This window comes from Staurois parvus, unplaced genomic scaffold, assembly GCF_062004578.1.
Source record: "Staurois parvus isolate SC_StPar_1 unplaced genomic scaffold, SC_StPar_1.0 ptg000058l, whole genome shotgun sequence".
NCBI lineage: Eukaryota > Metazoa > Chordata > Amphibia > Anura > Ranidae > Staurois > Staurois parvus.
Window position 1 is genome coordinate 5466519 of NW_028317854.1, and position 288358 is coordinate 5754876.

At 41.6% G+C, this 288358-nt stretch overlaps 1 protein-coding gene across 3 annotated transcripts; it reads right to left on the reverse strand.

Moving 5' to 3' along the window:
- Positions 1-16850: 16850 nt before the first annotated feature.
- TPST1 (tyrosylprotein sulfotransferase 1) lies at positions 16851-187040 on the reverse strand. Of its 3 annotated transcripts, XM_089668455.1 has the most exons (7): positions 186885-187040; positions 119343-120269; positions 76207-76405; positions 39273-39323; positions 23643-23673; positions 18935-18974; positions 16851-17990 (listed from the first exon to the last, which is right to left on the reverse strand). In XM_089668455.1, the coding sequence occupies exons 2-5, from the start codon at positions 120179-120181 to the stop codon at positions 23644-23646; spliced, it is 1119 nt and encodes a 372-aa protein (XP_089524581.1). In that variant the 5' UTR covers positions 120182-120269; positions 186885-187040; the 3' UTR covers positions 16851-17990; positions 18935-18974; position 23643. The 3 variants fall into 3 exon arrangements, with proteins under 3 accessions (XP_089524581.1, XP_089524582.1, XP_089524583.1); XM_089668456.1 differs by lacking the exon at positions 23643-23673; XM_089668457.1 differs by lacking the exons at positions 23643-23673; positions 39273-39323.
- Between the last annotated feature and the right edge of the window lie 101318 nt (positions 187041-288358).

Consider the following 288358-nt stretch of genomic DNA (forward strand, 5'->3'; position numbering starts at 1 on the left):
AAAATCCTTCTAATAGCTTTTATTTCCATACACACAAATGCATTGGGAACACTACACATTCTATTCCAAATCAAAACATGAAGAAAAATATATCAAATTTGTGTTGTTCCTCTAATAAATGGAAGAAAAGTGAATATTAGACTGTTCAAAAAATAGCATTTGTATTCTTCTTTACAAACTCAAACATTCACTATATAAAACAGAAAAATGTTTGAAGATTTTGCTTTCCTTTCAATCACTTAATATTTAGTTGTATAAGCACTGTTTCTGAGAACTGCTGTACATGTGTTGCATGGAGTCAACCAACTTCTGGCACCTGTGAACAGGTATTCCAGCCCAGGATGATTGGACTACATTCCACAGTTCTTCTCTATTTCTTGGTTTTGCCTCAGAAACTGCATTTTTGATGTCACCCCACAAGTTTTCTATTGGATTAAGATCCGGAGATTGGGCTGGCCACTCCATAATGTCAATCTTGTTGGTCTGGAACCAAGATGTTGCACGTTTACTGGTGTGCTGGGGTCGTTGTCTTGTTGGAACACCCATTTCAAGGGCATTTCCTCTTCAGCATAAGGCAGCATTACCTCTTCAAGTATTCTGATGTATTCAAACTGATCCATGATCCCTGGTATGCGATAAATAGGCCCAACACCGTAGTATGAGAAACATCCCCCATATCATGATGCTTGCGCAACCATGCTTCACTGTCTTCACAGTGTACTGTGGCTTGAATTCAGTGTTTGGGGGTCGTCTGACAAACTGTCTCCGGCCACTAGACCCAAAAAGAACAATCTTACTTTCATCAGTCCACAAAATGTTGAGCCATTTCTCTTTAGGCCAGTCAATGTGTTCTTTGGCAAATTGTAACCTCTTCAGCATGTCTTTTTTTCAACAGTGGGACTTTGCGGGGGCTTCTTGCAGATAGCTTGGCTTCACATAGGCATCTTCTAATTGTAACAGTACTCACAGGTAACTTTAGACCTTCTTTCATCTTCCTGGAGCTGATTGTTGGCTCACTCCTTGCCATTTTGGCTATTCTTCTATCCATTCGAATGGTAGTTTTTCGCTTTCTTCCACGTCTTTCAGGTTTTGGTTGCCATGTTATAGCATTTGCGATCATTTTAGCTGAGCAGCCTATCATTTTCTGTACTACTTTATATGTTTTCCCCTCTCCAATCAACTTTTTAATCAAAGTATGCTGTCCTTCTGAACAATGTCTGGAACGACCCATTTTCCTCAGAATTTCAGAGAGAAATGCACTGTAACCAGCATGTACAACATTTGCTGCCTTCCTTCCTTAAATAAGGGCAATAATTGCCACCTGTTTTTTAAAGAATGAATGACCGCACTAATAGAACTCCACACTGCTATTATTTTGAACATGCCCCTTTCAATTAGTGATTCAATTACACAGAATCAGCAGCATGCATGTCATGACTGTTGGGTCTGTTGGATTTCTATTACTCTACTACACCTGCTAGTAAATTATTTGCCATGTAGAAATATAATTTCTACCAAAAATAGTGATTGATCAGGTTAGTGATGTCTGACTGCTATTATTTTTAATACAACTGTACATAACAGTAAGTGCCAGTTCACATATATGCAGATTGGATGCGGTTTTAACCGCATCCAATCTGCATGACTTGTGAAATAAAATTGTTGCCTGTTCACATATGTCTGGAGCACTGGCAGTGCAGATTGAAAAACAATGCTATCTGAATTCTGAACAGTACGGTCCGGATTACAGGCTTTTGACTTCTGCGGGAACCATTTCTAAATTGCACGTGTGAACAGGATAAAATCCTGACCTAAACCTGTCCTGAACCGAACAACTACTGTCAATTAGCTGTGAAAATTGAGCTCCAATCCACACTGCACATGTATGAATCAACTCTAAATACAAATTACAACAAGCCCTCTGAAGCTGGAGCCATGATGGATGAAATGAATCCTCAAGTTGGCAGCATGTCCATAGCCTGTCCAGAGTTTCTACTTTAAATTATCACTGTGAAATGACAGTTAAAAAACAAAGGGTGAATATGTTTGATAACTGGGCAATACAGGCAGTCATTCAGGCCAATATTAGAATGTAATCCATTATGCCACTGTACTATTATTTTAACATTTACTTTTTATTTAGTAGTGTGGAATTATTTAAAATAAATTCCTGAATAACAATAGGTAAACATATCATTAATTCAGACTTGGTCAACCTTGTGTATCCAGTACAGAATGTATTATCTTAACGGCTAGATAGCTGGAGGTTAAGGTCTGTCATGTTTTGTTCATTATGACACTATGTTTCTTGTGATGCTAGAGCTCAGCTTGCTCTGTGTCAAGGGTTGAAGACAGATTCCTCCTTTGTACGTGCGTATTGTACAGAATTACCTTGAAAGATTTTCTGCACAAGCTCTCCTCAAAACTAAAGCTGTTGATATAGCAACAGCTGCTCGTCTTGCGTTTCATTACCATGCTGATTGCATTGCCGGAGTTTAATGTACATATAAAACCTAATCAAAATCATCCAGAGCGGGAGTCTGCTGCTTCCCTTTCCCCTGGAGTGCTGTTAATAATGCAGTGATCTTGGTAAACAACTGCACAAAAAAGGCCTAGAACAATAAGACATGCAGGTGCTGCAGATTAGACTTTTTAGACATCTGGAAATATATTAGCATGGCACAGTTACTTTTTACATGTCCGGGCCAAAAGTGTATCAAATACTACACTTATCTGATACAGATGTTGCTCTTTTCCCTAACCCTAATTAGTGCCATATTTATTTGCCTTAAAAGAGAAGTGTAGGATTAAAAAAAAAAATACTCACCTGGGTGGATGCTGCATTTGTCCCCCGCTGCTGGTAAGACTGAGAACCCTGCAATCAAAGACCACTGATGGCTCAGTTCTAAGCCTTCAGAGAGCACAGACGCAGTCACCGGCTCTTTGCTCTGCCCCTACATCACTGGCAACAAAAGTAATTACACCCCTAAGTGAAGATGTCCAAATTGGGCCCAATTAGCCATTTTCCCTCCCCGGTGTCATGTGACTCCTTAGTGTTACAAGGTCTCAGGTGTGAATAAAGAGAAGGTGTGTTAAATTTGGTGTAATCACTCTCTCATGCTGGTCACTGGAACCATGGCACCTCATTGCAAAGAACTGTCTGAGGATCTGAAAAAAAGAATTGTTGCTCTACATAAAGATGGCCTAGTCTATAAGAGGATCACCAAGACCCTGAAACTGAGCTGCAGCACGGTGGTCTAGACCATACAGCGGTTTAACAGGAGAGGTTCCACTCAGAACAGGCCTCGCCATGGTCGACCAAAGAAGTTGAGTGCACGTCCTCAGTGTCATATCCAGAGGTTGTCTTTGGGAAATAGATGTATGCATGCTGCCAGCATTGCTGCAGAGGTTTAAGGGGTGGGGGGTCAACCTGTCAGTGCTCAGACCATACGCCGCACCTTGCATCAAATTGGTCTGCATAGCTGTCGTCCAAGAAGGAAGCCTCTTCTAAAGATGATGCACAAGAAAGCCCGCAAACAGTTTGCTGAAGACAAGCAGACTAAGGACATGGATTACTGGAACCATGTCCTGTGGTCTGATGAGACCATGATAAACATATTTGGTTCAGATGGTGTCGTGTGTGGCGGCAACCAGGTGAGGAGTACAAAGACAAGTGTAAAATAATATAAATAGTGAATACTTGTGAGCTATTATCAATGAGGCATTCAGTGGGTAGTATGAAATTATCTGCTGATTTAATGTGCTTGGTGCGCTGGCTCTTGCACAGACTCACTTGCTAGTGTATATACAATGATATAAATATATAGTGCCGTGCTCCTATTTACTTATATATATATATCTTGATCCTTGGGGTATATGAATTAATATCTGAAACAATTCATAAATCACTGTGACTAGTGAATAAAAATAATCAATATTAAGTAATAAATAATAATAAATCACTAGTGAATCACTATAACTGGTGAATCAAATGAATAAAAATATGAATCAGCAACCTACATAAATGTGACTGATAATCAATCCTTAATTAAATGTGACTATAAAAGAATTAAATTCAAATCAACACAATTCTAAATCTGTGCCCCTCTGATCTGCTGTGATCACTCCATCTATATAGTATATATCTATATAGCTATCATCCGGACGTCCGGCGAGAAGGACGTGCGTCGGCGAGCTCCTGCTCCCCTGGCCCCAATCCGCTGCCATCTGGGCAGCAGCGGACCCTAACGGGGGCCCCACGATCCTTCGGTCCCTGCTCATCAGCCAGGTAAGGCCACTGGACCTTTTTCCCGGACCTCCGGGACTTGCGGCCTACCCGGCACCCGAAGCCGCGGCCTCGATTTCTGGCGCGGCCGACCCGGATCGCCGGGCATCAGCCCAGGCCGCCGCTGCTCTGTTCCCCGGTCCCCGCCGATCAGCCAGCCTCCCCAGGGCCCCCCTCACTGGCCCTGGGTTCATCCCGACCACCGGGTACCAGCTCGCCCGGAGCAGCCACGTGCTCGTCAGCTCCGGCGCCCCCGCGCCCGATCCGCTGCCATCCGGGCCCCTGAGCCTGCTGCCGATGTCCCCACCAACACCCTGAAGGGGACACAGACACTCCGTCCCTCCAGCGGAGCTCCGGCGGTCCGAAGCGGCTTGAGGCCTACCACGGCACCCGAAGCCGCGGTGTTTCCTGCCGGCTGTGGCTGGAATCGCAACAGGACGCCTCCGCTCCTCCGGGGAAGCTACCACCACCACCAACGGTCCTCCTAACATAGGAGGGATCCACCTCCACCCCGACGCTCCAGGACATCAGGTACTCCACCAGGGGCACCCACTACCCATCAGGGAGCCCAACCACCATCCCACCGCCAGCCACCAGGGATCCCACCACCCACCGGAAACCCTAACCACCAGGGACCCTTAACCACTATCCCTCCAGGGATCGCTACTAACCCACCAGGGATAGCATGGCCACCATCCCACCAGGGATCCCCTGCCCTCCACCCCACCTGGGACTACCAGCCACCTCCCACTGCGTTTCGGACACTGCTTCGCCATCCCTGACCAGCACCTCCTCACCCACCCCGACCCTTCCTGCACCCCGCTCACCCCAACATGCCGCCCGCGCTCCTCCTCCTTGTCCTCCTCTCCTCCATCCCTAAAACCGCCTTCCTCTACCCACCCACCCCCGCTAAGCAGCTCTATATCGCCCCCTCACTTCTCCCCTCTCCCCACTATGGCACCCACCACCTCCTCCTGCTACTCCACTTCCCCGCTGACCCACTTGCCACCACTTTCAGACCCAAGCACTCCTACACCTCCCGTTCCCACGCCACCTTCCTCACCCTCCTCCTTCTCATATCAGCTGGGGACATCTCCCCAAACCCTGGCCCCTCACCACCTCACACCCCCCCTAGAGCCCCCCCTGCACACGCCAGCCGACGCGACCCCCTCAACCTCATACATGTACCCCTCCTCCCCATATCTATCCCCCCTCTCTCGGTTGCACTCCTGAATGCCCGTTCGGTTTGCAATAAGCTTACCGCCATCCATGACCTCTTCATCTCCCGCTCCCTCAACCTCCTAGCAGTCACCGAAACCTGGGTACAGGCCACTGACTCCACTTCCCCTGCGGCACTCACCCATGGAGGTCTCATCTGGACCCATTCACCAAGACTGAGCGATCGCAGAGGTGGTGGTGTCGGCTTGCTCCTATCACCGCTTAGCACCTTCCAGGTCCTCCCTAACCCACCCTCTCTTTCCTTCCCCTCCTTTGAGGCGCACTGCATCCGACTCTTCTCACCCACCCCCCTAAGGATCGCAGTGATCTACAGGCCTCCCGGATCCATAGCCCGCTTCCTGGATGACTTCGCCGCCTGGCTCCCCTTCTTCCTCTCCTCTGAGCTACCGACCATCATCCTCGGGGACTTCAACATCCCCATCAACGACAACACCCCGGCTACTTCCCAATTCCTCCACCTAACCTCCTCCTTCGCGCTCACACAGCACACTCAATCCTCCACCCACTTCGGAGGGAACACCCTGGACCTTGTCTTCTCCCACCTCTGTACCCTCAACCAGTTCTCGAACACCCCCTTCCCTCTCTCCGACCACCACCTCCTCACCTTCTCCATCTCCCCTTCCCCCAACTCCCCCCCTCAAAAACGCCAAACTATCACCAGCCGCAACCTCCGCAACCTGAACCCGGCCCCCCTCCACTCTGCCGCCGACTGCCTACACGACAGCATCCTCCCACTGTCATGTCCTGACATAGCCACCACCTTGTACAATGACTCACTGTCAGCTGCCCTAGACTCTCTGGCACCCCTAACCACAAGCATCATCAAACCCAGACCGCTTCAACCCTGGCAGACCGACAGCACTAAACGCCTCAAACGTCGCAGTCGCGCACTGGAGAGACTGTGGCGCAAAACCAGATCCCCTCATACTTTCTCCCTCTACAAATCTGCATTTCTTATCTACACCTCCTCCCTCCACGCCGCCAAGCAGGCCTACTTTGTTAACCTAATAAACACCCTCTCCTCCTGCCCCCGCCGACTCTTCTCCACCTTCAACTCCCTGCTCTCCCCCCCCCCCTCCTCCACTCAGTACCTCTCTCACCGCCCACGAGATTGCCACCCATTTCCACAACAAGATTGACGCTATCCGTAAGGACATCGTCAACTTGCAATCTACCTCCCCACCTAGCCTCCTCGCCCCCGTCACCCCTTCATCTCCCCCCTCCTCTGCCCTCACAACCGCACTGCCCCCCTCCTCTCCCAATGCCCCGCCCACCATAACCCCCCCCCGCACTGCACTCCCTCAGCCCTGTCACTACTGAGGAAGTTGCCAAAGTCCTCTCTAAAGCCCGCCTCACTACCTGCCCCCTGGACCCTATCCCCTCTCAACTCCTCCGGTCACCCCCCTCTTCCCTCATCTGCTCCCTCACCCACATCTTCAATCTCTCCCTCTCTACTGGCGTATTCCCCTCCCCCCTAAAGCACGCGCATATCACCCCCATCCTCAAAAAGCCCTCCCTGGATCCCGCGGACCCCAACAACCTCAGACCCATCTCCCTGCTGCCACTCACCTCCAAGCTCCTTGAACGCATAGTCTACGATCGCCTAAGCGCCCACCTTACAGACAATAACCTCCTTGACCCTCTACAGTCCGGCTTCCGTCCCCTACACTCCACTGAAACTGCCCTCCTCAAAATCACTAACGACCTACTCAACGCCAAAGCCAAGGGCGACTACTCTGTCCTCCTTCTCCTGGACCTCTCTGCGGCCTTCGACACAGTTGACCACCCCCTCCTCCTTAATAAACTACTCTCCCTTGGCATCGGAGATACTGCTCTCTCTTGGTTCTCATCCTACCTATCCCGACGCTCCTTCAGTGTCACCTACAATGGTGCCACCTCCCCCTCCCTCCCCCTCTCTGTTGGGGTCCCCCAAGGCTCTGTCCTTGGACCCCTTCTCTTCTCCATCTACACCTCCTCCCTGGGCAAACTCATACAATCTCACGGCTTCAACTATCACCTCTATGCTGACGACACCCAAATCTACCTCTCCACCCCTCACCTCACCCCCACTATCTCCGCCCGCATCACTCACCTCCTAAATGACATCTCAGACTGGATGTCGCTACATTTCCTCAAGCTCAACCTCTCCAAAACCGAGCTCCTCATCTTTCCCCCTGCCAACACCCCCCCCCCATCCTATCCATCATCACCAACAACTCCACTATCACTCCCGCCCCGCAAGCCAAAGTCCTTGGCGTCATTCTTGACGCGAACCTCTCCCTCCAACCGCATGTCAAATCACTCACAAACACATGCAGGCTCCATCTTCGCAACATTGCCAAGATACGCTCCTTCCTCACCCCAGACACCACCAAACTTCTAGTACACTCCCTCATCATCTCACGCCTTGACTACTGCAACTCCCTCCTCACAGGCCTACCCAAGTGCAGGCTCTCCCCGCTCCAGACCATCCTGAACTCAGCTGCTAGACTCATCCACCTCACCACCCGCTCCACCTCTGCCACCCCCCTCTGCCTCTCCCTCCACTGGCTCCCGATTGCCCAACGCATCAAATTTAAACTCCTAACCCTGACCTACAAAGCCGTTCACAACACTGCCCCTGACTACCTCACCAACCTGATCACCAAGTACCACCCTACCCGTACCCTTCGCTCCTCACAGGACCTCCTTCTATCCTGCTCCCTGGTCTCCTCCTCCCATGCACGACTGCAGGACTTCTCCAGGTCCTCCCCCATCCTCTGGAACTCACTGCCCCAATCCATCAGACTGTCGCCTTCCCTATTCACATTCAGGCGCTCCCTCAAAACCCATCTCTTCAGGGAAGCCTACCCCACCCTCACCTAACGGCCATCCTCCCTCATTCCTCCCACCACTTCATCCCCCTCAGCCACTTCCTACTGTACCACTACCCCCTCCCTCCTAGATTGTAAGCTCGTAAGAGTAGGGCCCTCTTACCCCTCGTACGTTGTTTGTTGTTGTTGTACTGTGCCATGTATTGTCCCCCCCTATTGTACAGCGCTGAGCAAACCCTTTGGCGCTATATAAACTCGTAGTAATAATAATAATAATAATAATATAGTGCAAAAGCATACATATAAGTGCAAGTGCAAATACATAAAATAAAAGACAATAAATTAAAAAGTCTTTCAAATAAGTGCAGTGTGCAGGTGGGTTCCTTATTCCCTCTCGCCGAGTGCTTAGTGGTCTCCCTATGCGCTCACCTTAATATTTGCCTGAATAAATTCAGGCAAATACGCTTTTAATCCTTCCAGGATTGATGGGATGATGCTCTTATATAAGCTGTTCCAGAAGGTAGATATGGATTTATAGGGATTCTCCTGTGCTCTCCTCTTTCCCTTTGTGCAGCTGCTCATAAATGGACTTCCTGACCAGCTCTCTAGGAATCTCCTACTTCCCCTCCTGGGGTCACCACCTTCTCCAATCCTCCTTTCACCAGCATAAGGAATGTGGGTCAATTGAGAGAGAGAAGAAAAAAGACCATGGTGCCTTATCCTTGTGTATAAAGGAAATTTATTGCTGCCAGTTGCGGTATTACACGGCTTTGATGTGATCCAGGACAGCCTTGATGGTAACATACAGTAATACTCTGCCTCTGCTTCTGTAATGCTGTCTGCCTCCGTCTGCACTGGAATCACCGAGCCTCTCCGATGCAACGTCGTGACGTCAGAGCCCCTCCCCTACGCGTTGCGTCACAGGGTCACGTGACTTCATCAGGGGGAAATGATTGGATCCAATCATTTCCCCCTGATGAAGTCACGTGACCCTGTGACGCAACGCGTAGGGGAGGGGCTCTGACGTCACGACGTTGCATCGGAGAGGCTCGGTGATTCCAGTGCAGACGGAGGCAGACAGCATTACAGAAGCAGAGGCAGAGTATTACTGTATGTTACCATCAAGGCTGTCCTGGATCACATCAAAGCCGTGTAATACCGCAACTGGCAGCAATAAATTTCCTTTATACACAAGGATAAGGCACCATGGTCTTTTTTCTTCTCTCTCTCAATTGACCCACATTCCTTATGCTGGTGAAAGGAGGATTGGAGAAGGTGGTGACCCCAGGAGGGGAAGTAGGAGATTCCGAGAGAGCTGGTCAAGAAGTCCATTTATGAGCAGCTGCACAAAGGGAAAGAGGAGAGCACAGGAGAATCCCTATAAATCCATATCTACCTTCTGGAACAGCTTATATAAGAGCATCATCCCATCAATCCTGGAAGGATTAAAAGCGTATTTGCCTGAATTTATTCAGGCAAATATTAAGGTGAGCGCATAGGGAGACCACTAAGCACTCGGCGAGAGGGAATAAGGAACCCACCTGCACACTGCACTTATTTGAAAGACTTTTTAATTTATTGTCTTTTATTTTATGTATTTGCACTTGCACTTATATGTATGCTTTTGCACTATATAGATGGAGTGATCACAGCAGATCAGAGGGGCACAGATTTAGAATTGTGTTGATTTGAATTTAATTCTTTTATAGTCACATTTAATTAAGGATTGATTGTTATCAGTCACATTTATGTAGGTTGCTGATTCATATTTTTATTCATTTGATTCACCAGTTATAGTGATTCACTAGTGATTTATTATTATTTATTACTTAATATTGATTATTTTTATTCACTAGTCACAGTGATTTATGAATTGTTTCAGATATTAATTCATATACCCCAAGGATCAAGATATATATATATAAGTAAATAGGAGCGCGGCACTATATATTTATAACAAAGACAAGTGTGTCTTGCCTACAGTCAAGCATGGTGGTGGGAGTGTTCATTGAGGGAACCATGAATGGCACACATGTACTGTGACATACTGAAGCAGAGCATGATCCCCTCCCTTCGAAGCCTGGGCCGCAGGGCAGTATTCCAACATGATAATGACCCCAAACACACCTCCAGGACGACCACTGCCTTGCTAAAGAAGCTGAGGGTAAAGGTGATGGACTGGCCAAGCATGTCTCCAGATCTAAACCCTATTAGGCATCTGTGGGACATTCTCAAACGGAAGGTGGAGGAACGCAAGGTCTCTAACATCCACCAGCTAGAGCAGTGGAAGAGGACTCCAGTGGCAACCTGTGAAGCTCTGGTGAACTCCATGCCCAAGATGGTTAAGGCAGTGCTGGAAAATAATGGTGGCCACACAAAATATTGACACTTTGGGCCCAATTTGGACATTTCCACTTAGGGGTGTACTCACTTCTGTTGCCAGTGGTTTAGACATTAATGGCTGTGTGTTGAGTTATTTTGAGGGGACAGCAAATTTACACTGTTATACAAGCTGTACACTCACTACTTTACATTGTAGCAAAGTGTCATTTCTTCAGTGTTGTCACATGAAAAGATAGAATCAAATATTTACAAAAATGTGAGGGGTGTACTCACTTCTGTGAGATACTGTATAGCTAAAATAGCTTTGGCTATACTTCTCCATTAAACCAACAAGTTAGGTTCAGTTCAGCACAATGATAGAATTATTGTTGGGTTGCAGCAATATATTAAATTGTTTTGCTTACCTTACACCTGACCTAGGAACATTACAGTTGGAATATGATTGCTTGCTATTGCCATTTTAGACTACTGTCTTACAAAAAAACAAAAACAACCTAATGCCTACTAACAGAACTGTAATAGCTTAATGGGAAAAAGTAATCTAAAACTATCCATACACAGGCAAGTACGGATCCCTGGCATTTCTCCATCTTGGATGTAGAATCTGTAACAGATATGGCCACCTTGTGGGATCTCAAATGTCTGTAATGTCAAATCTCCACATCTTGCATTTCGGCCATTCAATACCTAAGTTCCTATTTGTTGGCAGTGGCCCATAAACAATCAAGCTATCTGTAAAAAGTGTTAGCAGACCTTTCTCTGTAGACTGCCCTATGCTCTAAAACATGTGAATATACCAAAGTAAGCATATGAGTTTTCATAAATTCCTGGGAAAAAGGAGGGAAGGGGCATGGTTTCATGGCACTGCAAATCCTGCTTTTGCATGGTATGTTGCTCACCATCTCATGTATTTAGCTTCATTATGACATGCATGACAAAATACTTTGCTGTAATAAAAATATTTGTTATTACTGTATTAAATTGTATAATGAGGGTATCTAAATTACTGTTACATTACTCCCTGACTTAGCACACAGTAGCAAATCAATACTCTTAGTAAACCAACATCAATGTGTGCAGTCAATTCAAAAATAATTATTTAGCAATACTTAGACAATAAAAGTAACAAAAGCAAACCCGGAAAAATAGGAAATTTAGCTGATCTGTAAATTCCTTTTCTTGGAATATAGGACACAGGACTTGTATTAATTGACCATTGGTTATATTTAGGCTACCTTCAGATTTACTGACATTACCTACTGTATAAAACCCCCACCAACTCTGTCAGACCACAGTTTTTTTAGCATAAGGAGTGATTAAAGTGGAGGTCCACTCAAAAGGGGAAGCTCCGCTTTAACCATTTCAATACCGAGCAATTTTACACCTTCCTGCCCAGGCCAGTTTTCACGTTTCAGCGCTTTCACACTTTGAATGACAATTGCGCGGTCATACAACATTGTACCCAAACTAAAATTTTATCATTTTCTTCACACAACTAGAGCTTTCTTTTGGTGGTATTTAATCACAGCTGGGGTTTTTATTTTTTGGTAAATTAACAAAAAAAGACCAAACATTTTGAAAAAAAAACACGTTTTTCTTTGTTTCTGTTATAAAAGTTTACAAATAAATAATTGTTCTTCATAAATTTTGGCCGAGATGTATTCTGCTACATGTCTTTGGTGAAAATAACCCAAATTAGGATGTATTATTTAGTTTGTAGGAAAGTTATAGAGTTCACAAACTATGGTATAGATCTGCAAATTGATCAGTCCTGAAGTACTGACAGCCAATCTAATTTCTTGAGGTCCAAGAATGTCAGAACAGTACAGATATCCCCAAATGACCCCTTTTTGCAGAGCAGACAGTCCGACGTACTTCATAAGAGGAATGGCGAGTTTTTTGAAGTTGTATTTTTTTGTCATAATTTTTCGGAAAATGAAAAAATTAAAAAAATTATTTTCACTATTTTTTTTCACATACTGTCACCAGTGCAGTACAGCGTCATCATATAACTGGCATAGCGGTGAACAGGGACACTGACTGGTGACAGTATGAAAAAAAAAATATATATATATATTTTTTTTTTTATTAATTTTTTTAAAGATTTTTTTTTCATATTTTACTATGACCAAAGTAGTACAATGTTACCATAGCAACATTGTACTACTTTGGCAAAGTGATCAGTATTTTCTTTTTCTTTTTTTTTTTTTTACACAATTTGCTTATAGCAAAGAATTACTTTGCTATAAGCAAGCATTTACCTGAATGACATCGATTCATTCACGTTTTTTTTTTTGTGCTTAGCTGTGATTTGGCCACAGCTAATCACATGACATGTGCATGTGACCTGCTGTGACCATTCACAGCTAGGCACTAGTATACAATGGATGGCATGAATGAAGCCATCCATTGTATACAACTGTCATGTGACCTGCTGTGATTGGTCACAGCAGGTCACATGGTACCGGCAACGGGGGCCGGTATTCAGATCTGTCATCAGCCGTGTCCGAGGTACTGCGCATGTGCCAAATGGCGTATATCCCGGAAATCTCCCCCAAACTGCGCATGTGCCAAATGGCGTATACCCCGGAAATCTGCAGCACTTTTGCGGCCGCCAAACAGCTATAGGCCAGGTGGCTAATGGTTAAGGATTGGTCCCCTGCTCCCTGTTAAGGATTGGCACGTTTGAGGAGCGGGTACCTGAAATTGACAGGTACCCACTCCCACTTCCACTGCGATCGCGTAGGCAATCAGAACAGGTCTCAGAAGACTATGGGACCATTCACAAAGCGCAGTGCGACTCGCACATGCACAGTGAGCACCCGGCAGTGAAGCAGCAAGCTGTCACAGCCAGATGTCCACACTGAAGATGCCAGCGCCGGCAACACAGGGCAACCGGTAAAACTGGCTGCAGGGGGACACCGAGGGACAGGTACCGTATTTTCAGGCATATAAGACTGGGCGTATAAGACGACCACCTACTTTTCCTGTTGAAATATAGGGTTTGGGCTATACTCGCCATATAAGACTACCCCTCTTCCAACGTACACCAAATAAAAATTAAAAAACATCACATTTGATTTCAATATGGTATGGTATTTCAGTATGGTATTCCAATGATGGGGTGCTATTCCTCCCACTGACACCAATGATGGGGCATGATTCCTTGCTCTGACACCAATGATGGGGCACTATTCCTCCCACTGACACCAATGATGGGAGACTATTCCTCCCACTGACACCAATGATGGTGCCCCATCATTAGTGTCAGTGTGTGAGGAATAGTGCCCCATCTTTGGTGTCAGTGGGGGACACCAATGATGGGGCGCTATTCCTCCCACTGACACCAATAATAATGGGACACGATTCTTCCCACTGACACCAATGATGGAGCACGATTCCTCCCACTGACACCAATGATGGGGCACTATTTCTCCCACTGACACCAATGATGGGGCATGATTCCTCCCACTGACACCAATGATGGAGCACTATTCCTCCCACTGACACCAATGATGTGGCACTATTCTTCCCACTGACACCAATGGTGGGGCACTATTCCTCCCACTGACACCAATGATGGGACACTATTTCGCTCCATAAGACACACTTGGGGGGAAATGTCTGTGCGTCTTATAGAGCGGCCGGCCCAGTATTCCCACCTCCGTTGTATGTCCGCAGTCTCTGAACAAATGCGGACACAGTACAGGAGATGACCATAGTTTTTTTTTTAAAACTATAGTCCGGCCCTCCAACGGTCTGAGGGACAGTGAACTGGCCCCCTGTTTAAAAAGTTTGAGGACCCCTGGTTTAGTCTTCTGCTATTTATTCCTTTTGTCCCTGCTCATTGTGCCTGTGATCCACCATTGCTAACTGAGGGAGCCCCAATATGTTACTTACAGAATGGAGGTCATAATAGATGGGGTTTAGCATGTCCTGATATAGGGGACACTATAACCCAGGTACTAACTGTATTCCTGTTGTTTTGTCTCTGTAGGCAAATGAAGCAGGAGTGCAGCAATATATTGTGTGCATTTTCTGTGGTAAAGATGGGTGGGAAAGTATCATTCAAGAGGCAGGTATCTCATCCTCCTAAAACGAAAAAAAAAAAAATAAATCAAGAAATCAAGATATAAGCAGTACTGCTAGGGCTGGACACTTTAGGCACATGCCACAGAATCTCCTGAAGTATCCGGCTTGTGACTGCTGCCTTCCCATTCTGACCGGTATAAAATGCTAACACCACACTCTGACAAAACATGGGCAGATTTTCTCTCAACTCTTGTAGGAAGTGGAACCCCTCTAGTGCCACAAGTGTACTGTATGACACTGCATACTTCTTGGAGCTAAATAAAATGCATTAACCTGCATCATAGAAGTAAGCTAACTTAAGGTTATTACATTAATTTTTTGGTCTATTTGGCAAGATGGCTTTCGTACCATGTCACTGGTAACGGATAAAGTGCTCAAAAATGATGAATGACACCAATGTTTTAACATGTCTCTGCACTTATGAACAATATTAGACAGTTTTACAAATTAGGATTCCAATCTGAACTTCCACTCGTAATCAGTGTATAATTTGTTAGACATGCATTTCTTTTGAATTTTTGTTTCTATTCTCTCAGTGTTACAATACACCTACCATTCGATTTTTAGACTGATTATTTCTTTGTGAGTGGGCAAACATTTAAAATCAGCAGGGGATCAAATACTTATTTCCTTCACCGTGCACTGGTATCTGTATCTTGTGCATAACAGTGTGCCAGGTTCACGTCTCATTTTCTGAAGACTAGTAAAACTATTGTGATAACTGTAACAGTCAAATTTGCGGGTTTATTTTGCAAATAAGCAATTAATGTATGGTATTGACATTAAAAAACTCAGCCCCAAGATCTTTCAAGTTCACTGAAAAATTCAGCATTCAGGCCCATTCAGCATTGAGCCCCATTCAGGTGCAGACATGCAAAAGAGTAAGCGTATTATGGAGAGTTAGATTAAGTTTCTCTTCTGAGATGCAGTGTAGGCACCAAGTCTCAGACACATTTTACATCTGTGTGTTTAGTCTGGTATATTAAAGCAGAACTTTACCCATGACAACTTGATGAAAAATAATGTTCTTCAACAAAAAACATACATCCCACATTAATAAATATGCTACCAAAATTAGTGTGTGCTGTAAATTGCCTCCAGCATCATTTCTGTTTATTCTTGCTGCATGCTGCCATTCTGCTGAAGCACAGAGCCCGAGAAGCAGTAAATCTTTAGGCTGTCAGCACATTGGCCTCTAGTGGCTCTGATTTTCAGCACCGTGATTAAAAAGAGACAGCAACTGAACATGTGCAGAGCAGGGTGTGACAATGTATTACTGGATTTTAAACAGTATAGGCACTTATTTTAAATGTTTTTCATGGCTATACCTGCAAAAGGGGCCAGCCTGAAGTGATCTAGCAGGGCTTAATTTCTGACTAAAGTGCCACTTGAACAAAAAACCCTGATTGCGGCATTTAATGTAGTTTCCAGCAAATGCATTTTAGGTGGGAAGGAATAGTACCACATGTAAATACATACAAGAATCCACCACAATCAGAAATGCACAGGTATGGATGAGTTCTTATTGCATTTTGTGTAACAAACAGATCCAACATGGTCATTATATAATGCAACACAGGATGGCACTTATGGCATCAACATATTAGGACAAGCTTCAGATGGTCACATATTTATAAGTTTGTTTCATGTCCTTTTTAAAATTGTCTGTGGTCATGAGGGAGCCTGGAAGGCATATAACTCAGATCAGGTCACTGAAGATAATCATTACAAGCAAATCACCAGAACAGGCTGGTTTTATAATCAGGACATAAATAAAATACAATCAACTTGTAGAAGGTCAACTGCTCCTTGGGTGTATATCATTTATTGCAAAATTCATAAAATTTTGTCTTGAATTTGTACATGGTTCTCATTTAGTCAGAGCCCTTGTAATTTATGCCAGAGTTCATATTCATAAGCCCAAACTATACCAATAAACATTATTCAGGGGGACAAATAAATTTCAGTAAATATTGTCATAAATGTTATGTCTCAAAGAAAAAAAAAGTGTGACTTTGTAAAGAACACTTGTACTGTTAAATTAGACAAATTGAAAAACATATATAAAGCTGAGACAGTTTCATGTTTAGAGCTTTTTATTTTGAAAAATAAAATACAAAAAAATCAATAAAATTGTAAATGTACATGTTTCTCAATTCCCAAACCCAACCCAACTTCTTTGGAAGTTTTCTTTAAATAATTAAACAGAAATAAGTTTTATGTATTTCTACACATGGGCTCTAGTGTAGCTTGCCAATATTGTGGGGCAGAAAACCACTCTAGACATTCTTTCTTAGCACGCCTTCCTGACTTTGGAGAAAATTAATTAGGTGACAGAAAATAAAGGGGAGCTCACTGCACAGCAGTGTCAGAAATTTTTAGAGTCCTTTCTCCTTTCTGAATACTAACTGGGAAAGTATACCTATCCCCCCAATGAAGAACCACAGTGTTTTTTTTTTTAAACAGTGTAATGTAAATTATCAGCCAAGGACATGTACAGAATGGCACATGCCACCTACACTGCAGAATACATTGCAGGCTTCCTAATGTCACGTTGCTCCTTAATGTATTCAGCTCAGACCTGAACAAGGGTACCACTGCATTAAAAAGTATTTCAAAAATATGTATTTTTTATCAATTCAGTACTGACACTACTATATACTGCAAGTATACATTATATTTCAAGGTTTCCAAAACCCATACCCACGTTTTAAACTCCAATGAGTGCATGAACATATATCAAATATGTTTAGCGTGAGCATTCAAGACTGGCTTAAAGTAAATTTACCAATAGATCATTAATACAATGCTGGTGAAACACAACTGCATGTGTCTAAACATGAAGGTACATATATTCAATACATACTTTGTGGAATGTAATGTAACCTATTTTCCTAAAAGGAAATAACTGACGTCACAGCATTGAAATGTTCAGAGGCCACATAGTGAGAAAAAAAACCAGGATGTTAAGTATTTTTTACAGACATGGTGTTCTCTTGATACTTAAAAACAGATACAGCTGGTAAATATACAGTATTACACCACTGCTAGATGGTGGGAGCCTCCTGCCATTAAAGTGCTTTTATGCCGACTGGTGGATTCATGCCCATGTGAAAAAAGATGCCAAGCAGCACAGACAGCCAACAGATGCACATCATAGTCTGCTCATAGCATGAAAAGAATCATCATGGATCCACTCCACAGACAAAGCACAACACCTAAAGAATAAAATGGCATGTTAGTAAAACAACTGTGTTAGAGTGGACGTTGAAATAAACATGTTAAAAGCAATCAATATGCAGTATTTAGCAATGGATTTAGAAATCTTTCTACATTCAGGTTAACTTCTAAATAGACCATGCTGGACAGAAGTGTAGTTCAGTATGATTTTGAATAAAAATAGATTTTAGGAAAACAAAACCTAGAAAACTTTTCATTGTGTGTGTTCCTAGTTTTCAGACCCCCACAGTCAAATGAAAGCTGCAAGTCTCCCCCCTAGGGATTGATCTCCTCTACAGATTGGGAAACAATCAGCATGGTCCCCTATCATGTGATCACCTTAACATCTTTGACAAGGTGATCACATAGTTTTGTTTACAAACAGACCTGCATACTCATGCCATAACAATGCCTAACATAGATAGGTAAATATAGTGTTAAAAAGAATATCTGTCAGCTTACAATAAAAACCTGATCAGGGTAGTTATTAAAACAGGTACCAAATAAAAGCCTTCAATGTAAAAAATATTTTAGGTAGGTAAATTAGTCATTGGGTCTCTTTATAAAAAAAAAAAAGAAAATCTGCTGTGTAATGACAATACAGAATTGTATCATAGAAAGCCCATGCCCCAGGGAGAAGGACATCATTCAATTTTGAAATATCAATGTCCTATTCCTATATATAGGAAGAACTCTGATCACTTGCCCACACAACTGCATCCTATAAAAGCCTCCTCATGCACAGGAATAGTGCACAGAGGTACCACAGTTACTACTGTTGGTAGGGCCATTGTGGATGTAAAAATATTCAAAATAGCTGCACCCGTTGCAACTGGTGTAAATTTGCCACTGATTGTCGGCAAATGTCAGGTTTACAGTAAGGAGACTGAGGTGTAGAATTAATTTCATTCAAGGTAGAGTTCAACTTAACAGAGATTCTTACCTCTATAGAAAACATGGATTTGCTATTCAACAGCTTCAGTCTGTAGAAACAAATAATACTGTAAGTCTACACTGATTAGAATAGAATGCAGATATTAAGAAGACCTGAGAGTATAATAGAAACAATGAAGCAAAACTGGCCCACACAGATGAGTAGCTGTAAGCACATAGTAAATACAGCAACGTTTCCAAAAGCAGAAAATAGATTCATTAACTAGAAATAATGAAAAAACTATTGATGATTTCCTCCTGTTTTTGATGTCACACCCACATCTGTATGCATAGATATCCATCAAATATATATATATATATATATATATATATATATATATTTCTAATCCTGGTCATATTTTGAAGGCTGGTAGTAAATCTGTTTTCAACATGCAGATATATGTAGAGTTGTCAGATTAAGTAATCTTACAACAGGGCTGCACATCTGTATTAAATAAAAAATACACAACAGGGTTTCATGTGTAAGGGACATTATATCATTTACATTTCCCTTTTTTCAAGGCCCTTGCATTAATATATTGTTCCCAACTTCCTGAGCAGTACTTCCTATTGCCTAGCTTACTTCTATTGGTTGTATATGTAGCCAACCTGTTTTAATGCAGCAGTAATAATCTAAATGTAGTTTTCTGAGTGGTAGTGAACCCAAGCTAATTTATAGTCTATTTGTTTTTTCCCTTAACTCTGTATAGCTGTGGCTTCTCTCTGCTGCCAGTAGGTGCCATTGGTACCTCTGGCAACAGTGTGAGATGATACAGTATTACTGACATTTAATATTTATGCCCCCCCCCTCCCCCAGCCAACCAGTAGGAGGTTTATTGTCACAGGTGCATGCTGGGGGAGAATATAAATATTTGGAGTGGACCTTGTAAACTCTCTCCTTCTCCTGGACCGATGCCTGGGAAAGGTGCATTTTGAGCAACTGAGGAGCCATTTGCATGTGCTTGGTGCAAAAGTCTCAAGGCAGAAGATGCCTGCCTGTCGAATATAGTATTGCCACTTGGGACCCTGGGCTCAGGTAGCCTCGCAGAGAAAAGGGATCTAAAAAGAGAAGTGATGCCCAGGGATGAAGTATCAGAGGTGACTCTGTTGCTGGAGACCTTATGGAGGGGAAACTCGCAGAGAGCCTCGGAAAGCATCTCTGTGGATGCTGTTGCTACTGGAGATACCGCTGCTTCTTCTGAAAAAGGTGCAGGTTGCTGGTTTCAGGCCTTTTTTCCATCTATGGTTGGAGTCTAAGTCTGCAAGTCAGTAAGGGTGTTCTGAGTTTCCTACCCTTCTCTCCCATGTGTTGTTGTGAAGAATAAAAATCCTTTAAGTAGATCTTTACTCACCTTAACTCCAGCGATGCAAAGTGTGGCTAATTTCATAGGCTGGGTAGAGATGATGTCACTCCCAGTTCTGTTGGCTTCGGCATTGCGGAATTTCTACAGTGAGCTGCATGTATATGTATATAATGTAACAAGATGTCTGACCTTGACAATTGCAATATTATATTGGTTTAGCATAACAAGTGCTTGACTTTCTACCTACTGCTGTAAACAGAATTTTAGGGTCTCTTTAAAGTGCACTTTTATTTCCAAGGGAGTTTGCTCCCTTTCAACCAGGTTTGTTTACTTTTTTCTTCAACACCACTGCAATTCTCGCCTGGGCAAGAATGACGTGTCCCTGGTCCTGCAGGCTCCTGGGATACCCATGTCACATCTCCTGGAGGTTGTAGGACCAGGGACACAGAGCAGCTGGAGGGCACACCCAGCACCCATCACTAGCGACTGGCTGCCTATTCCCAGAAAAGTCAGCCAGCTGCCATCAGAGTGGAGTACTAAGATCTCCTGGGCTATGTCTCCTAAACAGTGCATCTCAGCAGGACCATGCTGGATTTGCTGGGCAGTTGAGTGAATGTTTTGAAGAGAACCCAACAATACAGATAAACATAGGAGGAGTAAAGTTCCTCTTAAAGATATATATTCATACTTGGATTGCTGCCACTGGCTTAGTGCTAAAGTTAGGTCAAAAGATTCCTGTGATATTGCTACATCCTTGGGGAAAACTAAGTGTGTACATAGCACTAGAGGACCCGATAAATATACAGCATTTGCTTTTACCACTATGACAACTCCTATTCAATGGAAAATCAGGGAATTATTTTAAAATGAGGGTTTGTTGAAACCACTAAATACAGTAAACATTTATGATTTCAACAAGAAACCAACTAATCTGCAGTCCAACGTCTGAAAAAACGGTGTCTTTCCTTACACCTTCCACAATACCATGACAACTAACACAGCTTAAAAATAAGGTCTTACATTGTAGGACCAGAACTTATTTTTCCTGAATAAGTCCTGCTTAGCTTTTACAAAGAACCACACACAAATCTTTTTTCTTTAAATGTGTGCCTGCTAGTAGCACAGAAACCCAAAAACACTTAAGGTAGTAGTTCTTTTGGTTCAGTTACATCAGTTCTTTTTCCTGGTCAGCCTTATAGTTGGACGTCTATCACCTGGTATGTGACATAGAAACAAATCTTACCCAAGCTCAACTGCTCTAATCACATGTAGACTGGAGACTGGTGCACTGGCTGGGCCAGTCACTCCTCACAGTATATATCCACAATACAGGTAGCTGGCAACTTGGAAGGATTCTTAATGTAAATCTTTAATGGTTATATGGATACATGATACACAAAGCTGATGCATTTCGGCTTCACAAAGCCTTCCTCATAGCCAGGCTTTGCGAACCTGAAACGCGTTAGTTTTGTGTATCCTGTATCCATGTAACCAATAAAGATTTACATTAACCCTCCCTGGCGGTATTCCCGAGTGTAGCTTGGGGTTAATTATCAGTGCCAAAAGCGGTAACCCCTAGCTACACTCGGGATTACCCTGCAGCGTTGCTCTGTGATCCCTGTTTCACTTACCTTGTCCTTTGCTCCCGCGATGTCCCGCCTGCAGCGTCCCCGGCCATCTCCTCTGGCCTATGCCGGCATCCGTCTTCCGGTCCCTGCGAGCGTCGGGACGCACAGGACATACAGGGGCCAGAACCAGTGAGAAATTTAAAAATTTTAAAAAGTGACATTCACGAAATACACTAAAATCACATAGTAAAACATTACTGTATCAAACCATTTCACATACATTTTGTCCCGAGTGCTTTGTCCTGTGCCCTGCCTGCATTTTTACTGTTCTTTCTGCCTTGAAACTGAGAAATGTCCATGGCCTCCAAAAAGCGTCCCTTTATGCCAAAAGCTGTTTCAGACCAGCTAGAGAACAACGATAGTAAATTAGAACCACTTGCAGAATTGAGTGATAATGATTCGTGGGGAAATTCATCATCAGACACTGAAAACGGTTTTGCGACTTTGCTCAGTGATATGCGAACTTGGTGCTATATTTCAAATTTCAGTGTTTTTGGTTTGATAACATTGAATTAAATTTATTTTATTAATATTTTTTATGATTATTTATTATATTATAATTTATGATTTCGGGTTTCAAAATTTTATCATACCCAGGATGTTTACTAGACTCTTGTTTGGACAGATTTCAGAAAGTTATTCCTAAAAATTACAGGCCTACAATAAAAAAACAACATATTTCCATGCAAAAAAATTTACCGCTTTGAGCACAGAAATATTGACAATCATACCACTAGGGAGATTAAGAATCCTTCCAAGTTGCCGGCTACCTGTATTGTGTTATGTGACAGTCTTCGATTGACATATTTTCCTCAGTATTATATGAAGACATCACAGTCAATGTCTGTATTCCACATACTACAGCCTCACACGTTACTGCCATTCAGCTGTGCAAAATATACAGAAGCTTCACCAAAGAACCAATGTAAAAACAACATGCAGCTTTGTAACAGTGAAGGAAGCAAACAGTTGTTAGTCCAAAGCTAAGCACTGTACACATCTACAAGTAGAACTCCAGCCGCATTTGGATATAGTGGATAAGTGTTAGAGCTTTGGACAGGTTTGTATGTCCCCACTGGGGAGGTTTCTCCTCACTTCTTTTGTCTTACCATAGGAAATACTAAAATTTGGAGCACAGATAGAAAAAAAAACCTTTATTGCTAGAGAGGAGAATGGTAACAACCCCTGTCAATGTTTTTGCTGTCTGTAGCCCCCATTCCTTTACTTCCTGTTCTGTGACAGGATCAGAATGCAGTGAAAAAGGTTTCCAGTAGGGGCACAGACCAAAATAAAATCACAGAGGTTCAAATCCTCCCCCTTTATCCAAAACAAAACCAAACAAAACACATTGACTGGAGTCCTCCTTTAATGAAGGAATAGAGAAGTAATTTTCTTCTAGTAATGAGCGAATCAGCTATAAACCAGGTAAATCTTCAAATGTTTGGATTCTTTAATGTTCTTCCAAATGTTTGATTCTCCAAATGTTTTTCCATTCAGCATAGAAATATACAATTCACAGCTCAGGGATTGCCTATTGTCTGATACTCTGCAGATCAGACAAATCTCAAATCAAATATTTTGGGCAATCAAAGAAAATGACAAATTACCAACTCTGCTGATTCGATCATCCCTAGTTGTGTTCCTCATTAGACCACATTTTCCAGAAGGCATGCATACCCAAAAGACAAGTTTTTAGGTTACCCTACTACCACACACTTTCACTTAACATTAACATTTATTGCAGCTTGAAAATCAACTGCAACAACCAATGCAGATATATCCTTGCCTCAGGAATTTTCTACCCGTTTCTTCTTTGGCTAGAATACAAAAAGCCACACCAGTTCTTAATGTAATTTCTATAGATTTTGACAGTACAACATAAAACAAATAGTTTTACAGAGACTGCTAGAGTGGTTAACAGCAAAATGCAGCTGACATTACAGTTATTGGGAGTAAGATTCTGTTCACACCATGCAGGTGTGACCAAGCATGTGCGTTTTTGCATGTATCATTTTAGGGCAGCCCTAAGAGAAAAAAATATATAAAATGTGCCTGCACCATTTTAAAAATCAAGCCACGCCAAGCGCATGGTACTGTGGTTCCATGTTTTTGGTGTGTGCAAGTCAGCAAGATGCATGGGGGTGCCATTAGGAATTATTGGCATCTCCATGAGTCTGTAAAAAAAAAAAAAAAAAATAGCATGTTTTTGTGCATTGCAAGAAAGCACAGAATTTTGTATGCATTCTCGCAAGTGTGAACGAAGCATAACGCACCCCAGAGTTTTCTCTCTCTATTTAAAACAAAACATATCTAAAAGATATAATCAATACACATGATCAATTCAGATAAACCATAAAACAGTGCCAAGTGCACACAACAAATTAATAATAGCACCATGACAAATGTACAAATGATACCACAGTAACAAATAACATTGAATGTATCCTCTATCTACATATTCTGTGCAATGCTGGAAATAGGATCCTTCTACTGCATGACACTCCCTGTGCTTGCTTTCCCACAAGACAGGAAGGGAAAGAGTTTTGTAAATGTAAAAATATATGTAAATATAAAATATTAAAAAAATTCAAGTAACCATGCAAACTTATATATTCAGCCCCCTCCCTTCATGTGATTGGAACTTCTAACAAAAATTGGGAGCAATTAGCTCAGAGTACATTTTTGGCACTTCTCAGTGCCAGAATGGACTCTGGTGCGCATGCACAGGAGATATGCAAGTCCCCACTGGCCAATTAAGATGGCCAAATACCCAGCAGAAACTGATGTGAAGATATTGGTGGTGAGGGAAAGGTGAGTATTTACAGACTTTATTTCTGCTTAAATTACATGCTTGCATATACTGTGTGTATATATATATATATATATACACACATACATATATATGCGCGGGTTTCCTCCGGGTACTCCGGTTTCCTCCCACACTCCAAAGACATGCTGCCAGGTTAATTGGCTCCTGACTAAATTGTCCCTAGAATGTATATGTATGCATATGAGTTAGGGACCTTGGATTGTACACCCCTTGAGGGTTAGGGACTGATGTGAATGTACAATATATATGTAAAGCACTGCATAAATTGACGGCACTATATAAGTACCTGAATTAAATTTTATATATATATATATATATATATATATATACAGTTGCAAGAAAAAGTATGTGAACCCCTTGGGATTACATGGAGTTTTGCATGAATTGGGCATAAAATGTGCTCTGAACGTCATCCAAGTCACAACAATAGAAGAACACAGTCTGCTGAACATAATACTACACAAACATTAGATGTTGCCATGGTTTAATTGCACATAACATGTAAACATTCACAGTGCAGGGAGGAAAAAGTATGTGAACCTTTGGACTTAATAACTGGTTGACCCTCCTTTGGCAGCAATAACCTCAACCAAACGTTTCCTGTAGTTGCAGATCAGACCTGCACAACGATCTGGAGTCATTTTGGACCACTCCTCTTCACAAAACTGTTTCAGTGTAGCAATATTCTTGGGATGTCTGGTGTGAATCGCTCTCTTAAGGTCATGCCACAGCATTTCAATCGGGTTGAGGTCAGGACTCTGACTGGGCCACTCCAGAAGGCGTATTCTGTGCTGTTGCAGCCATTGTTTTGTTGAATTACTTGTATGCTTTGGGTCATTGTCCTGTTGCCTCACCCATCCTCTGCGGAGCTTCAGTTGGTGGACAGATGGTCGTACGTTTTCCTGCAAAATGTCTTGATAAACTCTGGAATTCATTTTCCCATCAATGACAACAATCCGTCCAGGCCCTGAGGCAGCCCCAAACCATGATGCTCCCTCCGCCATGTTTCACAGTGGGGATGAGGTTTTGATGTTGGTGTGCTGTGCCTTTTTTTCTCCACACATAGTGTTGTGTGTTCTTCCCAAACAACTCAATCTTGGTTTCATCTGTCCACAGTATATTTTGCCAGTAGTGCTGTGGAACACCCAGGTGCTCTTTTGCAAACTTCAAACGTGCTGCAATATTCTTTTTGGACAGCAATGGCTTCCTCCGTGGTGTCCTCCCATGTACTCCATTCTTGTTTAATGTTTTCCTTATTGTAGATGTGTCCACAAAAATGTTAGCATGTGCCAGAGATTTCTGTAGGTCTTTAGCTGACACTCTGGGATTCTTCTTTACCTCATGCAGCATTCTGCGCTGTGCTCTTGCAGTCATTTGTACAGGACGAACGCGCCTAGGGAGAGTAGCAACAGTGCTAAACTCTCTCCATTTGTAGACAGTCTGTCTTACCGTGGACACATGAACATCAAGGCTTTTGGAGATACTTTTGTAACCCTTTCCAGCTTCATGCAAGTCAACAATTCTTGATCGTAGGTCTTCTGAGAGCTCTTTTCTGCGAGGCATGGTTCACATCAGACAGTGCTTCTTGAAACCAGTAAACCCAAAACATGTGTGTGTTTTTTAAGGGCAGGACAGCTGTCAGCAACACATCCAATATCATCACACTGATTGGAGTCAAGGTTGGCTCACTCCTGGCTCCAATTAGCTCTGGGAGAAGTCATTAAGCTAGGGCCTCACATACTTTTTCCTCCCTGCACTGTGAATGTTTACATGTTATGTGCAATTAAACCATGGCAACATCTAATGTTTGTGTAGTATTATGTTCAGCAGACTGTGTTCTTCTATTGTTGTGACTTAGATGACGTTCAGAGCACATTTTATGCCCAATTCATGCAAAACGCCACGTAATCCCAAGGGGTTCACATACTTTTTCTTGCAACTGTATATATATATATATATATATATATATATACACACACATACACACACACACTACACATATATATATACACATACACACAGTTCTGCTCAAAAGTTTACATACCCTGGCAGAAATTGTGAAATTTTGGCATTGATATTGAAAATATGACTGATCATGCCATAAAATGCTCTTTTATTGAAGGATGATGGTCATATGAAGCCATTTATTATCAAATAGTTGTTTGGCTCCTTTTTAAATCATAATGATAACAGAAATCACCCAAATGGCCATGATCAAAAGTTTACATACCCTGGAATGTTTGGCCTTGGTACAGACACACAAGGTGACACGCACAGGTTAAAATGCCAATTAGAGGTTAATGTCCCAGATCTGTGGCTTTTTAAATTGTAATTAGTGTCAGTGTATAAATAGTCAATGAGTTTGTTAGCTCATACGTGGAAGAACTGACTAGGCTAGATACTGAGCCATGGGGATCAGAAAAGAACTGTCAAAAGTCATGCATAACAAGGTAATGGAACTGTATAAAGATGGAAAAGGACATAAAAAGATGTCCAAAGCCTTGAAAATACATATATATATATATATATATATATATATATATTTTTTTTTTTTTATTATTATTATTGTTAAGTCACAGATTGAGACTTTCTTCAAAACCTGTACCAAGTATTGTTAGGTGTCAAATGAGTGTAGCAGTCTTGTTATTGCACATGCACCCCTGAATTTGACATTCTCCTATCGCTCCATTAGCATTAGTGGACGGTCCCACTACAACCCTGCTCCTGGGTTTCTAGTTATGCTACAGGTTTAGTTACAAGGGACAGCACAATCATTCATAGAGAAGGAATCTGTGGATGGGCACAGATTCCTGAAATAGGACAGCAGAACACAAATATATAGTACCAGCTTTTCACAGGAGGGCACATAAGCATCACTTATTCCCAGCTTAGGTCAATAATAGATGGCCTTGGCATTTCAAACAAAGAGAGAATTGGGATAATTGTATAAAAAAAAAAGTAACATGAGTCAGATGTGGCCACTTATTAGCAAATCCCCCCTGCTAAGACAAAGAACATTTTAGGTTTAGTGAACTCCTCCAAATGCATAAGAGCTCATCTAAACCAAAAGTGTATCACATAAATTCTTACATATTTCTGTTAACACAGCTGTATATCCATTAATGCTGATCAAACTGAATTTATACTACACAAATGCAAGCATAACATCTAAAGGGTTTACATGAACTTAGAGCACAAGTTACTGACAGACGAGCTTCCCACTGAAGTGAATGAACGCTGCAGAGCACATGTGCCAAATTAGATCAGAGGATTTTTGAAGATTTTAGCCAGAGGCTGTGCAGTACTGGCAAGCCGCATAGTAAAGGTATTGGGACAGTGATGTTGTATAGAAGTATATCCTTTGGTCAAAATGTTGCGGCCATTAAAGTGCTTTAGTAAACTTATTCTTCAAAGTGACACTGGGTGAAAAAAAAATTATATATATATCAAATGTGTGTTCGCTCCACGGCAGGCAAGGCTGGAGTGGTGAGAGCAAGGTGAGGGCGTGAAGTTTTGGCACAGTGGTAAAATTCAAATATGCAGGCGCATTGGTTAAGGTGGTTACAGAGACAGAAAGCTGTTATGTATGGAGTGTGAAGGTGCTATGGCGGAAGTGGGGGAGTGGAGGAGTGGATTTCAGCATACAGGTGTGCTGGCGAGAACAGGGGAGAGGGGAATTCATAATGCAGTCTGTGGTGGTGGGAGCAGTGGTGGAGTGGGCTTTATGGTGCAGGCTTGGTGGTTAAATCAATGGAGGAATGGGGTTCAGTATGTAGATGAGATGATGGGAACAGGGGAGAGTGGGGTTCAGTGTGCAGGTGTGGTGATGAAAGCAGGGGAGTGGTAAGATTCAAGGCGTAGGTGTGAAGTAGAGGGGTGGGGCTAGTCATGCAGATATGGGTATGAAAGCAGGGGGAACATTATTGTTTATTATTATACAGGATTTATATAGCGCCAACAGTTTGCAGCGCTTTACAAGGTAGACATTACAGTTACAATACAATTTAGTACAAGAGGAAACAGAGGACCCTGCTTGTTAGAGCTTACAATCTAGGAGGAAGGGCTGAGCGATACAAAAGGTAATAGCTGTGGGGGATGAGCTGATGGAGGAAATAAAAAGCAGTTTAAAGAAGCAGGATAGGCTTCTTTAAAGAGAAAGGGTTTCAGGGATCATCTAAAGGTGGATAGATTAGGAGATAGCCGGACAGATTGGGGTAGGGAGTTCCTCAGGATGGGAGAAGCTCGGGAGTAGTCCTGGAGGCAAGCATGGGAGGTGGTGGGAACTAGAGAGCAGAAGGTCTTGGGAGGATCGAAGAGAGAGCGGTTTGGTTGATATTTTGAGACCAGGTTGGTGATGTAGCTGAGGGCAGAGTTGTGGATGGCTTTGTAAGTTGTTGTTAGTATTTTGAATTTTATTCGTTGGGCAAGTGGAAGCCAGTGGAGGGATTGGCAGAGAGGGGTAGCAGATACTGAATGGTTGGTAAGGTGGATGAGTCTGGAAGCAGCATTCATGATGGACTGGAGGGTGGATAGCCTATGTAAAGGTAAACCAATGAGGAGGGAGTTGCAGTAGTCAAGATAACCAGGGAGTGAATTAGGAGCTTTGTGGTATCATTGGTTATGCAGATGGTACAGAAATAAAGGGGGAGTAGTGAATGGGGGACACAGTGTTGAGAGCTGGCTAGGCATGCTTACCTGTGATACCTTCCTAGACCCAGAGAGCTCCATATAGCTAGTGTACCTGATCTGTTTCTCTTTGCTGAGCCCTGTGGAGTACCTTTCCACCTGCTTCTGCAGCAGTCACCTCGGTGCAGGTGTGTGACAGATTGTTACAGGGACATCTTCCAGCTGCCTCTCCACCCTATGCCTGTGCTGTAGTGTTGGCAATCCCCACACAGCACCCTGTAGCCAACATGAAAAGCAATGGTCAACTGAAAGACTGAGGACTAATGCAGGCCATAGATGGGTCGAAAATCGGCTGATTTTTTTTCGGCCGCAAATAAAATCGGCCGATTTTCGGATCGTTAGTGGGATATTTGGTCGGCCGTTTTTCGGTATTTTGGCCGGTTTTTTTTTCTGTAAAGTTGGAAAAAAAATCGGCCGATTTTCGCGACAATTAGTGGGCAAATCGGCCGATTTTTTGCCGATAAAAAATCTGCGCATGAGCAGTGACCTGCAAGAGGAAGACAAAAAGAAGAAAAAGAAGAAGAGGATGAAGAAGAGGATGAAGAAGAAGAAGAAGAAGAGGATGAGGAAGAGGATGAGGATGAAGAAGAAGAAGAGGATGAGGATGAAGAAGAAGAGGATGAGGATGAAGAAAAAGAAGAAGAAGAGGATGAGGATGAAGAAGAAGAAGAAGAAGAAGAGGATGAAGAAGAAGAAGAAGAAGAAGAGCATGAGGATGAAGAAGAAGAAGAGGATGAGGATGAAGGAGAAGAAGAGGATGATGAAGAAGAAGAAGAAGAAGAAGAGGATGAGGATGAAGAAGAAGAAGTAGAAGAAGAAGAGGATGAAGAAGAAGAAGAGGATGAGGATGAAGAAGAAGAGGATGAGGATGAAGAAGAAGAGGAAGAAGAGGATGAGGATGAGGAAGAAGAAGAAGAGGATGTAGAAGAAGAAGAGGATGAGGAAGAAAAAGAAGAGGACGAAGAAGAAGAGGATGAGGATGAGGAAGAAGAAGAAGAGGAGGAGGATGAAGAAGAAGAAGTGGATGAGGATGAGGAAGAAGAAGAGGAGGATAAGGATGAAGAAGAAGAAGCAGAGGATGAGGATGAAGAAGAGGATGATGATGAAGAAGAAGAGGACGAGGATGAGGAAGAAGAAGAAGAAGAGGATGAGGATGTAGAAGAAGAAGAGGATGAGGATGAAGAAGAAGAGGATGAGGATGAAGAAGAAGAAGAAGAAGAGGATGAGGAAGAAGAAGAAGAAGAAGAAGAGGATGAAGAAGAAGAAGAGGATGAGGATGAAGAAGAAGAGGATGAGGATGAAGAAGAGGATGAGGATGAAGATGAAGAAGAAGAGGATGATGATGATGAAGAAGAAGAGGATGAAGAAGAAGAAGAAGAGGATGAGGATGAAGAAGAAGAAGAAGAAGAAGAAGGAGAAGAAGTAGGATGAAAATAAGAAGAATTCCAGTCCAGCAAAAAGTGTCTCTGCAGAGAGCTCCGCTATTTCTGACAGTTCTCTGACAGTTCTTTGACATTTACAGCGGTTGAAACATTGTATCTATTTGTTTCCGAATAAAAACATCTGTATCCTAAATGGAAACAAATAGATACAATGTTTCAACCGCTGTAAATGTGAAGGAACTGTCAGAGAACTGTCAGAATAGCTCTCTGCAGGGACACTTTTTGCCGGCTGTAGAAGGGATGAAAATCGGCCGATTTTTTTTACCATTGATGGTAACGTCGGCCGCTTGAACGACCGAATTTTCGTTTTTTAAAAGAAAAATCTGCCGTTTTTCTCCCCATCTATGGCCTGCATAACTGAGCCATCCTTCATTAGCATACAATGCAGGAGGCCAGCTTCTACACTTTTAACCCTTTGTTAGGTGTTCAAATCTAGTATGCAACTGACAATGTAGCACTGCCAGCACAGTATAGACAGGTTTAATTACTCCACAGCCCCTCCTAAACATTACAAAGCAGGAGGAGCCTGATAGAATTTGTAAGCAAGAAGAAAGCACTTAAAAAAGGCAACCTGCAATTTTTAAAATTTTTTTTTACATTATGCCATGTTAATGGGAACATGCAACAAGCATAACGTAGCGGTTATACCAATTTGTCTGCAAAAGTAGAATACCACGCTACAAATCTTTACTAACAAACTTTCCTATCTGAGTATTTCTAGTGATAACCACCAATAGCCACATGCAACTTGGTATTCTTGACAGTTTTAATGTATTCATCTGCCTCTCATATATTTACAGTAGGAGAGAATTCTGTACTCAACAGAAAAGAGGAGACTGGACTTTGCAGGATCACAAGACAAGTATGTTCATGAACCATGACTGGGTTTTAGGTGTGCTAAAGAGGAGGCCTCCACAACGGAAGCACTAGTTAAACATGATATATAACTAAAACATTCATGTTTGTGCGTGATAGAAGCCCGCTATATTGAAAATTTGGGTCACTGGCACCATTGCACACAAGAAGGGTCCAATCTAGAAGTGAAACAATAACTAACAGGTGCTTATTTCTAATGTCATTGTCACGGAGATTTTCAAGAATGTTTGATTTTTTAATACGATCAGTTCAGCCCCTAGAGATTATAAGCAGACATAAGTTATTTTATTGCTGGAAAATTGAATAGTGTGAGACTGTCCTAAAAATAGTTACAGGAAAAGAATAAGCACGCCATATACAGTTGGATGCATTTTAAAATTCATCTCCACTGCATAGACAGTTAATGTTAGCCAACGGGCAGTTGCAGTGCAGTGAAGAAAACTGAAGAACAAACTGCAAATTAGGGTTGCAACTAATGATTATTTTCAAAATCAATTAGTTGGCTGATTATTTTTTCGCTTAACCGCTTCCCAGCCGCCCTATAGCAGATATACTGCTACAGGGAGGCACGGGTGTGCAAAATCACGTATACAGTCAGGTCCATAAATATTGGGACATCGACTCAATTCTAACATTTTTGGTTCTATACACCACCACAATGGATTTGAAGGGTGGAGGGGGGATATAAATCTTGACAATGGTTTTACACAGAGAAGCACGGAATCTCTTCTGGGTTTCCCCTGCCGTTGCTTCTGTCTCTTCCTACCTTCAGAGTGCACCTACAATGCATCCAGAAAGTATTCACAGCGCTTAACTATTGCCACGTTTTGGTATGTTACAGCCTTATTCCAAAATGGATTAAATTTTTTTCCCTCAACATTCTACAAACAATACCCCATAATGACAAAGTAAAAGAAGTTCGTTTTGAAATCTTTGCAATTTATTAAAAAAAAAAATGGGAAAAACCCCACATGTACATAAGTATTCCCAGCCTTTGCTCAATACTTTGTTGAAGCACCTTTAGAACCAATTACAGCCTCAAGTTGTTTTCAGTATGATGCTACAAGCTTGGCACACCTATTTTTGGGCAATTTCTCCCATTCTTCTTTGCAGTACCTCTCAAGTTCCATCAGGTTGGATGGGGAGCATCGATGCACAGCCATTTTCAGATCTCTCCAGAGATGTTCAATCGGGTTCAAGTCTGGACTCTGGCTGAGCCACTCCAAGACATTCACAGAGTTGGCCTGTAGCCACTCCTTTGTTATGTGGGCTGTGTGCTTAGGGTCTTTGTCCTGTTGAAATATAAACAGTCACCTCAGTCTAAGGTCCAGAGCGCTCTGGAACAGGTTTTCAACAAGGATGTCTCTGTACATTGCTGCATTCATCTTTCCTTCAATCCTGACTAGTCTCTCAGTTCCTGCCGCTAAAAAACATCCCCACAGCATGATGCTCCCACCACCATGCTTCACTGTAGGGATTGTATTGGCCAGGTGGTGAGTGGTGCCTGGTTTCCTCCAGACATGATGCTTGGCATTCAGGCCAAAGAGTTCAATCTTTGTTTCATCAGACCAGAGAGTTTTGTTTCTCATAGTCTGAGAGTCCCTCAGGTGCCTTTTGGCAAACCACCATACCATACAGGCCTGATTGGTGGAGTGCTGCAGAAATGGTTGTTCTTCTGGAAGGTTCTCCTCTCTCCACAGAGAAACGCTGGAGCTCTTTCAAAGTGACCATCGGGTGCTTGGTTACCTCCATGGCTAAGGCCCTTCTCCCTCGATCACTTATTTTGGCCAGGCAGCCCACTCTAGGAAGATTCCTGGTGTTTCCAAACTTCTTCCATTTGCGGATGATGGAGGCCACTGTACTCATTGGGACCTTCAATGCTACCGAAATTTTTCTGTACCCTTCCCCAGATCTGTGCCTTGATACAAACCTGTCTCGGAGGTCTACAGACAATTCCTTGGCTTGGTTTGTGCTCTGACATGCACTGTTAAGTGTGGGACCTTATATAGACAGGTTTATGCCTTTCATAATTATGTCCAATCAACTGAATTTCCCACAGGTGGACTCCAATCAAGTTGTGGAAACATCTCAAGGATGATCAGTGGGAACAGGATACAGCAGAACTCAATTTTGAGTGTCATAGCAAAGGCTGTGAATACTTATGTACATGTGTTTTTTTCATTTTTTATTTTTAATAAATTGCAAAAATCTCAAAACGAACTTCTTTCGGGTTGTTATTATGGAGTATTGTTTGTAGAATGTTGAGGAAAAAAATTAATGTAATACACTTTGGAATACGGCTGTAACATAACAAACTGTGGCAAAAGTTAAGAGCTGAGAATACTTTCTGGATGCACTGTATAGCAAACCACAAAGTATAGTATAGAGTATCCCTATAGCAAGGTAAAAAGACTTCTGCCTTTAGAATCACTTTAACCCTTTCATTATCAGAGCCATTTTTTGCATTTATTTGCACACGTTTTAAAAAATAATTTTAGGTCTGAAGATTACACACAAACCCCCAAACAGTTTATCTTTTCTGAAAGAAAAGTTCTAAGAAACGCAAAATTTCAGTAAAAAACACACTAAAGTAAATTTTGGGGGGAAACAAATGCAATAAATTACATAAATTTGTTGTAAAATAATAAAGACGAGATTGCACTGAGTAAATAGATATCCAGCATGTCAGACCTTAAAGTGATTCTAAAGGTGTAAAAAAAACAAACAAAAAAAACAAAAAAAAAAACAACAAACATGTCATATTTACCTGCCGTGCAGTGGTTTTGCACAGAGCAGCCCAGATTCTCCTCTTCTCGGGTCGCTACCGGCGCTCCTGGCCTCTCCCTTCTGTCGGGTGCCCCTACAGCAAGCAGCTTGCAATAAGGGCACCTGAGCATGCGCACTCCCCGCCGCTGCTCTGTGTGCCCATTCACACACAGAGCCATGGCTCAGCCCTGCCCCCTCTCTCTTCTCATTGGCTGTGATTGACATTCTCAGCCAATGAGGAGAGGGATTCCCGGGATAGCTAAGACTCCAGTGCACATCGCTGGATTGAGTTGTTATGGAGGAGGTCTTGAGCTAGAATTATTGCTCTCACTCCAATGTGCGTGACAATATGTAACATGTGTATCGCAATCGACACTTTCATGGGTAAGCGCCCCCAGCGCGTGTTTACGTTCGTATGTGCATATATTTGGGGTCCTCAGTTTTTTAGGGAGGATTTTTTTTCAGGGAGGGGGGGGATGGGTGTAACTTTATATCTCTTGCAAAAAAACATTTTGCTTAACTTTTTTTTATCTGATGAATTTTAGATGACAGATTCTGTTTAACCACTTGCCTACCGGGCATTTATACCCCCTTCCTGCCCAGGCCAATTTTCAGCTTTCAGCACTGTCGCACTTTGAATGACAATTGCACGGTCATGCAACACTGTACCCATATTAAATTTCTTATCACTTTTTTCACACAAATAGATCTTTCTTTTGGTGGTCTTTAATCACCGCTGGGTGTTTTATTTCTTGCGCTATAAACAAAAAAAAAGGAAAAAAAAAAAAAAAGTTTTTCTTTTATAAAAATTTGCAAACAGGTAATTTTTCTCCTTCACTGATGTGCGTTGATGAGGCGGCACTGATGAGGTGGCACTGACAGGCGGCACTGATGAGGTGGCACTGACTGGCGGCACTGCTGGGCACTGATTGGGGGCACTGCTGGGAACTGATAGGTGGTACTGATGGGCACTGACTGGCGACACTGCTGGGCAATGACTGGCGACACTGCTGGGCAATGAGTGGCACTTATGGATGGCACTGCTGGGCTGCATTGATGGGCACTGGTAGGTGGCACAAGTGGGCACAGGTGGGAGGCACTGGTGGGTGGCACTGCTGGGCACTGATGATCAGTGCCCTGATGATTGGTGCCGATCCCCCCTGTGACAGCGTGAGGAAAGTGCATCCGATAACCAGCAATTGCATTACCCGGTGATCAGTGTGTCATTGGACACGGCTGATCACGTAGTAAAAGGCCGGTGTGATTGGCCTTTTACCATACCACGTGATCAACTGTATCCGTAGGACACAACGATCACGGAGATCACCGGGGGTCATAATGACGCCCACCCAGAACTGGCCGGCCGCAGTGAAGCAATCATTCGGCTATCTGCGGTCGGCAAATGGTTAATGAGACATTCAGAGTCTAAAAGACACTGCGTGTCTCCTCTGGGCTCCACTGAATGTATTGCAATGTAGATCGCATTGCAATACATTCCTCCCTGGCTATTGTAGCCGTGAAAAGCTTCAGCCACTGGATTATGTGTAAACCCCCCCCCCCCCCGCTGTCAAGTCCGTAAGACATACGAACTGGCAGCGAAAGCATTAAATCACTCCCTTCTCATTCCAGAGACTATATGTCCCATGAGGCATTGCTTCTCACAATTTCTCAGGCACTTACTGACATGTATGGATGCTGTACTGAGCTGTATGTGTGCTGCACTGTATCTTCTGATATGTAAACAAATAATGCATTCTGTATGCAGGCCAACTAATCAGCTGACCAACTAACCAATAATGAAAATAGTTGACAACTATTTTCGTAATCAGTTATGTTGATTATTTGTTTCAGCCCTGTTGCTAATGCATATAAACCCATGCAAACACGATGTAATGCGTGTAAATGTGACGCTAAGAACAAAAATAAAGTTTGGTGCTTTTGAAAACTTGTCCTTCCCCATGTTAAAAACACACAGCAAATACATGTAAATGCATGTCAAAACACGTGTATGCACATGTGGAAATGCATGAAAATGCAGTTTCTGCTGAATGGGCCCTGAAATTTCAGTTATGGGAGAATACGAATGCCATAGTTTTGCCACAGAATCAAGCTGCTGCAAAACCTGGTAGGAACTAGTATGTGTTAATGTATTGGTCAAATAGAGGTTGTAACTCTTCCCCACACTATTACACAAGACATTTTGCTGTAGTACTCAAAGTTTAAATGCTTTCTGAATCAAATTCTGGGCCTAATTCTGGCAGAAGCTGCTACTAAATATTTCAGCAACATGAATGTAAGGTCTACTTATTTCCCTGTCCTTGTCTCAGAGGGGCACGTGGATTTAATTGGGCAGAGATCTGGTTCTAGGCTGATGTGTGCAGTTATGCTGAAAACCCTGGCAGCCATAGTTGTATGACAATTTTTAAATGCAATTCTAATAGGAGTAAGCCAATTCTATAACTAGTGAAATTTTTGAATGACAGAGAACTGAAATTTTCACATTGCTTGTCCCTTTTTTAACGCTTTGACTGCCAAGGATGTATATTTTATGACATATGGCAACCAAAGGGGCAAAATAAAAATTGTTTTGAAACCGCTCTCCTGGAAAGGATTCTGTTTTCTTCTGACTTTGCAGGGCCATATAATGGCTGTGCATCACTGCTCCTGCGACCAGTTAGTCTAGTTGACACGCTGCATATGTGTATGAGCATGGCTCCGTGACATTACTTGTGCCTGTGTTTGCACCGACACTGTATATGGATATGTCTGCACTGACTCTGTGTGTGCGCGCATGTCATGCCTGACATACTGCACATGTGTGTCTGCCCTGACACAATGCATATGCATGTGTCAGCCCTAAACCAGAAGATGACTGTACTTCTTTCTGTGTTCGACCATGATAATAGATAGGGGCTCATATTGACTGTAGCAGATGGCATTATACAAACCACAGTAAAGTAATGAGATATTACCAGCACATAGTGACCTATGTCACTTTGAGGAAAGGACCCTTTGTGGCCCTGAAACATTGGCTTACTTGACTGATGTGACATTGCACTAATAAAAAAGTGCATGTTTACAGTGGAGTGCTGATGACATCTTATTGCTTGACCGTGTGTCTACCCTGGCACTGTGTGTATGTGTGTCTGCCAGGTGACACCGTGTGTGTGTCTACCCTGACTGCATGTACGCGTGTGTGTGCGTCTACCCTGACAGCATGTGCACGTGTGTGTATGCCTTGACAGTGTGTGTGTCTGTCTTTCTCTGCCCTGATACTCTAGAGAAGCATTTCTCAACCGGGGTACAGCAGCACCCTGGGGTGCCGCAAAGACACCCCATGGATGTCGCAGCAAAAGGACAGAAAACTCACACTGTGCTAAACCCAGTATACAGAGAGGAGAGAGAGCACTGAACCGCCTCCTCCTGGGTCTCTCCTCCTCTATGCCACTACATTTCTGACTAAAATACAGAATGAAGTCTGGGTCACCCACCTGCATAGAGGAGAGAGCCAGGAGGAGGAGGAGGTGTGTACTGTGCTCTCTCTCCTCTCTGTATACTAAAGTGAGAAATGCTGCCAACTCCTGGGGCCATCTAAAATATGCTGCCTGATTCATAAATCCAAATGAGTGGAGGCATCTCAAAGTAGAGAAACTCATCCACTCCAGATCAGATTTGCAAAGCAGCTAAAAAAACAAACAAACTGGCAAATATACAGAGCCTCGACATATCAGACTGTATGGGTTTGGTTACCACTCCCATCTCCTTCCCATGCTGCTGGAGGTGTGTGTGTGGGGGAGGAGGAGGGGGTTGGAGGGAGAACACATCTCCCACCATCTCCCTGCTCTCTCTCCTTCTTTGCTACTGTCACTACTCCTTTAGTGATGAAAGGGATGTGGTGAGATAAGAGCTTTTGTATTAGGAGGGGGCATTTGGAGAGGGAAGGAAGAACAGATTTTGTGTTAAGATGGAGGATTTGTGCTAGGAGAGGGATGTTGGGGGGCAGGGATTTGTGCTGGGGGGGGGGGGTTGGGGGGGGTAAGAGAATTTACAGACACTGCCTCACAAACCACATTTTAAGGGCTTGTTCAAACCAAGCCTGTGAAATCACGTTTTCCCGCACTGCACAAAAATGTACTGCCTTTTGTGGTCTTAATGGCACCCTCATGCATCCAGCAAATGTGCATGTGTCCACGCCTGTTAAAACACATTGTACTGCAGTACCATGCAGTTTGGTGCAGCGTGATTTTAAAAATTCATGCTGGCACCTTTTTATTTGACTGATTCACGCAAATAGGGCAACCCATTAAAAAACACAATGCACGGGGGAACGTACAAAAAAGTTCATTCAGACACACCTCCTGGTGTGAACAAGTCCCCAGGTTTGTGTGCCCTGAAATTGTGAACAACTATAAAGTGTGCCCTGGCTGAAAAATGTTGAAAAACACCGTTCTAGAGTAAGTGCACTCCAGTGAGAGCCAAGGTTGCCAACAAAAGAGAAGCAGCCTCCAGGAAGATTAAAAAGGCATTGCAAAGGAGAGAGGTACTGTAGGTGGCGCAGCAGAAAGAGTCAGGGGTACTGAAAAGCTATGAGGATGTAAAACTGAATAGTACGCCTCTAGTACTAATGACTGGAGTGTACAATGGTACAGCCTAAAGAAGTCATCAATTGAATCACTCCCCTAATAAAGCATTAGGACTTTCTGTGACTTGTTGCTATAGGAACATGTCATACTGCCCTTTACCTTTCTAAATAAAATCCAAAATCTTTTAGTACATCAAAACAAATGTAACCAGTATCATTCTAGTTTTATTCTACCTGAGGCACATCTTTCAGGAAATCCGGAAGTTGAAATTCACCTTTAAATACCTAAAAGACAAAGTGAAACATAATAATGAGTACTCAACTAATGTACACAAAATACAAAAGTGGTTTCCTAATTACTTTAATTTCATTACCATGTGGAATGAAAAAGTGTACTGATTAATGCAAATGGTAAGCTACAGTAAATAATGGAATATCAAAAACAAACACTAATATGAATATTAGTCATTTCATAACAACAGATGATAAAAAAGCTCCTCTGAGGATTTATCCTACATTTGCTAATCAACAGAGAAAGCAGACACCATACTGGTAAAAAATACATTTTCAAGGGTTCTTCAAAAAGTTTCTGCACTTTTATACATACATACATATATATATATATATATATATATACAGTGGGGATCGAAAGTTTGGGCACCCCAGCTAAAAATTTGTATTAATGTGCATAAAGAAGCCAAGGAAAGATGGAAAAATCTCCAAAAGGCATCAAATTACAGATTAGACATTTAATATGTCAACAAAAGCTAGATTTTATTTCCATCATTTACACTTTCAAAATAACAGAAAACAAAAAAATGGCGTCTGCAAAAGTTTGGGCACCCTGCAGAATTTATAGCATACACTGCCCACTTTGCAAAGCTGAGACCTGCCAGTGTCATGGATTGTTCTTAATCATCGTCTGGGAAGACCAGGTTATGTCAATCTCAAAGGTTTTAAATGCCCAGACTCATCTGACCTTGCCCCAACAATCAGCACCATGGGTTCTTCTAAGCAGTTGTCTAGAAAACTGAAACTGAAAATAGTTGATGCTCACAAAGCTGGAGAAGGCTATAAGAAGATAACAAAGCGTTTTCAGATGTCAATATCCTCTGTTCGGAATGTAATTAAGAAATGGCAGTCAACAGGAACAGTGGAAGTTAAAGCAAGATCTGAAAGACCAAGAAAAATATCAGACAGAACAGCTCGCAGGATTGTGAGAAAAACAATTCAAAACCCACGTTTGACTGCACGATCCCTCCAGAAAGATCTGGCAGACACTGGATTTGTGGTACACTATTCCACTATAAAGAGATACTTGTACAAATATGGTCTTCATGGAAGAGTCATCAGAAGAAAACCTCTTCTACGTCCTCACCACAAAAATCATCGTTTGAACTTTGCAAATGAACATATAGACAAGCCTGATGCATTTTGGAAACAAGTTCTGTGGACCGATGAGGTTAAAATTGAACTTTTTGGCCGGAATGAGCAAAGGTACGTTTGGAGAAGAAGGGGCATAGAATTTAATGAAAAGAACCTCTGTCCAACTGTTAAGCATGGGGTTGGATTAATCATGCTTTGGGGTTGTGTTGCAGCAAGTGGCACAGGGAACATCTCACGAGTAGAAGGAAAAATGGATTCAATAAAATTTCAGCAAATTTTGGATGGTAACTTGAAGCCATCTGTGAAAAAGCTGAAGTTAAAGAGAGGATGGCTTCTACAAATGGATAATGATCCTAAACACACCTCGAAATCCACGGGGGATTACATCAAGAGGCGTAAACTGAAGGTTTTGCCATGGCCTTCACAATCTCCTGACCTCAACATTGAAAATCTACGGATAGACCTTAAAAGAGCAGTGCGTGACAGACAGCCCAGAAATCTCAAAGAACTGGAAGACTTTTGTAAGGAAGAATGGGCAAAGATACCTCAAACAAGAATTGAAAGACTCTTGGCTGGCTACAAAAAGCATTTACAAGCTGTGATACTTGCCAAAGGGGGCAGTACAGGATATTAACTCTGCAGGGTGCCCAAACTTTTGCAGACTCCATTTTTTTGTTTTCTGTTATTTTGAACGTGTAAATGATGGAAATAAAATCTAACTTTTGTTGACATATTATAAGAATGTCTAATCTGTAATTTAATGCCTTTTGGAGATTTTTCCATCTTTCCTTGGCTTCTTTATGCACATTAATACAAATTTTTAGCTGGGGTGCCCAAACTTTCGATCCCCACTGTATATATACAGTCAGGTCCATAAATATTGGGACATCGACACAATTCTAACAATTTTGGCTCTTTACACCACCACAATGGATTTGAAATGAAACGAACAAGATGTGCTTTAACTGCAGACTGTCAGCTTTAATTTGAGGGTATTTACATCCAAATCAGGTGAACGGTGTAGGAATTACAACAGTTTGCATATGTGCCTCCCACTTGTTAAGGGACCAAAAGTAATGGGACAATTGGCTTCTCAGCTGTTCCACGGCCAGGTGTGTGTTATTCCCTCATTATCCCAATTACAATGAGCAGATAAAAGGTCCAGAGTTCATTTCAAGTGTGCTATTTGCATTTGTGCCTCCCACTTATTAAGGGACCAAAAGTAATGGGACAGAATATTAATCATAAATCAAACTTTCACTTTTTAATACTTGGTTGCAAATCCTTTGCAGTCAATTACAGCCTGAAGTCTGGAACACATAGACATCACCAGACGTTGGGTTTCATCCCTGGAGATGCTCTGCCAGGCCTCTACTGCAACTGTCTTCAGTTCCTGCTTGTTCTTGGGGCATTTTCCCTTCAGTTTTGTCTTCAGCAAGTGAAATGCATGCTCAATCGGATTCAGGTCAGGTGATTGACTTGGACATTGCATAACATTCCACTTCTTTCCCTTAAAAAACTCTTTGGTTGCTTTTGCAGTATGCTTTGGGTCATTGTAGATCTGCACTGTGAAGTGGCGTCCAATGAGTTCTGAAGCATTTGGCTGAATATGAGCAGATAATATTTCCCGAAACACTTCAGAATTCATCCTGCTGCTTTTGTCAGCAGTCACATCATCAATAAATACAAGAGAACCAGTTACATTGGGAGCCATACATGCCCACGCCATGACACTACCACCACCATGCTTCACCGATGAGGTGGTATGCTTAGGATCATGAGCAGTTCCTTTCCTTCTCCATACTCTTCTCTTCCCATCACTCTGGTACAAGTTGATCTTGGTCTCATCTGTCCATAGGATGTTGTTCCAGAACTGTGAAGGCTTTTTTAGATGTTGTTTGGCAAACTCTAATCTGGCCTTCCTGTTTTTGAGGCTCACCAATGGTTTCCATCTTGTGGTGAACCCTCTGTATTCACTCTGGTGAAGTCTTCTCTTGATTGGTGACTTTGACACACATATACCTACCTCCTGGAGAGTGTTCTTGATCTGGCCAACTGTTGTGAAGGGTGTTTTCTTCACCAGGGAAAGAATTCTTTGGTCATCCACCACAGTTGTTTTCCGTGGTCTTCCGGGTCTTTTGGTGTTGCTGAGCTCACCGGTACGTTCCTTTGTTTTAAGAATGTTCCAAACAGTTGTTTTGGCCACGCCTAATGTTTTTGCTATCTCTCTGATGGGTTTGTTTTGTTTTTTCAGCCTAATGATGGCTTGCTTCACTGATAGTGACAGCTCTTTGGATCTCATCTTGAGAGTTGACAGCAACAGATTCCAAATGCAAATAGCACACTTGAAATTAACTCTGGACCTTTTATCTGCTCATTGTAATTGGGATAATGAGGGAATAACACACACCTGGCCGTGGAACAGCTGAGAAGCCAATTGTCCCATTACTTTTGGTCCCTTAACAAGTGGGAGGCACATATGCAAACTGTTGTAATTCCTACACCGTTCACCTGATTTGGATGTAAATACCCTCAAATTAAAGCTGACAGTCTGCAGTTAAAGCACATCTTGTTCGTTTCATTTCGAATCCATTGTGGTGGTGTAAAGAGCCAAAATTGTTAGAATTGTGTCGATGTCCCAATATTTATGGACCTGACTGTATATATATATATAGATAGATAGATATATAGATAGATATATATATACTATATTGCCAAACGTATTGGGATGCCTGCCTTTACATGCACATGAACTGTAATGGCATCCCAGTCTTAGTCCATAGGGCTTAATATGGAGTTGGCCCACCCTTTGCAGCTATAACAGCTTCAAACTCTTCTGGGAAGGCTGTCCACAAGGTTTAGGAATGTATCTATGGGAATGTTTCACCATTCTTCCAGAAGCGCATTTGTGAGGTCAGGCACTGATGTCAGACGAGAAGGCCTGGCTTGCAGTCTCTGCTCTAATTCATCCCAAAGGTGTTCTATCGGGTCGAGGTCAGGACTCTGTGCAGGCCAGTCAAGTTCCTTCACCCCAAACTAGCTCATCCATGTCTTTATGGACCTTGCTTTGTGCACTGGTGCGCAGACATGTTGGAACAGGAAGGGGCCATCCCCAAACTGTTCCCACAAAGCTGGGAGAATGAAATTGTCCAAAATGTCTTGATATGCTGACTCCTTAAGAGTTTCCTTCACTGGAACTAAGAGGCCAAGCCCAACCCCTAAAAAACAACCCCCCACCATAATCCCCCCTCCACCAAACCTTACACTTGGCACAATGATGTCAGGCAAGTACCGTTCTCCTGGCAACCGCCAAATCGAGACACGTCCATTGGACTGCCAGAGAGAGAAGCTTGATTCATCAATCCTTAGAACAAGTCTCCACTGCTCTAGAGTCCAGTGCCGGCATGTTTTACACCACTGCATCCGACACTTTGCATTGCACTTGGCGATGTAAGGCTTGGATGCAGCTGCTCGGCCATGGAATCCCATTCCATGAAGCTCTCTACGCACTGTTATTGTGCTAATCTGAAGGCCACATGAAGTTTGGAGGTCTTTAGCTACTGACTCTGCAAACAGTTGCCGACTTCTGCGCACTGTGTGCTCCAGCATGCGCTGCCACCGCCGTCATTTTACGTGGCCTATTGCTTCATGGCTCAGTTGTTGTTCGCAGTTGCTTCCACTTTGTTATAATACCACTAACAGTTAACTGTGGAATATTTAGTAGCAAGGAGATTTCACAGATGGCCTTATTGCACAGGTGGCAATCTTGAATTGGTACCACACTTGAATTCAATGAGCTTCTGAGAGCGACCCATTCTCTCACAAATGTTTGCAGAAACAGTCTGCATGCTTAGGTGCTTGAATTTATACATCTGTGGCCATGGTGGTTAAGGGAACACCTGAATCCAATGATTTGGAGGGGTGTCCATATACTTTTGGAATTTAGTGTAGGTTAAAAAAAAAGAAAATAAACCTTCTGAAGAACACACACATACATATATATATATATATATATATATATATATATATACAGTGTATGTATGTATATATATATATATATATATATATATATATATGAATTGACATGCAGTATGAATACTTTGCTGATTTGGTATGCTATCATATTTAGGAATGAGTTAATAATCATGATTCAGCAACATCGACTGCAATATTCACTAGAGCTCTGCAATCATCAGGGAATATAAGTTTTGCTCATTGTAGAGCTATATGTCTGACTTAGCAGGGGGTGTGTTAGAACTCCACTAAGAGACCATTGCTTCAACACAGAGCAAGGGTCTTTCTCTACAGCATACTGGCAGACTACAGTCTTTTTTTACTCAGAATGTGGCTGCTTTCCACAGCATCGATCCTTTTGTTCTGGGATCCTTGGCAGGCACTCTTGGCTCCTCCCATCTGCCGAGTAGCCCCTTGCAGCAAACCGCTTGGTAAGAGGAGTACTCGTGCGGGCTCACTCCAAAGACAAAAAGTAACAGTGCTTTGCCCCACCCCCTTGTCACAGAATTTGATTGACAGCAGCAGGAGCCAATGGCTACTTCTGCTATCATTCTGCCCTGTTAGGATGGAGAGAGTGGAGAGCTGCTGCTGGATCGAGATCAGGCTCAGGTATGTATAAAGGGGGATCCTGCAACACAGAAGGTGTTTTACCGTAATGCAGAGAATGCATTAATGTAAAAAACCTTCAGCCATTAGAACCACTTTATTCCTCTGCCCCTAGACTAAATGAGTATTTAACCAGTTCAAACCTGGCCTATTGTAATATGATGGCTAGGCATGACTTTTGCTGTTCCAGGGTGGACGTCATATGTCGTCCTCCTGGAACGCACCTTGCGCGTGGTGCTGTCACCGGCTGTGTCCACAGGACACAGCCAATGACTAATCACTGTACCGGCCCACTACCAGTACCATGTGATCACTGTGACCAATCACAGCAGATTACATGACAACTGTAAACAATGAATGGCTTCCTTTCAAGCCATTCAGTGCTCACAATGTTGTTGCTAGCTGTGATTGGTCACAGTGATCACATGGTGCAGACAGAGCCAACCACAGCCCATCTGTACCATGGGATTAACTGAGGTCAATCACAGCTAATTACAACAATACATACTGAATGAATCAGTTTCATTCTGTAAAAATGGTTGTTTTAAACCAGTGAAATTCACTGGTGTAAGCAATCATGTGTAAAAAAAATATACATTCATGATCACTTGCCCAGAGTAGTACAGTGTTACTATGGTAACACTGCATTGCTCTGGTCACAGGGGTAAAAAAAAATTAAAAAATTTAATAATTTTTTTTATATATATATATATTTTTCTATATTATATATACTGTTACCAGTCAGTATCCCTGATCACCACAGCACCATCTATATGAGGATGCTGTACTGCATTGGTGTCAGTATGTAAAAAGAAAAAACAAATTGTGAAGAAAAACATTTAATTACTTCATTATCCAAAAAATTATGACAACTACAAATACATTAATTACAACTTCAAAAAACTTGCTATGCCTCTTGCTAAATACCTTGGACTTTCTGCATTCCAAAAAGGGGTCATTTGTACAGTCCTGACATTTTTGGGCCTCACGAAATGAGATAGGCCATCAGTACATCAGGATTGATTGATTTTTCCGATATATACCATAGTTTGTGGACTCTATAACTTTCCTAATAATTAAATAATAAACACTGATTTGGGTTATATTCATCAAAGAAATGTAGCAGAATACATTTTGGCCTAAGTTTTTGAAGAAATTATTTATTTGCAAAATTTTATTACAGAAACAAATAAAATGTTAAAGAATATGTTGAAAAGGGTTGTTGGCAAGCATGCAAAAAACTGGGACTTTCTGCTTCTGTACTTGATATTTGCCATCAGGGAGGTTTCCCCAGTCCTCTACACTCCATTCGAGTTGCTCTATGGGAGACACCTTTAGGGCTCTTAGACATAGCCAAGGAAACATGGGAGGGGAAGTAGTCACCCCACTAAAGTGTCATTGAGCATATCGCTCAGATGAAGAACAGGATTGAAGCAATCATGCCTATGGAAGAACGCTTACTTCAGGCCTAAGCAGCCCAACAAAGAATATACAACAGGGGGACCCGACTTCATTTTTTCTTACCTTGTGACAGGGTCCTGTCTAAGTAGCAGGGTCCTTTCGAAGTAACTGAAAACGTTGGTGAATTACAAGGTACAGTCAGGTCCATAAATATTGGGACATCGACACAATTATAACATTTTTGGCTCTATACACCATCACAATGGATTTTAAATCAAATGAACAAGATGTGCTTTAACTGCAGACTGTCAGCTTTAATTTGAGGGTATTTACATTCAAATCAAGTGAACGGTGTAGGAATTACAACAGTTTTCATATGTGTCTCCCACTTGTTAAGGGACCATAAGTAATGGGACAGAATAATAATCATAAATCAAACTTTCACTTTTTAATACTTGGTTGCAAATCCTTTGCAGTCAATTACAGCCTGAAGTCTAGAATGCATAGACTTCACCAGCACTGGGTTTCATCCCTGGTGATGCTCTGCCAGGCCTCTACTGCAACTGTCTTCAGTTCCTGCTTGTTCTTGGGGCATTTTCCCTTCAGTTTTGTCTTCAGCAAGTGAAATGCATGCTAATCGGATTCAGGTCAGGTGATTGACTTGGCCATTGCATAACATTCCACTTCTTTCCCTTAAAAAACTCTTTGGTTGCTTTTGCAGTATGCTTTGGGTCATTGTCCATCTGCACTGTGAAGCGGCGTCCATTGAGTTCTGAAGTATTTGGCTGAATATGAGCAGATAATATTGCCTGAAACACTTCAGAATTCATCCTGCTGCTTTTGTCAGCAGTCACATCATCAATAAATATGAGAGAACCAGTTCCATTGGCAGCGATACATGCCCACGCCATGACACTACCACCACCATGCTTCACCGATGAGGTGGTATGCTTAGGATCATGAGCAGTTCCTTTCCCTCTCCATACTCTTCTCTTCCCATCACTCTGGTACAAGTTGATTTTGGTCTCATCTGTCCATAGGATGTTGTTCCAGAACTGTGAAGGCTTTTTTAGATGTCGTTTGGCAAACTCTAATCTGGCCTTCCTGTTTTTGAGGCTCACCAATAGTTTACATCTTGTGGTGAACCCTCTGTATTCACTCTGGTGAAGTCTTCTATTGATTGTTGACTTTGACACACATACACCTACCTCCTGGGAGAGTGTTCTTGATCTGGCCAACTGTTGTGAAGGGTGTTTTCTTCACCAGGGAAAGAATTCTTTGGTCATCCACCACAGTTGTTTTCCATGGTCCTTGGGGTCTTTTGGTGTTGCTGAGCTCACCGGTGCGTTCCTTCTTTTTAAGAATGTTCCAAACAGTTGTTTTGGCCACGCCTAATGTTTTTGCTATCTCTCTGATGGGCTTGTTTTGTTTTTTCAGCCTAATGATGGCTTGCTTCACTGATAGTGACAGCTCTTTGGATCTCATCTTGAGAGTTGACAGCAACAGATTCCAAATGCAAATAGCACACTTGAAATTAACTCTGGACCTTTTATCTGCTCATTGTAATTGGGATCATGAGGGAATAACACACACCTGACCATGGAACAGCTGAGAAGCCAATTGTCCCATTACTTTTGGTCCCTTAACAAGTGGGAGGCACATATGCAAACTGTTGTAATTCCTACACCGTTCACCTGATTTGGATGTAAATACCCTCAAATTAAAGCTGACAGTCTGCAGTTAACGCACATCTTGTTAGTTTCATTTCAAATCCATTGTGGTGGTGTATAGAGCCAAAAATGTTAGAATTGTGTCGATGTCCCAATATTTATGGACTTGACTGTATATCAATCAGGTAAAAGAAAGCCCAAGCAAATATACCATATAAACTTGCTAAAGCCCCGGAAGAATAGGGTGGCATTGACTGTGGGGGTCTGTTCCTGTATCCCCTTGGGGTACGGAATGCCCTCTGGTCCCTGAGATCACTATTCCAGACACCCTGTCTCCTTCCCAAAACAGGAAGGAGTTGCCTGGTATGACTGCAGTGGTTCAGCATGATATTGTTACTGAACCTGGAGTCCTTGTCATGCTCAAACTGTACTGAATTCCTGAAGCTAGGAGAAAAAAAATATCAGTGAAAAAGTCCAATAGTGACTGGTCTAGTCCCCTCGTGTTAGTCCCAAAACCGGACGTCACATGGAGGTTTTGTAAAGACTTCAGGAAACTTAATTCAGTGACAAAATTTGAGACGTACCCAATGCCCAGGGTAGACGACCTTATAGACAGACTTGACCAAAGGATATTGGTAAATCCCCAACTGGCAGTGCCAAAAAAAGACTGCGTTCGTGACCCTTGAAGGTTGGTTTCAGTATAAAAAGATGCATTTTGGGTTGTAAAATGCCCACATGACATTTTAGAGGGCCATGGACAGAACCCTAAGACCCCACCAACAGTATGCAGCAGCTTATCTGACTCGGAGTCTCACTTACTCCGTGTCCAGGTGGTCATGGATTCCCTTTTCAAGGAAGGCTTTGCGGCGAATACAAAAAAAAATGTGCCATTGTTTTAGAGGAAGCCAGATATTTGGGCTACATTATTGGTCGAGGAGTCATAAAACCCCAAATGAACAAAGTAGAAGCCATCCAAGAGTGGCCACATCCAGCAAGCAAGAAGCAGGTCAGAGCGTTTCTGAGTATCAAGGGGTACTATAGAGGGTTCACCCTGAACCACGCTAGCAGCTCCACTGACTAACCATACAAAAGGGAAAATTGTCCACAAAAGCAGAGGAGTCTTTCAAAAGACTGTTGTACTCCCCCGATTTCTCCAAGGACTTTTTGGTTCAGACAGTATTGTCACAGGTACACAGTGGGGAGGAACACCCTGTGGTGTTCCTGAGCAGAAAGCTTAATGAGCATGAAAGAAAATATGCTTTCATAACAGGAATATTTAGCCATAAAATGGGCCTTAGACGCACTGTGGTATTATCTAGTGGGCCGCCACTTTAATTTAGTAACTGACCATGCTCCCCTCAAGTGGATATCCCAAAAAAGGAGACAAATAGAAGGGTAAACTGGTGGTTTCTGGCCCTTCAGGACTATGTCTTCACTGTAAAGCACAGGCCAGGGTTTAAAATGGGAAATATTTAAACCATAAAAATTAATAATTCATAATTTTTTAAATGATGTTTCACCTACTTGGAGTGGGACTTTTAATTTCATATATATATTTCATTTTATTATAATATTTTGGAGTGATAAAAAAATATAAAAAAAAATTGTGTATTTTTTTGCTCTGTTTTTATGGTTTAAATATTTTTTTGTGTGGGTTTGCACTGATGAGCAGCAGCATTTATTTGTTTAATTTGCTTATTTTGTCTAATTTTGGCACTGGCGATTTATGTTTAAAATGAAAATGGGAAATGTTGATGCCATATCTCAGGTTTATTCCTACTGGGCCACATATGTTCCAACCCTGGGGTTGAAACAAGGGGGGAGGATACGTAGCAAAGCATCCCAGAGGGAGCCTGGAAAAGTCCTGTTTGGGGTTTATAGGTCTCCCAGGTTATTCTCTTATACATTTAGGAATTTCTGATCAGTGGTCCAGTGCAGGGTTTACTCCTCTCTCCACTGGCAATTTAATCTCACCTGGAACCTGTAGCCAGAGCTCTCTGCTTGGGGATCAGACAAGTCCTGTATGAGAGTTGAAAGGTTGGCAAAAGCTAACAAGCTGTATATGTGGAGGCTAAGTGGTAAGCTTGCTCAGCCAGTTAGTTAGGACTTGTATTTTTGTGTAGTTAATGCCACGATGCGGCTAGGCATTTGCTTTGGTTTTTTTTTGTGTGTTTTTGTTGGCCTTGTTCATTTCTGAACCACTGTACAGCACCTGTGCATAGTCTTGTAAACATCACCAATAAACACCGCACTGTTTGTCACCACCTCATTGGATCTGGTTTCTGTGCCTGATAGACTGCTTACCCCAGGGGGGCTTATAGTACTGTGAGCTGGGGATCGGTAGCCGGTACATATGTCCAAGATAAGCATACCTGTGACGGAAGCGTAGGCAGGACAGAACACACACGGATGATGATAAACACACAAAGCTTTATTGACATATGGGAGACACTCAATCAAGGTAGGGAGTTAGCGTCCGGATACCCAAAAAGGGGAGACAGGCAGAGTCTGAAACAATTGTAATCCGGCCCACGATAGGGCAAATCGAGGGATTCACGGATAGTCTAGGCAGGGAAAAGTAGGGGGATTCACAGATAGTCCAGGCAGGGCAAACAGGGGGATTCACGGATAGGCCAGGCAGGGCAAACAGGGGGATTCACGGATAGTCCAGCCAGGGCAAACGGGGGGGGGGGATTCACGGATAGTCCAGGCAGGGCAAACAGGGGGATTCACAGATAGTCTAGGCAGGGCAAACGGGGAGGATTCACGGACAGTCCAGGCAGGGCAAACAGGGGGATTCACGGATAGTCTAGGCAGGGCAAACAGGGGGGGGGTATGCACACTCACAGTTTTGGCAGGGGTCACCTCTGGCAACGATACTCCTTGTCACACAGCAGGTAATCCAACAGAGTATTTCTGGACATACAGCGGGTACTTCCAGCCAGAGTATTTCTGGACACACAGCGACAGCAGAGTATTTCTGGGCACACAGCGACAGCAGAGTATTTTTGGGCCCACAGCGACAGCAGAGTATTTCTGGGCACACAGCAACAGGAGAGTATTTCTGGCCACACAGCGACAGGAGAGTATTTCTGGCCACACAGCGGCATCAGAGTATTTCTGGGCACCAGTGACAGCAGAGTAATTCTGGGCACAGGGATCGGCAGAGTACTCAGCGGGGATGGCTGTGGGGATCTGGCCGCAGCCCAGATCTCCCAGCAGCAGCTTCAGGGACCAGCGAGAAGAAAAAGCACGGGCTGGGTCCCGCTCCGGCCTTTTTAAAGCAGGAGCAGGACGCTTCCCAGTTGCCCTGGCAACATCTGGGCCAGCACCGCCTTGCCGGGGCAATGAGGCATGCCCCCCCCTGGCTCGGGCTGCGCTCTCCTGAGCGCGGCCTTTGTCTCCGGCGGGCGCAGAGTGCAGGAAGCCTCGTGCCCGCGTTGCGCCCGCCGTGGGGGGGGGGACGCGCTGAGACATCCCGGCGCAGGGGGGTCGCAACTCTCTGGCGACATTGCCGGGAGAGGTGCGACCCACACCACAGGGGCCGCTTCCTCCCATCCTGCACAGCCTTTTGAAGTAGGCTGTGACAGGATGTGAGGAATCTACAAGGGGGGAGGGAGGGGTGAAGGGACAGGCAGAGGGAAAGCAGGCACAGGGGGGGTGGGGGCACGGGGCACAACGTGACAATACCAGAATGTGAGTTCCTATAGTGGTAGCAACTAAGAAGGCATACCACCCAACAGTCTTTGATTCTGCTATTTTAACAAAATTCCCTTGTCCTTCAAATCAGGGCTGTGTCCCCATCAAGGTTGCCACAGCTTGTAGAAAAAAAAAACACTGCCTATTTTCTGGCGAACGCCAGCAAATGTGAGAAACTGTCCATAAAATATTTGGGCAGGCACTGGCAATAGATGCCCCAGTCTCCATTTCCCCCTCAGTAGTCTCTTGTGCTCACCCCCTGATGTGTCTAGCTTTAGACAATGTCAGTGCCATCAGCGAACCAATCCGCAAGCACCCTCAACCGCTCTGTACATTCAACTGGTCTGTCCTGGTAAATTTCTGATGTGCTGCCACTCCAGTGATAAAGGTGGGAAGCAAGCGGAGTTCTCACTTTCTGTGGACTGTGGCCAAACCTGTGGAAAGTGCATATAAGCCCGTCAGGGTCAGAGACTAGGGGGGCCTTCACATTTCCTGATCGTAAAAGGCAAGAGATTGTTCCCTTAGTGTTATGCTGTATCAGATCAGCAGCCTTTTAGATACATTTAAGCGTCAACACCACGTGTATAGATGTGTGCTTGGAAATATAGAACATACAGATGTTACATACACAGAAGTGTCTTATGAAAAAAAAGGTAATTAAATATATGCTGTACTTGATGGAGCTGATTGACCCCCCACTGCAGAAGCTAATGTCCCCAAAAGGTCCTGCAGCAGCTAAAAGATGTCAATTTAGAATGACATCTCCTCCCCCTGGACAGGCAACTTTGGACAGCAGCATTGTTAATCTGGGGGGAGGACAGCATTAGATACTAGCAGATAGAAAAAATTGAAGCCAAATTACAGTTCACACTGCAGTTTCTAAAGCAGTTACAGCAACATTTTTGTTGGGGGGGAGGGAGGGGGTAAAGGTTTTACATGAATAAATAAAAGTTGATTTTACTGGCTGGATCACCAGATGAAAAAAAAGCCTAAAAAAGAAAACGAATGCAACCATCACATCTTAGAATTGGTAAGTTGCAATGCAATAAATGTCTGCTTTTCGGTTTAATACCACATTAAGGAGTATTTTGTGGCATTGATTATACATTGCTCAAAAAAATTAAAAGAACACTTTGAAAACACATCAGATCTCAATGGGGAAAAATAACATGCTGGATATCTATACTGATATGGACTGGGTAGTGCATTAGGAACGTAAGGATGCCCCATCATTTGATGGAAATGAAACTTAACCTACAGAGGACTGAATCAAAGGCACCCTGAAAATCAAAATTAAAAAATGATGCAGCAGGCTAGCTCATCTTGCTGAAATTTCATTGCAGCAACTCAAACTGGTACTCAGTAGTTTGTATGGCCCACACGTGATTGTATGCATGCCTGACAACATCAGGGCATGCTCCTAATGAGATGGTGTCCTGAGGTATTTCCTCCCAAATCTGGACCAGGGCATCACTGAGCTCCTGGACAGTCTGAGGTACAACCTGGCGGCGTTGGATGGACCGCAACATGATATCCCCAAGGTGTTCTACTGGATTAGGTCAGGCGAGCATGGGGGCCATTCAATGGTACCAGTTACTTCATCCTCCAGGAACTGCCTGCATACTTTTGCCACATGAGGCCAGGCATTGTCAGGAGCAACCCAGGACCCACTGCCCAGCAAAGGGTCTGACAATGAGTCCAAGGATTTTATCCCGACACCTAATGGCAGTCAGGGTGCCATTGTCTAGCCTGTAGAGGTCTGTGCGTCCCTCCATGGATATGCCTCCCCAGACCATCACTGACCCACCACTAAAATGGTCATGCTGAACGATGCTACAGGTAGCGTAATGTTCTCCACGGCTTCTCCAGACCCTGTTCACGTCTGTCACATGTGCTCATGGTGAACCATCTGTGAAAAGCACAGGGCACCAATGGTGGACCTGCCAATTCTGGTGTTCAATGGCAAATGCCAATCGAGCTCTATGGTGCTGAGCAGTGAGCACAGGGTCCACTAGAGGTCATCAGGACCTCAGGCCACCCTCATGAAGTCTGTTTCTGATTGTTTGGTCAAAGATATTCACACCAGTGGCCTGCTGGAGGTCATTTTGTAGGGCTCTGCTTATCCTTTTCATACTTGCACAAAGGAGCAGATACCGGTCCTGCTGATGGGTTAAGGACCTTCCACAGGCCTATCCAGCTCTCTTAGAGTAACTTCCTGTCTCCTGGAATCTCCTCCATGTTCGACACTGTGCTGGGACACAGCAAACCTTCTGGCAGTGACACGTTTTGATGTGCCATCCTGGAGGCGTTGGACTGCCTGTGCAACCTCTGTAGGGTCCAGGTATCTCCTCATGCTACCAGTAGTGACACTGACCCTAGCCAAATGCAAAACTAGTGAAAAACAGTCAGAAAAGATGAGTAGGGAAAATAATGTCAGTGGCCTCCCCCTGTAAAACCATTCCTGTTTTGGGGGTTGTCTCATTGTTGCCCATCTAGTGCACCTGGTAATTTCATTAACACCAAAGAAGCTTAAACTGATTAACAACCCCCTCTGCTACTTAACTGACCAGATCAATATCCCAGAAGTTTAACTGACTTGACGCTATACTCTGAATTAAAAGTGTTTCTTTAATTTTTTTGAGCAGTGTATTTACCTGTTTCAATAGGCCACAACCAATATACAGCACAATTTAGCCATATTGAATTTTTGCCACGGCATACTCCACAAGCCATGCGTTTTCTCCAGGTTATCCCTTTTTCTCCACTTCTGATGTTGGGAGGAATGTGAACATTGCTATATTCTATATATTCTTTATAAATTAATAAACTAAATAAAAACCAGTGTCACTCTAAGCTTCATAATCTAGGCAGCACCTGTCCTGCTGACAACAAAAGATAAATCCGATTACCTTGAGTGTAATGCATACATACATTATGTGGAAAACCTTGTCGCTGTGGCCTATTTCAGGCAATAAATCCTGGACAGCTTGGCAGCAGGCCAGCAACCCAAGAACATTTGAAGCAGCAGAGAAGGAGGAAATTAATGAGAAGATGCAGAAATAGGGAGGGAGCGTGGTCTGTAACAAGTGTGTTTTACAACAGTTGAACAGTAAAGCTAAACAGCATACCAATACCAACTGGTACATCTTTCTATTAAGTAGGTTTTCAAAGGCAAGAGCTGCACATAAATATAAAAATATAAAAGAGTGACAGCAGAAAAAAGACCAAGCGGTCCATTGAGTCTGTCTCTTTTTTTTATTTATACATTTTTTTTGTTAACTTTTTTGTCTGAGTATAGATCTGTTTGTCCCAAGCATGTTTGAATCTAATTACTGTTGACTGACTCAATATCTCTACTGGAAGTCTATTCCAAGCATCAACTACCCTCAGTAAAATAGTTTGAGGTCATGTCCCCGTGTTCCTGACCTTGGCTTCATACTGAAAATACTGCCTTCCTGAACCCTATTCACCCCCTTGATGTATTTATAGGTTTCAATCAGATCTCCCCTTTTAGTTTTTTTTCTCCAGCCTGTACGTTCCTGAAGTCTCTCTTGATTTGTTTTATCCCCCAGGCCTTTCCATTTTGTTGCCTGTCTGGACTTCTTCTAGCTTATCAATATCATTTTGTAAGTGAGGTCTCTACAACTGGATACAGTGGGGGTTATTTATTAACCTCCCTGGCGGTATTCCCGAGTGTAGCTCCGGGTTAATTATCAGTGCCAAAAGCGGTAACCCCGAGCTACACACGGGAATACCCTGCAGCGTTGCTCTGTGATCCCCGCTTCACTTACCTTGTCCTTCGCTCCCGCGATGTCCCCCCGCAGTGTCCCGGCCATCTTCTCCAGCCGATACCAGCATCCGTCGTCTGAGTTCCGGTCCCTACAAGTGTCGGGACATATGGGGGCAGGAACCAGTGGAAAATTTTAAAATTTTAAAAAGTGACATTCCCGAAATACACTAAAACCACATAGTAAAACATTACTGTATCAAAGCATTTCACATACATTTTGTCCCTAGTGCTTTGTCCTGTGCCCTGCCTGCATTTTTACCGTTCTTTCTGCCTTGAAACAGAAATGTCCATGGCGTTCAAAAAGCGTCCCTTTATGTCAAAAGCGGTTTTAGACCATCTAGAGAACAGCGATAGTAAATCAGAACCACTTGCAGAATTGAGTGATGATTTGTGGGGAAATTCGGCATCAGACACTGAAAACGATTTTGCGACTTTGCTCAGTGATATGCGAACTTGGCGCTATATTTCAAATTTCAGTGTTTTTGGTTTGATAACATTATTTAATTAAATTTATATTACGATTTTATGATTATTTATTATTTATTATATTATAATTTTTGATTTCGTGTTTCAAATTCTATACCCGGGATGTTTACTAGACTCTTGTTTGGACAGATTTCAGGGAGTTATTCCTAAAAATTACAGGCCTACAATAAAAGAACAACATATTTCCAGGCAAAAACATTTACCACTTTGAGCACAGAAATACTGACATAATCAGACCGCTAGGGAGGTTAAGCTGGAGAGTACAAAATCTGGTGCAGCTCTGCATAGAAACCAATCAGCTTCCAGGTTTTATTTCCAAAGCTTAATTGAAGTTAGAAGTTGATTGACTACCATGCTCAGCTGCGCCAGATTTTATTAAATCTAACCCGGTATAAGAATTGAGGTCTAAGCAAAGATCTATATAGAGAAATCAGGTCCTCCTTCTTCCTACTGGTGACCCCTCTGGTAATGCATCCTAGTATTCTATTTGCTTTCCCCACTGCCTGGTCACAATGTTTGCTCATTTTACAATCATCAGAGATAAGTGCTCCTAAATCTATTTTCTCTGTAGTGCTGACCAACACTGTACCTCCAATGTTGTTCTCTGTCAAGGGATTCTATTTCTATAGGTGAATTATTTTACATTTAGAAACACTGAACTGCAGTTTCCATTGTTTCGACCAATCTTCCAGCAATGCTAAATCATGTTTCATGTTACAGACCCATAGAGGGATTATCAGCCCTATTGCAATCCTTTGTGTCATTAGCAAAAAAAACATACCTTGCCCAACAAATTTTTAGTTAGATCACTTACACATAGATTAAATAGAACAGGACTTAGTACAGGGCTTCACAAGACACCACCAGCGACTGGTCTCTGCTTTGAATGCACCCCAATTACAATCACACATATTCACTGAACCACTGATGGCTTAGGTCTTAGCTTGTACAACTTTTTCATTAGATCATTATCTGGAACTGTATCAAATGCTTTTCTGAAATCAAGATAGGCTGCTATGTCTACAGCACCACCCGGGTTCAAAACATTAGTGATCAATTGAGTACTGTCCGTGATACTTTTTTTTTTATTTGCACGAACATACAATTTTGAGGACAAGCTTTCGGGGTATGTTCCCTTCTTCAAGGTCCAGGCAGTACTACTTCACAAGTTTTAGCAGAATGTTAAAAGAAATGTTAAAAGGGGGAGAAAAAAAACAAAACAGAAAAAAAAAAACAAAAACCCAAACAAAATGTACACAGCAATGGTTATAAAACTAGGAGTAGACTAGAGATAAGACAGAGCAAAAGCAAAGACTGGGGGGGGGACAACACTCACAGAAGGGGTCATAAAACTGTTGGATAATGAGTGAGGAATCCCATGTTCAAATTAAGGCAGTTATCTCTTGTATCAAATAGAATTATCATTCTTAGTTCAAAAGTTTTCCTTTCCTAAATAGGTTTGAAATTTCCTTTAACCGCCTCCCGCCCGCCATATAGTACAATGACAGACGCAAAGCGGTTCTCTCGTTCTGGGAGGACGTCATATGACGTCCTCCCATTCTCACCGCACATGCGCGGCTCCAGGAGTGCGCAGTGCGGCGATCGGCCTTGCGCTGTGTCCCTCGGACACAGCGGATCACCGATCCACGGAAAGAGCCAAAGATGTCGGCTCGGTCATGTGATCAGCTGTGTCCAATCACAGCTGATCGCATGTAAACAGGGAAATGCCGGTTATCGGCATTTCTCTACTCACGAGCTGTCACGCTGACAGCTCATGAGGAGAGGAGAGCTGGTAATCGGCATTCCTCGGAGGGGACATGTGCACTGATCATCAGTGTGCCCTGATGATCAGTGTAGCCCCAGCAGTGCCACCTATCACTGTCCATCAGTGCCAGCTCTCAGTGCTCATCCATGCCACCTGCCGGTGCCACATCAATGCCACATATAAGTGCCTACCAGTGCACATCAATGCCACATATCAGTGCCCATCTGAGCTGCCTTTCAGTGTCACCCATCAGTGCCAGTCAGTGCAACCTATCAGTGCTGCCAATCAGTGCCACATATCAGTGCCAGTCAGTGCTACCTATCAGTGCCATCTATCAGTGTGCATCAGTGCCGCCTATCAGTGCCCATCAGTGCCGCCTAACAGTGCAGTCTGTGCCGCCTAACAGTGCCAGTCAGTGCTACCTATCAGTGCCACCTATCAGTGTGCATCAGTGCCGCCTATCAGTGCCCATCAGTGCCAGTCAGTGCCGCCTATCAGTGCCATATATCAGTGCTGCCTTTCAGTGCCCATCAGTGATGCCTGTCAATGCCTATCAGTGCCACCTACCAGTGCCTCCTCATCAGTGCCACATATCAGTGCAGCCTATCAGTGCCCTTCACTGCAGCCTCATTAGTGCACATCAGTGAAGGAGAAAAATCACTTATTTCCAAAATTTTATAACAAAAACTAAGAAAAACCGTTTTTTCCCCAAAATTTTCAGTGGTTTTTGGTCTAAGAAAAAATAAAAAACCCATAGGTGAAAAAATAACACCAAAATAAAGCTCTGTCACAAAAAAAGATAAAAATTTCATATGGGTACAGTGTTGCATGACCCCGTAATTGTCAAAGTGCGACAGCGCTGAAAGCTGGAAATTGGCCTGGGCAGGAAGGGCGTATAAGTGCCCTGTAGGCTAGTGGTTAAGAACTAAAAGTGTGGTCCGGTTGTGCGAAATGGTGTCCCACGGGTGTGCAGAAGTCATCTTCTTTATGTTCCTTGATGGTATGTCTGTGCAAATTCATCCTTGTTCGCAACTTCTGGCCTGTTTCACCAATGTAAGATACTTTGCTTTTACTGAAGGTGCAGCTGTATGATCTGGAGATATTGAAGATCCCTTTTGAGTGTCTGACACTTTTTGATGGAGTAATTTGGTTGCACAGTTTGCAAGGGATCTTCAATATCTCCAGATCATACAGCTGCACCTCCAGTAATGTGTACCTTATCCAGTGCAGAAAATGCAGCAAAGGATCTTATGTTGGTGAAACAGGACAGAAGTTGCGAACAAGGATGAATTTGCACAGGCACACCATCAAGGAACATAAAGAAGATGACTTTTGCACACCTGTGGGACACAATTGCGCACAACCGGACTGCACTATGGAAGACCTCAATATTTTAGTTCTTAAAGGAAATTTCAAAACTATCCAGGAAAGGAAAACTTTTGAACTAAGAATGACTTTTATTTGATACAAGAGATAACGGCCTTTATTAGGACATGGGATTCCTCACTCATTATCCAACAGTTTTAGTGAGTGTTGTTCCTACTTCCCCCCCCCCCCCCCCCAAGTCTTTGCTTTTGCTCTGTCTTATCTCTAGTCTAATCCTAGTTTTATAACCATTGCTGTGTACTTTTTTGTGTGTGTTTTTCACTGGGTTTTTTTTCTCCCCCTTTTAACATTCTACTAAAACTTTGTTAAGTAGTACTGCCTGGACCTTGAAGAAGGGGACATACCCCGAAAGCTTGTCCTCAAAATTGTATGTTAGTGCAAATAAAAAAAGTATCACGGACAGTACTCAATTGTTTCTGTCGCAAATGCACTAATACGGCTACAATTACCTTAAGTGATCAATGAAACTTCTTTTCAAAAATGATTCCATTAACTTGACTACACTAAATGTTAAACTGGTGTGTATAGATGTATATAGATGCATAACTTGTAATTGCCAGCTTCTACCTTGCTAACCTCCTAATAGATAGGTACAATATTAGCTTTCCGTCAGTCATAGGGAACATCTCCTGTTAGTAAAGAATGATTAAAAAGATCCATTAATGGTCCAACAATTATACAGTCCTCTTAGAACTCTGGAATTAATGCCATTAGTGCCCATTGCTTTAGTAAGCCTTAACTACCTGCCGACCGCAGATAGCCGAATGACGGCCGCACTGCGGCCGGCCAGTTCTGGGTGGACGTCATATGACGTCCTCCCAGAACGCGCTCGCCTGCGCACCCCAGGGGGCGCGCACCCGGCGATCTCCGTGATCGCTGTGTCCTACGGACACAGCTGATCACGTGATGTGGTAAAAGGCCAATCACAGCGGCCTTTTACCACGTGATCAGCGGTGTCCAATGACACGCTGATCAGAGGAAAATGCAAGTGCCGGTTCTCGGCTGCACTTTCCTCACGCTGTCAGATCGTGAGGAAAGTACTGCCGAGAACCGGCAGTTGTCAGAGCGGGGATCGGCACCGATCATCAGGGCACTGATGATCAGTGCCCTGATGATCGGTGCCCAGCAGTGCCACCCGCAAGCTCCGCCCACCTGTGCCCAGCAGTGTGCCCACTAGCTCCGTCCACCTGTGCCCAGCAGTGCACCCACCTGTGCCACTCTGCAGTGTCACACACCTGTGCCCAGAAGTGCCACCCACCTGTGCCCAGCAGTGCCACCCACCTGTGCCCACCCACCAGTGCCACCCACCAGTGCCACCCACCAGTGCCACCAGTCAGTGCCCAGGGGTTGTGCCAATCAGTGCCGCCAGTCAGTGCTCAGCAGTGATGCCAGTCAGTGCCGTCTATCAGTACCCATCATCAGTGTCACCTATCAGTGCTGCATATTAGTGCCGCCTATCCGTGACACCTCATTAGTGCTGTCTATCAGTGCCGCCTATCCGTGCCACCTCATTAGTACTGCCTATCAGTGCCCTTTAGTGCTGCCTATCAGTGCCCATCAGTGCCGCCTATCAGTGCCCATCAGTGCTGCCTCATCAACGCACATCAGTGAAGGAGAAAATTACCTGTTTGAAAAATTTTATAATAGAAACAAAAAAACTTTTTTTTTTTTTTCCAAATTTTTTTGCACTTTTTGTATTTATAGCGCAAAAAGTAAAGCGCCCAGTGGTGATTAAATACCACCAAAAGAAAGCTCTATTTGTGAGAAAAAAATGATCAAAATTTCATATGGGTACAATGTTGCATGACCGCGCAATTGTCAATCAAAGTGCGGCAGCGCTGAAAGCTGAAAATTGGCCTGGTAAATAAGGGGGTATAATTGCCTGGTAGGCAAGTGGTTAACCAAGCTACCTCTGTCCCCAGAAATCCTGAAAAGACCTAGCCCTTCCAGTGGCCTCCAAAAAAGTGATATTTCTGCATATGCTACTTGGAATTCAGTGCAACAAAAATGTAATCCAATCAAAGAAGAAGGTAAAAAAAGTACCCATATTTGGGTGCCCTGCCTCAGATACCCATTGCAGTCTGTGATTGAGTCAAATACACACATTACAGTTGTCCATCCTAATATAAACGAAGCACAATGGCAGCACTGTATCCACTGAACCCCAATCTTGCATGCATTAAATTCGGTGTGTTCAACAATGCAATTCTACTTACCTGTACTGACAGCTGCTGCCAGGTGAGACAATATAAATATATTTGTGACTGCCAGGATATGAAAAGCACACCCCAAAGACCAGAGAAAACACTCTTCCCATATCCATTGTTTTTGTGGCCTTGCAATAAGTTAAAGAGAAAGAATACAGAAATGCTAATTTCTTCCTAATAAGAGCATGTCTTGAAACAACTTGAAAAAGGCTAGAGTGCACTGACTGCCAAAATCAATTTTTTTCTAAGTGTTGGATAGAGTGGTGAGAGGTTAGAACACTTTTAAGGGTTTTTATTTCTGTCCCCACTCAGAAAATTCACTGTCTTAATTTGTCCTGGTGATTACTTTTACTGGGACTGAGGGAAAATCCAAAGTTTTTAGTTGTCATCAGAATGGAAATAGAGAGGAAATCTACCTGTGCATGACCCAGAAAGAGATCCCTGACTAGATTGCTGGGCCATCAAAATCTTGCAGTTACAATTTAAGTTCAGTTTGAGCTTAGATCAAACTTTGCTTTTATTACTTCATACAAGTCAATATGGATTCGCTGCAAACATATATGAAATACCCAGATTTTGGTATGATAGACCCTACTTAATATGACTTTAGCAAGAAACACAGAAATCCCCTTCCAACATGATTCCACCCCCTCCACAGCCCCGCAGAACCAGCTGCAAGTGGAAATCTCATTCTTGACCCTTTAAACTCTCATAAGCCAATAGGAAAGAACAGTAGCGAGCAACACTCCACAAACGTGTAATGCTTTCACATCTATATTAAGCAAAAGTAGACACACAGTCCACAAAGTGGAGTTGTACAAGCATTACAAATTTGCAGTCGCTTGATTTAGGGAGAAACAACTGAAAAATTGATAGGTATTCACAAAAAACAGTAAATTTAATCCTTCAAAAGGAAACCATTCCTAACATATAGGAATCTGCAGATTGTGTGGATTTATGTCAATGCTGTCCCTTAATGTGCACTGTGTTAATGCACCACAAAAAGGAAAAAAGTTGATCCTGTACCAAGTTTTGCTAACACTGCACAGTATTGCATTACTGCATTATGCAGTGCCCTACAACACAAGTGTGTTGGGTACCAATCACAAATAATGGCACCACTGTTCTCCAACGCAGATATCAACCATTAGGTATCTGAGGGAGCAGAGAACAACAGTTTTTTGGCTTCTTCATGAAAAGAAAAAGGTTCTTTTCAACCCAGAATAATAATGTGATTTAAAAATGCTTCCATGTGCTCTGCTGTTTTACGTGAGAATTTAATTTTAATGATAAATATACTTGAAAACCAAAATAAGGTGTAGAAATTATATCTGATGCAGTGTTGGCAATAAATAGCAGGCACTTCCAAATGTTTGCATGTCAGGTCTGTGTACCAAGAGAACCCTAAATGCCTGGAGTCCCAAGGTGCTCTGGTATACAAATACAAAACCACACTCCCAAGACAAGAATGTGTTGTCCCTAGTGATAGGTCTTTATTGTGGAATGAGAGGTAGAAGGTGCCAAGGTAAGGTTTTTGACACTGGAAATTGGATCAAAAGTAATTTGCCAGAACACCTTGTGATTTCAGGCAACTTAAACAGACTCGATGAGCAAGAACCTGGAGGTTTCTACTATGTGCTGTCAGAGATGTCTTTGTAATTCCCCACTTCAGATTCACCCTAACTCCATGACATAGTATATCCATGGCATAGTTAGTACAACAAAACAAAACAATAGCATTATTTGAAGACATCTTCCAGCAATATGGCAAATGTCTACATCGTCCATCTTGGAAAATATCTTTGTGAAGGTGAATACAATGAGGAGAAAGAACTATAAATCATTAGGAAAAGGAGAGCATTTTAAGATTTTTTAACTGAAGAAAAATATGCAAGCATATGGCAAGCTTAGAATATAAAAGTTGATGCAGCGCTAGAGATTCTAATACCTAAACAAAATACAACATAAAATATATAAATATATATAGATGTATATAGATGACCCAAATCCACAGGGGAATACGCCGGGAACAATGACCCTCAATGGACAAATAACAGTGGTTAAGTGCAGGATAGCGTGTCCATAGTTCATATATCTAAAGAAGTGCAGGTGAATCACAGCACACTCCAAACGTGATCCCAGGCAGTCTAGCTGCAGTGGCCTCTCACCTCCACTCTATGACCCCACAGGGCCACAAAGCATACTGTAAATCACCTCGAGATCCTCCAATTCAGTGACTCTTTAGATAGGATGGCATCACATGAACCAGGACAGTATTCATCCAGACCAGTAGGCAAACGGAAAGCACTCTCCTCCGATGTCACAACCGCTCATAAGCTCATAAATGAGGAGATAAACACAGTCCTCATAGTATATTACCGCTTTAATGGCAAAAAGGCAATATATATCCAGGAAAAGGAGATAATCCACTTAAATGGCAACAGCTTGTATAACGATGTGCTGGGTGTACAGCAAGATCACAAAGGTGCACCAAGATGGCGCCATCTTGGTGCACCTTTGTGATCTTGCTGTACACCCATATATTGCCTTTTTGCCATTAAAGCGGTAATATACTATGAGGACTGTGTTTATCTCCTCATTTATGAGCTTATGAGCGGTTGTGACATCGGAGGAGAGTGCTTTCCGTTTGCCTACTGGTCTGGATGAATACTGTCCTGGTTCATGTGATGCCATCCTATCTAGAGTCACTGAATTGGAGGATCTCGAGGTGATTTACAGTATGCTTTGTGGCCCTGTGGGGTCATAGAGTGGAGGTGAGAGGCCACTGCAGCTAGACTGCCTGGGATCACGTTTGGAGTGTGCTGTGATTCACCTGCACTTCTTTAGATATATGAACTATGGACACGCTATCCTGCACTTAACCACTGTTATTTGTCCATTGAGGGTCATTGTTCCCGGCGCATTCCCCTGTGGATTTGGGTCATCTATATACATCTATATATATTTATATATTTTATGTTGTATTTTGTTTAGGTATTAGAATCTCTAGCGCTGCATCAACTTTTATATTCTATGTATATTGCCTTTGCTTGGTATGGGATAGATGCTGGCTGCTTTTTAGCCTATCCTACTGTTCACCATAAGAGTGCAGGAGGATATATATCTATATGGCAAGCTTAATTATATAAACATGGCAATAGTACCAGACTCCTTTGTAAAGTCAGATGATACCAAGCGTAATGCAGAGCATATAAACTTTGTAAAATGTGTCTTCTTTTAAAAATCTCATACTATACTGGTCATTTATGCATTCATATCCATATGCATTCCATGGTTCCTAATTAATGGTCACATTCCCTGTGATGCTAGGAATATGAAAATGAGCACGTCTGAACAATCTCTTTCACTGGTTAACAGCTCCCTGGCTAGCTGTGCTTCACCATCTGCTCTCACTCTTCATCTATTCAGAAGTATTCATAATATATTCACAGGAAAAACAATATTTCATGGATTCACTGAGACTGATTGCACATTTGGAATTATTCTCCTAATATACATCACTTACATTGCCAGTATAATGCCGAAAATTGCAGATCAAAAATCTGAAAATGTCAATGCACAGGTTCAATGTATTGATGAGGTGCCCTAGGGAGATACCTTCTACTGCACCCTCTGTATAGCACACCCAGACTGTTCTCTGCAGGATTTTAAGAAAGCAGTTCTAAGGCAGCACAGGACTAAGTGTGAACAGTATTATTCCCAAAGGCAGGCAGGCATTTAGATGAACGTTTCTGAGAGATGAAGTGTTTTTAAAAGGTAATTATTTTTATTTACAAAAATAACAAACATGTTATACTTACCTGCTCTGTTTTGCACAGAGCAGCTCCGATCCTCTTTTTGGTTCCCATGTTGGCAGTCCTGGCTCCTCCCCCAGCCAAGTGCCCCCAACAGGAAGCCGCTTGCTAAGGGGGCACTTGAGCAGGCTCACTCCCGAGACATTGTCCATTAACACACAGTGTGGCTTGGCCTCTCCCCACATTGGCTCACTGGCTGTGATTAACAGAAGCAGGAGCCAATGTCTCCCACTGCTGTGTGAGCCCATAGGAGGGAGACACTGGGGAGAGCTGCAGCTCTCATGCACATCGCTGGATCAAGAGGATGCTCAGGTAAGTATAAGTGGAGGCTGAGGGGGAAGCTGCATCCAGGTTTTTTTACCTTCATGCATAGAATGCATAAAGGTGAAAAACCTACTGCCTGTACAACCACTTGAAACCAGAAACGTTTGAAAGGGCTCACAGAGTCTTGCTGGGCAGACTAGGCAAAACTTAATTTACAATGTTTTTGTGAGTTAGACCTTAAGGTCTATGTGCATGCTTAACGTGGAAATTCACAAAAATGCTGAAAGTCATATTTTTTTGCATTAAGCCACACATAGGGGGTCTATTGATACATGTTTTATTGCAAGATTTACACAACTTTCACCCAGTATTCACAAGCTGAATACAATTAGAAAATGTGTGAATCTTATAGTAACAAATGGTAACACAATTTGACATGCAAGCAGTGCTATTTCACAAAAGTGTTACCTGCCTCTATTGGATTATACAACAACATAAAATGAGCTAATACAGCCCAACAAGGGATTGTGAGCAGAAACCTACCTAGATCAAAACTTCAATCAGAACGAAAGGTACTAGATGGTGTTCACTTTAAAACAATACATGAATAAACGGAGCATCCCCACACTAACACGTTTTCTCTAAAAGTAGTAATAGTTTCTACGCCAAGCAAGCTATTTCTCCAGTTATACCACACAATTTACCCTACTGCAGCTTACATGCAATATGGTGGCATAACAATAAGCTATGTGCGGATATTTCAGCATCCAGATGGTAGGTAAATATTTACCTGCATCAGCATGACATTTATTTGATGAAGTGTAAATGTAATGTTTAACCACTTGCCCTCTGAAAGGTTTAATCCCCTTCACGACCAGGGCATATTTGTGATATTTAGTACTGCTTTACTTTAACTGGTAATTTCTTGGTCATGCAACACTGCACCCAAATGAAAATTGTATCATTTTTTCAAACAGAGTTTTCTTTTGCTGGTATTTAATACCACCAAAATTTATATAAACATAAAAATATCCAAAATTTTCTTAATTACTGTTATAAAATTTTGCAAATAAATAATCTTTCTTCATAAATTTAGGCCAAAATATATTCTGCTACATTTCATGGGTAAAAATAACCCAAATCAATCTATAATACTTTCCAAGTTATAAAGTATACAAACTATGAAATACTGTATATATTGGAAAATTGATGAATCTTGATGTACTGATGGCAAATACCCCCCAAATGACTCATTTTTGTAAAGTTGATAGTCTGAGGTATTTAGTAAGAGGCATTTTTTTTGAAGTTGTAATTTTTTATCACAATTTTTTGGAAAATGAAGAACTTTCAATTTTTTTTTACATACTGTCACCAGCGCAGTACAGTGTCATCAACTGGGGTGGCGGTTATCAGGGATACTGACTGGTAACAGTAAGCAAAAAAAAAAATACATTTTTTCTTTTTTCATTTTTTTTTTCTTTTTTTAACATCTTCTTTTACTGTTTTTTAACATACGTTAATCACACTGTGTGTAAATCCATTCATGAAAGTTTGTTGCTATCATGTGATTGCTATGACCAATCATAGCGGTCAAATGATACCCGGTAACTGCAATCCACTGTGTCCTTCACGCAGGGTATCCCTAACCGAACAGGTTGGATCAGGGGCGGACTGAGAACTCATGGGGTCCCTGGCCAATAGGGGATCATGGAGCCCCTGTGTCCTCACCCACACTCAAACCACACCCCAAAAAGCCTATGAAAGGTACTAGGGGCATCTCATGGGGCCCCCTACTGACTCTGGGCCCCTGGGGCAGTGCCCGAATGGTCACTCCGCCCCTGGGTTGGATCATGTACGTAATCTACCCTGCTTGTGCCACCTGCAGTAAATGTACTTTGAGCAGGCGGGAAGTTGTTAAAGTGACTCTAAAGACAAAAAATTTCTTTTTTAAAAAATAACATACACGTCATACTTTCCTGCAGCCCCAATCTTCTCCTCAGGTCCCCCATGCTTGCTTCTGGCCCCTCCCTCTGCTGAATGCCCCCATAGAAAGCCACTTGCTTCCCACTGCCACTGCAGTCTCTCTGTCTAATGAGAAGGGAGAGATCCAAGAGAGATCCTGCTCTCAAGCACACTGCTGGATCAAGTTCGGGCTCAGGTATGTATAAGGGAGAGGGGGGAAGCTGCATGCAGAAGGTTTTTTTACCTTCATGCATACAATGCATGAAGGTAAAAAAACCTTCTGCCTTTAGAACCACTTTAATATTCTCAAGAGGAATAGTAGTTTCCCAGGGAATCAAATAGTTCTGTTCAGGAAAGACATCACCCAACTGGTAAGCAATACAAAAATTCCTCACATTCATAAACACAGGAAAGCAATGCTGGGATTACAACACAGATACAGTTTTTGCTCTGCAAAAATCCAACAGGCTAGTTGTACAGAAGTCGATCAAAAGATTGACTTCTGTACAACCAGCCTGCCCATAGATGGTGATCAAAATTCGGACAGTCCCTGCTGAATCGGCTGAATTTTGATCTATGGCTGACTTTAGTTCAGAGGTAAGGAAAGCAAAGTCCCTTGTAAGAAAAAAAAATTAAATCCATAAGATGTACAGAGGTTGTTTTTCTAATTATAAAGGTAATAGTAAGTTCTTAGTGGTGCCTGCTCTTAGCAGGGCTTTTATTTTCTGAGTCAATGGTATTTGCTAAATTTAGGCTGCATTCACACCTTCGCAAGGTGTCATGCTTTTTTTCTGCTTTTTTTTGGTATGTTTTTTGTGAAACAGTGTAGGGCAGCCCATTCACTTGAATGGGCTGCCCTACGCATGACAGATGCTCCAAAGTAGCTACTGCACCTTTTGGGATTCCGGGAATGCAGGCAGAAATGCACATTTCTACATGTTTTCCTGCAATATGAATATGTCAATGCAGACTTAAGAGTATAGAAAGATGCATAGGAAAACAAACATTCGCCACATTAATGTGTCAAAATTCTATAGTCTTCTCCCAAACAAATCTAATGCAATGAAAAAAGAAGAGGATTTATCATGGGCAGCACAGTGGCTTAGTGGTTAGCACGTCTGCTTTGCAGTAAGATGGGTCATGGGCTCGATTCCCGACCATGGCGCCTCCTGCATGGAGTTTGCATGTTCTCCCTGTGTTTGCGTGGGCTTTCTCCGGGTGCTCTGGATTCCTCCCACACTCCAAAGACGTGCTGGTAGGTTAATTGGATCCTGTCTAAATTGGCCCTAATATGCATATGTATGAATGTGAGTTAGGGACCTTAGATTGTACACCCCTTGAGGGTTAGGGACTGATGTGAATGTACAATATATATATATATGTATGTGTGTGTGTAAAGCGCTGCGTAAATTGACAGCGCTATATAAGTACCTGAAATAAATAAGTTACAATTCAAATATGAAATGCTTGAGAGGATGTATAAAGCCAAGGATCTCAGACCTCCCAGAAAGCAACTATTTTATCATTTAAAATAGCTGAAAGATTATGATTAATCATCATCCAGTTCAAAAGTTTAAAATGGTTGTCAGATTTGACTGAAGACTTTTTTCCCAACTACATTCAGTCAGTTCCAACAGCGTAGTCTACTACCAACAGTCTAGCATAGAAAGCTAGCTGATGGAGATAAGCAAATATATTTCACATCCAAAGTTATACTCATTTATCAATAAGCCTGCTAAAAAATATCAATCTGAGGTCTACTATGCAAGAACAGCCTGAAAAAAATGTGGCATATAAATTAAAAGCAGACACAAAATTATATAAAAAAAAAATCTGTGGGTCTGTGACTAATCACTTACAAACTTGTCATTTACTGTTAATAGAGATATGTAGCACTCAACAGTAAAGGCAACAGAGATAAAAAAAATTTTCTTGTAACAAATAGTTATAACAGTTGAACTCCAGTGAAACAGCTACAGTATATACACAGATAGAACAATAAATGTTAGTAAAATAAAATAATAATGAGATGTTTTAACTGCCAAAAGATTTGCATTTCTATCCACCCAGTCCTGAAATTTACACATCCCTGCCACATAGCACGAGAAGGGGACCTGATCTTTCACTGCTGCAGCTTAAACTTTCACACACAGGTCTCCCCACTCACTCTACCCTGAAACTGTTGTTCAGCATCAAAATAAAAGAATCAAAGTACATTATGGTTTTGATTCTAGGAGCAACATGCATGATGGTATAGGCTGAATAGTAGCTTCCTATTTTACAATTCCTCATCTTATCCATGCCAGCCGCATGCACTCTAATTTTACAGTTATAGTTTATGTCATCTCCTGAAACACAAGTAACACAACAATGAATACACACTAATGCAGACTGAATACAGAAGGGTTGACTTCAGACATATAACAATGAAGGGCCTGGTCTTCAGGGCTCTGTCTGTATTATCCTAATGGATGCTCTGACATTTCCCTTGCCCCTACAGGGCTTTATGCAAAAGCACAGGATGCGTGTGTTTTATGTTTACGCCAGTGTAATTTCTTTAACAGCTAATTGAAAATTCATTTTGAAAATTAGTTTATTTCCAGTAATTACAGTTTTTACCTTAACATAATTTTTAATGTTTAACAAATGTTTCAGGTTTGCTCTTTGTTTTAGTAAATAAAGAGATTTGCAGATTAGGCACTAGAAGGTGTAGCAATCGTGCACAAAGACATGGACGCGGTCATCCCTCTTGCTAAGGATCCTCCATCTTGTATCTCTCTCCCTCCAATCCCCCCTCCCTCTCTGTTGAGTGACACGTGGTCTCTGTGTGTGTATGTGGAGTTCAAAAGGGATCAGGCCCCAGCTGGAGAGCTTCATGGTTATAAACCCCAATTAGCCTGGCCCCAGTATGTCTGTGAGACTCTTGCTTGGAAAGGATCGTGAAGCCATAAACCAGTCCTTCACTGGGCTTCAAAGACATTCCAGCTAGCCGAAAAACAGACTCCCATTTAAAAACCCACTTTTCCATATAATTTTATATCTTAAGGTGGGAAATAATTACATAAACATAAAGCATATATTCGGATAGCTCAGTTTAATACAAGTCGCCTGATATCTTACACCCCCTAGTTGAAGTCTAAAGGAGAGCAGAAAGCATATAGCTCCAGCTGAAATAGTGAACTATGCCATGTTTGATATCTAGACGTTCAGAATATTGTTCTGTATATTAATCTACCCATGCATAGAATGTTACATGTACCTAGAGAAGGTTATTGCTCTGGTATAACTTGTGAGGGATTTTGGTTCTAGCCTGAGTCCCCCACCTACAACACCCTCCCCAAATGAGGCGATTGGTTTTCTGCTTCAAGGAGACACCCTGCTGAGTTCCTAGAAAAAGGCTGTTATGCTTGGAGCAGAGAGTTAGAGTTGAGTTGAAGTTGAAGTTGAAGAAATCTCCCTTTTAAGATCGGAACCAACTCCCCTTTTGCTCTGAAACTTGATCTGCTTAACCCAGGACTTTTGGCAAGTACTCTACCTCCCCAAAACTTCTGTTCTCTTTGCTGTGTTATTGCTCTCCGTATATATATATATATATATATATATAGGCTACATCTTTTTCTGTAAATATTTTTATTGCACATTTTGACCTTTTTAGTAATAAATCGTATTACCTGAAAAGTGTTGAACTGTTTCTAAAGCTCTTTAATGCAAATTAAGAATTCCTGTCTCTGAAGAGCGCTACTGTGTGTTTTAAAACCTCTATATATCTCTGCCTGCGGTGACAGTGGTATACAGACGATTATTCAAACATCATAGTGTTATTGCTAATATTGGCGAGTTTCCTCCTACTCTGTACAAAAAGGTGGTGGGTGGCAGTGTAACTGGTTAATCGCATAATTAACCTGACCCAGTAACAATCGCTTTCAGGCTGCTGCACATAGGTTGTGGTCCATTAGCTGGAAAATCTTTGTGCAGGGTGCAGCTGAGCGTGGTATAGTTACGCACGTGACATCGCAGTTTTAGATTGGCTAGTACGTCGGTCACAAGTTGGTGAGAAGAGCTGGGTGTCTGATGCCGCGTCCCTCACAGATGGTGCTCTGTGATGTATATCAATCACTCGGAAAATGCACTTCCTCTTTCTCTGCCTAGGAGAAAATGACATCAGGCCCCTGCTGCCTCCTGGGATGTCCATGTCAAAAGGCAGTGTTTTGGTAAGGGGTATATCATGGTACAATCTACCCATCTGTGGCTTTATTCCCACACAGACACTGTCGGTTTGTACAAGTTCCACCATCAGAAAAAAGTGTGGTGCATTCAGAACTCCAATGGAATTGAATAACTTTTCTTGTTTAACACCCCCCCCTTTTTTTTTTTTACTCTTACCCTCTTCTCTCTTTCCCCCTTCCTCCCACCTTTTTTTTAATCTCATCCTTCTCAAATTGAACACTTCCTGCGGTCGGACCTGCTATGCGAGGAATACATACTTTTCACAATACTGTTTATGCCTGGAGAATGTATTGTACTATACTACACTGCTCAAAAAAATTAAAGGAACACTTTGAAAACACATCAGATCTCAATGGGGAAAAATCTCATGCTGGATATCAATACTGATATGGATTGGATAATGTGTTAGGAACATAAGGATGCCCCATTGTTTGATAGAAATGAAAGTGAAAAAATGATGCAGCAGGCTAGTCCACTTGCTGAAATTTTATTGCAACAACTCAAAATGGTATTCAGTAGTTTGTATGGCCCCCATGTGCTTGTATGCATGCCTGACAATGTTGGGGCATGCTCCTAACGAGACGACAGATGGTGTCCTGGGGTCTTTCCTCCCAGATCTTGGCCAGGGCATAACTGAGTTCCAGGACAATCTGAGTTGCAACCTGGTGGAGCGTCAGATGGACTGAAACATGATATCCCAGAGGTGTTCTATTGGATTTAGGTCAGGCAAGCATGTGGGCCATTCAATGGTATCAATTCGTTCATCCTCCAGGAACTGCCTGCATACTCTCGCCACATGAGGCCGGGCATTGTCGTGTACCAGGAGGAACCCAGGACCCACTGTACCAGTGTAGGGTCTGACAAGGGGTCCAAAAATGTCATTGTAATACCTAGTGGCAGCCAAGGTGCCATTGTCTAGCCTATAGAGGATTGTGCGTTCTTCCATGGATATGCCTCCCCAGACCATCACTGGCCCACCACCAAAACGGTCACGCTGAATGATGTTACAGGCAGCATAACATTCTCCACGGCTTCTCCAGACCCTTTCACGTCTCTCACGTGTTCAGGGTGAACCTGCTCTCATCTGTGAAAAGCACAGGGCGCCAGTGGTGGACCTGTCAATTCTGGTGTTTAATGGCAAATGCCAATCGAGCTCTATGGTGCCAGGCAGTGAGCACATTGGGCCTTCAGGCCACCCTCATGAAGTCTGCTTCTGATTGTTTGCTCAGAGACGTTCACACCAGTGGCCTGCTGGAGGTCATTTTGTAGGGCTCTGGCAGTACTCATCCTGTACCTCCTTGCACAAAGGAGCAGATACTGGTCCTGCTGATGGGTTAAGGACCTTCTATGGCCCTATTCAGCTCTCCTAAAGAAACTGCCTGTCTTCTGGGTTCTCCTCCATGCTCTTGAGACTGTGCTGGTCCTTGAGTCCAGGTATTTCCTCATGCTACCAGTAGTGACACTGACCCTAGCCAAATGCAAAAACAGTGAAAAACAGTCAAAAAAGATGAGCAGGGGAAAAAATGTCAGCGGCCTCCACCTGAAAATCAATTCCTGTTTTGGGGGTTGTCCTGTTGTTGCCCATCTAGTGCACCTGATGTTAATTTCATTAACACGAAAGCAGCTGACACTGATTAACAACAACCTCTGCTACTTAACTGACCAGATCAATATCCCAGGAGTTTCACTGATTTGATGCTATACGCTGAATAAAAAGTGTTTCTTTAATTTTTTTGAGCAGCGTATATTTGTACTCATGTAATGACCATGCCAATTTGTGTGTTGCTGGAGAAGCATACTGCTTTTAATAAAGCAATCTGGCTTTGTTAAAAAAAAGATGGAGGCATGGAAGAGAGAATAGGTGTGGGCATAAATATTTCCAGACTTCTTGTGTTCTGGGCATTCATTCCTAGGTACATACTGTCCTAAGGCCTCATGCACACTGGGCGTTACTGGAAGTTATTGCTAGGGACAGCAGACGTTTTTTAACTGCCTCTAAACCCCCTAGCATGTTATCCTATGTATCTCCATGCACACAAAAGCTTTTAGCAGCATTTTGTGGCAAAAGAGTTTCGTGGCAGAACAAAAACCCACTGCCAGGGCATCCTGGAGTGGCAGCGTTTTGGCTGGAAAAAACGCCTAACGCACTCAAACAAGCGTAAACGCACCAAAACTCTAGGTGCATTTTGAGCGTTCATTTTTTTCATTATCCAGAATAAATAATTTATTTAATGCCCAAACTTTTCACGCATGTAAACGCAGTACACACTTTTACAAGTGTCCGGTGTTTTTTTGCTCAAAACGCTGCTGGCTTCTAGGGTAGTTAAAATAAACATCAGTGTCCATGAGGCCTAAATGTTAGTACAACTTGGTGCAGCATCCAACCACAGCATATGTCTTTTAGTGAATTGCAATGTGAGCGTTAACACACAAAATTTTAAATGAGCCCTTGAGAGTTTAAAATTGCTGTGAGCATCTTAACCCTACAGGACATGCAAGGTAATCAATATAATCTTATGCATTCTGCCATCTAAAATTTACTGAAAATGTATAGTAGTCTCTAAAAATATGGTTGGAATGATGCATCAAAAATGCCCTTATTTATATATATATCTAAACCAAAAACAAAATGTGAATTATAGCAACTTACCAGTCCTTAGATGTGATGGCTGGAATATTTGCTCTCTTTCAGATTTTTTTCATTATTCTATACCTGGTGATCTAGTCAGTGACATACTTGTTACCCTATGGGTGACAATACCACTCACTGTAGTATATCTATGGAAGAGCAGTGTTGTCATCTTAAGCTTTGGTATACACACTGAGTTTTTTTTTTCCATTCAACCAGCGTATTAAATGAAAAAAAAAAAACTCACAGATCCCCACATCAACACAAGTGATGTTGATGCAGGGTTCTCCTGTTGTGTCATTGTGTTCTGACAGCGGGGGCTTTCCCCCACCGCCAGAATACACAAATCAGCATTTGCAGCCATTTGCTGCAAGTGTAAACCAAATGCAGGTATTTCAGCATTACCGTGACAGAAGCTGCTTGTTAGGCTGGCTTCAGTTGAACATACAGTGGTACACATATACCGAAAGCCAGCTGGTTCCTGTTGAACTGGCTGACTTTCATTGTGTGTATAACCAGCTTTAGACTGCTCTCCCCATTGGCTGAAAGAGCGCATTGAAAACTATTTCCCTAGTGCCTAACTAGCTGCCATTGGACTGTATTCTGATGTCATATGTACCGACCCTTTGCCAGTTTTCTGACCACATTTCTGCCTGTTGCCTGAACCGACCCACAACCTATTTACCAACCTCTTTTTCTTGCGCACCACCTAGACCAAGCTTCTGCCTGTTTTTTGACCATGACTCAGCCTCCCATTTGTATTGACCCATCTGTGACTTCGGCCTCTTGTACTTCCAGGTCAACGTTCAGTGGAGCGTGTGATCTGAGTACTCAGACTCTAGTTAACCACAGTCCTTTAAGCCACACCCAATAATCAGCACAATGCAAACCAAACCCACTTGTTTTCCCTTTTAAAAAATGAGGCACTACATATGATCTTGCAAACAGGCCCACTGCATTTAGGAAATACTTCTGGTCCTTTGTTTTTGAAGCAAAAGTAGCTTGTTCCACTAAATCCTTGCAAGACTGATTCCTGAATTGGAGGATCTGAAACCATTATAACTACCTGATACTGCAGTGTTCCAATGAGGAAAGGTGCAATGTATGCATCCCTTTACAAGTAAATGGATGGACCAAAAATGAAATTTCTATTGCAGAGGATGCCTAAAATTTTATTTGTATCTTACTGCTGATGTCTAGGAAAATCATTCAGCCAATCACAAAAATAGGAAATAAAATGTTGAAGGTGTTCTGTACACCAAAAATGGAATTCCCCTTTAAATGAAGGATACAAGATATGAAACAATACAGAATAGACGTCAATAGCTTAGAAAGCATAACGCATGATGACACTGCCAAATACAAGGTATACATACCTTTATTAAAGCAGGAAATTAGCCCTTTCTTTTCTATCAGTGAAAGGCTGTGTGATGTCCTAGACCTTTCTATGGAAGTGAAAGGAAAATACTGTTGCCATGGAAGTCCACATTAGCTACTGATTTAATAGGAATATAAATGACTTTAGTCAATCAGAATACATTTTTAGCATTGAAGCTTCACTATAAAGCAACAGAAGATATCCAAGTTCAGAAAACCAAATATTGCCACAAAAAACAAAGCTGAATGTCACCCCTTCCCTACAACATACATTTACACCTTTTAGGGATCCTAATATTTTTCAGTTCACATTAAGAAGCCCTGTCATAACAAACATCTCTGGAGTGTTGACTTGCTAGATATCAGCTGTTTTACTAATTCTTGGACACGAATACTTGCTTTGTCACTGACCAGAACCAGGCATGCAGCAAAATGAGCCAGAGTGGAGGCAGAACTCCTTTTCTATTGGCATTAAGAAACTCACCCGTCTTGTATTGTCAAGGACCTTCTGATCTGGCTTTCCATAGTTGGGGGGGTTGGCATACGGATCATATCCTAGTTTGGCCAACATTGGTGCAATGACTGGCATGTCTCTTAAAACATCTGGGGGAATTTTGCCCACCCATTTTGACAAAGCCTCCACATTGACTGGTTTGATGACTTGATCAGTGGACCTCTCCACCCTGAAGAAAACAGACAAAAAACGTAAAAACTCTCATTAAGATAGAAGATAAGCTGTAGTTATTTGTAAACTGTTTATGCATATACCCTGCACAGCTTTCAACAGATGGGACACATACATATATTAGGCCATTTCAAAACCAAGTTAGATATTGTCATAAATGACCAAACTATAAAGGCATAGTAGATAAAAAATACATACAGTGGTAGGATGTTGATGAAGGGGTTTACCCAATTTCAATTAGGGGTTAAAAAGGAATTTGTTCGTTATTAAACTAAATTAAAGGCTATGTTTATTTCCACATAAAAATAAAAACCCTCCTCCTGACTTTAAAAAAATTACTCACCTTCTGTCACAGAAGTTACTGCATGCCATTCTGTAAGTCAGCAATCAGGTTTTCATAGAAAAACAAAGTATAAAGGACACTCAATTACATCCTATTGGGCTGCGGGGTGAATGCACAAAGTTGAAGAAGAGACCTTCACCAATCTAATTTCTATACAAACTAGATAGTTGATATGCAGAGCGAAAGGCAGTGGCTTCTGCATTGAAAGGTAGGTATTTTTTTTTCAACATAAAAATAGGGATTGCAGTGGGGAAATAACACAGAAATAGGGATGTTTGGGAAGGAGAGCATTTACAGGTTTTAATTTGAGAATGAACTTAAGCTTTTAAAGTAGATCTTTTAAGTATAGGTGCCTATACTGAAATTAGTAATACACTATCTCACTCTGCTCTTCACATGTTGCTCTCTGTCTAAAGATTTACTGCTGCACAGGGGCTCTGGACTTCAGCAAAATAGCAGCCTCCAGCAAGAAACAGGAACAATGCTAGAGGGAATTTACAGCACACACTCATTTTGGTAGCATAATTATTAATGTGGAATGTATGTTCCTTGCTAAAGAACATTTTTTATCAAGCTTACCAAGTCTTAAAACCTAACCATGTCTCTATGTAAGAGATATGCAAACATAATAATATTAATAGTTAATGTGAACATAACTAGATATCCATTAATTCAAATCTGATACGTTTCTAAAACAATATTGTATAAAAAAAACTTTAAACTCAAATAAAACTGTTCATATATTTTACTGCCCTTATAAAGGGAACTCATCTATCTGCTTCCAGAAGGGTACTTTCCTTACTAGTCAGTAAAACGTGTCACTCTAAGTGTCTGGAAAACAGTGTCCTGCATTTTGTTGCTATAAAAACCAGTGGCGGTGGGGTTAAAGGTTGTAAAAACACCATATGCATGATTCACTGACAGGATGCAATTTTCTGGAATTTTCCTGCTTTCATTATGTGATTCAAATCATCATAATTATCAAGAAAACATCTGCTTGTGGCCTCGTCTCACAGTTTTCCTTTATTGCAATATTTGAATAAAATAATGGTAATTCATCAGACAACACAAGCAGAGCCACATTTATCATGAAATCCCTCAAGGACTTGTAACACTTGAGAGAAAATACATTCTACAGTACAGCTTTTCCAATACAACTAAAGGAATCGTGCTTTTATCTCTGCTGTAAAATGTTTTATCATACAGTACAGAAAGTGCAGATGTAAATAGCAAATGTAAAAAACAGGGCACCAAAAATCACATACACTGTAGTTAAAAAGAATTCATTAGATAGACTATTTTTTTCTTTCACATTTTGGCCTCTAGAAGATTTACCCCCCCCTCCCTTCCTGACCAGGCCAATTTTTATGCAAAGCTGCACCCAAATTAAATGTATGTCCTTTTTTTCCCACGAATTGAGCTTTCTTTCGGTTGTATTTTTTCGCCTGTGCGATTTAAATTTTTTACACTATTAAAAAAAAAAAAAGACAATTTTGAGCAAAAAGCAATATTTTTGACTTTTTTGCTATTAAACATGTCCAGTAAAAAACTTACAATTTCATCATAAATTTAAGCCAAAATATATTCTAAAAATTTTTTTTTTTTTTTTTACTGGACTCTAGAGTAAATGTTCTGTTTGTCCTTATATTGGCAAAATACATACACCAAAAATATCTCACAGGATAAAGATGGACAGTCTTATCTGTTTTCAAAAGAGCAAAGCTAGTCTCAACTTGTAGAAATGTATATTTACCTCTTTGTATCTATGTATTTTTTCAGTTTACTATCAGCTGTTTCATTTCTAAGCTAAATTACTCTGAAAAAAAGTATCTGATCAGCATATAACACTTCAGGTAAGCTGAATTCCAGTCTTATGTTACGTCTTGCACAGTTGTACAGGCTCCTCTACTGTACTGAAATTACTTCATCTGATGTCACTGCACACTGTGAGCTTCTCTCAGTATGTATTAGAAACTGCAGCAAGTTAGAGCCTGCCTCATTTCCCGAATGGAGCAGAAACAAGATCATCCAGCCTATTACTTCCCAGCTAGAATGGCCTTGGCCTGTCCATTTTTATTCATTGGATTTCATGTTCTTTCAATCGTGGAGGCTCAACATCAAGTGTCAGCATTACCTAGGGTGAACTGCATGCAAATGCAGTCTGTCTAGGAGCACCCACTACTCCAGGCTGCCATCCACCCATCAAGACATTTTGATATTAGCTAATCTCTGTGTTGGGGTCCCTCAAGGTTCTGTCCTCGGGCCCCTTCTCTTCTCCATCTACACCTCCTCCCTTGGCCAATTGATACACTCTCACGGCTTCAACTACCATCTCTATGCCGACAACACGCAAATCTCTCTCTCTACCCCTCACCTCACCCCTTCAGTCTCCGCCCGTATCACTAGCCTACTGAGCGACATATCGGATTGGATGTCACTCCACTTCCTCAAACTAAATCTTTCCAAAACTGAGCTCCTAGTTCCCCCCCGACTTCTCCATCAAGACCAACACCACCACCATCAGTCCCTCCCCTCAAGCCAGAGTATTAGGTGTCCTCCTAGACTCCAATCTGTTCTTCCATCCCCAGGTCCATTCACTGACAAACTCATGTAGACTTCACCTCCGCAACATCTCCAAGATACGACCGTTCCTAACCTTGGAAACCACTAAGCAACTTATTCACTCCCTTATTATATCTCGACTTGACTACTGTAACTCCCTCCTCACTGGCTTACCTCACCGCAGGCTATAACCGCTTCAGTGTATTTTGAATGCTGCGGCCAGACTCATCCACCTTACTAACCGCTCCATATCCGCCAACCCTCTCTGCCAATCCCTCCACTGGCTTCCGATTGCCCAACGGATAAAATTAAAAGTATTAACATTGATGTATAAAGCTGTTCATAATACTGCCCCAAACTACATCACCGATCTGGTATCCAAATACCACCCAAAACGTACTCTCCACTCTTCACAAGACCTCCTACTCTCTAGTTCCCTGGTCTCCTCCTCCCATGCCTGTCTCCAGGACTTGCCCAGGGCTTCCCCCATCTTCTGGAACTCCCTACTCCAACCCATCAGACTATCACCTATTCTCCTCACCTTTAGGCGCACTCTGAAAACATCTCTCTTCAGGGAAGCCTACCCCGCCCTCAGCTAATCACTGAACTCCTCCACTCTTCCTACCACTCCATCCCCCACAGCTATTACCACTATCCCCTCCCTCCTAGATTGTAAGCTCCAACGAGCAGGGCCGTCGAACCCCTGGTGTATTGAATCGTATTGTTACTGTACTGTCTCCCATTATAATGTTATAATGTACAGCGCTGAGCAAACTGTTGGTGCTATATAAATCCTGTATTATAATAACAATCTCCTCCCAAGCCCCAGCCCTCTGCTTGCATTAGGACTGAATACTTCTGAGAGGAAGACTGAGGCAGGGTGCTGTGATGTTTCTAGGAAGCTATGTACAGCACTCTGACAGCTCCTCTCACCAGTCATTATCTGCCTGCATTGCATAGAGACTCGGTTCACACTGTTGCCAGCCGTGTGGCCCACGTTTGCTGTGCCTGCAAGTGAACCAGGGCTTAGTGTTGATGTGCATCAATGTAATGGAAACAAAGTTTTTATTTAAAATTTTTATTAGCATGTCCTATGTTGTTAAAAATGATCCATTCTTTCCAAGTTTCTTCTACCACGTACTTTCCCTCTCTGTCCTGCTTAGAGGGCAGGATGTCCAACCACTAGATGTTCAGCACTAACTCCTCACAAAACAAGCACTTGGCTATGAGCATGCAGCTTGCCTAGCTACAGGGAAGTCAGAGCTGTACCGTGTGATCACACCAAAGGAGATAAAAAAAAACATTTACACAGATCACTTTTATAAAGGCTTTTTATCATAAGCAATAGGAGGAGGAGGAGGCAACATTTTTAACACTTAAAGTTAGCCTCTACTTTCACTTCATAGATGTAATGCAGTGCAGCTTACCAATTTTTAGATATGATGGCTACATTAGTTTTTTTTTTAGGCTCTCTTTCCCTTATTTTCACATGGTCATCTGGCCAATAAGTCTGTTGTTTTTCAAAAGAACAAGCTCTCTTGCAGAAGTAGCAGTTAAAAGGGATGGAGACAAACAATTTACTACTGACAAGTGTGCTTACATTTATTCTTTAAACAATGTTACTGTAGCTGCTTATAAAGTGTGAGCTGGAGTTTGGCTTCAATTTGTTAGTGTATCTAAATCTGCTAGTACATCTAACACTCCACTCCACCCAAAACTGACAATGCTGATGTCTAAAGGTTCCCCCTGTGCTTTTTCATCCAGTGTGGGGGCTCTCTCATATAGGAGGTGTGTTACTGGCCAGATTACTAGGTGAAAACAGAGGGTAAAAAGGCTAAAAATTAATGCAGCCACCACATCTAATGACTGGTAAACTGCAATATAGTACATTTTTGGTTTTGATGCTCCAAAGCTAAATGAACTATTAAAGTGGTAGTAAACTAGTTTTTTTTTAATTTTACCTACAGGTAAGCTTATAATAAAGCTTACCTGTAGATACAATTAATATCTCCTAAATGTGCACCATTTATGAGATATTCTCTCTTTTTTTAAGCCAGGGCATGCACCCTGAAGGACAGGCAAACCCATGCCGTGCCTACAGAGCTGTGTGCCACGGCCCAGGAGTGATGTCATAGTGGCCCGGCCTGTCAGACGGGCGGAGCCCACAAACCTGGATGGCCAATGGCTCCTGCTGCTATCAATCTGCCCTGTGAGGAGGGAGAGAGACACTGCTCTAGTGCACAGTACTGGATCAAGATGGGGCTCAGGCAAGTATAACAGGGGTGAGGGGGGATTCTGCATCACAAGAGGTTCTTTGCCTTAATGCAAAGAATACCTAAAGGTAAGCAAAACGTAAAGTGGAACTTCACTCTCTCAATCAATATTGACTATCTTTAATCTTTATGCTGCATTAGTAAATAGATAGGAATGTATATCATATTTACTTGTGCTAAACTTTTTTTTTTACATTTTTAATTACTTCCTGGTTTTCATACCTAAGCAAATGATGTCATACATCCCAGGATCCTTCAGGAGGAAAAGAAGGGTCTCAGCTCAGCCAATGCCTGAGCTAAGGGCAGATGGGTTCCAGGAAGTAAATGCTACAAGAATCATTTGTCCTTACTCAAGATGGCTACTGCTAGAAATACCAGGGGGTGTTTTTCAAAATTATTTCTGGATGGACGAGTTTGCTTTGAATATTAAAGTGGCAATAAAGTCATGTTTGCCATTTTTACCTACAGGTAAGCTTATAATAAAGCTTACCTATCGGTAAAATTATTATCTCCTAAATGTGTACGAGTTAGGAGACATTCCACAGAGCCGTCGCTGGTACCATCAGCGGCGCATGCGCTCTGAAGGAATGGAACGGTATGCCGTTCCTTCAGAGGTCTGTGCCGTAAACAGTGACTCCCGTGCGCATGCGCAGGAGTGACATCACAGATCAGCCAGAGATGACAGCGTGCCGCTTGTTGGGCTTCGTTTAAAGGTAAGTCTTTCATAATTTACTAGTATCTGATGCATATTAGCACATTATGGCATTACCTTGCAGGAGGAAGTTGTGTTTTCTTTTTTTTTTTTTTTTTTACAAAGTTTACTACCGCTTTAACAATTAATTAGCATATTTGGTTTGCGGTGCTCAGATGCAGTGCAGTTCCACTTTATGGCTTTAGAACCACTTTAAATAATTGTACCCAATTAAGAGAAAGAGAGAGGCTCCTTCCCAGAAGTCCATATTAGGTCTAGATTGTAGCAAAACTGAAGCACCAAATAGAACTGGCTAACAGATGCTGACCTTTGATATGGAGACCATGATAACTTAGCCAATTAAACACCAAAGTTCATTTTCCTTTAAGAACAATTCAAGAAAGTAGACCAATGTCTCTTAAGACCTACAGGTAGGGAACAGGTTAAAGGTGGGAACACAAAGAAAGTATGACCAGTGGGAACCAGCTACTTATAAACTTGTGTATAAGGTCAGGTTTAATCTGTGAATGGATTCCTAGGACTGAATGGCTAAATTGTGTCTCTGAAAAGATAGAAGGAATTAGATACAACTTCTTGCATAATACATGAGGCAAAAGAACATCAACTAAACTAGCAAGAAAACCTCAACTCTTTCTCTGCTGAAAAGGGGGAAAAGAGCATGCCACAAAGCAGCAAGAGGAAATACAGGCAGAGAAAAAAAAGTTCATTTAGGCATTCTGGGTTTCTTTTTTGTGCAGAACACCAGACTAACGTAATATTTTCTTTTACACAATGGGGTTGATTTACTAAAACTAGAGAGGGCAAAATCTTGTGCGACTGTGCATGGTATCCAACCAGCGGCTAACTTCAGCTTGTTCAGTTAAGCTTTGACCATAAAACCTGGAAGCTGATTGGTTTATATGCAAAGCTGCAGTACATTTCGCACCCTCCAGTTTTAGTAAATCAACCCCAACATATTTCCATGGAGACTAAACGAATTGTTTCTTATTTATAAAGGTACAACAATGTATTTTAGTACTCTACATGATAAATAATATAGGGCTTGATGTATGAAATTACCTGTGGGAAGAAATGCTCTTCTTGCCCATTTACAACCATATTGTTTCTTACATTATACCATACTACTGTAAGTGAATAAATAGAAACAGTTAATGAGTAAGGGCAACCACAAGACCTCTGGCCCCTAGTTTTTACAGTCACATGAAAATGGAAGTATCCTTGGTCAAATTTTCTGTTTTGTTGATCTTCCAAGTGAAATCATCTTAGCAGGGAAAATACTTACATTTTACATATTTCTAGACATTTTATATATTATTTGCCATATTTAATTATTACTGAATCTTATTTAAAATCTGAAAGTTGACGTCCATTATAGAATGTATGGCAGAAGATCTAAGAATTTGTCTGAAGAAAAAGCATTAAGCAAGGAAAAGTAGGATGCATTTCCAACACCAAAACAAATACTGTTGGATACATGTAATGTTGAGAGGTTGTTCCAGGTAGAGGGTGTTGGAACTGAGAGTGAACCAAAACTTTTTCAAATGCCACAATTTATGATTTAGTTATGTTTTATTATTTTATCCCCCATCTATAGTGATTTTGTACTTTGAGATTTACAAAACATGCTGTTTTTAAACTAGATGTAGATAAAAACCCAGTACTAAGTAAAACTATAGGCAAAGCTTTTTTTTCCCATTTTGGATAGAGCAAGGGAGGGTTATAACTCCTGTCATTTTTTTCCCATCTGTGTCCCATTGGGGAGATATACCTTCACTTTCTGTCCCATAGCCAAACAGGAAGTGACAGGAAATCCCTGCAAATTAAGGGAATCCTATGGTGACCCCCAGATCACCAGAACTAGTGCCCGCATTGGAAGATTTCCCCCCTATTACTTTTCTGGGGACAGCACAAAATGTGGGATTTTCTTCTAATATCACTTTCAATGATAATGGCAAACAAGACAAATACTTCCCACTTCCCGACCGCCCTATAACAGATATACTGCTACAGGGTGGCGCGGGTGCGCAAAATCACGTATATATTTGTGATTTAGCATTTCCAGGTAGGGGGCGCACCGTTTGCGGCTGTCAATCACCGGGTCCCAGCTGGTGATTACTCGCCAGTGCCCAGTGATAGCTGAGCATCTCTGACAGGGGGGGAACTGTAAAGGAGGAGAACAGCCATAACAGGAGGACAACAGGATAACAGTGAAGCACAAACACAGGGCCCCATAGTAAAACACACCCAGCACACAGTTAATACTTTGATCGCCCCTCATGTTAACCCCTTCCTGCCCAGTGCCATTAGTACATTGTCAGTGCTTTTTTTTTAGCACTGATCACTGTATTGGTGTCACTGGGGATGTCAGTGACACCAAGTCAGTTCCCCCCAGTGTCAGAATGCCGCCGCAGTCCCGCTATAAGTCGCTCATTGCTGCCACAAAGAAAGAAAAAAATCCCAGCAAACACATGTAGCAGAATACATTTTGGCCTAAATTTATGATGAAATTAGATTTTTTTTATTTTTTTTACTGGAAATGTTTAATAGCAAGCAGTCACAAATATGTTTTTTTTCTTACAATTGTCATTTTTTTTTTCTTTTTATAGTGCAAAAAAATAAACACATAGGCAATCAAATACCATAGAAAGAAAGGGAATTCTTGGGAATTCATTTGGGTCTAGCGTTGCATGACCGTGCAATTGTAAGTTAAAATAACGCAGCGCCTTAATGCAAAAAATGGTCTGGTCAGGAAGGGGGGTAAATCCTCAGGAGGGCAAGTGGTTAAGGACAGTGTGTGTATATAAACAACTGCCATTTTTTTAAACGTGTCTGTGCTGCTCATGTGCAGCCTCTTTATTAGGTACACCTGTTCAATTGCTTGATAACACAAATTGCTAATCAGCCCATCACATGGCAGCAACTCAATGAATTTAGGCATCCAGATGTGGTAAAGACAACTTGCTGAAGTTCAAGCCGAGCATCAGAATGGGGAAAAAAGGGGATTTAAGAGACTTTGAACATGGCATGGTTGTTGGTGCCAGACGGGCTGGTCTGAGTATTTAAAAAACTGGGATTTTCACGCACAACATCGCTAGGGTTTACAGAGAATGGTCCGAAAAATCTCCAGTGAGTGGCAATTGTGTGGACAAAAATGCCTTGTTGAAATCAGAGGTCAGAGGAGAATGGGCAGACTGGTTGGAGATGATAGAAAGGCAACAATAACCACTAGTTACAACCAAGGTATGCAGAATACCACCTCTGAACACACAGCATGTCGAACCTTGAAGGGTTACAGTAGCAGAATACCAAAGCAGGGGCCACTCCTGTCAGCTAAGAACAGGAAACTGACTACAATTCACAGACTCACCAACATTGGACAATAGAACATTGGAAAAATGTTGCCTGGTCTGATGAGTCTCGATGTCAGCTGAGACATTCAGATGGTAGGGTCATATTTTGGCGTAAACAACATGAAAGCATTGATCCATCCTTGTATCAACAGTTCAGGCTGGTGGTGGTGTAATGGTGTGGAGATATTTTCCTGGCACACTTTGGGCCCCTTAGTACCAACTGAGCATCGTTTAAACACCACGGCCTTCCTGAGTATTGTTGCTGACCATGTCCGTCCCTTTATGACTACAGTGTACCCATCTTCTGATAGCTACTTCCAGAAGGATAATGCACCATGTCACAAAGCTCAAATCATCTCAAACTGGTTTCTTGAACATGACAGTGAGTTCACTGCACTTCGATGGCCTCCACAGTCACCAGATCTCAATCCAATGGAGAACCTTTGTGATGTGGTGGAAGGGGAGATTCGCATCATGGAAGTGCAGCCGACAAATCTGCAGCAACAGCATAATGCTATCATGTCAATATGGGCCAACAACTCTGAGGAATGTTTCCAACACCTTGTTGAATCTATGCCACGAGGAATTATTATTATTATACAGGATTTATATAGCACCAACAGTTTGTGCAACACTTTACAAAATGGAGGTAGACATTGAAGCTTAATTGAACAAGCTGAAATTAGAAGCTGATTGGTTACCATGCACAGCTGCAACAGATTCTGTGTGAATCAGCTTTAGTAAATCTAATGCAGGCCATAGATGGGGAGAAAAACTGCAGATTTTTCTTTTAAAAAACGAAAAATCGGTTGTTCAACTGGCCGACGTTACCATCAATGGTAAAAAAAAATCGGCCGATTTTCTACCCGTCTAGAGCCGGCAAAAAGTGTCCCTGCAGAGAGCTCTGCTATTTCTTTGACAGTTCTCTGACAGTTCCTTGACATTTATAGAAGTTGCAACAATGTATCTATTTGTTTCCATTTAGGATACAGATGTTTTTATTCGGAAACAAATAGATACAATGTTTCAACCGCTGTAAATGTCAAGGAACTGTCAGAGAACTGTCAGAAATAGCGGAGCTCTCTGCAGATACACTTTTTGCTGGACTGGAATTCTTCTTATTTTCATCCTACTTCTTCTTCTTCTTCTTCTTCATCCTCATCCTCTTCTTCTTCTTCTTCATCCTCATCCGCATCCTCTTCTTCTTCATCATCCTCATCCGCATCCTCTTCTTCATCCTCATCCTCTTCTTCTTCTTCTTCATCATCCTCATCCTCTTCTTCATCCTCATCCTCTTCTTCTTCATCCTCATCCTCATCCTCTTCTTCCTCATCCTCTTCTTCTTCTGCATCCTCATCCTATTCTTCGTCTTCATCATCATCCTCATCCTCTTCTTCTTCATCATCATCCTCTTCTTCTTCATCCTCATCCTCTTCTTCTTCATCATCATCTTCTTCTTTTTCTTCTTCTTCATCCTCATCCTCTTCTTCATCTTCTTCTTCTTCATCCTCATCCTCTTCTTCTTCCTCATCCTCTTCTTCTTCCTCATCCTCATCCTCTTCTTCTTCATCATCCTCATCCTCTTCTTCATCATCATCCTCATCCTCTTCTTCTTCATCATCCTCATCCTCTTCTTCTTCATCCTCATCCTCTTCTTCTTCATCCTCTTCTTCTTCTTCATCCTCATCCTCTTCTTCATCCTCATCCTCTTCTTCTTCTTCATCCTCTTCTTCTTCCTTTTCTTCTTCTTCATCGTCTTCCTCTTCTTCTTTTTCTTCTTTTTGTCTTCCTCTTGCAGGTCACTGCTCATGCGCAGATTTTTTATCGGTAAAAAATCGGCCGATTTGCCCACTAATTGCCGCGAAAATCGGCCGATCGGCAAAATCGGCTGATTTTTTTCCAACTTTACCGGAAAAAAAAAACGGCCAAAATACCGAAAAACGGCCGACCAAATCGCCCACTAACGATCCGAAAATCGGCCGATTTTATTTTCGGCCGAAAAATCGGCCGATTTTCGACCCATCTATGGCCTGCATAAGTCTCCCTATAACAAAAACTGCATGAAATTAGATATATTAAAGTCCAACTCCAAACTAGTTAAACAACATAGAGGATGTGCTCGGAAATTTACGACCATTTGGGATGCCTGGTTAGGTACACCGGGATTAGCACCAACCCAATTAGTTAAGGATAGACTGTTAAGTGGCGGAGTCTTTTCAGGTCTGCTTTGATATAAATTAGTATCCCATCAACTCCTGGATAGGTATTAGGGACATATATATTTGTGATAAAAGTTTGCTTCTGGCAGAAGTTGAACTTTTATCTACTGCATTGCACATGGATAGGCTGAGGTAGCTTGATTTTCAAAGTTTAGTTAGGTGGAAGAATGGTTTATTTAGACTACTATAGTTTTGTATTTTTTGCTTATTCTTTGTGTCTTCTTTTTGTTTTGAAGTTTTATATAAAAAAAAGGGAAGAAGCATTGTATGGAAAATGTTGTGGTTTGCGATCTGAACTTATATTTTTTGTATACATGGCTATGTACCTCTTTTTGTATTGCAACACTGTATACTGTTGTTACCACTACTACACCCTGTTGGATATTGAGATTATCTGATTGTATGCAGGGGCAGACTGACCATTTGAATACTCGGGCACTCCCGGAGGGTCCGGGGTCAGTAGGGGGCCCCATGAGATGCCCCTGGTACCTTTTTCATAGGCTTTTTTGAATTTGGGCAAGGACACAGGGGCCCCATGATCCCCTATTGCCCGGGGGCCCCATGAGTTGTCAGTCCGCCCCTGACTGTATGTATACGTGGATCCAAGCTTCAATTTTAAAAAAAAGATCCGATTTAAACAGTCCAACTCCAGGTAATGAAAAAAGTATCCCTTGCAGTGGGGCCGTGCTTGCACTGAAAGGGTTAACTGCTCATTTTGGTCAAGAGGAATAAAATAAGATTTACTTACACACCCTGCAGCTATACAAGTCCCCGCAGCTTCTTCTTCCTGCACGTCAGTGGTCTAGGGTCCTGATGTCCTCAAGACCAAAGCAGGGTCCAAAGCCCTGCATTGGATGTGATGATGTGGGGTGACAGTCTACTGCGGAAGTGCAGGGGACTATCCTCTGCTGGAGGAGTGGGGGATCAGGTACAGTATGTAAAACTGTTTCTCCTGTTCCCTAGACAAAATGAGCTATTAACCCTTGCAATGCGGGCACAGCCCTACTACAAGGACGCAGAGGCGGCACAGCACTCAGCAGTGGGGACAGGCCTGGAGCGCTAGCAGGGTACCCAAGATGAGGATTGGGGTTTCTTTGTGTAAAACCATTACACACAGCAGGTAAGTATGACATGTTTGTTATTGAAAAAAAAACTAAACCTTTACAATCACTTTAACTAATTTGTGTCTTTTGTATCTCTCTAGAATACAGTTATCATTTTCTTCATATCTTTTGTATAGCACAGTACCTATTAGTAGCTCTCCCAATCCTATGTAGCAGGCTTCATGTAAATTGCTGTCGCTCTTCAGTTTAAAACAATCGCTTTTTAACCTTTTTATGCATCAGGAGCTCTTCTATAAGGTATCAATTTGCATAATAGAGTACTTTTAGGTTACTTTCAGTGCTGAAAACAATGATACATTTTAACCGTAATTTAAACAAAACTATCATTCTGCCACAAGTATCCTAGAAGAAATTGTAATACAATGGTGCACTAATGAGAAGAAACATAATAGGCTCAATTAAAATGTCAGCTACATACCAAGCAACATTAGCACTGCTTCTAAAAAGGTCAATATCATTTCTGCTACCAAAGCAGTGTTAAGCTAAACTAAATCAGATGGTTTTAATAGATTAAAGATTAATTAAATAGTGTTTACAAGTCGGTGAGCACTGTGAACTTAACATTCTAAGTAAGGCTACGTTCACACTAGCGTTGTGTGCAGGCGGCAGAGAGGCGTTTGGGAAGCGTTTTTACTGCTTCCCAAACGCCTCGGACAATTCTACACATTGCAGCACATGGTGCTGTTCTAACGGGAGCGTTAATGTCGTGGCAAAACAGATGCCTCTGGTCGAGTCAGGAGGCGTTGAAGCCTCCTATTCTAGTCTATGGTGCCGCTCTGCAAACGGCCAGCGTTTGCGACACGGTTGCGGGGCGTTTGCGGAGCGGTAATTCCATTTAAACTTCATTATAGGCGTTTGTGGGGCGTTTTTAACACTCGGCAAATGCCTAGCAACCGCCGCTAAACTGTGCATGCGCCGTTTGTTAAAAAACGCTCCACAAACGCCGGACCAACGCTTGCCAAACGCTATAGGGGCGTTTGGCAAGCGTTGGTAAAACAGTCAAGTGTGAACGAGCCCTTACACTTGCCCATACTAATGGGCAATACATTAGAATTCTGAGAAGGCCTAACAAATTAGCAGCTTTAAAAAAGAAGCAAGACCCTTTTCCCCCCTATTTATACTTAACTAAGTAGATGTGATCGGGGCAATGCTGCATCTGTCCCTTCCAGCTCTAAAGGTGGGAACTCAGCGATCGCATGACCGCTGAGTTCTCACAGCTGCTCTGAGCAGAGAGCAGAAGTCAGTCACTAATGTCTCCTCAGTACCCCCTCAGCGTTCACTGGAATGCTGTGGAAGGGAGGGAGCAGCTGGCTCAGGCTCTCAGTGCTCCACTGAGAGGCTGAGCCAGGCGCCGCTCCAGACTCTGGGGTGGATCCCGACTTTGAAGTCGGGATCTTTCCCCAGCCCGGACTGGCTGAATGACGTCAGCCGTCAGCAGACTTCAGTCCACTGTCAGCTAAAAATAGGTCACAGGAGTGCAGAACGAACTGCACTTCTGTGATTCACAGGAGAAGTACAGCCTAAAGAGCTTTGGCTGTACTTCTCCCTTAAGTTGAGCATGTAATATATGTTAAACCACCACCCAAATATGTTATTGTAACAGAGAAGAAAAATCATAATGCATAACATTTCCTGATGAGTGGTCCTCAAAAGCAAATCTTGCTCTCTTGGTGACCTTAAAGTTGAAGACAAGTCAAAACCTAACTAAGCTTAAAGCGGAGCTCCACCCAAAAGGGGAAGTTCCGCTTTAAGCCTTTGTCCCCCGCTCCCCATTAAGGATTGCCATCTTTGGGGAGTGCGAGTACCCGAATTTGACAGGTGCCCACTCCCACTTTGGTCGCCCAGGCGATCGGAAGCGGAAGTTGTTCTCCCCCCCTCCCTCCTTGTAGTCTTCCGGGACATGACAGGTCCCGGAAGACTATGGGGCCATTCACAAAGCGCAGCGCTTTTCACACATGCACAGTGGGTACCCGGCTGTGAGGCCGCAAGCTGTCACAGCCGGGTGTACACACTGAAGATGCCGGCACCAGGGAGAGAAGACTGCCAGTGAAATCAGCGGTGGTGAAGACACTGCTGGACCGAGGGACAGGTAACAGGTAAGTGTCTGTATTTTAAAAGTCAGCAGCTACAGTTTTTGTAGCTGCTGACTTTTATTAATTTTTTTTTTTTTTTAGGTGGAATGCCACTTTAAACCTACTTCCACCCCAATTCTAAGTTTATTCTATCTACCTTGTAAAAAGAAAGCCATCTATACCTACCTCTTCTGAAGTAGCTCCAGTCTGGTCACATGATCTGGTCCCAGCACTCGCTTCAGTGTATGGGAGGGATATGTGACAAGTGATGCCCCATAGTAAATCTATGGGTCACGTCATCCCCGAGGCTCTGTTGTTGGCTCTCTCTCCTCTACACTAAAGCCGGCACTGGAGAGATCATGTGACCAGACCAGAGCGACTTCAAAATAGGTAAGTATAGGCAACTTGCCTTTCATAGTAGATAGAGCCTGGGTTCACATATATGCAGTACGGTATATCGCATGTGATTCGCACAGGAACCGCACTCCTGTGCAAATCACATGCGATTTGTGTACGGTGCGATTGGAGCCATACATTTCGTGTGGCTTTAATCGCACAGCACCAAAAATTTGCAGGACCCTTTTTTTGGTCCGCACTACAATCGGATCGCATGGGTATTCACACCTATGTGATCTGATTCTGCACATCGTTTTGCAGACCGCTTTTGGGGTGTTGTTAACTTAACATACACACCCGCAGCAGTTCGCATGAATGGGGTGCGATTCTGATGCAGTGCAGTGTGTACCAAGGCTTAATGGGCTTAGAATGGGGTGGGAGTAGATTTGAGCTTAGTTAGGTTGTCACTTGCCTTCCAATTTAAAGTGCAGATGTAGGCAGATATAAATGATTTTCATTTACCATAATCCAGTTGTGTATTTATTAAAGCTCAACTGAAGTAACAAAACAAAAAATAAAAGTAGGTAGAGACATTAAAAGGAAAAGTTCACATATTTTTACTGGATAAAAATGTGCATTTTATATTTTTTCCCTATGGAGCCTGGAAAGCATTGCACCCATGATCAGTGGTCAGCAGCTGCTGGAACATATTACATATTCCACCGTAAATACGGGTGTAAAATGTAACATGTTCTAAAAGGCGAGCCTTTAATTACCTGTTCTGTGTAGTGGTTATGCACAAAACAGCCCAATCCTTATCTTCTCAGGTCCCCTGCTTGCACTCCTGGCCCCTGCCAATTTCCCCCATAGCAAGCCGCTTGCTCCCGAACTGGCTCTGTGTCCATAGACACACAGAGCACAGCTTGGCCCTGCTCTCTCCTCACTGGCTGTGATTTACAGCAGAAGGAGCTCCTGCTGCTGCCTCTCAGTACAATGAGGAGAGAAAGAGCCAAGAGAGCTTCTGCTTATGACCGCTGTAATTGCGGACAACAGGGGGCGACTTGGCATGCAATTTGCAAATTGCATCGCATGGAAATCACATGCCAATTTGCATCCAATGTGCCCGGAGACTTACTTTACCACTTTAAATAGTAAGCGAAAAGCTTAAATAGGAACGAAGACTGTGCAGGGACCCATGGTGCGTTTGGACTCCTGCCCTGAATGTGCAGAAACACTGAGGGGCTTTGCCAAGAAACCAGGTGAAAACCACCCTAAATCTGGTGCAGCACTGCATAGAAACCAATCAGCTTCCTGTTTTTTTCTCAAAGCTTAATTGAACAAGCTGAAATTAGAATCTGATTGGCTACCATGCACAGCTGAACAAAACTTTGCACTCTCTAGTTTTAGTAAACCAACCCCATTGTGTCTACATACAATACCTCTCTTAGGTGAAGAAGACTTATCTGGTCTCTGCTGCCTCCTGGGATGTCTACATCAGGAGGCAGCAGTGGCTAGGTAAAGTAATCTATGCCTAAGGAAGGAATTAGGAAGTAAAGGTGTAAAAATGGAAAAAAAAACAAACATTTGCAATTAAAATTTGTTTTACTTTTTAATTTATTCCAGGTACTTATATAGCACCATCAGTTTACGCAACGCTTTACATATATATTGTACATTCACATCAGTCCCTAACCCTCAAGGGGCATACAATCTAAGGTCTCTAACAACTATGTAAGAGGGAAGGGGGAGGTGGCAGGTGAGTGAATGCTTTGTAAATAGGGGAATGTCCACTTTAAAACTTTCAAATGTCTTAAGCTGGCCAGATGGAGCAGACTTTCTTTCCTGCCACTACATCCCACTGAGCTATTGTGTTCTCCTGATGGGGGGGGGGGTGTGAACACAGCTGGGAGAACACAGTGAATACAGCTAGTGGCTATAAAAACAGCTAGCAATAATCACATGTAAAATTGTAAAATCGATCAACTTGGGTACATTCAGCCTGTCCATACATGGTTCAAATCGTCTATGGCCGGCTTTACTTTATGTAGTCTTATATAAACATCATTAGAGTTATGCTGCCTGAGATGATCAAGTGATGCTTATTTCTTTATTTAGGTTTTTCATTTACTATCTCCATTTAATGTCTCTACCTACTTTGTTAACTTTAACTGGACCTTCAAATTTTTAAATACATGTTTAACTACTTGTTTGTCAACTTACCAAAATAAACAGTATGGTAGACAAAAGGTTAAAGCAAGCTCAGAGCTGCTGCTGTGAGCTTGATACTGACTTTAACAGCTGGCAAAGGGCTTTCAGATAAAAAGTGATCAGGAAGCTCTATAGCAGGAGTCTTCAAACTATGGCCCTCCAGCTGTTGAAGAACTACAAGTCCCATCATGCCTCTGCCTCTGGGAGTCTTGCCTGTGGCTGTCAGAATTTTGCAAAGCCTCATGGGACTTGCAGTTCCTCAACACCTGGAGGGCCATAGTTTGGAGACCCCTGCTCTATAGAGATCACTCTCATGATGCTCTGAAAGTGTCATAAAGAGAACCTGTCACCTGGCCAATGCTATCACATTGCATTATCATTCTGGACAACGAAATTAACCACTTGCCCTCCAGAGGATTTACCCCCGTTCCTGACCAGGACATTTTTTGCGATATGGCGCTGTGTTACTTTAACTGACAATTGACCGGTCATGCAACACTGCACCCAAATGAAATGTATGTCCTTTTTCCCCACAAATGGAGCTTTCTTTTGGTGGTATTTGATCTCTGCACTTTTTAATTTTTGTGCTATAAACAAAAAAAAATACAAAAAAAAGACAATTTTGAGAAAAAAGAATATTTTTTACTTTTTTAAATATAGCCAGTAAAAAAATTAAAAAATAAATTTTTGTCATAAATTTATGCCAAAATGTATTATGCTACATGTCTTTGCTAAAAACAAAAATCCTAATACTTGTAAATTAATTGGTTTACGTCAAAGTTATATAGTCTATATATGATAGTATATATACACTGGAATTAGTTTTCAAGGTGTTTTTTGTTTTTATACTAGTAATGAAGGTGATCAGTGACTTACAGCGAGACTGCGGTGGGCATTCTGACACTAGGGGGGGAACTGTCACTGACATCCCCAGTGACACGAATACAGCGATCAGTGCTAATAAAAAGCACTGACAATATACTGACACTGGGCAGGAAGGGGTTAACATCTGGGGCGATCAAAGGGTTAACTGTGTGCCGTTTTACTATTGTGTATGTGTGTGTTGTACTGTGTCAGCACATTGCTTTGTACTGCTGGGCTATGCAGAGCAATACAAACAGTGTGCAGGAGTTGACAGGGGAGAAATCTGTATCATTTACATACAGACCTCTCCCCCATCAGTGATACTTGGCAATAGCCGGGTGCCAGCGGGGAAATCACCGTCCAGGACCTGGTGATCGACAGTTGAGGCCGACAATGATGGCACGCACCCCCTAATTGGAAATGCAAAATTACACATATATACGTGATTTTGCGCAGCCATTTCGCCCTGTAGCAGTATTTCTGCTATGCTATAGGGTGGCGGGCAATTAATTAACGCCCAAATGACTGACAAGCCTAAATGCACCTAGACACATTTACACGTATCAAACAATTTTTTTGCCAAAATGCTGCCGCCAGGTAAGGTGTCTAGGGGAGCTAGGCTAACTCCCTGTGTGCATGAGCCCTTAGACTAGGTGAGGAAGGCAGCATTGTAAGCCAGTAAGGATTTACTGCATTGCAAAGTGCTGTGAATCTACAAATAAAGCTTGTTGATTGGAGGAACTGAGGTGAGTGACATCAGTGAGCTTCTATTAGATCATACACCATTTACAATGTTTACCAAACAGTAATATTTTGAATGCACTGGAGAAAAGTAAATTGTCAAAACATTGTGCAGTGCATAGCAAGGATCTTCAGATAAGAAATCTAACTCAAACAGAATAAATAGGGAGACTAAATTTAAAAATTGGTGGATAAGATGGTCCACAAACACATATTTCAATTGTGTATTCAGCGGTTTGCCTACATTTATAATTTAACCATTTCGTGACTGCCTTATAGCAGAAATACTGTTATAGGGCGGCACGTGTGTGCAAAATCACATATATATATATATATATATATATATATATACACATACACATGATTTTGCATTTCCGGGTAGGGGGCACGCTGCAGTTGTCAATCACCGGGTCCCGGCCAGTGATTGCTCACCAGTGCTCGGTGATTACCTAGGATCTCCAACAGGGATGAGAACTGTTTTAACTAACAGGTCGCCTCCCTGTCAGCTCGGGCACAGCACAGCCATCCAAAGCAGTGTGCTTACAGTGAAAGAACACAGACACCGCCCCATAGTAAAACACACCCAGCACACAGTTAATCCTTTGACCGACCCTCATGGTAACCCGTTGCTGCCCAGTGCCATTAGTACAGTGTCAGTGCTTTTTTTTTTTTTTTTTTAGCACTGATCCCTGTATTGGTGTCACTGGGGATGTCAGTGACACCAAGTCAGTTCCCCCCAGTGTCAGAATGTCTGCTGCAGTCCCGCTATAAGTCACTGATCACCGCTAATACTAGTAAAAATAAAATTACAAAATCCCAATATACATACCACTATTTGTAATTGGGTTTTTTTTTTTTAGCAAAGACATGTCGCAGAATACAGTTTGGCCTAAATTTATGGCGAAATTCAATTTTATTTTTCTGGACATGTTTAATAGCAAAAAGTCAAAAACGTTTTTTTTTAATAGAGCAAAAAAAAAAATGCACTGGTGATCAAATACCACCGAAAGAAAGATCAATTTGTGGAGAAAAAAGGAAGTAAATTTCATTTGGGTGCAGTGTGGCATGACCGCGCAATTGTCAGTTAAAGTAACACAGCACCATAATGCAAAAAATGGCCTGGTCAGGAAGGGGGGTAAATCCTCAGGGGGGCAAGTGGTTAAAGTATATCTATGGTTACTATGTAACATCATGTATTCATTCCACATTGTATTTCCATTACTTCTAGCCTCCTATTAGGCTACTTTCACACTGCTCCTTTGCAGAAATGCAATAAAAACACATATTTCTGATGTGTTTCACACCTGTGAAAAAAGGACGTGACTCAAAAAAAACCACACACCAAAACGCAACCATAGGTGCATTTTTGATGCAATTTACATTCATTTCAATGGGAAGGTGCATTTTTGGTGCAGTTTTTTAGCGCACCAAAAATGCAACAGATCTAAACTGAGCAGTGTGAAGAATTCCATAGGATTTAATAATCATGTGTTTTTCTTCCTCTTTTTTTAAACGCAAAACTGGAATAAAAACTGATCAGTGTGAAAGCAGTCTTATTCTGAATGATCTTGACATATATTCACTATGCCCTGTGAGTAGGCACTGCTGTGTTACACATTTCACAGAGCCTGCCTTCTGAACTACAGAGGTGCTGAGAGGAGGAGTTTCAGGAGGTGGAGTCAATACAAGAATCACTGCTTGCAGGCAGCAATGTACCATAGGAGATGTAGTTCTTAGAAATTGAAAGTAAACAGCAGAAGAGAAGCTGCATAGCATGCAGGGAATCCAGGAAGTAGTGGAAAGAGATGGCCAGCAGACAGGCAGCACTCACAAAAGGAGATTTTTCAAGTAATCATATATTGGATTGTCAAATATAACTATTGTTTGAAGTTCTATTACAATGCTGATGTAATAAAATTAAACCGTATGCTTTGGCTATTGATCTCCTTTTGAGGCTCCATTCACATCTGAGCGTAGCAGTTTTCAGCGTTTTAGCATGATTTTTCGTGCATATTTTACTGCAATTTACTGTGATTTTTGCACATTTTTATAGCCATTTTTGAGCTTTGGTGGGGTTTTTTTTATTGGCCAATAGAGTAAAATATCATCTGTTGTGTCACTTTTTGCTAAGTTTTTCTGGGGGTTTTTTTCCATCAGCTTTTAGTTTTTTTCTTATTATTATTATTCATTATTATTTGGGTTTTTGTTGGGGTAAGGAGTTAAGGTTAGGTTTAGGATTAGGGTTTGGGTTAGTATTTTATTACTTTCATAATATTTATTTTTTATGGTTAGGGTGATAATAATAATGATATTGAATAAATAAATGTAAAATAAATACACAAATACATAAAAATAATCATAAATACTTAACGTAATAACTAATAATAATGAACCCATAACCTTAACCCCTAACTAAAGTAATAAAATACCAATTTTTTTTATCATCATCATTATTATTATTAATAATAATAATGTATTTTTGTTTAGGTGTTTATTACTATTATTAATAATAATAATTTTCTTTTTTTAAGGTTATGGGTTAATTATTTTTTATTTATGATTTATTTAGCATGATTTTTTGTTTATATGTGTATGTATTTGATTTATTTTACATTTATTTATTCATATATTTTTGCTTTTTTTCATTTGAGCAGAAAATCATGCAAAACGTGCATTAACATGTGTGAAAACGCATTAATTGCGTGTTTCTATTCTTTTCTATAGGAATAAAAAAGCACCAAAAACTTGCAAATCTGCCCAATGCGAGCTACAAAGGTAGCTCCAAAACGTTATTGAACTTCAGGCGTTCTGCTTCAGGCGACTTGAAGTAGAGATGTGGGCCATCTCCATAGATTTTTTTGCCCCTGAGCGTTTTATGAGCTTCGAGCTACAAAACGCTCAGGTGTGAATGGGGCCTAACACCAATCTGGTATAACAAAACCAAAGAAACCGTAAACTTTCACTGTAATATTTTTACTGCTTTCAAGGGTTCCATGGAGAGTTTTTCTAACTTTCTGTTCTGAATACAATACTCATCAGGGAAAAGTGAGGGAAAAATCTCTAACACAAATACAGGCAGCAAAAAAACAAAAAAAAAAAAAGAAGAAGACAAGAGTTCTAGCCTCTCCCGGGTGTACTAGAAACCATTTTTGTTTCTGTGTTGCTCTAGGTCAGCGGTTCTCAACCTGGGGGTCGCGACCCCTTTGGGGGTCGAACGACCATTTCCCAGGGGTCGCCTAAGACCATCGGAATACACATATTTCCGATGGTCTTAGGAACCGAGACACCGCTGCTGTCTCCGGCGATGTGTGGGCGGGATGATATGCTGCCCCTGTCACTGCCTCCTCGCTGCTGATTGGCCACCGGAACTGTAGCTCAGGAGAGGCACACAGGCGGCCAATCACCGGCGAGAAGGTGGAGCTTGGAGAGGAGGAGCCGAGCGGCAGCGCGCGGAGATCGAAGAAGATCGAGGGAGCTGCAGGAACGAGTGAAGAGAGAGGCCAGAGAAGGAAGACAGCTGACAGGTAAGTGCAAATTTTGCTGCTGCAGCCAGGTATGCAGGCTGTAGATGGGAGAGGGAGAGAGCGAGCCCAGGCTGGAGCAGGAGTCAGCAAGGTAAGTATCATTGGTGTCAGTGGAAGGGATAGTGCCCCATCATTTGTGTCACTAATACCAACGATGGGGCACTATTCCTCCCCCCACTGACACCAACGATGGGGCACTATTCCTCCCCCCACTGACACCAACGATGGGGCACTATTCCTCCCCCCACTGACACCAACGATGGGGCACTATTCCTCCCCTCACTGACACCAACGATGGGGCACTATTCCTCCCCTCACTGACACCAACGATGGGGCACTATTCCTCCCCTCACTGACACCAACGATGGGGCACTATTCCTCCCCTCACTGACACCAACGATGGGGCACTATTCCTCCCCTCACTGACACCAACGATGAGACAGTATTCCTCCCCTCACTGACACCAACGATGGGACACTATTCCTCCCCCCACTGACACCAACGATGGGGCACTATTCCTCCCCCCACTGACACCAACGATGGGGCACTATTCCTCCCCCCACTGACACCAACGATGGGGCACTATTCCTCCCCCCACTGACGCCAACGATGGGGCACTATTCCTCCCCCCACTGACGCCAACGATGGGGCACTATTCCTCCCCCCACTGACGCCAACGATGGGGCACTATTCCTCCCCCCACTGACGCCAACGATGGGGCACTATTCCTCCCCCCACTGACGCCAACGATGGGGCACTATTCCTCCCCCCACTGACGCCAACGATGGGGCACTATTCCTCCCCCCACTGACGCCAACGATGGGGCACTATTCCTCCCCCCACTGACGCCAACGATGGGGCACTATTCCTCCCCCCACTGACGCCAACGATGGGGCACTATTCCTCCCCCACTGACGCCAACGATGGGGCACTATTCCTCCCCCCACTGACGCCAACGATGGGGCACTATTCCTCCCCCCACTGACGCCAACGATGGGGCACTATTCCTCCCCCCACTGACGCCAACGATGGGGCACTATTCCTCCCCCCACTGACGCCAACGATGGGGCACTATTCCTCCCCCCACTGACGCCAACGATGGGGCACTATTCCTCCCCCCACTGACGCCAACGATGGGGCACTATTCCTCCCCCCACTGACGCCAACGATGGGGCACTATTCCTCCCCCCACTGACGCCAACGATGGGGCACTATTCCTCCCCCCACTGACGCCAACGATGGGGCACTATTCCTCCCCCCACTGACGCCAACGATGGGGCACTATTCCTCCCCCCACTGACGCCAACGATGGGGCACTATTCCTCCCCCCACTGACGCCAACGATGGGGCACTATTCCTCCCCCCACTGACACCAACGATGGGGCACTATTCCTCCCCCCACTGACGCCAACGATGGGGCACTATTCCTCCCCCCACTGACACCAACGATGGGGCACTATTCCTCCCACTAATGCCAACGATGGGGCACTATTCCTCCCACTGACACCAACGATGGGGCACTATTCCTCCCACTGACACCAACGATGGGGCACTATTCCTCCCACTGACACCAACGATGGGGCACTATTCCTCCCACTCATACCAACAATGGGGCACTATTCCTCCCACTCATACCAACGATGGGGCACTATTCCTCCCACTCATACCAATGATGGGGCACTATTCCTCCCACTCATACCAATGATGGGGCACTATTCCTCCCACTCATACCAATGATGGGGCACTATTCCTTCCACTGACACCAATGATGGGGCACTATTCCTCCCACTCATACCAATGATGGGGCACTATTCCTTCCACTGACACCAATGATGGGGCACTATTCCTCCCACTGATACTAATGATGGGGCACTATTCCTCCCACTGACACCAATGATGGGGCACTATTCCTCCCACTGACACCAATGATGGGGCACTATTCCTCCCACTGACACCAATGATGGGGCACTATTCCTCCCACTCATACCAATGATGGGGCACTATTCCTCCCACTGATACCAATGATGGGACACTATTCCTCCCACTGATACCAATGATGGGGCACTATTCCTCCCACTGATACCAATGATGGGGCACTATTCCTTCCACTGACACCAATGATGGGGCACTATTCCTCCCACTGATACTAATGATGGGGCACTATTCCTTCCAGTGATAACAATGATGGGGCACTATTCCTCCCACTGACACCAATGATGGGGCACTATTCCTCCCACTGATACCAATGATGGGGCACTATTCCTCCCACTGATACCAATGATGGGGTACTATTCCTCCCACTCATAACAATGATGGGGCACTATTCCTCCCACTGATACCAATGATGGGGCACTATTCCCCCCACTGATACCAATGATGGGGCACTATTCCCCCCACTGACACCAATGATGGGACACTATTCCTCCCACTGACACCAATGATGGGACACTATTCCTCCCACTGACACCAATGATGGGACACTATTCCTCCCACTGACGCCAATGATGGGACACTATTCCTCCCACTGACGCCAATGATGGGGCACTATTCCTCCCACTGACACCAATGATGGGGCACTATTCCTCCCACTCATACCAATGATGGGGCACTATTCCTCCCACTCATACCAATGATGGGGCACTATTCCTTCCACTGACACCAATGATGGGGCACTATTCCTCCCACTGACACCAATGATGGGGCACTATTCCTCCCACTGACACCAATGATGGGGCACTATTCCTCCCACTGACACCAATGATGGGGCACTATTCCTCCCACTGATACCAATGATGGGGCACTATTCCTCCCACTGATACCAATGATGGGGCACTATTCCTCCCACTCATACCAATGATGGGGCACTATTCCTTCCACTGACACCAATGATGGGACACTATTCATCCCACTGACATCAGTGATGGGGCGCTAGTCCTCCCAATGCAAAATTACAGTAGCAACGAAAATAATTTTATGGTTGGGGGTCACCACAACATGAGTAACTGTATTAAGGGGTCGCGGCATTAGAAAGGTTGAGAACCACTGCTCTAGGTCTAAGAGATACAGCATGTCCCACTGATACAGAGGCCAATTATCTTTGGTACACATAATATATGTCTCCTCTGTAAAAATGAATGGGACTTTTTTGTGCAATAGTAAAAGAAGCTGAGAACCAGCCAGGAGAGTTTGCAGTAGCAGCTGTGTGGTTCCCGGTTGGGCATACAACCTGAATCTGACAGGAGTCTACGGGTGAGTAGTAAAATTGGGGGCTGCTAGGTGGGGGAAAGTGGAAGGAGAAAAGTCGACCTGAACTCAAAAGTAAAGATTTGCTATTTTACAGGGAATATCTAGAAATGTGTCTAAACATTACTTTGTTATATGACATTTCTCTCAAAGTTGTGCCTACACACACCAGTCATTAGAGCAGGGATGGGGGAATTACTTTTGCCCTAGGGTCCACATGAGAAATTGGGACTGTTTTGGAGGGCAAAACTTAATTCTTCTCATTATTATTTTTGGACCTGGGATAGTCTAAGTAAACATAGAGAAAACAAAGACATGGCACTAGGAATAATAGGTACAACTGCTCATAAAATCAGTCTCTTTTAGACCAGCCGTCCGAAAGAGATCTATTTTATGAGTTGTACCTATTATTCCTGGTCTAAGGCGAAAAAGGCCGGCCTACAGGCAATATTGGTGACTAGTCTTTTGTCCTCTATTCACCTTTTTATTGGGCATAACTTTCACAGTTTAGGTCCTCTTTAAATGAAAACAATATGAAAGTATAGCCATTTTGTAAGGTTTTTGTAACAGTTGTTTTTCTCAAACTGGAACCTAATTACAACAGCTAAAGGGAGATTATTGTGTACATAGCAGTAGCCAACTGTGAAGCAATGAAATCATTTCTGCGTTTCACAGCTTGGCCATGTGACACTAAGAGTTTTTGCAAATGTCAATGAATTACTGAAGATGAACTTTCTGACCTGACACGGCTATCACAAATTGAAACAAAAGATGATACTGAATAAATCAACCTCAATTATTTACAACATGAGGGCAGAATACAGTGTTTTATATAATGCTAGGGAGGCTACAACCATGGTCATAAAACATTATTAGCCATTCACACTTGTACCTGAAGAAACTCTTCTCAAAATATCAACTTTACCTTAAGTGCAGTCTGCACAAAATACACTTATGCAGGCCATATACGGGAAGAAAACCGGACGATTTTTCGGCCGAAAAAAAGAAAAAAAAAAAAAAAACGGCCGATTTTCGGATTGTTAATGGGGTAATCAGTCGGCCGTTTTTTTGTGATTTTGACACTTTTATTTGTCAGTCATGTTGGAAAAAAAATCGGCCAATTTTGTCGTTTGGCCGATTTTCGCAGCAATGATGGACAAATCGGCCGATCATTTTACAGATTTTAAGAAATGCACATGAGCAGTGACCAGCAAGAAGAAGGAAAAGAAGAAATAGAATATGAATAATAAGAAGAAATAGAATATGAATAATAAGAAGAAATAGAATATGAATAAGAAGAAGAAAAAAAAAAATTCAGTCTGATATTATGTTTGACTTTTAAAAGTATAGCAACATTGTATCTATTTGTATCCAAATAGAAACATCTGTATCCGAAATGGATATACAAATAGATACAATGTTGCAACTTTTTCTTCTTATTCATATTCTATTTCTTCTTTTCTTCTTCTTCTTCATATTCTATTTCTTCTGTCAAATATAATAGCAGAGCTCTCTGCAGGGACACCGCTATCATATTTGCCGGCCGTAGACGGGACGAAAATCAGCCGACTTTTTTTTACCAATGGTGGTAACGTCGGGCGACTGAACGACCAATTTTTTGTTTTTCTAAAAAAAAAAAAAGAAGGTTTTCTCCCCGTCTATGGGCTGCATAAACCTTACCCAGTTACATAAAACAAACCTGTGTAAAACAATCACCGCATATAAATATCACCACTGTTGTGTCTGGGTTGTTTTATGGCCCTAAGCACTGTGGTAGTTCATTGGATTTTCCTGTCAGTAAGTTTCAAGGTATGAGGAAGCAGATACACTGACAGTTCTGCAGGAGACCTGCATGGCATCAGCAATCTGCTAATCGCTGGTACAACGCTTTATAGTCTCCCGAAACAAAATATTCTAAATGCAAAACAATGTGCATTTATTATTTTTTGTTGAAAGGTGAACTTATCCTTTAAATTAAAGCCTAAGTTTATCTGAACAGAAAAAAACTAAAATACTGCACAAGGGACATGATTTGACTTTAATACAATGTATCCTCTTGTGCTGCTGTGTCTTCTTTTCACCAGAACTACGGGGCTGTGACAGGCACTCATCAAGAGTACCTAACTATGTTCACCCTTTGGCCTGGCTCCTCCATTCATAAAAGTCACTAACACAACTCCCATGAATGAAACACAAGCTTTAAATGAAGGGGGTGGACCTATCAATCATCTGCCTGCCCTCCATTCATAGATCCTGTTTTATTCATAAAGGCTGTAGTAATGGCTTCTAAGAAAGGAGGAGATGGGCAAAATGGGCAGGAATCGTTGTACACTCTTTATGAGAACCTGCCACAGTTCTTTAGGTCTCTCAACGCCCGCTCCACCAGAAGATTACGGCTGGGGGTGGGAGACAACGGAGGAGGAAGTTTTTAGTGAAAGGAAGACACAGCAGCACAAGGGACATATCTCACGAAGGGTAAGTAATGTCCCTCATACTCAATTTTTTTGCTTTAGATAAATTAAGGATTTAAATCATCAAAAATAAAGTCTGTGAATATACCATAGGCGTTTCTTTTTCTTGTGCTTTCACTCCACCTCGTGAATCCACTATGCATAAAAATATGTGCCCATCACCAGTGCTCTCGAAGATCACTCACCAGAAAAAATGTCTAAATGTACTCTATCCCTTATAAAATGTCATTCTTCCTTGAACTCTTTCTCCAGAATATAAGCTTCACTTTGCCCACAGTACCATAAAAACAAATATACTCTAGAAGTTTTATTTAAATAATGACTGTAATAAAAGTTTTAAGGTGATACCTAGTCTAGAGCATCTTTTATTTTTATGATACTGCGGGCAAAGCAATCCTTAGGCTCTGGATGAAGCATTCAAAATAGTGTAATATGGAATCTGTACATGTGGTCACTATACAGCAACCATGGTACTGCTCTACTACAATACTGATGATGTGCAATGGGGCTTTTGCAGCACCCACCATTCATCACTGTCCCAGAACTGTGTCCCTAGCAGTGTCAAAGGTCCCAGCTACCAGATCCTTCACAATCACTGTAGGTACCAGTTAAATGAACCACTATTGCAGAAAATGTACTCTGAAAACCAAGTGGAAACTAACTGTAATAAAGCATTCCGTATTTGTCTTTGTATGCTTTTTAACATGTACTGTACATGAAGATCAAGCCCACAGGTCTCAGAATACAATATTTTTCATGAGAGTGGTCTGATTTGCAGTATTGGGGTCCTCTGTATCCTAACTAGAACATTATCAGCATAGAGTTTCAATGTTCTCCCTATCATTGCATGCGATTCTTCCCACTCTCTAAAGACATGCTGGCAGGTTAACTGGTTTCTGTCTAAACTGGCCCCAGTATGTGTGTGCATGTGAAATGTGGACCTGAAAGTGCCAACTTCTTAAAGTGATTGTAAGGGTTCAAGGCTTTTTACCTTCTATGCATGAAGGTAAAAAACCTTCTGTGTGCAGCAGGACCCCCCTAAGTATTTACCTGAACTTCATCGCAATCCAGTGATGTGCATGAGAGCCTCAGCTGTCCCGGGACTCTTCCTCCTCGGTGGCTGAGACAGCAGTGGGAGCCAATTACAGCCAGTGACCCAATGGGGAGATAGCGGGGGGCGGGGCCAAGCTGCAGCTCTGTGTGTGAAACAGTAAACCTGCTTGGGTGCCCTCCAAGGCACTTGGTAGGAGGGAGGGGTCGGGAGCACTGGCAGGGGACCCGAGAAGAGGAACAGGTTATTATAACATGTTTGTTGTTTTAAAAAAAAAAAAAAAAAACTTTTAATATAACTTTAAGGGCAGGAATGGATGTGAATGAATAGTTTGTAAAGCATTGCGCTACTTGATGGGGATATATAAATACCTATAATAAATAATCAATAAATCTGTGGCAGCCACCATTTACTAGAAAACTGAGGAGTTTCCCCTTTATTAACCAAATCTGTGTAACTTATGTAGGCCTTCGTTTCATGCTGACTATTTGAAATATCTGCACAAAATGGTGTTGGAAAAACATGTGGAGCAGGGAAAAAAATTATATTATGCACCTCCATAAAACATTTTGTTAACCAATAAAAGCTAAAAACAGCCAGCTGTCCACTCTCCATCATGACAAAGAAAATTGATAGGTTACATGCTACTACCTAATGCAGAATGACAGCTCTTTACTCTTTAGATAGTCTCATTATTTACAGATGATATAACAACAGCTTTCAAGTAAAAAGTGATAGCGAGAAGGTTAATGAGACCTCAGCAGGGCCTGAGATGCACTGCGTGGATCAGTAAACAAATGTACAACTGATAAGAAGCATCCAAAATTGTAAATAACAGCTCCTGCATTATCTGAGAGCAGATGGCACTGCCCATCATTAAGTAATAAATCACTGTCATTATGCCTACAGTGACATGAGGCACATGCAATTCATCTTTAGGAAGCAATTTGAATATATACGCTTACCGGCCACTTTATTAAGTACACCTTGCTAGTGCCAAGAAAATCCCCCCCACACCATTACACCACCGCCACCAGCCTGAACCATTGATACAAGGCAGGATGGATCCATGCTTTCATGTTGTTTACGCCAAATTCTGACCCTACCATCTAAATATTGCAGCCACCATTCTGCCCATTCTCCTCTGACCTCTTAAGATCAACAAGACATTTTCGTCCACACAACTGCCACTCACTGGATATTTTCACTTTTTCGGACCATTCTATGTAAACCCTAGAAAAGGTTGTGCGTGAAAACCACAGTAGATCAGCAGTTTTCGAAATACTCAGACCAGTCTGTCTGGCACCATAAACCATGCCATGTTCAAAGTTGCTGTCATGTGATTGGCTGATTAGCAATTTGTATTACCAAATAGAACAGGTGTACCTAATAAAGTGTCCGGTGAGTGTGTACACACACACACATATATATATACAAAATATATAAAATGGCCAATTGTATCTGGTAATGAACAAAGCTGTATGACAATCACACCAACATAATACACACAACTTTGCACCCAGTACATTCAGGATCCCATATTTATCAGTATTACACTTATTTTGCTGGACTCTATATTGCCGAATGCAACAAGAGTGTGGTCCAACAAACCCCAAACTGTGTGGAGGGAAGTTGTACTGAACACAGTGCCACCCACGTTTCTCTGGAATTTAAAGTTGGTAACTAAAATGGCCAGGTTTAAATCCCATGTTAGTGGTGGGAAGCCACAGAAGGTGACACATACAGTAATCACAGGACAGCTAATGTATGGACTAGGAATTCCAAATGGTCAGCACTGTCACATGGACAGCGCTAACAAATCAGAAGCCGTCTAATCTGTACTGTCAGTACTGCATGGAGAGGAAAGAAAGTCTGAGTATTTCAAATCCCTGGACCTGTGAAATGGCTTTTCGTTGTCTGACACAGCGAGGGGATCATCAATCTGGTACAGTGGGACTGGGTGAGTGCAGGGGGGGGCGTGGGGGTGTGCTGTGGAGGGTGTTCAGTGGATGGCTGGAACCACTGAAGGCTGGGTGGAGGGAGATGCTGGAAGGAGAAAGCCATGGGAGAGGCAGGAGGCAGAAGGAGACCATGCTGCAGCCGCTGATGTCCACAGTGGGATTGGGAGCCAGAGCTGGTGGAAGCCATCATGCAGGGAGGTTTCCCACACCGTTCCTGTCTGAACTCAGGTTTAAAGTCACTATGACAAGCCTGGGTTCACACAGGAGCTGTGCAGGAAAAATGCATGCGATTCGGTCAGGAGCCACAGTCCTTTTCCAATCACATGCAATTCTTTGCAGTACGATTTGAGCATATTCAGTTTGTATGGGCTCAGATCGCACTACAAATGTATTAGTACTCGGTATCGGGGAGTACTTGACCGAAAGTATCATCCGTAGTTTAAACAATATTTAAAATTAACCTGTATTTCTGAAAGTTACAAATTAAAGCACTTTGTTTCTGTAAGGAGTTACCATACTGTAAACTCTGTTACAATCCTGTCTGGACATGGCAGCAGGTGATACAGGCATGTTCTTTAAGCTCCATTCACACTATGAACACACACTTTTTTCACTTTTCTGTGCTTTTTCGCACATCTTGTTTAGGACAGCACATTCATTTTAATGGGCTGCCATAAGCACGAAAAACACAGAAAAAAGATGTATGCACTATTTTAAAACTTGTGCTACACCAAAACGCATGTAACTGCAATATCATGCATTTTGGCATGTGTGAACGCATTAACAAGAAGCGTGAGGTTACCATTAAAAATGAATGGCACTGCCCCGGGTTTGTAAACAAGGAGAAGGGATTTTTTTTGCGTTGTGGGAAAGCAACAAGTGTGAATGAAGCCAGATGTTACAGCAACAGCCCGACAGGTGACACAGGCTCACCCAAGGCACAGAGTCTAAGCACCAGCTGGTCTCAACCAGAGCTCCCAAAGGTAAAGATGGGCCGAGAACCATAATGGCCTTCTAAGGCTCTTTTCTGTAGGCTGGTACCAGATTGCAGCCCTCAGGATCACCCCATCAAAGGGCACTATGGGACTGGCAAGAGAACAGTCAGGTCCAGGCAGGCAGCAACCAAGAATAGTTAGGTCAATCCAGGTTAGCAACACTCAGATAATCTTACACATAAGTATTATAGTTCTTTGTAACAAGGCAGAGCTGGTCAGAAGACAAATACAACCATTTCCAGAGCTGATGCCTAACCACTTGACCACCAAAAAGTTTTACCCCCTTCATGACCAGGGAATTTTTTGCTAAGTTGCAGGCTATAGCTTGCAGCACTGACTGAGTGGGCAAAAATCTGACAGGGCGGTTGTACAGAAAACAAAGACCCCCACCTGTACATACATGGATCGAAATTCGGCTGGTCCCTGCTGAACTGAGTGAATTTCGATCTTTCTATAGCCAGCTTAAAGTGGGACTGCAGTGCATCTAAGCACCATAAACCAAAACCACTATTTAATTCATTGTTAATATTGAAAGCAAACTTGCCCTTTCATCCATGTCTCAATGCTTTATTTTGCTGAGGAATCATTTTGAAAAACACCCCCTGGCATCTCTGGTCATGGCTATTTTGAGTAAGGGCAGATGATTCATGTAGCTTTTACTTCCTGGAGTCCATCTGCCCTTAGCTCAGGCATTGGCTAAGCTGAGCACCCTCCCCTCCAGAAGACTATTGGAATGTATGACATCACTTACCTAGGCATTGAAACCAGGAAATAACTGAAGAAATGTAAAAAAAAAATTAAAAACAAGTGAATCTGATATACTTTCCTATTCATTTACTAATGCTAACAGACTAAGGATTATTATAGTCCATGTTGATTGAGAGAAAGAGAGAGCTTTATTTTACTTTGTATGAGATTACTCACTGAGCCATGTGATAAAACAATGGGGTGAAAAAGTTAAAATTTGACTCAGTCAAGCCAACATTGAAATGAGTGGAACAATAAAGAAGTCAAAGAACATTTGCTTCCACAGGCAATGGCAAAAGCTCAAAGGAAGTGGTGATTAAATAGCACCAAAAAGAAAGCTCTGTCTAAAAAAAAAATGATAAAAATTTAATTTGGGTACAGTGTTGCATGACCACACAATTGTCATTCAAAGTGTTAGAGTGCTGAAAGCGGAAAATTGACCTGGGCAAGAAGGGGGTGAAATTGCCCTATAAGCAACTGGTTAATCCTTGCCCATGTTCCAATTTAAGCTGCTGCCATTACGGCTGCCACAGGTTTTCCATTTTAGGGTAGTTCTGTTCTCTTGCAACATCCTATGAATCCACCCTTGCATGCAAGGATTAGAGTTGTGTCTCCCTGACCGTGAGGCTGGGACATCTGGCCCTATCTAATGGCTCTATGTACATGGGAACAGCAGCAGCCACTGTCAGCCCACAATCAGTTTAAATGGGCTGAGCGGCCACTGCTGATCGTATAACCTGGTCATTCCAACAGCAAGAATCTGCAGATTCTTGCCACAGGAATCCAGCGGCCGCACCAACCCAGCCGTGTGAAAGGGGGCTTAAAGGAAGTTCAAAAGTAACAGGCTTAGGCCAGATACTCATGTATTAAAATTTGTCTGGTTCAGCAGAAACCAAACAAATTTCATTCCATATATAGCCCTCTCTGTTCAACAGAACATGGTATCGGCTTCTGCCATACAGTCCTGCTGGAAAAATAGCATTTGATCAGCCACTGCAGCCAATGGAGTCCCTGCTGTCAGAATAGAATAGCAAAACAGGGTAGATTTCTGAATTCACATTGCTTGTGTGGATGCAGAAATCTGGGTTTTTTTTGTTGTTCAACCTACTGGTTGTACGGAAAAAAACTCCAGATCAATAGGTGAAAATAAAGGAAAAAGCCTAAAGAAGAAAACCAGTGCAAGCACTACCTTTAAGGATTGGTATAATCTGCAATATATTACATTTTTGGGGGGTTTAGATTTTAACACTAGTATAGGCAAGGAGTGACAACCAACCTATACCACTACAGCTTGATAAAGACCATTACTATAATCACCAGTACCAGTTTTAGTGAGTTGCAGGGTAATATAATATCAGGGGACTGTCCACCCAAGTCTCCAAGGGCCCACCACCTGAGAGCAGATGCCAGGGATGGAGATTTTGGCCAGAGGCTGTAAACATCAGAGCACGCAATAGCTGTTCTATTTAGGCAAGTACTGTAAGTAGCTGTGGAGGGGGCCATGTTCAGTTTATGCGGGCTAGGCAGTGCTAGTGACTGTACTTTGTCTTTTACCAGCAAAAAAAAGTTTTGTCATGGCAAGTCAGGCATGCTTGCCAGACAGCAGGACTAAATCCTTGATTTTCACTGTAGCACCACAGCTTGTCTAAGTCCAGTGAGTGGAAACAACCCCCCGGAGTGTTGACTGGGAAATAAAGCAGCAGCAACAAATCAATGATGTCACCCCTCTGCTCACACTACTATATCATACTGTCAGCACATGTACATAGACCTTAACTGGCTCTCACCCAGTTCACCATTCTCACAGTCTGAGTGATGAAAATTGATAGTAAAACTTAACAATGGGCACAAAAACCTCCATGTAAAAATATTCTTTAAAAGGATATTCTTCTACACAGGATATATATTCACTTTGCGTACACCAATTGAATTTGCAAACCCAGTTAACACCTTGTAAAAGCAGCAGTGATATTACTGTGCAGCACTTAGTCTGTAAAAAGAACATAGCTGTGGGAGAGACTGAAGCAGGCACTGGACGTTTTGAGAACGCTGGTAACGTTAGCTGTGTAAAGTCACTTTTTCAGGGGTTTTTTAGCGTTTATGCATTAGCGTTTAGCCGCGTTTGTGTTTTTTAGAGTTTTTTTTTGCCACAAAAAAAAAAATGTTTTTCTTGGTCAAAAAAAGTCCAAAAATACCAGTTTGCATTGTTTTACCATGTTTTGCCACATTTTTCAGCGTTAGAGCGTTTTTACAGCTAAAAACTCCTCTAGAAATCCACTAGTCCTGGGTTTTTTTTCCAGCCAAAAAACGTTGATTACAGTCTATGTGTGCATGGACACATAGGATAACATGCTGGGGGGTTTACTAGCTGTAGAAAAAAACGTCAAAAGACAAAAACAGCCGCTGTAAAAACGTCAAGTGTGCATGAGGATTTACAGGCAAGCAGATATACTGAGAAGTCTCCAGGAGACCTGTATGACACCAGTGATCTGCTGATTGCTGGAGCAATACTTTAGAGCAGGGGTATTGAATTAAAATTCAAGGAGGTCCGGTCACTAAAATTTTCTTCTGACCGAGGTCCGAATAGGTTGTGCCCATCAGTATGCCCCCTTACATTAGGTGTCACCATCAGAGTGCAACTTGGCATCATGTATTCCCATCACATCAGTTGTCCCCATCAGAGTGCCCCTTTACATCAGGTATCCCAATCACAGTGCCACCTTACATCAGCTATTCCCTTCAGAGTGCCGCCTTAAACTCAAAGTACCCCTTTCTATCATATTTACCCATCAGAGTGTCCCTTTATATCATATTCCCCATTAGAGTTCCCCTTTCCATCACATGTGCCCATCAGAGTGTCCCTTTCCACAGTATGTGCCCATTTGTGCCCCTTTAACATAACATGTGCCCATCAGACTGCCCCCTCAACAAAAAAGATGCCCATCAGAGTGCCCCTTAACATAAAATGTACCCATCAGTGTTCCCCTTAACATAAAATAAGGGGTATGCTGATGGGTACATTCTATGTTACTCTGATGAGCACATTTATATTAAGGGGCACTCTGATGGCAACATTTTATGTTGTTTCCATAAAAGAGTGTGCCTTAACATTAAATGTGCCCATCTGCATGACCCTTTAACATTAAATGTGCCCATCAGAGTGCCCCTATAAGACTACACCCTACCTTGAGGGGAGACAGGAGCTGTGCCGGTATCCTCCTGAAGGATGCTTGTGTATAGACAAGGAGCAGGAGCCGGAGAGACAGTGAGCTGAAAGGGCCAGGGCGCACACATGATGTCATGTTGCCATGATGACCGCCCTGCTCAGCGGGCTGGCGCTGCTGGGACCGTTCTCAGACCGCGGTCCACCATTTAGTGACCGCTGCTTTAGAGGCTTCAGAAACAAAAAATAATAAATGCATATTTTTTTACCTGAAACAAAATATGCGTTTATTTTTTTTGAAAAAGGTGAACTTATCCTTTAAAGTGGAACTTCACTCCCTCAATCAACATTGGCTATTTTTAATCCTTATGCTGCTACCATTAGTAAACAGATAGGCCAGTATATTGTATTAATCTTTTTTAAACTTTTTTTTACATTTCTTCAGTTACTTCCTGGTTTCCATGCCTAGGCAAATGATATCAAACATCCCAGGAGTCTTCAGAAGGGGAGGAGGGGCTTTCTCAGCTAATGCAGATGGATTGCAGATTCCAGGAAGTAAATGAATCTGCCCTTACTTAAGATGGCCACGGACAGAAATGCTAGAGGGCTGTTTTGCAAAGTAATAAGGCATGGAGACATGGATGGATGGGAGAGTTTGTTCTGAATATTAAAAATGAATTTAGTAGTGTTTTTGTATTATGCTGCTCAGATGCAATGTAGTTCCTCTTTAAGTAAATATCGAATATTACCAGATTTTGTTTTGATAATAGCACAGAAAAAGATGCTGTCCATTCAGATCAGCCCTAAAAGTGGGGTGTGTATACAAAAATCATTTAACAAATGATTAAATCAGAAATTCACTTTCTCAATCCATCAATCATCATTGATTATTTTAGCTATTATGCTACTATCATTAGTAAAGAGATAGGAAAGTATATTATATTTACTTGTTTTTAACTTTTTTTTTTTTTTACATTTTTTCAGTTTCATCCTAGTTTCCAAGTCTAGGCAAATGATGTCATACATCCCAGAAGTCTTCAGCAGGAGACTTTTTTCAACTATGTACACCCTCCAGCATGCATGCCGAGCTAAGGGCAGATGGATTACAGGAAGTAAATGCTACATGAATTCTCTGCCTTTATGCAAGATGGCCATGGCCAGAAATGCTAATGATTTCTCAGCAAAATAAAGCATGGAGACATGGATGGATGAGTTTGTTTTGAATATTAAAAATGAATGAAAAAGTGTTTATGATTTGTGGTGCTCATATGTCATGTAGTTCTGCTTTAAGCACACTAACAACTTGTAACAGCAAACTTGCAACACTTGTAAACCACTGAAGAATGTTGTAACGGTACTATCACCTGACTCAAACAATTGTAAAATACCACAAATACATTTGCCAAATAAACACATTAGTGCAGCAGGAAACAAGTTTTCCCCTCGTAGGTAAGCATTGGGAAAATGCTGCTAATAACATAGGATGTAGTTCATAGACACATTCTCTGGAAACACTGGCTGTTTTCCTACTACATTAAAAAGCTAATTTGTGACTCCACTGTGTTTTCTATTCTAAAAGCCACACTGGTTCCAATGACCTTACCTTACCCCTTCCTAAACACACCAATATCCATTCTCCTTGATTTCACATCCATTAGAGCTGATGCACATAGGCGTGCAATTATCTGCATTCATATCCATAATTTATATCACATGGGAAAAAATACAAGTCTGCTTTGTTCTGTAGCAATTATCTGCATAAACCACAACTTGAAAACTCTGCAATTGAGTTCCTGCAGAAGTACTACATTTGACACTTTATGTAAATGTTTGTGCTAATGTTTACACGTGTCCAGGGGCGGACTGACCATTCCAGCACTCGGGCACTGCCTGAGGGCCCAGGGTCAATAGGGGGCCCCATGAAATGCCCCTGGTACCTTTTTTATAGGCTTTTTTGAGTGTGGGCAAGGACACAGGGGCCCCATGATCCCCTATTACCCCGGGGCCTCATGAGTTGTCAGTCCGCTCCTGCACGTGTCTAATGTTCAGTGTACATGAGCCATATTGGCCAACACAGGTTTTCAGGGTTGACATGGAAAGGTCAACTTTGTGTAATCAGTGATTACACACAATTTATATTTACTTGTGAATCCTAAACGAACTGCGCATGCACAAATTCATTGGCCTTCAGACATTCACGAATGTTGTCAAAATTGCATACAACACATCAATGACTCATTCTGGGATGACATGTACAACATCCATAGTGTGTAATCAAGGGCCCCAATGCTGCTGATTACACATCGTTGGCATGCCAACCCTTTAGCAGTGGCAATAGCCAACAGCATAGGCTAATGCTGTACACATGCAAGTGTAGAACAAATTTAACATACGTACACTGTATGAGCAAGTTTTTATGTGGGATCTGCTCCCAGAAAAATCCTTTGTGAAGACATATGCATGCATGTGTGCATGAGGCCTTGATATTGTAACTTGCAAAGTGCACAGTCTATTTGCCTTTAGTAAATCCACCCCAATACATCCGTTTTGTAAGTGCAAAAAAATACCTGTTAATCCTGAAAGAAGACCATGCTGCCCTATGTCCTATTGACTCTGCAATCCCATCTCAAATAATGGTGTTAAAAATTGTGTTAGGACTACAGAACACCTTCTCCTCTTCACTGTAAGATAGGGAAGGTGTTCTGTAGTTCTGACACATTTCCTGTCATAAAGGAGACAAGATTTCTAAACAGATAATGTACAGAGCTTTGTAATTCTAGGACATGAACACTAGGTGAAAGTAAAGCCTGTAAAAAGATAACTAATGCAGATATTACATCTAAAGGTTGGAAAGCTGTAGTATATTATATTTATATTTAGATAGAAGCCCTGTCAGCAGTGACAACGCGCCGCTGGGTGGATCCGCTTTATAGGCAAGTCTGTCATAATGTGCTAGTATGTGGTGCCTACTAGCACTATATGACAATAACCTGCATGGGGACCATTTCTAAAGGCTGGTGGTTCTAAAGGCTCAAGGTTTTTTTTTTTTATACCTGTATGCAGGTAAACATCCTTCTGTATGCAGCAGTCCCCCCCCACAATACTTACCTGAGCCCCATCTCGATCCAGCGAAATGTTTATTGTTTTTTTTTTTAATGGCCCTTAATTAATGGTGCACTGAAATGAAAATTCTGGACCAAAACCAAAAATTCAGGATGCACTTGACCGAAAAACCAAAAACGGACAGTTTTTTTCAAAATTTAAATACATTTTTTGATATACATATAGTTGTATTATATTCGACTTTTAAATTAATATCATGAATTTAAATGAATATGAATTTAAAAAATAAAATCCAGTAACATAAAATAACTTATTAATAAAAAAACTTAAGTAACACAAAAATTGGTCAGAAAATAAATAAAAAAAATTTAAATAGAGGTGTTTTTGCATTGAAGTCAATAGGGGGCATTTTTGCATTTAAGTCAAAGGGACCTGATTTTGCATTAAATTCAATAGGGGCGGTTTTGCATTGAAGTCTTTGGGTTTTGATTTTGCATTGAAGTTAATAGAGGGACATTTTTGCATTGAAGGAAATGAGACACAATTTTGCATTGAAGTCAATAGGGGGCGTATTTCCATTGAAGGCAAAAGGTACACAATTTTGTATTGAAGTCAATGGGATTCGATTTTGATTGAAATCAATGGCATGCGATTTTCAATTGAAGTCAATTATTATTATCGGCACTTTTTTTTTCTATCAGCAAAACGCTGATAACTCTATTTTCGGATATATCGGTGCATCACTACATTTAATATCTCTAAGTTAGTTTACTACCCCTTTAGCATAGCATGTAGTAGGCAAAGTTCAATGCAAAAAGATTCTTATCATATGACATTATGTGATCCACTGCATTCTCCTGTACTGAAACCGTATCTATGACTCTTCATCTGATGTCCAACATCAATCAATAGTTATAGGGATTTTTTTAAGGCTGTATTTCTAACTGTTCCTGGCTCAGCCATCTGCACATTAACAGTAAACTGCTAGTCTTGCACTAAAATTCATATTTCACCTTTGACAGATGAGAAGAAGAAAGTCAGATTTTTAAAGGTTACGTTGACATTCTCAGCAGCATATAACTATACAGAGACTATGATGTAAGATTCCGTGTGTTGCAACATTAATATGTGGTTTGAATGCCAGTGCCCCTGATAAATGCCAGTGTCTCAGAATCATTTGTCTTGGACTACTAATCTATGTGGTTATCTTGTAGTTTCTTAATACACACATTTCATTTTTAAACGTACAAGGCACGTTGTTGCCTTTTCTAGCCATACCTACAAGAAAGCATGTAAAAAATGCAGACCACAGCTCACTCAGCTCCTTTTAATTATGTTGACTTGAAAGTTCAGAGCAATTTGCAAAACAGGAGCCCACAGCAGCCACCCTGACAATATTTCTCACATTCCTCTTATTGGCCGATATGGATTATATTCACTTTGCAGAAAATAACTTCAAAGTATACTCTAGATCAGCGGTTCTCAACCCTTTCACAGGGGTCGCCTAAGACCCATGCTACACCATGCTTCAAGACAAAATTTCATTTATTTGTAATTAGAAATAAATATTTCACAATATAATTACATATTGTTTTTGTGATTAATCACTATGCTTTAATTATGTACAATATGTAACAATGAAAATACATCCTGCATATCAGATATTTACATTACGATTCATAATAGTAGCAAAATTACAGTTATGAAGTAGCAACGAAAATAATTTTATGGTTGGGGGTCATCACAACATGCGTAACTGTATTAATGGGTCGCGGCATTAGGAAGGTTGAGAACCACTGCTCTAGATGGTATAGGGTACCATCCCTGCTTCACAGCTTCGACTCCAACATTTGATTTGTGTTGGAGATGCCATCAAACGACGGGTACACTCCTGCACATTTGGTGGGAATGCCCATTGTTGCAACCCTTCTGGGGGAAAGTACAATCTACAATCACACAAGTTACTACATATGCCCTAGACCTTTCCCCCTCACAATTTTTGCTTCACCATACCGCTCTTCCATTTCAGACATACCGCAAATCACTCGCCATGCACATGGTAAATGCTGCAAAGCAATGTATCTCAGTCCACTGGCGCTCAAGACATGTTCCCACTATACGAGAATGGTTTGCTAAGATCGACAAAACTGAGGAAATGGAGGAACTGATTTCTATAGCTAAGGAACATCTCGAGAGATTTAGGAAAACATGGGCATGCTGGAGTCATTTCAAATCCACTTCTACCTATCACCTAATAGTAAAGGATCAATCTATATCCGCTGACTGAATGTCCTAATACAATGCGGTATTGGGAAATACCCGGATCACCGGGGACACTTTTACCTTACGGGGTTTTTGATCCACGGGTTACCCCACTGACCGATCTTGCACGTACCATATTCTAAGCCTTATTACTACCTTTCTGTCTTGGCTAATACTTAGGGAAGTGATCCAATTTAACTTTTTATTACCTAAACATTCTACTGTCACTTAACCCCTTACTCCCCCCTCCCCAAATTATTATTTTTTTTTTTTCTTTCCCCCATATTCCCCCCACCATCTCATCCTACATTTCTTTTTCTTACTGTTCTTCTTTCAGACCTCCTTTTTTTTCACACCTGTTATACCACCTTATCATTCATTCATCACCAACCAAATAGAGCACTTACTTCCATACAGATATGACTAACCTCAACTATATCATACACTCAAGTTATAAATACGTAAACCATGACTTTCACAGCATCCAATGCTTTCCCTACCCTAATCTTCATATCACCTCATCATTTACATTGTATGCCTGACGTAATGTTCTACCCCATTTTGACTTGTATTACAGTTTACAATATGTCCTGTCTGCGAAACGAGAGGCAACATGTCATGTTTATGTTCTGACTGTGATCTATAGCTGTATATGCTCTATATGCCATTTTGTTTCTTCTTATATTAATTAAGTATTTTTGGAACATATATTCACTTTGCAATTTCCTGTTCTCTCCTTGTCATGTGCTCCAGATAAACTCCCTTTAAAAACACTGAAATAAAGGAAACTACTGTAACAAACAAAAGGATTGCTTCTTTAATATCCAAGTTTGAAATGGAAAAAATAAAGCTGAAAGTAGCTCTTTTCACACTGATCCACTGCAAAAACACAGGAAAACGCAGAGGCGTTTTTCCTGCGCGTTTGCCGAACTTTGAGCATTTTTAAAGGACATGTGACTTAAAACTGCACCAAATACGCTTCCCAGAGGCGTTTTTGAGGCTCTTTTTGGACGCTTTTCAGGCATTTTCCATTGATTTCAATGGGAAGAGGCTTTTTTTAACTCACCAAACATGCCCCAAAGATGCTACAAGCAGGAGTTTTTACACAGCACTGCAAGTGCAACGCCTCAGTGTGAGAACATACATTAGGTACATATTTGCATACATAGGGAAGCATTTTTCTTGAGTTTTTCATGTGATTTTTTTAACGCAAAAACGCTTCAAAAACTCCTCAGTGTGAAAGTAGCCTAGTGTCCTTCAGCTTTGGTGCATGAGATGCGCTTCACTGACTCAGAGTTTTGAACACCATTGATAATAGATTCTGTGTTCGTCTTTAGAGATATAAACAGATTGTAAGCTCCGAGGAGCAAGGCCCTACTATCCCTGTTGTATTGTTGCTGTATTGTCTCCAATTATATTGTAAAGCACTGAGCAAACTGTTGGCGCTATATAAATCCTGTATAATAATAATAATATAAACATACCACAAACCATATAACTCAGTTTACAAAAAGTATTAATCTTAATTCCCTATCTATTAAGTTACAGGCTGTGTCAGTGCCATGCCCTATTCTAAAATGCCTTAGGAAAGGCTGTATTAGGTGTCTATCAGAGTTGTACAATAGCACAAATTTTGTATATGGAAACTTACTTGGACAGGGAAACGCCTCCAGCTTTGCCAATCATATCTTCATGATGCAGTACAGCATCATTCCATGGAATCGTGAGGAATTTCAAAAGTGTTCTCATCCATCGCTCTGGATGTAAAACCAGCTGTTCATAATGTACCAACATGCACCTGTCATAGCCCACCTCCATGCACTGGTTATACATTGTTTCTATAGCACGGTTCCACTTGGTTAGGCAGTCTCTGTAGCTGTTGAGATCAAACCCAGCAATAGTAACTTTTCTAGAAATCATGGAGTGCACTGAAGCACGTCCATCTCTCACCATAAGAAGAAATTTGGCATTGGGAAATATTTTGGCTAGGTACGATAAAGATTTTAAAGCAAATGGATCTTTATTACACAAGTAAGGTGCAGGTTCACCATGTTTAACTATTATTTCCAATAAAAAAGCCTGCATGGCTGAGTCTAGCACTTCGTCTGTTACACCAGCTTCATCTAGGCGAATTTTTTCTTTGCTTGATCGTGCCCACATCTGCTTGACAGCTAAAATCCGAGGAATAACCCTGGTTTCTTCTCCACATCTAATCTCGGGATGGGCGTCAAGCATGGCACGCATGAGTGTAGTTCCACTGCGAGGCACTCCCCCAATAAATATTAATGGCATGTCCTTATTATATGTAAAGCTAGTGTTCACCCTTTGCTCAGTCCTTAATGTTGCTTTGGGGATTTCCATTTTGACTGGCTGACTGCGTTCTTCTATTCGATGGTGGCACTCCATTGCATGTTGTCCTAAGTAGAACACTGTCACTGAGCTTATTACAAGGCATGCCAGTAGCAGGTTTTGCTTTAGTTTTCCAATCATTTTGACAATGATGGAGGAGACAGATGGGAAGTGATATATTTTCTTTACAACCTCATGACAGATTTTACTCAAAATTGGTGACCGCCATCTACAGAACAAAAAAAACAAAAAAAAGATCAACAGTTAACAATTACACACACAGTGATCGACTGAACAAGAGCAGTTGGTTTGCTTGTAAAAATGTTTTACTCATGAAATGTCAGGTAAATTGCTTGAATGCAACATTTTGGAACCTAAAATTCTACTTTAATATTACTTTAAGGAAACAAAGTGAAAATGGGTGAACAGGCAGGATTTTTAATGAAGACATGCTTTGTCTCTTCTGCATTAAAGCTATTTACCAGCCTTTCTGCCGCTGTATAAACTCAGCAGTGCTGAATTTTACAGAACTCCTGCACATGCGCGGTAGTGTCTCAGTCCAGCCAATGACAGTGGCCAGCAATCAAGACCCAGAAGCCAGCCACTCAATTATGTCAGTGGCTGGCAGTGTGTTCCAGGGGCAGCACATCACTGGATTCGAGGTGAATATAGTTCTGCATTAAAGAAGCCCAATTATTAATATTAAACCCTCAGTGTTTTTTTAATTTATCACATTCAGCAGAATAAAATAAACTCCAGTAAACTAAAATTCTTATCCCAGCACTTGCAGTTTACAACTTTCAAGTCTGCTGGCTCCTACTCTCTCAGTGCTGCTTCCCTGAAAGTCTTCCCAGTAAAGAGTTAGGAGCAGGCTATGGGGCATCCTAGGCTATGTGTTTCTATTGATGTACACGGTGTAGGGAGACAAAACTCCAGTCCCTGCAGGCAAGGGTGGCTCCAAAGGATGCTGCAAGAGAAAGGAGCCACCCCGAAACAGGAAACCTGGAGCAGCAATCACGTCACCACCTTAAACTGGAACATGGTCAAGGAGATGGGAAGCATGGGACAAGATGAAGAAGTGAATAAATCATCTGCTGAAAGTGGTGAAAAACGTATGGTTTTGATATCACCTTACCATTAAAACATCCCCACAGATTCCAAACTGCATATAAGAGCTTGCTCTTCTGGTTGCTGGATGAATAGGACTATTCAGCTTTCTTTGGCTGAGAAAATAGCAAGCTCACAAAGAATCATCTCTGAGAACCCACTAAAATCACTTAGTTTTTTTGAAGGTTGGTTTTGTGTCAGTTCTCTGCTTCACTAAAGAAAACACAAATCAGTTCTTAAGGCTCTGGATTCCAGTGTGATAAGGTTGGTAATTAGAAATTAAACATTACTTGTCAAGTGAAGGAATATATTTACTTTTCTATTTATGGTGATGAAAACTTCCTTTGAAAGTTTGGGAACCCAGAAAAATAAAATTCAAATACCCATGCTGTGTGTGGTACTGAATGGAGACCCAAAATGTATAAACATGATTTGTGCACTTTGCAGGATCTGTAAGTCAACATCAATGAGCACAATTGAAGCCTCCATAGGTAGCCTGTTATGACTTCCAATAAATGTGACTCATGGGTGCTTGCATGGATTATAATACAGGATTCCAGATGCTCTTCAGAGAAGAAAGTTGCAGTCCTCTTCCATTTTTGTAGCATAGCTACACTGACGCAACCACACTAGGCCCATCATTTACCACAGTTACCAATGTACTTAGTTGCCTTACAGATATTCATAAAGGAAAGTTCATACTAGTGCTAACTGCCTAAAGCTCAGTACACACTATAGGAAAATGGGATAAATGATTGATTTTCCGCCTCACAGTAGGTTGAAATCAAGAATGGTACTAACTGTACGAAAATTCTCATATGACGAAGGCTTTTTTTTTTTTTTTGTTTATTGTTTCTGATCATCCGCAGTCTTTCGGATCCGATTTTTCTCACACAAAAACCGTACGAAAACTGTACACATAAAAACGAAAATCATTCTGTTCCCGTACAAGAAACATTTTGCAGATTGTCCCTTCAGAAATTTTTGTTTGGAAAGTCTGAATCAGATGTCGAAAGTTGTATGCACACTATACGAACATCAAATGATCATGCCTCGTACGGAATTTGTCTTCCAATCTTCTCATAGTGTGTGCCCCACTTAACACCATGCAGGCAAAACAGAGCTATGGATGAACTGACACAGCTGAATTGTTTAATGACTTTGCTAAAAGCCATATTTATAAAGCACTGAATGTGGCATCCACCAACTATTCCCAAAAGCGTCAGTCAAACACTGTAATTTAAAACACATGTATCAAGAATAAACAATTGCAGTGAATGCCCCATTCAATGCTTTATAAATATGCTCCCTAGACTGCTGTAGCAAGATCCAAAGTCTATGTTTGTCCCCCTCCCTTCTTTCCATGGCAGACCCTAGTGAAATGTCGGCGACACATGAGCAGAATTGATTTCACAAAGAATGGTGGGTGATTGAATCTCCTGACACCTAGCAACAGTTCTGTAAGAGCAAATAATATAAAACTAAGGAGCCAGGGGCACTTTCAGGAAGCCAGGAAAAAGCACATCCACTGACAAGAGCAGAACAGGCTGAAGAACACCAGATGCCATCTATATTTTTTTTTCTAACTGGTTCTTGAGATTTTACAGCTCTGCTGTAGTGTTTCTTGGTAGTAAAGTGGCTTATTTATTATTGTAAAACAAAGTACAAAAACTATATGCAAGAATGGATAAGGTGGAGAGGCAGGGTGGGGACATCAAAACCTCCATCATGTTCAGTCAGAGATTGCTTTGCATTCATTAACTGCTTCCCCGCTGCCCTATAGTAGAACTACTGCTACAGGACAGCAGTGCTGCGCAAAATCATGCATATATACGTGATTTGCATTTCCGGGTAGGGGGCACGCACATGCGCTGCCCTACCCACGCTGCTGTTGGTGGCTACAGATGTCAATCACCAGGTCCCAGCCGGAGATACTCCGCCGGCACCCGGTGATCACCGAGTAAGACTGACAGGGGAGAGATCTGTATGTAAACAACACAGGTCTCTCTCCTGCCAGCAAGCTCATGCTGCTGTGTACTTCTCTGTACAGCAGAGAAATACACAGCAGCATGCTTACCGAGTAAAACACACACAGCACATTTTGTAAAACTGCACACAGTTAACCCTTTGATCACCCCAGATGTTGATCCCTTCCTGCCCAGTGTAATTTGTACAGTGTCAGTGCTTTTTATTAGCACTGATCACTGTAGTAGTGTCACTGGAATGTCAGTGGCAGTTAGTCATTTCCCATCCAGTGTCAGAATGCCCGCCACAGTCCCGCTATAAAATCGCTGATCGCTACCATTATCAGCATAAAAAATTAAATACAAAATCCAGTATATATATATATATATATATATATATATATATACACACATACATACATACATACATACACACACACACACACATATACACACACACACCACCACTTGTAGACAATATAACTTTCAGCTAAACCAATTAATTTACATGTATTGAGATTTTATTTTTTAGCAGACATGTAGCAATTAATATACATGTATTGGGATTTTTTTTAGCAAAGACATGTAGCAGAATACATTTTGCCCTAAATGTATGAAATCTGATTTTTTACTGGATATGTTTTATAGCAAAAAGTAGAAAATATTGGGGGGTTTTTTCCGAATTGTTGGTTTTTTTTTTGTGTATTGTGCAACTAATAAAACACACAGAGGTGATCAAATACCACTGAAAGAAAGCTCTATTTGTGGGGAAAAAGGACATAAATTTAATGTACAGCATTGCATGACCACACAATTGTCAGTTAAAGTAACAGTGCCGTATTTTAAAAAATGGCCTGGTCAGGAAGGGGGGTAAATCCTCTGGAGGGAAAGTGGTTAAAGACATTCAAAATGTTCTCTGAAGGGCACCATTGCTGAGTGAGTGACCTCCTGTGTTTAACATGCAGCAGGGCAACCGTTTAGCACAGGACCCAGAAGATAGCAGTGATCACTGGTGTAGAGGTGCCTACTGCAGTGATTTCCAGTTTCTATTGGGATCTTCCAGGCAAAGCACATGTATACTTACACTAGTACAACTTGGACCAATATAGCTGTGTAAAAAAGGCATACCTGGAATTCAGCTTTATGCTAAAACACTGCAAATGCTAACAGTGAGTTAGATTTACTAAATGCATATACACTATGCACTTTGTAAGGGCTTTTGCTTCAGAGCTTAGTAAATGGGGTAAAGCTTGACTTTGCGAACAATACCCATTCACATGCAAGGAAAAAACAACAGCTTACTGAAAATACAGCTGAACCTGATTGAGTAACATAATATAACAAAAAAAATGATGAAAAATGGGTAGCTCCATATTATAAATAAGATAAGCAAGTAATTTGTCTTTTACACTGTACAACCATAATGGGAATACCTGGGATAGCATAGTCTTACTTATGACCTAATTAGACACAAGAAGAAGAATACAAAACACAAGACAAAGAATCCACAACAAAACAATAAAAATATATATACTGTTTCCTTACCAATATTTTTGTAAACATGCAGAATTCCACAAAAAAAAAAAAAAATTACAAAAATTGTGCTTCTTTGGTGTTCTGTTGCCAGTAAACCAAAGCTGACCAACGACCTTGCTAGATTATGGCAGGACACATAACTATATGTGACAGGCTGAGTGAACAATGACTCAGTGCATTGGCTCAACCAGTGAAGAGTTTGTGTAATAATGTCACAGAGAAAAGGCAGCAAACATTGCTCAGAACACAATTCTATTATCATGTAGTGACGCACATTCTCATTATTTATAGATTCTTCCATGGCCCAGAAAAGGTCAGCATCAAATGACAGAAACCCATGATTGCTTGGACGTAGGCTTTTTAATCGGCAAACAAGAAACACATAATTGATTCCTGAATTGGAGGGATTACCATGTCTTGATTTTCTATTAAAGTGCCAGGTAGTGAAATAAGAGTAAGTAATACATGATATATTGTAATACATGACGTATTGTAACTAATATTACAACACAACTTAGACACTACTAAAATGCTTAATGCTCTGGTCAGAACAAGTGAAATGACATGCAGAGTCAATTAACAACACATCTGAAGGCAATTAAAGTAACGGCGATGTAGTCATTGTTTCCATGTTAGGCCAACTCTAAAACCACCCTCTTATCTCCCACAAATGCTGACCTGTACATTAGAGACAACTGTATGTGACTAACTGCCATTGTGCTATTGCTGGCATCTTTTGGAAAAGTTGCCTGGCTATACTTTTCAGTAAGAGAAACTGCTGAAACAAGAATGCTGTAAATGAGTGTCAGAAAAGTATTAGAGATCTGTATCTCTACCCTTCCCTCTATACCTGTTCCAGATCAGACAGCATTAATAGCCGAGTATCAATCAACATGACAGGAAAGTAGCATTCCTACAAGGAACATGTAAGCTTCCTCTATATTCTCTCATGACAAAGTCCCTTTAAAGGAAATATTTAGTGGTTTTGTACACATTTTGTAATACAGATGTCCAACCCTTGACATATCTGTGTCCAGGGTCGCTCATACATCCCTAACCAAAAGGTATCCTCTGGTTGTGCAGATAAATGCAAACTCTGATGGCTGTTTGTTACTTTGTACAAGACGATTCTTGATGCTGGAATCCTTTGTAGCAGAAGGTTTATTTGATTTAAAGTGTTCAGTTTCAAATGCAGATATATGCATAGGCATGGACACAGTCCACATGGTCACTTGCTGAACTGACACAATCCACAAGCAGCTTAACTTTTAAAACAAGACACAGACACTGAATACAATTTGTTTTACTTGAAATAAGAGCAGTCCAGATAATGTTTTTCCAGTCTTTTAGAGTGTAAGAAGACAATGACTTTCCTAAGCCCTCCCTCTGCATAGAAAGTGAAACTAAACAGAGCAGTTCAGTATGAGGCATGGAGTGTCAAGCTAGGCACTCTATTAACCAGAAGCAAAACGGGGACAAGTACAATAAACAAGACAAAAGACATATTGCTGTTGCAGCAAAGATAAGGCTAATGTCAGATACAAGGGAAATCTTGCCTGTAAAACGCAGTATACTGTATTAACAAAGTATATAATAAAGGGCCTCTGAGCAATGGTGATTGTGGATTGTTTTAGAGGGGTTATAACAACATTTCCAAAGAAATCTGGGGAAAAATTAGATTACCTTGGGGTGTCCACTTTCCAAAACATTTAATTTGGGGGTGCCAAATGTCTTGGCATTTTTGTTAATGTTTTGTACCAGGAAAGAAAAAGTTTATTTAAAATGTTGAATCTTTATATTGTGCATCAAAAAAAAAAGCCCTACCTGTCTCAAACAATGTTATAAAATTCAACTGGGTATTGGGTTGCATTATGGAGTAATTCCTGGTCAAACTTTCACAGTACTGAAAAACCGCCCGGTATTGGAGTGCAGGAAACATGCTGGTACCAATGCGTTTAAAGTGTTACTAAACCCACAACAGTAAAATCAGTCTGTATATGCAGTAAAGCATGCTTGTTATCCTCACTGTGGAACCTAAGGGGTTAATCCTCTGCACTGTGTAAAAAGGCCATTTGATCCTGACTTCTCTGCTCCTCCTCTTGTTCAAATGTCCATGTCTTATCTTCTGATAAGAAAGGCTGAACCGCAGCCATTGTGCACATGCTCAGTTTAGTGTGTATTGCTAGAGAGGTTTTTTTTTCTCAAGAGAGTGCTTGTAATCAGCACAGGGCCAATCAGCACTGTCAATACAGAGACTGGGGGTTTTGCATCCTCCTAGAGCAGAAAGAAAACTCCTCCTACAAGCTTTAACCAGTGTTCGGCTGGACATTGATAGAAGTCACAAGACTGCTGTAACTGCTGATGAGAAAAGGTATTTAGCAGTTTATATTTACTAAAATAATTGCACTTCCATATTCTGTACACTGTGGGAGATCGGATATAGTGAATGCAGGGTCCTGGGTTTAGTAACACTTTAAGCTATATAATGCAGGCAAAACTATTACAAGTTAGTTTTACAAAGAAGTTAATTAAAATTTCCAGAAAACAGAGAAATAACATGAAATGCCTTCTAAGTTCAGAAACAATAGAGTGGTTCACATCAAAAGAGTAAAGCTCCATATAAAAAGGTAAAAAGAGTATGCAAGCATACATTTAGTGGAGATTTATAAAAAGGCATATATTACATGCCCCGATATAGACAATATGGATATAGAGATGTAATATAGGTAAGCCCATGAGGAGTCCTCCATCTGTCAGTCAGGATATGATAATCTAAGACAGAAGGAGGGGGGTTTGGATGAAATTTAACAAGTTTAGTCAAGTGATCTGAATAATGTGAACAACATAAAAAAAAAAGAGGAAAGAAAAGGGAGGAAGAAAAAAAAACTATTACAAGTTTAAAGAAAAGAGTCCTACAACATAAATGTACTATCAGAACAGGTGTAGCTGCATCTTTTCTTAAAAAACGTATTTGAAAAGTACATAATAGTGATACTATACAATTTTGTAGTTGGAATTATTTTACTTTCAGGGAAAGAAACCCTCTGGATCTCATGGATTAGTGTAACAGGAACAAGAAGTTTGAATGAACAGAATGAATTTAATGTGTTTAAGAGAATTAAGTACAGTGCTATCATGGGCTATTCACAAGAGTGGAAGACTAGGGCACATTCTTGGGCTGACATCTCACTTTTTTGAATAAGTGTGCAACAGGCATAAGAACCTGTTTTTGGATTGTGGCTCGTCAATCTTTTGTGGCGAAATCAATATAAAGAGTTAGTATGAAGCAAGACACCTAGTGGGGACCCCATCTTTTCATCGTTAGATGGTAGTTAAAGTGTATGTATAATGCAACATTATTTTAGTTGTGTACATGGTAGGGAAGCGTAAAACCCAAGGTTTTTTTTTTTGTAGTTTCTGGCCTTATTGGGAATTTCTACACTAGAGAGCTGTCATAGAACATTTGTCCCTATCTGAAGACATCCCCTTACCTCTTGCTTTAATTAGAACTCAAAAATTTTGGATTTTCATTTGCTTTCTGTGCCAGTAGCAATGGTCAGCAGGCCAAATAGAGCAAGTGAACCTTTCCAACGGGGACACGGATAGCAGGAAAAACTTGACAGGGGGTCTAAGTCTTTCCCGCTTCATACAAAATTAAATAAAGGTTTTGGCTTTACATATACTTACCATAGCTCCTAATAAAGCCAAGAGTCTTAAAAGCAGAATCAAATATAAAATGTGGAAACCAATTGTTTTCTCATAATACTTTCACATTTCTTACAAAGAATATATAGTGGTTTTGCATATGGTTTCTCTTTTATTCTAGTATTCTATACAGAAAACAGGTAGTACTTTAGGCTCCTGTTCATATTTTCCTCTTCACACCACTATGTAAAACGCCTGTTTACAAAGTTTAAAGTGAACCTTCACTCACAATTTCACTGTAGTCTCCTTCTAACGTTTACCCCTGACCTATTACACATTTGGAAATAGTTTTGCTTTTGAGCAGCAAGTACTTTTTTAGCAGGTACTTTCTCCCACTTCCTTATTACTTGCCTAGGCAAAGATGACATTGCCCTAGGTCCACCCTTCCTGCGCCTCCACCTACGACTATGTCACACATCCCAGGAGGCTACAGAACCAATCTACCACATCTTGCCGATCTTGAATATGGGTAACTGGCTGTGAGCTATCAGGAAGTAATAGCTGACTCCAAGATGGCAGCACCAGAACCTAACAAGCTGTGAAGTCTTTCAGTGCTAGGAAGACAGGGCTGAACTGTATACACTTGTAAGTATGTGTTCCTTAAACAACAGCAGCTACAGTCCTGATTTTGTAAAGACAAGTGAAGTAGCTCTTTAATGGCTCAAACTGGAGATTATACACACATTTCAGTTTGACTCATTCCCAATCGGGTGGCTCTCTAAGATTCTCGTACATGTATGACACACAGTAAAAAAAACAAACTAAGAAATAAACAAAAAATTTAAACGTAACAAGAAATTTAAAAGTATATTGACCCAAATTACAACTTGAAAATGCAAGCTCTGCTTATAATACATCTCCCCGTACCCCATATAAAATAAAAACCACACAGCGAAAGCAATCAAAATGATCAAGCGTTTGATTGTATAAACTTTACAAAATACCTTATGCCCCAGCTTCTGGCCAGTTTTTGGCAGCAGTGCTGATTTTATTGGTCCTCAGATTCAGTGCTTAAAATACAGTACTGTTATTCTACAAAGTAAATTCGGAATTTTCGAAAAGAAAGAAAAGCTGGCCACACACAAGCAACTTTTCCCACATGTATCTAGTAGTTAAGAGACTTGTGGATACAAAAGTAGGTTAATATTGTGACTATCATCATTTTCTAAATTTATATTGGTCTTTTAATTATGTGGCCATTTTAATACAATGTTTTGCAGATGCCTTTCATTTCAGTTTTACATCATACTACAGTGTACTTTAATAATAGATTTAAGGCTTAAGTACATACTCAATAACCAGTAATCAGTGCATTCTGACAGGTGTATAATCCACAGCACCAAAGAGTAATTAGGTCAGCACAGAATAGAAACTACAAAGTCAATGGATTTACATGGGTTTTACTTATAATTTAAGGGTACTTTTCTGGGTATTTAAAAGTTTCTATATATGCCAGAAATTTAAATTTAAAGACCCGTGCTCCTTAACAGACGTGGCTGCAGTAAAGGAAATGCCTATGGTAAAAAATAAAATGCATTTATGTGTAAAGTACAAGTCAGTGGCTAAAAAGTCTGCTCTTAAAATCGTAGACCAATGGATTCTGGCATATTTCTGCTTTGTGGAGAGCATGACTGTCAGAACTAATGATTCAATCTGCAAAATACATTACAGGATTCTTCAAGCACAGGGGTAGACTTAAAAAATGGGATGTTTGGCTATGTTTATTTTTGGGGGAAAAAGGACCTTTTTCTTTCTAGTATTTGTAAAATTAGCATTACAGATTTATGTCTGCAATCTGGACAGTTGGCTTTTATGAACCCTCTTTCCACATACACACACTGTATAAACTGCCTCAGGCACCATGTATTTCAGTTACCACCAACACAAAAAAAAAAAAAAACAGTTCAAAATCAATGATGATATGCAATTCGCATCAATAAACGATTAAAGCACAAAGTGGTGTTCCGCCTAACCATGCACAGTACACAGGCAAATGTCACAATAAGAACTGTTATGAAACAGCTCCCCCTACTGGAGGGTGACACAGTCTGTTTGCAAAAGGGCTTAGGGTGACTGAGACTGAGCCTGTCAAATAATCAGACAGAGCCTGTCAATCAGTAGATCTGCTAAAAAATTTATCATTTCTTTATTCAACAGCCATCTAACCAATGATCTGGCACTGCCTACATGACCCTGCCTCTGGAGTAAGTTCAAAGCACCATTTTCAGCATAAAAACTATTTTAGAGCTACAAGCCAGAGTGAGAAGATTCCAGTTTTCTAGCAGTTGGATTCAGTAATGACCAGTCATTATTAAACCCCAATTTCTTGTGGGAACAAACATTTTATGTGAAGGTATGTGCCATTAGCAAATACGCCATGATTATTGAGTGCCACTATTGAATATAGAACTTTAGCAGTCACAGAAAGTTTTCATAATGGCCTGGGCGTGGACAACACCCCTCGACACCACTACCTGTATACCAACAGTTTAGTAAAGCAGCATTAAATCCAAAATCAATCATTTATTATATTGCAGATTACGAATTCTTAGATGTGATAACTGCATGAGTTTCCTTTTTATGTTCATCTTTCATGCAGCCAACAAGTCTGTTGTTTTTCAGAAGTTCAAGTGCTCCAGCAGAATGTATCAGTTTATATGGATGGGACAATCCATTTACCACTGGCAGGGGTGATTAAAATGATACGTTTTTATTTATTCATGTAAAACGTATCCCAAGAGGTAAAAAACTGCCGTAACTGATTATAAAGTGTGAGCTGGGGTTTGGCTTCAATTTTTATTTGTATTCAAGTCTAATACTGTACCACTCCCCTCCCCCCACAGACTGACAATGCAGCTATCTGCTGTGTCATGTGCTCATTCCTCCACAGTGGTGTTTCACTAATACAGGAGGTGTGTTACTGGCAATATCACAAGGTGAAAACAGAGGGAAAAAAACAAAAAAAGAACATGATTGGTAAGCTGCAATAGAATACATTTTTGGTTTGGGGTTAAATGCCGCTTTAAAATGTTTTGAATTACTACTCAATACAGTTTGAGTAACCCAAAGCAATGGATCAGACACCTCCTTTTATCTGCAAGTGCACTAAAATTGCTCTGAAGAGGGCTTTGCCCTTGAAACGCGCAAGCTGGCCCCACCAGATGTACACGCTTCCTGTGTCTGGACTGGATTTGTTACTTGTCACTTGATTGTGCATTTTTGTGGGTACATTGGTATCTGGTTTTATTTAATAAACAGTTGTTAAGGTATCGCACTAGGCCGATGCGCCTTCTTCCTTTGCTTTCATTTCATGACTGGTTTCCCTTACTGAAGCCAGCAGCAAGGTTATAGTGTGCGGTGTGGAGGTTTCCAGTGGTGGTCACCCTACTCAAAGACCAGATCAAATAGGAGTCCACTCTGAGCCCATCTATGGATCTGCAGCTTTGGGGACCTTTCTCATCTGTAGCCCAGACAAGAGTATTTGTGTTTTATGACTGAATAGTGTAGCTGACTTGGTTTCCTAAATTACAGCATCACCTACATTGACCTGTAAAATGCAGGAGAATGTATTTTATGTCGTTTTTACTGTAAACGTTGTTGTAAACGACTTTTAGTCAGTATTTATGTGATATTGAATAACATGGGTTTTCTATTTGTTCTCTGCCTACAAAAGCAGCCAAATAAGTGTGTTAGGAAGTTAAGCAGTGAGTCATTATCAAAAACACTACGTAATAAATAGATAAGCAAGGAACAGATGCTGTGTTCTTGATCTTCCAGGTAAAAATCGATATGCGGTTGGCTAATGTTGATATGAAAGAAATAAATTCACTAATATTTTAGTCTTATGCATTATTGATCGAAAATCAATGAATTTCACAGTGATGTTCTGCCTAACCAAAATGAGAATGACTTTAAAATACAGAAGCCAGCCAAAAGCAAATTGCCAGAGCCAAAACCCAATAACCCCTTCTGTTCACAATTAATCACGGAGATATGAAAGCTCTAAAGTTGCCAATTTATTATATAATTTCATAGGCAAAGCAGAGTTGCAGTCATAAGCTGAGAAAACTGTTTTATGAAAGCATCAGGGAACAGGGGACAGTATTGTAAACAAAGTCAGAACTGAAATTTGCCTTGAAAATAGATATTATAAGGATAAAGAACGTGATTTTACTTCCCGATACACATATACCTATTTTCTATTTGAATCAGTTCAGGAATTTTGTGCTTTGTATACATTTTCCCCATCCCCTTTGGACTGTTCTCTATTTTTTAGTGTTAAAACCTGGATTTAAAATTGATTTATGTGGGATGTTATATCCCTAATCTACGCAGAATAGTCCATTATGTTGGAAAAATGTACAGTTTTCCAATAAGTTGCAAATTAAAAAAATTAAAACCTTTGCCTAAGTTTTCATCCATTTTTTGGTAAACCTCTAAATATTCTATGATGCAGCCATTAGCCTACAGAAGTCAAATAATTGGTTGAACGGTGTTCCCCAGTGCCACATGCATAATGTATGGGCTACCCTAGGAAATTTCATACAAAAAATTTAATTTGCTTTAACACGTGACTAAAATGAATGGACTTTACCAAAGAAAAGCCACACACATTGTTAGAAATTTGTTTATCCAAGAAACATTTTTCATCCTGATCCTTTAAAATTTCTTGTCGCTGTGGTTGAAAACAAACATCGAATTGACCCACTAATGATTAGAAAAATGAACAAACTGTCTAGAACAATAATTTTTGTTCAAAATTCTACCCATCTATGGCCAGCTTGGCCAGTTTACAATAGTCCTGTCGAGCTTAGACCCTCAACGCAGTTTTCAATCTCTCTGGAAGACTTGAAAACTGCTATTTAGCTAATAAAGGTAAAGCAATTTTGCAATTTTAGAATTCAGACTTTTAAAGCTAGTAGAAAATTAACTCAAATCAAAACATGGGTCTACCCAATTCCCATACAATCAACAAATTACCGATTCTTCATTAATTTAAAATTACACTTTAACATTTTGGGTATTGAAATGGTAAGTATTTGGGGTACTGAAATGGTAAATACCAAGTCATGCAATTTTTGTATTTACAGTAAAATGCCTTTTTTGAATCCCATTGAAAGACAAAGTGTTTCACAATCATGAACCACATTTTTTACTACCAGCTACTGAAGGACAGGACACAAGGCTAAAACCCCTCCTCTAGTCATCCTGCTCAACTGCATCAAAGCAGTACAAAAACACAATGGCAACAACCAGCACAAAAGGGATGGGAGCTGAGTTTCTCAATTGAAAGAGATTTTACAGTAAAATCCCACTTTTTCTATCATCCACTGAGCAACACTACCATTCATATTCATGATCCATGGGACATTCCCATGCAGTTCAGAAACAGAGTAGTGGGCAACCCCAACAACAGACAAACCGGAGCCCAACAACAGCAAACCAAAAGCTCACAAAAATGCCTACACTTGCAACTCAAACTAACACCTGCTGATGTGGAGACCTCCATCTTGTAAAACTTGGTAAACGTATGGGATGAGGACCAAGTTGAGGCATTACAAACTTGAGACACAGAATGCCTGATGGCAAAAGGCCCAAGAAGCACTCACAGGCCTGAATAAGTGAGCCTTGACAGGGAAAACTTTACCCTTCGACTCATACACCCAAACAGCAGTGTGGGGAATCCAGGGAGAAATGGTACAACTGGAAGCTGGAGCATCCTTTCTAGAACCCTCTTGAGTGAAATCAAGAAATATGATTTTCCAGTGGAACAGGATGACTAAGAGGGGTTATGGCCCCTAGGGAATGGTCTTCAGTTTTGACCCAGAGTCCTGACCTCCAGTAGGCAGTAATATAACCTTTAGTTTATGAAAATGAAAGTCCATGGTCTACTACTAGTACTGGAGTAAGCACATTACTGTTTTTGTGGATACATCAGTAAATACTACCTCAATACTATTATTGGTCCTGGAGGATGTATGATTGTGGCAGTTGGCACTGTATTGGGGCCTCGGCTGACAAAAGGCAGAGGGAAACATCATTACATTATGTAGTTCAAGACCCCATATAAATGTGTTTAAATATGAACTATTCATACAGTTAAGCTAAATAAAATACAGCTAAACTACTCAGTCTCCAGGCATTAACAAAAATTATTTGACCCTTGCTTCGATTTCTCCCACAGAACATCCTGGTTTCATGCATAAAAACAGGATTTACTGTACAATTTTTATGTTAATAAAAAAACAAAGCACAGAAAATCTGCAAGTCAAGTTGTAGATTACTTAGAGAGGGGCAATAATAGACTGATTTATATGATAGCCACACAACATTTTCAGAAAATTAGTATTTATATAATATTTAGTCTACATTTGTACTTCACAAGTTCACTTTGGAGAAGAGTTTTCTTTTTCTTTTTACTGGAAGAAAGAGGTCATGTTACACTGTCTGCCTTTACATTCTGATCATTACATCATCTGGTTTTAATGTCATACTAATGCATTTGTTTCACCTAAGAAAGCAGAAAATGCAGAAAGATATACCTCTAGAAACTATATTCAGAAGCAGCTAAAATAGCTCAAGACTAGTCTGTTTTTGCTGCAATACATGAAGGCATAGAGCCCATATCTAGTTTATTTTTAAGTAGCCCAGACATTATAAAAAATTCAGCTCTCAATATTTGCTTACTTTCCTGTAAATACTTATCCATGCTGTCCTCTGCATATTCACTACTCTGTAATAACAAGCCAGTCTGCTTTCTGGTTGAATGACACCCTGCACCATTCAAATCACTTCCTGTGAGTGCAGGGTGTCATGGACACAACTCTTGATGGGTATTGATGAGTAAAACGATGCAGAAAAAGGTGCTGATATGTCAAATGCTCTTTGCCCAGCACTGAAGAAAAGGCAAGAAGGAAGATACAGCTGGTAAAATACGTACTGAATACATCACCATTTTTCTAGGTAAATATATTTCTAAATGTGCTACTGACATGAACTTTTCACCACGTTAGTAATAACCCATGCAATTCATACCTACATAGAAACCAAAACAAATACGTTCAGGAATTAAGTTATGTGCAATAAAAATGGAATGACTCAGGGGAAGAAAGTATTGAACACATGAAGAAAGCGAGGTGCAAAAAGACACCAGCTGAAATCTATTAGTAATTAGAAAGCAATCCTGCCCCTTGTAAGTGCAAATTAATATCAGCTGGTTCAGTCTCAAATGATAGTCTGTAAAGAGATGTCTCATTACCAAGGTGTCACACAAGAAACATCTCATGATGGGTAAAAGCAAAGAGCTCTCTCAAGACCTTCCCAACCTTGTTACAAAATATACTGATAGCATTGATTACAGAAAGATTTCTAAACTTCTGAATGTTCCAGTGTGCACTGTTGGGGCCACAATCTAGAAGTGGAAAGTACATCATTTCACCATAAACTGGTCATGACCAGGTGCTCCTTTCACAAGATTTCTGACAGAGAAGTGAAAAGAATTATCAGAAGAGTTGTCCAAGAGCCAATGACCACTTGTAGATGGCTTCAGAAATACCTGGAATTAGCAAGTACAACTGTTTCAAAGAACAAAATAAGTAATGCACTCAATCGCCATGGCCTAAATGCACGCTCACCACGGAAGACTCCATTGCTGAATAAAAAGCATGTTGAAGCTCATTTGAAGTTCGCTGTACAACATTTAAACAAGCCTGTGAAATACTGGGAGAATATAGTCTGGTCAGATGAGACCAAAATTGAACTCTTTGGATGCCATAATACACACCATGTTTGGAGGTCATATGGCACTGCATATCACCCCCAAACTCCATACCAACAGTGAAGTCTGGAGGTGGGAACATGATGGTGTGGGGCTGTTTTTCAGCATACGGTACTGGCAAACTTCATGTCATTGAAGAAAGGATGAATGGAAAAATGTACAAAGACATAAAAATCTGCTGCCATTTACCAGGATGATGAAGATGAAATGAGGGTGGACATTTCAGCAAGACAATGATCCCAAACATAAAGTCAAGGAAACTCAATTGGTTTCAAAGAAAGAAAACAAAGCTGCTATAGAAGAGGTCCGTGGAACCTTCAAGATTTGAAGACAGTTTTGTGGAAGAATGGGCCAAAATCACACCTGAGCAATGCATGCAACTAATCTGTCAAACAATGCAGCACTATATTAAAAAATTTGAGTAAGCAATAATAAACGTAAATTCATATAAATGCGCTGTGGAACGCTTAGGTAATGGCAAGTGAAAAAACTTCTAAATATAGCGCTGCATTGTTTGACAGAATATATATCAAAGGTTTAGAGGTTGTACCTTTATGCTAGCTGCTTATCATTTACACATTTCCTAGCGCTCGTATACCTCTTTTATATATTTAATGCATGCAACTAGTTTCTCCATACATAAGGTGTCTTGAAGCTCTCATTAAGAACAAAGGATTTTGTACGAAGTATTAAATAAATTTCAGTTAGCGTGTTCAATACTTTTTCCCTGTGTCGTTCCATTTTATTACACATAACTCAACTTCTGATCTTATCTGTTTTGGTTTCTTTGTATGTATGGATTGCATGGGTTGTTACCAACATGTGGTGAAAATTTCATATCAATAGCACCTTTAGAAATATACTTACTGAGAAAAATGGAGGTGTGTTCAACACTTATTTTACCCGCTGTATATACACACACGTACAGTACATAAGGGAAGTGTACACCATCAAATTATTAGTAGACCATTAGTCATTCCTGACTGGGGCGCACCAATGCTTAGATGCCCAGTCCAAATTCAACTACATCCTTAGGCATTGATTTGATTTACTATAACGCTATTATGGCCTAATTCACAAGGGTATGTGATTTTAAAGTTGTGTTCAAAATAATAGTGTGTTGAAAAAAGTGAATAAAGCTCAAAATCCTTCTAATAGCTCTTATTTCCATACACATAAATGCATTGGGAACACTACACATTCTATTCCAAATCAAAACATGAACAAAAATATATCAAATTTGTGTTGTTCCTCTAAAAAAATTGAAGAAAAGTGAGTATTAGACTATTCAAAAAAAATAGCAGTGTTTGTATTCTTCTTTACAAAGTCAAACATTCACTATATAAACTGAACAATGTTTCAAGATTTTGCTTTCCTTTGAATCACTTAATATTTAGTTGTATAAGCACTGTTTCTGAGAACTGCTGTACATCTGTGTTGCATGGAGTCAACCAACTTCTGGCACCTGTGAACAGGTATTCCAGCCCAGAATGATTGGACTACATTCCACAGTTCTTCTCTATTTCTTGGTTTTGCCTCAGAAACTGCATTTTTGATGTCACCCCACAAGTTTTCTATTGGATTAAGATCCAGGGATTGGGCTGGCCACTCCATAATGTCATTCTTGTTGGTCTGGAACCAAGATGTTGCACATTTACTGGTGTGTTTGGGGTCGTTGTCTTGTTGGAACACCCATTTCAAGGGCATTTCCTCTTCAGCATAAGGCAGCATGACCTCTTCAAGTAATCTGATGTATTCAAACTGATCCATGATCCCTGGTATGCGATAAATAGGCCCAACACCGTAGTATGAGAAACATCCCCATATCATGATGCTTGCGCAACCATGCTTCACTGTCTTCACAGTGTACTGTGGCTTGAATTCAGTGTTTGGGGGTCGTCTGACAAACTGTCTCCGGCCACTAGACCCAAAAACAACAATCTTACTTTCGTCAGTCCACAAAATGTTGTGCCATTTCTCTCTAGGCCAGTCAATGTGCTCTTTGGCAAATTGTAACTTCTTCAGCACGTCTTTTTTTCAACAGTGGGACTTTGCGGGGGGGCTTCTTGCAGATAGCTTGGCTTCACATACAGTCATGGCCGAAATTGTTGGCACCCTTGATATTTCTCCAGGAAATCATGTATTTCTCACGAAACGTATTGCATTAACACATGTTTTGCTATACACATGTTTATTCCCTTTGTGTGTATTGGGACAAAACAAAAAAAGGGAGGAAAGAAAGCAAATTCGACATAATGTCACACAAACCTCCAAAAATGGGCTGGACAAAAGTATTGGCACCCTTTCACAACTGCGGATAAATAAGAATGTTACAAGCATGTGATGCTCCTGTAAACTCACCTGGGGCAAGTAACAGGTGTGGGCAATATAGAAATCACACCTGAAAGCAGATAAAAAGGAGAGACGTTCACTTAACCTTTGCATTGTGTGTCTGTCTGTGCCACACTAAGCATGGACAACAGAAAGAGGAGACGAGAACTGTCTGAGGACCTGAGAACCAAAATTGTGGCAAAATATCAACAATCTCAAGGTTACAAGTCCATCTCCAGAGAACTAGATTTGCCTTTGTCCACAGTGCGCAACATTATCAAGAAGTTTGCAACCCATGGCACTGTAGCTAATCTCCCTGGTCGTGGACGGATGAGGAAAATTGATGAAAGATTGCAACGCAGAATAGTCCGGATGGTGGATAAGCAGCCCCAAACATGTTCCAAAGACATTCAAGCTGTCCTGCAGGCTCAGGGAGCATCAGTGTCAGCGCGAACTATCCGTCGACATTTAAATGAAATGAAACGCTATGGCAGGAGACCCAGGAGGACCCCACTGCTGACACAGAGACATAAAAAAGCAAGACTACAGTTTGCCAAAATGTACTTGAGTAAGCCAAAAGCCTTCTGGGAAAACGTCTTGTGGACAGATGAGACCAAGATAGAGCTTTTCGGTAAAGCACATCATTCTACTGTTTACCGAAAACGGAATGAGGCCTACAAAGAACAAAACACAGTACCTACGGTAAAATATGGTGGAGGTTCAATGATGTTTTGGGGTTGTTTTGCTGCCTCTGGCACTGGGTGCCTTGACTGTGTGCAAGGCATCATGAAATCTGAGGATTACCAAAGGATTTTGGGTCGCACTGTAGGGCCCAGTGTCAGAAAGCTGGGTTTGCGTCCAAGATCCTGGGTCTTCCAGCAGGACAATGACCCCAAACATACGTCAAAAAGCACTCAGAAATGGATGGCAAAGAAGCGCTGGAGAGTTCTGAAGTGGCCAGCAATGAGCCCAGATCTAAATCCCATTGAACACCTGTGGAGAGATCTTAAAATTGCTGTTGGGAAAAGGTGTCCTTCCAATAAGAGAGACCTGGAGCTGTTTGCAAAGGAAGAGTGGTCCAAAATTCCGGGTGAGAGGTGTCAGAAGCTTATTGATGGTTATAGGAAGCGACTGATTTCAGTTATGTTTTCCAAAGGGTGTGCAACCAAATATTAAGTTAAGGGTGCCAATACTTTTGTCCAGCCCATTTTTGGGGTTTTGTGTGACATTATGTCATATTTGCTTTTCTGCCTCTGTTTTATATTTGTTCCAATACATACAAAGGGAATAAACATGTGTATAGCAAAACATGTGTTAATGCAATACCTTTTTTGTGTGAAATACTTGATTTTCAGGAAAAATATCAAGGGTGCCAACAATTTCGGCCATGACTGTAGGTGTCTTCTAATTGTAACAGTACTCACAGGTAACTTTAGACCTTCTTTGATCTTCCTGGAGCTGATTGTTGGCTGAGTCCTTGCCATTTTGGCTATTCTATCCATTCGAATGGTAGTTTTTCGCTTTCTTCCACGTCTTTCAGGTTTTGGTTGCCATTTTAAAGCATTTGCGATCATTTTAGCTGAGCAACCTATTATATTCTGCACTTCTTTATATGTTTTCCCCTCTCCAATCAACTTTTTAATCAAGGTACGCTGTTCTTCTGAACAATGTCTCGAACGACCCATTTTCCTCAGAATTTCAGAGAAAAATGCACTGTAAACAGCATGTACAACATTTGCTGCCTTCCTTCCTTAAATAAGGGCAATAATTGCCACCTGTTTTTCAAAGAATGAATGACCTCACTAATAGAACTCCACACTGCTATTATTTTGAACCTGCCCCTTTCAATTAGTGATTCAATGACACAGAATCAGCAGCATGCATGTCATGACTGTTGGGTCTGTTGGATTTCTATTACTCTACTACACCTGCTAGTAAATTATTTGCCATGTAGAAATATCATTTCTACCAAAAACAGTGATTGATCAGGTTACTGATGTCTGACTGCTATTATTTTGAACACAACTGTATGTATTTATATGCATTTTATCTAAACACACATAAATACAAGTAATGATTTGAAATGGTATACTGCACACTGTGCATTTACTAGCATTTAGGTGTATTCAGTTTAGCTACTGTATCTTTATAAAAGACTAAAAATCTGTGCCTCAAGGGGCAGAAAACATATTCTGAAAGTGTCTAAATGCATATAAATGCATGCAAATAAGATGAAAATGTATGTACATTTAATACCACCTTCACATTAGGCATTTGCATGTGTACAGTCCATGCTTGTGTTTTAGTGCACCAAGGGGGCACAGGTGCAGCCTGCAGCCTGTAAAAGTCTACTGCAGGCTGAAGGCTGTGGCGGCTAGAATGGCCTGAATGTTGGAAGTGGTACTTTCATTCAGGGCCCTACGTGTTCGGGGGTTCAGCCATAATTGGCTGCAGGCAGCAGAGCTGCATGTTGTACCTGTAACTCCCAGGTGAACAAAATTCATAGATTGGCTACATACAGGACAGGACTGGCCATAGGGCACACCGGCCATTTGCCCAGTGGGCCAGGGCCACAGGGCTTAAGATGACCGGGCAGCACAGCGGGAGGTATGTGGCAACCGCAGTGTGGATGAGCTAATACAGACCACGGCTACCGATCACCTCTTGCTATGTGGCTATGCCCAAAGCAGGGCCGACAGGAGGAGCGGCAGTGATAGCTCCTGAACACAAGCAGGAAGCGCCGCTGACACAGGGACACCTCCTTGGCCAGCCGCTGCAATGAAGGGAGAATGATGGCCTCTCTTCTCCACCCGCAGCCGCTGGCACACTGTGACAGGTCTGTAGCGTCGGTGGGGCTCTCTCTGCTGGACAGGCCTTCTCTTTGCTGGATGGGCCGTCTCTTTGCTGGACTGGGCGGTCTCTTTGCCCAGTTGGGTCCAGCAAAGAGACATCCCAATCCAGCAAAGAGACAGCCCAGTCCAAGAAGGAACATCCCCATCCAGCAAAGAGATATCCCTGTCCAGCAAAGAGACATCCCGTCTTTGTTATCTGGGGATGTCTCTTTGCTGGACTGGGCTGTCTCTTTGCCCAGTTGGATCCAGCAAAGAGACATCCCTGTTCAGCAAAGAGACATCCCAATCCAGGAAAGAGACAGCCAAGTCCAAGAAGGGATATCCCCATCCAGCAAAGAGACATCTTTGCTAAATGGCGGATGACTCTTTGCTGGATTGGGTCATCTCTTTGAATATATAGGGGGCACGGTGATTAGATCTCTAGAGGCACTATAATGTAAAGGGGCACTGTGATATAAAGGGGACTGTGCTGTAAAGGGGCACTGTAGTCTGGGCCTGGCTGCACACAACCTAAATGTCTAGCATGCATGTGGCCTAAATGCAGGAGATACCAGTGCAATTCTCTGTCAGAGAAGCAAACTTGGTGCCTAAACTAACTTTCATTTTTTTTGCTGTAAAAATGTTAAATATAATAAGCAGAGAACCTGGTGCCAAAAAGCTTTTATGTTTAAAGTGGTAAATTATGACAATAAGTAGATGAGCTAGAGCAAGAAAATTGCCCTAGTTTGCAATTATGCAATCGCACAGTGGTCATCTCACGGTTTAAAACACATAATGCAAAAACACACACTTACTTTCTCACTTAAGGAATTAGAAAACAGAGAAAAAAATAAAGACATCAGAGCAGAAGAAGAAATTTTCATATTAGGCAGAAAATTCACAGGAATGGTTATATTAGAGAGTATAATGAGAACAGAGGAAACTGCTGGAGATATCGTTTCCTGTCTGGTATCTCTTTATTCCTCACAAAGTTTCTTTCAAACATATGCACATAGATGTTTTATCTTACTGATTCATTCCAAACAAAGTGAAAGTGTGCACAATTTTCATTCATAGCAAAACTAAAGTTGAGTATACTTACCTGCTATCCAGCAATGCAACGTCCGCAAGCTCCCTCGTTGGTGACGACATCTGCAACAGATATTCTAGGTTTAACTTTTCTGGCCATCTCCACTGGCCTGTTGGGAATGACATAGCTCCTTTGCATGCATACAAAGGGTAATTTATCTTAGCACCAAGGCATGAACTCAATGCTCAGTGTACAGTAGAAAAATAGCTGTCTCTTCGGCAATAAAAGCCTACCTGTCAGGAATTTCTAACATTTTCAAATTCAGAGAAAAAAATTGAGATAACAGTCTCACACTCCTACAGCATAAATAAAAGGTATACAAAGCTGATCTTAGTGGTTAGCACATCTGCTGTGCAGCACTGGGTTCCTTGGTTTGAATCCCAGCCAGTACACTATCTGTGAATGTGACATCCTTGAGGGCTGGGACTGAGTAAGCCCCTGGTCACATCAAAGCCGATTTTGAAAACGTGCGACTTACAGTAAAGTCGCACAATTTCAAAATCGGGTGACCTGCCGATTTCAGTTGCGATTTGCAAAACATCTGACAAAGAGACAAAGTGCATGTACTATTTTAGAAATCGGTGCAGCTCCGACCAAGTCAGAACCGCACTGATATGACCGCTCTAATAGTGGACAATAAGGTGCGACTTGGCATACGATTTTCAAGTCGAATGGCATGCAAATCGCACTTTATGTGATCGGGGTGTGAAGGTACATTATAACATTATATAAAGTGCTGCATAAACTGATGGTGCTATGTAAATGCCAGTGATAAATCTCTAGGCAGCATGTTTTATCTACCGTGTTTTACTGAATTTGTGACCTGAGATTACAAAAAGAATTGAAAAATCTAGTAGCTGTTGGGGCCCAACATCAGTAAAACTGCTGCTGTAGGTGTATGTGTTGGCAGCAACAAGGGAGCAAAGAACTCACCCATCTCCTGCCAGACCCACACACTCACAGCACTGCTGTGAGAGAAGGAGCTGAGATGTCACTGCATAGCTAATGAGCCGTCTCACTGGTCCCTAAGAGGAAAAAAGTTGGGAACTAGTGAGCATCCGTGAACTGAGAGTAAAAGCTACTACTCAACAAAGGTGGGGAGGAACAAGGCAGGAAAATAAGAGGCTTAGGCCGGCCATACATTGAATTGAAAATCAGCCCATTCAGCAGGGACCAATCAACTTCTGTACAACCAGCCTGTTGGGACATTCTACACAATCAGTGCAGCATGCTACAGCCTGCAGCACTGATCCGTGTATTCTGACGGCGGGGAAATGTCCCCACTGTCAGAACACAATAGCCAAGGGCTCCCAATGCTGTTTCTCAGCCAGTGAGAGGGGACAGTGATGCTGCTCTCATGCACAGCGCTGGGTCAACTTCAGGCTTAGGTAAGTATTGGGGGGGGGGGGGAGAAGGGGTTGAGGAGGGAGCTGCAAATTAAAGGTTTTCTACCTTAATAATGGGAATGCATTAAAAAAAACCTTTATCCTTTGCAACCACATTAACTGAACAAGCTGTAGATTGAAGCTAGATGGTTACGATGCAAAACGGCTCCAGATTTGTGCTACTCCAGTTTTTATAATTCCCCCTCGGTGTATCGAGGGATGTTACAAAAGAAACAATGCTGGATTTGTGCTATGCAAGAGTTGCATTATAGCAAACTTTTTTTTGTGCCTGGACCATTGTAAACATGCATATGTCATACCTGAAGGGCCGTTTGGGAAGCTGACAATCATTATAGTAGTTGGAGCTGCAATCTTCCAGGTCCATCCAAGCAGCTTCCCCCTCTGCTAACTGACCACAGGGGGTTTATTGCTCAGCATTGCCACCATTCACAGAACAGCTTGTATTTTGTTCAATGGATACAAGTTGCTCTCTGATTGAGCAAGGTAGAGAGGATGGGCAATGACATCAAGATCTCTATTTCATCCTATCATTGGACACCTTGTATTCACTGAAAATATACAAGGCTTTTTTTTGTAAATGGTGTCAATGCCAAGCGAGCACACTCCTTTGGTCAGTGTGCAGAGGGGTCACTCCCATGGGACTCGGAAGATTGCCTGCTGACAACTACTTGTCATCATTCTCAGCTGCCCCTTGGGTATCAAATATGCACATTTATATTGGTTCAAGCTGGACCAATGCAAGTATGCCATAGGTTCAAATCTTTTCCTTACTTCTATTATAAAATGTAATCTAAGAAGAGAAAAACAAGTCCAAAAATAGCTTCAGAAATATAATGAAAAGGAAAGAAGCCTGTAAGAAAAACAAAAATTAATAAAAAAATTTACATGTCTTTATAAAACAGGCCCTTGGAATCATACTCCTGATTTAAATAAGGCCACTGATGCGGAACAGCACTGTGGGTGTAGCGCAGTGTAACTGCGGGTTTTTTTGCAGGTTAGCTGCGCTTTCCCATAGATTTCTATGAACTCTATGGGAAAGCATAGCTAAGCCACACCAAACCCACTGGTACACTGCACTACACCCATGGTGTAGTCAAACCGCACTGTATCAATATAAAAAGGGGCCTAACATTTCAGGAATATATCTTTATTTCAAGCTGCTGTAAATGACATCATAATAAATCATTAGATGTGCATTGCTCTCTAAATGTGCCTAGACAACACTGCAGTGTTGTCATTACTGCTACTATACTCTCCTCTCCTCTGCCCTGCAATGCTGGTTCTTAGTTCTTGGACACGTCTGACTCATTTTTTCCACAACTGTAACTGCCATTAATGACTTCACATAGCCAACAAAATTTAACCAGAAGTAAAGCTCATACTAAATAGTGAAGACTGCGTGGCAGAAATTCTAGAAAATACAACAAGGACATTGCTCACTGTACAAATTTAATTTTGTTTAGACATTCTTTCTAACTCAAACCATATTTGATCAAGCACAGCTGTCACACTGCAAGGAAAAATGGTTATACTCCACGGATTTTATTAGCTGGAGAAAATCAGTGCAAGGAGCTTACAGAGAACACAGGAGAGTAGATACCTACAGAACCTGAGAAAAAGAAGAATGGCCTAAAAACACTAAGCAAAACAAACAAGCTGAAACTTACAGTATTAGTCTTATTTATTTGGTGTTATGTTTATTCTAAATGTATACTTTCTTATATAATCTTATATTTATAACAAAAAGAAAGACATTTTAGATGATGGCAAAGAAGAAGGTGTTCTAGCTAATGAACCTTGAAGTGTGAGCTTTGACAGGATTTCAGAGTTCAAAATGGCTGATGGTTTTTTTTCAGGTTGTTAGCACATGCATTGCAACAGGTACAAGCAGTAACAGAAAAAAAAAAACACAAGTCACATTGTGTACCACAAGTATGTGAAGATTGCTTTCAACACTTGGAAATGGTCAAATGAAAGAAAAAAATGAAAAAAAAAATTAAAAATGTATTCATTTTATATCTTTAACGTTAAAAGAACTTTATCAACAAAAAGGTAAAAGAAGGTACAGTTGCACAACAGATTGCACAGAATGTGATACACGCTCTTCAACATGGATAATTCCAGAAAACATTTGAGAGAAAGAAAATCAGAAAATGTATTAATTTTTTATCTTTAACGTTAAAAGAAATTTATCAACAAGAAGGTACAGTTGCACAACAGATTGCACAGAATGTGATACACGCTCTTCAAAAGGGATAAATCCAGAAAACATTTGAGAGAGCAAGAAAATCAGAAAATGTATTCATTTTTAATAATGTGATTGCATCTGATAATTACAGTTTTGAACTTTCAGCCTGGATTGGCATCTGAGGAAGGCTTTTTTTTAGGAATACACTTCCAGACCACATTTGATCCCTGTGTCATAGGTGTCACTGTGATCACATTATTGGATTCATGTATCTTTTTATGTTATTTAATCATTCACTATTTATCACCTTTTTTTATGTGGTTCGGGCATTGTTTTCATACAATGATTTGTTTTAGGCCTTAATAAAGTGGATACATTAATACGAGGAAGCGTATTGCTTATGATTGAAAAAAATCAAAGCTTCTTTGAATTAAGAGATTCGCCCATGCATTTCTATATATGGCTTCATCCCTCTGAAATAGACAAGAGCACTCACCATACAGTATGTAAGGCTCCTGTGGACCATCACTGCAACACATAACAGTCTAGTTTATATCTGTATTTGCTTCCTTTCTCCAGTTAAGCAATAAAATCTTTACAGAAGATCATTTTCTCACACACACACTGGAAAAAGTACCAGTATTTACTGATGGTGTGGGAGGTGATTTCAATGTACCACTGGATCCTAAATTTGACTCCTCTACAGGTGGTGCCTCTGTCCCCTCTGTCTCTCGCAGACTAATTCTTCAGGCTATCCACAAAGCCCAATTGAAGAACGTCTGGTGGATACACCCGAACACAAGGAATTATTCATTTTATTCTTCCACACGTAAAAGGTACTCTCGCACAGACTTTTTTTAATCCCACATCATCTCCCCTCTGTTAGGGCAGGAGATATAGGCAGTATAACATGGTCAGATCATGCCCCCATAACACTGAAATTTGATGTGACAAAAATTCTCTCTCGTAGGGCTTGGCATTGGGAACTGAATGACAGTCTCCCTCAAGATGCTTCTGTCTTGGCTAACGTAATTAAAGAAATTCAATATTACTTTCAAACCAACACTTTCAATAGTAACCCTGGTATAGCCAGTGAAGCCCACAACGCTGCGATCAGAGGTATTCTGATCAATCATGAAACTTGCCCACAAGTGTAACTTGGATGCTAATACTGAAAAATAACTTCTTAATCTATAGCTGCAGGTTACCTGCAGGTCTGCGATACAAAGCTAAAGCCACGATAAAATCTTGTCAGAAACTCTATTACAAGCATGGTGACAAATGTGGCCAACTTCTAGCTGGGGCCCTTCTCTTACATTGCTCACATTATCCTACCAGATGGTATAAAGGTATATTTTCCTAAACAAACTTTAGATGCTTTCAAAAGACTTCTATGCCTCTTTATAAAACCTTCCCACCTTCCAGTCACCGTCCTTTTCGGCCTGACTACTTTCTCAAATTGAGGACTATTTGGCTTTTTCTGGCCTACCTCTACTTGACCCGTCCCTCTGACAGGAATATGAAATGCCCATTTTCATGGAGGAAATTCAGGCTGCTGTTAGTTCATCTTAAACAAGTAAATCCCCTGGAACAGACAGCTTTATAGGCACAATATTAAAAACTTCTCCTCCCCTATCTGACCCCAAGCCTGGTAAAGGTCTTTAATGTCCTAGGCCATACAACTACATTTCCATTCGATGCACTCAAGAGTACATATCTCTATTATTCCAAAAGAAAAAGAAGGCAAGGATCGTACCTCTTGTGGCGGTTACCGCCCTATTTCTCTCCTGACTGTGGAATGAAAGCTTTTTACCAAAGTACTCGCTACTCAATCACAATTACATCTACTAAACTTGGTCCACCTTGATCAAGTTGGTTTTATCCCAACCCAAGAGGCACAGGATAACACCATAAAGGTCCATAATTTCATATAGCCCACTTCAGAAATGTCCCATGCCTTCTGCAGGGGACAGATGTCAAGAAGGCATTTGATAGTGTGAATTGGCAATTTATCTTCACGGTCCCTCTGTATGTTGGTCCGGGGGACAAAATGTTTTAATAGATTACCAATGTCTATTGCTCAACGACTGCTACGGTCAAAGCTAATGGTGTCTATTCAGAACTTTTCACCGTATCAAATGGTTTGCCCCCTCTCCCTATTTCTCTTCACCCTTATTCTAGAACCTTACTTGAATAGATTTAGATGGAATCCCAACATCCCTGGTTTACAGACTGGGAAACGCCAACACAAAGTATCTGCTTAAGCACATGATATGTTGCTCGCTCTCACTAATCCCTTGGTTTCTCGTCCTAATTTACTTCACAAAATTGAGAACTACAAGGCTTTATCCAACTTGAAAATTAACCTCTCAAAGTCAGAAGCAATGGGAGTAGCCATGTCTTTATCTAGTATAAATACCCTTCAACATACTTTTATTTTTAAATGAACCTCTAGGGCATTAAAATGCCTTGGCACCTAATTACCTCTCCACATAAACGAGACCTTCCCCCTTAACTTTTCGCTTCTTCTTGTGACTGTGAAGGACCTGCTCAGGAAATGGCAATATGGCCTATCTTCTTGGTTTCAATGTTGTATAATCATTAAGAGGGCCATATTAAGATGGTCAAATTACCAAAAAATATTTTCAAAGCCCTGCTGATTTATATTCCATCCTCCTTCTTTAAACAACTCAATACCCTGTTTAATATTTTTTTTTGCCAGCCAAAAGACCAGATTATCTTTGTAGCATGTTCAATTAGAAAGACTGGTGGACTGGTGTCAACATACCATATCAGCATTAAATGTATAATTTTTTCCTCTGTTTGTATAGTTGTGCTCTGAGTATTCCAGTTTCTGCCCAAAATCTAGAAATGCTCAAAAAAGGAATTAAATTCCACCACCCACCAGCAAATATACTCAAAACACAAAGCAAAAGTTGTCTGAAACAATAGGCAACATTAAATTCATTAGTGGTGCACCAAAATGAAAATTCTGGTGCCAAAACCAAAAATTCAGGATGCACTTGGCCGAAAACCAAAAACCGAAACAGAAGGTTTTTTATTTTTATTTAATTAATGTGGCTGGCCATTTTGCAATGTAGTCATAATGTAATGTGGCTGGCCATTTTGCAATGTAGTCACTAGTGGGAGTTTTTGCATTGACGTCAATGTGGACTCAACTTTGCATGAAAATCTATGAGATGCGATTTTGCACTGAAGTCTCTAGAGGACATGAATGAGACGTGACTTTACATGTATCGGTACCATTATCGGAACGTTTTTTCTTAATGGCAAAATGCAGATATATTGGTGCATCCCTAAAATTCATTAAAGTTATAGGCAGCATCACTCTCCCTCTTCGTGAATCTAGTACTATCTTGAACCTTTCTTTGTGCACACTATCTAGATTCTTTTTTGCCCACAACGAACATCACCTACATATCCTAAATGCATGAGTAGTCGAACTGAAGGGGCAGATCAGAATATTAGAAAAACAAAAGCGTTTAACCCCTTCCCGCTGGCGCCTCCCAGCCCTTTAAGAGTTTCAGAAGCCGGGACGGGCGGGGCAGGGTTTAGGGATCATGTGACCGCCGTAACACGTCGTCACGGAGGTCACATGATCGGGAAAGGTCCCGATCGAAAGAGAAGACCGGGACCTTTCTGTGAGTAGGGATCACGCTCTCAGCACGTTTTTTTTTTTAATTGAACGCAAATGTGCAGCTGCTCGGCGTCTAGGCCCAGACGCTGGGGCATTTGTGTGCGGCCGGCGTGAAGAGGTTAATATTACTTTAAGATATGCTGGTAAATAGATGTTAAAGTGATTCTAAAGCTAAAATGTTTTTTACCTTCTAAAGCAGAGCTCAACAAATCCCAAGCGCCAGGTCACCATGGCAACTAGACCATGGCGACTAGAAATTGTGTCCTGGCGCCAGACACTGCCCCCCATAGACTGCGACGGGAAACCCACGCCCCATAGACTGTGACGGGGAACCCGCGCCCCATAGAATTCAATGGGAACCCGCGCCCCATAGACTTCAATGGGAACCCGCGCCCCATAGACTTCAATGGGAACCCGCGCCCCATAGACTGCAATGGGAACCCGCGCGCCATAGACTTCAATGGGAAATAGCGCCTAAAAGACTTCAATGAGAAATCGCCCCCCCCATAGACTTCAATGGGAAACCGCCTCCCATAGACTTCAATAAGGAAATGCCTCCCATAGCCTTCAATGGAAAGACACCTCACATAGACTTGAAAGGGAAAACACCTCCCACAGACTTCAATGCAAAAACGCCTTCCATACAGTTTAGTGCAAAAACGCCTCCCATTGACTTCACGAGGAAAATGCCTTCCATAGACTTCAATGTGAAAAAGCCTCCCATTTAGATTGTAAGCTCGAAAGAGTAGGGCCCTCTTACCCCTTGTGTGCTGTTTGATGTTACTGTACTGTTTCATGTATTGTCCCCCCTCTATTGTACAGCGCTGAGCAAACCCTTTGGCGCTATATAAACTCGATAAATAAATAATAAATAAATAATAAATTTACATCAATGCAAAAACTCCTGTCAATAGCAATCTTACATGAACACTTATCTATACATGCCACTCTACTCTATCACTTGCAAGTCTTGAACACATCAATACAAACTCACACAGGATCCTTTTTGTAATGGCACTCAAAACACAATGTGTGTGGATCGCACCTGTGTGAACCACCTCAACAGGAACACAAATTATTTAGCCTGTCATGCGAATCTGTGAGTTTGAAAACGCATCCAAAGGGGGGGCGCTCGTGAGCAGCCTGAAGAATGGCTGCTATTTAAATTTGGCTGCTTGACCACCGGCACATCGGCCGATTTTAAGCCCTCGGGGGGGGGTTTCTCGCCTCTCCTCCAACCTCTCCTGGCCCCTCGTCCCCTGGTGCCCCAATGGGGAAAAAAACAGCCTCCTCCCGCGCTTCCAGCGCCCGGCAGACCGTTTTTAAAGTTGCGGCCTACCCGCCGGAGATCGTGGGTGAAGCCGCGGCCTCGATTTTTGGCCTGCCGCCGGAGAGTTCCGGAGCCCCGGCCGCGGGACTTCCCCCGGAGACCACGGTTGAAGCCCCGGTCCTGATTTCGGGTCCCCCACTGCCCCTACCCGCGGGTGGGCTGGATCCCAGGGGAAGATGACCTGGCATCAGCGGCATCCCTGCGGTCTTCTCCTCCAGGTCTGAGAGACGCTGAGCTTCTGCACCGTTTCAAGACGATGCTACAGTCGAAACTGTCCTTCGCTACCTCCAAGCTTGCTGACCGACTTTCACGTGAAATCCGAGAATTGGGCAATCGGACGAATGATCTTGAGGATAAAATGGATGCGGCGGCCACGGTCATTGAGGGTCATAAGCAGGATTTGTGTGACCTCAAGAAAGAATTAGCGGGTGTGCTGCTCCGACTTGAGGATTTCGAGAACCGTTCCCGTCGTGGCAATTTGCGGTTAAGGGGTATTCCTGAAACGATCACAGATCTCACCTCCACCGCTACTGCTCTGTTTCAGGAGCTGACGCCTGCAATTCCCATCGACCGGCTCGAATTTGACCGCATTCATCGCGCATTGGGCCCCAGACGACCGGATGGGCCCCCGAGGGACATCATCATTGGGTTCACTTTCTACCGCACTAAGGAAACCATTCTCTTGGCGGCCAGAAACAAACCAGATCTCAGATTCCAGGGACATCGCTACCAGCTCTTCGTGGACCTCTCCCAGACCACTCTGCAGAAACTACGTCAGTTCAAGCCCTTCACTTTGGCCCTGGTGAACCACGGAATTAAATACGCCTGGGGCTTTCCGTTCCGCCTCACCTTTAACTACCAGGGCCGCGGTCATTCTGTTGTTACACCGGAGGAGGCCCATTCGCTCCTGGAATCTTTGCACCTTCTTCCGCCGGGGATCGCAAGGCCGCTTCCACCAGGCCGCCTCTGGGAGCAGTCATCCAACAGATAGAGGGCCCTCTCTCAGACCCCTCAACGATCAAGTCCATCCTGCTCTTCTCCAGGCTGAAGATGCATCTCGGATTTCCCGCATTGTGTTTCACCGTTGGACTGTGAGTTTGGCCCCTAGGGCTCTTCCAGTTGTTAGAGTTCCAGGCTAAGCCTGATCCAGCCTACTCCCTTGGGTTCCGCCACTAAATAGGGGGGGTCTCCTTTTGGACTCGTGGATTATGACTTTTCGCTGTCCTGGCCTATCTCGGGTCCGGGTGCCATTGTTCGGATTCCCGTTTGGGTATGGGGTGATGGCTCCTTCGGGCTCTGGTGGGAGGTTGGCCTGGTGGGCCTGCTCGAATGTTGGCCTTTTTAAGAGGTGGGTGGGGGACCACCTGGGCTATGTAGAGGTTCTACGGTGGCCTGTGGCCGTCCTCCTGGAGGGGGTTGGCCCCTAGTGTAGCTGGGTTTTCTAACGGGAGGTTGATGCGGAAGTGCTCTTAGTTATTACTTTAGTGTTCTGTTCTACTGTGTCAATTGCCTTTTTGCCCCCTGGGGGCTTATGTTTTTGTTGTTTTCATTTGCAGCCATGTGTCCGGTGGTAGAGCCACCCCCAACCGGTATCCTTCAGGTATAGGAGGATGCATGTCACCATTGACGTGACACGTTTGTACTGTTATATATATTTCTTGTTTCTTTTTTTTCTCCCTTCTTTTCTTTTCCTTTTTGTTTTTTTTGTTTTCTCCTCATGCAGGGTTTCAGGATGCCATAGTCCGTGCGCCATTGGGAGTGGTAACTGGTGGCCAACCTATGCTTTTTCTGCTGAGCGTGCTGTGCTGATACCGCCATGGCTTCACCCCTTCTGAAAGTATACTCACAGAACGTTCAAGGTTTCAATTCGCCTCAGAAGCGGGCTAAAGTTTTTCATCACCTCAAATCGCAACAAATTGATGTGGTATGTTTACAGGAGACCAGGTTTTCCCAGTCCTCTGCTCCGCGGTATCTTTCGCCTCACTTTCCCACCTTTTACACTGCCGCGGCCCCTGAGAAACGCTGGGGTGTACTAATAGCTTTCAAGCGCAATCTTCCTTTTGTCTGTGCTCGGAATATAGCGGACCCCACGGGTAGGTACTTACTTCTGCAGGGCACCCTCTGGGATCAGGAGGTTACCTTTGTCTCATATTATGCACCCAATCGCTTTCAACATAAATTCTTTTCTCATCTTTGCACCATTGTCTCCCGACACTCCAAGGGTCTTCTTTTTCTTCTGGGAGATTCTAATGTTACCTTGGATTCTACATTGGACAGGTGATATGCCCAGGGGACGGCCCCTTCTCACGACTTAGTGCTAGAGGAACGTATGCGCTCTCTCTTGAGGACGGCGGGGCTGGCGGACGTTTGGAGAGAATTTCACCCAACTGAGCGCGACTTTACATTCTACTCTAACCCTCATGACAGTTTTTGTAGAATTGACCATATATTCATGCGTGTTCAGCAGCTTCCTTTGGTCAGGCGGATAACTATTCCCTCCTCGCCCTGGTCGGACCATGATCCCTTGGTACTCCTCCTGGCCCTTTCTGGGTCGGTGCGGCGCCCTTTTCACTGGCGCATTAATGATTCCTTATTGACCACTCAGGTCACTTGCCAACAAATAGAATCTTTTGTACGCACATATTTTGCGGAAAACTCGGGATCTGTTTCTTCGGCAGTTCCCCTGTGGGAGGCGCATAAAGCCACGGTGCGGGGTCAGGTTATACAGCTGGCGGCGGTTCGGAAGCGGGAACGGGTGCGCCGACTTTTGGAGCTTCATTCTCTGTTGGCCTCTGCGGACGCTCGTTGGAAGTCATTCCCATCCATGGCCCGTAAACGTGCCCAGGACACCCTGGCAGCAGAGTTGGATCTACTCGCCTCTTCAGAGGCGGAGCGGGCCCTGCGTTGGACCAAACACAAATTCTATTCCTGTGCGAATAAGCCTGGTCCGATGCTGGCCAGGAAACTCAATTCTGTGGGGAAACCCCACAAACAGATCCGATTGCGACTTCCCGTGGGTGGCTGTACTTCTAATCCCCAGCAGATTGTCTCCCGTTTTGCGGACTTTCTCTCGCGTCTTTATGCTAAACCAGATCCCTTCCCTGTGGCTCAGGCAGAGGCATTTTTTCAAGACCTCCAACTCCCTGGACTATCTGAGGCAGCGCAGAAGGCCCTCAATGCCGGTGTTACCGTACTGGAAGTGCTACAAGCTATTAAATCTCTACGGTCCACCGCGGCCCCAGGTCCCGATGGCTTTTCCGGCCTCTACTATAAGAAATTTGCAACTCTGTTAGCACCCTTCTTGACTGATTATTTCAATGAGTTACGACAGGGCTCCTTGCCCTCTCCAGACGCGCTTAGAGCTCATATCTCTATGATTCCTAAGACAGCCGATGATGTGCAGGAACCGCAAGCCTTTCGGCCCATTTCTCTTCTTAATGAAGACCTGAAGATATTAGGCAAGATTCTCAGCTGTCGTATCAATAAATATTTGCGTAGCCTGATTCACAGGGATCAAGTGGGTTTCATCCCTGGGAGACAGGCGGGTGATAATGTTTGTAAGGTGGTTCATCTTATACATTTTCTACAACAACGGAAAATACCGGGATTCCTACTGTCCTTAGACATATATAAAGCCTTTGATTCTCTATCCTGGGACTATCTGCGGTTTGTGCTGTCTCGCTGGGGTTTTGGGGATTCTATTCTTTCTTGGATTCAAGCCTTGTATTCTTCCCCGTCGGCTTCCGTTAAATACGCTGGGTATTTCTCAGATTCCTTTCCTATTTGGCGAGGTACGAGACAGGGATGCCCCCTGTCCCCAGCACTCTTTGTCCTGGCGCTTGAGCCGTTGGCAATGGCGCTCCGAACTGATTGCAATATTTCGGGGGTTCCATACGCTGGACAGGAGTTCAAGTTGAACCTTTTTGCAGACGATGCCCTCTTGACTCTCACTAACCCCTTGACGACGCTTCCAAATTTGCAACAGGTTCTTGAGCGCTTCTCCTTGATTTCGGGTCTCTGTATCAATTTGGATAAGACTGTCGCTCTTAATATTACTTTGGCCTCAGATTTGGTTTTGCGCCTACAGTCCCACTTCCCTTATAAATGGCTTCTTCTTCTCTTGAATATCTAGGCATCCGCTTGACCCCCACCTATGACTCACTGTTTGCTGCAAACTACTATCCACTGCTTCGCTCTGTGTCCTCTCTTATGCATTCTTGGCAATTTCCACACCTGTCATGGATTGGACGGATTAATTCAGTAAAAATGACCATCTTGCCGAAACTGCTATACTATTTTCGCACCCTCCCAGTGCGGGTTCCTCCTCATTTCCTTCGGTTGCTTCAGGCAAAGATTATGCGTTTTATCTGGGCCAATAAACGCCCCAGAGTTTCCAGAACTACGCTTTTTGTCCATAGACTTCAGGGTGGCCTTGGGGTTCCCAATGTTACTAAATATTATCAGGCGAGCCAGATCGCCCCGTTATCTATGTTGCATGCTTCCTCAGACATACCTCTCTGGGTCCTCCTGGAACTACCTAATTGTGCCCCTATTGCGATATCGACACTTCTATGGCTTCCCTCTGCCCTGCGTCCCACGGCACTGAGTCCGATTTTGCTCCATGGCTTGCAAGTGTGGGACTCGGTACGTTACTCCAGTGGTCTAATGTCACCTTTTTTGCCTTTGCTCCCAATCACTAACAATCCCCTCTTCCCACCAGGTTTAGATCAACCAAGGGCGTTTTCTTGGTGGGTGACCAATGGTTTTTCCCAGGTACGACACTTTTTGACCTCTCGGTCCTTCCCTACCTGGAATTCTCTTCGGGAGTCACGGGATGTCCCTCCGGCGGAGTTTTTTCGTTACCTTCAATTGCGGTATTGGCTGATCTCATTGCGGGGCACGTCTGTACCAGAAATCTGCCTTTGAACAGCTTTGCCAACAACGGCCAGGCGCCCCAGGCCTTACTTCCCTTCTTTATGCAGCTTTGAATAAACGCTCGCCGCATACTTCTCTTTCATATGTCGTTCAGTGGGAGCGCGACCTGGGAGTGGCCGTGGATCCGGAGGACTGGAATAAGGCCTGGTCACTCATAGCTAAATGCTCATTTAATACGACCACGCTGGAGGCAGCCTATAAGTATTGTTTCGCTGGTACTAGGTTCCGGCTCGGTTGGCCCGGGCTAACCCTGCCTGTAGTGATCAATTTTTTCGGGGTTGTGGCCATCGTGGAGATGTATTGCATATCTGGTGGTCATGCCCGAGACTGTTTCGTTTTTGGTCTCGTGTGTTTGGCCTCCTTTTCACCTTGTTCCATCTCTCCATCCGCCGGGATGCTCGGTATGCTTTGCTTCATTGCCCCATACCGGGCCTCTTGGCTCATCAGCAGAAGTTGGCTTCCTATCTGTTTTTATCGGCCACTAGAACAATTGCTCAGGCCTGGAAGAGTCCGGTTGTCCCTCTTCAGGGGGTGCGGGATCGTATGACCACTATGATGCTCAACGAACAGATGTCGAGTATCCGCAACGACTCCCAACATAAATTTTTGAAAATATGGGAGCCGTGGTTGCAATATGCCTTTCCCACACTCTCCCCGGCTAGTCTGGGGATGTAATGGCTTTCGGTATTGGCGCTCTTGGACCCTTGCCCCTCTTTTTTTTTTTTTCTTCCCCTCTTTCTTCTTTTTTCATTCTTTCTCTGTTTTGGTGTGACTGGCCTGCTGCATTTAGTTGTTATAGTCAGTTACAGTAATGTTTTGTAATTTATGTGCCATTGATAGCCCCTGCGTGGGCGTGTTTTATTGCCTCTCTTTTATACTGTTTAAAATTAATAAAAACCATTGAAATAGAAAACGCATCCAAAATCACATATTTGAGAACCAGGGCGGCTCCATTCACACCTGGGAGTTTTGGGATTGCAGCAAAATCATTGATTGCAAAACACAGATTTGGGTACCATTATTTTCAACGTGGTGCGGATTTGCCGTGATTGTTGCGTGGCAAATCACATCATGTGAAGTCCCGGGTGCCTAATTTTTGTAGCTGGCTCCTAGATTCAAAGCAAATTTGTCAAGCCCTGTTCTAAAGGCACACCTTCAGTATGCAGCTGCCCCAATACTTACCTGAGCCCCATCTCGATCAAATCCTGTGCATGGCTGCCTTGGCTCTCCTGTGTCTCTCCCTCCTAATTGGCTGAGAGACATCAGCAGGAGCAATTGGCTCTCACTGCTGTCAATCACAGCTAGTGAGGAGGGAGCGGGGGACAGGGCTGAGCTACACCCTGTGTGTCTTACAGACACACAGAGCAGCGGCTCAGGAGCGAGCATGCATAAGTGCCCCTAGAGTTACTTTCTCTGGGGACACTCAGCAGGGGGAGGAGCCAGGAGCACTAGTGGGGGATCCAAGAAGAGGAGGATCGGGCCTTCTCTGTGCAAAACCATTGCACAGAGCAGGTAGATATGACATGTTTGTTTGTTTGTTTTTTTAAATTGAACCTTTAATTTCACTTTAATGTATTCCCTACATTAAGGTGAAAAACATTTTGCCACTTTATGTGCCCTTTATTTGGAAATTTAAGGATATCTTTTAGTGTCAATTTAACTTGTGTTTTGTCCATATGATCTTGAACTGTGCACAGGGTGGATTTGATTTAAATCAAACTGATTTAAATCACGATTTAAATCACTAGTCAGTAAGGCTTGATTTAAATCCTAGTTTTCTACATAAAGACTAATTCTTGCTGGTATAACTTTAATATGCAAGTAAATGATTTTTAGAATAACAACTTTTCATATTAGTTTTTTTATCCCCAGTTTAATATATTTGGACAACTTTTCTGTTGTACTTAGGAAGGAGAAAAATAATCATTACCTTAATAATAACAATTTAAATAGATGTATTCAACTGAAACAATAACATTCCAGCATATGTTATTTGCTTAAACAAACATCCATGTTTGTTAACTAATTTGGCTAAACAAAATATATATATTTTAAGAAACTTAGACTGTCAGCCCCTTCCTCCTCACACTTAGTTTCATTTTCTTCTTGTGCAGATCTATTCCACTCCAAACAATCAGAAAAATATTGTTTCTATTCTATTCACTGAACTTCTTGAAACTTAGCACTGAAGGGTTTGATTCTGTATTCATAGGTTTGTAGAAGTTAGGATTAAGGTCTTTTTCTTAACTCTGTTCATGTTATAACATTTTTGCTGGGAAGAAGAGGCATGTGATATCTGCAGAGTCAAATTCAGTTTTGAGAACTGCAAAAGTATACCAAGCATCTGTGATAATATCTTGTAGGCAGAGAAACTGCCCAATAATCCTACAAAAACCTCTGGAAGAGCATGACATTGTGAATGGATTAATGGCATTTATTTACCAAAAAAATTAAACATATACAGCCTTATTCTACATAATTAAAAAACTAATCTTTATTTCATGATGGAATAACCTTTGGATGGTAATATATTTTCCTCAAAAAAGCATTTTATTTAAAAAAATCTGATTTAAATAAAAAAAATCCGATTTAAATCAAAAAAATCCAAATTAAATAAAAATTCTATTTTTTTGATTTTTTTTTTAAAAATCATTGATTTTTATCCACCCTGACTGTGCAGTAGGTGTCTGTGCAGTTTTCTTGGCTTCAGATGTAATCCAGTTGATCATCAGGACAATAGAGAGGTTGATCAATAGCCTACCTTGTACAAGCACAAATAGGCAGAGTGACCTCCACAACATACAATATAGTGGGTCCTTACAGTATCTAGCATAGGCTAGCAAAATATGTCATTATGATTGTGCCTGCAGTTCCTTTTTAACTGCCCTCTGACACAATCAGATTCGGAACGCGGGGCACCGCATTCAGAGGGGCACCTCAAACCCCATGCTCCGGGGGCTGTGTCACCTCTCTGTCACATCTGGACAGGAAGCGCAGTGGTGTGGCAATGCTAGAACCAATTGCCAGTATTGAATCCTCCTGCAGCTGCTAAAAATCTTCTCTCCCTATTACCAACTTTCAGCGGCTGCAGGAAGAAATTACAGCTTATAAACTGTATCAGTTCCAGCAAATTCCACCCCCACTGCCCCTCCATTCCATGTTCCTCTTCCTTCTGCTGCCCGGCAGCAGCCAGCAGGAGAGGCAGCGCTGTGGGGGATGCTGACATACTGCCTCACTCCCAGCTGTGCTGTCCGGGACCTTCGGGTACAGGTATCTGCTCATGGACTCAAGAGTGAAGCGGCAGGGCATCTTTGCTGAGATAGGTGACCTTCTGTGTGGGATCCAACCTCATCAAGCTAACCAAAGAAGTTCTTGAAAGCATAATTTTAATAAAATAAACCCATTTATAATACATACTACACTATATGGTCTCTCTTTTGACCTATGATATGATGTCCTAATGAGATTGGAAGCTGGATCAGTGTGGAATGAGAGGAGCCATTTCTCATCTATGATAATGGACACTTAAGTGCATGGTTTGGAAGGTGGCAGCGAGTGGATTTTGTTGCACTAGTGGTGTTGAAGAGCGGAGTACACATTATTATATGTTTAAAGGATACTACACTATCATACATTTTCTCTGGAGGTATTCTTTATGAAGATAAGGATGTATTCGAAGGATCAGTTTTTGAGTGGATTTTATTATGGAATGAGATTGAAAAGTCATGTACAAGTATTTTTAGGGTAAGAGTATTTTATCCAGACACAAAGAAATGGACACTGGGTGATTAATGCAAATCTTGAACACAATATACACTGAGATTTAGATTTTGAGCTTTATTTGATGTTTATGCAATAGGGATAATGCACTATTTTAGTTTTTTTGAGGCACACGTGGAGATTTAAAAAGAGTGATATTTTTGGAGATGGGTCAAGTGGAAGTATAAATTCTGAATAATATTTGAAGATTCACAGACGCTAAGAAGGTTTTATTTGACTTTGGACTTTCGGGAGGAGAAAGTGTGACTTTTTGTGCGTCTAGGGTGTTATATATATAATTTTGTGGGTATACTGATTTTTGTTATTCAGTGTGTATTCCCGCCTGGCCCACTGGAACAAAAGGAACCGCAGCAAGCAACAAGGAAGTGGCACAGTGACTGCAGAAGTTGGTGGGAATGGGACGAGATTAAGTGAGGGAAGGGTACAGAAGTACACTGGGGGAGGTACAGAAGTGTGCTTAGTAAGTAGTGAGGTGTACTAGGAGGTAGAGAAGTGTGCAAAGGGGTAAAATGGTGTAATGGGAGTGCAAGGGTCCTGGGGGGCATCAAAGTATATGGAGGGAGACAAATGTATGCTGAGAGTGCTGAGCATTGGTGGGAGGTACAAAAATGTGCAGAGGGATTCAGAAGTGTGCTCTAGGGAACAAAGATGTGTTGGGGGTACAGATGTGCTATGGGTAACACATACATACTTTTGCTGGAGGAGGGGGTCACAGAGGTGTGCTGTATAGTTAACAGAGGTGTGCTGTGTGGGGTACAGAGATGTGCTGGGGGGTACCGATCACTCACTGTGTTCATTAAGCCTCAATTCACACAAGAATGCGGTGTGGGAAACCCGCGATCAATGCATGTTTTTCGCACGGAGTTCAAATGCAGTGTATTTGCCGGCATGGGATCGCATGGTACAAAATGACCATGAGATTTGGCTGCAGTGCTGTTCCAAATTTGGTGCATGCACAACTTTGGGGCAATGCAGTGCGATTTATGCTCATTCATAATGAATGGGCTCAAATCGCACCAAACTTAATCGCATGTGAATTGCACAGGAATGTGATGCGGTTTCTTTGCGATTCATATGCAATTCATAGTCTGAACCGGGGCTAATAACTGAAGCATAGTAAACTGAGTTTCCTATACTTCAGCCTGCGAATGAACAGGAAGCCTCTCAACATATAGTACTTCCTATTCATCCACTCTCCAGTGCAGCTGAAGCTACAGAGAAATGGACTGGGAAATTTCTGTTCTCTGTCCCCTTCTCAAAAGTGAGACATCAGGGTGCGGTTTAGACCCCTGATATTTCACCAAAGCCCCAAAGAGGCTCCTGAAAAAAATGTAAAAAAAAATAACAAATATTGTAAAAAATAAAATAAAAAATACAAAAATAAAATAAAAATAAAAAAAAAACCTGACACCATCCACTCCCCTACTAAAACCAACCTCTGCCCTACTGATGCATCCACTGCCTTACGTACACCAACCTCTGCCCTACTGACAGTGTCCACTGCCTTACTGACACCAACCTCTGCTCTATTGACACCGTCCACTGCCCTAATGACACAGTCCACTGCTCTGCTGACAAGGTCCACACACCATCCACTGCCCTTCTGACACCAACCTCTGCCCTACGGACACTGTCCACTGCCCTACTAGCACTGTCCACACACCACCCACTGCCCTACTGACATTGTCCACTGCTCTGCTGACTGACAATGTCCACATTTAAAGTAGACTCATATTTTTAAGTTCATATTTTTACAGTGACATTTGTTTTATTAATCTAAACATATTTTATGGGTACCAAAAGCTTTTGTTTAATTTAACTATGCCCCTTTAAGCCCCTCCCAACACAATTTGGCCACACTAACTGTTCACTGTGGCCCTCTATGCTCACCACATCACTACTCTTCTCTGGACAGTCAAAGATCTCCCAGGTCCTATAGTATTCCTATAGTTTCAAACCTCACTTCTGCAGCAGATTAGGAGGGCCACTTCTGAAAAGGAAGAAAACACAGACGCATTCCTTATTAGAGACCCTCTTCTGGGCTCCTACTGTTCCTGCGGCTCCCTTCCTAATCCACTATAAAAGTGAGGGATGCACAAATCATATTGCCCGATGCCCAGGACATGCAGTTCTGGGCACCAAGCGGGTGGCTTTTTTACATTTATCCCTGCTGTGGGCAAGCAGCTTCTTTAGCCTGGGTTCACAAATATGTGTGCTGAAATCAAAATACTTCTTTGTGAATACCATTCCAGTTTCTGTGCGATTTCAGTACAGGTGCAATTTTTCCATCTCTCTCCCCACAACTGCCTTCCATTGACTTCAATACAAAACTGCCTCCCATTGACTTCAATGCAAAATCGCCTCCTATTAACTTCAATGTGAAAATGTCTCCCATTGAATTCAATGCAAAAACACCCCCCATTGACTTCAATGCACAATAGCCTCCTATTCATTTCAATGTAAAAACGCCTCCCATTGACTTCAATGCAAAAACACCCACCATTTACTTCAATGCAAAAACTCCTGTCAATAGCAATCCTATGTGAACACTTATCTGCGCATACCACTCTACTCTATCGCTCTGAAATGCACCACTACAAAACTAGCACAGTTTTTCGTAATGGCACTCAAAACACAATGTGTGTGGATCACATTTGTGTGAACCACCTCAATTAGGAACACATAATATTTAGCCTGTCATGCAAATCTATGCATTTGAAAATGCATCCAGAATTGCATATGTGTGAACCAGTACATCTCTACAGTACTCACACCTGGGCATTTTGGGATTGCAGCAGAATCGCTACAATTCTGCCCTCGATCACAAAATGCAGGTTCAAGTGCCAATATTTTCAATGGCTCCTAAAATGTGGTGCGGTTTTGCCGTGATTGTTGCATAGCAAATCGCATTGTGTGAACCTTGTTGCCCCAAAAAAGCTCCTTTTCCTGTTTGGGTGACAAGCTTCACGCAATGCGAATTGCTTCGTAGTAAATTGCATGAAGCTTGTGGCCCAGAAGAGTCTCCTGCTCCTTTTTGGGCAACAGCATTCACACCATGAAAATTGCTGCTCAGTAAATTGCACGACAATTGCGGCAAATCGCATCACGTGAAATTTTGGCCCAAAAGAAGCACCTGCTCCTTTTTTGGGCGACAGGCTTTTTTGTGATGCGATTTGCATCGATTGCCACGCAGGAAATCACGCGACAATCGTAGCAAAGCTGTACCATCTTTTAAGTGCTGTCGAAAACAGTGACACTTGAACCTGCAATTGTAGTGTATTTTGAGATTGCGTAATGAATCGCAGCTGTTCTCCCGCAATCTCAAAATGCCCAAGTGTGAACGGAGCCTAACGGAGGAGCAGACACCAAAGCTTGATTTGACTACTCAGCAGGCACTAGTACTGAGTACCCAATGCTTCCGTGTACGAGCGTAACTAGAAGGAATAATGTTTTCGGGTTTTTTTCTCATTGGGGCCAGCGCCTTATTTACACGCTCAGCAGATGTGCTTCCGCTGAGCATTTAAAGAGCCCGACACTCCCGTTTCCTGACAAGCACCCAATCTGTGCTCATCACACTGCAAGGTCTCTCTTCTCACTGCTAGTGTCAGGGTTGATATATGTATATATAAACATTAGGATCTGCATGATAGGATCAGTGTTTCTTGGCGAGGAAATATGCAATTTTTAGATGCACTGTCACATAAGTTGTTGGTTTTCATATACTCAATTTTTATTGTGGTGTTTATGTTGTGTGTGTGATTGGGATGCAACCCTATGTAACCTGCTTTCCTCCCTCACTGATGTTTTGTTTGGTAGGAGTTTTCTGGGTTGCAGGTGAGAGTGGCACCTTAATCACACAAAGGATATTTATGTGGTGTAGTTTTCTGTGTTATTTAGTGGTTATGAATAAGCGCTTGTTTTCAGCATGAAACGCGTTAACCTTTTTGTCCCTGACACTGTCTGTGATATGGATTTTATTAATAACGAATAAAGTTTGAAGAGTGGATTCCAGATATTCTTTACCTACACCCCTGCCAACACAGTGATTGTGTAGGCCTTCTCTCTCGGGTGGTGGGGAGCAGGTGCCAAACTGAGCCTTTGCCCCAGGTGAAAGAATGTCTAGCTTCTCCGCTTATTGTAGTGAATCTTCACTTTGTGAAGAATACGCAATCAGGTGCAAGAAACATTAAGAAAACAGTATTTTTGCTTCCACGTGATTGGATGATAGAAATCAATAGAGCTTCACCGCATTTACTAAGTTCTGGGGAAAATGAGTGCACAGTCTGTTTGAGTTTAGTAAATCCACCCCATTAACTCGCTAAAGCGTATACTTTTCATGACACAGCACAAATTCAAAAAAATTGTGTATCGTGATAAAAGACAGCAACCGACACAACCTGCATATTCTTATTAAAATCCAGAAATATTTCATTTCAGTCTTCATCAATTTCACAAGCCTGGCCTCTGCTGGCTTAAATTACACAGTGATATATCTTTGATATTATATTTCATTTCCTAATGGACTGTGTAATTCTTTAAACCTGCTCTGGGGAAAATTGATGTCAAGCTAATTTTCCTTACATTTGTGAAACAACCCATCTGTTGCATCACATGATACGTGTACAAATAATCCTGTATGTGCGACGTGGTAAACTTGGCATTGCCTCATTCAATCCTGAAAAATAACACGTTTACATATGTATAAATTCTGACTAAAATAATTTATACAAATTATTAAACCAAAATCTAGCCACTACTGGACACATTTTGGCAGCTGCAAAACCCATTTAAGCCAGCAGTGCACAGAAAAACTGTGTGTGGCAAATGTGATCTTACACACCAGCATAATAGCATGTGCTGCTACATCAGTATGCCACACAGAAAAATGACTAGGCGTCAAAATAATGGATGAAGCACATAGCACATCTACTAAACAGACAGGGGTATACATAGACCAAATTACCAAGAATCCTCATTATAAAGTTACACTGACTACCAAAAGTGCTGAGAATTTTCACTTTCAAAATGAATTTACTCTTATCTTAGTGAATGAGATGAAACAAAGTAAACACTCAGTTTGCAAAGAGAATCCAATCATGTGCATTAAAGTAATATTAAGTGGATTCTAAAGGCAAGATAGTTTTTACCTTAATGCATTCCCTGCATTAAGGTAAAAAAAAAAATGTCCCAGTATTAGTATCGCCCCCTCACCCCCTATATACTTACCTGAGTCCTATCTCGATCCAGCGCTGTGCACGTCTGCAGCAGCACTGCAATCTGTTTCTCTCCTCACAGGCACAAAAGCAGCAGCAGAAGCCATTGGCACCTGCTGCTGTCAATCAAATCCTGTGAGAAGGGAGCGGCGAACACGTGCTGTGTGTGTCTATGGATGCACACAGCCTGACTCCGGTTTGCTGCGGGGGGCTGACAAAGAAGAGAAGGAGCAGACAGTGCAGGGGACCCCAGAAGAGATGGTTCAGGGTCACTCTGTGCATAGAGCAAGTAAATATGACGTTTATTATTTAGTAAAAAATTCAAGCTTATACAACCGCTTTAGACCCTCAATTTTTAAGCACTTTCAGCAGTTGATTTATTCACTTACTGAGTATGGAGCTTCTTCATCTTTCAATCCTTGCCTATATTCCAGTTTAAGCTGGTACCATGACTACTGCCCCAGGTTCCTGTTTCAGGGTGACTGCTATAGTTTCCCTGGTCTCTGCCGAACCAGCCAAGATTCGATCCATCTATGGCCGGGTTTAGGCTGGCCATACACTATACAATTTTCTTTAGAAAATTGCTTTAGATATACCAAAAACCATATAATATGAGGTCAAACCTAATCAACACTTTCAGTTGTATCCAATTAGGTGGGCCCTTGCACTACACAGTTGAAGGTAAATCTAAAGAAAATTGGTCAGAAATTGGACAGAAAATTGTATAGTGTATGGCCAGCCTTAGGCCTTTGTTTACAAACCTGCATGACTCGACAGAGCTGGAGATTTAAACTGTCAAAGTCCAAAGAGACCATAATGTGACACAAAAAACATGACACACAGCTCCCACGAATGTCACTTTTTACCCAGTGACAGTCTCCGGAAGGCAGGCACCAGGGACATCTAGGTACAGTTGCAAGAAAAAGTATGTGAACCCCTTGGGATTACGTGGAGTTTTGCATGACACCAGACATCCCAAGAATATTGCTACACTGAAACAGTTTTGTGAAGAGGAGTGGTCCAAAATTACTCCAGATCGTTGTGCAGGTCTTATCTTCAACTACAGGAAACGTTTGGTTGAGGTTATTGCTGCCAAAGGAGGGTCAAACAGTTATTAAGTCCAAAGGTTCACATACTTTTTCCTCCCTACACTGTGAATGTTTACATGTTATATGCAATTAAACCATGGCAACATCTAATGTTTGTGTAGTATTATGTTCAGCAGACTGTGTTCTTCTATTGTTGTGACTTAGATGACGTTCAGAGCACATTTTATGCCCAATTCATGCAAAACTCCACGTAATCCCAAGGGGTTCACATACTTTTTCTTGCAACTGTACATGAATATATGGTACATTTTAGATACAATTCAGTAAAGATAACTATTAACTGTCCCAAAGTTGTGATTAAATTATTTTTTTTTCACAACTGGAGAGATTTGAAGGTGCAAAGTTCAGAAAATGTAAAGCAATCTATAAAATAACAAACACACAAAGTTTATGGTGAGCTGGAGAAGAGGTGTTAGATAAATTCTGCCCATTTCACAATCTGTGTTAGACACCACACACCAGCTTTTGAAAGCTTACAATTACTTACAGCACATGCCTTACCATCAAGTAAGCCTTTTCAAGAGACCCTGTGAGGTCTATAAACAAATCAAAATACCAGTTACCTGCAACAGAAAAGGTAATGTGCTTACTTCTCTGGTATCCCATATATCCTAACCACCTTCATTCCAGAGATACGGCCTTTGACATTCTTTTTGGCACTTGACATTTCTGGAAATTTTAGTTTTGTTCCTTCCTCCAACCCCTATTTCACTACATAAATCAGCAATGATATACAGGGTGGAGGAAGGAACTCCAAAGCATGGTGATGGACATAGGCTTCCAACACTGGGAACATCAATGGACTTCCAGAGAGGTGATATAATACTACTTCTCTTTCAGGGTTCCATCATTTGATTTGTTTAGCGACCTGACAACAAGTCTTGTACATGTTACAATAAAAAGCAGTCTCCTCTCAGTTGCAATGGGCAATAACTACACTTTTTCTTTTCCCTGATTTTCATAAACTGAACCAATTATGGTATACATCAACGCAATATTATGTTGTGTGATATTCTACCTATACATAGTAGGTTTGTTATTTTCAAAATATTACCTCGTGTCCATGAGCTGTATTGGATTTTTGTTGTACAATGGAATAGAATGTAAAACAAGGACAAAAATAAAGCACATTGCTAAAGACAGGATAATAACACTAAGCCCTGGTTCACACTGATGCGGTGCGGAATTTGCAGTGTTTTCTGTGGGAATTCTGCACAGCATCAGAATCGCACCACATTCATGCGAACCACTGCGGGTGTGTATGTTAACAGCACCCCGAAAGCGGTCCGCAAAACGCGGTGCGATGTGCAGAATCAGATCACATAGGTGTGAATACCCATATGATCCGATTCTAGTGTGGACCAAAAAAAAAGGGTCCTGCATGTTTTTGATGCGGGTGCCATGCAATTAGAGCCATACAAAATGTAAGGCTCCAATTGCACCACACACAAATCGTATGTGATTTGCACAGGAATGCAGCGCGGTTCCTGTGCGAATCACATGCGATATACCACACCGCATATATGTGAACCCAGGCTCACTGCGCATGGAATCTGTTCACTGACAGCTCAGCAATTCCTCTAATGCCCTGTACACACTGGCCGAATATCGGGCATGTATACGGCAGCCGGTCCAACAGAAGCAGGCTAAACATCCGGCTTCTATCGAAGGGGCATGACCAAAAAAAGGTCTGCTGATCAGCTTTCGATCAGTGCTCTGACCAGCACTGACTGGTGTATCCTCACAGGGGAAGGGGGGGGGGGGCATCCCCCTGTCAGAACACAATAGCTCCTAATTTCCGCACACATAATAAAGCATTCAATAGCACTACACTAGAGAGAGAACTATGCCGAATTGTGAATGTAGAAGAGAATCCTGTGACTGATCAGGCTTTCCCCTCATTCACAGATCATGTTACAAGCAAAATAATCAATGAAAGCAGTTCCTCAATGGAGAAGGAAGGAGAGGTAGTGCCTGAAGCTGTTAGAAATTGCAGCACTGGAATGTCAGTGACAGGAAGAGGACAGGCATCCCTGCAGAGAAGATTTCTCCAGGATCCCGCTGCCTACACTATGTGAGACATACTTCATTGCAAGTAATGTGACTTTGGTGTCCTTTTATGAAACTGCCATCAGCGGCGATCCTAAGGATCGTTGCTGATCTCAGATAATTAGTGGTTTAGGAAACAGAGATGATCAGTGGAGAACAGGTTCTCTGCTGATCATCTCAGCACACAGATGGCCAGTGTATGAAGGAGCGATATCAGTCCTTCACAGGCGATCTGTGTTCTCCCTCCAGATTCTCCAGCCCAGAGCTGGAGAATCGGGGGAACCGCAAATGAGGCAGCGATAATTTACCACTGCTTAGTAAATGGTGTTTGACTGATCTCTTACCTTTAAGGCCTGGAAGTATTTTTTTAACATAATTTTCTATTAAAGTGATAGTAAAGGCTCAAATTTATTTTTGCATGTCATATTTGCTTGCTCTGTGTGTGTTCAGGTGAGCATAAGGGGAGAGTGGCTGAAGGGGGAGCTGCACACTGAAGGTTTTTTTACCTTCATGCATAGAAAAAAAACTGAGCTCTTCAGTTTTTTCTTCATTCAGCCCAATGAAATAGAATGGATAGTGTGCACCAGGTTTAAGGATGCAAGCTAGCATTTAAACCACATTGAATAGACAAAAATAAAAGAGTAGACCTCTGACACAATACATCTAATGTGCAATTCCACATCCCCCAGCTACTGGTTATAAAGCCACTTCATATGTTATGAAGTTAGACTGGTTACAAACAATAAACAATAAGCACTCTCTTACCTACCGGTATATAAGAATCCGTTTTACCCCAGCAAGTAGATGCTGCTCTTTATTGTATCTTCATAAGACAAATGACAGCTAGAAGCTGATTGCTATGGAGGTTACAGACACTTCCCTGTTTTAGTTTACAAGGGCCATTGAAATTAGGCATCTAAACTATGAAGACAAGCAAATAATACAGGAAGGTACAGTAGCTGCTACATGTTAGTTTGCATTATTTACTGCGTTCATGGAAAGTTATGAAAACTGATGCAAAAATGGCTATGGAAAGCAGCAGGTTTAAAGAGGAACAGTGACAATGACAACTTGATTAAAAATAATGTTCTTTAGCAAGGAACATACAGTGTGTCATAAGAAATAATCTACTTCTTTAGATAACTGCAGTGAACTTGCATGGCAAATTTCTTCAACCTTTCTCATCAAAAGACGCTCCTGTTGAAGTGTTAACTTCCGTGGATGGCCTGGACATCTCTGTGAGATGGCTGCAGTTCCATCTTTGTTAAAAAAAAATTTTAATCACTTTTACTACACTATTCTGACTGTTAAGTAAAGCTTTGCTGATCTTCTTGTAGCTGTCACTTTTCTTGTGTAAAGAAATTATTTTCTTTCTCGGGCCTTGTGACATTACTGTTCTACGTGGTGCATTGCTGCCAGCATGAAATGAGAAACGGTTTGCTTTGTAAACCGCTTCCCGACCGCACTATAGCAGATATACTGCTACAGGGCGACATGGGTGTGCAAAATCATGTATATATGCATGATTTTGAATTTACGGGTAGGAAGCATACGCGAGGTGCGCGCACCCTACCTGAGCCGCCATTCGTGGCTGCGGCTATCAATCACGGGTCTGGCAGGTGATTACTCGCCGGCACCCGGTGATTGCCGAGCATCTTTGACAGGGAGAACTGTTTGTAAACAAAACAGTTCTCCTGTCAGCTCGTGCACAGCACAGCCATGAAAAGCAGTGTAATTACAGTGAAGAACACACGGCTGTCGCAAATGTGCGAAGCATAGATGGACGCGGTTCAACCATTTTGGCTTCAACCTCCATCTTGGCGGAGGAATTGACCCTCCTGATATATGTTATTCCCTCATTCTTGTCCCCCCCTCCCTTCCTGAGAGGCTTCCTCGTGAAAAGATAACAGAGCCTTCCCAGGAGTTGAAAGGGACTCTGGGCTAATAAACTTAATTCAGCATAGGTGACAGAATTAGATGAACACTTCTCTGATCAATTTTTCCCCTATGTTTCATATCTTGGAATATGAGAGACTTACATTAAAACCAGACATCCCATCAGATGGGCTAGGAGCATGTGAACCATTTGATAAGTCATTCGAATTATCTTGGACCATCAGGGGAGCCGAAACATAGAACTCACGAACCGTGCCACATATAATTTCATAATACATATCTAAATAATCCTCAGGATTATCTGCATAATAAAATACCCGCGGGTGGACTGTAGCTTGTGCAGCTGGGAAGTTATGAACCAGAATATGAATTTGGAAAGATGTGAGCTCCAGTTTAGGGTTCCGCCCGACGATCCTTCCCTGCACAAGGGATTGGTTTGCTACTTCAGAACCACCCCCTGCTGGGAAACTAAAACAGGCTGCCAAGCCTAAGGAAGGTAGAATTGAAGGCATCTCCCATTTTTCCATCGTAACAATGGGAGATCAAAGCACCATTCTGCTCTAAAAACGTGGATCTGCTTACATCAAAGGCTTACTGGCAAGTAACTTAACCCTTTAACTTCTCTCTGCTATCCCTTTGCTGTACTATGCGGTTTCCTGTATATATATATATATATATATATATATATATATATATATCTTAGTTACATCTTCTCTGTAAATATTTTATTGCACCTGTTTGACCCTTTTAGTAATAAATCTCTCTTTCTGAAAGTGTTGAACTGTTTCTACAGCCCTTAATTGCAATTTACGAATCCCTGCCTTTGAAGAGACACTACTGTTTGTTTAAACCTCTGTATAACCGGCCTGCGGACCGTTTTATACAGACGATCATTTTAATCATTATAGTGTTAAAACTGATAACGTTTCCTCTTTCTCTGTAAAAAAAGGAGGTGGTTGCAGTGTGGAGGGATAGTTGCGTAATTAACCCGACCCAGTAACAAGCGCATTCAAGCTGCCAGTACATAGATTGTGGTCCATTAGCTGCAAAATTGTTGTGCAGGGTGCAGCTGGGTGTGGCATTGTTACGCACGTCACATTGCGGTTTTAGATCAGCCAGTCCTTCGGTCACAAGTTCGATGAGAAGGTCTGGGGTCTGACTCCGCAATCTTGACATATTGGACGTCGTGATCGTGAGACTATCGCATGTTGGTGGCGGCGATCTTGCGATCGTGACAACGGTCCCATAGTAAAACACACCCAGTACAGTTAACCCTTTGATCACCCCTCATGTTAACCCCTTCCTGCCCAGTGCCATTAGTACAGTGTCAGTGCTTTTTTTTTTTTTTTTAAGCAGTGATCACCGTATTGGTGTCACTGGAATGTCAGTGACACCAAGTCAGTTCCTGCCAGCGTCAGAATGCCCGCCGCAGTCCCTCTATACATCGCTGATTGCCATCATTACTAGTACAAATTAAAAAAAAATTCCAGAATCTATACCGCCACTTGTGTGTTTTTAGCAAATACATTTTGGCCTAAATTTATGACAAAATTAGATTTTTAAAAATGTTTTATTGGACATTGTCTCAAAATTGTCCTTTTTTTGTTTTTAATAGCGCAAAAAATAATAAACGGACTAGCAATCAAATACCACCAAAAGAAAGCTCATTTTGTGGGGAAAAAAAGGACGTAAATTTAATTTGGGTGCAGTGTTGCATGACCGCGCAATTGTCAGCTAAAATAACGCAGCGCTGTAGTGCAAAAAATGGCCTGGTTAGGAAGGGGGTAAATCCACAGGAGGGCAAGTGGTTAAGTAACACCCTTTTATAATCAAATGTCTGCTGGACAATGAATAGCTCACCTGTAGTTGAATTTGTGTTAATTAGGATTTTGTTTCAATTGGGTGTATTCATTTTCCACCTTGGTCTTGAATGAATTTGTTAGGAAAAATACTTTTGTGTGTATGCCAATTAACAAATCTTATTTGCAATCAGTGGTCCACATTTGTGGGAGTATTTTGTAGTATAGTGTCCCATAGAAAATGTTTATATTGAAAGAAAAGGTTTTCTGACAAATCTGTTGGGGTGTACTCATTTATGATAAGCACTGTACATTCCACATTAATAATAATGCTACCAAAATTAGTATGTGATATAAATTGCCTCCAGCATTGTTTCTGTTTTTTCTTGGTGCATGCTGCCATTTTGCTAAAGCTCAGAGCCCCTGAGCAGCAGTAAATCTTTAGGCTGTCAGCAGATTGGCCTCTACAGATTCAGCACAGTGCCTAAAAAAACAGGGCAAGTGAGCATGTGCAGAGCAGGGTGACTGAGTATATTACTGGATTTTAAACAGTATAGGCACCTATTTTTAATGTTTTACATAGCGATAACTGCAAAAGGGGCCCTGAAATGATCTAGCAGGACTTCGTTTTCTGACTAAAGTTCCATTTTAATGTTTATGTTCTAAATTTGAAGGACTAAAACTTGATCTGCTGGTATGGAAACAACATTTGGTTGTATTTTTTCCTGGATACCCCTATTATTATCTTTGACTAATAATAAGCTATCATAATTTACAAGGGGGTTATCAAATCACAGTGATATCAGTCTATGAACTTTCTCTCAGAAACATATATATCAAGACAGGTAAGTTTATTGCTGATAAGAATTTTTACATTTCTTTTTAGAATTCCTAATTTCCACACACATAATAAAGCATTCAATAGCACTACATTAGAGAACTATGCTGAATTCTTAATGTGGGAGAGAATCCTGAGACTGATCAGGCTTTCCTCTCATTCACAGATCATGCTACAAGCAATATAATCAATGAAAGCAGTTACTCAATACAGGAGGAAGGAGGAGTTGTACCTGAAGCTGTTAGAAATTGCAGCACTGGAATGTCAGTGACATGAAGAGGACAGGCCTCCCTGCAGAGAAGATTTCTCCAGGATCCAGCTGCTTACACAATGTGAGACATACTTCATTACAGGTAATGTGACTAAAGCTGTAGGGATTTTTAACCAAACTTCAGCTTTAAGGCCCAGAAGTGGTTTTTTTAACATAATTTCTATTAAAGTGATTGTAAAGGCTCAGATTTAAAAAAAAAAAAATAACAAACATGTCATTACTGACTGCTCTGTGCGTGTTCAGGTGAATAGAAGGGGGGGAGGGTAAAGAGGGAACTGCACATTGAAGGTTTTTTACCTTCATGCATACCTTCAGCTTTTAAAACCACTTTAAATTTGATATAACATACAACATTGTCATGTAAGGAGATATAAATGATTCCTAAAGAAAACCCAGTCAAAATTACACAAGGATCTGAAAATTAGTATAACTGTGCTGTCATGCTTAAGAAAATGTGCATTTGAGTCCTTATGCAATTTAAAGTGGAACTTTAATCAAGATATTAAAGTGTTATAAATGATAAAGGGTGAAAAAAAACTTGTGTGCCACTCACTTCACAGCCCCCCTAATACTTACATGAGCCTCATCTCGATCCAGCAATGTGCACACGAGCAGCGGCTCTCCCAGGTCTCTCGCTCTCAATTGGCTCCCACTGCTGTTAATCACAGTCGATGAGGAGAGAGCAGGGGGCAGGGCTGAGCCATGCTCTGTGTGTCTTATAGACACATAGAGCAGGGCTCAGGAATGAGCATGCACGTGTGCCCCCAGAGCAAGCAGCTTGCTCTGTGGGGCACGCAGCAGGAAGAGGCCAGGTGCGCTGATGGGGAACCCAAAAAGAGGAGAATCGGGGCTGTCCGTGCAAACTCATTGCACAGAGCAGGTTATAATCACATGTTATTAAAAAACCTGAGCCTTTAGTGTTACTTTAAAGTAATTGTAAAGCTTAGAATATTTTTTTATTAAAATAACAAACATATCATATTTACCTGCTCTGTGCAATGGTTTTTCACAGAGCAGCCCCAATCCTCTACAGCTTTCTATGGGGGCACACATGCATGCTCACTCCTGAGTTGCTGTGTTTGCATCTATTGACACAGACAGCATGGCTTGGCCTTTTCCCACCACTCCCTAGTCACAGAATTTGACTGACAGCAGTCACTGTGGCGGGAAGAACATAGAGAGACGCTGATTTCATGCACAGCGCTGCATCAAAATAAGGCTCAGGTAAGTATAAGGGGGTGAGGGGGGATTATGTTACATGAAAAGGTTTTTCTTTTTACTTAATGCATTAAGGTAGAAAACCTTTAAGCTTTAAAATCACTTCCTGATAGATCAGTTCAGGTTGGCCCCATTTGCAGGTATAGTTATGTAAAACATTAACCTCCTTAGTGGTATTCCCGAGTGTAGCTCGGGGTAAAATTTCTATACCAAGAGCGGTAACCCCGAGCTACACTCGGGCTTACCATGCGGCGTTGCTCTGAGAGTCCCTGCAGCACTTACCTTGTCCTTCGCTCCCGCGATGTGTCCCCTACAGCGTCCCCGGCCATCTCCTCCGGCTGATGCCGGCATCTGGCTTCTGTGTTCCGGTCCCTGTGACGTCGGGACGTACAGGCGCCGGAACCGGCGGGAAATTTTAAATTTTTAAAAAATGTCATTTTTGCTGTCATTGCTATTTCAATGCATTTCACATACATTTTGTCCCTACTGCTTTGTCCTGTGCCCTGCCTGCATGTTCTTTCTGCCTGGAAACTTAAAAAAGTCCATGGCGTTCAAAAAGCATCCCTTTACGTCAAAAGCGGTTTTAGAACAGCGATAGTAAATCAGAACCACTTGCAGAATTGAGTGATAATGATTTGTGGGGAAATTCGTCATCAGACACTGAAAACGATTTTGTGACTTTGCTCAGCGATGTGTGAATTTGCCTCTGTATTTCAAATTTCAGTGTTTTTGGTTTGATTATATTATTGAATTAAATGTATTATTATATTATTTTTTATGATTATTTATTAAATTATAATTTATGATTTCGTGTTTCAAATTTTATCATACCCGGGATGTTTAATAGACTCTTGTTCGGACAGATTTCAGTGAGTTATTCCTAAAAATTACAGCCTACAATAAAAAAAACACATATTTCCATGCAAACAAAATGGTACCGCTTTCAGCACAAAAAATCGGAAAGAATCATACCGCCGAGGAGGTTAAAATAAGTGCATACACTATACTAAGATCCAATAATACACTGACGCACCCTGCTCTGCAAATTCTCAGTTGCTTTCTATTCTCAGTAGTGTGCCTAAAATCAGAGCTACTAGAGGTCGATCAGCTGACAGCTTTAAGATTTACTGTTGCTTAAGGGGAAAGAAAGCAACAGGAATGAAACAAACTGTGCTGTGGGAACACAGATTAGGGAGAGGGAAAAGAAAAGCAGGAGAGGTGACAGGCCAAACTCTACTGCCAAGTAGACACAAAATAGTTAAACTACCAAGGCTACTGGCTTATCCCCTCTTTTCCCTCATCAGCAGTCTTTAGGCCCCATGTACACGAGACGTTTTTGAACAATGGAAACTGACTACTAGAAAACGTATGTTAAAAAAAAGTCTGTTTAGCCGCGATTGCATAACGCGTTTATGTGTGTTTGTGTTTCGAAGCGTTTTTTAAAGATAAGCACAGGAGAACCTCCCAAATGCCCAGAATGTACTGAAAAGTGGTAAATTATTAACTATTTCAGACTGTTTCAGAGAAATACAGAGTAGAAGCAGACACAGCAGTATGTGTTGAAATAATTAGGTGCGAGTTGCTCATTAACATTTTTGTTTCCAAGGGTGGGAAAGGTGTCTACTGGAGTGCGTCATTAAGGCCACCTGGCAGGGGGTCTTCATGAGGAATTTGAGGTGTGAATGGGCATTAAAATATATTTTGTTTCCAAGGTTGGGAGAGGGCTGAGCTGTGAATTGGTCATTACAATGTGTGACAAGCTTGGTAGGAACATCCTGTGTTAAGTGTTTTGTCCATCTGAGCACCTTGAAAACTCTTTACCTGCATTTTTCATGATAAAAAAAGGCTCTGGACAGCATTGGGAACCGGAAGAGTTAAAAAAAATTTCAAACGCAAACGCTTATACATGTGATTTGCCACGTTTAGATGCATTTACAAGCGTTTTGCGTTTGAAATGCTGATAAAATCGACGTCTGAACGCAAGTTTGTTGCATTCATGAAAACGACTGTAAACTCAACTGCCTGTAAATGCCTGTAAACGAAGATGTGTACATGGACACATAGGAAAACATTAGGTTGAGTTCAGGGGCTGCTGAAAAAAATGCTGAACAGCTCCTAAATGTGACTTTATTAGCTGCAGTGTGCAAGAGCCCTTAGACTTCAGCACTGTAAAGTTTCTGTCAGCCTTCTTCTCTATCTGAGCCAAGACATGCAACCAAGGCTGTTAATGCACACATTTAATTAAAGAAAGTGACATAGTTTTTGAGACCAAAGATAGGAAGGACTGCTCTGGGCTTCAACAATACACTAATGTTGGTAGCATAATTATTCATGTGTAATGTATGTTCTTTTGTTAAATAACATGAATTCAATTGTTCTCAAACTGTTATGGTTAAAATGAATATTCAGCTTGTGTACAAAGATCAGAGGCTACCTGAAATCTGACAGTTGCCACCTGTGACTGAACTGGGACACTAAACTACTTCAGAATCCAGAAACTGTTGGAGGTCAGTTAGAATTTCTTCTTCAAAGTTATGTTTCCATTTCAACCTGAATCCAGGTATACTGCATATGTCTACAACTGTCAAAATGTTGCTTTCTTGCAAACACGGCAATGCAGAAGACACTCTAAATGCAGAGTACAGTTTACCTTCAGAAACCTCATTTGCAGCTGGTGTGAGTTGCAAATCCTACCATTTAGAAGTCCCACTTCAATTTGTGGGATGACCCATATCAGTATCTACAGGACAGAGGTAGGTAAGACTTTGCGATGATCTTTGGTACACTTACTGCAAAAAAGTGCAGTTTAATTAAAGTGGTTGTAAAGGCTAAAAGTTTTTACCTTAATGCATTCCCTGCATGGAGCCTGCAGATGTGCCACCATAGGAAACAGAGGGAAAGAGGAGGAGCACAAACACTTTAAGGCTACGTTCACACTAGCTTTGTTAGAAGCCGTTAGGTGTTTGGGAAACGTTTTTAATGCTCCTCAAATGCCTATGAAAATTCTACACATAGCAGCACACAGTGCTGTTCACACTGAAGCGTCAGTCGAATTGTGGAAAAAACTGATGCCTCATGTCGAGTCAGGAGTTAAAGCCTCCCATTCAAGTCTATGGTGACGTTCCTCAAACACCTGGCAGGCGTTTGAAAGGCGGTTGTGAGGTATTTGCGGAGCTTTAATACCATTAAACTTCATCATAGGTGTTTGTAGTGCGGTTTTAATGCTTGGCAAATAAATATCGCGCCTGAAAAATTCGCATAGGGCATTTGAGGAGCATTTCTCCTAGATTGTAAGCTTGAAAGAGCAGGGCCCTCAATCCCCTCATGTTTTGCATTGTATTGGTATTGTTCTGTCACATGTTCTGTCCCCCTTTGTAATGTACAGCGCTGAGCGAACTATTGGTGCTTTATAAATACTGTATAATATAAATACTGTATAATAATTTGGGGAGCTTTAAAAATGCTTCCCAAATGCCTGTCTAACTCCTGTCAAATGCTATAGGGGCGTTTGGCAAGAGTTAGAAATTAGTCAAGTGTGAACGAGCCCCAAGTCTGATTGGATCATATTGCTAGCATTTCCGCTGTAAGCCTGTATTCTGATATTTATACAGTACATTGATTTATTACAGGCATCTACTGTGTATAGCGCTGACCAGGGGCGGACTGACAACTCATGGGGCCCCCGGGCAATAGGGGATCATGAGGCCCCTGTGTCCTTGCCCAAACTCAAAAAAGCCTATGAAAAAGGTACCAGGGGCATCTCATGGGGCTCCCTACTGACCCCGAGCCCTCGGGCGGTGCCCAAGTTTCCAAATGGTCAGTCCGCCCCTGGCGCTGACAATTTACGAAGTGCTTTACATATTGTACAGTCACACCAGCCCCTGCCTGCTTACAATCGAAGGTTTCTAACTCACATGCATACATACACATACTAGGGCATTGCTTGAGTATGCAACTAACCATTTTGAATGAATACATAACTAGACCAACAGCTGACTGCATGATGCCGTACCTTTCCCACAGTTATGAGTCTCTCAAGTGCTGCCAAGGGAACCCCTCATATCTCTCTACTTGCTAGTAGTGCAGATTATGATTAAGCACATCTGCTTTGAAAACAAGAGAATACCCAGGTTCTGGACAGCATATCAGAAATCCCTCACATTTCTACACACGGACAGAAAATACATTTATGGATCTGAAAACGGCCGAGTCAGTATTGGCAGGGGCACTCTAACAGCCCAGTGGCTTTAGGGACACAAACATCTGCAGAAAAGGTTGGAGCTGACAGATCACGCTATTAACTACAAAATGCAGTGCTCTGTTTATGCAGTGACAGTCACGGTTTAACTTGCTGGACAAGCAGCACATCCACTGTCTGGCCTGCACAGCTGGATGACAAGTCTGTCTATATTGTGCTACACACTTTAAAACAAGTGTTACATATATCCACTGCTATACAACAAAGGTAAGCAGATCGAATGCCAGTTCATCAGCAGTAAGGCAAGCAGCCTCAATACCATAATATCCTGCATGATGCAAACAGCCACAATGTCAGGAGCCCAAAGCTAAAAACAGCAGACTGAATGCTATAGACAGTGGTGTAACTACAGCCATGGAAGTCCAAGTGACTGCTATGGGGCCTGGGGTGAAAAGGGGCCCCATCAGGTTAGGTTCATGAGGCCAGCAAAGAGGCAGTAAAAATAGATGGTCAATCCAGCACTGCCTGTCAAACTTACCGATTGAAATCAATCAGCATACACCATCACTGCGAACTAAGAACTTGGTGCTGATGTTGTGGAGGGGGGGGGGTTCTTTTTGTTCCACATTTTATAATCTCCCAGGTATCTGACACAAGTGAAAAAGAGCAAAGCATTACCGTGATAATAGGAAATGTAATATAAAATTACAAATGCATACTCACAAACCAAAAAGGTCATAAAAACAGAGACAAGGAGTCAAAGATGCCAGTTGTGGACAGCAGAGGTCCTCGGGTAATCTATTGCTCTGAGGAAGGGAGTTCGACCCCCGAAACGCGTTAGCACTTTTACCCGAGGACCTCTGCTGTCCACGACTGGCATCTTTGACTCCTTGTCTCTGTTTTTATGACCTTTTTGGTTTGTGAGTATGCATTTGTAATATTAGAATACATTTCTTACTATCACGATAATGCACGAGGAGAGCGCGCCCTGTTTTGCTCTTTTTCACCAGTTACAAGATTCCCCGATCTATCAAGGGCGGCACCTCAGTGAGTGCTAGATTCCGTGTTCTCAGTGCAGCAAAAAGATTTGAGCGCTGGTTTTTGGTCTTTGTTGGATCTGACACACGTTATAAATATATCATGAGATTACCAGTATATAAATTCTGTAGTTAGCAGATATTCAGAGAGGGGTTTTTTAACCCTTTCACCAACTGTCCCTATTCTTTTACTATGTTTACCCTGATGCTATTTCATAATAGTATTCTTCTTGCTACCATAGAATGACAATATGTTGCAATATGTTACCTAAATACATTGTTGTTGTGTTTTACTTATAAAACATTAAAGAGAATGGGCAGAGTAAACACTTGTGGTTGTGCTATACAGTGGTGAATTATAGATGAGCAGTGTGTGTGTGGTGGGTGCATTGCTTGGGCAACCTGGCATCCCTGTAATGCCATGTGACACGTCCAGAGAGGCTGCCACCAAAAACGTTCCAGCTGTACATCAGGTCAGTATGTGATGACTACTCTGTGACTGTCTGTACAAACAAGACAACATTTGAAGATCTTTCTTAGGTTTATTTCTCTTACAAACTTTCTTCACTTATTTTCACTTTATGGACAATCCAGAAATGTCTGGATGAATGGCAACTGTGTCAAACACTGAGCCAGCTAGAAGTTTAGCTATGCACTAGAAGCATGAGCAATGCCCAAGAGACCAGCATGGGAACAAGCAGTCTGACTACTGCAGAAACCTGGCACTGAGCAAGCAGCCTTAGTACTAGGCACCTGAGCGTTATAAACCCTCAATGTGAACAATGATACACACTCACCGGCCACGTTATTAGGTACACCTTGCTAGTACCGGGTTGGACCCCTTTTGCCTTCAGAACTGCCTTAATTTTTCGTGACATAGATTCAACAAGGTGTTGGATACATTCCTCAGAGATGTTGGTCCAACTTGACATAAAAGCATCACACACTTAAATATTTCAAATGGACCGTGCTAAGGTCACAAATCAACTAAATCCAATGTGCAAATTAAAGTGATAACACTGAACAAAATTCAAATACGATATTAGTATTCAGTCCCGACATGTGAATTATTAGTGCAATGGTGCTGTGTCTTTAATGGTGAACCTCCATACTGAAATGACAAGTGCTGCACTGTGTTCACACTGGTGCCCCACATAGATGTAAACTCACTGTCATTTCATGACCACCTATCTCTAGGTAAGTCACACTCGCTTTTGAGACTATCCCAGTATGCAATATGGTCCTGAGGGCCAATATTCCTTCCCCTCTTAACCGTGGTTGCTAGTAGTAACTGATAACCTTTCACTAGGACTTTTCTAAGTTTATTAGGATGTCTTTGTTGACAGCAATTTACTTCAATAGTTCTTCTGGACTTAGGTGCAGCCATCCAAAAGATGCTATCCAGAAAACTGGGGACATTGTCAGAGCTGTCCTCCTCTTTTACCTTGCTATAGCCTATGGAGCCATTCTTACTTCAGCCTATGAAGGGATGTACATGAGCCTCTTATCATGGCATAAGGGATGAGGGTGGTCATGTGACCTTGCACCTTTTTAACAAAAGGCATGTGCTGTTTTATCATAGGGGATGAAGGACTGTCACTACAGCTAACACTGGTGGGGCATGTACACTGTGCTAAAAAGGGGGCTGAGGGACCAAGTACTGCTGCTGTAAATGGCCATGTGACCTCTACCATAATGGGTTCTCCATCCCCCTGGTCCAGAAGCTAGTGTCACTGACCCATAGGAGACACAACGTAAGAGGCATATTCTCAAAACATTGCTGGTGCTGTAGGCTCCCTTGGTGGAAACAATTTAAAATTAAAAAGGTGGGTTATGGCTACTTTAGGAAAGAGACTCCACCAATCACAGCAAAAAATCAAAATACTAGGGACCTCACATTAGGCAAGCAGCTCCACCAACCACAGCAAGCACTCTAAATACTGGGGACCCCATGTTACCAAAGAGTCTCCACCAATAACAGCAAACAGTCTGAATACTGGGCACCCCGCATTAGGCAAGAGTCTCCACCAATAACAGCACGTGGTCTGAATACTAGGGACCCCACATTAGGGAAGAGTCTCCACCAATAACAGCAAGCAGTCTGAACACTGGGGACCCCACATTAAAGAAGAGGTTCCACCAATAACGGCAAGCAGTCTGAATACTAGGGACCCCACATTACGGGAGAGCCTACCCCAATAACAGCAAGCAGTCTGAATACCTGGGACCCTACATTAGGCAAGAGCCTCCCGCAATAACAGCAAGCAGGGAACCCACAATAGGGAAGAGGCTCCACCAATAACAAGTCATTTGAAAACTGGGGACCCAACATTAGGCAAGGGGCTCCACCAATAATAGCAAGCCATATAAATATCGGGGACCCAACATTATGCAATGGGCTCCACCAATAACAGAAAGCCTTATGAACATAGGGAGCCAACATTGGGCAAGAGGCTCCACCAATAACAAAAAGCCATATTAATAACAGGGACCTAACATTAAGCAAGAGGCTCTACCAATAACACTAAGCATTATGAATACTTGGGACCCCACATTAGGCAAGGTACTCCACCAATGACACTAAGCATTATGAATACCGGGGACCCAACATTAGGCAGAAGGCTCCACCAATAACACAAAGCCATAAGAATACCACAGACCCAAAACAGGAAGAGGCTCCACCAATAATAAGTCCATGAAAACTGGGGACCAAACATTCAGTAGAAGGCTCCACCAATAACAAAAAGCCATATGAATACCAGGGACCCCAGAATAGGCAAGAGGTTCCACCAATAACAAGTCATTTGAAAACTGGGGACCCAACATGAGGCAGAAGGCTCCACCAACAATCGCAAGCCCTTTGAATACCGGGGACCCAGCATTAGACAAGAGGCTCCATCAAAAACTGCAAGCCACGTACATATCGAGGACCCAATGTTAGGCAAAAGGCTCCACCAATAACAGCAAGCCATATGAACACCAGAGACTCAACATTAGGCAGAAGGCTCCACCAACAACCACAAGCCTTATGAATACCGGGGACCCAACGTTAGACAATAGGCTGCACTAAAAACAGCACGCCACGTACATATCATGGACCCAACGTTAGGCATAAGGCTCCACCAATAACAGCAAGCCACGTACATATCGAGGACCCAACGTTAGGCAAAAGGCTCCACCAATAACAGCAAGTCAAATGAACACTAGACACTCAACATTAGGCAGAAGGCTCCACCAACAACCGCAAGCCCTCTAAATACTGAGGACCCAACATTAGACAAGAGGCTCCACCAAAAACAGCACATCACAAATATATCGAGGACCCAACATTAGGCAAAAGGGTCCACCAATAACAGCAAGCCACATACATATCGAGGACCCAACATTAGGCAAAAGGCTCCACCAATATCAGCAAGCCACGGACATATCGAGGACCCAACGCTAGGCAAAAGGCTCCGCCAATATCAGCAAGCCACGTACATATCGAGGACCCAACGCTAGGCAAAAGGCTCCACAAATAACAGCAAGCCACATACATATCGAGGACCCAACATTAGGCAAAAGGCTCCACCAATAACAGCAAGCCACATACATATCGAGGACCCAACATTAGGCAAAAGGCTCCACCAATATCAGCAAGCCACGTACATATCGAGGACCCAACGCTAGGCAAAAGGCTCCACAAATAACAGCAAGCCACATACATATCGAGGACCCAACATTAGGCAAAAGGCTCCACCAATAACAAGCCATATGAATACCGGGGACCCCACATTAGACAAGAGGCTCCATCAATAACTGCAAGCCATATGAATACTGGGGACCCCACACCAGGGGCGGACTGACCATTTGGAAACTCGGGCACTGCCCAAGGGCCCAGGGTCAGTAGGGGGTCCCATGAGATGCCCCTGGTACCTTTTTCATAGGCTTTTTTGCATTTGGGCAAGGACACAGGGGCCCCATAATCCCCTGTTGCCCGGGGGCCGCATGAGTTGTCAGTCCACCCTTGCCCCACATTACACAAGAGGCTCCATCAATAACTGCAAGCCATATGAATACCAGGGACCCCACATTACACAAGAGGCTCCATCAATAACTGCAAGCCATATAAATACTGGGGACCCGACATTAGACTCCATCAATAACTGCAAGCCATATAAATACCGGGACCCCACATTACACAAGAGGCTCCATCAATAACTGCAAGACATATGAATACCGGGGACCCCACATTACACAAGAGGCTCCATCAATAACTGCAAGCCATATAAATACTGGGGACCCGACAGACTCCATCAATAACTGCAAGCCATATAAATACCGGGGACCCCACATTAGACAAGAGGCTCCATCAATAACTGCAAGACATATGAATGCCGGGGACCCCACATTACACAAGAGGCTCCATCAATAACTGCAATCCATATAAATACTGGGGACCCCACATTAGACTCCATCAATAACTGCAAGCCATATGAATACCGGGGACCCCACATTAGACAAGAGGCTCCATCAATAGCTGCAAGCCATATGAATTACCTGGGACCCCACATTACACAAGAGGCTCCATCAATAACTGCAATCCATATAAATACTGGGAACCCGACATTAGACTCCATCAATAACTGCAATCCATATAAATACTGGGGACCCGACATTAGACTCCATCAATAACTGCAATCCATATAAATACTGGGGACCCCACATTAGACTCATCAATAACTGCAATCCATATAAATACTGGGGACCCCACATTAGACTCCATCAATAACTGCAATCCATATAAATACTGGGGACCCCACATTAGACTCATCAATAACTGCAATCCATATAAATACTGGGGACCCCACATTAGACTCCATCAATAGCTGCAAGCCATATGAATACCGGGGACCCCACATTAGACTCCATCAATAACTGCAAGCCATATAAATACCGGGACCCCACATTACACAAGAGGCTCCATCAATAACTGCAAGACATATGAATACCGGGGACCCCACATTACACAAGAGGCTCCATCAATAACTGCAAGCCATATAAATACTGGGGACCCGACAGACTCCATCAATAACTGCAAGCCATATAAATACCGGGGACCCCACATTAGACAAGAGGCTCCATCAATAACTGCAAGACATATGAATGCCGGGGACCCCACATTACACAAGAGGCTCCATCAATAACTGCAATCCATATAAATACTGGGGACCCCACATTAGACTCCATCAATAACTGCAAGCCATATGAATACCGGGGACCCCACATTAGACAAGAGGCTCCATCAATAGCTGCAAGCCATATGAATTACCTGGGACCCCACATTACACAAGAGGCTCCATCAATAACTGCAATCCATATAAATACTGGGGACCCGACATTAGACTCCATCAATAACTGCAATCCATATAAATACTGGGGACCCGACATTAGACTCCATCAATAACTGCAATCCATATAAATACTGGGGACCCCACATTAGACTCATCAATAACTGCAATCCATATAAATACTGGGGACCCCACATTAGACTCCATCAATAACTGCAATCCATATAAATACTGGGGACTCCACATTAGACTCATCAATAACTGCAATCCATATAAATACTGGGGACCCCACATTAGACTCCATCAATAGCTGCAAGCCATATGAATACCGGGGACCCCACATTAGACAAGAGGCTCCATCAATAGCTGCAAGCCATATGAATACCGGGGACCCGACATTAGACAAGAGGCTCCATCAATAACTGCAAGACATATGAATACCGGGGACCCCACATTACACAAGAGGCTCCATCAATAACTGCAAGCCATATGAATACCGGGGACCCGACATTAGACTCCATCAATAACTGCAAGCCATATAAATACTGGGGACCCCACATTAGACTCCATCAATAGCTGCAAGCCATATGAATACCGGGGACCCCACATTACACAAGAGGCTCCATCAATAGCTGCAAGCCATATAAATACTGGGGACCCGACATTAGACTCCATCAATAACTGCAATCCATATAAATACCGGGGACCCCACATTAGACTCCATCAATAACTGCAATCCATATAAATACTGGGGACCCCACATTAGACTCATCAATAACTGCAAGCCATATGAATACCGGGGACCCGACATTAGACTCCATCAATAACTGCAATCCATATAAATACTGGGGACCCCACATTAGACTCCATCAATAGCTGCAAGCCATATGAATACCGGGGACCCCACATTAGACAAGAGGCTCCATCAATAACTGCAAGACATATGAATACCGGGGACCCCACATTACACAAGAGGCTTCATCAATAACTGCAAGCCATATGAATACCGGGGACCCGACATTAGACTCCATCAATAACTGCAAGCCATATAAATACTGGGGACCCCACATTAGACTCCATCAATAGCTGCAAGCCATATGAATACCGGGGACCCCACATTACACAAGAGGCTCCATCAATAGCTGCAAGCCATATAAATACTGGGGACCCGACATTAGACTCCATCAATAACTGCAATCCATATAAATACCGGGGACCCCACATTAGACTCCATCAATAACTGCAATCCATATAAATACTGGGGACCCCACATTAGACTCCATCAATAACTGCAATCCATATAAATACTGGGGACCCCACATTAGACTCCATCAATAACTGCAATCCATATAAATACTGGGGACCCCACATTAGACTCCATCAATAACTGCAATCCATATAAATACTGGGGACCCCACATTAGACTCCATCAATAACTGCAATCCATATAAATACTGGGGACCCCACATTAGACTCCATCAATAACTGCAATCCATATAAATACTGGGGACCCCACATTAGACTCCATCAATAACTGCAATCCATATAAATACTGGGGACCCCACATTAGACTCCATCAATAACTGCAATCCATATAAATACTGGGGACCCCACATTAGACTCCATCAATAACTGCAATCCATATAAATACTGGGGACCCCACATTAGACTCCATCAATAACTGCAATCCATATAAATACTGGGGACCCCACATTAGACTCATCAATAACTGCAATCCATATAAATACTGGGGACCCCACATTAGACTCATCAATAACTGCAATCCATATAAATACTGGGGACCCCACATTAGACTCCATCAATAACTGCAATCCATATAAATACTGGGGACCCCACATTAGACTCCATCAATAACTGCAATCCATATAAATACTGGGGACCCCACATTAGACTCCATCAATAACTGCAAGCACCTTAATAGTGTACTATGGAGCCGACATAACGTAGCAGGCTCCAGCAACAAGCGCAGGCAGCAGTGTGCGGTGAGTTGCCCAGCACCGGTAAGTAGTGCTCAGGCACAGGACAAGCAGGGAGCCTCCATCCCCACATACCTAAAGTGCCCCCCATTCCCACACTGTTGATTCAGCCTGCCCCAGTCACACACATAGACAATCCTGGACTATGGAGCCACTATGATAATGACACCGAGCTCGCCCTGCACTTCTGTGTAAGTTACCCCGTGTGACCAGCCTTCTAGAAGAAGACATTACAGTAGCGGTAAGCTCACCTGTGTCCGCTCCTCGGCTCACCGCCCCTGTCATCTCCGGTCCCCCCCTCCCCCCGGCATCATCATTCTCCTCCGTTCTCTGGCTCGCTCCTCCGAGCACTCGCTGCGCGCACACAGTACGGAGCAGCCAGGCACGCGTGGGAGGAGGGGGGGTGAAGGGGGGATGTCAGCAGCGCCCTCATTGGCCATAGGGAACCGGGGTTTGCGGTGTGATGTAACCTGTGATTGGCAGGGTGTGTGGTAGGCGGGGCACGGTGTGTAGCATTGAGTAACTGGGGTGCTGAAGGGGGTGACGTATTATGCTGTGTGGCGGAGAGGGGAGCAGGGCACTGCTCGGGGTATGGGTGTGCGTGCTCTGCTCTATTAAGTGTTAGTGGCCTGACTGACAGATTAGTCTGTCAGAACATGGAGCAAGTGAACTCCACACATGCATACTTATTTCTCAGAAAGTATTGAAACCACTGGATCAGCATGACACCTGGCATTCCCAGCTCAGAATTAAGGATCTGCCTCATTCAGTACTGCTCTGTCAGGTAGTCAGGGGTGCAGCTTAGTGTACAATTCCAGCATCTGTGAAGATGAATGAATGAACTGCTCATGTATCCTCTCAGCATGTCCAGTCAAAGTGTGGAACCCAGAAGACCAGCCAAAGTGTGGAACCCAGAAGACCAGCCAAAGTGTGGAACCCAGAAGACCAGCCAATGTGTGGAACCCAGAAGACCAGTCAAAGTGTGGAACCCAGAAGACCAGCCAAAGTGTGGAACCCAGAAGACCAGCCAAAGTGTGGAACCCAGAAGACCAGTCAAAGTGTGGAACCCAGAAGACCAGCCAAAGTGTGGAACCCAGAAGACCAGCCAAAGTGTGGAACCCAGAAGACCAGCCAAAGTGTGGAACCCAGAAGACCAGTCAAAGTGTGGAACCCAGAAGACCAGCCAAAGTGTGGAACCCAGAAGACCAGCCAAAGCTGCCAGCGAACAGTGAAGAAGCTCTGGAACATCGCATCCCTACAGCAAACATTAGTGTGGTTCCGCTTTAAACTCAGGGACTTACAAAGCTTATTTTTAATAAAATCCGATGAGTAAATACAGAGCTTCATTTATTTGTGTCTTTTCTGCCAGTTCTGCTTTAACCACCTCCCATTCAGGGGCGGACTGACCATTTGGGCCCGGGGTCAGTAGGGGGCCCGGAGAGAGGCTCACTGGGCACAATTTACTAAGCAGCATATCACCGCATCCGAGTATGCCGTAGGATACCGCATAGCATTTTTAAAAATTGAATTCACCAAAAAACACTACTAAAATACTGCATGAGTTATTTTATCAAGTCATGCTGTATTTTAGTAGAGAAAACCATGCGGTAATGTTTCAGCTGTCAGTGGGGTTTCCTGCTGACAGCTGAATGTAAAAGAAAGAACTGCCAGCAATTAACAAAAATATTTAAAAAAGAGCATGGGGTCCCCCCTCCATCCATACCAAGCCCTTTGGGTCTGGTATGAATTTTGAGGGGACCCCCATGCTGAAATTTAAAAAAAAATGGCGTGGGGGCCCCCCAAAATCCATACCAGACCCTTATCCGAGCATGCAGCCCGGAATGTCAGGAAAGGGGGGGATGAGCGAGCACCCCCCCCCCAAACCATACCAGGCCACATCCCCTCAACATAGGGGGGTCCTTTCAGGCGGAGGGGGTTCCCCCCCAAAGCACCATGTCCCTATGTTGATGGAAACGAGCCTCTTCCCCACAACCTTAGCCAGTGGTTGTGGGGGTCTGCGGGCGAGGGGCTTATCGGAATCTGGAAGCCCCTTTAGCAAGGGGGCCCCCAGATCCTGCCCCCCTATGTGCATGAGTATGGAGTACATGGTACTGCTACCCATTCACAAAAAAAGAGTATAGTTGGAAAAAAGACAGGAGACAGTCTTTGATAAGTCCTTTATTAAAAGAAGAAAAAAGAATGTCCCCCGAAATAGATCCAACGTCAATAACAATGCCTGCCGCTACCCAAAAAAAAAAAATAATAGGCTCCACAATCGACATTGGCTCCCAGCGGTCTGACTGCTCCGCTGGCTTGACAGTTCTTAATCACTTCCTGACCAGCCGTTGTATATAAATGGCCGGACGGTGGCACTGCAGGGTCGGGTGGCCATTTATAAACAGCCTCCCCGCACCCTGCTTGTGTGCGCTCCCCGGGAGCGCGCAGCACCGCGATTCGGTGCCAGCTGTGTCCTCCGGACACAGTGAAACACCGATCGTCGGACGGGACCTCTGTACGAGGTCATGATCATGTGATCACTGATTGGCCAGTCAGTGATCACATGCAAAGTAGTAAGCAAGATGTCACTTCTGACATCATTGCTTACTACGTGTGAAATCTGTGAATGATCACAGAGGTCACATGGTACAAGGCTATTCACAACAGCCTTGTACCTTGTGACAAGCTGTGACCAATCACAGCTTACTCAGTAGTTCTCATTGGCTGCAAGAATGCAGACAGAGAGAAAGAGAAATGATTGCTTTTACATCCTATATGGGTGTAAAAGCAATCAATGTAAAAAAAAAAAAATCTTCATCACCCCCAAAAGTAGTACAGTGTCACCATGGAGACACTGTACTGCTAGGGTGACAGTATGTAAAAAAAATTATCTAAAAAATGTAAAAACAAATGTTTAAAAATATAATTTTTGGTTATAAACTAATTTGGCATATTTTTTTTTTACTAAAAAGATAACGGAATAAATTTTGGCCAAGACTTATGAAATATTATTTATTTGCAAAATTTTTTAAGAAAAACACTTTTTTTCAAAATGTTTGGACATTTTCATTTACATAGAAAAAAAATTTAAATCTCAGCGGTGAATAAATAGCACCAAAATTACGTTTTATCTGTCTCAAAAAAATTCAAAAAAATTCATATGGGTACAGTGTTGCATGACCACGCACTTGTCATTGAAAGTGTGATAGCGCTGAAAATTGCCCTGGTCAGGAAGGGGATAAAAGTGTCTGGACTGGAAGTGGTTAAATATGTAAGGGGCGGGGCCACCCAGTGACATCACGCGTGTGGCCCCCACCTCGGGACATATTTGACCCAGCATGTCCCGGTTGATGATGCCACAAGGAGGTTCTGGACTTTGATCTCTGTTTATCACCTGAGGCCAGTCACTTCACTGGGTATTAGTAAGGGTTTACAACCACTTTAAATGTCCAGATAGGTGACTACTGTTCTGTTCAGACATTTAAAAACATCCTTCACCACAGAGAAAATATATGCTCCCAGTCCCTGTGATACCTGTCTGGTGATTGCAGATCACCACAGAATGTGCAGAGCTAATCAGACTCTGTGTCTTGTTATGGTCAAACAAAGCTATCACAGGTGTATACACTGCTTGTGTTTAGATTCGAGGACCCTCCCATTCCGCTCACAAGGGCACAGATCTGATCACAGCAATAAGGGAAGGAGAACAAGCAGTGGCTGTGGAAAAGGCAAAGCTTCATTCAAAGGGAGAAGATGAGTTAAAGTGCTACTTATCACTAAAGAAGGTAATGGGTTGGAGGGTTAAAGTTCTACCACTAAAGAAGGTGATGTGGTGGGTTAAAGTGCTACTGGCCACTAAAGAAGATGGGCAGGGGGTTAAAGTGCTACTGACCACTAAATTAGGTGATGGGGTGGTAGGTTAAAGTGCTACTGACCACTAAAGAAGTTTATGGGGTGGGGGGGTTAATGTGCTACTGACCACTAAAAAAGATGAGTGGGGGGTTAAGGTGCTACTGACCACTAAAGAAGGTAATAGGGTGGGGTTAAAGTGCTAGTGACCACTAAAGAAGGTGATGGGATGGGGGGGTTAAAGAACTGCTGATCACTAAAGAAGATGGGTGGGGGGTTAAAGTGCTACTGACCACTAAAGAAGGTAGGGGTTAAAGTGCTACTGACCAGTAAAGACGGTGATGGGGTGGTAGGTTAAAGTTCTACTGACCACTAAAGAAGATGGGCTGGGGATTAAAGTGCTACTGATCACTAAAAAAAGGTGATGGGGTGGTGTGTTGATGTGCTACTGACCATTAAAGAAGATGGACAGGGGGTTTAATTGCTACTGACTACTAAAGAAGGTGATGCGGTGGTAGGTTAAAGTTCTACTGACCATTAAAGAATATGGACAGGGGGTTAAAGTGCTACTGACCACTAAAGAAGGTCATGGGATGGGGGGGTTAAAGCGCTGCTAACTACTAAAAAAGATGGGTGGGGGTTAAGGTGCTCCTGACCACTAAAGACAGTGATGGGGTGGGGGTATATAGTGCTACTGACCACTATAGGTGATGGGGTGGAGGGGGTTAAAGTTCTACTGAACACTAAAGAAGGTGATGGAGTTGGGGGGTTAAAGAACTGCTGATCAATAAAGAAGATGGGGGGGTTAAAGTGCTACTGACCACTAAAGAAGGTGGGGGTTAAAGTGCTACTGACCACTAAAGAAGGTGATGGGGTGGTAGGTTAAAGTTCTGCTGACCACTAAAGAAGATGGACATGGGGTTAAAGTGCTACTGACAACTAAAGAAGGTGATAGGGTGGTAGGGTAAAGTTCTACTGACCACTAAAGAAGATGGACAGGGGGTTAAAGTGCTAATGACAACTAAAGAAGGCGATAGGGTTGTTATCCTTTTACTTGAAACTCTATTCAGTGCCCGTAAATTACTGGCGAGCCATTGGATGCAGGCAACTGTTCCCACCCTATAGACGTGGTTGATCGAGGTCAATTCCACTCTACCGTACAAGAAGAAACTTATTTATATGCATAGAGGATGTCCCACGAAATCTAACAACATATGGTGTAGATGGCTATCTTCTCCCAATACCTAGATGACTTGACGAGATGGGGTTGTTGGGAGAGTGGTCTTCCCCTTCCCTTCCCCAAACCCGGCCTTCTATTTTTTTCCGTGCTTCTGGTTCTTTGGTATTCACTCCTGTTGTCTGACCTGTTTTGCTGTTCATGCATTGTTCTACTTAGCCCCTGGACATGTACCTAATTTGTGACCTGGGTAATTATTTGTGATGTACTATATGTTCTTGATGTACCATGCTGATTGTGCTTCTTTTCCCCGTATCGGTTTTTTTTTTGTTTGTATACATGTCCTATCTCTGCTTTTTCCTTTCAATAAAGTTTTCTTTTCAATGTTAAAAAAAGAAGGCGATAGGGTGGTGGGTTAAAGTGCTGATGAGCACTAAAGAAGATGGGCTGGGGATTAAAGTGCTACTGACCACTAAAGAAGGTGATGGGGTGGTGCGTTGACATGCTATTGACCATTAACCTCCCTGGTGGTATGATCATGTCAGGAATTTTGTGCTGAAAGCGGTACCATTTTTTTGCATGGAAATATGTAGTTTTTAATTGTAGGCTGTAATTTTTAGGAATAACTCACTGAAATCTGTCCGAACAAGAGTCTATTAAACATTCCGGATATGATAAAACTTGAAACACAAAATCATAAATTATAATTTAATTAATAATCATAAAAAATAATAATATAATAATAATCAATTTAATTCAATAATATAATCAAACCAAAAACACTGAAATTTGAAATACAGAGGCAAATTCGCACATCGCTGAGCAAAGTCGCAAAATCGTTTTCAGTGTCTGATGACGAATTTCCCCACAAATCATTATCACTCAATTCTGCAAGTGGTTCTGATTTACTATCGCTGTTCTAAAACCGCTTTTGATGTAAAGGGACGCTTTTTGGCCGCCATGGACTTTTCTAAGTTTCCAGGCAGAAAGAACAGTCAAAATGCAGGCAGGGCACAGGACAAAGCAGTAGGGACAAAATGTATGTGAAATGCATTGAAAAAGCAATGACAGCAAAAATGTCATTTTTTAAAAATTTCAACTTTCCCGCCGGTTCCGCCGCCCGAACGTTCCGACGTCACGGGGACCGGAACACGGAAGTCAGATGCCGGCATCCGCCGGAGGAGATGGACGGGGACGCTGCAGGGGACACATCGTGGGAGCGAAGGACAAGGTAAGTGCTGCAGGGACCCCCAGAGAACGCTGCATGGTAAGCCCGACTGTAGCTCGGGGTTACCGTTCTTGGTATAGAAATTCTACCCCGAGCTACACTCGGGAAAACCGCTAAGGAGGTTAAAGAAGATTAAAGTTAAATTGTTACAGAGTACTAAAGAAAGTGATGGGGGGGAGGGGGTGGTTAAAGTGCTACTAACCACAAAAAAAATGGGGAGGGAAGTTAAGAGTGTTACTGACCACTAAAGAAGGTGTGGGTTTAAAGTGCTACTGACTGTGATAATCGCGGTGTCAGACCCCAGCCCTTCTCACCAAACTCGTGACCGAAGGACCGGCCAATCTAAAACCGCACTGTCACGTGCGTAACAATGCCACACCCAGCTGCACTCTGCACAAAGATTTTCCAGCTAATGGACCACAATCTGTGTACCTGCAGCCTGGGAGTGATTGTTACTGGGTCAGGTTAATTATGCAATTGTGGTGTGACCCTCCTGCGCTCCAAATGTGTGTTTAAAACAAACTAAATTAATATATGAACCCCAAACAGCTGCTAGCATTAAATCATATACCAGTGATCAAGTAAATATAAACCATATAAATGCTGCGCTACATTCAAACTTATTTAAGTGAATGTGGAATCCAATAACTCAAATCAAAAATAGTGACAATAATAATGAAAATAAATAATATGTGCTTAATGATAACAAAATTACCAAATAAACCACCCAAACTAATGAAAAAGCACAAACTTAAATCTATACGTATGTGCATGAGAAATACACATACATATATTACATCACACGTGCACAATGTGAAGTGAAATGATGACTAAATAATAAACGCAAACTCAAAGTCCAATAATGAAATGTTGAAGGTGAACAAAACTGTAAACGGTGTTTCCAATAATACTGTAAGGTGACCACAAGTGAAACAAATCGTGCAGATATCTGGGTGTAGATAGAGCTTATGAATCCAACCACCTTCTGGATTAGCCTCTCACCTCATCACTTCGACCCTTGCGGGTCAAAGAGCAGTAATGGATCCCTCTCACAGATCCTCCAGGCACCACAGCACTCCAAAACCACTTTTCAGGATTTAGTATTCCCACTCAGGCTCTTCTCCAAGTATAGGTGAAATATCAATTTCTCAGAACAAAAAAGAGGAATCCTCCCATAGTGTAGTATGTTTATTATACCATAGGAACATAAAATCTTTGGTAAAATTGCACTTACGTAGCAGCCAGTCCACATTAGACCCTCATGCTCTCAGATGAGGATATATCTATGTTTGTTGGGTGTACAGCTGAATACACAGGTGTACCAAGATTGCCGCCACGCCGGAAATACGTCACCGCGCTACGCCGACGCGTTACGTCACAATGTCACGTGAGCCCTGATGAAGTCACGTGACATTGTGACGTAACGCGTCGGCGTAGCGCGGTGACGTATTTCCGGCGTGGCGGCCATCTTGGTACACCTGTGTATTCAGCTGTACACCCAACAAACATAGATATATCCTCATCTGAGAGCATGAGGGTCTAATGTGGACTGGCTGCTACGTAAGTGCAATTTTACCAAAGATTTTATGTTCCTATGGTATAATAAACATACTACACTATGGGAGGATTCCTCTTTTTTGTTCTGAGAAATTGATATTTCACCTATACTTGAAGAAGAGCCTGAGTGGGAATACTAAATCCTGAAAAGTGGTTTTGGAGTGCTGTGGTGCCTGGAGGATCTGTGAGAGGGATCCATTACTGCTCTTTGACCCGCAAGGGTCGAAGTGATGAGGTGAGAGGCTAATCCAGAAGGTGGTTGGATTCATAAGCTCTATCTACACCCAGATATCTGCACGATTTGTTTCACTTGTGGTCACCTTACAGTATTATTGGAAACACCGTTTACAGTTTTGTTCACCTTCAACATTTCATTATTGGACTTTGAGTTTGCGTTTATTATTTAGTCATCATTTCACTTCACATTGTGCACGTGTGATGTAATATATGTATGTGTATTTCTCATGCACATACGTATAGATTTAAGTTTGTGCTTTTTCATTAGTTTGGGTGGTTTATTTGGTAATTTTGTTATCATTAAGCACATATTATTTATTTTCATTATTATTGTCACTATTTTTGATTTGAGTTATTGGATTCCACATTCACTTAAATAAGTTTGAATGTAGCGCAGCATTTATATGGTTTATATTTTTTTAATTATGCAATTAACGCTTCACACTTCCACCACCTCCTTTTTGTACAGAGAAAGAGGAAACTCGGCAATATCAGCAATAACACTATGATGTTTGAATAATCGTTGGTATACCACTGTCACCGCAGGCAGAGTTATACCGAAGTTTTAAACACACACACAGTATCGCTTTTCAGAGGCAGGAATTCGTAGTTCGCATTAAAGGGCTTTTAGAAACAGTTCAACACTTTCAGAAAGTAAGATTTATTACTAAAAGGTCAAAAGGGTGCAATAAAAATATTTACATAAAAATATGTAGCCAATATATATATAAAAATATACAGAGAACAATAGCACAGCAAAGAGATAACAGAAAGATGTTTAGGTAGATAACGTTCTTGCCAAAAAGCCTTGGGTTAAGTAGCTTCAAGTTTCATCAGCCAAAAGCATTTCTTATCGCCCTCTGTCAGTTCCGATGTTAAAACGGGGAATTTTCAACTCTTACACACACTCAACTCAGCCTAGCTTAGCTTTTTCTAGCAACTCCACACGGTGTCTCCCTGGAGCAGTAAACCAATCGCCTCATTTGGGGCAGGAGTTGTAGGTGGAGACCTCAGGCTATGACCAAAACCAAATTATAATATGGTTCATAATTTACCCTGCATACATACAACATCCTATCCATGAGTAGATTATTACGCAGAATCACCTGCTGAACGGTTAGACATGAAACACGAAATATCTGCTTGAATGGTTCAGGAGATATAATTTTCTGTTCTCCTGTACATGTCAGATAGGGGATGTAATATTTCAGGAGAATAGCCTTAAATTGAGCCGTCCGATTATGGGCTCCATGTTTAGGTAATTACAGTATGTTCTATGTGAAGATATAAACTTACATGAAAAAGTGAGTTTTTAAATGTAAGTCTGTTTATACAACTCCTTGGAAGGTCTTTTGAACTCAGTGAAGGACTTGGTTTATGGTTTTACGAGCCTAGATTGCGAAGTTAACAGACATCTAGGCCCCAGTCGGATTTATAGCCAAGACACCCTCCTATTGAGTGTCCTGCCTGTGATCTGCATCAAACAGACCACATGTCACTCAACAGAGGGGGGGGGGGGGATGAGGAAAGCTGATTTTTGGGAGTGAGAGATGGTACAAAATGGAAGATTCTTACAAAATGGAGGACCGCGTCCATCTCGGTGTGCACGATTGCTACACTGACCACTAAAGAAGGTGGGGGATTAAAGTGCTACTGACCACTAAAGAAGGTGATGGGGTGGTAGGTTCAAGAAAATGGACAGGGGGTTAAATTGCTACTGACCACTAAAGAAGGTGGTGGTGATGGTGGGCAGATGGTTTAGAGTGCTACTGACAACTAAAGGAGAGGAAGATGGGAAGAGGGTAGGGTAGAACTGCAAGTTTATTTTTTTTTTCTTATTTGAATAAAAAGTGACCATGCTTTACTTAGCCTCTCCAGGCACTGGTGTTGTCCTAGCTTCCTCCTTTTCCCAGCACCACCCAACCTCTTCAGGCAGAACAACAATCATGACATGTTCAGGACAAATCACTAAGTGAGTGCTGCTCAGTCCAGAAGGAATGCCAAGAAAGAAGAGGAAGTTTTCATGATAACAGTGGACTGGCGGGGGGTGGCAAATAGCTAAATAGTTGGAGTTCCACTTTAAGTTGGTATCAGCCTCTTGTATACCTGTAGAGCAGAACTCACACCAGGGGAGGGAGAAGCAGCAAAAGGAGTCAGTCATTCGTGCTGAAGTGCAAATAACCCCAGGAATAGAAAAATAAGCTCACCTGTCTGCTGCTTTTCCTTTCAGTGTCAATTCAGAGACCGGTGGAGGCAAAAGACCTGAGTTACTGAACTGCAACAGAGAACAATCAGGTCTTCTGCCATGCCAGGGAAGGCTGTGCTGTGTGGTAGAGCTTTGCAAATCTCTCATCTAATTTAAACAGGCTTTGCATGAATTAAAGGAGGCCTTGCATGAAACTGTGCGCTTTGCTTTTCTGCAGCCCCGTGCCTGCCAAATAAAAAATACTAAGTGAAAGTAATTAAAATACATACACATTGTAGAAAAAAAGAAATAAAAACATCTTACACTCTTGGCTTCCACTTCTATTACAGTATAGACAAGGTTAATTATGGCAAACACTGCTGCCCAGACTCCCTTTTTTTCTGATTTAGATAGACTTGTGTCTTTTTTCAGTCTGTTAACTATGTAACTGTGTAACATAGGATTTTATAGTGCTGGAGGTTCCGGAAAGAGTGCACTTGGCGCTTTAGCCTTCTTCGCCTCTGCCTGAAGCCTCCTGCGATAGGCATGTCATGCATCCCACGAAGAATCAGGGCTGTGTAGAACCCACTAGGCACATGCAGTGTCGCATTATTAGGAGGCAGTGCTCCTGCTGGTCACGGGCACTTTGATCTTTTCCCAGTCTTCCATCCAGGTTTGCACTGTTCAGCCACTTGATTAGCTGGGCCGTGATGACATCACTCCTACGCATGTGCACAGGAGTCACATCATCACAACACAGGACGGTGACATAAATGTGTGGCTCAGTGTACGTCAACACTGACAGGCAGGGAGAAGCAGTTAGGAAAAAAAAGAGATCGATAAAATCATAAAAATCCTTTTTATCAGTACTTTTTTTTTCTGTTTCAATTCCACTTTATTATTATAATTAACTTAACCTCTTAATGTACACTTTTTTACCTAGCAAATGTTCTTGTTTACAAGTAGGTGGAAGTACAGCTCAGATGTAAGTGCCGTAGGACTCTACGTCTCTGCATTCATCTTCCCATGCACCATTTGTAAAAAGAAGCTTGGGGCTGCGTGTTTTTCAAGCAAAATCAAATAAAAAATATAGGGATTGCTCACTTTGCAAAGTGAATGTTTACTGAGCTTACTAAATGAGGTGAAGCTGTGTTCACTTTAATCATTCATTCATACGCAAGAAAAATATTTGGGACAATTTACAAAGTATGCAGTAAGATACCACACAGTGTTTTTAAAAAAAATAGTTGGCATTCACTAAAAAAACACTTTTAAAATACTGCATGAGTTAGTCATTCACTGACAACTGAATTTATAAAAAGAATTGCAGGCAATTCCAAATTAAGAAAAAAAAATGGCGTCAGGTCCCACCCAATCCATACCAAGCCGTTTGGGTTTGGTATAGATTTTGGGGGGAACCCCCATGCCAAAATAAAAAAATTGGTGTTGTGTCCCCTCCAAAATCCACACCAGACACTTATCCGAGCATGCAGCCCAGCAGGTCAGGAAAGAGGGGGGGCGTGCAAGCGCCACCCCCCCCTCCTGAACCATACCAGGCCACGTGCCCAACATGGGGCTCTGCCCCCACCGCAAAGCACCTTGTCCCAATGTTGATGAGGTAAAAGACCTCTTTCCCACAGCCCTTGCCAGTGGTTGTGGAGGTCTGCGGGTGGTTGTTAAGGATGCGGTAGCCACAACCTCCTTAACATCCAGGACAATTACTGGTAGTTAGGGTCACCAGCAGCCGCCCGCTCCTTAAGAACCAGTACATACCGCATGCCTCGACCACTACTTAATTACCGCATGCATTTAATTATTTATTTCCTTATGTGAATTGACTTTAATGTCTTTTTATGCTGTATGTACCAAGTGTTTTTGCTATTTGCGGTAAATACCACACATTTGCAATAGTGAATTGACATTTTCAGTATCGCATGCAATATGTGGTCACGTGACCAACATAATGCATACGATAACCTTTAGTGAATTGTCACCATTGTGCTTATTTCATTTCTTTTGCACCTGATTGGGTATTTAATGTGCACATAGCCACTATTGTATTTCTTTTAGTAAATGAATTCCTATTTCTTATGTTGATCACCCCTAATTTTACATTTGATGAAAATTTCCTTCGGTATTTGGAATTACATATTTGCTTGAAATACCTGAAAATACCTTACCTGAAATAATGATCATGATTTTGCAGCAAGTAAAAGCTGAATTCTAGGCAAATAGTTTACACTGAAGTTTAAAGCCTAAAGCTGGCCATAGATAGTTTTTTTTGTTTAGCCAGCAAGCCCCCCCCCCCCCCCCCAGAATAAAAAAATAAAATTCTCCATCCACACAAGTGGGGTGGAAGGAGGAATTGCCCCCCCCCCCCCCTTCCTCCCCCTTCCCTCAGAATTAGATACAGTTTCTGCAAAGTTTTCCAGCATTCTCCTCAAACGATGCATACATTATGCAGCGCTGGCTGCTTCTGATGTATTAATAAATACAGAACTGCTTTTTTGTGTGTCTTTTATATCTACTTTAAAGTTGAAGTGTTATGACACCACTGTGTTGATCTTCCTGTGCTACAGGGGTTAATATGAGTGACTGCACCTGTAATAGGCACTCATCAAGTTCCGGCTATGCATACTCTTTCCACCTCGTGCTCCACTCGTAGAAGCCGTACTGTTGGTTCCCATGTTGAAAAGCAGTCCGTGACTGGAGGAGGTAGACCTTTCATTGATCTGCCCAACTTCCATTCATAGAGTGCTTTCATTGTAGGAAATGATAGTACAATTTCTATGAATGGAGCATGGGTGCAGAAAGGGTGGGCATAGTCGGGCACTTTTTATGAGTGCCCATCACAGGTGTAGCCACTTATATTAATCCCCACAGCACCAGATGATCACTGCTCTGGGGTACCTGGAGGGCTGAAGACTTCAGATTTCAACCTAACACAGCAGTCACAAGCACTCCGGAGGACACACTTCATTCATGGTAGCTCAGTAACAAAGTTAAACCAAATCAAAGGGGGAAAAAGACATGTATCTCTGGTTAAAGAAATAATAGCATATACCTAGAAGTATCTGTCAGCAGGATAGTTCTTTTAAAGAATGAAAAGTAGAAAAAAGGAAAAGTCCTCTACATGGCGGGACTTTAAAGGCACAAGTTTGTAAGTTAATTAACTAATGAATCAGCAGTCAAAACATAACACTCATTTTTATTTATACAATCTTAAAAAAGACATAACAAGTTGAAATACATAAATGATGGCGGTAACTGTCAAAAGATGTGTAAGTAAGTGGAAGATCGGTCATACAAATGTTGCACCTGGTGCGTTTCAAGACTAATCGTCATCTCTTCCTCAGAGGTGCTCAAAGAGGCATGACGCATGACCCCATGTGGGGGCAAGAAAAGTATACGTGGACCACCAAAAACTAAAAAGTATTGATTCCCATGATGCAGTGGAGAATATTCATAGGCCTCTCACATCAAAAGATGGTAGTAAAGTGCAGGGAAAAAGAGCTGCCCACACGTCTCCTGGAGGGGACTCGCCCAAGCACATTAATGGTGAAACCGCAGTGGTCCGCACAAAGATGCAGACGGGATGGTGCTGTGTGAGGAGGACCAAAAGAGTGAAAAGTTACTTAACTCCAAAGAATCCAAAAAGGATTTATCAAGGCGGAAAAGAGACCACTTCCGGGTTGTTTGCCCAGAGGCAGTGTAGTGATATATGGACAAGCTAGGCTGCATCATTCTTTTTTAAAGAATGAAAATGATAGCATGTTCACTTTAACATGATGTAGGCACAGACCACAAATAATTTGGGGCATCTATAGTGCCTTCTCTAACAAACCTCTGAGGGCTTCAAAGAACAGCTGTACTTATACTGGGATTAAATTACACACAGGTGGGCTCTATTTACTAATTAGGTGACTTCTGAAGGCAATTGATTACACTAGATTTTAGTTAGGGGTATCAGAGTAAAGGGGGCTGAATACAAATACACCACTCTTTCCACATATTTATTTGTAAAACATTTTGAAAACCATTTCTCATTTTCCTTCCACTTCACAGTTATGTGCCACTTTGTGTTGGTCTATCACATAAAATCCCAATAAAATACATTTACATTTTTGGTTATAACATGACAAAATATTAAACATTTCAAGGGGTATGAATACTTTTTCAAGGCACTGTAGTTTAGGTGATTAGCCAGATTTAGTAACATGAACAGAATTGTTATTAAACAACATAAAGGGAGAGCTAAACAATACTTTTATTAGGAATTGTAGACTATTTCTTGTTTAATGCAAATCACTTCCCCTATGATATGTATCAAGCGCTGAATGTACTTTGCAGTTAGTTAATAATTCAACAATGTGATATGTTAATTTTTTTCCTCTTGTTTAATAAAGATGACTTAAAATGCTTTTTAAAAAGTTAGAAAGGTCACAATGTGCCTAAAGGTTAGTAGAGGGCTGCCAGAGGCAAAGTGAATATTTTGCAACTTAAAGGTCAAGACCTCTGAACAGATTAATAGAGTAGAGTTTTGCAGAGTTCAGACCTGAAATTGAAGTCTGTTAAGACCACAAAAAGGTCGTTTGATGATGGTCCATTGTTAGACAATGATGACAGTGGTGGCATTGCTACTTCCTTAAACTGGATACAAACACACATTTCATTTATATTGCACCAGTAAATATAATGAAAACCCTAACTTCATAATTATTTTGGTGCATGACAATGCAGAATCAACTCAACCCAATCTTTTTTACCCCTAAAGTGGAACTTCATCTAAGTACCAGAAACCAAAAAGGCTATATAATTTATTTTTAACATTCAAAACAAGCTCCTCCATCCATTCATGTCTCCATGCTTTATTTTGATGACAAATCATTTTGAAAAACACCTCCTGGCATTTCTGGCAGTGGCCATCTTGAGTAAGGGCAGATGATTCATGTAGCAGTTATTTATTGGGATACATCTGTCCTCAGGCATTGGCTGAGCTGAGGACCTTCACCTTCTGAAGACTCCTGGGATGTATGACTTAATTTGCTTAGGCATAGAAACCAGGAAGTAAATGAAGGAATGCAAAAAAAAGGGTAAAACAAATAAATATTATATACTTTCCTATCTCTTTACTAATACTAGCAGCGTAAGGATTAGAAATAGTCCATGTTGATTGAGAGACTGAAGTTCCACTTTAAATTTCCCAGTGATCACATTGGGATTAGTAGAATTGCTCTACAATCATTTGTCATGCAAGTTCTCTTTAATAGATGTACATTGTTTCCTCCATGAAGATAATAATTGCTTTTTTAATGAAAAACACACTAAGATTCTGAATGTGGTTGTGGGCCTCAGGGCCCTCTGCCTTACACAGTGCTATCTAGACCCCAGTGCGGGTTATATATTTGTATTTCTGTGTTTGTTGTATGATGGTTTCCCTATCCTTTATTGTTTGTTGTTGCTTTGTATCATACGATTTGTCATGGTTTGTATGTTTCCATCAACATGCTTAATAAAATTTTTGGTTAAAAAAAAAACACACTAAGAATCATATAAAAATTAGTGTATGTGTAAAACAATTATGTAAAATTGTGACTCAATAAAGGAAAACAAGATCCATTGCTGCCATGATGGCAAATAACAAGCATTTTAAAAATTATATGGAAATACCTGTTTAAAAATAATCTGTAATTTTTTTTAATTCTTTACCAGTGTCCCCATATTACTGAATATAAGTTTGTGTAAATAGTGGGAGTTATTTAATAAAACTGGAGCATGTAAAATCTGGTTCAGCTCTACATAGAAACCAATCAGCTTCCAGGTTTTATTGCCAGAGTTTAATTGAACAAGCTGAAGTTAGAAGCTGAATGGTTGCTATAACCAGTTGCACCAGATCCCCCCCCCCTTTTTGTCTAGTTTTGAATAGATTAACCACTTTCCTACTGGGCACTTATACCCCCTTCCTGCCCAGGCCAATTTTTAGCTTTCAGTGCTGTCACACTTTGAATGACAATTGCACGGTCATGCAACACTGTAACCATACGAACATTTTAAAAAATTTTCACACAAATAGAGCTTTATTTTGGTGGTATTTAATCACTGCTGGGTGTTTTATTTTTTGTGTTATAAACAAAAAAAATTTGAAAAAAAAAGGTTTTCCTTGTATCTATTATAAAAGTTTGCAAACAGGTAATTTTTCTCCTTCACTGATGTGCGTTGATGAGGCTGTACTGATAGGCAGCACTGATGGGCACAGATGAGGTGGCATGGATAGGCAGCATGATGGGCACTGATAGGAGGCACTGATAGGCAGCACTGATGAGCTGGCACTGATGCTGCTGCACTGATAGGCAGCACTGCTGGGCAGCACTGCTGGGCAGCACTGATGGGCACAGGTGGGTGGTACTGCTGAGGGGAACAGGTGAGTGGCACTGCTGAGTGGAACAGGTGGGTGGCACAGGTGGGTGGCACTGAGTGGCACAGGTTGGTGGCGCTGATGGGCACAGGTGGGTGGCACTGCTGAGTGGCACAGGTGGGTGGCACTGCAAGGCACAGGTGGGTGGTACTGCAGGGAACAGGTGGGTGGCACTGATGGAGGTGGGTGGCACTAATGGGCACAGGTGGGTGGCATTAATGGGTACAGGTGGGCAGCACTGCTGGGCACAGGTGGGCGGCACTGTTGGGCACTGATCATCAGAGCACTGATCATCAGTGCTCTGATGATCAGTGCCGATCCATTCGCTGACAATTGCCGGTTCTCGGCAGTACTTTCCTCACACTGTGACAGCATGAGGAAAGTGCAGCCAATAACCAGCAACTGTGTCTTTGGACACAGCTGATCACGTGGTAAAAAGCTGCCGTGATTGGCCGTTTACCATACTACGTGATTAGCTGTGTCCGTAGGATACAACGATCACCGGCAGGGCCGGGTGTGCGCCGCTGGGGGTGCGCAGGGTGCGTGTCCTGGAATAACGTCCATGGACGTCGTCCCAGGATTACACAACCGCGCTGTAGCCATCCTTCGGCTATAGCGCGGTTGAAAACCAAGTAAAGAAAGGTCATACACAATTTCTGTACAATCTCTTTTAGATTTGCCAAAATTATATAATATAATATATAATATAATTTGTATCCAATCAGAAAGGTCCTTATGCTAGCTGATTGTACACAATTTGAGTGTACAATCTCTTAAATTTATAAACACGTAATTACCAGCCTGTCTTACCCCTTCTTTACCAGGCCATTTTTCAATTTTCAAAGCTGTGATAGTTTGACTGACAGTTACTCTGTTATGCAATATGTCAGCCATATGATTTTTATATCTTTTTTTGTAGACAGATAGAGCTTTCTTTTGGTGGCATTTATTAACCACTGTTTTGGGGTTTTTTTGCTAAAAAAGTTAAATAGGCCAATTATTTTGAAAAAAAAAAATGTTTTCCTTACTGTCTGTTAAAATAAACATACCAGGAAAGTATGAAAAACCCAACCTCTATGTCTTGTTTTTTCAATCCTGTGAATTGGTAAATAAAGAATTTTTTAAAATGACAAGGGTTTTGTTCTTTATTTTAGAAAAAAAACATGCACTTTGAGTTCTAGTTCCTAAATAGCCCTGATAATGCGTCTTTTGTTTGCAGGTAATTCTATATCACAGATGTATTTCTTCTTCTAGTAACCTCTTCATCCAGCATATGACATCTGACATACAATTTCAAGATGAGGTGAATGTAGACACTCTTTATCTACTGTCAGTGTTCCATTTCAAGCAGATACTCATACAGATACAAATCACGTATGCACAGTAGGGGAAATGAAGAGAAATACTATACATACTTGGCCCAACAGACACCAGGGGCCTGGAGGCATAGCTATTAAGTAAAAGGTATCAGACACGTATCTGCTTGCTGACCTTCTGCTTAGAACGTGTAAAAAAAAAAAAAAAGTCTGTCTTTATGTCTTCAATTATGCTAAACTGAACTGTAATCATTATTTTATTATTTATAGTGCATTGGATATGGTAAAGACGTGCTGTATTTTTAAAGAGAACTATAATCACTTGGGGTTAGTTCTGTTTATTTATTAATTAGGTGTATACATTCCAAGGTAAGATAAGGTGAAGTTTATCACAAAGCCAACTGATGCCATTAGAACTTATTTCTTGGATTGATTATATAATTTTGCTAAAAAAAAATTACATTCCCAGACAGAAATCGTAAAACATTGGCATTGATATTGAAAATATGACTGATTATGCCAATAAACTTTTATTTAAAGATAGTGATCATATGAAGCCATGTATTGCTACATAGTTGTTTAAGACCTTTTTAAAACATAATGATAACAGAAATCACCCAAATGGCCCTGATAAAAAGTTTACATACCCTGGAATGTTTGGCCTTGGTATAGATCAGGAGTTTCCCAACTTTTTAAACAAAGGGCCAGTTTACTGTCTTTCAGACTTAAGAAGGGCCAGACTACTGGGATTAGAAAGGTCACCACTTACATTGAATAAACATTGCCCTATCTTTGGTGTCAGTGGGAGGAATAGAGCTCCATCATTGGTGTAATTGGGCCCTATTGTTGGTGTCTGAAAGGAATTGTGCCCCGTCTTTGGTGTCATTGGGAGGAATTGTGACCCGTCATTGGGAGTTATTCTGCCCCTTCATTGGTGTCAGAGGGGGTAATTATGCCCAATTGTTGCTATCAGTGGAGAAAAATAGTGCCCCAAGGGCCAAATAAAAGTAAATAAAGTCTGCATCTGGCCCCCAAGCCGCAGTTTGAAGACCATTGGTATAGACAAGCAAGGTGACACATACAGGTTATAATAGAAATTAATGGTTAATTTCCCACATCTGTGGCTTTTTAAATTGCAATTAGTATCTGTGTATAAATAGTCAAGGGGTTTGTTAGCTGTCATGTGGATGCACTGAGCAGGCTAGATACTTATCCACGGGGAGCAGGAAAGAACTGTCAAAAGACATGCATAACAAGGTAATGGAACTTTATAAAGCTGGAAAAGGATATAAAAATATATTCAAAGCTTGGAATATACCAGTCAGTACTGTTCAATCATTTATTAAGAAGTGGAAAATTTGCGTATCTCTTGATACCAAGCCACTGTCAGGTAGACCAAGAAAGATTGCAGCCACAACTGCCAGAAGACATATTCAGGATACAAAGAAAATCCATAGGTAACCTCAGAAGAAATACGGGTTGCTCTGGAAAAAGATGGTGTAGTTGTTTCAAGGAGCACAATATGACAGTTCTTGAACAAAAATGAGCTGCATTGAGTTGTAATGAGTTGTCAGAAAGAAGCCTTTACTGCGCCAATGGCACAAAAAGGCCCAGTTACAATATGCCTGACAACACCTTGACAAGCCTCACAGCTTCAGGCACACTGTAATGTGTGGTGACAAGACCAAAACAGAGCTTTATGGTCACAACCATAAGCGTATGTTTGGAGAGGGGTCAACTATAGTGACAAGAATAACATCCCCACTGTGAATCATGGTGGTGGCTCATTGCTGTTTTGGGGGGTGAGATATTCAAAGGCACAGGAATTCTTGTGAAAATTGATGGCAAGATGAATGCAGAATGTTATCAGAAAATACTGGCAGACAATTTGTATTTTTCTGCATAAAAGCTGCGTATGAGATGCTCTTGGACTTTCCAGCACAACAATGACCCCAAGCAAAAGGCCAAATTGACCCTCTAATGGTTACAACAAAAAAAGTGAAGGTTTTGGAGTGGCCATCACAGTCTACTGACCTTAGAATCATCAAGCCACTCTGGGGAGATCTCAAACTTGCGGCTCATGCAAGATGACCAAAGATTTTGCATGACCTGGAGGCATTTTGCCAAGATGAATGGGCAGCTATACCACCTGCAAGAATTTAATACCTCTCAGACAACTATTACAAAAGACTGCACGCTGTCATTGATGCTAACGGGGACAATACACCGTATTGAGAACTAAGGGTATGCAGACTTTTGAACAGGGGTCATTTCATTTATTTACTTCCTGCCATGTTTTATTATACGTATGATTGTGCCATTCTCTTATGATCTACAGTTGAATATGAATCTCATAGGAAATAAAAGAAATGTGTTTTGCTTGCTCAAGGGCATGCAAACTTTTGAGCACAACTGTACATAGTTATAAGCATTTTATTACTTTAATCACATTATGATGAATTATACATAGATTCATAAATACTAATATTTTGCAATATTTTATTATTACTCAGCAATATAAGGCCTCGTGTACATTGGAATACTTATTTTACTGGCAGCAGAAAACTGCTAAACACAGCAAAAATGCATGTAAATGTGGTACCGCGTTTAGCTGCGTTTAGCACTTGGATGTTTATTCATTTCATTGGCCAGAATACTTCCCATTGAAATGAACAAATTCCTAAGCGCTAAATGCAGTTATCACTTTATTTAGGTGTGCTTACACAGGTTTTTGCAGAGTTTGGAGGTTTTTGGCCAGTACGTTCCTCTCCTGATTGCTATTCTTCTGTATTCAGGATAGTGACGTTTAAATGCCCCTAAACGCTGCTGCTGCTATACTCTGATAAAAGCCTATGTGTGCATGGACACACAGGCTTTTATTGAATTGAGTTCAGGGGCTTTGGCAAACAAAAAAAATTCAAAAGTTCCTGAACTCATGTTTAGGAGCAGCAGTGTGCATGAGGCCTTATGTATACTTTTAATTTATTGAATTTGCTAATTGGAATTACTCTTACAAACATTTCTAGTATATTCTTGCTTCTATAATAAACACTTTATTATAATTACTTTTTAAATTGTTACCTTATTAGATGTTTGTATTTTTTAGATTCTCTGTGGTTTTTATGTTTTTTGTTCTTTAGACCTTATCAAGGGAGAGTGTTGAGTCCCCTAAATCTCGTTGGCCTTGTGATAAAGTTTATTTCATCTTACCTTGGAACAGGAGCAGACTGACAACTCATGGGGCCCCCGGGCAATAGGGGATCATGGGGCCCTTGTGTCCTCGACCAGACTCAAAGCACACCCAAAAAAGCCTATGAAAGGTACCAGGGGCATCTCATGGGGCCCCCTACTGACCCCGGGCCCTCGGGCAGTGCCCGAGTGCCCGAATGGTCAGTCCGCCCCTGCCTTGGAATAAATCTGTGTTTGGATGGACATTTTGGTGTGGCTCGTCATTCCCTCAGGACATGATTTTTAGAGAAAACAGACGAGTCCCCTCCTTGAGGCTGACTAACTTTGGTGGACCGATAGATATAACAGCACAAGCAAATTATAGATATTTTCTTTCTTTTTCCTTAAAATATTGACATTTATTTTGCCTCATTTTGTTTTGTCATCCCAAAATTGGTTCTTAAGTGGAGACATAATTCATGATATCTGCTTTTGGCAAATCAAGGGACAATTTATATTCTGCAATAAAGGGTCCAAGAAAAAAGCTTACAAAAGCTGGCAAGAGTTAAATGGGGTTCACCGCCTCAGTCATAGATTTAGAAAAAGGAATGGTCATAAAGTCACTGAAGTATTTTTGAAAGCAGACATTGAATTATGCAATTTTTTGGCATTTTGTATCCCCTTTATTTTAAACAACTGTTTTGCTTGTACTCATGGATCCTTCAACACTGCTCTGAGGTTCCACGTTACACTCAAGCACTTTGCATGGTCTGTCACCTGCCCTTTTGCAATAGAAACAAATGTAAAGCCTTTTTTTTCTTCTTCTTCCTGTGTTGCTCATAGCGGCCACTTTTCGAGTGAGCTAGGTCTCTCAGCTCGTAGTCTGTGGATGTGACCTTTTTTGGGGGTGGTTTCCCATGTATAGGGCACCTGGATGGTCATAGTAGGAGATTTGATTCCAAGCGACCTTTAAAGGGACCAGATGTTCAACCGGGTTCGAAGATCAAGAAAAAGGAAGGAGGGCACCCAGTGGTTCTAAAATGGTGGATGACCAGGAGAGTGGAGGAAGCCTAAATTATTAATTATTATAAGCGCATTCAAATTTTCTCAAGGTGAGAGTTCTGTGAGCACTGAGGTGGCACAATCTGCATGTTTTGCAGCACTTTAAGAGATGGTGTTGGTTATATGAGCACATGAGAAATCCTATGGAGTTGTGAAGGAAGTTGATGTGAAGCTTTATACACTGTTCACTGTTCTAATACAAATTCACATGGACTTGTTTCTATGGACATTGTGTTTTATTTATATGATTTATGCACTTTTTTAATATATATTTGATGTTTTCATATCCAATTATTTGATGATTTGGTATTTATACTATACATTAGCAGTGCAGCATTAAGTTTATTTGCTTATTAAATGTGAAGCCACACCACCTCTTAATCCTTATTCAAAATGTTATCATCTTTTTTTTTTCTTTCTTTTTTTTTTTTGCTTGCTCAAAAGTACGCACCACTCAAAAACCAAAGGTGCAAAGTAAGCCTGTTGTTGTCTGTGACAGTTTCATGAGAGTTCTGATCGAAAATGGAAAAAAAACTCTATCAAATATAGGAAGCCTGATGTATCAAACTAAGAAAACAGTAGGCTTTGCGTGTGCAAACCAAACTCTAATGCCTGTTGTAGGATAAAGGAAATGCTTGCTTCTTGAACCTACTAGTGATGCATGTTCCATCCATTAAAGTGTAACTAAACCCACAACAGTAAAATCAGTCTGTATATGCAGTAAAGCATACTTGTCATTCTCACTGTAGAACCTAGGGGATTAATCCTCCACATTGTGTAAAAAGGCTGTTTGATCCTGTCTTCTCTGATCCTCCCCTTCTTCTACTGTCCCCAATTCATCTGCTAATAGTACAGAGCATTAGGAGTCACGCTGCACATGCTCAGTTTAGTGTGCATTTCTATAGAGTTTTTTTTTTCTTTGGGAGGGTACATGTGATAAGCACAGGGGCAATCAGCACTGTCCCATCAGAGGGTCAGGTTATGCAGCTTCATAGGAAAGTCAGAACAAAATGAAAACTGCTTCTACAAGCTTTAACCAGTGCGCGGCCAGACACTGAAAAGAAGTCACAAGACTGCTATATACTGCTGATGAGAAAAGGTATTTAGCAGTTTATATTTACTAAAATAATTGCATTTCCATGTTCTGTGTACTGTGGGAGACCAGATATAGTATATGCAGGGTCATGGGTTTAGTAACACTTCAAGATATACTGTATATTTCTATCATTTTGTTTTAGTATAAATAGTGTGCACACTTCAGAAGTACGAGAAACACTTTTACCAAAGGTTTGTTTCTTTTAAAGCCCATCTCTAGGTAAAAATTAAACACTCTCTCTCCCACTCATATCCGTGTTTTTTAAAAATACTTTTGAAGCAGTGTTATGTTCACTTAAGTCCGCCATGCTTGTGCTTCACCAACACTGTTTCTAGCTTCAGGGAACCTGCATTCCAGCAATGCATGTGTGCCAATGCTGAGTGGTCCTCTCACGCTGACGTCATCACTACAAAATACTCTTCTGGATCCAGAGAGGACCATACCACTTCACAGCCAATAGGAAGTATCCACGGCATGCAAGCAGTGATGTGGAGGATCCCAGCATGAAAGAAAAAAAAAAAGATTGAGGATTAGAACCATGTATTATGTGTCCATTTACATAGGGTTTTTTGTTTTTTATTTTAATTCTCGTTGCCAATGATTAGTTAAAGGGGGGGGGGTAGCGGGTGGTAGCCTGGTGAGTAGCTTCAAAAAACATAAATCATCCACAGGTAATGGACCCACAGTTGTAATAATAATAACTGAATTATTCATATTTAAAAAGCCTAAGCATGCACTGATTATTATAGATGCAAAAAAATCTCCAAGTTTCAATATGTTGGCCTGGTGTTCCTGTAATACTGAGTTCTTTTCCATATATTGTATGAGTATAAACAATATTAATTTAAAACTCCTGTAATGATGTGTTATTCCTGATGAGTGTTTCTTGTATACTGGAACAAGCACTCAGCTGCGTCTGAGTTGATCTTAATTGAGACTCTCTTTACCACTGCCTTTCTTTAAAAAGAGAATTTAAAAAAGCCAAAATGTGACTGGTCCTTATGATAAATATTGTTCTGCAAAGCAATATGTTTTGTGACTGCATTTTATGGTAGCTTTTTAAGTTAATATACTGGCTACCTAATTTTAGACCAATACCAAATTAAAAAAGAAAAAAGCGCCACTTACAAAAAACACCAAAGTGTCAGCAGCATATCCCACCCAAAATAAATTTTGGCAACAATAATCCAAATTAAAAGGTATGCGCTAATAACAAACTTATACAAAAGTGTATATCATCATCCAAAAAACATTAGTGTTTTAAATAAATTATAGTGTCCAAACATAAATTAGTGTCCAAAAAAAAATATATATCTTCAGTGACTTGAACCAATTGTGAGAAATCCACCACCAAAGGAGATTAAATGAACTCACCAGAGCTAATGGCTGGTCAGATTATAAACCAGCAACAGCGCTTGTGCTCTGGGAGCAATGAACCCGATGTCCAAATAGATATGGTGATGTTTCAGATACTTCCAGATAATAATAATCACAGCCAAACAACTTTGCAGCCCAAGCTCTTATGATGAACTTCTCCACTCTTTCTCATACCTCCATGAGAGCATGCAGTACACTCAGGGACAAAAAAGAGAACATAATGGTGCAATACGTTTTTTTCATTTATCTCTTTAATAAAAAAGGTATAAGGAAACTCACAAACAAGGTGTCCAACAGACACCAGCTTCAATCGCAAAAAAGGGTTGAGATACAGTTAACGCTCACCGCAGATCTCTCCCATACAGCACAGACCAGCAAGGCTCTCTAACGTCCACATCAAGTAGGCTACGCCCAACCGGTTTCGTCACACCGACGTCATCAAGGGGTCATCAAGGCGGTACCGCCCCTTGATGACGTCGGTGTGACGAAACCGGTTGGGCGTAGCCTACTTGATGTGGACGTTAGAGAGCCTTGCTGGTCTGTGCTGTATGGGAGAGATCTGCGGTGAGCGTTAACTGTATCTCAACCCTTTTTTGCGATTGAAGCTGGTGTCTGTTGGACACCTTGTTTGTGAGTTTCCTTATACCTTTTTTATTAAAGAGATAAATGAAAAAACCTATTGCACCATTATGTTCTCTTTTTTGTCCCTGAGTGTACTGCATGCTCTCATGGAGGTATGAGAAAGAGTGGAGAAGTTCATCATAAGAGCTTGGGCTGCAAAGTAGTTTGGCTGTGATTATTATTATCTGGAAGTATCTGAAACATCACCATATCTATTTGGACATCGGGTTCATTGCTCCCAGAGCACAAGCGTTGTTGCTGGTTTATAATCTGACCAGCCATTAGCTCTGGTGAGTTCATTTAATCTCCTTTGGTGGTGGATTTCTCACAATTGGTTCAAGTCACTGAAGATATATATTTTTTTTTGGACACTAATTTATGTTTGGACACTATAATTTATTTAAAACACTAATGTTTTTTGGATGATGATATACACTTTTGTATAAGTTTGTTATTAGCGCATACCTTTTAATTTGGATTACCTAATTTTAGAAACTTGTGTTTGTCAGGTCTGACCCTAAGGTTGACTGATGACTTTTTTGTCAAAGAAAATTCCACTAGTGATGTAATGTTTTTTCTTCATCCTTTTTCCTACATTCTTAGACTGTTGTGACATGAATGCTTAACTCAGATTGCTAAATCCACGTATGGTAGCATTATGTTAAATAGGACACAACCCAAATGACTTATATTTAACAGTATGTCAACATCATGGATTTAACAATTCAAGTTAGGCAATTGTTTACGCTACAAAGAAAAAGAAAAAACTGGTCACCTACCCTACCTGGGTAGGTGACCAGTTTTTTCTTTTTATGTTAATTTTGGAGGTTCAGTGGGTGCTTTGGACACCCTGGCTGCCGTTGTGCTACCTGCTGGGTGTCAGGTGCGCTCCCATGACCTTAATTAGGGGTGGGCTCCCTCAGGTTCACCTGCCCTTGTTTCTATCCATTTAAATGCATGTGCCTCCATTATGAGGACTCTCAAGATTTATAGAGTTAGGACCACAGATACTCAGGGTGCTGTGATGTGGCTCTGTGGCTTACGAATGTATTTGCAAATGTGTGCTAACTAAACCCCTGTTTTTAAACGCATGTTCTTAGACAGGTTAATTTGGTTTTTGATAGTTGGCTAACTGGCTGGCAGTTTGAACTGGCTTTCTTATCCCCCTCTTTTGATAAGTTATACTTCTCCATGTTCCTTGCCGACAATAGCCATTATTAGACTGGGGTAGGCTGGCAAGTTGAACTGGATAGTCCTATTTTTTAATTTGTTTACACTATCATACACAAACATCTCAACACTGAAAAATTCTCAGTACAGCTAATGCAACTGATAGATGTAATAAACAGGCTTATTCAGAAAGGTAGTGATGAGAAAACATTTAAATTCTTGAGATATACGTTTACTAAAATCAGATCTCTGAAAAGAGAATAGCATTTGGTAAACGGTCCCACAATGAATGTTTGGTGAATGTCACATTGACTGTTTTGTAAAGATGCTCCTTATATTATTGAATGTTATTTCCAGAACTAAAGTGAGGTCTGTGAGTTGGCTTCTATCCAAAAGTGGAACTAACCTTAGCTATATGTTTATTTTGTAAATGGGCCCCCATGAGGTTTATGGCATAATGTGCTAGTAGGCATCACATATTAGCACATTTTGGCACACTCCCGGTGCTGTCAGCATTTCAGCTGGTCCCAGGAGCCTCCATCTTCTCCCGGTCTTCTTTCCATGTTCACTCTTGCCGCTTAAATGCCCAGGTCGCAATGACATCACTCCCATGCATGTGTGCAGGAGTCACTTCATTATGCCACAGAGCAGTGTACTCTGAACTGCACATGCACTGCTCAGTGTACATTACTGCTGACAGAACAAGAGAAGCATTTATGACAGAGACCACTCCATGTATGGCTGGTTTAAGTGATGTCACCCTAGCACAGAATTTGTGCTATCAGCAGTACCACATGAAATAAAGGGAAAACAAGCCAGAAAAATAAAGAACTATCATAACCACCACATCTAAGGACTGGTAAGCTGCATTATATTAAATTGTGCAGAGTGCCTTAAAAGTGCCATACATTGTCTGGATTGCCAATTCCATTTGTATCAGTTTAGTTCTGGAACTACTCAGTTCATATTGCTAAGCAAAATAACAAAGGATTTCAGCTGAGGTTGGGACCTTTTTATTTAGACAATGCAGACTAGGTTACCAATATACTAATATAGTCATCAGTTTACCTAGTTAGCCCCAATGGGGAAACCGATTGCTGATACAGGTATAATGAAAATGTGAAAATGTATCAATATTACATCCATATTAGAAGGGTATGGCTCCTACATGACTACTATTGGAAATCTACAGTAAATGTGGTTTAATCAGTCCAGCCATCCTATGGGAATGGAAAGCTGCTAAGGTCTTTTTCTTTCTTCCCATGCTTTCTAAGTCATATGTTCACATGAATTCCATTCTTAAAATCCATGGTTTTCCATAAAACCACATCTACTGCTAAATGTCTGCCCAGAGCAATGTCAATAAGTTGATAGCATATTAAAACATACAGTGCAGGCTAATGTATATTGTCTGTTTGCTGCTTCATTTTATCAGCTGCAAGTTCTGTGTGGTGTATCACTAACTGAGAATGTAGATTTAGATTCTGAAATAGTTTTATTTAAACATTTTTTGCATTTGTTTACTATTGTCTTCATCAGCTTTTCTCAGCCTTTTTTACTCCTGAGGAAGCTGTGACAGACACCCATCAAGAAAGTCCAAGTATGCCATCCCTTAGCTTTCCAGCTGCTCCATTCCTAGAATCTGTACTATGAATTATACAGAATCTATGAATGGAGGATGGGCAAATCATTGGAAGGTCCACCTGTAAGGTGGGGCCACATTGGTTGGCCACATCAGTTGGCTGTTGACTCCATGTGGGCCCTAAACCAACTTCGCTCCTTCATGCATTGGACAGTCACCCAGCTGTTGTTTTGAAGTCACTCTGCCAGATCTGGCTTGAAGCTCGACATATACATATTCCTAGCGTTAGGCCTGTACCTAAATTAAACAAATGTCCAGACAAAATGTATTTTCACTACTTTACTGTACAAATGTCACTCCATCGCTATTCTTAGGTTACAGGCACTTCACAGTACATGTCTCACTGATAGAAGTTCACAGTGCAGAACACTCTCCTACTTCTAATAACTTTCCATTCAGTGAACATACAAGTGCAGAACACTTTCACTTGATACAGTTATCTTCCCCAGATGTTACAGTCTATTTACAAAGGTCGTTACTCATGGAGGAAACTTCCTCATAGGAGATATTCCATAAGCCTAGGCAGAGGCCACTCTAAACCAAGCCATGGGACCTGCTAGGGACCCCCCTAAGTGTCTGGCATTTCAGCCCCGCAGAAGGCTCTTTAGGTCAGGGCTAACTCAGCACTATATCTCTACACATCAGGGATGTTCTGCTCTCATATTCCAAGTGCATTGCATCTCACCCACATCTGGTATATACAGAGTCTCTATCTGCACCTGTTACATCACTACAGGAGGGGCAACAATTAGAGGGCACTAATACCTGCCAGCGTTCCCCCACTTTAATAATGGCACATCCCTGTGCGTGCCCATAGAAGGGAAGATGGCTTTAATAAATCCACACATTTAAACAGTAGTGAGACCCCTTTCACACAAGCGGTCCGATCGGGCCCATCTATCTGTTTTTCTGGACCTTCCATTCTCATCTATGGAGCAGCAGATGTAAACAGACTTGTGTCCATTTACACTGGCCTACCTCCAATCTGATCTGGCAAAAACAATCAGAAAGTAATCCGTTCCCCTCTGTCTGGGAGATTGGATTGGAGGGCAGAAGGTCTGTTTAAATCTGACTGCCCATAGAGCAGAGCAGGCTATGTCTGTGTCTACAACGCAACGCATAAGCGGAGCAGACATGGACCTGTCATTTGCCTGCTTCACTCAGCTAAGCAAGGGATCTGCAGAGAAAAACCATCTGGCCCGTGTGAAACGGGCCCTAAGCAGAACTTTTCTATAAACAGTAAACATAACTTGAGGTATACAAATAGAGCATACATAGCAGAATACTTAAATGGTTGCAAACAAATAGAAGCAAAATATACATAGTATATAAAACACATTATCAAAATGTAATAAATACAAAGGCATTTCTTCAGTCAGTGTACATAAAGACAGTAAAATTATGAACAACTGTACACAGCAGACGTTCATATTGAAATTCAAAGGCAGGGAGACTAACAGTAGTAGTTGGGGTCTGGATACTCCCACCACTCCCCAGTCTCTAGGTGTTGCTGCCCCTACATAGTAATGCATTTCATCACTCCCAGGCCACAACACTACTACGTTGTCCATATGTATATGGCTCCTGTAATTCCATTCAAATCTGGTGAAACTCATTTCTAATAAGGGAACCCCCATCCAAAGTTTGATGGCCTTTAGGTACCTTTAAATGCTCCCAGATTGCTCACCCATAGATCTTAGAGCACGCTCCCCATACAGCTCCCACACATAGGGGTTGATTTACTAAAACTGGAGAGTTTTTTCTCTGGTGCAGTTCTGCATAGAAACAAATCAGCTGCCAGTTTTTGTGTCAAAGCTTAACTATACAAGCTAAAACTAGAAGCTGATTGTCTACCATGCACAGCTGCACTAGATTTTGCACTCCTTAGTGTTAGTAAATCAACCCCATAGAGTACCAGTTATTGGTGTAACCAAGATAGCCACTATCTGCTGTTCACGTGCCCACAGATTCTCCATCCTCCTCAGCAGTGGTGACTGAGCTCCATTTCTCCCAGGGGTTAGGAACCTTGCAATACTATCCTTTCTCAACAGCTTATTCTCCATGTCACTAACCTGAATGATTAAACCTAAACATATGATAACAAAATGCATATTTACCTGAATGTCAAATTTACCAGCCGATCCAGAGATATAGGATCCTGAAACTATATGAAATCACAGCATTTCCTGTAAAGATTGACCTTACCCTTTCCAAACACTTTTTTGGTGAGTTAGGCAATCTGTTACATTAAAGGACCCATATGGAGGCCTGGGAGGCAGAAAGGGTTGTGGTCAAACTCAGCTTTTAGAGGAAAATACAAGATTTACAGTATATACAACTTCAGCTGCCTGTAGATCTGAATCTAGATGTTTTTATACTGTATGTGGTCTTCACAATGGATGCTTGTCACAGACCATGGAGGATACCGGGGATTTTGTCTGCTTCTCCCGGACAGAGCATGGAAAACAGCTCTGTTCAACCTCTGATCTTATGGTCATAGGGAACAGATCATTCTCTAATGATGGACAATAACATGATGAACGCTGAGAGCGAGGCTTGGATTAATTCTCTGCATAAAGACAATAAAGCTTCCCTCTGGAGTGGATGGAAAGGTGTAATATTGTACAGGTTATTGGTCAAAGGAAATATTGGACCCTCCTGCATACTGGGTTAGAGAAGCTCCTCAATCTGGGACAGAAATATTTATCAACAATCTCCCTGAAGAAATCTATGAAGATAAATCAAGTAAAATTTTTCAGACTGTTGGAATATTGTATGAGTTTTGTCTCATGATGGACAGATTGCACAGGTGGGGGCCAGTCACCTGAAAAACAGCATCTATAATGTCCTTGTGTATTTAGGGTTGAAGGTGCTGGGATGTCTGGGGTGGGCTTCTGGCTAGTCTGGGTGCCTGGCTGTTGAGCTGTTGACTAGCTTACTGTTTAATTAGATTAGTGTTAGCTGTTGGCTGTTCATTAGATGTACTGAAGATATTACTGTTTACCATTTGCAGTGTTTAGGAGAATGTGATCAAGCTCTTACCTAATCATTGTGGGATGTATAATATAGTATAATATTTATTTTTATTGTTCATGTGGGGAATGCCCCTATTTCTGAAGAATATAAAAACCTGTATTTCTGTTCAATAAAGAGTTCCAGTTTGCACTAAGCTATTGTTGTCTAGTCCTCGGGTGCAAGGCCCAGCTATAATACCTTGGTCCTCTGTCCCAGCGGCGAGGAAGCAGTTCCCCTGATGGAGGCATTCAAGCGGAGTGCCATGGGGTTCGTCACAATGTTTATGTTTTAATTGTCCAGGCTGTTAACAGTATAATTTTAAATGGCATGGAAGGGAAGTTTTATTTTGATAAAAACAAATCTGGGTTTAACTCACCCTTAAAAACTGGATAATTAAAATGCTTGTTTTTCTATTTAACACTTGATTTACAGTTTACTAAAAGTTTAACCTGTTATGGTTATAAAGCAAAAACCCCCTGAGCCTGTCCAAGGTAATGCCTGAGGAACATGTAGCATTGCTTGAGTCCATGTGTTCTCAATGTATGAACTACAGAATTCTGCTATCAATGTGGAACTAACTGAAAACCACTTCAAATATAAAAGGAATCCATATTGCATTTACTGTGGTTTTGCCACCCCCCTCTTCCCCTTTATCTCACTGTTCAGATTATATTTTGTATACAGTTGTGGCTACTAAACAGATGTTAACAGTTTATTACACTGTTGTTTGGAAATGTTTAGAAGAAAAAAAGTTTTTTTCAGTTATCAATTCCTTGTATGAGATATGATTCTGTAGTACACCCATGTCAAAGCCATGTGGTATATGTATGGTTCTTTGTCATCTGGCAATAATATATGCTAGTTTTCTGTCACTTCATTATCCTTGGCTAATCTAATTATACTAATTAAAAGAACAGGGAGGGGAAACCACAGAACATTATAAATACTCTCTTATCTTAGTGAAAGACTTCAATAAGATTTGATCAAATGACTGTAGTATTCGGGCTAAACATGAGAAGCAGAATATGGAAATGATTTGTATAATTAGTAAAGTACAGTGTAAAGGAGCCCATAGGCATGAGATATGGTGACAATATTATAGCTTTTTGGAAAGTTTGGATAGAGAGGAGAGGGATTAGAACATCTATCAGTTTTTATTGCTGACTGTGTCTCCGTTAGGGAGATTCATGCTTTTTATTTGTTTTTATTTGTTCTGTTTACTGTTATCATTAAAAGTAAAAGAAAATCCCAAATTCTGGGGAAATCTATCAATGGGGCAGGGGCGGACTGACCATTTGGAAACTCGGGCGCTGCCCGAGGGCCCGGAACAGTAGGGGGCCCCATGAGATGCCCCTGGTACCTTTTTTCATAGGCTTTTTTGATTTTGGGCAAGGACACAGGGGCCCCATTATCCCCTATTGCCCAGGGGCCCCATGAGTTGTCAGTCCGCCCCTGCAATGGGGACACTAGGTATGGTGACCTGGGGGTCCCCAAGAAATCCCCTTAATTTGCAGGGATTTCCACTCACTTCCTGCTTGACTATGGGACAAGTGAAATGGGACAGAAATGGCAAAAGTAAACATTACAGGGGTTACAACCCTGTCTTACTCTATCCAAAATGAAAAAAAATGTTGTGCCTATAATTCTACTTTAAATGTTTGTCTCTGTACTTTGTGCACCTTGGCTTTTTCAGTCCCAGCTCCCTCTGTTTGACTGTTAGTTAAATTATAACAAGTTACACAAAGTGACGTTCACATAAATCATCCAGCAAGCATGAGGTTGAGAGAGTAATAGGAGGCAAGTGTATGATCATTTAATTCAGCTGGAGAACTTACATTTGCTAGTTCTAGGCAGATGTTTTGAGAATAGACAGTTTATGTACAATGTGCGCTCTTCTTCCTAAACTTTGACAGTTTATATGGTACAAACAATCACAATCAGGGACTCGGGGGTCCTTTGAATATTGGTGATTAGGTTGGAATTAGGTATAGTCCCCCTTTTTCTCATTGCTGAATACAGACTGACGCTACAGTTAGTGCACAGGATTCAGATATTCTATAGGCTATATAGTATGCTTTTGTATTAACACTGCTTGGGATTTTAGGGCAGCAGAGGCACTTTTAGACTTTTTTACTGACAAAACATGGAAAATTTACTGACACTGCATTTTCTTTAATGACAACCTGAAATACGACAGAAATTCCTGTTATAAACGTAGTTATTCAATATTTAAGCAGTATAATTAATATGTAAACATTAGCAGCACTCATAACAATTAGTGTGCCTGGTATTACAATAAAAAAGTAAAAATAGTGCATTTTCTGCATTAAAGTAAAAAACCTTCAATGTCTGTGCCTCCCCTGCCCTCCCTAAACACTTACCTGCTACTCAATCCAGAGCTGTCCCCGCCGATAGCCCTGCTCTCCTCTCTTTCTGCACTCATAGGACACAGAGGCAGCAGTGGGAGCCATTGGCTCCTGCTGCTCTTAAGCAAATCCTAGGAAAATGAGACGGGGCAGAGCCAGGTTGCGCTGTGTGTGTCTATGGATGCACATAGCCCAGCTTGGGAGTGAGCCCACACAAGTGCTGCAAGCACACAGCCTGCTTTGGGACATTTGGAAGAGAGGAGGAGCTGACAGCATCAGCAGGGGACCTAAGAAGAGGAGGTAGGGAAGATCTCTGTACAATACCATTGTACAGAGCAGGTAAGTATACAGTGTTTATTATTTTATTAAAAAAGAAAACTGAAGGTTACCAATCACTTTAAACATAATCTGTATCTATTCCCAGCAAACACTGCATATGTATAACAGTCTTTGTAGCAACAAATTACTCCTAATTACTGTGCCACAACAGAGAGACTCACAGACACAAATAAACCTCAGGACAAAGGATGATTAAAAAAAATTCATTACATAGGTTTCCTGCACACAAAAAGATATCACATTGTCTGACTGAAGCTACCTTAACCTGTTGCCACCCGTGTAGCACATATGTGCAGCTGCAAAAGGCTAGGCTTTAACACCCACATGCCGCACATATGTATCACTGGGCATCACTGTATTGAAGACAGCACTTGGTACCTACGATCAGTAGCCAGCGTGACCAGCTCCCAAGTGTTACTACTGCAAATCACAGCTGTCACAGGATCACTGATCCTTTCTGCCCCCAGGCATTGAGAACTGTTTAAAAATACACTAAGGCAGGCAGGAAGGGGTTAAAAAAGAATGTCACTAAAACCAGCAACTCTTAAGACATTTTGGTCAGGAGTATGTAGGCTAGAGCATGTTGTATAGAGTGCAGGGGTCAGGAGTAAGTAACAAACAAAGCAACATATTATTTGCAGCAGTGAGGACAAGCCCCCCCCCCCCGTACACATCCCACCCTTAAATCAGAGTTCCAGCTTACATCACAGTCTTCTGAGCCCCCCTAATCCCCAGCATTCCCCCAAACATCAGGGTTCCCAGAGTTCCCCCTTGCATAAGAGTCCACAGGGCCCCCCTTACATCAGAGTACCCCCTAACATCAAAGTCCTCAGAGTCCTTCATTACATCAAAGTCCCCAGTGTTCTACTATACATCAGAATTCCCATAGTTCTTCCTGACATCAGAGTCCGCAGAGCCCCCTTAGACCAGAGTCCTCCACTTATATCAGAGTTACCCCTTTACATCAGTCCATCAGAGTGTCCCCTTAACTGCTTGCCCACCGCCTTATAGCAGAAATACTGCTACAGGGTGGCAGGGCGGCGCAAAATCATTTAGTGATTCCCCACTGGCACTCCCAGCGATCGCCGAGTAGCAAAGCAATACAAAGCAATGTGCTGGTACAACACACACATACACAATAGTAAAACCGCACACAGCACACTTTGACCACCCCAGATGTTAACCCCTTCCTGCCCAGTGTCATTAGTACAGTCAGTGCTTTTTATTAGCACTGATCACTGTATTAGTGTCACTGGGGATGTCAATGACAGTTAGTCAGTTCCCACCCAGTGTCAGAATCACGCAGTCCTGCTATAAGTCGCTGATCGCCGCCATTACTAGTATAAAAAAAAAAATCCAGTATATATACCGCCATTTGTAAATGCTAGAACTTACACGTAAACCAATTAATTTACACGTATTTGGTTTTTTTGTTAGCAAAGACATGTAGCAGAATACATTTTGGCCTAAATTTATGACGAAATGTGATTTTTTTTACTTTTTTTACTAGATATGTTTAATATCAAAAAGTAAAAAATATAGCTTTTTTCTCTAAATTGTCGGTCTTCTTTTTTCTACAGCGCAAAAAAATTTAAAACGCAGAGGAGATCAATCAAATGCCAATGAAAGAAAGCTCCATTTTTGTGACAAAAGGACATAAATTTCATTTGGGTGCAGCGTTGCCTGACTGTGCAATTGTCAGTTAAAGTAACGCAGCAATCGTAAAAAATGGCCTGGTCAGGAAGGGGGGTAAATCCTCTGGAAGGCAAGTGGTTAAAGCAGAGTCTCTAGCAATCCCTCCTTACATCAGAGTCCCCCTTACATCCACCCCCCACATCAGTGTCCCTACTCCCCTCTTACAATGGTGTCACCACTTCCAACTTACATCAGTGTTCTCCCTTACCTGTTTTCCCACTCCCCTCCTCTACATCACTGTCCCCATTCCCCCTCTACATCAGAGTTCTCCCTTTCATCAATGTCCTGGGTCCCCCTCATTTCAGAGTACCAGTTGTCAACAAGGAGGAAGCTGGGAGGTGGAGCAGGTCTGGAGGAGGAAGTTTCATCCTCCTCATCTGGATGCTAGGGACTGGACAAGCACGTCATTGTTTACTGGGACGTCAAGCAGTCCTAGCAACCAATAACCTTGAAAGCAGTAGGAAGCATAGGTTGAAGTGTCCTGAGGACTATAGGGAGAAAGCCAGCTGAGGTATTTTCATGTATAGCTTCTCCCATCCCCAGACTTTTACGGACTGGAGAAATTAGGACGGGTTTTTTTCTCAAACTCTCAGTGAGAATAAAAATGGTTGGCAACCCTAGGCACTCTGTTGTCAGCTCAAACAGGAAATTAAGAGCAGACTGGATTTCCAGAAGACCAACAGGTATTTATCGCTAATTGGAAAGTTGTTTTTTTTCATGCCCAGACATACTGTATGCTTTAAAAGTTAGGTTAGTAGTACCCAATGCAGAGAAGCTGTTCTTGGAATGCATAAAATGGGAGTTAAAACACCAGATGCAAGTATAGTATTCCCTCAGTATAAATTATTGGAAAACCCACATCATGAAAAGGGTATACAGAGTTATAGTAATAATATTTAGATTCACAAGATTAATTCAATATTTTTGTAAGGTCAGAAAAGGAATTTCCTATCGTCCCAGGAGACAAAAAATTAACTCTAGCTTTCAAGGGAGCTATGCATGCATTTTGTTCAACTTTTCTATGTAAATTGATAGTCAGTGACCCTTTACCAAAGTATTCATTACATTTGATGAGAAAAACACAATCCTTTCAGGGACAGTTGGACACATTGCAAGGATTTTAGCACACTTCCTTGCAGACTCCTACCAACTCCTGCTTTATGGGTACTACTAACACATGCATTCCAATCATTTCCTCTTTCCTTTTAGTATGAGGATCTGCCTGCTACATTCACATTGTATTTATAATAAGACAAGAGTTGAAGAGAAAGCACAAAGTCAATAGCATAAGAATAAAAGTAACAAACAAAATGCCCCCCAAGTTACCCTATTTTACAAGGGAGAGCAGTTACATTTTTTTGTCACATTTTAAAATCACAAGTGGCTGTAGTCTGACATATAAGGCAGTTTCAATAACATTATAATGTAAAGCGCTGCGCAAACTGTTGGCGCTATATTAATCTTGTATAATCTTCTAAATTTGAGGTTACATGGGAACCATGGATTAGGTATATCTCTATTATCTAATGGACGTATGACTGGCCCTCTTCTCTTCTTCTCTTCTCTTTTCTTTCTTTCCTTCCTCCTTCTTTCTTTCTTCTCTTTTGTTTTTTGTTTTTTTCGTTGTATTCTTTATTCTCTTCTTTGACTCTTCTGTTCAATTTTTTTTTTTTTTTTTTTTATCTTGTCAGATTGCTATCTGAAACTGCCCATGTTTACTGACCGATGAAATATGTGCTACCCTACTGGGGCTGTGTCCTCTTGTTTCCAACATTATTGGTTGATGTATTCTTATGTGCCTATGTATTCTATGAATCTGTTTGTTCGCCACAACTCAACATGTTTCCTATTTTTCTGTATAATACTTTCTACAGTTTTTCAATAAAAATATTGAAATATAAATAATGTATAATAATAACAACTCTGGGCTGCTTGAAAAGCAGGGGAGATTTACTAAAACTGCAGAGTGCAAAATCTGTTGAAGCCAGATTCCAGGTTTTATTGTAAAGGCTTAATTGAACAAACTAAAGTTTGAAGCTGATTGGCTACCATGCAAATCTGCACCAGATTCTGAGTGTTCCTTTTTTATTAATCTCCCCCAGTGACTAGTCCTACATTTATTAGTAAATCACTATTAAGTTAAGGGTGAAAATAATGCTTGTGATTACCACAAAACTACTTACAAAATCATTTTCTCATGCTCCTTTTTCAACCAAAGTAAGATCTGAATTGTATCAACTATTATTGAAAAAAAGATCTTGTGTACAATCTATAAATAGGCTGCAAACATGAAGTGAATAAACACCTGAACTGATAAATTAAATATGCTGCGCAAATACAGTTTAATCAGCTCTGTGCTGAACTGTGCCACAAATCACAAGTGCTGTTTCTCTTACATAGTCACCACTTTCTTGTGATAATCAGTACTGCCTGTGTCAGAAATAGGTGGAGACTTGAAAATGTATGTGTGATGAACAATTGTAAGTGTTAGGAAACAAAAGAGTCTATAAACAAAAATTCTTTATAAACACTCACAAATAATGAAAACATTTCCACAAGTGAAAAATTCTTCCCTTTTGTGGTCAGGTGTAACACCAATACCACAACTTATGGGTAAACTCTCACCTTATTTTATTGATATATAAAAGAAAAGGTCTTATGTGCATATCCCTTTTAAAGCCTGGACAGGGCTGTCCCTCTACTAGAGTTTCCAGATTTTATCAAGCATCAAGGATCAATCCATATACGTAACCGTCTCAGAGAGATACAAAAGGAAACCATAGTCCTCTCCGCAAATCAAAATCTTTATTAATGAATAAAAAGGCACTTCCATGAAGACTGATCACTTTCACATTAAATCACACATGCTTGAGAGCTACACTGCGGAGTGAGACAATGAACCTGCCATTGCAATCCAGCCTGCTACTCTGCTATTCTCTCCTGAAGTCCAGGACAGCACCTCCTCTCGCCGACAGGCAGAGCTAAGGGAATTTACTGGAAAGGGGTGGTGCTGCCCTGGGCTTCAGGAGAAATGAGTAGAAAGGAAGACTGTATGTCTGTGGGAATATACATTTATGTGCATATACATGTGTGTGTAAATATCAGAATCATTCTATTCATCTGTTCCTCTATATGAAGTATCTATATATATCTTTTAAACTATTAAAGAAACCCATGTCATTCATTTTTATCCTATCTAAGTGTTAAAGTGTTACTAAACCCACAACAGTAAAATCAGTTTGTATATGCAGTATAGCATGCTTGTTATACTCACTGTGGAACCTAAGGGGTTAATCCTCTGCATTGTGTAAAAAGTCTGTTTGATCCTTTCTTCTCTGTTCCTCCCCTTTTTCAAGCGACAACCACTTACCTCCAGACTGAACTGTAGGCATGCGCATGCTCAGTTTGGTGTATATTGCTAAAGAGATTTTTTTCTTGGGAGAGTGCATGTGATCAGCACAGGGATAATCAGCACTGTCCAGACAGAGGTCAGGGGATTTCCATCCTGCTAGAGCAGAAAGAAAACTCCTTCTACAAGCTGTAGCTAGTGCTGGGCTGGACACTGATAGACGTCACAAGACTGTTCTAACTTCTGAGAAAAGGTATTTAGCAGTTTTTATTTACTAAAATAATTGCATTTGCATGTTGTGTGTACTGTGGGTGACCAAATATAGTGAATGCAGGGTCCTGGGTTTATTAACACTTTAAGGCTGTTGTAAGTTCTTTGTTGTTCCCTCTCTCATGGCACAATTCTCTGCAATCCCTAGTTATCAGCTGTTAAACTCAGTGTAAAAAAGTCACTTAATTTCAGAAGTCAGATCTGCATTGCTAATGTATAGTAAGTATGCCCAACAACAGTAACATGATTCCTTCTTTCCAAATTGGCTAGATTTATTTGCAGACAGAATAAAAGGTGTGCTACCAGCATCATGGGCATGAGTCAATTAGAAAGAAACAGTCTAGACTAGCCATTTTCCCGCCACCCTATAGCAGATATACTGCTACAGAGCGGCAGGGGTGCGCAAAATCACGCATATATATATTTCTGGGTAGGGGGGTGCGCGAGCCACACAAGCACCCTACCCGCGCCATCATTTGTGTGATTACCCACCGCCACCTGGTGATTACTGAGCATCTCCGACAGGGAGGAGGACTGTTTTGTTTACTAACAGTTCTCCTTCCTATCAGCTTGGGTACACTGCTTTGGATGGCTGTGCACAGTGAAGTACACAGACACGGCCCCCTAGTAAAACACTCCCTGCACACAGTTAACCCTTTGATCGCTGCTCATGTTAACCCCTTCCTGCCCAGTGCCATTAGTACCATGTAAGTGCTTTTTTTAGCACTGATCACTGTATTGGTGCCACTGGGGATGTCAGTGACACCAAGTCAGTTCCCCCCCGTGTCAGAATGTCCGCCGCAGTCCCAATATAAATCGCTGATCGCCACCATTACTAGTAAAAAAATAAAAAAAATTCAAGTATCTATACTGCCATTTGTAAACACTATAACTTTCACATAAACCAATTAATTTACATGTATTGGGATTTTTTTTAGCAAAGTCGTGTAGCAGAATATATATTTTTTACTGGACATGTTTATTAGCAAAAAGTCAAAAATACTGTTTTTTTCTTAAACTTGTGGGCCTTTTTTTTTTATAGCACATAATATAAAAAACGCACTGGCGATCAAATACCACCGAAAGAAAGCTCAATTAGTGGGAAAAAAGGCAGTAAATTTAATTTGGGTGCAGCTTTGCATGACTGCGCAGTAGTCAGTTAAAACAATGCACTGCCGTAATGCAAAAAATGGCCTGGTCAGGAAGGGGGTAAATCCTCAAGAGGAAAAGTGGCTAGAGGAACTAACGCCCCAAACAGAGAGCACAGTAGAAGCTGTTTGCTTTTAGACTCCCTTTGAATAGGTAAGTTAAGCAGGTAAGGAGAAGGGGGTATATTCAGCCACTCCAAATTAAGACTGAGCTATTGAGATCTGTAAACACCAGGGTTTTTCTGCAAAGCACTTAAAGTCCAGCCTGGTAATTGTGTAAAAAAACCCAGCTGCCTGTACAATAAAAAGATGTGATATGTGAAAAAAGGGCTAAATCATGTATACATTTAAGCCCCAGGAGTTGTATTCATTGCTTATTGATGTACTCTCCTTGTGGATCCTGAAGTATTAGGAATACTTCAGATGCATGTAAGAGAACAAAGGTTGCAAGCCATACTACAGAAAGAGCAAACTGAATTATGAATTATACTACACAAACACAAAGGTGAGAGTATTATCAGACTGTATTGCATCTTAAAAAGTAACAGTGGGAGATTTAATGCAATAATTCAATTTAACTTCAAAGGTATGAATCAGAGATTAGTAAATGTCACTTGTGCTTGAGAATAAAAGCTCAGTCAGAATGACTAATTTATGGTAGGGTTTGCATATAATCTTTAATAATAATCTTGTGTAATTCCCTTGTGATTATAGCTTGTTGAAAGATCTTATGCAGTTAGTCATGTTACGCTCTGTAAGATGGGTGCTTGTTCAATAGGAGTACTGTGCTCACAGTTTGATTTAATATCCTCATCCATCAAAGAAGTGAAAAAGAGAATCTAACTATGTAAAAGATGCAAAAAGGAAACATTTTTTATACACCAAGAACATTCTAAATTCAAGAAAATGCTGGCACTTTTTCCTGTATAATGCCAAGAAGAAAACAAGCATTCCAAATAGAATTATTGATTTGCATACCAAAAATGACCCAGAAAATATATAAAAATAAATGAAATAGGTACATGTGGTATGATTCAGTAGTTAGCTGCATTTGGTGGAACCTTGTTTGTTCTAGGACAGACCAGCATCTCAGCATCAATGATCAGAGAACATAATTTGCTCTATTGATGTCTGTTCCAAATTATCCAAGTGGTACAGGTCAATTTAGAGGTCAATCCTGGAGTAGGTCTTATGGACATTTGAGTAATAGGTATAGTTACAAGTCAGCACATTCATTTACCCCAGCAATCTGTTGGTTATGTGTTATAGAAGACACTGGTAGTGATAGCAGAATTCAGGCTTTACTTGTGTGGCTTAAGTTACAAACACACAGAGCACATTTCTCAGCAGACATATATTACTTCCTGAAGATGATAGAGAGAAGGAGGAACAAACAAGTTTTCAGATATACACAACTAGTAATCTTTTAGTGTATAGTGCCATCTACTGGTCAAGTGATATTAACACACAATACTATATATAGTACATTATAGTACATGCTGTTGCATTCCCAACACCCCTTCTCAACGGCATGTGCATAATTATATGACATTTAGTCTCTTTTGTAGAAAACAATAACGTTCCCTTGTTTTTGGATAATCTGGTTCCATTGGTGTTTTCGCTTCCTTTGCATCTTGCATGTGAAACTGTTCTAACATTTCTGTAATTTTCTGACTTTGGTTAAGAAGATAGCTTCCATCCTCTTCCCGCTCTATTTGAATTCCTAGATAGTGAGTAATGTTCCCCAACTTGGAGCGTTTCTGACTTGGAATGTGGGCATATGCTTTACAGCCAAATACTCTGATATGTCCTATGTTGGGTTTTGATCCATTCCACATTTCATATGGTGTACTCTCAATAGCTTTTGATGGGAGCCTGTTTTGTAGGTATGTTACAGTCATTATTGCTTCTCCCCAGTATTTGTTAGGTAAGGCAGCGTCCGTAATCATACATCTTGTCAATTCTACAAGAGTGCGATTCTTTCTTTCCGCTACACCGTTTTGCTCAGGAGTGTATGGTACGGTTGTTTGGTGTATAATACCTTGTTTCTTTAGGTATGATTCCATCTCTTTATTCATATATTCCCCTCCATTGTCAGTGCGTATTATTCCAGGTTTCCTTTGAAACTTGTTGCTTGTCATAGCTACAAACTCTTGAAATTTTTCTAATGTCTCACTTTTGTGCTTCATTAGATACGTTATTGTGTACCGGGAATAATCATCGATGAAAGTCAGTAAATATCTGTTCCCGCCAGGTGTGATGGTTTTCATTGGTCCGCACACATCACTGTGTATCAGTTCCATGGGTTTAATGGTTTTACTCTGACTGGTCTGTGGAAGAGAGGTTCGGGTGGCCTTTGCTTTGATGCAACACGTGCACTTGCTGAGTGTGTGGCAAGGCAATATTTTCATGTCTTCTGATAGACCTCTCTTTGCAAAGTCCTTTATAGCTTCTGGGTTTCGATGCCCCAGTCTTCTATGCCACACGTGGATGCACTTGTCATGTGGGTTATGAGTTGCCGCATTAGCCTTCTCACTTTCAGTGATGAGTTTGTACAGATGTTCATTTAATCTTCCTCTTGCTAAAATTTGCTTTCCATTTTGAATTGTGCATTCATTACCTCTGAACTGGACAGTGAGTCCATTGCTTGCAAGGGTTTTAACTGATAGGAGGCTTCCTTCTAGGCTTGGAACATATAGAACATTCTTTACAAGGATGCTCTGCTTGCCCCCTGATGGCGTTTTGCAGTTCAGAAATCCCTGACCTTTACCTTCTGCTGTAATACTTTTCCCATTTGCTAGGAAGACTTTATCTTTTACACTAAAATCAATTTCTGTGAAGAATGTCTCGTCGCTTGTCATGTGACTTGTTGCCCCTGAATCAATGTACCATCCATGTGAGGTACTATTCTGAGTCACTTTAAAAGTACCACTCCATGATGCACTTTCATTTTCTTTCATGACTGCTTTAGCTCTTTCTCTTGTGGGTAGCTCCCGCTTTCGCTGCTCAGCTTTCCAGATTGAACAGTTCTTTTTCAGGTGACCGGCCTTTTTGCAGCGAAAACATACCCTGCTTTCTTTGCTTTGTCTTATGCCTTCATGCACCTTCAGAGCTGCCTCTGGTCTCTCGTTCTCTTCACTATGCAAATTTTCCTTTCTTCTGCTGTATTCATCAATTAATTTTCCCTTAACATATTCTAGCGTCAGTTCAGTTTCCGGTCTAGTTTCTAGAGCATTTATAAGGGCACTGTATGATTCTGGAAGGCTGCACAGAAGTATTGACAGAACATGGTTGCTTTTTAAATCTTCACCTATTGCACCCAGCTGGTCCACAATTTCTAGCATAGCATTTACATGTTCACCATTTCCTGCCCTTTTTCCAGCCTCATCTTATACAGTTTGCGTAGCAGATATAGTTTACTGTTTAGGTTTGCACGTTCATGCAGTCTTTGTAATGCAGTCCACATACCTTTAGCTGTGCTTTCTTTCCTTATATGAATGAGTTGATCGTCCTCCACTAACAGGCTTATGACTGCTTTTGCTTGCCTGTTTTTTCTGTCCCATTCTTCCGGGTTGTCATTGGGTCTGTGAGTATCTAGTACCTGCCACAAGTCATCTTTGGATAACAGCATTTCAAGCTTAAACTTCCATAGCTGGTAGTTGGTATTGTTGAGCTTTGCTATTGTAAACTTCATATCTGAAGCACTTGCCATCTTTCAGTGAATTGGATTGTAAATGCAGCACTTACTTGCTTGTAGTTTTCCTTTTTCCAGTGTCTGGAGCTGGGCCCATAACCTGTTGGTTACGTGTTATAGAAGACACTGGTAGTGATAGCAGAATTCAGGCTTTACTTGTGTGGCTTAAGTTACAAACACACAGAGCACATTTCTCAGCAGACATATATTACTTCCTGAAGATGATAGAGAGAGGGAGGAACAAACAAGTTTTCAGATATAAACAACTAGTAACCTTTAGTGTATAGTGCCATCTACTGGTCAAGTGATATTAACACACAATACTATATATAGTACATTATAGTACATGCTGTTGCATTCCCAACACAATCTACCAGGTGCAGACTTTGAATGGTTTTGTGAAAATGTTTCCTGGAATGTAAATAAGAGTAAGGATTTGCCAGTTGAGGTATCTAGAGCTGAGTTCAGATCCATATTAAAGTCAACCCCCAGAAATGAAGAACCTCTCTAATATCCTGTGGTTTATTCAAAGTCTGATTCCAGAAAGAGAGTTGCCATGTGCTTGGGGCATAAATTGTTGCAAAGGTGAACTTGTGACTGTAATGAACCCTTTAAAAATAGGAAGTAACCATGATGGTCAATGAGTTAGCAACTTCTATGGATGGCTATGACTACACTTCTCAACTTGGCTACAGAAGAGGTGCTCTGGAACCACAGGCTACAAAGGTGCCTGGGTAGTTTACAGGCAGAAGTAGAGGTAAATTGAGTTTCTTGAAGCAGTAAAAACCTGAGAGTTCAAGCGTTTTAGCTATTCTGCTTGTGCGGAGAATAACACCCCCTTAGGTTATATGAAAGGACTTTTGGGTTGGCCATTGTACTAACTGTGGACATTGTGTAAAAGTGTGTAGCCATGTGGATTCCCCCAATTTTAGCAATATATAGGATCCAATGTACAACAATAACATGCCAAACAGAAACAAAGTGAAAATATAAATAGCAATATACAGGCATCTAAACAGTTATTCCCGAAAGTGGGTCCCCCTTCCCTCCCGTTGAACAGAAAGGCACATGTATACCAAAGGTTTTTTCTTAAGGGTGGTGCCCTTAAGTAGAAAAGGCCTACTGGGAGTATGTGCACAGCTATTCCACAGTTAGTTAACCTAGTGCCTCTGCCCCTTCATAATATAAATTGAACAAAAAAAAAAGTGAATGGGGTGTGTATTATGGTGAAAGAGAATTCTTATGTGAAATAACACACATGAAAGTGAGTGAACCTAATACGATATAAAACAGTCTTGACCATGTAAATAAACAGGTTATTGCATGAAGTCTGCGTATATAATCATGTGATGATTGCTGTTGTCAGAGAGTTATCCTGATCAGCAATTGTAAAAGGTGCATAGTGAGAGCCTGTCAGTCATCTTGGAACAGTCTGTAGAGTCTGGTTGACTGAGATTCCTTAAGGTGGGATGTCCATGGGCTTTTAATAAAGTGTGTAAAATTGAAAGATGTTGCCTACTGAGTGTGGAAAAATTAATAAGGGGCTTACCCATCCAAATTTGTTTGGTCTTGCAGAACTCACTGGTGATTAGTACTAGTCTGTAGTCTAGGATAAGCCCACCGCATGCTAAGTTTATGATGCTTAAAGTGTTACTAAACCCTGCATGCACTATATCTGGTCTTTCACAGTAAACAGAACATCAAAACGTAATTATTTTAGTTAATATAAACTACTAAATACCTTTCCTCATCTGCAGTATATAGCAGCCTTGTGACTTCAGTGTCTGGCCAAGCACTGGTTAAAGCTTGTAGGAGTTTGTATTCTCCTCTGACTGTCCTATGAGGCTGCATGACCCCTGCCCCTCTGCCTGGACAGTGCTGATTGGCTCTGTGCTGATCACATACGCCCTCCAAAAAAATAAAATTATCTAGCAATGCACACCAACCCAATCATGCAATCATGTGCAGAGTGTCTCTTGGGCTCTGTACTATCAGCAGATGGATTGGGGACTGTGGAAGGGGAGGATCAGATAAGACAGGATCAAACAGCCTTTTTATACAATGCAGAGGATTATCCCCTTAGGTTCCACAGTGAGCATAACAAACATGCTTTACTGATTTTACTGTTGGGGGTTTAGTAACACTTTAATTACCTTTAATATTTTAACATTTTTAACATTCCTTTATATATATATATATATATAATGTAAAAACCTATAAATATGTATATGTAAAAATCTGTACAAAATTGTACTATAGTTTACCTCTATGCAGAGTGTACTTAGCAATGGCAGCATGAAGTTAAAGTAGTAATAAACCCTACAAAATGTTTCCATTAATTAACTCTTATCAAACAGGGAAACATTCACCATTCCTTGTTTTTAGCAAATGTATATGCCTCACTTACTTTTTAGCTCCCCAGGCAACTCTTTACCATTATCTCAAACTTGTAAATGAAGACACAGTGAGAGTAGGGGACACAGGAGGACCAGCAGGGGAGTGGCTTGCCCCTCTAAGCTTAGTTGATTGCTGTGTCAGTGTATACATGCTGGGAGCACGCATGCAAGGGTTGCTCCATGGGACTTTGTAAGGGGGCAGTGCCACCAGAAAACATGAACCTGAGAAGAGGGTATTTAGACATAAGCAGTACATATCAACCACAGGCATAGGAGGAAACGACACAGCAACCATATCCTTTTTCACTTCAGTTTTTAATAACAAGCCTTGGTTCACACCGGCGCAACTTCAGGTGCGACATACGATTTACAAATTGCACTTGAAGTTACATCTAATGTATTTCTATGGTACTGTTTTAATTAGTGCGATTTGAAGTAGCGTGATTTCAAAAATAGTTCCTGCCAGGGGCGGACTGACAACTCATGGGGCCCCCGGGCAATAGAGGATCATGGGGCCTCTGTGTCCTTGCCCAAACTCAAAAAAGCCTATGAAAAAGGTATCAGGGGCATCTCATCGGGCCCCCTACTGACCCCGGGCCCTTGGGCATTGCCTGAGTTTCCAAATGGTCAGTCCGCCCCTGGTTCCTGCGTTACTTTTTCCTGATTTCATTGCGACTTGCATTAACTTCTGTTAAAAGTTGCAAGTCACTGTGAAATCAGAGGTAAAAATTGCACTGATCTGAAGCTTTGAAATCACGCTACTTCAAGTGACGTAGCACAATTTCAAAGTTGCATTCAGTGTGAACAGGGCTAAAACATAAGTCAATTTTAATGTGGTTTCAGATTGTTTTGCAGCACCATGATTTTGCTTCACATTTAAAAAGTTTAGAAGGAATTAATAGACACAAAAAATCCATTCTGCATGGATTCCCCAATGATACATTAAAGCAGACACTTGTAATGACTTGTATTGCTATAATATTGTGCAAGGCACTATCACCAGTAATAAAAAACATTTCCTGAAAACTCCTGCAAGTACTTTGTGTAAAGCATTTTCTTGACAGACCTTTGAGCGTCAACATGTTTCCTCTCTGATTAGTCTATCCTAGTTATCTGTCTTTGCCATGGGCTGTATAAATAGACACCACAAGAATGTCTCTACACCAGCATTCCAGTGGCTGAAAAAGAATGACATCAGGTAATTTTCTGTCCGTTGTTGATTATTATACAGGATTTATATAGCACCAACAGTTTGCGCAGCGCTTTACAGCTGTGAACACCTATACGCCATATTGTGATAGGGACAGCTCACCAGCAGCATTGTCACTGCCTTTGCCAGTGTCTCCAATTACAGAGTACCTATAAAATATAGTCATTTTATAGTAATACCAAACGTTCCTTTCAGTACAAATTTTTCCAACCCCAAACAACTGGTAGCATTTTTATTGATGACAGTTTATTTTATTATTGATGACAGTCATGGCCCCCATGACTGCATCACCTTTTTTCTGAATTTATAGAGAAAATATAACTTTAAAAGCACTTACAGTATCTCACAGAAGTGAGTACACCCCTCACATTTTTTGTAAGTATTTTATTGTATCTTTTCATGCGACAACACTGAAGAGATGACACTTTGCTACAATGTAAAGTAGTGAGTGTACAGCTTGTATAACAGTGTAAATTTTCTGTCCCCTCAAAATAACTCAACACACAGCCATTAATGTCTAAACCGCTGGCAACAAAGGTGAGTGGGCCCAATTAGCCATTTTCCCTCCCCAGTGTCATGTGACTCCTTAGTGTTACAAGGTCTCAGGTGTGAATGGGGAGCAGGTGTGTTAAATTTGGTGTTATCACTCTCACGCTCTCATACTGGTCACTGGAAGTTCAACATGGCACCTCATGGCAAAGAACTCTCTGAGGATCTGAAAAAAAGAATTGTTGCTCTACATAAAGATGGCCTAGTCTATAAAAAGATTGCCAAGACCCAGAAACTGAGCTGCAGCATGGTGGCCAAGACCATACAGCGGTTTAACAGGACAGGTTCCACTCAGAACAGGCCTCGCCATGGTCGACCAAATAAGTTGAGTGCACATGCTGAGCGTCATATCCAGAGTTTGTCTTTGGAAATAGATGTATGAGTGCTGCCAGCATTGCTGCAGAGGTTGTCAGTGCTCAGACCATACGCCACACACTGCATCAAATTGATCTGCATGGTTATCCTAGAAGGAAGCCTCTTCTAAAGATGATGCACAAGAAAGCCCACAAACAGTTTGCTGGAGACAAGCAGACTAAGGACATGGATTACTGGAACCATGTCCTGTGGTCTGATGAGACCGGCACTGGGGAGCTACAGTTCATTGAGGGAACCATGAATCCCAACATGTTCTGTGACATACTGAAGCAGAGCATGATCCCCTCCCTTCGGAAACTGGGCCGCAGGGCAGTATTCCAACATGATAACGACCCCAAACACACCTCCAAGATGACCACTACCTTGTTAAAGAAGCTGAGGGTAAAGGTGATGGACTGGCCAAGCATGTCTCCAGACCTAAACCTTATTGAGCATCTGTGGGGCATCCCCAAACAGAAGGTGGAGGAGCGTATGGTCTCTAACATCCACCAGCTCTATGATGTCGTCATGGAGGAGTGGAAGAGGACTCCAATGGCAACCTGTGAAGCTCTGGTGAATTCCATGCCCAAGAGGGTTAAGGCAGTGCTGGAAAATAATGGCGACCACACAAAGTATTGACACTTGGGCCCAATTTGGACATTCTCACTTAGGGATGTACTCACTTTTGTTGCCAGCGGTTTAGACATTAATGGCTGTGTGTTGAGTTATTTTGAGGGGACAGCAAATTTACACTGTTATACAAGCTGTACACGCACTACTTTACATTGTAGCAAAGTGTCATTTCTTCAGTGTTGTCACATGAAAAGATATAATAAAATATTTACAAAAATGTGAGGGATGTACTCACTTCTGTGAGATACTGTATAGTGCAAAGCTGAACTACAGTGAGAAATCAACTACACAAATTAATGCAGTTATATACAGTATTTATTGATATGTCATTAAAGGTATTTGTTGAAATGCAAGCAGTGTAATTACATGAATGTTGCTTGGTATCAGCCTCTTGCAATCCCCTGTACAGCAGAACTCAAACTGGGAGGGGGGGAAAGCAGCACAAGGGTCCAGTCAGTTGTTCAGCAGTGCTTATGTAGTAACAAGGAATATGCTGATAGGAGGAGAGAGCAGAGAATGAGGGAGATGAGTTCATCAGTCTGATGATTCTCTTTTCACCATCCAGTCTCAGGTTTGGTAAGAGGCAAAATCTGTAACTCTTACTTAAAGTAGAACTATAGGCAAAACTTTTTTTTTTCATTTTAGATAGAGTAAGGGAGGGTTGTCACCCTTGTCATATTTTTATTTTTTGCCGTCTGTGTCCCATTGCGGAGATTTCCCTTCTCTTCCTTTCCCAATCACAAACAGGAAGTGAGAGAAAAGCCCTGCAAATGGAGGGAATCCCTTGGGGACCCCCAGGTCACCAGAACAAGTGTCCCCATTGGAAGATTTCCCCTCTATTACTTTTCTCGGGAAAACCCAAAATTTGGGATTTTCTTTTACTTTCACTGATAATGGTAAACAGGACAGATATTGAGGGTGAATCTCCTTAATTGGGGCACAGAAGCAATAAAAACTGATAATGATGCTAATCCATGTCCACTCTGTCCAGAAATACAGAAAAAAAGTTTTACCTTTAGTTATACTTTAACCATTTCCATAGAGAGCACTTTTACCCTTTTCCTGCCCAGGCCAATTTTCAGCTTTCAGTGCTGTTGCACTTTGATTGACAATTGTGCGATCATGCAATACTGTACCCATATGACATTTTAATCATTTTTGTCACACAAATAGAGCTTTCTTTTGATGGTAATTAATCACCACTGTTTTTTTTATTTTTTGCACTATAAAGGAAAAAAGACCGAAAATTAAAAAAAAAAAGTTTTCTTTGTTTCTATTATAACATTTTACAAATAAGTCATTTTTCTTCATACATTTAGGTAAACATTTATACTGCTACATTTCTTCGGTAGAGTCTACAAGATATGGCACCAATCATTGAAAATTGATCACACCTAAAGCACTGAGGGCCTATTTCATTTCTTGAGGCCCTAATATGCTAGGAAAGTACAAATAGCCCCCAGATGACCCCTTTTTGGAAAGTAGATAGTCCAAGGTACTGGTGAGTTTTTTAAAGTAATTTTTTCCCACAATTCTTTGGAAAATTAAGAAGTTATTTATTTATTTTCTCCACACATAATTGTCAAAATAACAAGTCATTTCTCACACCTGGCATATACATACTTGCAATTGCACCCCCAAACACATTCTGCTACTCCTCCTGAGTATTGTGATACCACATGTGTGAGATATTTCCACAACCTGGCCACATACAGAAACCAAACAGCCAAGTAGCACCTTCACGCATTCAAGGAGCATAAAAGGGGCATAAATTACACATCTAATTTCCTGACTACCTATCACAGTTTTGAAGGCCCTGGAGCACCAGGATGATGGAAACACCCACAGAATGACCCCATTTTGGAAAGCAAGCATCCCAAGGTATATTCTGTCAGGCATAAACAGTCTTTTGAACATGTCATTTTTTTCCAAAAGTTTTTAGAAAATGTGGAAAGAAAAATGAAAAAATGTTTTTTTCACACAAAGTTGTCAATTTATAAGATATTTCTAACACACAGCATGTACATACCAAGAATTATGCCCCAAAATGCATTCTGCTACTCCTTCTGAGTATGGCAATACCACATGTAGAGACTTTTCCACAGCCTGGCCACATACAGAGACCCATCATCCAAGTAGCACCTTCGTGCATGCTAGGAGCATAAAAGGGGCATAAATTACATATCTAATTTCCTGACTACCTATCACAGTTTTGATGACCCCTGGCACCAGGACAATGGAAACACCCACAAAATCACCACATTTCGGAAAGAAAACACTCCAACGTATATTCTGTGAGGCATAACGAGTCTTTTGAACATGTCATTTCTTTCCACAAGTTTTTGGAAAATGTGGAAAGAAAATGAAAAAGATTTATTTAAACAAAGTTGTCAGTTTATAGGATATTTCTTCTATACACAAAAATACATGTTGATAATCATCATGAACATGACAATATCACATGTGACACTTTTTAACAGCTGAGCTGAAAAAATGATAAATAAAAGATTACCTGAAGTATTAGTAGAGCTGTTGTAAGCATAGGAGAGAATTGAATCAGGAAGCAGGCAACAGACACAGAAATCACCCAGGCAGCAGGCAGGAATATGGTGGATAAACAAGCCAGGGTCAGAACAGCCATCAGGCTGACAACCAGGCAGCAGGTAGAAACCTGGTCCATAAAATGTATTGGGTCAGTATAGGCAGCAAGAGGAGATATGGTCAGCACAGCCAAAGTATTGGTCCAGGCAACCAGCAGCAACATGGCCCATAAAGATAACTGGCTCAGTACAGGCAGAAGAATGGTCAGCACAGCCAAAGTATTGATCCAGGAAACATGCAGGAACATGGTCCATAAAAAGTCCTGGGTCAATACAGGCAGTAGGCAGAGATATGATCAGCACAGACAAAGTATTGGTCCAGGCAGCAGGCAAGAACATCAGGCTTAGGGCCTTGGTCAGGTAGGACCGGGGCACAAGGGTAGAGCCTTCGTCCCACCCAATCTCTTCGAAGTCTCTGGACAGACACTGTTCTGGGCATTGCAAAACCCGGAGAAAACTAAAAACTGTTTTTTCTCTACTCTGAAGCCCCTCACATATGTGAGACACATATGTGAGACCCCTGTGTTATCTTGACTCCCACTACTACAGTACCAGGGCAAAAGATCAATCCAAGCAGCAGGCAAAAAACATTGTCGATTTAACAGGCCGAGGTCAGTCCAAGAAGAAGGCATAAACGTTGTTGCTAATCCAGATGGTAGGCAGAAGCATAGTCAATAAACAGGCCAGGGTCAGTTCAGGTGTAAGGCAGAAATGTGGTTTAGAAACAATTCAGACGGCAGGCAGAGGCATTGTCGGTAAGCAGGCCAGGGCCAGTTAAGGTGGAAGGCAGAGGCATGGTCAATGAAGGCAGCAGGCAAAAGATCAGCACAGATAAAAAAAAATGGGGAAATGGCGGGCTTTTAAAAATATGGGGAACTAATATTTTACTAACGTGTGATAACGTTAGAAGCAGTCTCCAATGCATAGGAATGGTTGGGAAAGACATTGGGGACAATGAAAACTGGTGTCTCTCTTAACTCCCCCCTCTGTTGCATACTCTACATTTTTTGGCATCTTCTTCCTATTTCTGGTGGTGGAATGTTCTCAGGGAAATGTTTTTCATGGAGTCTGCTGACACAATGCTTTGTGGTGGAGATCCTTGCTGATAGATTAGGGCAGTGATGACATCTTCAATAAATTAGAGGAAGGTGGTAGGTCTTTCCATTCTCTTTTGATAGGTGCTGTATGTATTAAAAATGGCCATGTAGAAAAAGTATATTGCAACGTTTTTATACCAGAAGAGGGACTTCCTTGTTGATAAATGAGGCTGCAGCATCTTATCATTTAAATCCTCCATGAATCGGTTGTAATTGTAGATACACTCTGGCTTTTGGATGGGACCTCGTCTTCCGTGAATTTCCACCATGGTGTCATTGTGGATGGTGGACAGGGTGTAAACATCTCTCCTATCCCTCCACTTCACGGCCAACACTTCCTCGTTCCTCAGACTTGAAGATTCCCCCCTCTGTAGCCTTGTGGGAGTCTTTGCCTTCATAAAAGCAGAAGGCATGCACATATCCCGTGGCACTTTTACAGAGCTTGTTGAGCTTCAGTCCATACCTTGCCCTTTTACTGGGAATGTATTGCTTGATTCCCAGCCAACCAGTAAAGTGGACAAGAGATTTGTGCACACAGATATTTTAGTCAGAGACATAAAGTTCAGCAAATATTTTAGAAAAAAAATGTATTAGCAACCAAATTTTATAGAGTTTGTCATAGCCAGACTGATCTCGGGGAGGGCACTTGGAATTATCACTGAAATGCAGGAAGCACATTGTCATGTCATTGCGTGACCTGGACATTACAACTGAAAAGATGGGAATGTGATGGATGGGGTGGGTGGATCAATATGAATGTAATTCTTTTTTTTTGTAAGCCCCATGTTGATCGTAATGCCCAAAAACAATTTAAACTCCTCTACTGTTAGCCGTCTCCATTAAATGGATGGGCATAGCATGAATTGGGGTTGTCTGCGATATATTGTTGGGAAAACAGGTTAGTCTGATCCACAATAAATTGAAGGAAATTTTTAAAATTCAATCGGGGAAATATTTTCTGTGTTGGGCTGCACGCCTGGTTGTGCGGCGATAGGGGAGACTGTAGCCGATCCTGAGCTGGAAGGCAGCCACAAAGGGTTTGGAAGTGTCTGGAAGCTATGTTTGGGCCCTGACTCTTGGGGTCTGGCATGATATTCCAGTGCTGGTACTGGGCCTTTCATCCTGGGGTCTAACTCCGTTAGCATTTGCCCATTGACCATTTGGGTGTAATGGCTCTGGTGCATTGGCGCTGCTCGTGGTTGCCTGCTCTTCAGAGCTTCTTAATCTTTTAGAAGAGACTGCTTCCTTTTCGGATTCAGTCACCAATCCACTGCTTTCTACTGGCTCATTTTCTGAATCGGAATCGGACAGTGAGAGCTCCTTGCTACTCTCATCCATCATGCTGAGAATTTTCAAAGCCTCCTCACATCTTTGCTGTATGACAGGCAACTGTGATGGGTACACTGCTGATGGGTGGCAGTGACGGTGGCTCTGTTATGGGTACGCTGATTAGGCTGCACTGATTACAGGTACACTGATAGGCTTCCCTGATGGATGTGCTGACAGGTACACTGATGGGCTACCTTACAGGTACGCTGATGGGCTGTACTCACAGGTATGCTGATAGGCTGGGTGAAAGGTACACTGATGGACTGTGCTGACAGGTACGCTGATGGACTGTACTAACAGGTACACTGATGGGCTGTACTGACAGGTACACTGATGGGCTGTGCTGACAGGTACACTGATGGGCTGTACTGACAGGTATGCTGATGGGCTGCACAACAGGTACACTGATGGGCTGTGCTAATAGGCTGCACGACAGGTAAACTGATGGGCTGTGCTAACAGTTATGTGATGGGCTGTGCTAACAAGTATGCTGACGAGCTGTACTGACAGGTACACTGACAGGCTGCACGACAGGTACACTGATGGGCTGTGCTGACAGGTACGTGATGGACTGTACGACAGGTACACTGATGGGCTGTGCTGACAGGCACGTGATGGGCTGTGCTGACAGGTACATGACGGACTGTGCTGACAGGTACGCTGACGAGCTAGCAACAGGTACGCTGACGGACTGGTGACAATTATGCTGATGGGCTGGCAACAGGTACACTGATGGGCAGCTGTGACAGGTACACTGATGGGCAGCTGTGACAGACAATCAGGGCAATGTAGTGCACAGTAATGTATGCTGTAACTCACTGTTCCCCTTTTCCTCCTCACACAGGATCCGTGTGTGAGGAGAAGAAGCGGTAACAGCAAGTTACCACTGTTTGTTTATACTTGTGATGGGCTGTGATAGGACATCACATCACAGAAACGCTGTGTCCATGGGACACAGCAGACTAGAGATCAGCGCGCTGTGTGCCGCCAGGGGGCATGCTCGAGGGGCGTGGCCAGGAGGACGTCATATGACACCTTCCTGGAGGGACGAGAGGCCCGCCCGGCCTATGGCAAAATGACGGCCGGGCAAGCCTCTCATCCCTCTAGAAGGACATCATATGAACAGATTAAAGAATATGTAAACCCAACATTTCATATTTATGATGTTTGCCTGCTGTACCATGTACTTGTATGAAAAACCATCCTGTTCTTTTTGAACTGCTTACTATGTGTGAATTCCCTGGTGTTCCTGCTAGTCCCTCTGCGTTCCTATTAAAAACTGACCACACTAGGCATGAGAGCACAGTGTGGTCAGTTTTCTAGCTGTGTTGAGAACTCAGCCTGCTCTCCTGCAATGATTAGACTTGTGCTAATATGCCCCCCGCCCCCTTGCACAGCCATTCACTAGGAAGATTAGTGTGCTGTTTCCCCTCCCCTAGCTCTCTGAGCTCCTTTTGAAGCTGAGAACAGAGGAAATGTGTTCACTTATAAACAAAGAGGGAATTTATAATGTTTTTATATCTATACACAAATGTTTTCTGTTTTGAACTGAATGGGTTGTTTTACAAGGTGAAGGGTCAGATTTACTTTAACTGTAGCAGAGAAAAAAATCACGTCTCCTGCCCTACTATATAGGATTGTGCAGTGTGCCGGGGCTGTGTAAATCTCAGGAATGGATGGATAGAAATGCAAATCCTTTGCAAGGTATAATAGCTCCCTTGTATGTATTGGATATGTATATTTAGTTGTTTGCCTGGGGTTCATCTTTAAAAGCTCTTTAGCATGTGCCATTAACCAAAGATAATCATCTAGTTCAACTGTGTAACAGAGCAAAGCATATGGATTTTAGTGCCCGGTCTCCATGATTTCTGGGGCTGTGACATCACACACAGATAAGAAATCTTTCAGCTTTACTGACTAAGCGTGGGGACTAATGGGATGAGTTCTGAAAGTGACATTCTTGATTCACTTAGTGCTTTACAACAGTCAAGCTCTTTATGACCACCCTAGAATGCCATGATGAGTGATTCCCACCTTTATAGATGCTTGTTGCCACATACAAAGATTGTCCAGTATGTTGGAGAATCTATGTGAACAGGCTTCTTGGTGAAGAGGGAAGGTGGATATTACTACACATAGGAGCTCATTATCAAGGCAGGTTCTAGCACCCCAGGGATGTGATTCAGAACTGACAGATATCCCCTTCTGCCTGAAAATGAGAGAATTAACTTTCTGTTAAAAGAATAGACATTTGAAATGTATAGAGAATAAAGGCTTCCATTCCTCAATTTTTTACCATTAAAGAGCCTATAGAAGTAGTGCTGTTTGGTAGAAGTGAATGAGCTTGTTGGGTCAATGGCAGCCTAAAGTTTGTATGACATATGGAGGTACACAGGTTTATACAGTAGGAGAAAAGTACTTTTAATAAAGCCCTCCTATTTTTATCAGAAAAAAGTCTGCTTGCTCACTCCCCTCCTGTTTTCGCTTTCAGCACTCAGGCTGCTTTGCCACCTGAAATTTGGCTAAGAAGTAGGGTGGCCATGTGGCATTCATTGACAAAGCCTCTGATCTACAGATTGAAGAAGTGCTTTTTAAAATGCAGTATCCATTCACTGCCGTTATAAGGAACAGATGCCAAATTCACTGGCAATGGTTACAAAGAAACTAGTCAGGATATGGTTTTTTTTATGGATTTAGTAAGGTTGGCACCATACTAAATTTTGTACAAGGCACCGTGGATTCTAATGCCAGTCCTATGTAATATATGAAATTAATATCAAGGCACACTAGTTAATAAAATGTGTATACAACAATTGAATGTTACTGTAGAAAATCAAAATGATCTTAACTGAAATAAATGCTATTTAACATGATTACCTAAAAATAGCTTATAAATGTGCCACGTAGTGAAAATTCCGAGTTTTGGCTTAATAGGCGTAAGCACGTGGAGATTACTTTGTGAGTCTTGGCACTGGATTTCCTCTGAAGAATGTGTGGTTTTCTCTCTCATAATGTTATAGGACCATTAAGGGAACCACACTGTTTCAGAGCTCTAAAGAATTCATCAGAATTCATCAGAATGGTCTTGGAATGTAACCTTTGTCAGCTTATGCAGGATCTCAATGCATCACATATTCATATTACTGAAACTTATGTGTGGGCAAAGAATCATCCTACATGAGCATATATTAGCAGAATTGACTCAAGTCAATGACATTTATACTTAATTTGCAGTGCAAGCGGCATGTAGAGGATCTGATCTAGTGCCATTCCTCTGTAGATATTACTATGATCACACCTGTGATGGCTGTTGTATTTTCCTCTGATGTGTATCCAAATTTCAGTAAAGTTTACCAACTTCCACAGTTACATTGTTCTTAGCATTTCAAATTTTACAAACAAAAAAATTATCATTGTATGGAAAATGTTAATCGGCCAGAAGGGTCTGTATTTAGTATTTATGCTGCCCTACTCATCAGTATTTTATGATTTTGGGGGCATAACTATAGCCCAAATAGACTATGTGGCTGCTGTTATACCCAACAATGTGAGGGGGGGGCAGGTCTGACTTCTACAAGTTGCATTATTGTCAGTGCTGTGCACCCCCAAATTAGCACAGATTATGAAAGTCACCCCACCACAGCCAGAATGACCTTGTATTGCAACTTGTCAGGCAGTTTCCCATGTCTCCCATGTCTCCACTAGAACCCTGATCTGCATATTCCATCCAGGTTTGGGAAATGCACTGTAGGTTCCATTCTCTGATTTCCTGGTGGAAATATAAATCTCATGGTGGCAACTGCAGTATGCCACCCATCACTGTAGCCGAGGAAGGGCTGGTGGCAGGTGGGAGTGATTCCATTTAAAATATTGCTATGGGGCCCCATCATCTTTAGTTATTCCCTTGGAAGGCAACCCTTTGTAGAGGCTTGATTGTTTTTTCACTAACTTTATTATACAATTATTATCATAACAAAAACAGAACTGGCTAAAAGAGTTACAATGTTGTCTGAATTGTGTACAGAGACAAAGTCCACCAATCTAGAACCTACAGAAAAACAACAGATTCCACTTGAGCTGATGGAGGTCTTGCCACACCTGTAAACCACCAATATATATTTTTTTCTTCTTTTTTCTTTACTGTCAACTTAATTGCAAAATTGGCACTTTTAAAATTATTGACTTGAGAAAGATCTTGCAAAATTTAAACACTTAAACGTTTGGAAAAAGAGGCCATACATCCGAATCTCCTAATCACAATAGTAATGAATGCCAACATATCCAAAATAAATTATAACGAAACAACAAATTAATTTGTTTCAGGCGGATGACATAATGAGATAGTTTGGGCCTTTTGTTAATGTTTAAAGCATCCAAAATAACATAACGACATAATAAATGATCCAAATTGATTCGGAACCATTTCGTTTTTGTGTTGCATGAACATTTTTCATTAATATAAAAAATGCACTGCATATGAATTGGAAACATACTGCAATAAATACAGTAAGGTATAAAAGTGAAATAAAACGAGTCCTATTTTTTGTGTTTGGGATGGATGGAGGTGGATCCAACAGAATCTCCAAATCATAACATAACAAATCAATCAGAAATTAATTTTGTTCCATTCATTATGGTATGGTTTGGAGATTCTAATGGATCCACCTCCATTCAAAATAAACAGTGGGGGTATGCTCACACACTACACTCAGCGAAGATTATTGTAAGCAGGACATACCTGTGCTCTCCGCTCAACCCCCCCGGCTTGTGACAGAACATGAGGAGGAGCCTAGGAAGAAGGAGATATCCCCTTGCACTAAGTGGGATATTTGTGCTTGGTGAAGGGGTGTATAAGAGGAATTGTGCTTGAAGGAAGGTAGGGTAATATAAGCCAGGAGGGATTGGGAGGATTGGTGCTTGGGGGGGGAGGGGGGTTTAGGCAAGTGCAGTCTTTTGCAGTCCCCTGACCCGTACACTGTACCTCACACACTGCTGACTCCTGCACTCTTCATTTTGTTCCCCTGAACTCACTGTGCATTACACACTCCTGCCTCCATGCATTCTGTGCCTTTTACATTACTGACTGTAGCACCCTGTGCATTACATACTCCTGACCCTTGAACTCATTGCATTGCATTACACACCCCGGACCTCTGCACTATGTACTTTACACATACCCTGGACCCCTGTATTCTGCATTATGCACTCCTAAATCCAACACTGACTGCAGCACTATGTGCATTACATACTCTTGACCCTTGAACACATTGCATTACACACGTCTGACCCCTGCACTCCGCCTTACAGACTCCTGCTCTATATACACTATATTGGACATTGTCCCCACAGTTGTTGGTTGCTAAGTAATCCCTGACTATTTGAATGAAATCCTTATTTAGGCTCAGACAAAGTGTTAGCTCTCTATTTTTGGTGTTCACAAAACCATATGTAATGGAAGAGTTTTTTTAATTTAACATTTGGCTAAGATTTATACAGTATACAGCAGTGGACAAAAGTTTTGAGAAAGACACAAATATTAATTTTCACAAAGTCTGCTGCTTCAGAGTTTTTAGATCTTTTTTGTCAGATGTAAATATGCTATACTGAAGTATAATTACAATCATTTCATGTGTCAAAGGCTTTTATTGACAATTACATTAAGTTTATGCAAAGAGTCAATATTTGCAGTGCTGACCCTTCTTTTTTAAGACCACTGCAATACGCCCTGGCATGTTGTCAATCAACTTCTGGGCCACATCCTGACTGATGGCAGCCCATTCTTGCATAGTCAATGCTTGGAGTTTGTCAGAATTTGTGGGGTTTTTTGTTCACTTGCCTATTGAGAATTGACCCCAAGTTCTTAATGCGATTAAGGTCTGAGGAATTTCCTGGTCATGGACCCAAAGTTTTGATGTTTTGTTCCCCAAGCCACTTAGTTATCATTTTGCCTTATGGCAAGGTGCTCCATCATGCTGGAAAAGGCATTGTTCATCAAAAAACTGTTCTTGGATAGTTGGGAGACTGTCAGGAATGAACTCGCCAATGGTGGTGGGACTCACCTGCCTTGTGGGCTGCAGTACCAGGGCTGGCCAATGGGTGCTCTCGGCAGCCAGAAGTTCACTCTTGCAATCAAGCCATCACTTGAGGCTGATTGCAGGAGGTGTATTTAAGGAATGGCCAGGCCTGCAGTCAGGGCCTTGGTGTATTGTTCCCATGAGCCCCTGTACCTGCATCCTGTCTAATTCCTGCCTGATCCTGACTCTGCTTGAACTCTGCCTGCACCGACTTCGGCTACTCCTGACCAATCTTCTGCCTACTCCTTGTACCTTGTCTGCCCGTTAGCTACCGACCCGGCCCGCTGACTACGTTGTGCTCCATATTTATATATATATATCAGTTAAGGTTTGGGTTTGTTGCACCTTGTTGTATGTATTTTGTGTTAGTTTTGGGTTTGGTTTGTTGCACTGCATTTATGTTTGTGTTGCCCTTAATAAATGATATTGTTTTACACGCTATACCTGAAGTCTGTGTTTCCCTGTGTCGGTCCACACACCTCTGGTCATACCCAGAGCCCTGACAGAGACGTTGCTCTCGGAGGATGTTTTTGTACCATTCTTTATTCATGGCTGTGTTCTTAAGCAAAATTGTGAGTGAGCCTACTCCCTTGGCTGAGAAGCAACCCCACACATGAATGACCTCAGGATGCTTTACTGTTGGCATGACACGGGACTGATGTAGTGCTCACCTTTTCTTATCTGGACAAGGTTTTTTTCCAGATGCCCCAAACAATCAAGTCCTTAGCAGTCCAATCCTTGTACCTTTTGCAGAATATTAGTCTGTCCCTGATGTTTTTCCTGGAGAGAATTGGCTTCTTTGCTGCCCCTTTGACACCAGACCATCCTTCAAAAGTCTTCACCTCACTGTGTGTGCAGATGAACTCACACCTGCCTGCTGCCATTCCTGAGAAAGCTCTGCACTTGCGGTGCTCTCATCCCACAGCTGAATCAGCTTTAGGATTACAGTACTGGCGCTTGCTGGATTTTCTTGGGCTCCCTGAAGTCTTCTTCACAACAATTGAACCTCTCTCCTTTAAGTTCTTGATGATCCGAAAAATGGGTGATTTAGGTGTAATCTTAGTAGCAGCAAAATCCTTGTTTGTGAATCCCTTTTTGCGCAAAGCAATAATGACTGCATGTGTTTCTTTGCAGGTAACCATGGGTAACAGAGGAAGAACAATGACTTCAAGCACCACCCTCCTTTTATTGCTTCCAGTCTGTTATTCTAACTCAGTCATCATGACAGATCTCCAGCCTTGTCCTCCTCAACACTTTCAACTGTGTTAACCAGAGAATCAATGATATGATGTCAGCTGGTCCTTTTGTGGCAGGGCTAAAATGCAGTCGAAATGTTTTTTTGGCATTAAGTTCATTTTCATGGCAAAGTGGGACTTTGCAATTCATCTGACCACTCTCCATAACATGCGAGTATATGCAAATTACCATCATAAAAACTGAGGCAGCAGACTTTGTGAAAATTTATATTTATTTAATTCTCAAAACTTTTGGCCAGGGCTGTATATCTGTGAGATTCTTACTTGTGGCACAGCAATCAAAGTATATTTTATAGGTACAAGGAAGCCCAGGTTTTATTTAACCATGCCCCTTAAGCCCCTCAAGCCCCTCTCACTGTTTTTGGTGCATGCACGACTTTAGTGCAATTGGTTTGATTCAAAATGAATGGGCTTAAATCGCACCGCACTGAATCGCATGTGACTTGAACAGGAATGCAGTGCAGTTCCTGTGCTATTCATATTCGGTTCATAGTGTGAATCAAGGCTTCATTTCTTTATTATTGAAAAATGTACATTTTTGTGTGGCTTAAATTTTATCTCAGTAGCTGTTCATCAGAAAGTAAGCTAGGCTTAATTTACACATGAAGTGGGGGGTGGTAAAAATAGGCAGTTGAGCCATGTTTTCAGAGTCCCCCTTAAGCTGTACACATGCCACGCCCACAATGCTTTGTTGTGTGCCAAAAAAAATACAAGTGCCGAACACATCTTATTCAAGTGAACAGGATCATGTTGCAATTGCAAACTAAGCTCTAGGCTTGAAGTTGCAGCACAATATTAATGCACCCAAATACCTGTCAGCCACATCTTCACCAATCTGTGAAATGCAATCCATCACACATGGCTCATCACAGAGTAATGCAGGTGTAAATGAACCTTAATTGTAGTGAACAAAGAAAGCATTAAAACGGAGCTCCACCCAAAAGGGGAAGTTCCACTTTATTGCTTTGTACCTCCCTCCCCATTAAGGATTGGGGAGCAGGGGGGGGCTGGTACCCGAATTTGACAGGTGTCCACTCCCACTTCCGCTGCGATCGCCTAGGTGATAGAAAGCGGAAGTTGTCCTCCCCCCTCCTTCCCTGTAGTCTTTTGGGACATGTGACAGGTCCCAGAAGACTAAGGGGCCATTCACAAAGCGCATGCTAAGTGGGCATCCAGCTGTGAAGCCACAAGCTGTCACAGCCGGGTGCCCACACTGAAGATGCCGACACCAGGGAGAGAAGATGGCTGGGGAAACCAGCGGTGGTGAGGACACCGCTGGACCAACGGATAGGTATTGTGGTGGTTGTATTTTAAAAGTAGCAGCTACAGTTTTTGTAGCTTTTGACTTTTTTTTTCTTTTTCAGCTGGAACTCCACTTTAACCACTTCCCGACTGGCCGTTGTATATAAACGGCAGGACGGTGGTACTGCAGGGTCGGGTGGCCATTTATAACGGCCTCCCCGCACCCTGCTTGTGCGCGCTCCCCTCCGGACACAGTGAAACACCGATCGTTGGACGGGACCTCTGTACGAGGTCCCGTTCATGTGATCACTGATTGGCCAATCAGTGATCACATGCAAAGTAGTAAGCAAGATGTCACTTCTGACATCATTGCTTACTAAGTGTGAAATCTATGAATGATCACAAAGGTCACATGGTACAAGGCTATTCACAACAGCCTTGTACCATGTGACAAGCTGTGACCAATCACAGCTCACTCAGTAGTTCTCAATGGCTGCAAGAATGCAGACAGAGAGAAAGAGAAATGATTGCTTTTGCATACTATATGGGTGTAAAAGCAATCAGTGTAAAAAAAAAAAAAAAATCTTCATCACCCCCCAAAAGTAGTACAGTGTCACCATGACAGTGACAATATGTAAAAAAATAAATAAATAAATAAATAATAATATAAAAAAAATAAAAATGTAAAAAAAAATGTTTAAAAATTATAATTTTTGGTTATAAACTAATTTGGCTTATTTTTTTTTTTACTAAAAAGATTACGGAATAAATTTTGGCCAAGATTTATAATGAAATATTATTTATTTGCAAAATTTGTAAGAAAAACACTTTTTTTCAAAATTTTTTGACATTTTCATTTACATAGCAAAAAAATAAAAATCCCAGCGGTGAATAAATACCACCAAAATAAAGTTTCATCTGTCTCAAAAAATGGTAAAAAATTCATATGGGTACAGTGTTGCATCACCGTGCAATTGTTATTCAAAGTGTGATAGCGCTGAAAGCTGAAAATTGCCCTAGTCAGGAAGGGGGTAAAAGTGTCCGGACTGGAAGTGGTTAACGCCTGGTTCACACCAATGTGTTTTTTCAGTGCTTTTTGCAGAAATGCACAACAGTCCATTTAACATAGTTTCCTAAGGGACACTTTCACATCTATGCTTTTTTGAGCAGCTGCATTTTTGTAAAGGGTCAGGGACATTTTAAACGCAAAAAGTAGCATTTTTTTCTCATTAAGATCAATAGAGATGTTGCTGAAATGCATGTAATGTGTTTTTGGCATGTTTTGCATTTGTATTGTACCCATCAACAAAAATATTTCGTCTTTAATAAAAATCATACAAACAAAAAAAAAAACACAAAATGCAGTAAAAATGTGTGTGTCTAAACGCAAAGCAAAAATGGATCAAAAGTAAACTGCATTGGTGGGAACCAAACCTAACAGTGAAAACATGCAAATCTATACATGTATCCCAATAAGAAAAATTGACATAGCAATTGTACAAATTAGAAAGTTACATTAAAAAATTACTTTATTGTACATTACAAAATTACCTTGCAGCAGGTGCTCAGTGGAGTACACTACAGTAAATTTCTTTAATGTAATCCTGTACTCAAAAAGTATAGAAGCTGCCAATGCTGTCCTTTATTTTACAAGCTTTTGCTTTCCTTATTGCAATGTTGATCTAATGACTTCAGCATACGTTTATGTTACTGAAACATGTATGCATATAAGAAGTTCTGAGTTTACGCTGAATTTCATGTGTGCTTGTTACAGATCAGCAACTGTAGTATTGAAGCCACAAATAGCCATGTAGCTAGCATTTTCATCAATGTATTTCATTACAGGCTTCCTTTAACTACTTCAAGTCCAGACACTTTCACCCCGTTACAGTCCAGGCCAATTTTCAGCTTTCAGTGCTATCATACTTTGAATGACAATTGCGCGGTCATGCAACACTGTACCCATATGAATTTTTTAGCATTTTTTTTAGACAGATAAAACTGTATTTTGGTGGTATTTATTCACCACTGGGGTTTTTATTTTTTTGCTATATAAATTAAAAATTCCAAAAATGTTTTAAAAAAAGTGTTTTTCTTATAAAATTTTGCAAATAAATAATATTTCTTCATAAATCTTGGCCAAAACGTATTCAGCTATCGTTTTAGTAAAAAAAAAACCCAAATTAGTTTATAAACAAAAATTATGATTTTTCAAAAAAATAAATTACATTTTTATTTTTTTTTTATATTATTATTTATGTTTTTTTTTAACATACTGTCACCCTAGCAGTACAGTGTCACCACTACTTGTGGGGGGTGAAGTTTTTTTTCTTTTTTTACACTGATTGCTTTTACACCCATAAAGGCTGTAAAAGCAATCATGTCTCCTTCTCTCTGGCTGCATTCTTGCAGCCATTAAGAAATACTGTGTGAGCTGTGATTGGTCACAGCTTGTCACATGGTACAAGGCTGTTGTGAATAGCTTTGTACCATGTGACCTCTGTGATCATTCACAGATTTCACAGGTAGTAAGCAATGATGTCAGAAGTGACATCTTGCTTACTACTATTCATGTGATCACTGATTGGCCAATCAGTGATCACATGATCGGGACCTCACACAGAGGTCCTGTACAGCGCAGGGGCAGACTGACCATTTGGAAACTCGGGAACTGCCCGAGGGCCCGGGGTCAGTAGGGGGCCCCATGAGATGCCCCTGGTACCTTTTTCATAGGTTTTTTGGAGTTTGGGCAAGGACACAGGGGCCCCATGATCCCTTATTGCCCGCGGGCCCCATGAGTTGTCAGTCCGCCCCTGGTACAGCGATCGGTGTTCGGCACCGGATCACAGTGCCACGCACTGCCAGGGAGCGCGCACATGCAGGGAAGCAGGAGGATGTTTAGAAACGGCCACCTGCCCCTGCACTGCTCCCGTCCTGCCGTTTATATACATGGGCCGGACGGAAAGTGGTTAAGTTAAAAGAAAAGCTACTGCAAAATAATTTTTGACCATATGAATGAAAGGCAACACAATGGAGAATTGCTGTTATTGTGCATCTGTTAGGCCTTGACATGTAATGGTTAAAATGATCACTAGAGATGATTGCTGCATCAACCCAGGATTTATCTTCCTCAGAAGGACTAAATTAATTACAGGCTTCCTGAACTGGTACCACTTCACACACACATAATTTGGTGTTTTATATATGTTTTACTATTTCTTGTATTAGCTGTTTCATAAGAGGCTCTCTTTCTTTTATTCCTTTCCCTTGAGTCTGAGTGCATTTGACAACTCTAGAAATATTTCATGGTTCAGTAATAGAGAGCAGCAGAGGATAAACTTTTCCAAATGGTCACATGTTGTAAGTAAAGAACAGATAGGGGATATGGCATCTGGAATCTTGTTATCAGGTCCTTGTTTGTACAGATAATGAATATTGCATTGTTTGCCATAAAGTCATTTTTATATGGCTTTCAAATTTTATTTTTTTTGCATATGCATTCAATTTAGAGATTTGTAGATTAGTCAAAAGAGAGGACTCTCAGTGGCTTTAAAGCATATGAGCATTATTATAATACAGGATTTATATAGCGCCAACAGTTTGCGCAGCGCTTTACATACAGAACAATGCAAGAAGCCCAGCTTCTGCACTTTTATCACTTTGTTAGGACACAAAGGGGTTGGTTTACTAAAAGTGGAGAGTACAAAATCTGGTGCAGCTGTGAATGGTAGCCAATCACCTTATATCTTCAGCTTTTTCAAATAAGCTTTGAAAAAAAAAAAACCTGGAAGCTCAGTGGTTTTTATGCAGAGCTGCACCAGATTTTGCACTCTCCAGTTTTAGTAAATGAACCCCTAGTGTTTAAATATTCTTACAACGGATAATGAAGTTCTGCATGCACAGTACAGACAGGGTTAAAGATGGCAAACACATATGCCCAGCCCCTCAAAAAACAAAGAAAACTATGTAGTATTTTTCTTGCCAAAGGTCCAGAACAATGTTTTTTATAGTTATGCTAAGTTAACCACATTCCAGCAGCCCTATAGCAGCTTTACTGCTACAGGGCAGCCGCTCTGTGCAGAATCACATATATATATATGTGATTCTGCACTTTTGGGAAGAGGGCACGTTAGCCCACCTACCTACGCTGTCATTGGCTCATGCCAGTGATTCATGGCCAGAACCCAGCAATCAGCAGACCAACTGACTGGAGGGAGATCTGTGAATGTAAACAACACAGATGTCTCTCCTGTCAGCGGGAATGTGCTGGTTTTTATTTTCCTGCAAAGCAGGAATTTAATTTTAATTTTTTTATTGCTATTGCAGTTTGACAGGTCAAGAAAGGGGGAGGACGAGTGAGCATCCCCCTCATCCTGAACCAGGCCACATTCTCCCAACATGGGGGGGGGGGTGCTTTATCTACCCGGCATGCCCCGGTCGATAACGTCACAAGGGTCCGGGGTCGCCCTGCGAAGTCACTGGGTGCCCCTGCTTCTTATTATTTAAGAACTGTCATACGGAGGAAGCACATTAGGAAGCAGAGCTTGTATATGTAATTATTTAATATGTCTACCCCATGCACATTTAGCAAAGCAACCTGCAAGTATCCAGATTAGGAGCTCTGAGTTTATTCCAACTTAAGCTCCTGTCTGAAAATGACTCAGAATATTGAAGCCAGAGCTATCTAAGCACTAGCATTTTCAGAAGCATGTCCGCATTGACAGCTTGCTTATTAGTACAGGTTACCTGTAAAATGTATATTAAGGCTAAATAAACAATAACTTAGATAGCATATATCTGCATATTTTTCCCTTTAAACACCCTGTGAGTACAGAAAAATACATGTTGGCTGTCAGAAATGCGCTCAGCTCCGAAGTCCTGTTACGTTGTGGGCTGACAACACACAGCATTTTGTGGACTAAGTGGTGTAAGCCCTGCCTGTAGCAATTGTACGTACAAATATGGATGCGAACCTCCATTTTGCCAAAGACCCTCCATCTTGTATCATTTCTCACTCCAAATCAGCTGCCCCCTCCCTCTCTGTTGAGTTACACATGGTCCCTGTGTGCTGGGTTCAGGAGTGCACAGGACACAGTTGGATATCCTTCATGGTTGTAAACCCAATTAGCTGTTGCCAGGGTGTCTGGCAAATTCTTGCTCTGAAGCTAATCGTAAAGCCATAAACCCATCAGTCACTGGACTTCAAACACATTCCAGAATAGCCGTAAAACATACATCCCATTTAAAAACCACTTTTCATAACTTAAAATAGGGATTTGGTCATAGCAGAGTTCCCCGCCTAAACACCCTCCCCAAATGAGGCGATTGGTTCTCTGCTTTAAGGAGACACCCTGCTGGTGGACTAGAAAATAGGCTGTCAGGCCTGAGAGAGATAAGTTGAAGAATTCTCTCCTTTTAACATCAGGAACCAACTTTTGGGAAAAGGCACCCTTTTGCTCTGACACTTGAACGCTGCTTAAACCAAGGCTGACAGCAAGTATTCTACCTCTCTAAACTTCTTTCTGTTATCTTTCTGTTGTGGTATTGCTCTCTGTATTTATATATATATATATATATATATATATATATTGGCTATATCTTTTCTGTAAATATTTTTATTGCACCATTTTGATCTTTTTAGTAATAAATCCTATTATCTGAAAAGTGTTGAACTGTTTCTAAAACTCTGTAATGCAAACTAAGAATCCCTGTCTCTGAAGAGCGCTACTGTGTGTTTTAAAACCTCTGGATACACCTGCCTGCGGTGACAGTGTGTATCCAGATGCTTATTCAAACATCATAGTGTTACTGTTAAGATTGCTGAGTTTCCTCTTTCTCTGTACAAAAAGGAGGTGGTGGCAGTGTGAAGGGTTAATTGCATAATTAACCTGACCCAGTAACAATCGCTCTCAGGCTGCGGTACATAGATTGTGGTCCATTAGCTGGAAAATCTTTGTGCAGGGTGCAGCTGAGCGTATTGTTGTTACGCACGTGACAGCGTGGTTTTAGATTGGCTAGTCCTTCGGTCATGAGTTGGTGAGAAGGGCTGGGGGTCTGACGCCACGACCGTCACACTGCCCACTTTTCTTTTGCTACACTTTTCAAACCCATCCCTTTTATTTTTTCCAAAATTTGGAAACTAAGATCAACAGGGAGCGAGTAAGAGAAATTCATTGTTAGGATTTACATAGCTCATACTGCTTAATGAGGAGGTTGGCCAGTGGTTGTGGGCTGCTCTCTGTCCATGTCTGGTCTTCTTCATCATACTTGAAGGGCCTAGGACTGCATCATAAGCTATTGATTCAGCTGCCCTAGAATTTTTGGTGAGCATATCTTTTACCATTAGAAACTGGGAACCTTCAAAGATCATTGACCTCCACCCAATATAACTTCCCTATATTGTACTGGGAAAGGGAGCGTATTTTGGAAAAGCAATTAGTAGAACATGTGCATTATTATTAGAGCCCTGAAAGGACCCAAACATGACAGAAAATATAAATATTCTATTTGGCCAACTGTACATAGGATTCCAGGTTCAGGAGAACTATTCTGGATTCTATTCTCATACTTACCTGCTGAATATCATACTTCTGTAAAAGCAAACAAGACTATCACATTGGCACGTGTGGACCAGTGCCTAGGGCAGCCAGCTAGCTTGGCAGCAACAAGCATCAAAATGTACAAACTTATTTTTTCTCTTATTTTATTTCCCTCTTTTGGCCACCTCTTAATATTTGTGGCTACATACGGCAAATTACCTATATGGTCAATGTGTACAGAGATGTTGAGGAATCCAAAGAATAAAGTTCCTGAACATGAATCACCCCCTTTTTTTTTCAGTTGGTCTGTACCTTTAAAAAGTAGCTGTGAATATAAAGCAGAAACATGCTTCCTGCCTTAACATTTTCTACCATTAGATTTTACTAAAATAATTTGGACACAAGGAACTGAACTAGTACAAAAGAACAACTTCATTCTGGTCTGCTAAGGCCAGCTTAATGTGTAACTACAACCCTGCAGACAACTTTCTGTGTCATGTGATGCTGATTTTCCATTTCATGTATGATTCAACTATCCACTGGAACTAAACCCTGCAGGAAAAGGTTCCAGATGTGTACTCTATACATTGTACTTTTGCTGTCTTATTTTACTGCTCATTGACAGTTCCAAACATCTTGAAAACAAATGAACAAGGCGCTGTTGCGTAGATTATTTTTTTTATGATATCTAAATTACCCCAAGCAATGCCAGCTCTTCTCTACATAAAACACCTAAAATTATACCTTTTTTGTGCAGATTAGTCAGTAAATCTTTTATAGTCATAATAATTTTGGCTTCCAGTACCATATTAAAATTATTTGGCAGCAATTAGAAAATATGATTCTTGTTTTATCTAGAAGCCAGTTGATAGCTTCATAAAAAGCATATAGTGTATATTCAACAGGCTTGTAACATACATAAAGTGTATATGAAGGCAAAGCAAAATATAATTAGCCCTACCCCTGCAGGGACCGCTTGATAATGCTTGTTCCCAGTGGTTGCCCTCATCTAGCAAGCCTCCCAACACCTCTGATACTCTAGGTTCTGACATATTTCAACAGTATGAAATATTGATGCAGGATTCTTTATAACACCTCTATATTAGGCTTATTCAAAAGAGTAGACCACAGAATGAAGGTTTAGGAGGTACATCCCCAGTTAACACATAAAAGCAAAACACTGATAAAATGGAAATGACCAAACAGCAACGGTTAACAGATTATACGGTCACAAAGGGTACGTTGTAACTATGTATCTGCAACACCAGCAGCAAGAGGAGTAGGAGAAATAAAAGGCCTGTTAACTTATCTGCTCCATCTGGGCCATCAGCATTACAACAGGGAATGCAAAGAAGTATGTAAATATATATATATATATATATATATATATATATATACATATACATGAATGGGTATAGAAGCCCTGATTTGAATACCAATGGCTTAGATGTAAAGAGGTCCATTTAAGCAGAAGTACCAACTTGAGTCCTGAGATGTTTAAAATTCCTGATATGATAGTAGCTGTTGTCTTTTGCTAGCAATAGTGGAGCCCATATACAGTAGTGACTAATGGTGATTCAATGAAGATAACAGATAGGCTTTTGTAATGCTCAAAGCAGAGATCTCTTGGTACTGAGGGGTAAAGGTGTCTGCATGCAGTGTCTCTAGAGTATTGTCTGAAAGAGGTTGGGCAGCTGCCTGCTCACAAATCCTATGGATCGCACAGGCTTATGGCTGTTCACAGAGAAGTGCAGAGTTACTGTCTGACAACCTGTCAGCGTGGCAAGCAGAGATGACTGCCTGAAGACTGAATAGTGACAGTCCAGATGCAGAGAAGCTGATGCGTTCCCAGTGTAGTGATTGTTGCCACCAATATGTTGAGCTGGTAAACAGAGTCCCGCAGAAATAGCCATCAATCTGTCTCTGGAGGAAAACGGCAATCCCCCTGTACTCAGCTCTGAATCCTACACCCAGAGAGCCAGCCAGTCCCTTGCTGTAGAATATATCTCCTCTCCCAGCAACCTTCTCATTCCCCAGCTCTCTGGTAGTTGAAGTTCAATCTGCACTCAGAAATGCAGTAAGTATTGGCTATAGGACTACAGGTCCCAGGATCTTCTGCTGTCAGAAGAACTGAATCCACTCTACTAACAGGAAGTAGTAGTCCCAGTATTGGGCACAAGGGGGAAAAAGGATTACCCATAGTCTCATCTGTAAATGTCTCTGAATGGCATAATCGTATATCCAGCACCTGGCTACATTTATATAGTACATGTCTGCAATACCTGCACTTTTCCCTATAGTCTATCTCTTTAAAGAGATGTTCTCCCTCCCAAAAATTAAAAGTCGGCAGCTACAAATACTATAACTGAAACACAAATGATGCAGCGCTACTACCATAAACATTCTTCACAAGAGGGTCGCAAGAGGGAGGTGAGCGGGCAATTCAGCCATTTTTGGATATCTCTGCACATTTATCAGCACATTTTTTTTTCAAGAATTGCTGTGGACTTTATATATGGTTTTTTGTATATTGTCAGGTGTTTTACACCTCACGGGACTTTATATATTTATTCATTTATTCATGTTTGTTTGCATGATCAGTTCTTAGTTTATGCGTTTATTGGGATGCACGTGTGTTTTGTGTTATATGGTGGGAACTGATTTTTAGTTCCGGTGGGAGGTTTTTTAGCACATTGAGTCCTGTTGTGACTTACTTGTTTGATTTGGAGCACTATTGGATCCCATTGGATTACTTGGGGCACCATTTATGCTATTTGGTCCTTTTAGGACCTCGTATTGACACTTGTCGCACGTGATTATTTATGAGTTTTTTGGCACTATTTAATATTGTGTATTTGTGTCACTAATTTTGCACTGTTTCACTTATTCATTTATGTGTGAAGAATTTTTATGGTAGTAGCGCTGCATCATTTGTGTTTCGTTTATATTTTTTGTCTATGGGTATATGACTGTATGTAGCAGCTTTACCTTTATTGGTAGGTATTAGTTTTTAGGTAGGAGCGCAGGAGTTTGTCACATTGATTTACAAATACTGTAGCTGCTGACTTTTAATATTAGGGCACTTATCTGTCCAGGGATTCAGCGTTGTCCTCACCCCAAGCCGATTCTTCAATCGGCTATCAGGTGCTGGTGCCGCCATCTTGACTAAGGGAAACCAGCAATGAAGCCTTCTAGCTTCACAGCCAGTTTCCTACTATGCAAATGCGAGTCGCGCTGCACTTTGTGAGAGAGCCGCAGTCCTCTGGGACCTGTGAAATGTCCCAGATGGCTGTGGAGGGGAAGGAGGGGGGCAAACTTCATTGTGGACTTCACTGCAGCAAGCTGAGCTGGAAGTGGGTACCCCCAAGAGGTGCCTAATGTGGCAGTAGAGGTGGGGAGATAAGGCAGAAGGCAGATAAGTGGAGCTTCCACTTTTGAGTGGAGCCCCGCTTTAAAGACCCTGCAAAAACAAAAATGTTGATCTGCCAGAAAAGGACTTATCTCTTAAGTAAAAACATCCAAAATGGATTTTTAAATAGCCTGTCTTTTTATCAGCCCCTTGAAGTTTCCTACATAGGATGTATTAGACTAGGAAAGGAAGCAGCACCACTACAAGCCAATTACCTTACAACTTTTCCCAGTACAGAGGGAGAACACAGAGTTCGCATCATTATTGGATTGCTGCACATTCACGATCATATTACAGACTGGGGCAGTTCTTGACCAAGCTGTATGGCTTTAATTTCAAAAGAGGAACCAGAAGTCAGAGAGCCTGGCTGTGCTATCTGATAGGGATCTTTGGATTAACAGAATTACACATTTTTTCCTAGGTAAAACAGCTCACACCTATGTATTTACAAATTTAGTATAGCTTCTGTTTTAATGTCTTGGTGTTGTGATTACTCTAAACTTGTCATTCTGAAACACAGATCTGTGGAACCCTAGGTTTCCTCCAGTAATTGCTAGGGGTTTCTTGAGCTATGACTGACTGACCTACCATATGATGGTGCCTGCATAGTTCTGGGTCAACACCACAAATGATCTTTATAGATGAGTGTCAGGGGGGCTTTCTTCCCACTGTTCACCAATTCAAAGGGTATTTTCTCCCACTGACCACCAACAAATTAGTTTTATCATGGGTTCCTCAAGACCTGAGACTTATTTTAAGGTTCCTCTGAGATAAAAAGGTTCAGAAGGCTGCTTTAAACTGTAGAAAGGTGGTATCTGATTGGTTGCTACTTATATCTGCACTTGGAACATAAAGATGTGTGTTTTTCTTCTGTTCCTTCCAAACACATTCTTTCTATATCTCATCCAAACAGCATTTCACGGTATATCTACAACTTTCTACTCATTTCCAGCAAATGGTCATGAGCTGGCATTCTAGACCAGCGATGATGAATGGAAACTGACATTATTATACATTGCTCAAAAAATGGTATCTGTTTCTTTGTGCAAGTAGGAACAGGATAAGCTTGGCCAAAGCCCTACAAAATGACCGCCTGCAGGCCACTGGTGTGAATGTCTCTGACCAAACAATCCTTTAGTGGGCCCTGTGCTCACTGCCTGGCACCATAGAGCTCAATTGTTATTTGCCACTAAACACTAGAATTGGCAGGTCCGGCACTGACGCATTGTGCTGTTCACAGATGAGAGCAGGTTCACCCTGAGCACATGTGACAGACGTGAAAGGGTCCGGAGAGGCTATGCAGAACATTATGCTGCCTGTAACATCGTTCAGCATGACCATTTTGGTGGTGGGTCAGTGATGGTCTGGGAGGCATATCCATGGAGGGATGCACAAACCTTTACAGGCTAGACAATGGCACCCTGACTGCCATTAGGTATCAGGATGAAATCTTTGGACCCATTGTCAGATCCAATGCTGGGGCAGTGGGTCCTGAATTCCTCCTGGTGAACGACAATGCCCGGCCTCATGTGATGAGAGCATGCAGGCAGTTCCTGAAAGATGAAGGAATTGATACCATCGAATGGCCCCCATGCTCACTTGACCTAAATCCACTACAACACCTCTGGGATATAATGTTTCGGTCCATCCAATGCCGCCAGGTTGAGCCTCAGACTTTCCAAGAGCTCAGTGATGTCATGGTCCAGATCTACGAGGAAATATCCCAGGACACCATCCGTCCTCTTATTAGGCATTCAGGCATGCATAAAGCACATGGGGGCCATACAAATTACTGAGTATGATTCTGAGTTGCTGCAATGAAATTTCAGCAAAATGGACTCGCCTGCTGCCTAATTTGTTCACTTTGATTTTTGGGGTGTCATTGAATTCAGTCCTCTGTAGGTCGATCATTTTCATTTCCATCAAACGATGGGGCATCTTTACGTTCCTAACACATTACCCAGTCCATATCAGTATACTGTAGATATCCAGCATGATATTTTTCCCCATTGAGATCTGATGTGTGTTTAAAGTGTTCCTTTAATTTTTTTGAGCAGTGTATTTGGTTGGATTTTTGCTAGCTCACTGATAAGTCCAGTTTTCAGATCAATACACATGCACGTGTTAATATATAGGTGTTGGCAGAGCTTTTATCAGTGGGAATGCAGGGGAACACAGTACTAATAGCAAGGGGTGCTAGGGTGTGCTGGAGGGTCAATTAATGCTGGCTGATGCGTGGTCTATGTTGCAGGGGGGATCTATTTTGTATGGTGTTCAATTGTTACTGCAAAGGTCTACTGTTGTTAGTGGGGGATCTATTGTTGCTGAGGGGTGGATGCTTATGTTGCTGGGGGGGGTCATTTTGTTGCTGGAAGGAATCGACTGTTGAGGGAGGGGGGTCTACTGTTGCTGGCTGCTGGGAGTCTATTCTTGCTGGAAGGCATCTTTTTTCATGTGGTTGTCTGTTGTTGCTCGGGACATCTATTTTTGCTGCTGGGGAATATATTTTTTCTGGTGGTCAGTTGATGCTGGACAGTCTTTTGATGCTGGCTGGTGAGAAATCTGTTGTTGCTGCCGGGGGTCAATTGTTGCTGGGTTCCATTGTTGCTGGGGGGGTCTGCTGGCAGCGGGGTATCTATTTTACTGCTGTTCTTGTTATTATTAACAAATTCCATACAAATTACAGGCCTACCTTGGTTTACGAATTTAATTCATTCTGCGGGACTTTTCGTATTGTGAAAAATTTGTAAACCAAAACGCGGTTTCCCATAGGCATGCACTGAAAACCAATGAATCCGTTACAGAGGTCAGAAAAATGTAAAAAAAGGATTTTATCTGTTTAAAGCTGTTTATAAAGTGCACTTTAAAGGCATAAATACTGTACAGGGACATGATTAAAAAGTAATTCGTAAATGCATTGAAAACCAGTTAATCCATTCTGGAGGTCAAAAAAAGTAACAAAAAGTCTTATCTGTTCAAAACTCTTTATAAAGTGCACTTTAAAGGCATAAAGAGACATAATTAAAAATAAATTTTCAAATGCATTGAAAACCAATTAATCTGTTCCGGAGGTCAGAAAAAAGTAAAAAAAAAAAAAAGTCTTATCTGTTCAAAACTCTTTATAAAGTGCACTTTAAAGGCATAAATATTGTACAGGGACATGATTAAAAATTAATTCATAAATGCATTGAAAACCAAATAATCCGTTCCGGAGGTCAGAAAAAAGCCAAAAAAGTCTAATGTGTTCAAAACTCTTTATAAAGTACACTTAAAAGGCATAAAGGGGCATGATTAAAAAAACTTGCAAATGCATTGAAAACCAATTAATCCGTTCCGGAGGTCAGAAAGAAATAAAAAAAAAGTCTTATCTGTTCAAAACTCCTTATAAAGTACACTTTAAAGGCATAGTACTATACAGGGACATGATTAAAAAAAAATTTGTAAATGCATTGAAAAATAATTAATACGTTCGTATTGCGAAAAAAATTAATAAACCGAACCATTATTTTCAATGGATTTTCATTCGTAAACTGAAATTACGCTAACCCAGGCGTTGGTAAACTGAGTTACGCCTGTACTTAGCACCACAAAATGATACTTGGATCTGTATTCTTTAAAAGGGGCAATACTGGGAGGTGGATAGGGGGTAGAACCATGGGACAGTGCTTGAAAGTGGGTAGGGTGGAGACAAGAAGTGACTCAGAAGGGGGGAGTTCCTGCACTTATTCTCAGAGGAAAAAAAGCCCTGTGTGTTGGTATATACAGTGGGGATCGAAAGTTTGGGCACCCCAGCTAAAAATTTGTATTAATGTGCATAAAGAAGCCAAGGAAAGATGGAAAAATCTCCAAAAGGCATCAAATTTCAGATTAGACATTCTTATAATATGTCAACAAAAGTTAGATTTTATTTCCATCATTTACACTTTCAAAATAACAGAAAACAAAAAAATGGCGTCTGCAAATGTTTGGGCACCCTGTAGAATTTATAGCATGCACTGCCCCCTTTGCAAAGCTGAGAAGGCTATAAGAAGATAGCAAAGCGTTTTCAGATGTCAATATCCTCTGTTCGGAATGTAATTAAGAAATGGCAGTCATCAGGAACAGTGGAAGTTAAAGCAAGATCTGGAAGACCAAGAAAAATATCAGACAGAACAGCTCGCAGGATTGTGAGAAAAACAATTCAAAACCCACGTTTGACTGCACGATCCCTCCAGAAAGACCTGGCAGACATTGGAGTTGTGGTACACTATTCCACTATAAAGAGATACTTATACAAATATGGTCTTCATGGAAGAGTCATCAGAAGAAAACCTCTTCTATGTCCTCACCACAAAAATCATCGTTTGAACTTTGCAAATGAACATATAGACAAGCCTGATGCATTTTGGAAACAAATTCTGTGGACCGATGAGGTTAAAATTGAACTTTTTGGCCGGAATGAGCAAAGGTACGTTTGGAGAAGAAGGGGCACAGAATTTAATGAAAAGAAAGTCTGTCCAACTGTTAAGCATGGGGTTGGATCAATCATGCTTTGGGGTTGTGTTGCAGCCAGTGGCACAAGGAACATCTCACAAGTAGAAGGAAAAATGGATTCAATAAAATTTCAGCAAATTTTGGATGGTAACTTGATGCCATCTGTGAAAAAGCTGAAGTTAAAGAGAGGATGGCTTCTACAAATGGATAATGATCCTAAACACACCTCGAAATCCACGGGGGATTACATCAAGAGGCGTAACTTGAAGGTTTTGCCATGGCCTTCACAATCTCCTGACCTCAACATAATTGAAAATCTATGGATAGACCTTAAAAGAGCAGTGCGTGACAGACAGCCCAGAAATCTCAAAGAACTGGAAGACTTTTGTGAGGAAGAATGGGCAAAGATACCTCAAACAAGATTTCAAAGACTCTTGGCTGGCTACAAAAAGCGTTTACAAGCTGTGATACTTGCCAAAGGGGGCAGTACAAGATATTAACTCTGCAGGGTGCCCAAACTTTTACAGACGCCATTTTTTTGTTTTCTGTTATTTTGAAAGTGTAAATGATGGAAATAAAATCTAGCTTTTGTTGACATATTATAAGAATGTCTAATATGTAATTTGATGCCTTTTGGAGATTTTTCCATCTTTCCTTGGCTTCTTTATGCACATTAATACAAATTTTTAGCTGGGGTGCCCAAACTTTCGATCCCCACTGTATGACATTCTGCTATTGCTGTTTTTGTTATCTAGCGGTAAGGTTTTCCCTGCTGACCAAATGTGGTCTCAAGTGTGCGACCAGCTTTTCTTCCCCTATAGTACATTGTAGACCATTTTGAAGGTCAGGGTCACATGTTATAATTTATGCTGGACTGGAAATGTTATTTGTAAATGTCTGTCAATAGAGCTTTTCTTCAAAATCCCATACTAAGTAACCACTTGTGTTAATTACTTGTGTATGTCAATATATTTGGTGGGATTTAAAAATAAAGCCTAGTGGGTCTGTAATTACAAATGTGGTGTTGATTTTCCAAAAGCTTCACTTCGTTGTATGTGATCTGGAAATGTTTTAGTCATGGTTGGCTTTACTGTTTTATAGATGTTGGCAAGCATACTCTTTATTTATATAGTGCTCTTTTTCTGTGCATTAATTTTCATGACTTGAAGTAGATTATATATAAACCTCAGTTTGTATTGCATGCTGAATTACAGCTAGCCAGGGGATACCGTGAGAGACACTCACTTGGAGGGTGATATCATAGCAAGCTGTTTAGTGTTTCTTAGTGGTGCTGTGTTATGTTACATCTTTCTTCCCCTCTCACATCAGGGAAGCTGAAGTTAATCATGCACACTATTTGCTAGCAAAGAAAAGATTAGATATGTAATGACGTGCCCTCATGTATTTGTTGTGTAGCCAGGGAAATGTCAATTGAAAGCATGCATGCAGAAATGGTGCAGAAGATAAACAAATGATATTCATTTGCTCATAACACCTTGCCAAAAGGGTATCTATAGTAAGACATATGGCATATCAACAGTGAATTAAGTTCTTCACCATGTACAAAGAAGACAGAAGAGAAAAGTGTTGATTTTTTTTTCTTTGATACATATTTATATAATTAGTTTCAGTTCATATGTACAGTATGTATGTGTCTATATATTTCAATGACTATTTTGTTTGTGTTTAAATCTGAATTCTGGAATTCAGGAACTTTGTATTAAGTGAAGGTACTCTATGAGTTAAAGTGTTACTAAACCCAGGACCCTGCATTCACTATATCCGGTCTCCCAATACACACAACATGGAAATGCAATTATTTTAGTAAATATAAACTGCTAAATACCTTTTCTCATCAGCTGTTAGAGCAGTCTTGTGACTTCAGGAGAGCACGGGTTAAAGCTTGTAGGAGGAGTTTTCTTCCTGCTCTAGGAGGATGTGAAACCCCTGTCCTCTGTCTTGACAGTGCTGATTGTGCAGATCACATGCACCCTACAGAGAAAAAAAAATCTTTCTAGCAATACACACCAGACTGAGCATGTGCATGTGACCAAGGATTCAGCCTGTATCAGGTGGACATTTCAACAAGAGGAGGGGCAGTGAAGAAAGGATCAAACAGCCTTTTGACACAATGCAGAGGATTAACCCCTTAGGTTCCACAGTGAGTATAACAAGCATGCTTTACTGCATATACAGACTGATTTTACTGTTGTGGGTTTAGTAACACTTTAAGAGCATGTATGTTTGTTTTCTTATGATTTCATTTCTTTTCATTTGTTTGTGATTTAATTTGCATATTCCCCCTCCCTCACAGCATCACAAAATGTTTTCACACTTCTAAGATGTGCCAGTTAGCAGCTTAAAAATGCTGTCTAATTTAACATATTATAAAAGTAGGTCAATGCCAATGTGCAAAATCCTAAGTTTTTGAAAGTTTAGTTTTTTTGTGTTTTTTGATAAATAACTGAAAAGAGTCTTGGGAAATTATTATATTTTGAATATCACTCTGCCCATGTGCACCTTTCCATATAGTTTCATAATTTACCAGCTGCCTCGAGCAACTGGGGTATCACATAATCATAAGTAAGCACAGCTGTTATGAGTGGGTTTCATTCATAACAGCTGTGCTTGTGTGATTGGCCCACAGCTCTCACATGGTACCAGAGTCAAACATAGCACCCTGTACCATGTGATAGTTGTGGGCCAATCACAGCTCACAATAGTAATCACAACTGTTATGAATAAAACCCATTCATGACAGTTCAAACATTGCTGGTACAGTGATCATCACTGTAACAGCAATCAAAGTGTAAAAAATAAGTCCCTGACCCCCCCCCCCCCCAAAGTAGTTACAGTGAGACACAGAACTACTCTGATGACAGGATGTAAAAAATTTTAAACTAGAAAAAAAAATGTAAAAAATAAAAGTTGAAAAAAGTTTAAAACATGTAATAACATTTACATTTTTTTTAACATACTGTCACCATCATGGCTACACCATTCATATAAACACATTGTACTGCACTGGTGACAGTACGTAAAAAAAAAAAAGTGAAAAATACAAATTTTATCCCAACTATCAGCTGAAAACGGGTCATAGGAGTGAAGACCTAACTGCACTCCTGTGATCCATAGGAGCATTATAGCCAAAATAGCTTTGGCTATACTTCTTCTTTAAGGTAAAAAAACTTCTGTGACCTGCTCTCCCCCCAGCTCTCCCTCAGACTGATCATTTGGAAACTCGGTCACTGCCCGAGGGCCCGGGGTCAGTAGGGGGCCCCATAAGATGCCCCTGGTACCTTTTTCATTGGCTTTTTTGAGTTTGGGCAAGGTCACAGGGGCCCCATGATCCCCTATTGCCCGGGGGCCCCATGAGTTGTCAGTCCGCCCCTGCTCTCCCTTATACTGACCTGAGCATGATCTCAATCCGGCACTGTGCCCAAGAGCAGTGGTTCTCTCCACTCTCGCTATCCTCATTAGAGATCGAGGCAGCAGCAGGAGCCATTGGCACCTGCTGCTTTTAACCACTTCAAGTCCGGACACTTTTACCCCCTTCCAGTCCAGGCCAATTTTCAGCTTTTAGTGCTAGTACACTTTGAATGACAATTGCGCGGTCATGCAACACTGTACCCATATTAGTTTTTTAGCATTTTTTTGAGACAAATAAAACTTTATTTTGGTGGTATTTATTCACCACTGGGATTTTAATTTTTTTGCTATATAAATGAAAGTCCAAAAATGTTGAAAAAAAGTGTTTTCCGTACACAATTTGGAAAATACATAATCTTTCTTCATAAATCTTGGCCAAAATGTATTCAGTTATCTTTTTAGTAAAACAAAATAACCCAAATTAGTTTCTAACCAAAAATTATAATTTTTCAAACATTTTTGTTACATTTTAATTTATTTAATATTATTTATTTATTTATATATATTTTTTACATACTGTCACCCTAGCAGTACAGTGTCACCATAGTGACACTGTACTACTTGTGTGGGGTGATGAAGTTTTTTTTTTTGTTTTTTTTTTACAGTGATTGCTTTTACACCCATAAAGGCTGTACAAGCAATCATTTCTCCTTCTCTCTGGCTGCATTCTTGCAGCCATTGAGAAATACTGTGTGAGCTGTGATTGGTCACAGCTTGTCACATGGTACAAGGCTGTTGTGAATAGCCTTGTACCATGTGATCTCTGTGATCATTCACAGATTTCACTAGTAGTAAGCAATGATGTCAGAAGTGACCTCTTGCTTACTACTATTCATGTGATCACTGATTGGCTAATCAGTGATCACATGATTGGGACCTCACACAGAGGACACAGCGAGCACCAGATTACGGTGCTGTGAGCTTCCAGGGAGCACAAGCAGGGAAGTGGGAGGACATTTATAAATGGCCACCCGCCCCTGCACTGCTCCCATCTGGCCGTTTATATACATGGGCCGAACGGGAAGTGGCTAATCACAGCCATTGAGGAGAGAGTGAGCCCACACGAATGTGTGGGTCAATGGACACACATATAGTGTGGCTTGAGAGTGAGTCCACACAAGTGCCCCATAGCAAGCTGCTTATTATGGAGGCATTCAGAAGGGAGGAGAGGCTAGAAGCACCAGCTGGGGACCCCAGAAGAGGTGGATTGGGATGCCCTGTGCAAAACCATTGCACAGAGCAGGTAGGCATGACATGTTTGTTATTTAAAAAAAACTTCCTTTAGAATCACTTTAATTGGTTATTAAACAAATATATTCCTCCCCTGGTGAATTTCTTAAAGGGTCCTTAGGACCCCTAAAACGTCATCACAACCTTATTGAAAAGAATAGCGCCATTCCCCAGCTCCATTCCAGTTTTTATAAATTTGAAAATCATCCGTTGTAGTGGGAGCAGCCCTACTGCAAGGGATCATTTTTATGTTTCCTGGGGTTGAGCTTTACACTGATAGATTTCTGAACATTCATACAAGAGTTCTCAACAGTACATTTGGTGACTTGATGAGTGTCGTTCCAAAGTACACATTCACCATTAAAAATTATTTCATTTTGTGCTCTTCTGAATTCTCTCAACACTGTAGACGAAAATTAAATAGATTTGACTGAACTAATGATTCAGTAATCAAATGAATGTTCCTGAAACAAAATTCTTCCAGTGTATGACCAGCTTTACGGTCTCTGTCAGGAATTCAGAGAGCCCCTATGGATGCTGGAGTAAACATAATGAATGAGAGTCTCAGCCGGTACATTATAAAGCAGGCATTCCTCTCCAACTGTCTCTCACAATTAGGAAATACTGTTTTCACTAGAATTCCTATTTTTATTTATCAGCATTATGATGAGTGACATGCAGCATGGGATGCACACCTTGCTATGCAATAAAGGGCAAATTCACAAAATTCACTATAAAACCAAAAAAAGAGCATCTTTTCAGTGGGACATTGCACATCACCAGGGGCGGACTGACCATATGGAAACTTGGGCACTGCCCGAGGGCCCGGGGTCAGTAGGGGGCCCCATGAGATGCCCCTGGTACCTTTTTCATAGGCTTTTTTGAGTTTGGGCAAGGACACAGGGGCTCCATGATCCCCTATTGCCCAGGGGCCCCATGAGTTGTCAGTCCGCCCCTGCACATGACTGGACTGTGCTAATATATTTTCAGCCACAGCAGCCCTGCAAGGGAACAGTTATGCAGCTTTCTTGGGGTATTTTATGTTGTACATAAGGTTTTTTCTTCCATGGCTTTATTCAGGCCAGGGGTCTCCAAACTGCAGCCCACGGGCCAGATGTGGCCCTTTGCTTGCTTTTATCTGGCCCTTGGGGCACACCACTGATACGAGGCACTATCCCTTCCACTGATACCAACAATGGGGCACTATCAGGGGCGGACTGACAACTCATGGGGCCCCCGGGCAATAGGGGATCATGGGGCCCCTGTGTCCTTTCCCACACTCAAAAAAGCCTATAAAAAAGGCAGTGCCCGAGTGATCGAATGGTCAGTCCACCCCTGGCACAATTCCTCCTACTGACATCAATGATAGGGCACTATTCCTCCCACTGACACCAATCATTGGGGCACTATTCCACCCACTGACACCAACGATGGGGAACTATTTCTCCCACTGACACCCACGATGAGACACTATTCCTCCCACTGACACTGATGATTGGGCACTATTCCTCCCACTGACACCAACAATGGCACAACATTCCTCCCACTGACACCAATGATGGGGCACCATTCCTCCCACTAACACCAATGATGGGACACTATTCCTCCCACTGGCACCAATTATGTAATTTTTTTTTTTACCCCCATTTAGTAAACCAAACCCATGGAGTTTGCTTTTATCTGGCCCTTGGGGCACTCCATTAATATGAGGCACTATCCCTTCCACTGACACCAAAGACAGGGCATTATTCCTCCCACTGGCACCAACAATGGGGCACCATTCCTCCCACTGACATCATTTATGGGGTACCATTCCTCCCACTGACACCAACAATGGGGCACTATTTCTCCCACTGACACCAACAATGGGACACTATTCTTCCCACTGACACTAACAATGGGTCACTATTCCTCCCACTGACATCATTTATGGGGTACATTCATCCCACTGACTCCAACAATGGGACATTATTTCTCCCACTTACACCAATGATGGGGCATTATTTCTCCCACTGACATCATTTATGGGGTACCATTCCTCCCACTGACACCAACAATGGGGCACTATTTCTCCCACTGACACCAATGATGGGACACTATTCTTCCCACTGACACCAACAATGGGGCACTATTCCTCCCACAAACATCATTTATGGGGTACCATTCCTCCCACTGACACCAATAATGGGGTAATATTTCTCCCACTGACACCAACAATGGGGCACTATTCTTCCCACTGAAAAGAATAGTGCCCAATGATTGGGCACTCTTCCTCCCACTGACACCAACAATGGGGCACTAGTCCTCCAACTGACAGCAATAATGGGACACTATTCCTCCCACTGACACCAACAATGGGGCACTAGTCCTCCTACTGACACCAATGATGGGACACTATTCCTCTCACTGACACCAATGATGGGGCACTAGTCCTCCTACTGACACCAATGATGGGACACTATTCCTCCCACTGACACCAATTATGTAAAACATTTTTTACCCCCATTTAGTAAACCAAGCCCATGGCATTTTCTACTCCTACTGGCCATAGTCTGGCCCCCCCTAAAGATTGAAGGGCAGTAAATTGACCCTTTGTTTCAAAAGTTTGGAGAGCCCTGATTTAGGCGATTTTATATTCCAGCTACAGGCCTTCACTTATCAGGTTATCATCATCAGCGTAAGCTGCCACCGCAATAACTTGTGAGTGCATTGCATAGATGAACTATGAGCTGATAGAGGAGAGTTTAGCACACCAAAACATCAGCATACTTAATATTGCACATAAAGTACACAGTACGTAAAGTAAGCAGAATGATTCTCTTGGCACAGGCTTGTTAAATATGTCCATTACTAGTTTGCTTGAGAAGGCAAAGAGAAGAGTGAAAAGTGCAGTATCCATAGCAACCAGACAATATTCATCTTTCATTGTTCCAACTGATGAAAGCTAACATTTGCTAGGTTCTCCAGAGGAAAGGAGAACCAATGATTATAAAATCTGTGCTGGCCCTAAACAGGCTGGGCTGTAACTACTGAAATATTCACTATACAGGTCATTTTTTAAAATAATCCTTAAAATATACCTAAAACCCAAAAAATAGTTTTTCATTTGGCTAGAATAGGGAATGGCTAAAACCCCTGTCATCTGTGTCCATTGGGGAGATTTACCTTCACTTCCTGTCGGGTAGACATAACATGAAGTGATAGGAAATGTCTCCATAGTGAGGTACAGTAAATGGCCTCTGAGGCTCCATGCTCCTCTTCACGCCGACGGTACGCAAATATGCGACCTCTCAGCAGCTGGGCCTTGATGCTAAGCATCCGCATATTTGCGTACCATTTGCAAATAAACATGTGCTGAGAGCATGCGCTCTGCAGACTCCCAGCACATGTATCGCTGTCCCACAGAAAGGTCCCGATCTCTTCTTGCGATAGGGACTTTTCCAATCATGTGATAGCCAATCATGGCGATCACATGACCCTAAACCCTGCCCTGCCTCCTGGAGTCAGAAACCCCTTAAAGGGCCGGGAGGTGCCAGTGTGAAGGGGTTAAGCTCCTAGAATCTGTTATTAGCATTTTTTTCTGCTCCTAGAAGCTAAATTGTGTTATCTCATGTGTCCATGCACACTACTTTAGGCCAGCCTTTGTCAACCAGGGTGCCCTGGGGTGCCTTGAGGTTTTTCCAGGGGTGCCTTGGCAAAATTTCTAAAAATTGCCCAAAACTTGTATACAAGCCAGCTGGTGAAACAAGCCTGCCTTTTAGTTACACAAAGCCACAGGTTTTCATTGTGCGCCATTATGACCTTCTAGCCACCGGCGTCCTGACAATCATCAATGACATCATCGGTTGATAAGAAGGATGTCAGCTGCCTACACAGCATCTTAGTTTGACCCTCCCCTGCCCCTCTCCGTCAGTTCTGGGGGTCACATTAGCTCAGTGATGAATAAAAACTGAGAGAGAAGAGAAACATTGGAATACTAGTCAGTACCAGTGTGCAAAAGTGATTTGCTTTGGAAGAATAAATCACCTCTAATGTTAGGTGTCCTACATGTGTGGATGTTGCTGTTAGAATTGTTTTTTTTTTACATTTTAGAATGGGGTGCCCTTTTAAAATTATGGACAGTCTTGAGGCACCCCATTTTAGAATGGGGTGCCTTGGGACTGTCCATAATTTTAAAGGGTGCCTTGGGACTGTCCATAATTTTAAAGGGTGCCTTGGGACTGTCCATAATTTTAATGGGTGTCTTGGAACTGTCCATAATTTTAAAGGGTGCCTTGGAACTGTCCATAATTTTAAAGGGTGCCTTGGGACTGTCCATAATTTTAAAGGGTGCCTCGGGACTGTCCATAATTTTAAAGGGTGCCTTGGGACTGTCCATAATTTTAAAGGGTGCCTTGGGACTGACCATAATTTTAAAGGGTGCCTTGGGACTGTCCATAATTTTAAAGGGTGCCTTGGGACTGTCCATAATTTTAAAGGGTGCCTTGGGACTGTCCATAATTTTAATGGATGTCTTGGAACTGTCCATAATTTTAAAGGGTGCCTTGAGACTGTCCATAATTTTAAAGGTGATTTGACTGACGGAAGGCTGAGAAACACTGCTCTAGGCTATTAGCATTTTTTTGAGATTCAGCTTCTAGGAGCAGAAAAAACACATTTTTGGAGTGTTTTTCCAGCAGAAAAAAAACCTTGATTGTTCCTAAGGCTCCATGTACATGGTGCATTTGGAGAACTCTTTTGAACACTGGAATTTGACAGCAGGAAAATGCAGGTTAAAAATGTCAGTTTTGCCATGTTTGCATACTGTGTTTATGCGCGTTTAGCTGCGTTTATGAGCGTTTGCGTTCAGAAGCGTTTTTTAAACATAAGCACAGGAGCACCTCCCAAATGCCCAGAATGCACTGGAAAATGGTAAATTATTAACTGTTTCAGACTGTTTGAGAGAAATAGAGAGAGTAGAAGCAGAGAGAGCAGTATTTGTTGAGACTAGCTGTCTTTTTTTTTTTCTGTGGTGTTTGGATGTGTTCCAGCTCATTTCTGTGCAGACATTATTGCAGCAGTGTCTAACATATTTTCTTTCATGTGAAGCCTCAAATTATGGTGTACCAGGTCCATTTGAGTACCAGGAAAACGCTCTGCGTGCATTTTTCATGATGAAAAAAGGCTCTGGACAGCATCTGGAAATGGAAGAGTTAAAAACAATTTCCAAATGCAAACGTTTATAAACAGTTAGTCACGTTTACACACGTTTACAAGCTTTTGGCGTTTGAAACGCTGATAAAATCTACTACTGAACGCAAGTTTGGTGCGTTCAAAAAAACAACTGTAAACTCGACTGCTTGTAAATGACATAGTGTACATGGACACATAGGAACACAATAGGGAGAGTTCAAGGGCTGATGAAAAAAAATGCAGAAAAGCTCCTAAACGTGAGTTTATCAGCTGCAGTGTACATGGAGCCTAAATTAGCATTTTTAAAATGCTCCTAACATGCTCCTAACAGATTTTGTACAGCTTTTTTTCACATACTGTAAAAACTCTATAAAATGCCAATGCTCCTAAATGCTACTAAAATGTTCCTATAAGCTGGGTCGAAAACGCTATTATCAGTGTTTTTTATCCAGTGTTTTTTTCTAGCATTTTTTACCTTATAACGCTAAGATTGTTAACTTAACAAGCATCTCCATTTGGAATATTGATTCCCATTCTGGTGACAACTGACAAAAAGTGAATCTTTCCAAAGCAGTCAAAGAAAGTTGTAAAAACCTGGCAGAGCCTCCAGCACCTTGCCACACTATACATAGCTAAATCCAAAACAAAACGTTTTGGCTTTAAATACACGCAAAAGCATCTTGGGTTATTATTCATTCACTACTACTCCATCAGTTTTCTTACAATATAATTGCAATTTATTATTTCTTTACACAATGTAATATAAGTGCCTGATAACAGCTGTGATTATATAACAAGTGTGGGCAGCTTTATCTTTATTTAGCCTTTGTTAAACATTTGTTAAGCAATCTGTTACCTTAAATTCATTCCACCCACTTCAATTCAGTTTTTGGTGTATAGCAACTGGGTGAACCACCCAAAGGTCTTTCAAAGGTTTGAGGTTGGTTACTAGAATATTTTACCTGCTCTCTCCCAGATAAGAGAACACACTATAATCACCATTAGTTATTTGTCTTGGAAATGGCTACATACTCTGTATTTGAACAAAAGGACAAACTTTTTGAAACCTGTTCAACCATTACTCCTCAAGAATTTATTAAATCAGCCATTTACTTAAAGCAGTATTAAAACCAAAAACCAAAAAAAGTATTATATTGCAGCTTACCATTTCTTCGATGTGATGGCTGCAATACTTTTCTTTTTTTTGTATTTTTTTCTTTTATTTTCACTTGTTGCTCTGGCCAGTAAGTGTTATTTTTAAACAGACCAAGCTGTCCAAACAAATGGCAGTTAGTGGGTTGAGATAAACCATTTACCACTGATGGAGGTACTTACAATGGCCATCTTTTATTCATTTATGTAAAACTTTTATCCCATAAAGAGAGAAAAGTTGCTGTAATTGCTTAAAAAAATGTTAGCTTGTGTTTGGCTCTAATTCGTTAGTCGAGTCCATCCTACACTACCCACTCTCTAGATCAGTGGTCTCCAAACTGCAACCTGGGGGCCAGATGCAGCCTTTTGCTCACCTTTATCCTGCCCTTGGGGCACTTCTCTCACAGATACAAGACACTATATCTTCCACTGACACCAACAATGGGACATAATTCCTGCTACTGACATCAACAATGAGGCACTATTTTACCTATTGACACCAATGATGGAGCACTATTCCTCCCACTGACACCAACTATGGGCCACTATTCCTCCCACTATTATCAAACATAGGACACTATTCCTCCCACTTACACCAGTGATGGGGCACTATTTCTCCCACTGACACCAATGGGACAGTAATCCTCCCACTGACACCAATGATAGGGCACAATTCCTCCTGCTGATACCAATGATGGGGCATTAATCCTCCCACTGACATCAGTGATGGAGCACTATTCCTCCCACTGATACCAATGATGGGGCACTATTCCTCCCACTGACACCAATGATGGGGCACTATTTCTTCCACTGGTACCAATGATGGGGAACTATTCCTCCCACTGATACCAATGATGGGCAGTATTCCTCCCACTGATACCAATGATGGGCAGTATTCCTCCCACTGATACCAATGATGGGCAGTATTCCTCCCACTGATACCAATGATGGGGCACTATTCCTCCCACTGACACCAATGATGGGGCACTATTCCTCCCATTGACACCAATGATGAGGCACTATTCCTCCCACTGACACCAATGATGAGGCACTATTCCTCCCACTGACACCAATGATGAGGCAATATTCCTCCCACTGACACCAATGATGGGGCAATATTCCTCCCACTGACACCAATGATGGGGCACTATTCATCCCACTGATACCAATGATGGGGCACTATTCCTTCCACTGACACCAATGATGGGACACTATGCCTCCTCCCACTGACACTAATGATGGGGCACTATTCCTCCCACTATTATCAAACATAGGACACTATTCCTCCCACTTACACCAGTGATGGGGCACTATTTCTCCCACTGACACCAATGGGACAGTAATCCTCCCACTGACACCAATGATAGGGCACAATTCCTCCTGCTGATACCAATGATGGGGCATTAATCCTCCCACTGACATCAGTGATGGAGCACTATTCCTCCCACTGATACCAATGATGGGGCACTATTCCTCCCACTGACACCAATGATGGGGCACTATTTCTTCCACTAGTACCAATGATGGGGAACTATTCCTCCCACTGATACCAATGATGGGCAGTATTCCTCCCACTGATACCAATGATGGGCAGTATTCCTCCCACTGATACCAATGATGGGCAGTATTCCTCCCACTGATACCAATGATGGGGCACTATTCCTCCCACTGACACCAATGATGGGGCACTATTCCTCCCATTGACACCAATGATGAGGCACTATTCCTCCCACTGACACCAATGATGAGGCACTATTCCTCCCACTGACACCAATGATGAGGCAATATTCCTCCCACTGACACCAATGATGGGGCACTATTCCTCCCACTGATACCAATGATGGGGCACTATTCCTTCCACTGACACCAATGATGGGACACTATTCCTCCTCCCACTGACACTAATGATGGGGCACTATTCCTCCCACTGACACCAATGATGAGGCACTATTGTTCCCACTGACACCAACGCTAGAGCACTATTGCTTCCACTATTACCAAGCATAGGACACAATTCCTCCCAATTACACTAACGAAAAGGTGCTTTTCCTCCCCCTAATACCAAAGAAGCATTGTTTACTCCCATTAATACCAGGACAGTTTTTCACTGCCCACTGTCCAGCCCCCCTAAAGTCTGAAGGACAGTAAAATGGCCCTTTGTTTAGAAAGTTTGGAGACCCCTGCTCTAGATTGTCAATGCTGCTGTCCAAGGCTATTTCCTTCCCACCTTCCAAGGCCAATAACCACTCAGCAGAGTTCACTACAGCATCTTAGCAATCACTTAGAGTTCTTATAAATGGTGAATTGTCCCTTTAATGCTCCAAAATCTTCTCATGTGCTTATGCGATATGCCTCCTGTGCATCATATACCATCAAGCAAGTGTCCCAATGTTATGGTATCAAATTGCTGGTGAACTGTCCCTTTAAGACCGCTGTGCTCCAAGTGAATACATGTGATCACTCTATTACATATATATATATACACGGTGCTCCTGTGTCACCCCTCAGTGCTTATCCACCTCCAACACACTATTGCGCTCACCTTCTGGTTTGACCTGAATATTACCTGAACATACCCGGGAGGGTATGTTGGTACAAAAGCTCTCCACCTCCTTCAGCACATCTAAGCTCCAAAACGCTCCGCAGATAAATTTAAAAAAAGGCTCCATATAGTGAAGTATAGCCAAAATGTATTAAACTTTTATTAAAATAATGTTAAAATGCACTCACATTTGTAAGTGTCCACCTGGAAATACAGTGTATTTCATGAATGAACTGACTTAGATCCCTCATTCAAAATGACGGTATGTACACTTCCGGTCTACAGCTTGACGTCATCTGCTTACCCTACGCGTTACGTCACAACATGTGACTACATCATTACTTCTGTGCAACCTCCTTTCTCTCTGCTTCTCTCACCAGTTAGCTTGATTGGTGTTTGGGCCTTCTGTGAAAATGTGTGAGGCAAATATAGGCAGAAGAAACAGTGGCCATTTGGAAAAGGCACACTGGGTAACTGGGAATATTTTATAGTAGAATCTGTGGAGTTCTAAGCAGGCTTCGTGGTTAAGATCCTGGAGAATGGCTGTATTGGTAAAAATATGATGGATGTGAAAGTGTGATGGAAGCAATCTTAAATCCCACCACTACTGTCAGAGTGTTACAATTGTGCTTTCTCATCCTGTGCAATGATTTTTTCACTTGCTGGACAACAATGTAAGCACCAGCAGACTGAGAGTTATCATCACTGGGTCCGCAGGTAACTCTGCACCCACCATCCAGGTGTCACCGTGTTGTTTATGGAAAACACACCACAATTTATAGCATCTACTGTAACATTTGTGACATTAAAATATGTCTGTGACACTCTTTGTAATGTCAGACTGGAAGGTAACAGAGTCCAAGCAGCTTCCCCATTCTTACATAAATGACTCTCAGCATGTAAGAGAAAGGCATAGTTTCATTGGAAAATTGTGAGCTGTCAATTGCCACTTGCAGTAGCTTTTTGTTGACCCTCTAGAGCAGCCTTTCTCAATTGGGGTGCCATCTGAGTTGTTTGGAAATCACAGATTTTTTTTGTACTTGGCACAGTGAGAGCTTGATCAGGCCAGTGACATGCAGAGCAGTACCAAGCAGTGCAATACCTGGCATTGTGTGTGCTGTGACAGTACTGCAGTTTTTAGAAAGTCATTATTTATTTATTTATGTGTATGTGTCTGTGTATGTGTGTTTATATGAGTGTATGTATGCACATATGTGCATTAGTTTTAATGCTGACCACATTCCTATATATTCAGAACAGTTTTTTTTACATTTCAATCACAATATCGGTGAGTATCCGCTCCTCTGAAAGCGATTCGTGCTTGTATTGCTTTTCAGAGATGTTTGACAGGTGATGAGGGGGGTCCATTGGCTTGGATCACATCTGTGCACCTGCATGCTGCATATAGACCAGCCCATTAATGTGAATGGACTGCCCTACCAGCAAAAACGCAGGGAAAGAAACCCCTGACCCTTTTTTAAAATCTGTTCTGCATCGAACTGTATGATGATGCAGCACTGTGCCCTATGACATGTGTGAAAGCAGTCTATGTTTGCCAATGCGTGGGGTGCTATTAAGAAATAATAGTACCCCACATGTCTGCTAAATAGCAGCATATTCGTCTGTGTGTCATGAACGTACACGATTTTGCATGTGTTCCCGACATGCAGTAATGTGAACTTAGCTTTAGACTGTGGTGCCTCGAGACTAAAAACATTTTTAAAGCGTGCCGTGACTCATAAAAGGTTGAGAAAAACTGCTCTAGAGGGCGTAACTGAGCACTCCCCAATCCAATCAAGAAAGCTGAGGGATGTAGGGTATGATTGTTGAATCTTTATGGTATTTCAGTGGACATTTTCTCAATGCCAGTTTTTCTAACATTCACTAAAGCACATTGCATGAGGTATTTAGGTGTCCAGACCCATTTTCCCTAAATATCACATGCGATCCTAAAACTGTCAATTCATTATGCCGTTTTGTGGTATTTTTACCACAAAATGCTGAAATGGCTTGGTAAATATCGCATAAAACAGTGTTAAACCCAATTCACAAAAGGAAATAAATGCGGTAATTAAGTAGTGGCCCAGGCATGCAATAGGGAACGTGTATGATTTTGACAAGTTGTTAAGGAGCCGGCAGCTGCCAGTGTCCTTAACAACCTGTAACTGTCATGGTTGTTAAGGAGTGGGCAGCCACCAGGTCCTTAACCATTAGCCACCTGGCCAATCGCCATTTGGTGGACGGCAAAATCCTTCAGCATTCCGGGTCAACGCCATATGGCATCCTCCCGGGCATGCGCAGTTTGCGCGCCTGCAGAGCCGCAGGACACGGCCGATGACAGATCTGAGTACTGGCCCCGTTGCCGGGACCATGTGACCTGCTGTGACCAATCACAGCACGTCACATGAGAGTTGTATACAATGGATGGCTTCATTCATGCCATCCATTGTATACTAATGTGTCTAGCTGTGAATGGTCACAGCGATCACATGCACAAGCTGGGACAATCACAGCCCAGCTGTGTCATGTGATTAGCCGTGGCCAAATCACAGCTAAGCAAAAAAAAAAACCCTGAATGAATCGATGTCATTCAGGTAAATGCTTGCTTATAGCAAAGTAATTCTTTGCTATAAGCAAATTGTGTAAAAAAAAAAAAAAAAAATACTGATCACTTCCCCAAAGTAGTACAATGTTACTATGGTAACATTGTACTACTTTGGTCATAGTGAAATATGAAAAAAAAAATCTTAAAAAAAGAAAGAAAATTTAATAAAAAATTTTAAATAATTACAAAAATTTTAAAAAAATTATATATATTTTTTTCATACTGTCATCAGTCAGTGTCCCTGATCACTGCATGCCAGTTATATGATGACGCTGTACTGCACTGGTGACAGTATGTAAAAAAAAATAGTGAAAATAATTTCTCTCATTTTTTCATTTTCCAAAAAATTATGACAAAAAAAATACAACTTCAAAAAACTTGCCATGCCTCTTATGAAATACGTCAGACTGTCTACTCTACAAAAGGGGTCATTTGGGGGATATCTGTACTGTTCTGACATTCTTGGACCTCAAGAAATTAGATTGGTCATCGGTACATCATGATTGATCAATATTCAGATATATCCCATAGTTTGTGAATTCTATAACTTTCCTACAAACTAAATAATACATCCTAATTTGGGTTATTTTCACCAAAGACATGTAGCAGAATACATCTTGGCCTAAATTTATGAAGAACAATTATTTATTTGCAAACTTTTATAACAGAAACAAAGAAAAATGTGGGGGTTTTTTTCAAAATTTTCAGTCTTTTTTTGTTAGTTTAGCAAAAAATAAAAACCCCAGTGTTGGTTAAATACCACCAAAAGAAAGCTCTAGTTGTGTAAAGAAAAGGATAAAATGTTAGTTTGGGTACAATGTTGTATGACCGCGCAATTGTCATTCAAAGTGTGAGAGCGCTGAAACCTGAAAAATGGCCTGGGAGGGAAGGGGGTAAAAGTGCCTGCTATGGAAGCGGTTAAAAGTACCTGTGTGTGACTAGCTGTCGATTGTGTGTGTGTAAATGACTTGCTTTTAGTTATTGCACCCAGCATTGCCATTACATAAATGAACGATCTGGCAGTAGGGTTTTGTTAAACACAGTGTAAAAGTATATCTAAAACAAATGGCTGACTACATAGGAAAAATGGATCCAAGTTTATACAGGGTGTAGAATGTACATTTTCGTTCTGAGAAACCTCTCTGGCATCATCTGGATGTTTGAAATTGTGATGTCTGCTTCTATAGAATCTACAGCTCTCAATGCTGGCGGTCCCATCTGCCAACATAAGTGAACTGGGGACACGTGTGAATTTTCACTGCGACTCTCTTCCAGCACTCATTGTGGCTTATAAAACCAGCTGTGTGTTTTCACACACTGCTTTTATAACAATCAACTCTGATTGTTGGCTAACATTCCATTGGTAAGTATTACAGACAAGCAACTTCAACACACTGCATACAGTAATTCTAACAATCTTTCCTACTTATTAAACATATTCTAGCCTCAAATCATTAAAATTGATTCAGTGCTTCTAATTTCATCAATTAAAAAGTCTAGAAGACATTGTAGCTAAAATATTCATCTTTTAATGTTACAATATATAGTAAAGAAGCCACACAAAGCATTTCCACAACATATGCTGCTGCAGCCTATAAAATGTATTTCCAGACTGACAGAGCAGCCAGTATCCTGGAAAGAGCTAGTCCCTAATGACAGTCTGATGCTCTGCTAACAGACATCCTTTATATTATTTTAAAGCTTTGCCAACAATGCTCTATGTATTCCCTGCTGACTTAAACTATCATATTCATTTAACAATCAGGACAACAAAAAATGATTCATTATTGTTCTGAATATGTTTGATGTAAACTGGTATCAAGAAGTGTTTCTGCTCTGTTATTAATGGACGGTGGACCCCTTTATAAAACCAATGGGGCTATCTTACAAAAACTGGAGCAAGGAAAATTCAAACTGAGCAGTTGCCTATGACAGTCAGTCAAGATTACTCTTTCATATTTGCCCTGCAGTTTATTTCACTTTCCAGTGTTAATTATTGATCAACAGTCCTTGCCATTTAGACATTGTCTGGACTGTCTCGTCTGACTGTGTACTATTCCATGCTTTAATTTTGCATAAACTGTACTATGCAACCTTTGAATAAATAAAAGAATTATGAAAAAAGTTTCATGTTTCAAATGCAGGAATGAATCTGGTTGTTATGGATAACTGCTCCAATCTACTTAGACTAGCCATAGATGTTACTAGGTGGTCATGTGTGCAGGACCAATGCAACTGCTCACCAGGTTGTCACCCAGCCTGCCTGTAGATCCATAACACACATTTAGGGCCATGTCACACTAGCAAATATAAAAAAACAAAAAACAAAAAAACCCTGCAAACTTGAATGTGCTGCCTCCCACACAATAAAGGTGAATAAATATAAGGGGCTGCTGCAAACACCAAAAAGTGTTCCCACTTGCTAATTTGTTTAAAAAGAGAGGTTATTAATTGAATTTATTATTTATATTTAATTTATTATTATATTTATTCAATTTATTGCTTGGCACTAATTTATGTATTTTTTGAATATCATTTTATTTTTACTTATTTATTGTATTTTGTATTTTAGGTTTAGGAGGTCTGTCAGTTATTTACTGCTTCCCTTTACTCCCTGTTTACACTGCATCCTTTATATTATTTTAAAGCTTTGCCAACAATGCTCTATATATTCCCTCCCACACAATAAAGGTGAATAAATATAAGGGGCTGCTGCAAACACCAAAAAGTGTTCCCAATTGCTAATTTGTTTAAAAAGAGAAGTTATTAATTTAATTTATTATTTATATTTAATTTATTATTATATTTATTCACTTTATTGCTTGGCACTAATTTATGTATTTTTTGAATATCATTTTATTTTTACTTATTTATTGTATTTTGTATTTTAGGTTTAGGAGGTCTGTCAGTTATTTAATGCTTCCCTTTACTCCCTGTTTACACTGCATTATCTATTTACTTAATACTTCATCTATTCTATTAATCAATTTATTTATTTATCTATGAAACTTAGCACTTTTGGGGTTTAGGAGGATTGTTGATTTGTGAATTAATCTTATTTGAATAGGTTGTTATGGGAAGATGGTTCTTATAGTCTGTGTATGATGTATGGCAGCGCAACACTTCTCTTTTTATATAGGCTAGCAAATATCCTACTGGCAACAAATTTTCAGCAACAAACTATGAGCCCACTAACCTCGCTTACTCGCTGGCTAGACCAATGAGATATCACCCTTTGCTGATTACAGCCAGCAAAGGTGCAACATCCATTATCCAAAGTGGATGTACTTTCCTGGCAAGATGCCACCAATAACATTACCAGTATAGCATCAGCTTTAGAAGGCTATAAGGCAGCTAGTCTCAACCAGTGTTTTGTAGAACTCTTGGGTTCCTCCAAAGGCTGCTAGGGGTTCCTTTAGCTGTGGCTGATTGACCTATCATGTAATAGTGCCTGTATAGTTCAGGAGACTATGCTACTAGGCACAGCCAACAGTATGCCACCAGAGACCTTTTTAGCCATTTGTAAATGTGGCAATCTGACCATCAATGTAAGGGGGCATATTTCCAACTGACAAGCAATGTAGGGGACATTTTCCCCATTGACCCCCAATGATTTGGTTTTAGCAGGAGACCCCCCCCCCCCTAGGACATGGAAATTATTTTCCTTAATTATGTTCTGTTGTAAAAAGGTCAAGAAAAACTGCTATAAGGACTGAATTTTCTGTAGTCAAATCAGGGATAGATAATTTCTGATTGCTATGAATTATTGTACTTTTGACATTGATTGATCTTTATTCTGTGATTTATAGGTCATGTTGATTTCTGCACAGAAAAAATTCCTACAGAACAGCTGTCATCTGTCAGTGGTTTGGCAGGGGGCCATGGACACATAATTGTGAACCACAATTTTTAGTTTTTAGTCATTTGCCCTATAATTGTGCATTTCCTTTAACTTCTTTTATATAGAAGATACTTATGAAATGAAATGGCAGAACAGAAGAGAATGCAGCAGTAAAGCTAAGTACATATTTAAATATTTTTGCTGAGATAACAGATATTTAACCACAACATTGTGAATATGTAAACAGAGCTATGGCCATGTTCCTCCATGTGATGCTGGCCAAACATCTGCTTAGAATCCAGGCTGTATCAGGAGACAAAGCTGCTGCTGGTGCAGCTTCCCCGGTCCTCTTCCTGCATCCTGCCAAATTTTTTTACTAGGTCTCTCTGTAATTTACTGAAGGAGAACAAAGCCAGGATCAGAGTTTGGAGACATCTCTTGACACTGAAACATGCAGTCTAACTTGTGAATCATTATAAAAAATTACATTACAAATATTATGTTTAAGCCTGGGTTCACACTTGTGTGGTGCAACATACCGCATGTGATTCACACAGGAACTGCACCGCATTCCTGTGCAATCACATGCAAATTCTGTGCGGTGCGATTTGAGCCATACATTTTGTATGGCTCAAATCGCACCACAACCCCACCAAAAAGGTGCAGGACCCTTTTTTTTGGTCCACACTATAATCAGATCATATGGGTGTTCACACCCATGTGATCCAATTCTGCACATCGCACCGCATTCTGTGAACTGATTTCAGGGTGTCGTTAATTTAACCCCTTGGCGCCAGCGCCTCCCGGCCCGTTAAGGGTTTCAGAAGCTGGGAGACGGGCAGGGATTTAGGGTTATGTGACCGCCGTGATTTGCTGTCACAGCGGTCACATGATCGGTAAAGGTCCCGATCGCAAGAAGAGATCGGGACCTTTCCGTGAATACCGAACATGTGTGCTGCGAACGAGCAGGGCGTGCGCACATATTTTTATTAATTGCAAGCAAATGTGCAGAAGCTCGGCGTCAAGGCCCAGATACCGGGAGGCCACACATTTGCATGCGGCCGGCGCCAAGAGGTTAAAATACACATCCGCAATGGTTTGTGTGTAGGGGAGCGATTATGATGCAGTGCGGAAATCACACAGAAACTGGAGCAAATTTCATACCGCATCAGTGTGAACCCAGGCTAAAGGAGCAGCAGTTGAGACCTTTACCATATTTTGGCTGAGCCTTAAGCTGGCCCATAAAATCTGCCGTTAATGTTTTCTGGGTTTTTTTTATGTCATTCTCTACTGGAACAAAGCAGTTGAATGGAATGTATAGTGTTTAGATATGTTTGCTTTCTTTATTATGGTCAAGACTAAGTCCTCATACACACTAGACATTTTTACAGCTGCTGTTTTTGGCTTTTGATGTTTTTTTCTACAGCCAGTAAATTCCCCTGCATGTTATCCTATGTGTCCATGCACATATAGATTGTAATCAATGTTTTTTGGCAGGGATGTTTTTTGGCTGGAAAGAGAACCCAGGACTAGTGGGTTTCTAGAGGAGGATTTTAGCTGTAAAAATGCTATAACGCTGAAAAAATGTGTCAAACCACGGTAAATCGCGGCAAACCAGCATTTTTGGACTTTTTTTGACAAAAAAAACCTAAAAAATGCAAAGCACAAAAAACCATGGCAAAACGCCATGAAACTCTAATAAAAAAACACTAAAAAAATGCTGAAAAACTCACATTTCTAATGTGACTTTACACAACTAACATTACCAGCATTATTGAAAAGCCCAGTGTGCATGGAGCCTAAAGACTACATTTTATATTATTATATTTATTTAGTATATTAGACATGCTCATTACACATAATTATTTTGTGTTTCATGCTTGGTACCATGCCAGCAGGTAGATCTCTAGTCTTCTTTTTTATGTGTAGTAGGCTCTCATGGCCTGTTTTGTTAAAAAAAATGCCATTCTTTACAGAGCTAAATAGCTAAAGCTGAAATTTAAACACACAAAATAATGTGTTAACCTTCTGCAGTGACTTCTCACCCACACCCTCACCCCATTTCCTTCTATAAACTATTGTAGCCCTCTTCTTGGGAAGGTCATAAGAAATTGCCCTCCCCAAACAGGTAAATGAGCTAAACCTGTAGGTAAAAAAGAGAACCAAAACCTTGGCCAAGTGGAAGAGGGGGTTTGATAATAAAGTTGGCAATGCTGAGGACAGGGCCTCTGTGTACAGAGGGGATTCCCTTCCTGGGAAATTAATCAGTAATCTAATCAAAGTAATTGGAAGCAGAAGAACTACTGCAACCAGCATATAACATTGATCATAAGCATATAGATGTACACCAATGTAGAAATAATACAAGCTTTATATAGGAAAATATTAAAAACAGTACATACATTCAATGTACAAACAGATATTATCAGCAAAGAGCCAGATAGGAGTCCTGGCAGAATAGCACATGTACCCTAGTATATACCTTGAGATGAATGTTACAGCAAAGTCCTGTTCCAGAGGCCCATGAGGATGATGCAGCATTGTCTTTGCATCAGAGACCTGAAGACAAGATCTGCGGCTATGAGGAGACCCTCCAGCAGTTAACTAACCAGCCTGGAATGCAGTCCTTGTTATCTGGCACTGTGCTTGTGAGATAATAGGAGTAATAGGACAGATATAATCTGTTTGTCACAAGAATTCAGCAATACACTGAAGAAGATGTGGGCTGCTGCAGTTAAACTATTAGAACAGAAATAATTGTATAATTGTCTCCTCTGATCTGGTGTTAGTAGCATGGACAGGATGTGTGGCTGAGTCCTTGTCTCTCTACGCTTCTTCTTTCCAGGATCTCTTCCCAACACCCCTCAAGTCAGGAAGTGACATACATAAATATACATTACAGTATGATACTAGCAGCTGACAGTAGAGGACAGCGGATCCCTACACTATATTACATTTATTTTTAAAAATATGAAATAGAAATAATAGGTTAATGCAAATGTAAAGGCTAATTTTTGAGTTACCTCTGGGTATCATGAATATTTCATTAACCAACTGCCCTCCTGAGGATTTACCCCTTCCTAACCAGGCCTTTTTTTTTTGCTATTCAGCACTACACTATTTCAACTGGTAATTGCTTGTTCATGCAATGCTGTACCCAAACTAAATTTACATCCTTTTTTTTCACACCAATAGAGCTTTCTTTTGGTGGTATTTGATCACCTGTGCGCTTTTTATTTCTTGCGCTATAAACAAAAAAACACTGAAAATGAAAAAAAAAAACATATTTTTTACTTTCAGCTATAAATAATATATAGTAAACTCAAAGTTCGTTATAAATTTAGGCAAAAATGTATTCTGCTACATGTTTTTGGAAACAAATCCCAATAAGTGTATATTGATTGCTTTGTGTGAAAGTTATAGCGTCTACAAACTATGGTATAGATCAGGGGTGGGCAACTGTGGCCCTCCAGCTGTTGGCGAACTACAAGTCCCATCATGCCTCTGCCTTTGGTAGTCATGCTTGTAACTGTCAGTTTTGCAATGCCTCATGGGACTTGTAGTTCTACAGCAGCTGGAGGGCCACAGTTGCCCACCCCTAGTATAGATACTGCAATTTACGCCATTTTTTTGCTATACAGCGCTGCACTAGTTTAACTGAGAATTGCACGGTCATGCAATACTGTACATAAATTAAATGTATGTCCTTTTTTCACACAAATAGAGCTTTCTTTTGGTGGTATTTTTTTCTTCCAAAAATATTTTATTCATATAAGAATAGACAAGATAGCATATAGAGCATACACAGCTATAAAGCACAGTCAGAACACAGACATGAAATATTACTTTCCGTTTCACAGACGGGATTTAGTGTAAACCATAATACAAAGCAATGTGGTGTAGAACAATACATCAAGCTTACAATTCAAACCATTGAATACTTAGAGGAAAGTAGGTACAACACTGAATGTGTATGTCGTCTTGTCTTGAGTATCAGCAATGCATAATGATGAGCTCATATGAAGAATAGAGCCTGGAAGGCATTAGATGTTGCTAAAGTCATGGTTTACATGTTTATAGTTTAAGTGTATAGTATAGATGAAGTGAGTCCTATCTGTGTGAGGGTGAAAGCACTATTTGGTTGGTGAAGAATGACTGATAAGGTGGTATACCAGGTGTGAAAAAGGAGAGAGGTCAGAAAGAAGAACAGCAAGAAAAAGAGATGTAGGCTGAGATGATAGGTGGGAGAAAAACCAGAAAAAAAAATATGGGGGGGGGAAATGGGTTGAGTGACAGTGGCGTATATAGGCAATAAAAAGTTAAACTGGGTCACCTCCCCGAGTATTAGCCGAGCCGGAAAAATAGTATAGCTTAGTATATGTTACGTGCAAGATCAGACAATGGGGTAACACGTGGATCAGAAACCCCGTCAAACATATCATGATATAGCACTACAGCCTATCTTTACGTGTGATAAAAGCGTCTTCGATGAACCAGGTATTTCCCAAGGAAATTCAATCCGGGGATCGAGATTGATCATTTACTATTCTGTGATAAGTAGAAGTGGATTTGAAATGACTCCAACATGCCCATGTTTTCCGAAATCTCTCGGGATGTTCC

What these genes read in the sequence shown, in the direction of transcription:
- TPST1 (XM_089668455.1), bottom strand. Translation starts at nt 120,181, where the DNA reads ATGATTGGAAAACTAAAGCAAAACCTGCTACTGGCATGCCTTGTAATA. An exon ending in GGAGGCGTTTCCCTGTCCAA is followed by an intron (nt 76,406 to 119,342) that starts GTAAGTTTCCAT and finishes TGTTTTCTTCAG; the next exon opens with GGTGGAGAGGTCCACTGATC. An exon ending in TCCTGAAAGATGTGCCTCAG is followed by an intron (nt 23,674 to 39,272) that starts GTAGAATAAAAC and finishes TTTGTATTCTAG; the next exon opens with CCAAAGAAGAAACGGGTAGA.